This window comes from Populus trichocarpa, chromosome 8 (genome assembly GCF_000002775.5).
Source record: "Populus trichocarpa isolate Nisqually-1 chromosome 8, P.trichocarpa_v4.1, whole genome shotgun sequence".
Taxonomy (NCBI): Eukaryota; Viridiplantae; Streptophyta; class Magnoliopsida; order Malpighiales; family Salicaceae; genus Populus; species Populus trichocarpa.
The window spans coordinates 1815930-2094218 of record NC_037292.2 but is presented as its reverse complement, the minus strand read 5'-3'; the positions used below and the strand labels follow the sequence as shown (position 1 = coordinate 2094218).

Here is a 278289-nt window from a genome sequence, read left to right as displayed (position 1 = left end):
GCAGCGTGGGAAAAGACTTCTATCGCAGGGAAGGAGCTACTGTTGGTGTCCTGGCAATGTTCTATAGCAGGTTCTGTTAAGCTGGATATGGATGAGAGCTCGCCGGGGAATCCAGGCAGAGCAGGTTTTGGGAGTCTCGTCAGGGACCATGAAGGAATCCGGCTAAAGGGTTTCATGGGACTTGCTGGCATTGGTCCGAACCTCCTTGCATAACTGTTAGCTATATCAAACATGGTTTATTGGTTGCTAGGGGCAAGGGTTGCAGGAGGGTTACCTGTAACTCTGACTCCTTGGATGCTTTGCGGCTGGTAAAGGAGGATCATGTTCAATCTCATAAATTTGGAGTCCTAACCTGGATATTAAAGAGTTTCTAGCTAGATCTTGGGAGATCTCGTGAAACCATAATGAAGCCAATTCATTCATGTGCTGACTTATTTTTTTAATCGGGGGTATTTGGGTTAGTTTACGCATATCTCGATTAATTTTTCGAGATCTTAAAGGTAACGACCATGTAAGTTTCCAGTAACTCTGAGATTTATAGCATTCTAATTGGTAATCTCTAGAAAATAAATCTAGAATCTAACCAATTAAGCTACACCAATTTAAATAATGTGCTGATTTTTCAAAAATATAACAAGCTTTAATGAGATTTATATATGTAACCACCCTTGTCCGAATCATTTTTTTTCATTTATTGTTTAGGTATTGGTTACCATAGAGAAGTTTAGTTTTGTTGTTTTTGAAATTACACTATACAAAAATAAAATAAAAAATGTAATGATTAATTTCAAAAACTAAATTTTACTAATAATTTCGACTGTAAAGAGACTCAAGTTCTTCATGTTGCTGGTGTGAATACAGTGATGTGATGATGAACACGAGCATTTAATTCTTGTTTCTGTAAATAAAGTATAAAATTAGAGTTGGTAGGAGATTAGACTAAAATAGATTTTTTTTAAATTACTTCAATTAGGCAGATTAATCCAAGCATTGAAATCCCGGAAGTGGTGGGGCCGTGGGGGGTTGGTGTGCTGCACCAACTCCTCACCAATAAATGTTGATTTATTCCACACAAAAAAAAAAAAAACATGTTGATTGTGTATTTTGTCCTTGTATTCTCGCTTCGTCACACTTCGATCCTCTCGTTAGTTTTATCTCAACATTATCCTTTGATTCTTTCTATACTTGGTACGATGAAATAAATATTTATTTATTTTTTTTCTAGTACAAGGTCTTATGTCAGGTCGTGTCTTATGAGATAATAGTTTTTCTAGTACAAGGATGATATTGGGATAAAAAACACTGGAAATACCAAAATAAGATGAAATAGACAGTAAAGGGACTAAATAACACAATGAAGTTCATTGAATGAACCCCAACAACAACCCACTGTCACTCTTACTTAACTCCATTACTCCCCCCCCCTTTCCTTTCGCAACGAAGAACCCCGCTCCTTACTACTAGCATCAGCTGCTGTATACCTCTCTATCGATTCATCTCTCCGACGAATAGCACAAAAATGGCGTCCGAGGGGATCTTGTTGGGTATGGGAAACCCACTCCTTGACATTTCTGCTGTTGTCGACGATGATTTCTTGCAAAAGTAAGTTCTGTCTCTTTCAAATTCCTTTCTAACTATAAGCATCTTTGTTTTTGCATTTCAAAAGTTTTTAAAAAGTTTATTTTTTTAATTTTTTTTGTTTTAAATTAATTTGAATGTATTTTCAAGAAAAAATCAATTTAAAAACCAATCGCTACAACAATAACAAACATGCCATGTGTTTATTGCTTTCAATGTTGCAGAAACCAGACCCTAAACTTTTCTTTATTTATTATTTTTATTTCAATGCTCGAGTCTTTATCATCCGATACAGTTTGATCTGCATCTGTTAACTGTTGATCGTATTTTGTTAGCTGATTTTAAATAAGAGGCAGATCTGAGCTGCTCTCCTTGTGTGTTTTGGTTTGCAATGACAGATCTGATTTTTTTCTTTCATTTCATGATTGATTTCTCTTTTTGAAAATTTTACTGTGAATGTTTGGTTACTGCGAAAAATAATTTTATGCTTGATGTGTCAGATGTGAGAATTAAGCTTCATTTAGTGACTTCAGCTGTTTTCTACAGATCGGATTTTACTCGATTCAAATTTATGTATTTGGTGATTTAGTTTACGAATTGTAATATTGTTGATTTTTGTAATTTGATTGTTTTGGTAGGTATGACATCAAGCTGAACAATGCTATCCTTGCGGAAGACAAGCACATACCCATGTAAGTTCTCTTGACATATCTGTTCGTTTCGTATCTTGCTAAATGTTTAACTTTTTTCAGGAGTTTGAAACATTCCGTTGACGCTCATTGATTTTTGTTTTGACGGATATTTGAAGGTACGATGAGATGGCCAGCAAGTATACCGTAGAATTCATTGCAGGAGGTAACAACAGAATTTCCCGATGAAGGAAGTATAAAGATGTCTCTTTTAAACTTTTTTAGTCTGAGACTGAGTTTTTGAAATAACATGTTTTTATTGATGTTTTGTATGTTACCTTTAGGTGCTACTCAAAACTCAATCAAAGTTGCACAGGTTTGTTTTAATACATATGACTGCATATGTTTTTGTAGTTATGCTTATATTGTCTCTGACTGATTTGTTCTGAGTCTGCTTGACTTTTGTGTCTCTTATAGTGGATGCTCCAAATTCCTGGTGCAACCAGCTATATGGGCTGCATTGGAAAGGACAAGTTTGGGGAGGAGATGAAGAAAAACTCAATGAAAGCTGGTGTTAATGTAAGTTACTCTGCATCTTTTGTTTTCAGTGTTTGGGTTGTTCGTATAGTCTAGGAGATTCAATTAGATTGTGAATATAGGTTGTTTGCATAGTCTAGGAGATTTAATTAGAATGTGAATACAGGTACATTATTATGAGGATGAGGCTGCTCCAACTGGAACATGTGCTGTTTGTGTTGTCGGTGGTGAGAGGTCAGTTTTACCTGATTGTCTTGTATTTATAATTTGAATACATTGCTGCAAACTGACATGAAATTGCTCTTGTTTCAAAAAATTCAGAACTGTGCTGTTTATAACAAGCATCATCTTTTATGGGTATATTGCATCATATTATTAAAAGATGCAAACTATAATTGATTGACTTGCCTTTTTGAATGATTGGATTTTCATGTCTAGAGGGTTGCTGGCTACACCTTATAGAAGATTTTATGTTTCAGCCATACCCATTTGATGTGAGGTTCCTTTCTTCAAGGCTGGTTTAGAGGGATGTCCCTTGGCTATACCATGTATTATTTGGTTATAGAGAATTTTAATCTCCAACTGTTATAAGATGAATAACTAGATGACTTGGGTTTCTTCAGTGTCACTTCATTCAGTATTGAGGTCACCTGCAGGACAACTGGACCTTTTGTTCATGTTGTATCTTAGATTGAGCCCACCAGGATTCCGTGTCTTGCTCTTACACCCATTTGTCTCTTATGCGTAGGTGTATTGATTCTTTCCAACTTCACAGCATAGGATTTTTTCATTAAACATTCATTTGCAATAGAAATAATTTGTTACTCCAATTTTTTTCTAGAGATCCTGTGCTGTTAGTTGAGCACTAGTCGTAATTTTCTGCGTATTGACTTTCCAGTCATCACGGGTACCATATTTTCTAGCACTGTGTCCTAGATCAACATTTTGTTCAGTTTCCATTCTACATGCTGAGCATCTGTGGGGTGTGCCTGTTGGATTTGGTAGCATCTGTGCCAATGGTGGGGCTTTAAGTCTCCATAAAGTATTGATGGCACTCTTAGGTGTACTGTCATTTATACTGGAGGAGTGCTAATGGCCTCACCCCCTCTTCCAAATCTTGTGTTTTGACAATTGTAGTTTTCTGGGTTAAAAGTTAACTGTTTGTTCAGGTCGCTTATTGCAAATTTGTCTGCTGCAAATTGTTACAAATCTGAGCACTTAAAGAGGCCAGAAAATTGGGCGCTTGGTACTACTTCCATTTCTTTTTCTCTGCATCTGCATTCAGTAGTTTGTTTAGTTTTTGGTAATATGTCATGTTGGTCTCACGCTTGCAACTTATTCCCCTTTTTTTTAACAGTTGAAAAGGCAAAATATTTCTACATTGCCGGGTTCTTCCTTACCGTGTCTCCTGAATCCATTATGCTTGTTGCTGAACATGCAGCTGCAAACAACAAGGTAAATCTTGTTCTATTAGATCTTATCTCTTGTAATTATTGCCTTTTTTGAAATTCGGTAGTCTGAGACATGCATGTGCAGATCTTCACGATGAATCTTTCTGCTCCATTTATCTGCGAGTTCTTCAAGGATGTGCAGGAGAATGCTCTACCGTAAGTTTACTATCCCCTCCTTTGTTCATGATGTTTGTCAATGGTTCAAAACTGATTCACCTTTTGACTACAGTTATATGGACTACGTCTTTGGAAATGAGACTGAAGCCAGAACCTTTGCCAAGGTTCATGGATGGGAGGTAATTATTTCTTGGTGTGCTATAGTTGATCAGAGAACCACATTCGGTTACTCCATGCAATTTACCTAATTGGATTTTCCTGTTTTACCAGACTGAGAATGTTGAGGAGATTGCTCTAAAGATTTCCCAATGGCCCAAGGCATCAGGGGCACACAAGAGGATTACTGTTATTACTCAGGGTGCAGATCCTGTTGTGGTTGCTGAGGATGGGAAGGTGAAATTATTCCCTGTGATATTGTTACCCAAGGAGAAGCTTGTTGACACCAATGGAGCAGGTATGCTCTCTTCCTGTATCTTTATTACTATGTCCAATGTTTGGAACTGCCGAGAGATCTTTGGGATGCATCCTTTGATTTGAATTTCAAAATGTTTCAAAGTTAATGTCTGCCATTCTTTCTTTTTTGCAACCGAGCTCAACATTTTATTGAGTTGTGTATTGATAGTATTGTTTTATTTATCTAGCTCCCTCCATTTAAACAGCAAACTTGCTAGAAATCTAGACCATCTTCCATTTTGGTGATAAGAAATGTATTTTTTTTTTTATTCACTTTGCTAGTGAAATTTAGTGTTCGAAGCTGCTATTAGCTTCAGTAACCCAGCAGGATTCATTTGGCTCAATAAGAAGAATAAATTATTAAAGAAGACCTGGTGTTATTGTCTTGTTAGTTTAGAAGTCTCCCAACAAATGGTAATACTAGCTTTTCTTTCGTGGCAGGTGATGCATTTGTTGGTGGATTTTTGTCCCAACTGGTACAAGAGAAGCCCATTGAAGACTGTGTGAAAGCTGGTTGCTATGCGGCAAATGTCATTATCCAAAGGTCAGGTTGCACATATCCTGAAAAGCCCGATTTCAGTTAGAGGCTCCTTTCTCCCATCCGAAAGTTTTACTATATACAGTCTGAGTAAGGTTTTCTGTGCGTCGTGGCGGCCTACATTATTTGCTATTGAACCATATATTTTGGTAGAATTTTTATTTTTATGTCATCGATGCTGTATATGCTTTGGGATAGTAGTCCACAACACTGATGAATCTATCCGTGGCATAATCCACCAAGCATTTATTTTCTTCCCGCTTTCGCAATGAAAAATAAACCAGGTCTGGTTCAGACGAGTCTGTTGTTCTTTGAAGCAAGGCTCGGTCATTTGTGCTATAATGCTATTTATATAACCTCGTTAATAACGTGGCATCATATTCTCCAATTCAATTTCAATTAAAAGTATTTTGTATAAAATATTTTTTTCCAAACACAACAGCAATCGAAATATCAAATATACAATCTAAAATAGACTCTGGGTAATTATGCTGCAAGCCGAACTATGTTTTTTGTTTTTGGGAGTAGCCTTGGACTCCCATTGCAATAAAATCTTTTACGTGCGCCATAGTTCTTGAAAAAAGAAATATAGAATCTAGAACGAAGGATAAAATTTTCTTTTCAGTAATAATATTTTTGACGAGGGAATATTTTCGCGCTGCAAGGAGCAGGAAGAAAAGAACTATCCCAAATCCCCCTTTCTTTCTACTTCAACTTCCAAAGAATTTTTAGTTTGGTGTGGTTTCTGTGTCCTTTAAGGAGAAGGAAAGTACAACGTTTTTACGTCTTTTTGTGTGCAGATGATGTTTGACTGGGCTTCAAGTTTTACTCTTAGGAACTTCCTTAATCCTAATCCGAAACTGATTGGTAAACTTCCAGCTAATTCTATGAGTGCTGGGCAACTTTGCTCTCTCCTATTTAAACCCAGCTTGCTCCCAACTTTCCCCTGCTAATTTAAAACCCCATTATTTCTCTATCAGCAAGAACCCCCCCTTAAGCGCTTTCTTCCTTCTTTACCATGGAGTCCGATCATGATTTTTGTTTAGATATCATCTTTGAGATCTTAACACGTTCATCAATGGAAACGGTAGAGAAATGTAGGCTTCTTTCCAAGGAATGTAACAAGATCACCTATGAGTCTACCTTTACCAATCATCATAGCCAAAGAACTAACATCATCTCTGGCTTTTTTATACAAAGCATGATCCGCAACAAATTTTATTCTTCCTTTGTGTCTGTTGACACCTTGAAGCCTTATCCGAAATTGTCCCTCAATTTCTTACCTGCTAGCATAGAGATTGTGGCTTCAACAAACCAAGGTCTTTTGCTTTGTCAAACTCATCATCGACCACAATATTATGTATGCAAGCCTACCACCAAACAATGGCAAATAATCCCAAATCCAAAGATGCGATACCAAACTTTAGAAACTAGCATGATTGTGATAGGATCAAACCCTTTGCATTACAAGATAGTAAGATTCTCAGAGCCAAAAACTCGCTATCAAGATAAAGAGTTTTATCGATATCACTGGGTTAGATGTGAGTTGTTTGATTCAAAGACTTGGAAGTGGAAGCAATTGGAGGAAGTAAAGTTGCCACAAACAGAGTTACTTAGTCGCAATACTAACGTGTCTGTAAATGGCTCGCTTCATTGGCTTACCTGGAAAAGAAACGACATATTTGCATTTCATGTAAACAAGGAGAGCTACAGCATGTTTTCACTTCCTTTACCAGTTTCTGAGGATAACAAAAGCAAGGACATTGCTCTTGTCAGATACAAGGGAAAACTTGCCATAACCTCCATTGGTAGAGAAGATAGTTTCATGGAATTATGGGTCATGGAGAATTATGACAGAAAGGAATGGAACAAGACACATACAGTAAACATAGAAGCTTTAAGAAGAAAAGAACCCTATACAAGGCCTGTGGCCTTCTGCAATGCTGACATTGCACTAATGAAAGAACATGATCGATGCGTGACGTTCTTTAACATCACAAATGGAAGTACTGATAGGCTGTCATTAGAGAAGAACTTAAATCATGGATGTTTTCCATTTCAATCCAATTTTGAGCTGAGTGATTTGATGGGTGACTCCGCGTCAAAACAGGTTTCGGACAATACTTTGCTTTAAGTCATACAAATTTGTCTCTCATTCTGCTGTAAAGCCTTCAGTTTATTTGGCTTGATTGTAGATTTCTAAACAGTTAGATTTTTGTAATGGGAGATTAATAACGGCTGTGGATTTTAATTGTTTTTCTATTAAATCTTGTTCTAAGTACATATGATATCTTAGCATTTAATTGTGCTCCATAATTTCTACTCAAATGATCAATAATTTTCTACCAGCAAGTTGTAATGACCCATTAATGCAGAGGAAGCGGGGCTCTTACTCTGAAGCAATTAGGCTTGCTGAGCTAAATTTGTTTGCAGGACAATCGTGATATCGAACTTGCCTTGCATGTTACACAGAATTTACAAAAATTGCATATTAATGAACAACAGAATTACAATTGCGATTACAATTTCTTCCCAATAATGTACAGTAAAGCTGCCCTTCTCTTGCTCTTTCTTCTCTCAACTAAAATTGCTACACTAGATAAACCTTTGCATTTCAGAAACACAACCAAAACCCACGATCCTGATGAGAGTCAACGCAGTGCAGTATGCTTTTGAACATGCTCTCATTGCATGGAATGCAAAGTTTTGAGCCCGTGGTGAAACCAAAAACCTCCTCAGTGCGATCAAGCAATGCCTTGAAGAGAGGATGCTTGAGTAAAGTAACCTTGATGACATATCTTTTGCAGTCTTCACCTACATAGACTGCTAAATGACCTTTTGGAACATCTTTTGGTATTATGCAGTAGTCGTCCTCAGGCAAAAGAGACCGGCTTTCCCAATCTTGAAAATGGTTACAAGTTGCATGTTTCATAAACCAGTTGGTTCCTAGATTGATGCACTTGCAGGAACAATGTTTGAGAAACCTGCCCTTCTTTATCATCTTTAACGCCATGGTCCTATGAGAAAGAGAGATATTAAGTGGGAAAGAGGATGGGAAATCATGGAACTGGATGTGTGGTTTTTATAGTTGTCCAAAACTTATTGATTTTGCATATTTTAATTGATTAATAAGCAGGTATAAATGACAACATATTCTCCATCTTTTTTTTTGGGTTCATGCATCTTCTTTTCATTCCACACGCTCTGTATATTGCTGAGAAAACAGCAGCTAGCTTGATCACAATAATTATAATAATAATAATACAAGTTGCCATTTTTGGCTATTTTTGGCTATCATGGTTATCTTTTGACTATAGCTCAGACAAACAAGTGTGCTCCAAATCCTGATGAAGTAAATATCTGCATGGTTTCAAAAGCATCATGACTGTGAGCTAATCAAGAAATATAAAAATATAACATAATGAAGCTAAAACCATCGGAACAAATTAAGATCATGCAGTAATTTGAAGGACTGGGTTATAAGGGAAATGAGAAGCAAACATTACAGAACTCCCTTTCAAATGGGGTTCAAGTTCCAGTTAAGTATCTTGTATTGGTGGTTCTTGGTCTTTTGCAGGACTTGGCAAACTTTCAAGGTAATTTTTTATGGCAATCAAATTAGGCTAGATTGTGCTTATTCCTCTGAATTCTGATGATTAGCTATCAACAAACATTAAGAATTCAGTTAGCTTTGAAAGTGTTGCTCTAATCAAGTGTTCTTCCAGAGAAGGCGGCATAGTTTTAATTTTTCACAAGAACGTGCAAGTGTAGTATAGTTATCCTTCAAAACAAACTAAATATTAGATACTGATTCCACACGCTGGTTTTCCAGTGGAGAAAACCTGAAGTTAGCACACGGATTTGGCTTGAAAGACAGTTGTTAGGTGCTATTTGAAGACATCTTCAATAAGGACACGACATTAAAAAAGATGAAACAACTAGTCAACAGATTTTGAAAACATGGTCTGAATAATATCAATGATTTCATCATCTCCCTACCCAATTTGCAAGAGGAGAGAGACAGAGATATTGCATGGTCGGAGGTTGGGAGTCTTTCTCACATGATGCTAAAAACTATGGTAGTTTAAGACACTGTTTTCCAGTTCATTGTTCAATTATTTTGTATTATCTTTTGAACAATAAGGTCATATTGATAAGCATAGAGTTTCTATAAAAGATCTAAAAGAGAAGAAATAAGTTTTATGGTTAATTTTAGCAAGACACTCCACCTGCAAAGCATATGTTTACGTTTCTGTGTTGTTATATCATGGGACCCCTGCTGCTCCCAATCTTTGGTTCCAAGGAGATGGATCCTTTGATTTGATAGCCACCCTGCCTTCCAGTACAACCTGTACACGTCCAATCACCTACTTGGTGTCTCTTTGCTGACTGATAAGCAATTTGAGAACTTGGTCCCCAAGACAAGTACTTTTCAAGTACATGATGCAGGATCGATCAATGAATTAGCATTGTCCTTATGCAAGGGTGACAAGCTGGTGTGGATCAAGAAATTCTAATCTCAAACTGTGTCTGGCCTATCCAAGATTTAACCAATGTACCCAAAGCAACAAACTTTGTAAAATGCTAGCATTTTAACATCTCGCTTTACACTGAGGTAAAACATAACTAGATGGTCACAGAAATGGAAATTGTGTGGAAAAACCAATAAAAAATCTTTATCTCTGAATGCTCGCCACTTGTACCTAATGAAACTCCATGATCTCACCTCTCCCAAACTTCACTTGTTCCTATCCCAACTGTCAATTTTCTAGACAATCCACATCACTAGCAGTTTAGGACATTTCACCTCAGTTTTGACACCTGGATCCTGACTCCTTTCAAGTTTCAACTCTCTCAGCCCAGCTTCCCCTGCCAAAATAGGCTATTGATCCAGATGTCAAGTCCTAATTTTGAACATTCTAGATTATTGATGCATCTTTTGAACTTTAGTTTGCTTTATATATCCAAGCATATGTGAGCTATAGGTTTTTAACTATATTAATTTTGATGCCATGCTTGATTCAGCTAGAAGACCTGAAGCGCTTGTGTAAGCTTGGAAGTCGCACCCCAGGTCACCCAGAGAATTACAGTGCAGATAGCATTTAAGTCACAACAGGTATGAAAAGAAGTTTGAATATAGAATCTGTATTTTGCATTGATACGGTGGACAAACTCTATAGTATCAATGTAAATATGCTTATCTACTCATGGAAATCTATACTGATTTTCTTCATATCTGATTCGTAAATAGGGCCACTTGGTCAAGGATGGCTAACGCGGTTGGTCTTGCCTTAGCGGAAGCTCACTTGGGAGCTAGATTCAATAAGCCTGATTGCGATATAGTTGACCATCGGACGTTTGTATATATTTGTAGCTAGCTCATTTTCATAAATAACATCAAGATGGGCAGGTTGTCTTAGCTGTTTACTGATTCTTGATGCAGATATTGCATAATCAAGTATCCCGAGGAGGACGCGGAATTTGAAGTTGTTCATAGTGGTGGTCTGCTTCCTAACTGGGAAAGCTGCTTGTCGGTAATTTGCAGAATCCAAGACGCTCTATAGTCTATGTACATGCTTAGATGCAATAGATTCATTTAACTTTGTTTCCATTTTTTTTTTTATCTTGTGAAGGAGTTTATTAAGTTCAGAAATGACAACATAGCACCCTCGAAATTAATCACTAACTGGATCTTGCTCTTATCCCAACAGAATTGGTCTGTATCAGACCCAGTGGATGCTACTCGAGGATAGTCTGAAAAGTGCTTGAACCAGCTAGTCAAGGTGCTTCCAGGACTGATTGGTGAGAGTGCTGATCTTGCTTCCTCTGACAAAGTCTATCTGCAGGGATCCGGAGAGTTTCAGCATAACTCCTTTTATGGTCGCAACATACGCTATGGATTGCGAGAGCATGCAATGGCGGCAATTTCAAATGGAATCGCATTGCATAAAAGTGGTCCAGTCCCTTTTGCATCTACTTTCCTTGTGTTCTCAGACTATATGAAAAAATCAATCCTCCTTTCTGCCTTAATTCATGCAGGAGTTAATTTATATTATGATTCATGACTATATTGGTCTTGGGGAAGATGGCCCAACTCACCAGCCAGTCGAACAGCTTGCTGGACTTAGAGCAGAGCCACGGCTTCTAGTTTTCAGACCAGCAGATGGAAATGAAACTGCTGGAGCATACAAAGTTTCTGTAACAAATAGAGATGCACCTACTGTGATTGCATTGTCTGGCAAAAGGTGGCAGCAAACTTAGAAGGAACATCAGCAAGTGAAGTTGATAGAGAAGGATACATTACAAGTGACAATTCTGGTAAAAATTTCCCAGATATCATATTGATCGGCACTGGTTCCGAACTATTTCTTTGTGAAGGGAGTCCTAAGAAGGTAAGGAAAGAAGGGAGAAAAATCAGGGTTGTTCCACTTGTCTGCTGGCAACTTTTCAACAGGCAGCCCAGGGGTTACAAGGAGCATGTGTTGCCACCAAGAGTCTCGAAGCACATTAGCATCGAGGCTGGATCACCAATGGGTTGGGGGGATTATGCAGGAAGAGAAGGTACTGTTATGGGTGTGGATGTGTTTGGGGCTAGGGGAGCGTATTGCATGGTTTTACTGAAGAGAATGTAACCGGGGTTGCAATGTCATTGCTTTCTCAATAGCAGCACCATAGAACAGAAGGTATACATATAAAATCTTCTTAGAAATACCATAAAATTTATGTGCATGTGTCATAAATTAATCACCAAACAACTGATATTTCTGTTTGAATGAGGAGTTTGTGAGGAAATAAGAAAGGTTCACAGTGATTAAGATAACAAGATTCTGCATTTGGATCATTTAGCTGGCTAGTATCTGGTAACTGCAGTTTTATCTAGCAGGGTGGGGGTAATATTCCAGGATTACTTGTGGCCTTATTCAAATGATAAGAAATAACACCAACAGAGTATGTGATAAATTCACTTTTATCCACTCATTTCAGTTTTCCAAAATGTCAAGGGACCTTTAATTCTATAGAAAATTGGAACCTTCAGGCTTCAAGGATCATACATGCCTCAAACTTTCCCATGTTTTACTCCAATCCACTTGTAGTAACCTGTGAAGAACACCTCTTTCCCCTAATAAGTGCACCATTTCCCCCCCTAATATAGGCAATATCATCACCTTATTTGTTAATCCACTAATCCATTCAAAATTTTGCTAAAGTCTCAAAGAAAATGGCCATGTAAAAAACCATTGCCACCTTCCTTATCTTTACATTGCTTGTCATGGTATCCGCGGCCGTTGACCCAATGAAAACTTGTGTCAATAACTGCGTTCCAAAAAGCATTGAAACACACCAGGCTCAGTACGGCCTAAATGCGAGACAGCCTTCCCTGAGTATTGCAGAGCTCCTCGAGCCTCTGTTACTTTTGATAGCCGTAATGCATTTAGAAAGAATTAGAACAACTAGATGAGTCTGCTACTGTCACCCAAACCTTTTTTTTCCTTCCATGTTTAATTGCTGTCTATGTCAGGTTGCGAAATAAAGTTTGATGCAGCACTCTAGAATAGATAGATTTTTTTACTCCATTCGTATAGGTGGTGATAGGACACTTGGATAGCCTTCTTCTGGGCTAGTTTTGTTCATATGCAAGGTAAAAAAGAGTTGTATGATCAGCTTATTATGCACATAGTCATGGCATGTACAAACATGAGCGAAGGACTAGCACAATGTGTCAAGTTATGCATGGCAGCGTGTCTTCAAGCACCGCATTCGAGCGTCCCTGCCTGTGAAATAGCCTGCACAAGTTATTGCAGTAGTTCATATGGTAGAAGTGCTAGTTCTACTGACTGGATTACTACATTGCTCAGTTGAAAAGAGAAATTATCAGGGAATGCAAGTTGTAGCCAGCAAGATAGATGATGAAACTTGAGAAGTTTTTCAGCCTCTTAGTAAGAATCTTGAAACACATGGGAATGATAGACATTAATTTGATGAATCATCGAAATTAAGCATTCAAATGAATCTTCCTGGTTTATTGCATTTTTGTTTTATATGAAATGATAGACATAATTTGTATGTCTGAGCATCTGATAGATATTGTCGATATTGTTTAGTATAAATATTTCTTAATTTCATAATTGGATGGTATTGTAGAACCAAATTGCAATCAACATAATTGTCAAAATTAGGAAACTCAAAAAAAAAAAAAAAAAATTGTTTGATGATAAAAGCATTCAAACGTTAATACTATCTTTTCAGCCATTTTTTTTATTTGACCACTAATAATATTTTAATAATTAATTTTCATATTTCAAAATTAAATTTATTTTCCATATATATTTTCTACGAAAATAATAATAATAATAATAAAAACTCAATCCAGTTCTTCTCAATAACTTATCACTAGTACTAGTTATATGATCTTTGCTCCTCCGCGGGTTAAATATTTTTATTTTTTATAAAATTTTTTTAATAAAAATCTAAGTTCAAATAAAATTTTTATGCACACATGTAATCAAATAAATTGAGCACTATGTATACGAATAAATAAATAAAAAGTCATTAATGATACCTAAAAATAAAACTTGAAAAATCAAGATGCATGTATAGGTCAAGATATTTAATCTCAAAAAATAAGATATTTGTCTGATTGTATTTACCAAATTTATTTATTGAAATAATTCTTTTATTTAAGCAAATCATAATAGAAATAGAGATATAAATTAAATTAATTGAATAAAATAAAAGGGGTGGAAAAACATCATGCAAGGTTGCATATATTATAAATATTATCTGAAAATATTTTTTTAATTTAAAAAATAAATTTTATCCATACAAAAGATTAAAAAAAATTATAGATGAATAAGAAAGATTTTTTCAAATTTAAATGTATAATGAAAAAAATAATTTTCATTTAAAAGAGTCTCTTCAAACAAAATAAAAAAATGTATTAATTTAAATATAAATTAAAACAATTTAAAGAGAATACCATAAAAAATAATTAATTTTAAAAAAATATATAAAAAAAAGAGTAAAGACTAGGAGCTGTTGGGCCTAGCAAGTTAGGACGACTTGTCTGGCTCTTTTCTAGGCCCATGCGATTGGGCTTTTAAATTTTTTTGTTTGCAACTAAAACAGATGATATGTTATCCACTTCAAATCTTTTTTTTTAAATCAAACAATGCATCATTTGATTTGTCCAGATTTCGTCTATTGTGGTGACCAAAAAATTAGGGTTTAAGTTGTTTTTACCCGAAAACCTGTTTTCAACCCATTTTTAACTCAAAACATTGTAAAAACCGTGGTAAATCTATCTATGGCATCAAAAAATTTAAAAAACCACCCAAAAAACCAAAAATCAACACAAATCAAAAAATTAACCTAAACTCAAATCTTTTTTTTCCACGAATCTTAAAGATAAAAAAAACATAATATGAATTTCCCTCATCAAATGAAACCATCTAATACAAATATCGTTTATTTTGGTGGTATAAATCGGTATCAACGATACTTTTTTCTTTCTATTACCAAAATCCAACGACTTCTCTTTTTCTTCTCTAAACTAGGGACTAGAAAAATAATAAAAATAAACTTTTGTATCAAAATTAAATTAAAAAAATATTAAGGTATTGAAATTATATAATTTAAGTAATTTTTAAAGTTCAATGACTAAAGTGTATCTTTTAAGAAATTTATAATATACTATTCATGTTTAGCGTTTTTCTCATTTCAACCCTTTCTTTTTTAATATTATTTTTTCATAAGAAATTAAAATTAATTACTTTTTAATGAGAACTAAATCATCAAAAATAAAATTTGAGAATCAAATTAAAAAAATATAAAATTCTACACAACTTATTTACAGAAATGTTTGAGAAGATGAGTAGGAGAGCTTTACACAGTTAAAAAAACTCATGCCTTTCACAGTAATACTTAATACTTAGTAATTAAAAAAAAATCCAAGGTTACTCCATGATCGAATCAAGAATTCATATTATATTCTTGTTCTTGATCATCGCATATGCATCACAATCGTATCCATATCTCTACACACCTCAGATGTCCCTTTCTATTTTATCACCGCCTACTGCTAAAATGCGCTTGAGGTACACAATACACCCCTTATTTCGCGCTAAAAAAAGCCCCCCGACTGAAATCGTACAGTGAACAAACGGGAGCTTCACCCGTGCGCATTGTCCCCCCGTGTCACGTTAACACACCGACACACTAAGATGCTACCTTGCGCCGGGATGAGAAAATGCCTCTTAACCTATACAAACCTCCAAGCCCCCTTCTCTTCCGTTCTCTCTTTCTCCTCCTCTCCAGTTTGGTGGTTTTGATTAGGGCAAAATCGAAGAAAATCTCTTGCTTTTATCCAGGTTCTGTTTTTTTAACGTATTTTATCTTACCTTTGCTTGTTTTTCCAAGTTAATGTAGCTTAATCACTACACAACACAAAACCCATTTAACGATTTCACCAAGTTAGAATCTTTGGACTAGGGTTTTCAAATGGGCTCTTTAGCTTGAATGACAATGAAAGTTACAAACTTGAGCATGATATGGTGTGGTCATGGTGATTTTGATGTGCTGTTGTAATCGGTGTTAATGTGAAAATTTGTTGAAATGGGTAATGTGGAAATACCCAAATGGCTAAAAGGGTTGCCTTTGGCACCCGAGTTTAGGCCAACTGATACTGAATTTGCAGACCCAGTTGCATATATATCGAAAATTGAGAAGGAAGCTAGTGCTTTTGGGATTTGTAAGATCATACCCCCATTGCCTAAGCCTTCGAAAAGATATGTTTTTAGTAACTTGAATAGGTCGCTTTCTAAGTGTCCGGAGTTGGGTGATGATGTGGACTTGTCGAATGTTTGTTCCTCGTCAAACGGTGGTTTAAGGGATGGTGGTAATGATGGGGAGAATAGGGCGGTGTTTACAACTAGGCAGCAGGAGTTAGGGCAGTGTGTGAAGAAAGCAAAAGGGATGGTTAAGGAGAATCTGCAATCAGGTGTTCATAAGCAAGTGTGGCAAAGTGGGGAGGCTTACACATTGGAACAGTTTGAGTCAAAGTCTAAGGCTTTTGCAAGGAGTTTGTTAGGTATGCTTAAGGAGGTTAATCCATTGGTTATAGAGGCATTGTTTTGGAAGGCAGCTTCTGAGAAGCCTATCTACGTGGAATATGCAAATGATGTGCCTGGTTCGGGTTTTGGGGAACCAGAAAGCCACTCTAGGTACTTTCCTAGACGGAGGAGGAAGAGGGCATCATATCAGTCTTATCGCAGGAGTAGAGAAAGCCCTGTTTGCAGTACAAATGATATGGATGATGTAAAGAATTCCCATAATGATGAGGTTAAAGGTGTTTCCATTAAGAATGTGCCAAGCTTGTGTTTGGAGACGACACCCAGGTCATCTATGGCATCTTTGACTTCATTCGCAGAGGATAATCTGATGTATTCTAAGCAAAAAAGTGTAACTGCAACTAATGATATGGAAGGTACTGCAGGTTGGAAACTTTCAAATAGCCCTTGGAATCTGCAGGTGATCGCGCGCTCACCTGGCTCTCTTACACGATTTATGCCAGATGATATCCCAGGTGTTACTTCACCTATGGTCTACATTGGTATGTTGTTTAGTTGGTTTGCTTGGCATGTTGAGGATCATGAACTTCACAGCATGAATTTTCTACATACCGGTTCTCCAAAGACTTGGTATGCTGTCCCTGGAGATTATGTATTTTCTTTTGAGGAAGTTATACGCACTGAGGCTTATGGTGGCAATATTGATCGCTTAGGTATGTTTTAATTTCTGACATTTTATTTAGCATGATTGATCCTATTTCTCTGTCATGCCTTCCTCGAGATTATGTATTTGCTTATGAAGAGGTCCTCCTTCATGTGCTTTTTGTTTATTTGATCTCTCTTTCTGCTTGGCCATTTTATTGCCAAAACTGTAGCAAAGAAATGGACTCGTAGAACTTTTTGTTGTGTTTGAGATATATCTCGTCAATGATTAAGTCTTGCTATTTTGCAATCAGAGGCATTTCCTTGTTACAAAATTCCCCTATCTGTTAGCTCATCATTCTCTCAAATTTCCACCTATTGTTATCTAGGTCCAATGTAGCTTCTCCAATGGGTACTGTGCTTCCTGATTTCCTATTTTAATGCTACACAAATGATGACCCTTAGTTCATGGTTTTGGACTTCTTAGCAATGGAAATTAATCTTACCCACAAAGAAGTATGCAACTTAAGTTCAAGTTGCTCACGCAAAATTGGACCTGCCAGGCCTGTTGAAGGCCAACTGTCTAAATGTGTACCAGAATTGATGATAAACGAGGCCTAAATCAGGTTGCAAAGAATTCTCATGATTAATGAATTTGTATTTTGCATTTTTTTTTTATTATTGTTTTTCAGATTTATACAATCCAAAGCTGGATTATTTGTATTTTCTCAAATTGTGTAAGTTCTAGTTCGAAACTATTTCAAAAGGCATATTTGTTAGTCTTGCAACTTGTATCAACTCTGTTTTAATGAAATGGTCTGTTTGAATCTGGAATTGTTGGACATTTTTTCTTATTGGTGTTTTTGTAACTTAATTCTGCTTTCTTTTGCTAGCTGCCCTGAGTCTGTTGGGTGAGAAGACAACTCTTCTGTCTCCTAAAGCAATAATTTCCTCAGGCATTCCTTGTTGTAGGTAGGTCATTCTTCTTTCCCTTTTGTCTTTTCTTTTCCATTTTTCCCTTTTATTTTCACTTGTAGCTTTGGTTCCTCATGGCCCGGATGTTTACAGAAATGGATGGGTCTTTTTCATGAAAAGTCAGATTTAGAGGTGGTCTTGATTTTTGAATTGGGGGTTATGCTGACTGTAACTGTTGAAATTCTGATCAATCTGATTCTGATCTTTGCTGTAGGTTAGTACAGAATCCTGGTGAATTTGTTGTGACTTTTCCAAGGGCCTACCATGTAGGATTCAGCCACGGTAGGCTTTACTGTTGCATTTCTTGCAGAACTTATGAAGGACATAATTGCTATTAGTCTGATGAACACCCTCGTTTACTTAAACCCCCCCCCCCCCCACCCAAAAAAAAAAAAAAAACACACACAACAAAATTAATTACATATTTTTTTCTTGTTTCTCGTAGGCAATATGCTATTTCATTGACTTGGATGAAATATTGCTTTACCTTGTTTTAACTGTGGATCTTGATAGGTTTTAACTGTGGGGAAGCTGCCAATTTTGGAACTCCACAATGGCTTAAAGTAGCCAAGGAAGCTGCGGTCCGTAGAGCTGCCATGAACTATCTTCCCATGCTTTCACATCAGCAGCTTCTATACCTGTTGACCATGTCTTTTGTTTCAAGGTAAGTGGACTATTGAGTATTGACTGTAGCTGTCCTGTATGTTGTAGTTTATGAAACTTTCTCTATGAAAATTGTTTGCCCACTCTGTTGAAAGCTTGTGGCCTGATGGAGCATAGATAAAATGCTTTGTAGGTGAAAATCGACAATGAATGTTCTAGTTTTTCAAATTACTTTTGTGGCATGTCCTGTTATGGTGATCAATAGAAAACTTTGAGATCTGTGATGGATTGTTTTAATTCGCCCATATTGTATTTCATGTTTGCATGGTTCATTTCAACTAGTTTTATATATATACGTTTTGATTTCTATTTGAAATGATTTGTTTTTTCACTAGATGTTCAGGGGATTAACCAACTTGCTTTTCTGTTGATCATTTGACATGATTTTAAAATTACATTTGAACTACTTTTGTAATTTTGAAATATATCTGGCTAGATTCTGTGGAGCTTTTGAGCCCCATCACCACACAAATATTTTTCTGTTCTGTAGTACTTTATATTCTTATGTTTGAATAGTTTGTGTGATCATCTTCTATTTTTTATTGCATTTATAAAGTTATTATTGGTATGCTTCATTGATTATTGTTGTGGATTTCTTTTGATGCCAGGGTGCCGAGATCCTTACTACCAGGTGCTCGGAGTTCTCGTCTTAGAGATCGTCAGAGAGAAGAAAGAGAGTTGTCAGTAAAGGAGGCTTTTCTAGAAGACATGTTAAAAGAAAATGACATTTTATCTGCTTTTCTTGAGAAAAACTCCACTTGTCATGCGGTGATATGGAACCCTGATTTGCTTCCTTGTGCAAGTAAAGAGTCTCACTTACTCAACATAACTTCTACTATTACTACCACACCAAAACAAAATGCTTCCCATAATAATTTCGATGTAAATAGGAATTGCAATGAGAATGACCTGTTTAAGGAGATGAGCTTGTATATGGAAACTCTCGATGATTTATATATGGAAGAAGATGATTTGTCATGTGATTTTCAAGTTGATTCGGGGACATTAGCATGTGTGGCTTGTGGAATCCTTGGTTTTCCTTTTATGTCAGTGTTGCAACCACATGAGAAAGCATCAATAGAATTGATGCCCGGCGAAGAGCCAAGAGTTACAAGAATTGATAATGTTCAGCCCTCTTTAGACTCTGATAGCACCGGCAAAGGCTCTGTTTCAGGTATTGAATTTATGTACTTTAATTTACTTTATATTTTTGTATTGTTTACTCCCTTACTCTTGTTATTTTTCCTTTTTTCACTTTCATTTTTTCACATTTGATAATGACTTCTTGCTTGATCCAGTATAGAGCATAATCTTCCCCTGTATAGGAAATTTTAATTAATATAGGAAGGCACTAGGTTGAGGTTGTACAAAAGATTGTCTTTGCATGATTCAGAGCGTTTTGGAATATTTACCCAGTTTCCAATGCATGCCACCATTATTGTTATGGGAGATCATATAATTCCTATGTTCTTTTACATTTTTATGAATCAATACTTAGAACTCTAAATTCCATATGCTTCACCTATCACCTTCCTGCATTTCAGATGGAGAAAATCTGAGCAGTATCAGATGAATTCTAACATAGTGCTGTGTGGTTTATCCTGGCACATCTAGTTGCAGTCAATTTATTCTTTCCTTTTTTGTGCATGTCTTTTTTTTTCTATCATGTAATGCACATGTCCAATTTCATATAGTGTTAAACCATAAAAGTTCAACCAGGAGACATGTGTAAGTAGTTTTAGCTCCTCTATATGCAGTCCATGGTACTATCCTATTTCTTGGTATGACTGTGAATCAGCTAATCTTGTGAGATATCCTACTGCACTGAAATGTTGTGCAAATGGTTATTCTCAATACTGCCCTTCACTTTTGTTGTGTAGAATTCATGGAAATGCACAAGTGACCAACATTTGATTGCCATTTGGTAAAATATTTGTGGGATGCTTGCAGTTTGTGTGATTTTTTAATGGCTGCTATATCTCAAGTTTATAGAAGATAACAGTGGCCTAAAATGATGCATATGATTCCTCATTAGAGTAAATTGAAACATCAAATCTTATCATAGTAAATTTACCATTTTGTTCTGCTGGGCCTCTTCAGGTGCTAAAGTTAATCAGTTCGTCCATTTTTCTGGTTCTGCAGATGATCATGGTCCTGTCAAAGATTATTCTGTGCCTCTGAAGGATCTTCCAATGCCCACAGGGTGGAACACTTCTCATAAGTTTTTGAGACCTCGTATTTTCTGCCTGGAGCATGGTGTCCAAATTGAGGAGCTGTTACAGTCTAAAGGTGGAGCTAACTTGCTTATAATTTGCCATTCAGGTGAGATGGGCTCTCAGTTTTTCTGTAGTTACTTGGTAAAATGAGATTTAACGTATGCATATGCATGGCGTGCTATCCTGTTTATTCTCTTTGATATTGGGTGTCTGTTTGTCAAATTGGTCAATAATTATTTTTGCAAATTTTATATGTAGACTATCAAAAAATAAAAGCACATGCTTATGCCATCGCTGAGGAAATTGAGAGTCCTTTCAATTATAATGAGGTTCCTTTAGAAGCTGCATTGAAAGAAGATCTGAACTTGATAAATCTTGCAATTGATGATGAAGATCATCATGAATGTGGAGAAGACTGGACATCAAAACTGGGCATCAACTTACGGTATTGTGTAAAGATCAGAAAGAACTCTCCATCTAAGAAAGTCCAACATGCATTGGCATTGGGAGGATTATTCTCTGACAGAAGTCTCACAGATTTCTTAAACATCAAATGGCAATCTAGAAGATCTCGGTCAAGAATAAAGTTAAATCAGCCTTTCCATCCTAAACCATGCAAGATTATTGAACCAGACAAAGATGAAATGTCGGGGAATAAGTCAGATGGTCTCACTGTCAAAAAAGAGGAAAAACTTGTTCAGTACACTAGAAGGAAGTACAAGGTAAAAATAGATTATTCAACAAATGGGCTTGAAGGATGCTCTAGAAGGTGCTTTGCAGAAGAGGTTTCAGGAGCTAGTGGTGATGATCCTGATAAATATACTGAACAAACAACTGTAATTTACCCTTGCAATATTGGGATTACCAGAAGTGGTTCTGCAGGATTTGGTTTTTCTCCCATTGAAGATCCTGAAATGCTGCATGAAGTCAAGGTGCTTGAAGCAGCTGGTGGTTTGACCTTGAATTCTGCTCCATCACAAGATGCATGTTCAGTTCTCACTGCTACTGTTGCTGTCAAAAGTGTTGGGGGCCAGATTGAGGATCAACTGCTGAAGGAATCAAAAAATGCGAGAAATATTTGTAATGTAAAAGCCAGTGGTACTTCTGAGATAGAGCATCAGATAAATGCCTCTGGAGGAACCAGTGAAAAACAGGATTTTTACGCCACAAAATGCTGTAGTCCATTCATCACTGTAGCTAATGAAAGATTTGAAATGCAGAGAGAGGATCAAGTTTTGGGAAATGTCAACATGGGTGAGACTTGTAATATGGTTTCTGAAGGGCAACAGAGGGTCCTGGATGATGGCGATGCTTCAGTAGACGAGGTTTCTGATCTTGCTAACGTAGCAAGTTTACATGTTTCTCCCCCCCCCATCGGACTAAGGGCGGATGTAGTTGTGGAGAATTCTTTCATTAACAATGAGGTATCTCCTCCTGTGACTTTGGATGATGAAGTGAAAAAAGAACTTGTGACTAAAAACAGAACTAATGGTGACCAATGCTCTTCAAGTGATGACACATTGATGAATCAGCCTACTACCTCACTGGATGAAAGATGTGGTCATGAGCAAGAGACCCGTGCTGTACAAAATAAGACGCAGAAAGAAGCTGAAATAAAAAATGGGAGTAATGATGAAATCGTTCCGAGTAATGTTATTAGTGTGACTAATCTTGTGCCTATAGATGAAAGTTCTGAATTTCATAGAGAGCTGCATGCCACAGTCAACTTGTGCAATGGCATGGCTTTTGAAAATGGCAAGCAGCTGGTGTTTCAGACCACAAATGATTCTAACAAGGAACTTATCTCATGTTCTGTTGCACAAATGGAAATAAATTCATCTACTGCTTCATCAGAATTCTCTAAACTTCATAGGCAGGCCTATGCTGAAAATGATTTGTGCAGTGGCTCAACTTTGGACACCATTGTGCCACCAGAAATTCCAACTACAGACATACGCACTGTGGAGGAACTTGCCTCTAATTCTGCAACCATAAATCAAGAACTTTCTGAAGCTTCAAAAGAGATTTGTGCTATTCAAGACTCGTATGCTTGCATGGATTTAGAACCTGAAGTAGAGAAGGAAATTCATTCCAGTGATGGGGTGACTAGAGACAGTGAGGTGCAGAAAATACACCAGGGCACAAGTTTGATTAATGAGGACATACATGTTTCTGCTCGTGTTATTCTGGTAAATCAGCCGCCGACTCCTTCCCCAGTTATAAAATGTTCCAACATTGATGACAAATCATGTGTTGGAGAAAGCATGGTGACGTGCAACAAATTTTTTTCATCTCAGGAGATTGAGAGCATCGAGTCTGCTGTTGTAGACTCTAGACCAACTGCTGGAAAGGGAAGAAAAAGAAAGGGTGAAGTGGAGCAGCTAACAGAAAACAAGTTCGATAGCAATGGCTTTATTAGGAGTCCATGCGAAGGATTGAGACCGAGGGCTGGGAAAGATGTTGGGAAATCAGCTGAGGAGAATCCAATACCAAAGAGGTTAAAGAAACCTTCTAATGTTTCAGTTTCTCGCTCAAAAAGGAAAGAAATCACACAAAGATCTTACAAGTGTGACCTAGAAGGTTGCCGCATGAGGTTTGAGACAAAAGCAGAGTTACAGTTGCACAAGGGCAATCGATGCACATATGATGGATGTGGTAAGAAGTTTAGTTCCCACAAATATGCAATAGTTCATCAACGTGTTCATGAAGATGATAGACCCCTCAAGTGTCCATGGAAGGGTTGCACCATGTCATTCAAGTGGGCATGGGCTAGGATTGAGCATATACGGGTGCACACTGGTGAAAAGCCATACCAGTGCAAGGTCGATGGCTGTGGCCTTTCTTTCAGGTTTGTATCAGACTTTAGTCGGCATAGGAGGAAAACAGGACACTATTTGAACACACCTGACTGAAGATTTGTTTTGTAATCAGGCTGGCTCTGTACCATATGAAAATGAGATTGAATTGAGGCCAAAGCGGCCTGCAAAGTCGTATAAAAGCTTGAATGTTGTAGGTTAGGGTTAGACTGATCCTTTTGTAGCGGGGGCATACATTCTTCAATTATTTGAATTCAGTGATAGTTGAAAACCCCTTTTCCTGTTCCTAATCCTATGCATCTGGATCTTTCGATACCTATTTCTTTTGAATAGGACTGATGACCACAAGGGCAACGTGCATACATAATTAGCTTTAGAGGAAACTCTTTTAGAGATGTTAAGCTACGTAACAGGTTGCGGCCTCTCTGGTTGGTCTCTTGGTAGGTTTCCCAGAAGCCGTGTAATCATGGAACTAATAAACAAATCTTAATCTCCTACTCTCCCATGACATTTCCTGGTATGTATTCATGAATGTGACTGTTCACTTGTTCTGACTTGTGTTATTGAGCGTTGATATCATCACAAGCAGCAAATTTCTCATGCTTGACAAAGGTATACACATTGATATTGGTGCTGGCCTAGTACACACACCAGGCCTCTACAAATTCCTGGATCAAAATTAAGGTTATCAGGACCATGTACAATGCATAATGTCCGTTTTTTTTAACTGGTTTTCAGGATCATATTCGATTCACTCAAATGTTATTGGACATGTTTCCTGTTTTCATGCACTAAAAACTAAGTTTCATTTGCTCTGGTTTTACGTTTTAGGCACATCATCCATGATGCAATAACAAAAAGTTAATCCACATACATGCTGTTTTATCAATCGTTGCAGTTTTATTATTTTTTTTAAAGCATTTTCTTTAATCTTCTTTAAATAGTTTCAATAATAAAAAAAAAGAATAAAGATCGTAAAAAATCACGTTAAAATCATTAAATTATTTTTTAAGTGATTTTCGTGCGTTATCAAACAAATACTTACTAGTGACCGGATGGGCCAAACTTGAAGCAGAACATGGTCCATTTTTCCTTGTGCAAAATAACTTCAAAGGAAAAATCCCACAGAAGTTTTCTTGACAAAATCACCCTCCCTCTCCGATAAAATGCCCATAAAGTCCCCTTAAAACACCCTAAAACCTCGTAAATAAGACTCCTACCCCACGTGAACTACCACCACACCCCTACCCCCAAGCCCCAACCTTCTCTTTTCTCCAATCGTTCCCCATTTCTCTAGAACCTCCCATTTCCATTTCCATTTCCATTTCCACCAAAATGGCCGCCGCAGCCCCGCCCCCACCGCCAACCCCCGCCCCCTCCGCCCCTACAGGCCTCCCAGACTCAGACTCAACACCAGTAGGCCACCCTCTCTTCGCCAGGATCCGCCTAGCAACACCACTAGACATCCCTCACATCCACAAACTCATCCACCAAATGGCCATCTTTGAAAAGTTAACCCACCTTTTCACTGCCACAGAATCCTCCCTTGCCTCTACCCTCTTCAAGTCTCCACCTTTCCTATCTTTCACCATCTTCCTTCTTGAAGTCTCCTCACACCCTTTTGAAAAAGATTCGAACTTCCACTCTCAAAGCTTCACTCCCATTGAAAGAATTTTCAATCTTGATCATTCTTTAATAGACCCAGAAGCTGAGACTTTCAAAAATGGGATCAATGGTGATGTTGTTGTTGCTGGGTTTGTTTTGTTTTTTCCAAATTTCTCAACTTTTTTGGGGAAGCCAGGGTTTTATGTGGAGGATTTGTTTGTGAGGGAGTGCTATAGAAGAAAGGGTCTAGGGAAGTTGTTGCTTTCTGCTGTGGCTTCACAGGCCGTGAAAATGGGGTATGGGAGAGTGGAATGGGTCGTTCTTGACTGGAATGTTAATGCTATCAAGTTTTACGAGGAAATGGGTGCTAATGTTTTGCCAGAATGGAGGATTTGCCGGCTGACTGGCCCTGCACTTGAGGCTTATCGTGATGCTATTTGAAGTGAGTTTCTTTGTGTTTTCTTGAGGGGTTAAGATTTGTTGGGTTATGTCTTAGTTATGTCTTAGAAATGCCTTTGGGGGTCTATGTATTTCATGTTTCTGTCTGTAGATCAAAAACAAAGAAAGCAAAAGGGAATTTCAAGTCGTGCTCTTGTTATTTTTATATTTAAGTTCTACTTTCTAATGAACTCAACATTAAATAAATATTTGTTTGGTTTTTCTGTTATTGAACTCAATCTACTTTGATAGGACATTGAAATTTCTGAGAAGGAAATGTGATTGCTTTGTCATTCATGTTATAGATAAAGGGGGAAGAAAGGATTTTAGAAGCTTGTCTCTTTTCAATGTTGAAATAATGCAAGATGGGGATAAATTAAACATCGAATAAGAATGAACCTAAATAAAATCAAACAGGCTTATTGGAGATGGTCTCTGCTTGTTAGTATGTGTTAAGATTTCTGTTTAGTACAAAAAATTGGTATTTGTATTGCATTGCGTCCGTGGTCTGCTGGTTAATTGGGATTTGGGATTTGGGGTTGTGCAGTAATTTCAGGCCGAAGGGACATGTCCATCAATCTCTTCGTTCGATTGTGCAGTTCAAGAAATAAAAATGATAAATAGCAAGATTTGATTCTATTCTCCAGGGATGTGCCTAGAACCGTCTCCAGACTGCAGAAAACACAAGGTTCTCTCTTTTTTTTAACAGCTAAAAGAACCATTCCATTAATATTGGGCTGGAAGCCCATGGTTACAAAGGTCACAAGAGCTGCATCAATCTCGATAGAGTTTTTTTAGAAAATTTCCAGAACAATTTTTTTTACTAGCCCAGATGAGTTCTGGTTCATAATCACCCCAGAAAGCACGAGAAATTCTTATTATGGGTTCGTTTAATATGTGCCTTTCGAACACACATTTAAGGTTAATTACCTTGTTTTTGGTTGTTGGATCACAAATAGGTGGTGGTGTAAGAACATGTTTAATCCTTGTTAAGGCACGCCCTTAGTGCAAATTCTAGAAAAGTTATATTGTTATTTATTCATGAACCTCCTGTCTGGCTTATTTTCTACAGTAATTAACATCGAGCATTGAGAGTGGATAGCATCACCAAGATGCATTCAAATAACCATCTAGGTGATGACCCATTGATAAGAGCTTGGAACCAAGAGGTTTGCTCCCTTTGTGGTCTCAGGTTCGAGTCCTGTGGTTACTCATATGATGGCCACTAGAGGCTTACATGGTCGTTAACTTCAGGGCCCGTGGGATTAGTCGAGGTGCGCACAAGCTGGCCCGGACACCTACGTTAAACTAAAAAAAAAATAGACGATACAAACCTTAAAAAAAATCCAAAATACACCAATGAAGCATGTGTTAGGAGGCGTTTATGCCCTTTGAGCCGAGTGTGGCACGTCTCAGTATAGCCAAACACCACATTCGAAGACAGTGTCCATTGCATCTTGTCGTTCTTTTTGTGAGGGTGAAGCGTGTGTAGCCGCCCCTACACGGTAAAGCTCTAACGATATTTTTTTCTCTCTTTTCTCTCTTTTCAAGATTGAAAAACACATTGCACTCGCAAAAAATCAGAAAAGTATGATTATTTTTAAATTTTATCACATTTAGTCCTTGTTTTTTTTAATTATATCAAGCTTGATTTTTTTTTTCAAGTTTATCATTTGACATTTGATTTTTATATCAAATTTGGTCCACATTCTTTTCTTAAGCTTTTTTTAATTGATTTTTTTTTCAATTTAATCCCTTATAATTTGATTTCATTTTCTTTTTATATCAATTTCTTGTTTTTTCAATTCCATTTTTTTTTAATCTTTTTTTCATTTTTTCAACTTTACCACTCATTGTTTGGTTGATTGAGAATTTGGTTTCATAGACCTTATGACACATGTCACGAGTTTAAGAGATTAGACAAGGTTGGATTTAATCCTTTTTTTAATTTCATAATTTGATATTATGTTGGTTGGGGATTTGTATTAGTTATTTTTTCACTTTTATTTATATGAATTTATCCTGATTTCATGTCCCAAATCATGGATTTGGTAGTTTACTAGGGTTGACTCAAGTTTTTTTTTTTTAAGTTTTTTTTATTTTGCACCTGTAACACCTAGGTCATTTGATAATTAAACTTCAAAATTATATTTGATTTGTTTTCCATGAAGTTATCTCGGTCTCACGACTAGATCGTAGATTTAGCTTGCTAGCTTGGATATACTCGAGTTATTTTTTTTTTAATTTCATCATTCGACATTTTATTTGCTAAGAATTGAAATTCATATTTTTTTTTCATTTTCCTTTCTATGTGATCGTTCAATTCTCATTCAAATTTTACTTTGTTAACAAATAAAATCACGGAACCTTTTAAGAATATTGAAAAGATATATTTTCATGGTAGTAGTGTACATTTTTTTTGTTTGCATTAAATCATTGTTAGTTTTTTCACTTTATTTGTTGTTGATATTTTTTTTTCTAATCATATTATTAGATTAACTAAACTTATCAAACTCAGTTGAATCAATTACCTAAATCTTATATTTTCTTGATTTTTTTTAAAACATAAGCATCATCTTAATATATTTTTATATTAAAAAAAAATAACTCAACCCAGGATATAGCATGAACCATCTATCTAGGTTTTTTTTTTATATGCCAATGCTTAAACAAGCAAAGGAATTTAGACAACACAAGATTTTCTCTTTAACCATAAGTAAAGGACCGATTTCATTAAATATTGAGCTAGCACAAAATTAATGCAAATGCCACATGGCTTCTTCCACACACAAAAGATTGTTGCTCAATATTTTCCCACCTCAATAATGAAGGCAGCCTACCTAGACCCCAAAAAGGGAAGAGGATTTATTTATTACTGTTTTTTCTTTCGAAAATATTTTTCATTATTAATATTAGCATTATTTATATCTTGATTCCAAAAAGAACTCTAGTAATTAGCATCACCATAAGCCTCAAGAGCATCGCCAGTCAACCTGCAAACCCGCCACTCAGTCGAAACCTTAGCGCCCATCTCCTCATAAAACTTGATAGCATTCACATTCCACTCCAGAACTGACCACTCCACTCTCTTAAACCCCATCTTCACCGCCTGCTCCGCCACCGCGGACAACAACACCTTCCCAAAACCTTTCCTTCTATAACACTCCCTAACCAACAGATCCTCCACGTGAAACCCTGGCTTCCCTGCAAATGTAGTGTAACTTGGCACAAACAATACGAACCCTGCCACAGTAACATCATCATCATCTTCATTAGCAACACCACTCTTAAATGTTTCGGCCTCGGGATCAGCAGCTACATGATCAACAAGGACGGTGCGTTCAATGGGAAGGAAAGCTGGAGAGTGAATATTTTTGAAGGGGTTGGAGGAGACCTCAAGGATAAAGACGGTGAAGGATTGGAAAGGAGGTGAGTTAAAGAGGGTGGAAGCAAGGGAGGATTCAGTTGCAGTGAAGAGATGAGTTTCATTTTGAAAGACAGCCATTTGATAAATGAGTTTGTGGATGTGAGGGACATCAGCGGGTGTTGCTAGGCGAATACGAGTGTAGAGTTGGTGTTGACCCACTAGGGTGGTGGGGGTGGCGATGGAGGCCAGAGCTGCTGCTGCTGCTGGTGGTGGTGATATAGTGGAAGCCATTGGTTTGGTTTTGGTTTTCTGTGATTATTTAGGGTTTATGGGCAAGAAATGAGGTTCTAGAGAAGTGAATGGATTGCTCAAAGAAAATGAAGAGTGAATTGTGGGAATTAGGCAAGGGGCTTTAGGGGGTTTTATAGAGAATTCCAAAAAAGATATCGTTCTTCTTTTTTTTTCTCTTTATTTCTAAGATTTCTCAAAGACAATAATCTCTCTTCTCACTTTCAATGTTTCTATCTTTGTCGCGTATATATGTCTTCCTTGCAACTTCATTGTTCAACATAAGAATATTTATAGGTAACTTCGTGACTCTTGACAATGTGATAATGCATTCAAAGATGGCTCTATGAAAAATATATTAATTATTGTTTTTTGACGTAGAGGAAAAAGCTTCATTGGTGGAAATAAATTATTTTTTTTGTAAAGGTGGAAGGATTATTCTCACCATTATCCATTTGTTCAATTTTCTGAAGAAGCAAAACCCATTCGTAACACCATTCAAAGAGGCATGAATAATGAACATGCTTGCTTCTAATGAGCTAGCTACGTGCAAGTTTGCATCTCAATTATCATCCAATTAACTATAACTAGAAGACGACACCAATTAAGCTGTCTAGCTAGCCCTCTTCTTTCTGAGAAAGCTGTAACTTCATGCATGGGTCGTTTGAGGCAGGATTCTATTGTATTTAGTGTGTCTAACTAGGAGTATATCCTTCTGTCCTTTTCTTTCCTCGTCGTTTTTTCGCATAAGGTCCAGGTTATGAGCCTAATTAAGTGACACGCAGCTCATGACATCATATTGAAAATGGGGTGGGTCAAAGGATAAAACTTCGTAGGGCTACAGAGATAAAGAACATTGAATATATAGCTAAGCTTTAAGCCATGTCCAAGTTCAATGTTTGTGTTCATTGCATCTGATTAAAACCATGCACCCCCTGCATTCAAATCTTTGAGCAACTCCAGATTAGAGTTCATCATTTTTTATTTTGTTTGGTTTTTATTAAAATAAAAAAAAACCAGTTTTTTTTTAACCAAAACCGGTTCAAACCGACATGTTTCGGTTTGGTTCGGTTAGTTTATAATAAAAACCGGTTCAAACCGATCGATTCTGGTTTGACTTGATTTTTTCGGTTTGACTCAAGTTTTTTTCGATTTGGGTTCGGTTTGGTTTGGTTTTTTCAGTTTCAGACTTATAAAACCGAAACCGAACCGAACTAGTCGGCATTTTAAAAATTCTAATCGGTTTAATCGATTTTTTTTCACGGTTCAGGTTTTCAGTTATTTTTTTTCCAGTTTAATCGGTTTTTTTACTTACCCCTACTCTAGATGCAATATATATAAATAATCTTGAAGTGTTATCTCCAGTGAATGTTAAATCAAGATTCTTATTTTAGAAATCGTCTATGTCACTGAGTAATTATCATTTCGTCGTTAATTTTAGAGCCCATGGAATTAATCGAGATACGCGCAAGCTGACTCGAACACCTACATTAAACTAAAAAAAAAATTATCATTTCCATAATATGGGATATATATAGTTTTCTGAATTCGCAATGCCTGGCGAAGAAGGCCCTTTAATGATCATTAACTAAGGAAAATAAATGATGATCCACTAAGGAAATGTATACGTGGCCTATTATTAACGTAATTTGCCAAAAAGAATTACAGAAGTGAGCTCGTTGACGAATGTAAATGGAAAATGAACCTCCTGGTAAAAGCTTAAATGAAGAGATCGCATCATACCTTGCTCGATCGTGTTTGTGCACACCCAAAGGACTGTTGTTTTTGTTAAGAAGAAGAAGAAGAAGAGTTAATTATAATTTAATTATTGCATATTAATAAAAATTATTAGTTAATTAATCCTCGTTATAAACTATTAATAATCTATTTATTTTTATTTTCATCTAAATTGTTAAAGTTAATTGATCCAGACATGCCTTCTATAAATACTCCGAAACATCTATATCACTATTGTTAGGTCAAGGATGAATTCAGGTGTGTTTAGCATTACATTTTGAAAGTATTTAAAAAAAAAAATTAATTTTTTTAAAAGTAATATTTTTTGATATTTTCAGATCATTTTAATATGCTAATGTTAAAAATAATTTTTAAAAAATAAAAAATATTATTTTAATATATTTTAAAATAAAATACATTTTAAAAAGAAATTTCTACCTCATTTAAAATTACTCATTATCATGAATGTATTAAGTTTTAAATTAAGCAGTGAAGAATGGCTGCTAGCCTTGATTTAATTATCATTGGTCTGTTTTTTATTATAAATACATAAAAAAATAATTTAAAATTAAAATATTAAAATAATATTTTTTTTAAAAAATATTTGTAACATGTAAAACCACCACGGCAGACCTCAGTGCACATAGAATCTCGGCACACGAAGCGCATATGCAGAGCAAACACTCTTTTCTCGTAAATGAATATTCTATGCCCACATTCTCTATCGATAGCACAACAAACACCACTATTTCGGTATAGAACATTATATTATAAAGTTTTCGGGATTATTTAATTAAGTAAATGATTGGAATTCAAGGTAGAGAACCAAAAATTAACGATACTCTCGAGGGATGAATCATCGTATAGACCCATCCAAGAGTTCTTATATGGCTAAAATTTATTTTGGCCCTCCTAAAATAAGATGAAATCCTTTACTAATTGGGCCAAATTAATTTCTTGATTTTTAATTAAAAGTGATCACGGGCCATTTATCCAATTTATTTTGCAATAAAATGGCCTGATAACCAAATAACCATCTAGGTGATGGTCCAGTAGTAAGAACTTGGGACCAAGAGGTTTGTTTCCTCTGTGGTCTCAGGTTCGAGCCCTGTGGTTGCTTATATGATGGCCACTGGAGGCTTACATGGTCGTTAACTTCAGGGCCCGTGGGATTAGTCGAGGTGCGCGCAAACTAGCCTGGACACCCACGTTAAACTAAAAAAAAAAAAATTGCCTGATGAATTCCACATGTTATTAGATGATTGGATGAAGTATAACTAATTGCCTTTAGTTGAAAACAGAGGTGTTGATTTGGCCCAAATTAAGTCTCGGGACCTGACTTGGTAATGTATACAAAATAGAAGGATGGCAATATACTTTGTCTCATACCATCTTCCTCCAACACAACCCGAACACCATAGACCGGAAAGTTTCTCTGTTTCTTGCAATTATAGGAAGACAACTCGGACAAGGACCTAACTGGAAACCCCCCAAAACAACCGACAATCCCAGATTTCTTGAGATTTACAAACTTATCTTAGCAATCAAAAACCAGAACTTGACAGTTCTACCGAACTGTTTCAATCATTTATGTTCCTTCCATTTCTTTCTTCATGTGCAAATCAAAAAAGAGCACCAACATCATCAACTCTACAACTACCTCAAGATCCATGGCTACCGAATCCTTAAAATCAACACCACCACCATCATCTTCATCCTCATCATCATCTACTATCAACCCACCATCATCTACTCACAAATACCCATCAACATCTACTAACAAATACCCATCAACAAATTACTCTCCAAACTACCCATCAACATCAAAGTCTTGGTCCTTTTCAAGCAAAACATCTCTTTCTAACCTTAAAGATTCATTACCAGAAAACCCTCACATTTATGATTTCTCTGAAATCAGCAAAGCTACAAACAACTTTTTACAAAAACCCTTTTCGTCTTCCTCTTCATCAGTCTCTTGGAGATGCTCACTTCGTGGAAAAGAATTGATTCTTTTTCAACGCAAGTTTCGCCGTCAGATTGAATCACCTGAGCTTCAACAGAGGTTATTGGCCATTTGCAGGAGTCATCACAGTAGCGTGATCAAGCTTCTTGGTGCTACCACTTCAGGGAATTATATCTATCTTGCTTATGAGTATGTTCATGGTGCAAATTTAGCTACCTGTCTTAGGAATCCACAGAACCCCAGTTACACAGTTTTATCATCTTGGTTATCTCGTATGCAGATTGCTACTGATATAGCTAATGGTCTTGATTATATTCACCACTGTTCAGGTTTGAATTCAGAATTTGTGCATAATCATATAAAAAGTTTAAGTATTTCAGTTACTGAAGATTCTTTAAATGCCAAGATTTGTCATTTTGGGACTGCTGAATTGTGTGGAGAGATAGTGGGGAAGGAAGGGTCTTCCTCGAAAAATTTTGGGAGGTCGAATAGTAAGGTAATGAAAATTGAGGGAACAAGAGGCTATATGGCGCCTGAGTTTCAAGCAAGTGGACTTACGACACAGAAATGTGACGTGTATGCATTCGGGGTGGTGATTTTGGAGTTGGTGTCTGGGGAGGAGGCGTTGAGGTATGTGTTTGATGAGGGAGGTGGAGGTTATAAGAGAATTAGTGTTATTGAGAGGGCAAGGGAGGTGATGGCTGTTGGTGGGGGTGAATTGAGGAAGTGGGTTGATAAGAGGATGAAGGATTCGTATCCAGTTGAAGTTGCAGAGAAGATGTTGTTGTTGGGATTGGAATGTGTGGATGATGATCCAGAGAAGCGGCCGGATATGGGGCTGGTTGATGGTAGAGTGTCTAGATTGTATTTGGAGTCAAAGAATTGGGCTGAAAAGATTGGTTTGCCTACTGATTTCTCAGTCTCATTGGCGCCTCGTTAAGAGTGGTTAATGAGAAATGATACATCAATTGATGATTTTTGTTGTCGATTGTGCTTGTGCATATAGGATTTGAGTTTTTTTTATCTGGACTCCTGATTTTATAGTCATTCTTTCTGGAGAAACTAATAAAAATTATTGATTTTTGTATACATGATGATAATATAAACAAGCGAGATTTCTGCATTAACATGCTTTATTTTATTTTTTTATTTTTTCTGTCATTTCAATATCTTTACTAAATTCTTCCTTCAATGAATGCAGCAGGCTAAAAATGTCATCTTGAGCTCGAAAAACATGTTTGTTTGTTGCTTTCGATACATATTAACTTCAATGCTACTGGAAAATCAACTTTGTTTTCTGTTTAGGCTTTAGAAGATTGTTGCATTATGGATTCTGGTAATCCGAAGGCGTAAAACGTTTGCTTTGAAACGAGATGTTGCTAAATATTTATTTTCCTATTTGCACGATAATCTTGCTATGAAAAGATCGAAGCAGCAGTAATAAGGGCAGCATTGAGTATCAGTATCGGTTGGACTTTTCTTGGGTGCACAGTTGGGCTTTGGCTGACTTCCATGAAATTACCATTCATTTGATCTGAGCTGAGCAGAGCAGCATCATGATATTCATGTTGAGAGAAACTAAATGCTTCTCCCTGTACAAAGAAGCTAAAAAACGCAGCCTTCACAAGGAACGTTATGCTTAATCCTATGATGTATGAGACTTGTGAGTGAGTCTACTGTGGATTAATCCACACATCTATTGATTGTAAGAGTTTGTAATTTTTTTTTCCAGTTCCAAGTGATGTATGGGGGATGTTGATTTGGCATAATTTTACCCTGCCTTCTATGTGAAGTGATGTTGCCCTGCTCTTTGCTCGAAACAAAAAACCAAAGGCTGTGACTGGTTCTATATTTCTACACTTGACTAGTTGTCTGAAACAAGAAAATTGGAGAACACACAGAAGTTCTAACTTCCAAGGTGTGCGCGTCACTGGGATCAAATGTATTACCCCCACAAAAGAAAAGGTTAGAAAACCAAGATTGGATTTTGCTGTTTGTTTCCAGCTTTAGACAGGCTTCAAATTTCAAAGCTACAATTAAAACATTACAGATATAGTAGAGAAATCTTTACCACCTAGCGAGTTTGCTGTATAAAAATTAAGTTATTGAAAATTTATATAATTATTAATTTTAAAATCTATAAAATTAATCGAGATTCATGCAAGTTGATTAGAACATCTATGTTAATTTTAAAAAAAAGATACAACAATATTAAAAAAAAATCATCAATAATAGAAAAAATGAGTTATGCTTATTATTAAAAGTAAGTGAGTTATTCTTGTTAAAAAAATTTAATATTGTTAGTTTAATCTCATTAATTTTTTTTTGATAATATAAATATTATCATAATCAAAGTTTCAATATGCTTTGATGACTTTTTTTATTTGTTTTTTCTCCTCTCCTCTCTTCTCATTTCATAATATTTTTCAATAGTGACATATAAATTAAAATATAGTATTTCATCAATTATTTTGTAAATTGTATTATTTTGTTAATATTAAAAAAATCCTATATATATTTTTTTTAAAAATAGAGGTTTCGGGGGACATCTCCTGCATTATATTATGGGAAAAGTTAAATAGCTTGTATATACAAGATGAAATTTAATTTAAAGGATAATTATCGTGGCCAGAGAGGTTCCTCCTTTTTTTATATAGATTTTTTATGTTTGAAAATTAGGATCAATATTTAAGGGATTTCTGAGTTGAAATTTAGTTTCTGCTGACTTGAAAATATTACTCGCCATAAATTAATAATAATAATAAAAAAAAAAAAAACTGTAAGTTTTGAGGTTGAATGAAGTCAGCTCCACTGAAAAGGGGTCTGATTGTCAAATCCTAAACACTGTATAGAGGGGGGTTAGTCTAATGTGAACAGAATTGTTTATTTGATTTGTTCGCGGTTGGCGGCTGTAGTTAGAGGACCAGTGACGTGTGGCCAATTTTTAAAATTTAAAATTTTAATACCTAATTAACCAGAATGTATAAACAGTATTTTAAAAAAAAATCCAGACCGTCCTTATTTTCATCACGAATCATCTAGCCCAGTGGTTTAGGCCGTAATTATTTGATTACAAAAATGGGGAATAAATTACTTAGTATAATGTGAGCAAAGTAGTAATTGGAATTTTTAAAAAATGCAGTATCAGTATTTATTTTATTTTAATTTAATTTAAAATCAGGAATGAATTATGATAGATAATAAAACATTACACAAAATTTTAAAGAAAATCCAAGAAAAATTTGAATCTAATTACGTGATTAAGAATATGATTGCGGTTAATTTTTAAAGTGATTTCTACTTAAAAATATATTAAAATAATATTTTTTTTATTTTTTAAAAATTATTTTTAATATTAATATATTAAAATAATAAAAAAATATCAAAAAAATTAATTTAAAATAATTTTTTTAAAACATTAAAATAAAAAATAAAGGATACAAGCGTGCACCAAAGACGAACCGCGTCTTTTCTAACTTCGGCCGAAGACCCAAGATGATTTACATGACTAAAAATCAAGTGTGGTCCCTCTATTTTATTTATATTTATTAAGTCAAATCGTTTATTTTAAATTATATCAAATTTACTCTTTCACTGCTAATTAAAAAGTCACTTAGCCCTCGTGACCATATTTATAAGGCCCGATTTCAGCCTAACTATAAGAGTTCAATCATGGTTAGTAGGTTCACTCGGTGGTTTGGTTTAAGAGTGGTCAATAAAAAAAATTTAAAAATGATATCATTTTAGAGTTTTTTTTTAAAGATTTTTAATTTATTCAAGTTAATCTATTTTATCTATAAACTCAAACTTTAGTCAGATTGATTATCGATCGGGTCTCATAACAGTTATAGATTTGAGAATTAATCAGAAAAAAAAAAAAGCATTAGTCATCAACTTTTTCGGATGAGGTTATATATTATTAGATGAATCTTGATTAATTGTTTTTATTAAAATAATTTTTTATTGTTTATGTTTTTTATTATGTTTAATCTACTAGGTTTGAATCAAGTTTAATCGAGTTATTCATGTTTTAAAAAAACCAATTGAGTTGGTTTTAACAAATCAATAGGCTAAATTAAGTTCTAGTCTTGGATTTTTTAAAAAACAATCCACAACTATATTTTTAACTTTGTCTACTTATTTTACTAGATTGCATGGATTCCATATGTAATTATATAATTGGATGAAGGATCTCAGATTAATTTAACTTAATTAAATACGTAAAATAGAAGACCCACACATGACTTTTATTCTTCTTATTTCTTCCATTGAAAAAAAAAAAAATAACTGGACAAGGACCTAACTGGAAACCTCCAAAAAGGCAAAAACAACAAACAGCCTAAAATTCCTAGATTTCTACAAATCGAAATATCTTGGTTTCTCCTTTCTCATGCCCCCAAAGTAAACAATCAAATTTCTGTTTCAAAGATTTCTTTGCTCTTGCGCAAATAAAAAAAGAACATGAACATAATCAACTCTCTTTACCCAAAATCCAAGACATCGAAGTCCTTAAAATCGTCACCGTCACCATCACCATCACCATCACCATCACCATCAGCAACATCATCATCACCTGCTTCCTCTTTGATCAACCCATCATCTAACAACTACCCATCAACAAATGACTCTCCAACCTGTTCAGAAGCATCAAAGTCCCTGTCTTTCTCAAGCAAAACATCTCTTTCCAGCCTCAAAGACTCATTACCAGAAAACCCTCACATTTATGACTTCTCTGAAATCTGTAAAACTACCAACAACTTTTTAAAGAAACCCTTTTCTTCTTCCTCTTCATCAACCTCTTGGAGATGCTCAATTCGTGGAAAAGAAGTGATTATTTTTCAACGCAAGTTTCGCCGTCAGATTGGATTACCTGAGCTTCGAAAGAAGTTACTGACTATTTGCAGGAGTCATCACAGTAGCGTGATCAAGCTTCTTGGTGTTTCCTCTCCAGGGAACTCTATCTATCTTGTTTATGAGTATGTTCATGGTGCAAATTTAGCTACTTGTCTTAGGAATCCACAGAACCCCAGTTACACAGTTTTATCATCGTGGTTATCTCGTATGCAGATTGCTACTGATATAGCTAATGGTCTTGATTATATTCTCCACTGTTCAGGTTTGAATTCAGAATTTGTGCATGGTCGTATAAAAAGTTCAAGCATTTTAGTTACTGAAGATTCTTTGAATGCCAAGATTTGTCATTTTGGGACTGCTGAATTGTGTGGAGAGATGGTGGGGAATGAAAGTTCTTTGTCGAAAAATTTTGGTAGGTCAGATAGTAGGGAAATGAAATTTGAAGGAACGACAGGATATATGGCGCCGGAGTTTCAGGCAAGTGGATTTGTGACTCAGAAATGTGATGTGTATGCATTCGGGGTGGTGATTTTGGAGTTGGTGTCTGGGGAGGAGGCGTTGCGATATGTGTTTGATAAGGGGGGTGGAGTTTATGAGAGAATTAGTGTGATTGAGATGGCAAGGGAGGTGGTGGCTGCTGGTGAGGGTGAGTTAAGGAAGTGGGTTGACAAGAGGTTGAAGGATTCGTATCCGGTTGAAGTAGCAGAGAAGATGGTGCTGTTGGGATTGGAGTGTGTGGATGATGATCCTGAGAAGCGGCCCCATACGGGGCTAATTGATGTTAGAGTCTCTAAATTGTACTTGAAGTCAAAGAAATGGGCTAAAAAGTTTGGTTTGCCCACTGATTTCTCGGTCTCTTTGGCGCCACGATGACAACAATTAATAAGAAATGATGGATCAATTGGTTTTTTCTAGTTTTGTTGATGATAACTTGTGCAAATAGGATTTGAGAAATCAGATTGATAGCGGATCAATTGATGATTTTTGTAATCATGCAGATGATATAACAAGTGACATTTCTGCGTTGATATGCTTGTTAGTTTTTTTCTGTCATTTCATTATCTGCAGTAATGGTTCCTTAATTGAGGGTAGCAGGTTAAAACTGCCATCACGAGTGCAACGATCATTCTTGTTTGTTGCTGTCAATAAATATTCTTGCATCCAGCTTCAATGCTATTGGAAAAATCAACTTTGTTTTCAGCTTGAGCTTTAGAACATGTTTGTTGCACCACTGGATTCTGGTAAATATATGTACAATGATTGCATTGGATCGAGAGGTAGGTAATATTTGCCTATTTTCCATAACCTTGTTGCAGTAGAAAAGATCAAAGCAGCAACGATAAGGAGGTACATAGAGGATCAGTGTGGGCTGAACCTTTCTTGGTTGCACAGGTAGGCTATGATTCCAGTTTCATGCGGTTACTGTTCATTTGAGCTGAACTGAGCAGAGCAGCATCGTGATATTCATGTAGAGAACAACTAAATGCTCAGCCTTCACAAGGAATTTTGTTTCATTTTGAGTAGATGGCAGCCAGAAATATTATTTGATACATTCGCATTGCTGTCATCTAAAAATTAATAAATCCAATCTATTCCCACCATTGAACCTGGTGTATATAACTATATAACCTTTGCATCAGTGACCACTTCAGAAAAGAGAAAAAACATCTTGACCACCGTTTATTTATGGTGGAAATCATCGAAAAAGATTGATTATGGCTGCGAGTGTTCTACGCAGCAAGAATACGAGAAAATATTTCACTTGTGTTTTGTAAATTCCTTGCATAAATTACTACCAATAATAATGATCTTGCTGAATTGTTTTTTCGGAACTGTTTTAATAAATTGAAGTTAAAAGCAAGAGGTTTTCTCGCACTTGAACATTTCTATATAAAAAAATAAAAATATTATATTAGGTTGAAATCTCAATCCCGAAATGATAATGTGGAATTCTGATGAGATTTATGGACAAACGTTATACAAATAATATAAATTATCTTCAAACTTAAGGGTCGGGTTTATAAAATCATCTTTTCTTTGTATTTATAAAACACACCCCAAAACCTAAGTCCAAAAAACACACTCTTCTATTTACAAAGACACACGTGTGCGCTCCCATTCTCCGACTTGTAATACAAGAAGAAAAACAGAGCTGCGAGCTTGGACACCATTCTTTCATGGCGGCAGCTAGAAACACGTTGCAGCTGAGGCGATTGCTCTCTGCTCTTGCCCATAATAATCAACCCTTCACCTCTTCTCTTAATAAAGGTAACCTCTTTATCTCTCTCTGTCTCATTCACTTCGTGGGAAACCGTCTGTTTCTTTGAGTTTGTGTTCAGCTTGGAACTTAGGCCGTAAAACTTGGGGTTTCCTTGTTTTCATTCTCTTTTTTATTTTAAACCGAATTGGGAAAGTGGGTTTTCGCTGATTGAGTGTTTCGCTGAGTCTTTGAATTGTTAGGGACATGGTATTGGAAGATTAGTTCCTTGCTTCTATTGGCAGCTTATAATTAGAGCTTCTTGAATTATCCTCTTAGCAATTATTTTTTTAATAAATTTAATAAATTTGGTAGTTTTCAGTTATCGTGTATCAATGTGAAAACTTTGAATTTCAGTAGGGACATGAATGACAAGATATAGTTCACTTGTTATAAGTTTCCTGGAACACATTACCAGTTCGATCCATCCATAAGCTTGGGAATGGAGAGATTTCAGAAAGGAAATGATAATTCTTGATACCGATACCTTCCAATTGGTTCCAATCAGTGGATCAAAGTATAGCTTGCATGTTTTAAGAAAATCAAAAGCTATGGTCTTTATAAGAATATGTAAACGTGGCATGCCACAAAGCCGCCTCCTTTTTGAAGGATGAGGTGGAAGCATTGTTTGTTATGGTTAGCTTAAGCTTTAAAGGAAGGCTTTTGCACTTCTTTTGATAGGTCATGTGTTTATAAGTTTTCTTATATTTGATTTTCAAATGGTACTGTTGAAGATTCTAGGTTCACGTCTATTCAAATGTATTTCGGTTGTTGCTGATTTGGGTTTTATTTCAAAGTTTAAACTTGCTGTAATGGAAGATAAAGGAAATTAGTAGTTTGGTTTTTTAATTTTGCGGTTGCAGTTTACTTTCTAACCTCTTCTCTCATGAATGATCAGTTGTTCCTTGACAAGGAAACTACTGATCCTTGGAGTGCATATTTAGGCAAACCAAGGGAAGATTTTCCCATGGTTTTGACTATACCCTGTTTTTCTTAAGTGGAAAACAGTTTCTGTTGAACAAGTAGAATAAAATGCTATGCTATGCTATGTTAGCATGTTATCATTTGGTGGTGCTACAAACGAGCCAATCAGCTGTGAGAAACTCAGCCTAACCCGGGCTGAATTTACTTTCAGTGTGTCTAAAAGTGTACCCGTGAAACAAAGATTAAACTTGTATTTTGAGGTTCAAACCACTCTTGATGCATTTATCATGTTGAGATGAAAGTTTATTGGATCTTGACCCATGTCCACATTTTCATGCCACTAAAACCTCTGAATGCCTTAGAGAATCAACTGACATTTTACTCCCTTTGGCTGTCCCGGCCATGGCTGGGGTGTGAATTTGTGACCGCCTGCATGGGGAATTATTTAGCTGATAATGTTTAAAGAAATTCAGCCCCACTCGTTTACTGATTTCAATATACGCAATCACCCCCCCTACCCCCTGCAATTTGCCCATCCGATTGTTCTTATTTGAAATACGGGAACTTTTACTTCAATTTTCAGATATTTCTTGTGATTTAATAAAATTCTTGTTCGCAGAACATAGCTGGAAGCTTCTTCCTTCTGCAAGTTCACTCTTCACCAGGAATGATTTTTATGGAAGAGGGCTGCAGACTCTAGCAAAACCAGCCAACCAAGCTAATGAGGAGTCGGAAAATCATGAAAATGGTTTGAAGCCCAATTGCAGCTCAGCCAATGCTCCCGCCCAAGTGAACAGTAATGAGGGTTCTGCTACAACTTATTCTTCTTTATCCAACTTGAAAACCTCTCCAAGGCATGATCTTGCCATGATCTTTACTTGCAAGGTCTGCGAGACAAGATCTGTCAAGACAGTTTGTCGTGAATCATATGAAAAAGGTGTGGTGGTGGCACGGTGTGGTGGTTGCAATAACCTGCACCTGATTGCAGACCATCTTGGATGGTTTGGACAGCCTGGAAGCATTGAGGAAATCCTGGCTGCTCGAGGGGAGGAAGTGAAAAAAGGGTCTGCCGATACATTTAATTTAACACTTGAAGATCTAGCTGGAAAGAAAATCTTCAAAGAGTGAATTCAGCTGCCATGTAACATCATTCTAGTGACTTTTTTTTCTTCTCAATATGGCATTTTCTGGCTGAACTCTCATCGATATATTTGTTTTTCTTTATAATTTAAATTAGATGTCGTCATATAAATGCTGGATGCTGTATCATTTTTTTCTTCTATATTTGAGTTTAGTTTTAATCAAAAACCTGTAGGTAGTCCACAAATCATGACACAATTCTATTATTATTATTTTTTATCATGATTTTTTAACCATCTGCTTAAGGATTCCAAATCCTACTCTTTTTTTTCTTTTTGTCTATCATTGGCTTAACACGAGTCCTAGTATAAACCCAAGCTTGGTAATATAAAGTATTTAGAAATGGAGAGATTTCCTAATCCTAGTTCACGAGGGTCACTGGTATCATCAATTCTAACCCTAGTTAGGGTTTTTTTTTTTTTTGGTACAAACGAAAAGTAAGAGGAAGCAATTCCCATGCTACTAACCTGGGGAAGGAAGGAGTACCCACATTATATAGCTTCCATCCTATAATATTTTTCTTATTTTTGATAATTAAGAGAAATAATAAAGTTTTGAAACTTAGCTTTTAAAATATTAACCTTAATCTCAAGTAGCTTGAATTTTAAGGTCAAGATAATAAAATTGAGCTTATTTCTTGAGATAAATATAATAAATAAATAAATAGCAATCGGGGTTCTGATCGTACGTAAGTCCCGGACTTCCAGGCCCAAAAGATGTGGAAACCGATTACAATACAAATTTCATTACCTGCAGGAATTGCACCGTCTTCAGATCTTCTACATTATTTATTGAATGCGAATTCCGTTTTCCTAAAGGAAAGTACACCTCAAAAAGGAAGCAGAGAGAACAGACCGGGCCTTTGTTTCTACTGTCTTGTAGTTTGCTTATGGAGGGTTCTTGTTGTTTTTTTTATTAGAAGACATGGATTTAGATAATGATGGGTTCGTGGAGAAAGATCCAACAGGTCGGTACGTCAGGTATGACGAAATCTTGGGAGGAGGAACAGTCAAGACTGTATATAGGGCTTTTGATGAAGTTGATGGAGTTGAAGTAGCGTGGAAACAAGCAAACGTCGAAGATGTATCGCAAAAACAACTAGAAAGATGGACTTCTGAGGCTCGCTTATTGAAGTCGTTGAAAAATAAGAACATAATCAAGTTTTATGATTTTTGGATCGATGATGAGAAGAAAACTCTTAACATGATAACTGAGATATTCGTTTCTGGGAGTTTGAGCCAGTATTGCAAGAAACACAAGGATGTTGATACGAAGGCTATTAAGAACTGGGCAAGGCAGATTCTCCGAGGTTTGCACTATTTACATAATCATGAACCTCCTATCATTCTTGGCAATTTGAAATGTGATAGCATATTTGTTAATGGAAACAATGGAGAGGTTAAGATTGGAGATCTTGGATTAGCCATTGTTACGCAACAGCCTACTGGTTCAAGTGATTTAGGTACTCCAGCGTATATGGCTCCTGAGCTTTGTGAAGATGAATACAATGAGCTTGTCGATGTTTATTCTTTCGGCATGTGCATGTTAGAGATGGTTACTTGTGAATATCCATACTGTGAAATAAAAAATCCAGGGCAGGTATACAAGAAGGTTATCTCAGGCGTGAAGCCGGCTTCCCTCAACAAGGTGAATGATCCCCAAGTTAAACAATTCATAGAGAAGTGCCTAGTTCCAGCCTCTTTGAGATTGCCGGCGATAGAGCTTTTGAAAGATCCATTCCTAGCAACTGAAAATTCAAAAGATACTGTTTCTGGTTCTATGAAGTTACCAAATAATCTTATGCCCAAACAAGTGATCAACTTGCCACATTCAGAATCCCGTTCGATGGACATTGACGACAAGAAGCTTCTGGTAGGATCTTGTAAAGAAAGTATCGATGAGAAGCTCCAGTTTTCAACTCTAGAAATTTGTAAGTTCACCGAGAAAAATGAATTCAGATTAAGAGGGGAGAAAATCGACAGCAATACGATTTCATTGAATTTGAACATTACGGAAACTTCATGTAGTCTTGAAAGGAAAGTGGAGTTTCCTTTTCATCTTGACTCAGATACTGCAGTTTCGGTAGCTGAGGAGATGGTTGAACAACTTGGATTGTCACCTGAAGATGCAGCTTATAATGCTGAGTTGATTGATATCTTGGTAATGAAGCTGGTTCCTAGCTGGAAAACTTCACGTGGAAGCATCGCGAATGCACCTGAGAGGCATCCTGATTGCTCACAATCTGTCAGAGATCAAGAGGCTCTACAATCAATTAATTTAGAAATTTCTGCCGAACATGATGTGACAATTTCCTTTCGTGCCAGCACTAACAAGCCTTTGGGATCTTCCCATTGCAGTCTTCAATTGAATACTCACAATTTGGGCTCAGATTTTAGGACACATGATGATGGACGTCTACCAGAACACAAAAAATCTGCAAGAAGATTTCTGGGCTTCTGTATTGGTTCATGCTTTGGTATGAAAAATATGAGAGCTGGTCCTCCATCTGCTACCCATACCAAGCAGAGGAAATTGACGAGCGAAAGATAGATCTCGATGCAATTGATTTCATTGTAAAGAGCATGTCCAAGAACTCATGAGGATAATGGGGGAAGCAATGGAAAAATCCACAAAGAAGATAACTTTATGATGATTAGATATTGCTTTATGGGTGGTTTACATCTTGTAATTGGAGTTTTGAATGATTTTCTTTGCCAGATTTTGCTGTTCATTTGGCTAGCAGTTGATCATTCGGTTTAGTTGCAACTGCAATTGTAATTATACCGAGCAAGTATTCTTGTACAGAGAATTCAAAGAACTTGTTTAATCTCTCTGTCCGATCTGTTTTCTTTTCCTGCAAGCTTCTGAACTCTAAAGAAATTGACCGAGTAAAAGCTTTTTTTGTCAGTCTCTAGCCATCTCTTTCTTTTGGAAGTCTTTAAATCAAAGAGGCACTGTTGTAAAAAATGACCATCTAAAGGATTAAAAATCGAACTTTCCAGTCTTCCTGTTCTACTTCTAACTGTACAAAAATGTATCAATTAGTTTCAAATCATCCTAATTGTGGTGATGTTTCTCTTGCATTCTTCTAGTAGTTTTGCAGTAATTACAGAAGTTCTGTCAATCCCTTGCTACTTTATAATCTTACAGGTCTGCAGAATGCGCTATCAGATCATTGTCCTCTACTGGTCTTCTCTGATCAAATACAATGATATGATTGAGAATTAACAAGAGAAGCCGAAGGGAAGAAAGGTAGTCCTAGCTAAACGCTCCCAATCCTGAACCCAAGACAAACCCACCCCACAACCTAGAGAAAAAAGAGGAGCCAAGCTGAACCATACTGGTCCACAGTAATCTGAGTCTTAATCCACAGTGCAGATACAGTGTTTAACCCACATCCTGTAGAGTATCTGTTAATTGATACATTGGAAACACGAAAAACAATTTGGGACCTAATGGAGATTTTCTTATAAGTTGGGGGCTGTTATGAGGTTTGTTCAAGAAGAAAGTATATAAACACACAAAAACAAAATCCTAAAAAAAAACACACTCTGTCCTGTTTCTTGCCAGAAGCAGCAACCAGCAAAGAGCAAACCAAAGCATTAAAAATGGCTTCTTGTTCTCTAATTACTCCCGCTTCTTCTTTAGCTTCATCTTCTCTACGCAAGTTATTTTCTTCAAGAAACTCCATGGCTACTGTGGGTTTGCTCTCTTTTGCACCAAAAACTTCAAGCTTTATCCTTCACTCTATCAAGCAAAGGGCTTATCATGAAAGTTCATTTAGAGGTGATTTTTTCAAACCCTGTTATGTTCAATTTCTGATTCTTTTTTGGGTCTTTGTTTTATCAATAAAGATAGAAACTTTATTGGGATTTACCTTTTTTCTTGTTTAACGTATTTATCATGGTTTCTCAAGATTTGTAAAGTGGGATTCTTTAACTGGAATTTGGCTCAAGTGTAGAATTTGATGGGGTTTTTTTTCCAATATTTTGTGATTGAAATATGAATTGAGAGTTATTGCCGTCTTTGTTTCATTGGCCAGCTCTACATAATTGGATTTTGATTGATGAATTGTATGGTTAAGTGTTATTACAAACTTGTTAATTGATGAATTCATTGATGAAATATTTATATGTCATGGAGGAGGGAACAATTTTATTAATATATTATGTTTAATGGTGGTTTGCAATTTAGAAAAGTAATGTTCTTTGAAGAATTTCTGTTTCTGCAGCTTCATAGACAATTTGACTGCGTTGAAATGGGTCCGTTTTGTTTTGTTTGTTCTTTTTGACAGTGAGATCAGTGGCTGCACCAGTAGAAGATGTTGCTGGATTTGATGATATGGTTGCTGGGACACAGCGGAAGTATTACATGCTTGGTGGGAAGGGAGGTGTAGGAAAGACGAGCTGTGCTGCTTCACTTGCTGTGAAATTTGCAAACAGTGGACACCCCACTTTAGTGGTTTCAACTGATCCAGCACACTCCTTGAGTGATTCTTTTGCTCAGGTTGGAACAAGAAAGTACCTTTCTTATTTTGTTTACAAATATCTGCGTTGCATTTTAGTAGAGCTTAACATGAGTGTCGTGTTTTTATTCAGGATTTGACTGGAGGTACACTAGTACCTGTTGATGGACCTGAATACCCACTGTTTGCTCTTGAGGTTTGCCGGATAAACCTTCCTTTGATTTTCTTTAATGGTGGCTCTCTTTTTTCATGTGCACTATAAGATAATCATCATTCTAAAAAGAAAAGAAAAAAAACTATCTATTGGTGATTTTATGGTGGTTTTGCTGCTCAATGTACTCAGTAAGCCAGATTTTTAGCTTTGCAACAGATAAATCCTGACAAGTCTCGGGAAGAATTTCGTAGCGCGACTCAGAAAAGTGGTGGGACTGGGGTCAAAGACTTCATGGAAGGCATGGGCCTTGGAATGCTCGTTGAACAGGTAATTCCTTGTCTATATCTGTTTGCATTGCAACTTAAGATAGTATCTTACACTGACTGAACTTGCATTCCGATTTGTCATTCATGGTTTCAATGCTGTTATAACTTGATAGTCATGGCAAATCTCTCTGTTTTTCCCTTTTATTTCCATTTCTGTTGGTCATCCAAAGTTAGGCATGTAGCACTTGCGTTTTTAAGAACCGTCACCTAGAATTTTGGATCGTGATTGATGCCTTACTTCTCTTGACCTGTTTTTTCATCCTTTTGTCAAAAAAGTTAGGAGAGTTGAAATTGGGAGAGCTACTGGACACACCTCCTCCTGGTTTGGATGAAGCTATAGCAATTGCCAAAGTATGATTTATCTTTGTTTTTCATTGTTATTTTTGTATTCTGAGTGGACTGTCTCTGTATTTTTTGATTTCCTTGTTGAACATAAATACTCTTGGCAGGTGATGCAGTTTCTTGAATCACCGGAATATAGTATGTTTACTCGAATAGTTTTTGATACTGCACCCACGGTGAGCTTAAGCACTAGAATTTCTGTGAATTTTTGGAATGAATCAACGGAGGTTCATGATTGTTCTTTACAGGGCCATACATTGCGACTTTTGTCCTTGCCGGACTTCCTGGATGCATCCATTGGCAAGATACTGAAGGTAGAAACACCATCATGAAACAATGAAAACATAAATGTGTTCTTGACACTTCTGAAAAACCTGGAAAATTTAATACAAATCTAGAAAAAGTGTTGTTATACAGAGTAAGTTGTAGGTACTTCCTTGAACATTATTTATAATGAATGAACTGCATGTCATTTAATTTTACATGAATTTGGTGTCTTTTAAAGAGTTCATCGCTATGTTGTATAATCAAAGGAATAACTAGGGTCTAGGGATGTGTTGGTGACTAATAACTTGTTTTAGCTCCTTTGAAACTGTTTTTTATTTGGTTACCGTGCATTTCTCTAAAACTGTTTTCATTGTACTGCAGCTTAGACAAAAAATAACTTCAGCAACCTCAGCTATCAAATCCGTTTTTGGCCAAGAACAAACTAGCCAACAGGATGCTGTAAGCCCGAATTCTTTGGGAAATGGCTTTATGCTCCACCTTTTAAATTCACAAGCCCTCTTTTTAAAATTTTCTCTCTCTCTTTGCAGTCTTACAAATTGGAGCGATTGAGGGAGAGGATGATAAAAGTGCGTGAGCTTTTTCGTGACACAGATGCCACAGAGTTTGTCATAGTAACGATTCCAACGGTAATATGTCTTATTGTCGAATGAAGGGCTTTTTGCTCGCTAATGCAATCCTCTTTTAAGTCTAAGCTTGAGGGGAGAACTTTTTTTCTTCCCTTAAAAGAAAAATAAAATAAGATAAAATGGAGCTATTCACACTTTTCTGTGCTCTGGTGTGTTCTCTAGAACACTGATTCACTTAACAGTTGGGGAAACATTTCGAATGCACAATATACCGTTGAATGGCCAGAGTATAATGGTGTCATTTTCTAGAGTAGCTCATTTGCATACAAGGAGTGGAAAAGGATAGCTAGAAGTGTAGCTTATTAAGAGTGTTTTGCTTCAAAAGGAATAATTACCATTTCGTTTGTTTTTCCAAGGTAATGGCAATCAGTGAATCATCTAGGTTGCGTGCATCCTTGAAGAAGGAGAATGTTCCTGTTAAGAGGCTTGTTGTCAATCAAATTCTCCCTCCATCTACCACTGACTGCAAGTTTTGTGCAGTGAAAAGAAAGGTATTATTACAGTTACTGTTTGCACCTTTGAAGCTTTGAACATCAGTACAACCACCCCCCTCATCTCCTTTGCACTTGCAGCATAGGAAAACTAATATTTCTCATCAAGATGAATAACATTTTGAGCTGTGGTTTATCCAAAAAAAATCATTAACATTTTTTTAAAAAAATTTCAGGATCAATTGCGTGCTCTTGACATGATACAGAATGATCCAGAACTCTCGAGCTTGACATTGATACAGGGACCTTTAGTTGATGTAGAGATCAGAGGTGTTCCAGCCCTTAAATTTCTTGGGGATATTATATGGAAATGAGCATCTGTTGAAGGATCCAAGCAGTTGCTTGGAGATGTCTATTTCATTCCAAATGAAAACTACGTGAACTGGAGGTTTAGGTTCTTTCTTAGTAACATAAATGCTCTTTTCATTGCCAGCGGCAATTACTTGATGCAGAAGAAGCTGAAGTCTCCTGTATTTCCGAATCCTGTGAAGCTACGTGGAGCAGGAAGGGTGGTCGAGGTCCTTGCTCTCAACATTGTGAAGGGCGAAAAGTTCAGTGAGATGGCACCTTTTTGTTTTCCTTTCTGCTTTCGCAACTGAAGAGCTAAATTTCTCAGTTTAACCTCTAGCCTCGTCATCCAACTTAAATTTGACATGGCAATAACAATGCTATTCATGTAGTTCCCAATGAGCACAAGGTGCCAATCAATCGCAACACATAGCATGGAAACAAATCAAATATTTCAAGTTATTAGCACTCCTTTTTTGTTAAAAAGAATATCGCGAATGCAAATTAGATTTGGGAAAAAAAACCTCACAGCTTGAGTAAATAAGTTTTTCCTACTCACAAACTGCAATGGTGGAATGTGCATAACCAGCATCCCCAAAAGTCTGATCACTAGGATTTGTAATTGATCCTAAGCAGGCTCCAGCGAGCAATAAGATCAGATAATCTGCTGCTTGGATCTTAGCTTCCCTTAGTCCCAGTTTAGAAACCCTGTTGATATGAAAATGAAGAGTAAGAATAACATCACAGACCACAGAAATAGTTAATCACATACATTTCATAAGGTTGAGTCATATTATCCCTTTCCAGGGGCTACTGCACTTTAATTATTCACTCGGTATTTGCTTGAATAGAAAGTAAGCTGCAGGTAGCATTTTGGCATCGAAATTAGTAAGCAATTATGGTTTGCTACACATTCTGGGAACATTCTTCTCGGGTGTTTCGAGATCAGAGCCTAGTAGCCTACCATTTCTCTTAGAAATAATTCAAAGGGATGAGCAACAACATTAGACATGTTTCAAAAGAGAATCATGCCCGTGACTTCCTTATCAGGGTTATACACAAGAACTCTCATCTTTCATATATTATAAATATTAATGCAGAAGCACAGAAACACCTCTGCCCAAAAAAGAAAAAAGAATTGAAAATTTCTGAGAGTATTATTTCTTCAGAAACGCCTGAAAATGTAACAAATCACTTGGAGTTTACCTGCCAAGGAAGTATCGATATTGCTGGAATATTCCTGGAGTTCTCCGATATGATAAATCACCAGACTTCAAAAAGTTGTGCCGTATCTTGTCCCGATGCAGCTCCACGCTGCTCTTAACATCTTGCGCCATAATTCCCCAGCAAAAGAGTGTTCCCCCATTCTAGCATCAGCAGGATTTGATCCATGGTCTGCATTTATGTCCACGGGTGACATAACAAGTCCAGCAGCATCCTTTTGCATATCTGGGGGTATGAGGTACCCATCATGAAGCATCCATCTAAGAGGAAGTTCCTTATAGTTCACACCTGAGCTTGCACTTGGTGTCACTATACCCTCCATAACGTCAATATAGTGGTCGGGAGGATTAACACGCTCAGGGACGCTAATCCCAAGGCCTGTAAAGTATTCTTCGACCTTCTTAACTGCACCATGATAGACAATAAAGCCGCCTTTTGCGAGAAGTACCAAGTCATCAAACATTTTGAACAACGCATAGCTGAAGCAGAAGTTCTACCCGTTTAAAGCAATGGCCTTCTCTAGACTAGTTTACGAGATGGAGTAGTTCCAATCCCGTTCAAAGCAATGCCATGCCAGTGACAATAATTCATAAACATACAGGAAAGACTCGTGCAATTCCTCTAAACTCCACCAGAATATGGCATGTGTAGGCAATTTGACGCCTGGCTCAACTGTGAAGTGTTTCTAGAGTTTAAACAACGTTAGGCCCAGAAAAGAAAGAAAAAAGAAAGCTTGAGACTCCACCACTCAAAATATAATTGAGTACATGACCCGATATGGGCTAATCGTAGCCCATGGTATTGTAGTCGAGCCCAATTATAGCCCATCATAGCGTCATCTGGTCAACGATATATTATATTTTAGGTATAGCTTTAAGACTCCACCACTCAATCCAAGGCTAAAAGTCCGGGTTATTTTAATCGATTGATCAGATAAAGTTTATTTTAAAAAAAAAACCCTAGAAATAATACTGTTCAAAGTGTTTTTTTTTTCTTAAAAAAAAAAACTAATTCATGCTTGATGGTGAAATATTATTGACCATTGCATGCAAGTAGCATCTGATCACATCAAGAATTTACCACTGCAAGGTAGACCCAGACTTGTTGAAATGACATGAATGAAGAGAAGTGAGATCTTTCATCTTAATTAATTTCAAATCCTATCTTTTCTAATTCTGATCTTCAAAGGGGAAAAAAGAATATGTACAAACAAAAAGGGTATGAAAATTTTTTAAGAGATAGCGCAGCACACGGCGGCATCATCAGCTAATTTCAACGAAGGATGCCTAACTAAACAGACGGCAACTTTGACACGGCAACTTTCACCAAACCCAATATCTCTAAGATATTCTTTCAAATAAGAGTCTTACTGGTAACTTTAAGAGATTTCATTTATTTTGATAGCCAAGATGATTGTGGAGAATGATGCTGCCATTGCTCGTGCTCTCCAAGAAGAACTTTCAAGGATTGCTGCTGCAGAAGGATCTGGGGTAAGTAACACTGAACAAGAATTAATTATTACGCAGCACTGGCCTGGTAAGTATGACTTCTGAAACTACACACTGCAATGAAGATTAAGATATTATTCCTTCCAAACTTGAGTGATTGATATCCTTTCAAAAATGAAGAATTGAGTATCCTAAATTTATCATCTGTTTTTGGCAGCATGTTCCTAAAACTAATGGAGAAATACCATCGGAGGATGAACAGATGTCAGATCATCAAAGACTGCTAGAAAGGTGCTGTATATATATTCCTCTCCTGTGTTTTTAATTTTATGCAAATTTGTCACCTGGACCATCTCATAAGGTGTGAATCCCCAAGTATTTGTCTTTATATTATAATGGACTGCTTCAAACTACAACAGGAGATAGAGAACTGGCTGGAAGTGGATATTTATTAGGTGCCTTATGGTATACCTCCCATCGGAAAATGCTGTGGATAACTTTATTTTCTAGATAGATACGTTCATTTTATTATCAATTATTAACATTTTGGGGGTAAAGGTTTCAGCATCCAAGGCATAGTGTGTGGGTGTTAGTATCTTTCATGTTATCATGTTCTCCTACAGTATGGGTTTAGAGATCTATGTTTGTGGCGTGTTTCATGTCTCTTTCCTCGATGAATGTTGTGGTTTTGCCTCTAAATTATTTTGACCTGAACAGTATTTTTAATAGCAATGTCTTTTCTTTTTTATTAGGTTAAAGTTATATAATCTTGTTGAAAAAGAAGTTCAAGGAGATGGTAACTGTCAGGTTGGTGCCCTCTTTATTTTAAATATAAATGGTAGTGCAAAAAAGCTTGCTTCTAGAATTCTATTACCTAGTGTTATTTTCTCAAGTTATGTCTCACTTGTTCATGTGTTTTTGCAGTTTCGTTCTCTGTCAGATCAACTCTATGATTCTCCTGAGCACCACAAATTCGTGAGAGAACAAGTTATTGAACAGGTTGGTTTGTGTTTTAATAAGTGTGCTTCTATGTACTTGTATTAGAGTCTTCTTGATCCATTCGTATACATTTAAGCATGCACTGTAATCATATTTCCCACCATGTTGATTTCATCAGCTCAAGTCTCAGCCGCAAATGTACAGCAGCTATGTTCCTATGGCTTATGACGACTATCTGGAGAAAATGAGCAGGTTTGTAACTTATCTCTGTTTCTTTCTTTCTTTCTTCTTGTTTTTTTTTTTTAAAAAAAAAATCCCATGGCTTTCTTTAAATAGATTCATGCTCATATGTATGTATTTTTTATGTGGCTAAAATTAGGAGTGGTCAATGGGGTGATCACGTTACATTGCAGGCCGCTGCAGATTTGGTATGGGCAAATACCTTACTTTGTAGATTCCCTCTTCTTTTGTCTGCTTTTCTTTCTGTTGATCTTCATGTTATTTATTAACCTTTTCTGGAATGTATCAATGAATTGTGAATTTGATGGTAATCACTAATGGATATTGAAAATATGGATTCAACTAGTTATTCATGCAACTGAATTCACCTAAACCTGAATCTCCAACTAGCTGAATTGAGTTACGTTAATCTTTTTCCTTCACTCTGCTTTTTGTGAGCCCAAATTCTTTATGAGACGACTAGGGATTATTATATCAATCCTCATAACTTTAATTAAGTGAATTGCTTTCATGCTTATGAGCGATTCTTTCTAGGATAAAAATTGTGTAATTGCTGTTCTTCTCTGACAGTATCTTTTTCTCAATGCATTATATACAACTTGAAATATGCAAGTAATGTAGCTACTAACATGAAATTCCATGCAAGCAAGCAAGCAAGGTTGCTACATTACTTTATTACTTTTTAATTATTATTTTTTATGATTTCTTCATGTATGTTACATGTTTGCTGTCGGTCGGCTTTTTTATTTTAGAGGCTTGAAGCTTCTTTAACTAATGTCTATGCATGTTGCCATGCAATTGCAGTATGGTATCAAGATATTTATGATAACTTCATTCAAGGATACATGTTGCATCGAGATCCTTCCAAAAGTGCTAAAGTCCAACAATGGAGGTAAGATTAGATAGTTTTACATTTTAAACTTATTTGTTGATTGATACAAATCTAAAAGCGAAGAATGCTCCACCATCTTTCTAATATGTAGAGATTTTACATGTAAGATTTTTTTGTTGTAGAATAAAATTTGTTGATTATGGAATTAGGAAATGTAAAATGGGGAAAAGTTTATTACATTGAACACTCAAATAATCAGAACAAGAAAAATTCTTATTCAGCTTAATTTAACCAGTTAGTTTCCAAAAAAAAAAAGGGAAGAAAAAAGGAAGAAAGATTCATGAAAATGTTGGATGAGATCTGAATTCCAATTCCCTTGCAAACTCTTGTTTTGTGCAGTTATTTACTTGAGCTTTTGGGCGGAGGTGCACTACAATCCTGTTCGTCGCATGAGGTAAACATTTGGATCTTGTTTGTCAAAGCAATGAAAGTTGATCTATGATACTTCTTTGTAGGGTCTATCTTTTTCTGGCTTCCATCTGATGTTGTCATGGTCTTCTATAAAAGCAATATTTGAAAAACATGAGACACCTGGTCACAAGCATAGTTCCACCTATTGTATATATGTCCAATATAGACTGTTGCTTATTGGCGATGAGCTTTTCGATTATCGTTTGAAATTAATTCATTATCTACAGAAACTTGGTAAATGATACATGAAAAAAATTTCCCACGATAAAAAAGAGATCAAGTTAATGTTGAAATGTGAAAGAGACGATTTATGGCATACCTGCAATGTGCGCTGAGCCAGAGGTTCCCTTCAACTGTCAAGTTCCCATGCACGATATATATCATCTCGTGGAACAAAACCGATAATTTTCTTATATGAGTAGATGGACTCGTTTTTCCCATTGATAAGAATCAAACCAATCATCCTGCATCCAATTGCTTTCCCTGCAAGAGCAGAAAGAAACGTTGTCTCCCCAGCTACTGATGGACCCTTTACAGCTGTAATACGGCCAGGCTTGATTCTTCCTGTTACACACCTTAATAGATGTTTTGTTATTGGCTCTTAAAGTAAGGGTTAGGCCTTTAAATGAAATCTCAATCTGAGGCCTTTTCTTGATTTCAGTATTAGCAGCCATCGAAACTACTCCTGAGAATCCAGACTTTGGATTACAAGCTAAACATGGTTTGGCTGTCCTGGAGGCAGTTGATAATTGTACCTGCCTGATCATACATACATAGGTGAAGAAATTTGAAATAGAGCAATGAAGAGACGTGAGACAGTGCAGTGGTAAAACAGAGTTATAATTCATCCCATTCTTATGCTATACATATGTATATATAGAGTGGGAAAAGCTTGCAGCAAGGAAAGACAATCTTGCATATATTTTCTCCCATGATTACTACTAAGATTATATGCTAATAATAAATACACAATCATATCTAAACCAGGTAACAAATAAGTTATATTAGGTAGTGATATAATAGTGAAGATCTTCACAATCGCTTCAGTATCTTAAATAATAGGGTACATGCATTATAGCCTATAGGCAAACCTCAGATCCAAAGAGTAGAGTGACAGTGGTGAAGTAGAATCCAGACTTGCGCGGGGTTCGCATGCTCCAGTTGTCCTCTTGAGCCTAACGGGCAAGCTTCAAAACACGATAAAATATCAGAGAAAACCGGAGAGTGCACATTCCAGATCATTAATGAAGTAACACTTGATTCTTGAGAGATGTAAAGCTACAACTACAAGTAATTAAACTAACCCAACACTTTATGAAGGAGAGAACTGAATACTATAGCATTTCTTCTTCCATTTTCTAGAGTAATGCATCGGAGTAAAATGAAGTAAAAAGACATCATTCTTCAAGCTTCTGTTTCGAGGGGAAGAGATAGTAAGTTTGAAATATAAACAGTATATAATTGACAAATCATGGAATTTCCTAATAGGGTCTTTGAGGGTTCTCGTCTGAAAGTTACTTGCAAGAAAAAAATTTAAATGATTCTCTAATACTTACGTATCATGCTCGTAAGGCCATGAGGGCAGAAGGAACCTTCACAACAATTTGAAAATTTAAATGGTTCTGTAATACTTCCGTATCAAATAATGATCCCTCTTTTCTCGTGTTGTTTACTTGAAAATTATGAAATCGAGGAGAAATTCTCTTTATTCCTTTATGCAGAAACATCTGGCAGGAGTATAAAAGAAAAAAAAAACATTAAGCTCATGATTTTTCTCTTAGAAAAATCAGAAACTGCTTGGGACCTGCGCATGGGTGCAAAAGAAATTGATTCTGGGATAAGCCAAATAGCCCTGCTAAATGCAACTATTATGGCCTTCTCTAGACTAGTTTACGAGATGAAGTAGTTCCAATCCCATTTAAAGCAATGCCATGCCAATGACAATAATTCATGAACATACAGGAAAGACTCGTGCAATTTCTCTAAACTTACCAGAATATGGCATGTGTAGGCAATTTGACGCCTGGCTCAACTGTGAGTTTAAAGTTTAAACAATGTTAGGCCCAGAAAACAAAGAGGGATTGATTAGTTCACTTGACTTGACTATAGGGGTGAGCAAATCCGGTTCGGTTCGGTTTTTACATAAAAAAATGAACCAAACCGACATTATTAATTTTAAAATTTTAAAACCGAAACCGGTTCAAACCGACTGGTTTCGGTTCGGTTCGGTTCGGTTTTTGTTGTTCAAAAACCGGTAAAACCAAAAAGAAAATCTCGGTGCCCAGTGTCCACAAACTCCAAGCAAATCTCAGTTTCTGTTGTTCACGAAAACAGATCTGCCCAGTGCCCACAAACTATAAGCAAATCTCGATGTCCAGTGCCCACAAATTACAAGCAAATCTCGATTTCTGTTGTTCAAGAACACAAATCTACCCACAAATTACAAGCAAATTATAACTTAATAATAATAAAAAAACAAAAAAACAAAAACCCACAAGATGCAGACTGCAGAGATAAACTTGAAATGGAGTTAGAATTTTAATCATCAAAAAGTCGTCTCTTTTTTTATCTGCCCAGCCCATGTAGTTTGATTAGAGTAAATGTATTGTTGATGCAAGGGTGAACTTAAAGAGATGAGATGAGAGATGAGAGATGAGAGATGAGAGATAGAGAGAAAAGGAGGAGGGGCTACGGGGAGATGAGAGGCATGGAGAAAAAAGGGAAAGGGAGGGGGGCTGTGAAAAGAATCAAAAGATGATGAGAGTCAGGGAGAAAAAAAGAGAAAAAAAGGGAAAAGGGAGGGGGGCCGTGTGAGAAGATGATGAGAGGCAGAGAAAAGAGAGGGAGGGGGGCGTCAACTGCACTTTAGGTCTAGGGTTTTTTCTATTTATACTTGGGTTTTTTTTTTAATGCTGGAATGGTTGAACCGGTTCGGTTCGGTTCGGTTCAATCGGTTTCAGACTTTGGAAACCGAAACCGAACCGAACCGGGATTTTTTCTAACAATTCTAATCGGTTTAATCGGTTTTTTTTTTTGGTTCGGTTTTTTCGGTTAATTTTTTCTCGGTTTTCTCGGTTTATTCGGTTTTCCGGTTTTTTTGCACACCCCTACTTGACTACATGACCCAATATGGGCTAGACTTAGCCCATAGTATTGTAGCTGAGCTCAATTATAGCCATTATATGATATCCTAGGCATGGTCTAAAAGACTCAACAACTCAATCCGAATCTCATGACCGGGTTATTTGAATTAATTCGGATAATCTTTTTAAAACCCTAGTAATATTTTCTAACGTGTTTTTTTTTTTTCTCACCCAAGGCAATTTTAGGAAGGATTGACTGGCTCACTGAGTGGAGCCAGATCTCATAACATTCGCTTTACGCACGTAGAATGAATTTGGACATGAAAGTGACTGATTCTCAGTTTTGTCTGGTTAGAGAATTAAGTTTCATTGACTCTGGAATGTAGATCGCACCACCTAGTGGCGTGATCTTTTGATCACCAGTTCTTACGGGAAGCTTTATCTTTCAAGCGAGCTCGAGTTCAAATTCAAAGGGATTTTTATCATTTTGTGAGCGTGGGGCATGCTTGATGGTGGAATATTATTGACCATTGCAGACAAGTAGCATCAGATCACATCAAGAATTTACCACTGCACAGTAGACCAAGACTTGTTGAAATGACATTAATGAAGAGAAGCGAGATCTTTCATCTTTTAATTAATTTCAAATCCCATCTTTACTAAAACTGATCTTAAAAGGGCAAAAAAGAATCTTTCTTGCAATCACACCCTCTACCTGCTCACCATATATAGTAACATGTAGTGCCTTACATGTTGCTAAGAACATACAACACATTATTCATGTCTTAAACATTAAGAAAGAAGAGGACTAGCCTTCGATATTGCATGACGTGAGCCTAATTCATGCTCGAAATATAAAGCCTATGTTGCTTGTCATCTTACGAGGTTTAAAACCAGTCTAGTGTCTATGAAATAGTTGTCACTCTCTCTACACACAGCTTTGTCCAGCTAATAAGACACTAACACATGACACGAAGCAACCATTACAATCTTGGCTACCAACAATATTCTCTCATCAAATAAAAATGTAATATAAGTGATTGGCATAATCAATGTACAATTTTCATGTATAATTCTGAGGGGTGTAGTTCAACTAGTTAGATTTTAGATTTTCTCCCTAGAGATCACCAGTTCGAGTCTCACAAACCTCAGAGCCATTGGAGACTTACATGGTCGTTAACTTCAGGGTTCGTGAGATTAGTCGAAGTACGTACAAACTGACCCAGACATCCATGTTAATTAAAAAAATACAATTATGCACATTTTAATATACAATTTCTTAGTTAATTAATGAACTAGTTAGAAAAAAAAGTAGTGGAGGACGAAAATACCTTCATTATTGATAAAAAAAAAAACCAAGTTGAAAAAAAAATAAAAGCACAGGGACTTTAATGGTTTCCAACTTCCAACTAACATTTGAAAACACCAACGAACGTGTATTAGATATATCATTAAGAAATTAGATACAAACAAAAACTGTACAGATTACTAGAGGGGCGTTTGATTTTGATATTAATGTATTATAAAAATATGTTGACTTTAAAAAGAAAATATTAAATTTTTTTAATGTGTTAATATTAAAAAATATATTTTTAAATAAAAAAAATCCATGTAATTGTCACCTGTAAGAAGAATCTCATTTTTTCCGAGAAACAATCCCACAACACACTTATCAGTATCTTTCACACGGTTTTTCCTCTCACACGGCAAATATAACCCTCCACACATTTTCATTTTTTTTTTTTTGCTTTCTTTAGTAAATATAGATTTTATATATTAATATTAAAAAATAAAAAAAAATATTATTTTAATCTATTTTAAAACAAAATATATTTTAAAAAACAACCTCTCCTGCATATTAAAATCAACGACAGTCCAGCTGCCTTTTATTGACTTTTTGACCATGAAGTGCTCGTTGTTGAGTCTATAATCAATCACTGCTCTCCCTTTTGGATTCTGAATCTTTGTTTACGTGAATACCTGTGAAGGATAGCAGGAGCTGTGTTCTTTTCGTCTATTTTTTACTATAGAGAGAGAGGTGAGTGGCTTTTTTTTCTCCTTTTGTTGTTTATCTTGCAAAATGGGTATTAAATTTTGATGCTTTAGCAGACTTTCTTTAACATCTTTGCTTGCGTTTGTTTCTTGATGGGCTTGCTTATCTAGTTGCACTGTTTAAGAAAAAAAATATTTCTTTAAAGAAGAATAAGGAGCTTATTGTCATGTGAGAGAATGGGTAAATGAAATGAAGGCTGCCTTACATGGATGAATTGGGTTCTGGAGCTTCTGTTCTTGGTTGGTGACTATTTCACCCTCAGTGGTGTATCGTCTCCAAGCTTTGCGTTGATTCATGGTTGTTTGAATAAAGATAGGATGCTTCTGGTTATGGATGAGATTTCAAAGACAATGCTCCCGGGAATCAGGAGCATATGATCTTGGTTGGTGAATTCTGATGGCTTAGGCTCTTTATGAAAGGAAAATGGCAACAACTTGGCTTAGGCTCTTTATGTTATGGGATTGTGATTAAGAAGAGAGAAAGTTATTGCCTTTAGAAAATAACAATAGGGTTCATGTTTTAAGTTAATTACCTTTTATTAAAGTGCTTTGTGAGGAAAATTTGGCCTCTTTTTGGCTTGGTTGATTTGATTAGCATGCAAGTTTTGGATAATTTATTTAGTTTTGCAATTGAATAAATTGCCTGACTTCATAGGTTAAGGTTTTGCTTGTTTGAATACCATTGGTAATTTTATGGGTATTTGGATGTGTTTCGAGTTTGTAAACATGTTTGGTTTCTGTACTTTTGTTTTCTCGTATCCTTAATTATGATGTCGTTGTTGTAATGCTAACACAATTGTGGGTATGCAACTAGGCAGTTGGTCCTTTAGGAACTATGAAGTGTTTTCACTTCTCTAATAAAGAGAGAAATGAAGAACCAAAGACTTGTAACCAAATCTGTTCTGCCCGATCCACTTCGTCTACATCAACGTCGATGTCAACTGATCGTGACCTGAGGAAATCTGGGTCTGAGTTCAATTCTCAGAATGTATCAGATTTTAGCACAGACTCGTCCACAAAGAACTCATTTGCTGCTCTGTCTCAAAGACAGAGCAATCTTAGAGTCTTCACATTCTCAGAACTGAAGACAGCGACAAAGAATTTCAGCCGCTCTGTCATGATTGGAGAGGGTGGATTTGGTGGTGTGTACAGGGGAGTAATCCGAAGCATGGAAGACTCAAGTAAGAAGATCGATATCGCTGTCAAACAACTGGGCAGAAGAGGGCTCCAGGCAAGTTTTCCTTTTTTTCTCCATGCCTGGTTACTACATATCATTCTTAAATCAACATTTACTGTTTGGGGAGCGAGTCCTTGATGAGAAAATTGTTAACAAGACAAAATTTCATTGTCTTTAGATTATTGCCTTAGAAAAATCTTAGCACTTGAAATCTGATGAATTGAGAATTGAACTCAGAAGATTGTAATTAAGAAGAGAGAAAGTTATTGCCTTCAGATTCTTAGTTATGAGATGTTGCTAAGGGTGATTTCATCTTTGTTCACAGGGGCACAAGGAATGGGTGACTGAAGTAAATTTTCTAGGGATTGCTGAACATCCAAATATTGTCAAATTAGTGGGCTACTGTGCTGAGGACGATGAACGGGGAGTCCAGCGCCTTCTGGTGTATGAATTTATGCCCAACAAAAGTGTGCAGGATCACTTGTCAAGTAAATTTCAGAAGGTTCTTCCCTGGGCGACAAGAGTAAAAATTGCCCAGGATGCTGCCCGAGGCTTAGCATACCTCCATGAAGGAATGGATTTTCAGGTATTTTTAACTTGACTCTCTAAGATATTGTTATAAGCTTGCTATTACTGAGTTTTTGTGAACCTCCAACCCTCCTTCAGAGATTGGGGTTGGGTTTGGATCTTCATATTTACCATATTTTTCCCTCCCCCTCTGCTCTTCATTTCGAGTTTGTTCGGCGTTCTTCAATTTGGTTGTGCTACTGTGTCTAGTTGCTTCACTTCACTTTACTGCATGTACCATTTTTCTTTCATTGTTTGTACAGATTATTTTCAGAGATGTCAAGTCTTCAAACATACTACTGGATGACCAATGGAATGCAAAGCTATCAGACTTTGGGCTGGCCAGATTGGGACCTTCAGATGGTTTGAGCCATGTTTCGACTGCAGTATGTTTATGATTACTAAAAATGATCCTTCAATCATGTCAAACAAACTGCTCTTATGCTGAATTGACAAGGCTTATCAATCAGTAGCATTAGAAGCCGAACTATAACTTTTTGCTTTCAGTTTCACATCACTTATGTTCCTGCGAACTTTCTTATGCTGATTTGATAACGCTATTTATTCAGCCATCTAGGGTCTTTGAGACTGTATTACTGCATCATCAGAACTCTGTAGTAAGATCAGTTTGTAGATATAAAGAAACTGAGGAACCAATTTGTCTCATTTGCAAACAGGTAGTTGGAACAATCGGATATGCAGCTCCTGAATATATTCGAACCGGGCGTCTCACTTCTAAAAGCGATGTGTGGAGCTTTGGGGTTTTTCTATACGAACTTATAACAGGCAGACGTCCTTTGGATAGGAACCGCCCAAAGAATGAACAAAAACTCTTGGAATGGGTCAGGCCACACCTCTCTGGTGCAAGAAAGTTCAGGTTGATCTTGGACCCAAGGCTTGAGGGGAAATATAACATTAAGACTGCCCAGAAGCTTGCTGCCGTAGCAAATTGTTGCTTGGTAAGACAGGCAAAAACACGCCCCAAAATGAGTGAAATCCTGGAGATGATCAACAAGATTGTTGACACAACAGACAATGGAAGCCCCTTGCTCCCTATGAAGAGTTTGGCCCCGAAAGATGCTCCCGAAAGATCTAAAAGAGAACGTATAAAGATGAGGTTTGTGGATCCAATAATTGGAGAGAGTGGATGTTGGTCTGCTTGGAGAACTAGGCAATGAATCTTGCTTTGATGAAGCAGCTCATGTATGGAGGCCGCCTTTTTGTTAAGTGTAAGTAAACTACTTTGTTCTACCTGCTTTCCTCGAGATACAATTGTAAAGGTTTGATAAAATAAATGAGTTAATTTGTGCACAGATTTTCGTTTTAGAATGGATTACATTCGCTCATGTGTATTGCGTATATATAATTCACTGATCGATGGCCTCTATGGAAGTATATACGCCGTATACCATACAAGCACACACGGACAGAAACAATGATAATCAATGTCGTCTTGAATGCAAAATTATGCAGTAAGGGTTGATATATCCGGGTTAACACATGGACATTGATAGGCCATTTTATCTCCACGTGGACATTCTTCAACACCCACCAATCCACCTAGAGAAGCCAGCCGTCCAACACGGCAACACGGGCCAGCCTGGTGCCTAGTGAGGGAGCCCAAATGCTCTTTCTCCGAACAGGATACCCCCTGTTAAATTATTAGCTTTTTGACTCACCTATCAAGAAGACAAATAATGCACGCACGATTCTTTAACAGATGGTAGTGGTAGAATTGGTTCAGAAGTCGTTGTCTATAAAATACGAGCCATAATCTGTAGAGATGGATTTCTGAAGTGGTCTAATGGTCCGCTAGACTCGTCTCATAAAGGATGATGATATTAAACTAAAGCCACAGGCGATATGGGTTCAAAATTAGAAATTATTTTACTGTCAAGTATATAAAAAGCACTAGCACTAGCACTTTTAAGAAGCTGCCTCAGATGTGTCTGAAAAAAGCTACTGAATCAGAGTATAGAGTTGGGCAGTAAACCAAATGCCAAAGCCGTGAGACATTAAGATCAATCCAAAAACGAACTGCCCTCGGCTAAAATAAACACACAGAGGAGCGCTAGAATTCTACTTTCTTTGATCCCTAAAAAACGAACGGTCATTCAACTTTGGTGGACTTTGAATCGTCAGTCTCAGGATGTAAGCCCCTTGGACTGTAGTGATAACTTGCTTGATGCAGGCTTCTTCTCTGAGTTGGATAATGCTAGTACCTTAAAATCTGCAAATGGGTAGAAATCAGAACCATTACAACCCTATTCATACAAACACAGAAGGTTTATATTCTTAAAAGCAGACAATCACACAAAATCTTGTACTAGATAATTAGCAAGTGAACAAGGAAAGTATATCAGCATGCAATGGGACGCTCATTGTGGAGTACTTGGACAAAAGGACGTGCTTGCCGGGTTTGCTGGACAGCTATGCAAGACCAGCATGTTGTTACCAGCAAAAGGTGTCACAAGGCTGCCCCGCCAGTTTCTACTCCGAGGAGGCTTTGGAGGGAGTTTCAAAGGTCCTTTTCCCTTTGTAATTCTGAGTTAAACTAAGACAACAAGATTCAGTGTATTCTATTTATGCTGCCAAATTCCAGAAGGATACGCGATTAGAGCCACAAAATGCTGCATCCATGCAAATATGCAATTCATATTCTAAAGAGGGAGTCTCGAGGATGGAATTTACTGAACCAGATCCTTCAAGAAAAAGTCCAAGCATCAAGGTTCAAATAGGGTTGAGAAGGCCGGAGCTTTTCCCATCTACAAGAAAGGACACTAGTTTTTATCGCCTCCTTCATTGTCATGAAGGAAAGGACTGAAATCAATACCCCATCTGCCAGTTCACTTATCCTATCCTCGCCGCGCTTCTCTGTCTTCATACCAAAAAAAAGGAAAAAGGTCAGTCCGTCCACATTATAGAGTTTTAAGTTCAAAGACATGGCTGTAATGCATTCGACCCCTTGTTTTAAATTTGTTATTTATTTTTATCTAATTAAAAATTAATTTAAGAAATACTAGGATCCATGATGATGGTTAATGATTTTTATAATTCTTGACAAACATTCTTAAAACTTTCTTCTTTTAATATTTTTAACACCTTTAAAACTTCACTCTCAAATTTTTCTCCTTTTTTACTTAGATTTTTCCACCTCAAATCACTGCATGATCTTAAAGAATCTTGTATAGAATATTTCATGGCATAGAAAGATTATATATAATAAAATACTTTGGAAATCACTGTTTTTTAACTGGAAAATAAAAAAAAAATCCACCAGGAGATTAAACACAACATCCCTTATAATGAATATGCAAAGGAACATATTATAAAAAATAAAAAATAAATACACGCAACTAATTATTGTCAAATCAAGGGCAAAATTATTTTTTGAGTAAAAGAAATATAAAATCAATCGGTGGTAGTTGTATGTCAAAACAATTTGGTATTTAATCCTATAATACCAAACAAATCATAAAAATAAAATAAAAATGTTCTACTAAACAATCCAAAATTCCAACGCTTAGAAATTAATAACCAGCACATCCTAGGATTTAAAGTGTGTTTGAAAATATGATTATAGTTGTTTTTTAAAATATATTTTACTCAAAAATATATTAAAATAATATATTTTTTATTTTTTAAAAATCATTTTTAATATTAACACATCAAAATAATTTAAAAACACCAAAAAAATATTAATTTCAAGCAAAAAAAAATAAAAAATAAAAAATAAAAAATAACTTTTTTTCAAAATACTTTAAAAATACAAAAATAAACATGATCTTATTAATTAATTCAGTCATCAATAATTAATATTAATTTGTAACAAACAACGTACTCAACCTTCCAGAAAAACATTGGAATATTCTAAAAACTAATTGTAGAAAGTAGAAACTAATTGTACAGCGGACCCCAAATATCAAACTAATCCGCAAAATTAATAATAATAAAAAAAAACTTTTAAAATTCTTAACAAGCAGAAACCGAAAAGTTAACTAAAGAAAAAAGATAATCCAGAAAAAATACACGTGGCTCAAGAAACCGAGAATCGGAGGATTCAGAGATAGCACACCGCAAGGCATCATCAACTTTATACAAATTTCAACAAAGGATGCCTAAATACTAAATAGACGGCCGCTTTCACCAAACCCAATATCTCTATGATATTCTTTCTGTTAAGAGTCTTCCTAGTCACTTGTTCGGTTTTCAAGTAAATCCCTTTTTCTATCTAGTTCGAAAGGGAAAGTAAAAAAGAAAAAGATAGATTCTTTGTTGCCTATCTTGGAGTTAAAAACCTGAACAAGGTACGTACTTATGTTGTTGTATTCAGATTTTTTTTTATGTGATCTGAATAAGGTTTGGACTTTATGCTGTGTTTGGTTGAATTGGTGATGGGTTTTGTTTTTCTCTTGGGTTTTTGATTGAATTGAATGTTATTAGGGGTTTCAAGGAAAGGAATTCTTTCTTTTTTTAAAGTAAAGTTATGTCCTTTTTTCTGCTTTGTTGATGCATTTGAATTTTTTTTTTAATTGAATTTGGTGATAGATGTTTGTTTAATGATGTTTTCTTTTAAGGGTTAAACTAAGACGTAGCTTCTTGATGTTGGAAATCTGAAGACTTTATGTTGTGTTTGGTTGAATTGGTGATGGGTTTTGTTTTTCTCTGGGGTTTTTGATTGAATTGAATGTTGTTAGGGGTTTCAAGGAAAGGAATTTTTTCTCTTTTTTTAAAGTAAAGTTATGTCCTTTTTGCTGCTTTGTTGATGCATTTTTTTTTAATTGAATTTGGTGATAGATGTTTGTTTAATGATGTTTTCTTTTAAGGTTCAAACTAAGATGTAGCTTCTTGATGTTGGAAATATGAAGTTTTGATTGAAGGATGGGAATTGGGTTAGCAGCGTAATTGCATGAGTGGTTTTTTATGTTGAAATTAGGAGGGTTTTTTATGTTGAAATTAGGAGGGTTTAATTTCGATTGCTGCAAATGGGTTTTGTGGCCTTATTGTAGGATATAGAAAGTTTTGGCTTTTAATTAGTGAAAGTTTGAAGTTATTTGTTTTGTTTCTGTATAGTGAATTTGATTAGATTTTCCATATTATGGCTAATTTGGCAGGTGCCCGTTAGAAAGATTTGTGCAAGTACATATCACAAGGCAGTTGTGCTTTCTTTAAGAGATAGCCAAGATGATTTTATATGAGCAGGATCCAGATGTTGTTCGATGGGGTCTCCATGATCTAATTGATGTTTGTACACTTTCAAATTCTGGTTCATGTAATTCTGTTACTTGTTATGGCATGGATACATTTAACGTTGAGTATGTTAGAGAATATTATAATGACCCGTTATATGCAAGTAATGTGGAGAATGATGCTGTTATTGCTCGTGCTCTCCAAGAAGAACTTTCAAGGATTGCTTATGTGGAAGCATCTGGGTTCAATAACACTGAACGAGAATCAATTATTACACAGCACTGGCCTGGTCCTCATGAAACATACCATGGTTCTGGTACTAGGAAATTCCGCACCTGCTATGCAATTCCATGGTTATTTTTGGCCCTCTATTCTTCATGATGTATTTTATTTTATCTGCCATGTGTAGAGCATGAGGATGATCAGACAGTCACTGTTCACAGTGAAAGCATGATGGATGCTGATGATTGCAGCAAAAATATGGCAGATTATTCTATCAAGAAGGATGAAATATTGATTCCTACTTCATCTTCTAGCAATGGAGAAAATTCCCTCGAGATGGAAGAGCTGACACTTATTTTAAATATAGAAAATGAATCTGCTCTTGATGGTGAAGTGGGCAAGAGGATAACTGAGATGGTTCCTGTTTCTGTAAGTATGACTTCTGCCAAACTATACCACATTGCAATGAAGATTAAGATAATATTCCTTCCAAACTTGAGTGATTGATATCCTTTCAAAAATGAAGAATTGAGTATCCTAAATTTCTCATCTGTTTTTGGCAGCATGTTCCTAAAACTAATGGAGAAATACCATCGGAGGATGAACAGATGTCAGATCATCAAAGACTGCTAGAAAGGTGCTGTATATATATTCCTCTCCTGTGTTTTTAATTTTATGCAAATTTGTCACCTGGACCATCTCATAAGGTGTGAATCCCCAAGTATTTGTCTTTATATTATAATGTACTGCTTCAAACTACAACAGGAGATAGAGAACTGGCTGGAAGTGGATATTTGGGTGCCTTATGGTATACCTGCCATCGGAAAATGTTGTGGATAACTTTATTTTCTAGATAGATACATTCATATTATTATCAATTATTAACATTTTGGGGGTAGAGGTTTCAGTATAGGCATAGTGTGTGGGTGTTAGTATCTTTCATGTTATCATGTTCTCCTACAGTATGGGTTTTGAGATCTAGGTTTTTGGTGTGTTTCATGTGTCTCCTTCCTTGATGAATGTTGTGGTTTTGCCTCTAAATTATTTTGACTTGAACAATATTGTTAATATCAATGTCTTTTCTGTTTTATTAGGTTAAAGGTATATTATCTTGTTGAGAATAAAGTTCAAGGAGATGGTAACTGTCAGGTTGGTACCCACTTTATTTTAAAGATAAATGGTAGTGCAAAAAGCTTGCTTCTAGAATTCTATTACCTAGTGTTATTTGCTCAAGGTATGTCTCACTTGTTTATGTGTTTTTGCAGTTTTGTTCTCTGTCAGATCAACTCTATCGCTCTCCTGAGCACCACAAATTGGTGAGAGAACGAGTTATTGATCAGGTTGGTTGGTGTTTTAATAAGTGTGCTTCTATGTACTTGTACTAGAGTCTTCTTGATCCATTCGTATACATGTAAGCATGACTGTAATCATATTTCACGCCATGTTGATTTCATCAGCTCAAATCTCAGCCGCAAATGTACAGCAGCTATGTTCCTATGGCTTATGATGACTATCTGAAGAAAATGAGCAAGTTTGTTACTTATCTCTGTTTCTTTCTTTCTTTCTTTCTTCTTGTTTTTTTTAAAGAAAAAATTCCCATAGCTTTCTTTAAATAGATTCATGCTCATGCTCATATGTATGTACTTTTTATGTGGCTAAAATCAGGAGTGGTGAATGGGGTGACCACGTTACATTGCAGGCTGCCGCAGATTCGGTATGGAAAAATAGATAACTTTGTAGATTCCCTCTTCTTTTTGTCTGCTTTTCTTTCTGTTGATCTTCACGTTATTTATTAACCTTTTTCTGGAATGTATCAATGGGTTGTGAATTTGATGATAATCACTAATGGATATTGAAAACATGGATTCAACTAGTTATTTATGCAACTGAATTCACCTAAGCCTGAATCTCCAACTAGTTGAATTGAGTTACATAAATCTTTTTCCTTCACTCTGCTTTTTGTGAGCCCAAATTCTTCATGAGACGACTAGGGATTATTATATCAATTCTCATAACTTTAATTAAATGAATTGCTTTTATGCTTATGAGCGATTCTTTCTAGGATACTAATTGTGTAATTTCTGTTCTTCTCTGACAGTATCTTTTGCATTATATACAACTTGAAATATGCTAGTAATGCAGCTACTAACATGAAATTTCATGCAAGCTTGCTACGTTACTTTATTACTTTTTAATTATTATTTTTTATGATTTCATGTATGCTACATGTTTGCTGTCGGTCATTTTATTTTAGAGGCTTAAAGCTTCTTTAACTACTGTCTATGCATGTTGCCATGCAATTGCAGTATGGTATCAAGATATTTGTGATAACTTCATTCAAGGATACATGTTACATCGAGATCCTTCCAAGAGTTCAAAAGTCCAATCGAGGTAAGATAAAAAAATCTTACATTTTGAACTTGTGTGTTGATTAATACAAATCTAAAAGCTAAGAATGCTCCACCATCTTTCTAATATGTGGAAATTTTACATGTAAGATTTTTTGGTTGTAGAATAAAATTTGTTGATCATGGAATTAGGAAATGTAAAATGGGGAAAAGTTTATTACATTGAACACTCAAATGATCAGAACAAGAAAATTCTTATTCAGCTTCAACCAATTAGTTTCCAAAAAAAAAAAAGAAAAAAGAAAAGAAAGATCCATGAAAACGTTGGATGAGATCTGAAATCCAAATCCCTTGCTACTTGTATTTTGTGCAGTTATTTTCTTGAGCTTTTGGGCGGAGGTGCACTACAATTCTATTTATCCAGAAGGAGGTAAACAGTTGGATCTTGTTTGTCAAAGCAATGAATATTGTTCTATGATACTTCTTAGTAGGGTCCATCTTTTTCTGGCTTCCATCTGATGCTGTCTTGGTCTTCTATAAAAGCAATTTTGAAAAACATGAGCATCTCTTGGCTGGAAAAAAAAAAAAAAAAAACTGCCCAATGAAAACACCATGGGTGAAGTACTGTTGGGGGTAAACAAATGTCTTTTTGCAAATTTTGCAAGTCTCTTATTATATCATCTGATACGTTGTCATGAGTGTTTGATTTGTTTAACTTGCATGCTGGATGTCTTTTCCTAAATTCTAACGGTTTTAGCTGCTTTACCATTGCTGCTCTCTCGCTAATATAGAGGCACCGCAATATGAGCCTAAGAAAAAGAAGAAGTGGTGGAACCTTGGATGATTTGAAGCTAAGACCTTCAGTGGCAAACCTCATAAGAAGAGTTTTCATTACATGGAGAGGCTATTCTATTCAATTGCCTCACAATTTGGCGAATCAGAGTAAAGGGGAAATGCGGATGCCATTGCTGCGCCATTTGTAGCTACCTTTGTGCATATTATATATTTTACACACCCCCCCCAAAAAAAAAAAAAAAAAAAGGGTTCCATCTTCCGTCATTTTTTAATTCCTTTTCCCGCTGTTCTGACTGTACATAGTAGGAAGGGCAATAGAAGGGTTTTCTTTTACCCTTCATGGCAGAACCAGAGACACTATTTCTGGATAAATCGTAGCTGTTGTACATCTTGCATGCTGTTTACTTTGTCTTTTTAAGATTTGTGCTCTTCAACTTTTGCTTCTATTCTCACTTTTTTTTTTATTAGAATGCTCAATCCGAACAAATTGGGTAAATCCAGTAGAAAAAAAAAAGTGTGGTCAAAATGTTTGTGAAATGGGAAGACAGGAGAAAAGGGAGTTGAATTTCTCCTGTTCTTCTTACGTAGAAATGTGAAAACTAAATTCGCAACTGTTGTTATTGGTGAACAATATTAATTGTCATTGAAAAAAAGTATTAGCATGAGATTAAAAAAGATCGGATAACAGTCCAATGGAAATAAAAATAAATTAAAAGTTGTTCAATATATAAAAAAATAATAAAGAGTGATTTCAACTCATTAATAAGTAGATATGTTCTTATAGAAAAGTTGATCTGTGAATATTTTTACTATTAAAGCAACAAAAAATTATAATGTTTGTGTGAAAAAACTTTATTTACTTACCCAATGTGTTGTCTAACTCTAGATTCCAACATAAAAAAATAATTATATCAATTTCATACATGAGAAATCAGATAATATTTCCCTTCCACACCCAGAATACATGAAAAAGAACACTTGACATTTCCTTCTTGGAGGGGCAATTTTGTTTAATTTTGAATAGATTTCGGACGAAATTGTAATTGGAAAAGAACAAAATTTTGTTTTTCCGTTTTTTTATTTTCCAAAAAGACAACCCAAGCTGCAACACCTTGGTGTATCTTAAGTTTTCCTATAAACGACCAGTCATCCCCACCAACTATCTAACTGGAAGCTCTGTAATAGAAGTCACAGGACACCCCAACCCAAATATTCTCCCGCTTCCAATAATCACCCACCAAAACCCCTAAAACCCTAAATATAATGTTCTTCAAAAAACCCACCTCTAAAACCCTAAAAATCTTGCTCCACTCTTCTCAAAATCCAATCTTTTCCCTTATAAACCATAAAGCCAAGAACCCACCATATACATACACACAAACCAAGAACTATGTAGATGTGTACATGAAATGGAAAAAAGATCAATACCTTGACACAATAGAGCACATACACAAGTCCATTCAACTTAAACCCGTCATTTCTTTGAAAAATATGATAGCCCAAAACCCCAATGGTTGTATCCCAATCTCTGACGTGTCAAAGAAAGGCTTGCACTTTGATGTGAAAATCAAGGTTGCAAGGTTTTTGAGGCAATACCCATCGATCTTTGAGGAGTTCACTGGTCCTCAGTATAATTTGCCTTGGTTTAGATTGACCCAAGAAGCTGTTGAGATTGATAGAGAAGAGAGAAGGTTGTATGAGGATTGTAAAGAGGATCTGAGAGAGAGGTTAAAGAAGTTTATTTTGATGAGCAAACAAAAGGTGTTGCCTTTGAAGGTTATTCAAGGGATGTTATGGTATTTGGGTTTGCCCGAGGATTTCTTGGAGTGTTTGGATATGAATCTTGATGGATCTTTTAGGGTGGTGGAGATGGAGGAAGGGTTAAAGGGATTAGCCGTTGAGAGCAACGAAAGGGTTTTGTCTGTTCTGCAAAGAAATGCAATGAAAAAAGGAGTGTATTCCAATGAACCTATGGAGGCAATTGAGTTTCCACTTTTCCCATCTAAGGGTGTGAGGCTAAGGAGGAAGATTGAGGTTTGGTTAAGAGAGTTTCAAAAGGTTCCATATGTGTCCCCATATGAGGATTATTCACATTTGGATCCTAATAGTGATATTGCTGAGAAAAGGGTCGTTGGGTTTCTTCATGAGTTGCTCTGTTTGTTCGTTGAGCATTCTGCAGAAAGGAGGAGACTTTTGTGTCTTAAGAAGCATTTTGGGTTACCACAGAAGGTTCATAAAGCATTTGAAAGGCATCCCTACATGTTTTATCTGTCTTTGAGGAATAAAACTTGCACTGCTATTCTTAAGGAGGCTTATTGTGATAAAATGGCCATTGAGAGACATCCCATGTTAAGGATCAGGAATAAGTACATTAACTTGATGAAGGAATCACAGGTGATTCTGAAGAGCAGAAGAGTGAACAATCCTTATGTCGAACGTCCAAAACTGGATTTAGATTTGGATTGTGCTGATGAAGAAGAGTGTGTTGAAATAGGTAGATTGTAAAGATGAAGTGAATTAGAGCTGAAAGCTGTATTCTTGTCGAATGATTCTGATTCACTTCCTTCAGGTACTTGGTCCATTTAACCTCTTTAATTACTGGATTATTATACCTGCTTTCTCAAGTGAATTTCAGCCACGGATATGTGCAAACTCTCTATCGTTGTGTGAATTTCTTCATGTAATTTTGAGTTGTATCACTAATTTTGAATAGACTTCACCAAGAGAATATCGTAACTCTAGTTACAGGACAGAGGTGGTTGAGCTTGTTGATGACCACTACTTGCAGGTAATTTCAAGCCCTTGTCAGGATATTATTGAATTGATGTAAGAAGGTGAGAAAATCCAATTCCCGTGGAAAAAGATCAGATGGTAATTCACTCAATAGAAGAAGAGAAAATCCAATTCCTGTGCAACAATCTAAAACACGGGCCGGGCCTTCTGAAGCAAAAAGATCAAATATCATCTTTTACGTCTGCTAGTAACATTTACATTCCATTCCTTATGACAGACCGTACAGATTGCGACTGTACTCCAAGAGGAGACTGATCAACTATAAATTGCCTCTCTAACCTAAATTTACCTTTATTCTGTGAGCTGCATATACAATCAGATATTGACAAAAACGAAAACATCTTATTCCGCAAGCATGCAGTTTTCTTGCTTATTTACATCTATTATTCTCTTTAAGGACCAAAGCTATGAGATGACAACTTGCAAAAATCACCTTCCATGTTAGCTGTACAAAATTTGCATGCCCTTTTTGCTTTTTATGGCGTCAAAGAAAAAGTGCCTTCCATGTTTCCAGATTAAATCAAGTTAGGAGGAGACTGCGAATGACAACCGTATGCGCCTTTCTGCATATGAGAGAGAAAGAATCATGTATGTCCGCTGGTTACAAGTAAACCAGGAAAAGACGAGCAACTACAAAGATTCCTCACCTCCAGTTGTGATGAGCTTCTCAACACGCGAAACAATATGTTTACCATAAGTGTATCTCTTCAGGGCACTCAAATGAATCCTAATGCGAGAAAGAATTAACTCTAGACTTCGATCATCGCAGGTCTCAAGAACCTTTTGTACAACATAATTTCCAAACGGATCTTTCATCATAGCCTGCAGTTTTGTATTCCAAACACATTGGTCATCCAGGCAATGATCAGTGAAAGTAAATAAAAACCAAAATTGGAAGCCTTGAGACAAGCATAGGCTGCAGTAATCTTGATATTCATGAGAGAAGAGCATGTTAAGATTGGATGATCATTCAAGTGTTCCATAATCAAGCTTAATTCTGCAGAGTACCGGATATTTAGAATATTTAGCTGGAAAAAAAAAACATACAACAATGGAGGTATATGGCAAGGACTAGAAACAATCAAATTAGTTTTAGAAAACACATCTGAAAACAACTGTAATCTTTTGATCTTTGTGTGTGCATGTGTTTCCAATATGACCACAGGGAGGGGGGTAAGGGTTGTGAATGCTAATATGACCTGCAAGGGCTCATTTTCATCAGTGGAACCAAGCATCTCATTCACCAAAAGCTGGCGCTCATCAGGGCCACCAAATGTCAAGCACTTCTCCACAACATTAGAAGCAAATTTCTGCTGACTCATCAAAACAATCTGTCCCGCAAGCTTTCTAATAATAACAGATCGTTGTTGTGGCTTACCATGCTCCAGGACATGCTATAGAAAAACAAAAGTGCAAACATCAGGAAACTAATGATGCAGCACAATAGCGGAACAATTAAATACAGAACAACGCCACCCATTTCATGCCAATGATGCAACATAATCCAAAAACAAGATCAAACCCATATCTTTAGTCAACATAGAGAAGTCAATATGGATGCAGAGCGCTCTAACAGATGAAGGTGAATCTGACAAAAATTGAATCTGTGAAGGTGAAGGTGAAGATTTAAAGGATATTAAAAATTATGAATTTCATAACTTGGCACTCAATACTTCCACTTACACATCAATGACTTCATTACCAGTCCAGGAAAGAAAAGCTGTGCCACTCAATTTTCTTAACTCATATCTGCAATATATGATCTTTCACACGGAAATAATTTTCCAGTCTCCTAAAGGTTATTATATTGTTAGATATTGTTTTAGCTGGAAAATAAGGGTAATAGGATAATATTTGAACCAAGAAGAAAAATAAATCCCTGTAAATTACAGACTAATTCTGCCTTGATTATCTTTCATATTCAATGGATTTTGACAGATAAAAACTAAAATTTTAGGATTAGCATGCAGGGCAAGAATGACTGGACAAACTAATATCCTAGGAACAAAGGATTTCATTCGCCAGTCAATGCACGCATAGCTGGAAAATTTTCAGTACCTGAATGACATAATTTCCATATTGATCTTGTGCCAAAGCGCATACAGACTGCATAATTTCATCCATAATAACTTGCTGTGTATTCATGTCCTTACAATGCTCCAAGACCCTCTGTTGGTGACAAATCAAAAAATTGACAAGTCAAATATGATAATATATTTCCATCAAGAAAGTGAATACTGAGTAATTTTTAACCTGGATAACACGGCAACCATAAGGGTGGGTGGAAAGGGCCACAACTTGCCCATAGAAAGCTGAGGTGATGAACTGTATTCGATCTCCTGGAACACACTCTATACACTTCTGAATAACATGATTACCATTCTGATCACGAATACATTTCATGACAGAGCCATCTAGCTCTGCCACCATTTGAGTCTGTCGATCCACGTCAATCACCTCCAAAGCCTGTGGTCAGATTTAGCACATTAAGTAATTTTGATGGCCAGAAAAGGGACATGATCTTGAACGTAAGGTGGTAAGCTGCATTTCACGCCCTGATCAAATAATTCATCTTCTTTCCTTGTGATGGATGCATGTAAGAGATACTAAATCATAATATTTTATTATGCATCTAAGGAAATCCCTGGCATTACACCAAGCCACATCACAGTGATAAATTAAAATGCCCAGGAACCAGATATTGCTCAGCAAAATATGCATCACCAACAACAATATTCACATAGAAGTATGCTTGCTTCAAGCAGATCCATGTCCAGTAAAAATCTTAAAGACAGATGCTGAGAACCAAAATACAAGAGTGTGTGCATCATGGACATGTCACATGTGCACATGTATTTATGACAACAAGGGACTCAGAAAAGTACCTTCTGGATTACTCTGCACCCATACATTTGAAGACTGAGAGGTAAAACATGACCAGTAAGCTGACTGGCTAACTCTATTCTTTGACTTTCTGTACCTTGATCAAGAAACTGTGCATTCAAGAATAACAATGTAATATTAATAAATCATACACAGAGCATGGAGTTGTAAAGGAGATAATCAGCAGTTAGAATTTCAAATAAAAAAAAACATGTACCTTTTGTATAACATAATTTCCAAAAACATCAGTCATCAAGGTAAGAGCATGAGGAATAATCTCAGGGAATATCTTGTTCGTCTCTTCAACTGAAGCAGTTTCTAGTTTCTGCTGGATAAACCGACTTCCATACTGATCTGTGCTGCATTGCACAAGAGGAAATGTTAAACTCAGACTCCAGATACTGTATGAGAGAAACAAACACCAGAAATAATTCAATATATACCTGAATTCAACAACATGACCAACAATGTCTGAAAGTTCAAAAGAACCAGTCTTGTTGTTCTTAAATTCATCTATAAAGGATGAAGACTGTTTTCTTTCAGCATTGCAGCCAATATCAGACTGCCGTGACCCAGTGGATCCTCCCGTCGAACTCCTCATCACAGAAGCTAAGTGTGAAGCTCGCCCACTCTGAAAACCCCCAGATCCAACAGAAGGAAGCATAGATTTCACTGCTGAGTTCTCTGGATATGGCATGCTAAGATTATATGATGAATTCCTATGGTATCCCTGATTCAACCCACCAGATTTGGTTAGAATTGGCAATTCATATTGTTGCTTCTGCTGAACAAGCAATGTCTCAAGATAAGCTTTTTGAATCCTGTCCAAGTCTCCCTCCGAAGTGCCAAAATAATCTCTAACTGGAGGCTCACTTGAACTAGCTACAGCATGTGTTGCATAATCCAACATTCTTTGCAAGGACTGAGTATAGCGTGGGTCCAGAAATGGAGAACGAAGATCAGACCCTACTTGATTTCCCAGTCTATTGAAACCATTCTCAATTCCAACACCACCTAAAGCAAAAACAAAATTTCAAGCCAGCAAGAAATGTATCTATCTATCCACGCGTATAATGTACAAATAATTTCCGTGAAAGCTCAAAAGAAACAAAGATAACCTGTGTCAAAATGATTCTTGATCATTGAATTCAGTTTCAGTGTCGAATAATCATCAGGTACATGGCCAGTGAAATCCATAATTGGAATATTTGCATTTTGATGATAAACATTTGATCTTTCCAAACTTCCAAGGCCCAAGGAATTCATTTGTGAGTGAAGATTGGTAGAAGAAGAAGTTCTTCTGGGAATACTAACTTCCCCATTATAACTTATCTTAGAAGCATTATTGTTTGGTATGATCCTGTTGTTTCTCGGCATATCAGTATGGTTGGTAGAAAATGAGAGATTTTCTACCTTGGATGTTTCTATGAGTTGCTGATGCAGAGCCTGCTCAGCACCATTCGACATGTTAAAAGGAAAATGTGGCTCACTGTCCAGATCCATTTGCAGTTGGCCTCGTGTATGACTCTCTTGATCTGTGAGTCTAGTGTTCAAAAGGTTTAATCCAGACAACGTATTGGCAATTTCCCCAAGCTCGGTAATCCCAGAAGAATGATTATTTTGGACAATCATGCCAACAGCATTCTTCTTCTCAATAGGACCAACTCTGCTGCCAACAGGATGTAGACTAGAAATAGCAGGCCTCCCAAGCAGCTGCTGTTCAGGTGTTGTACTCCTAGACAATGATGAGCCCACAGCAGATGCAAAGGAGTGAGAAAAGGTATTGCTGTGGCTTTGAGTTCCTGTGAAGGCAGTGGTAGCTGCTCCAGAATACAAGCCTTCCAGGGATTCCATTCCATCATGTAACCCAACTTGATGAGGATCACATTCACCAGTTGTATCCAGAAGATCAGAAAAAGTAGTATGACTTGCTGGGGAAGATAGGTGACCTGGTATGGAAGTGGGCTGATCAAGTCCTTCCTGAAACATAAAAATGTCATTTAAAAAGCGAAATGAAATGCAACACCTAGCATAAAAAAGATACAATAGAACGCAATACCTAGCATTTGCTGGTGTACATTTCAGGTGAATCAAATTAAATTGGTTGAATAAGTATGGGCAATACCAAAACCGTTTTCAAGTATAATGAACATAAAAATGAAGGTGATTTTTATGAAAATTATCCATAAGTTCCCTCACTTAATCAAACAATTGTTGCTTAATTACTGATAATCTTTTAAATCAGTCAAGACTCTCAGATTTAACGTCACTTGTATGTAGTACAGTTTGTTGCTTAATTAATGATAAATTTGCTTCACTCATAGTCTCATTCTTCAACCTTAAAATTTATCAACTAGTGCAAACATTTTGTCCTCGATAAGCTAAAATAGACTTTGATAATTGCCATCATTGTAATAAAAAAAACTCCTTCAACATCATTTTATGCACAAATGGCTGAACCAAATATGATATTGCTAATGTTCAGCTACCAATCCTTGTAGTATTATTAAACAGTTCGTAAGTTGATTCTCGTAAAAGCTCTTTATTTTTATATTGCTATATCCAATACCTGTAGAATGTCAGCAAAACTTTTCCTCCTTGCACCAAGCCTGGAGCGCTGCAATCCAGGATCACTGGAACCTCTATCAAGCCACTTGGATGAAGCATTCCTGATGACATTATTTCTACTTGAATTACTCGATTCTATCAAATCAATGTCAACCTTATGCACTGAAAGTCCTGGCTGTATTGAAAACAGTGATGAACTATCGCTATCTTCTACCACCTTATTCTTCCTCAAGTTGCCAATACCACCAAACATAGATCCTGAAGACTGAAACCTTTGTGCAACACGCCAATCCTCCTTTGACAACAAAGGTGGGGGCAATCTTGGGTTAATGCTGTCATGAGAATAGTAATACGAAAGGTAAGATGGGTGCGAGCGAATCTCCTCTTCGGTCAAAACCACATTGTTACAGTTACCATTACTACTAGTGACACTATTGATGTCACTCAAATTATTGTTCCTAAAAAGGCTTCCCACAGCACTTAATGATCCCTCAACAGTAGGCGGAGCACTGCCACTCCTATATCTATCAAGATCTCTTTCTATGCGTTGATTACGACGCCGTGCTTGTAGAATCAGTTCCAGTTCGCTCTGCAAATTATCCTCTAAATTACCACCGAACCCCCCTTGTAGATAATCATCCACAGTCGGTAGCATCTCTATGTTACTGCTCCCAGTGAACATCTCTCAAAGAAACTGAAAATAAGAAAAATACGATAAACAACCAAATCAAAAATAAATAAATCCAAACCTCCCCACCAATTCTATATGTTTACTTGCTAAGAAAATTTACAAAACTCATTTTTTTTTAAAAAAAGGGATCAAATTAAAAATTAAAAATCCAAACTATAACACTAATTCTCTGTCGGTCGCTGAGAAAAATTACGAAATTCAATTTAAGAAAAAGGGGTCGAGTAAACTGGCACATTTAGCAAGATTAGGATTTCTGGAATATAAAATTTAAGAAAAATTAAACATAATGAGCACAGGAACATAACCAGACGTGTAAAAAGATAACCAGACGTAAAATAAACTAAAATCTAAGCCCATTGTCTATATCGCATAAAAATTATTAATTAATCAAGCAAGAAAATCGAACTTTTATTATTGCATTTACGTATTTAAAATTAATACAGGAAAAGCTCATACATTTTATTCCATTTTTTTAGCGTTGTTTCTCAGCAACCAAACAGTGCTTCAAGAAATTAAAATCAAACAAAAAAAATCTTTAATTGCATCAAGATTCCATACCTTCACGATTAATCCCCACATCAATGAAAGAACTACAACCTAATGAAATAAATAAATAAATAATCAATACACGCATATAGTTTTATTTTTTAAAAAGAATCTAAAACAGACAAGAATCAAATGCGAAACTTAGGAAAATTGGTTAAGCAGCAAACGATGTCGTGTCTAGAATTGAGGAGAGCTTCTTGATTAATGAGAGGTAATATAAAAAATCGTGGAAAAAAAAAAGAAGAGAGAGAGAGAGAGGATTTACAGAGGGAGCGAGAGCATGGAGAGAGGAGATTCTTGAGAAACGGTCACTTTTTCTGTTTCCAATTATTTATTTATTCTTTTATAGAGAGTAAAAAAAGAGAGGGAATTGTGAGGACCGTTGATCGATAATGGACGGTGATAGACGGTCGTTACGTGCATGGGCAGCATTCCTGTAGAGGTCGTTTGAAGTCTCTCTCTCTCTCAATATCTACCCTCTCTAATAAACCTGTTAAATTATCGAATGCATTTTACGATTTTCCCATGAAACCATAAATATTTATATATATTATATTGTGAGTTTGATAATATATATTACATGTGGTCTTGTAAAAATGTTTATATATATTGAGATCCACAATAATCTTGGGCCTATAAATATTACCCGGCCCGATGCAGTACGAGGGTCTATGGGCCTTGTCCGAGGGATATAAATCCTAGGCCCATCACCACCTAAACAATTTAACACAAAACAAAGGAGAACAACAACAATTTGATTTAGCAGTGATGAGGTCACCGGTTTTTTCTTTATTGTGTATTTCTCAAAGTATATTTTCTTTTTGCTGCAGATCAGTATTCCTCATCTATTCTTTTTGCAGCAGATGAGGTTATTAACCAAAGCCGAAATCATAAATAAAAAAAAAAAGGGCAGTCTTCTTCTTCTCTATGTAATGTTTTTTTACAGAGGGAAAAAAAAAAGAGCAGAAATAAAGAGATACCGATCAGGAAAAAAGAATGGCGAGCAATACCATAATTCACAAGGTATCCTCATTTTCAATCATTTCACGAACTTCATTAATGACCAAATATGCTTTGTGACCACCAATCACCTCTGCCTGTTTCTTGCTATCCTTCCATAGCTGTAAAACAAAGAGAAACAGCTTTAGGAAGAGAAGTGAAGATGGAAAATATTGAATCTCAAAAACATACAATCAAAATGGCAATTACCTGAATGGTTGGCATTTTCTGCACAGATTTCACAGCCCACAGCAAACAAATACATGAAAAATCGAACAATTAACTGTTAATCACAAGTGCTTGGAATGTATATTTTGCTGGAGCAAACAGAAAACATGGGATTAACCTTCAAAATGCCTGCGTTCTTTGTTTTTTGATATGCCTGTGCATGTTAAAAGTTTTTTGTGACAGGAATAGCCTTGGAGTGGAATTTATGACAAGAAATAGCCAGTACTACTAAATTATTCACCAACTAGTTAAATGTTTCATGAGGTTAGGCAGAACCTAAAAATCGAACCATTCCCACCTCTCAAAGTGATCTTAAACTAAATTTTCAACCCTCTTCCAGACCTAGATCTCCCCCTCCCAAAATGATTTTGTATCTCTTATTTCCTCGATAGAATGACTTATAACTGCTCAGTTACAATCAGATTTTACTTCTCCTGGCTGTGGGATATAAAGTTACAAAGAAGGAAGAATTACAGAAAGTATATGGAACCATAAGACTTACAGTGACTCCTGCACGAGTAACAAGTTTGTGTGGAACATTATTGACATCGACACGGTAAAACCGCGATCTGTGTAGCATCAGTGAATATAAAAATAAGGAACACTCTCAATAACTATACAATTTTCAACATGTCCAATGGGCAATTTCCCTCTAATTAAGGCATAGACGATCAGAAACGAAAATAGAGCAAACCTTCTATAGTAATCAGCTGCCAACTTTTCCAATTTTGGTTTCAAATATATACATTTTCTGCACCAGCTTGCCATCCTACAAGAGCAAATATGACCATATAAACCAATTGTTGTACAGTAACTTTTCCAATTGTTCAACTCAGAACACACAAATAAACCCACAAAGCTTAAAATTTGCGCTCCCGTTTGCCAAGATTTCTCTTTAACCATATAAACCAGTTTCAGAAACAAAGCAATTGGAACAAAAACATGACAAACAAAGACATTTTATCGAAACTGCTACGAGAGTAAAAAAATCTGAACTTGCTCCTTTTCTCATATTTTTTTCATTGAAAAAAAATTGGCCCAGATGCAGAAACAGCCCTAACTAAAGCAAAGTCTAACCAATTCAAACAAAACCCAGAGACAAACTAACACCACACACCAAACAATGATAACAGATTCCTCTAGTTGCTGTGCCTCTGCAATCACACGATCAAACTGACTCTCACTGTAAATGGGCTCCAACTCAAACGAAACAGGAGAATCATCCACCTCTTGCAAAGGCCCCTCTTGGCTCCAAGCACGAAAGTCTCTATTTTTCCCTGGCAAATTAAATTTTCCGGGAGAAGAAAGTTTCTTGAAAATCGAAATTGCGGGATTTGGACATGAAATAGTACTACTTAATACTGACAAGTCACGTGATGGGTCACGTGGTATTGAGTTTGGAGACAGAAATCTGAGAGATGGTGGGCTGTGTAAGATCTTAGACATGTTTGAAGAAGGAAATATAGCAATTTGCTAAAAGAAACTCTAGATTTCAATATAAAGAGACAGGTGTTGTGGTTCCCTTCATGCCCTGAAAGAGGAGGAAGGAAAGGTGGATTTTTTTTTTCTGTATTTTTTGGGGGATTATGGGGGTGGCTTCCACAAGATACTAGTTGAAAAAATCAAAGGAAATATCAGAACTGGAACTCTTTTTTGACCGTTCGATTGGACTTTCAGCTCAAGGTTGCAGTCTTGGCAAGGTATCAGTTTTCTTATGGAGCACCGAAGGAGAGGGTAGTATTGTATTGATGCATGATAACTTATTATTAAAATTAAAAAGAAAAAGAAAAACACGTCAGTAAAACATTGTAATTACAGAGACATTGCCCTATGTATTAGAATTTTGCTATTCTTAAAAAAAAAAAATTAACAAAACTTGTTATTGAGGTAATATTGTTTTTTCATGAAATTTATTGGATATTATCAAATTAATTTTTTTATTAATACAGTTAAATGATTTTAATGTCATTAAAAACAAAATTTTTAAAACAATAATCTAGTATACATTAATATTATATTTTAGATCTTATTCTTTCTATATTTATTAGGTGTATAAAAATCTTCTAAAAATTCACCATAATTTTATATCCTTTAAATGCTTATATATTTTCATGTATATTATCACATATATTAGGAATATTTTTCATCAACATTAATACTAACAGGACAATATTATATTTTAGTTATTTATCTCTATAAAAAAAACTCATAAATTATAAATAGATCATGAATTCTTTAAACAAAGGATTCGAGATCTTCATTATTTATTGCATATTTATTTTCATAGTATCTTACTGTAATATTATTGTATTTTCTCTCAAAAAATCACCGACTTAATCATCAAAAAGTCCTTAAATTCACAAAAAAAAAAAATAATTTACACGTATCAGGCACCCGTCTCGAACTACCTTAGCTAGAGAGAATAGACTAGATTGTCAGAACCAGAAGATTAACTAATTATTCAAGACATGAGCATTGTTCCCAAACTACTTAGATTTTTTACGAAATCATCAAATTCAATACTTTTTTTTTTGTAATAACAATTTATTTAATTATTGAATCATCACAGCATATTCTAACTGAAAAGTATAAATAATAAAGGTTATTAATCAAGATATTAAAAATATATATATTTTCCCAATAGTGGTATATTTGTTTATTTTTGTGTTTTAAAAACATTTAAAAAAATTAAATTTTTTTTATTTTTTATTTTGCTTGAAATTAATATTTTTTTAGTATTTTTAAATTATTTTAATATAATAATATTAAAAATGGTTTTTAAAAAATAAAAAAAATTATTTTAATAAATTTTTAAATAAAAATCACTCTGAAAAACTTATTAATTATTTTGTAAAGCAATCCCCTGAGTAGTAACAACTTTTACGTGAAAGATTCTATGAACAGTGGTTTTTCGCTAATGGAAAGAATTGATCTAGGCTGCTTTTAGATTTGGTTAGAGAGGCTAATATTTGTTTACTAATTAATTAGTATTATTCTTTTTAAGAAATCTCGAATCAAAACCGTTTCTTAAAAAAATAACATATCATTTTATTATATGGTAATTATACAAAAATTTTAATTATTACAATTAATTAATTATATAGTATATACAAAAATATTAAACATTCAAGAAATAAATTATAATCTTCAATTATTCAAAACTCTTAGTTATTTTTTTCTTAATTAATATGATTGTATTGATCTTATCTTTTGACGTGGTCTTTAATTTTCTTCATGATTAGTAATTGTATTGATAGAATTCAATCAAAATATCCTTTAATAAAGGAATAAATTACAATCTTCAATTATCAAAATTCTTGATTTAATCTTTTGACTTGATATATGTTTCCATAATTAGAGATTATTTTTATAGAACTTGAATCCAAAAATAGACAACCTTCATTATTTTCTCAATATATATATATATATATATATATATATATATATATATATATATATATATATATATATATATATATATATATATATTTCACGAACTTCAGTAATTAGTCTACTCTATAAATACCATCTCTCTATATCGTGAAAACACACAGAGATATTAATTTTTCTCAATAAGCAAAGGAAGAAAGATGGAGAAAGCTTCTTTTAAGTTGGCAATCCTAATTGTTTTGATATTTTCTACAACTTGTGAGTCTCTCCCTCCCTCCCTCGTATTTTTTTCCCTATTTTTTGTCTACTTTTCTCCTCTGCTTAATTTGTAAGAATGAGAGCTGGTGGCCATGGTTTGGTTTGTTTTTAAAATCGCTTTGAAAGGAAATTTATTTTTAATCAATACACAGATAATTAGTTTTGAAGATATAATAATCGTTGAATATTAAAATAAAGTTTCCTTTTACTTAATTTATTTTATCATTTTCCATACACTTTGACAATAAGTACAGAAACGATAGCTCATGACTGATAAAACAAAAATTCTTGACAGGTTTCCTACAGCAAGGATCATCAGTTCAAGCTACAGAAATCACAGCAATGAAGGGCATGCCATGTGCGAGCGATGATGTCTGTATACCCTTTTGCCCTAAATCTTGCAAACGTATTTTTTGTAATCAAAAACGCTCCTCCGCAAACTATCACATGTGCTATTGCGAGAACAGCTCCTTTTCTCCTCAGCAAATGCTCATAGCAATACCTTGTGTGACAGGTTAGTGGAAAGGCGGCTTCTTTTGTAAAGGAGAGGCATCACTGCCTCATTTCGCTTGCTTGACCTAATATAAGCTAGCTTAGTAGTAGTGCTGCTGCTGCAAATAATAATAATAATAATAACAATAATACAAAATGTCACCTGCATTTTTGCAGTAATGTGCAATGCTGTGATATTCTGTGCTATATATGATTATGAGTGCCATTACGGCCTGCTAAATCTCGTCTTAGACTTTGAATAAATTATTAATTGAGCTATTATTTTGATGCAATAGTTCATGAGATACGTTGCATCTCTTGTATAATGATAATAATTAATTAACAATATACAAATCAATGACACCATAATTTACATTTTCAAATCTCCCCTCTTCAAATATCTATTATGGAAATCCAGGATGTAATTTTCCATGTAAAGAGCTTCTTTTGAAGGTCAATTAATGGGTTTTAAAAAGATGTATCTGTGCGTATAACTTCAGGATCAAGCGAGGATCGATGTCATCAAAGACAAAAGTTGATTCTATACGAGGAAATAAATATTCTTAATTAAATCCTTTTTTTTTCTGTAATAATTATTTAATTAATTATTGAATCATATATATATCGCAACATCTTCTAACTGAAAAGTGATATGTAATATAATAAGGTAATTAATTATGACTTTAAAATTAAAATTAAATCTATTTGCCCAAAAACAAAGTGGTAATTAAATCTGTATAAAAAATAGTTGCTTTGGAAAACAATATATAGGACCAACATTTTCTTTTTCCAAAGCAGTACCAATTAAAATTTACTTAAAAGGTTCCATAAACAGTGGTTTTTTTTTTTTTTTTTTGCTTATGGAAAGGTGGTCTAGACTGATGTTGGATAATGCTAGAGATATGGATATTTGTTTACTAATTACATTATAATCTTGATAAATTAATATTGATTAAATAATATTTTTTATCGGTCATGACCTGAGATCAATGTAATAAATTAATAATTTGTTAAATTTATAAGATAATATATTAAAAAAATAAAAATCCCAATTTATATATAAATTAATAATTTCTTTACAGTACATCGAAATTATACATGTACACGACTCAAGCAGAAGGTATTTGTAAGATATAACTTTAATGCTAATTATTTTCTCTTGAAATTTATGTTTTCTTGGACCTCATTTCTAAAAAAATTTAGTGCATTAAAAAGGCTTTGATGTATAGTGTTCTTATATTACGTAATATATAAAATAATGAAAGTTCATAATTTAGAAATTAAATAATATTTTTATAATCATAATAACACGATACATGTATTAACTTTAATGCTTTGAAAAAGAAAAACCTTGATAAATTATTAAAAAAAAAGTAATGTATAAATTAATAAATTATTGATTAAATATTATTTCAATTAATTAATAAATTTTCATGTTTCAAAATATATTAATTCATGGAGGTTTAACTGTATATAATTAATGTTTTTATATGTTACATTAGTACAGTTACTGTGTGACAAAAAATAAATCATTTATTTATTTATTTATTTCTTGTTAGTTGCCCAATGCACAGAGTCTCTTCTCTCACCCTTCTTCCCCTTCCCGCTCCCTCTCTAGTCGCTACTTATAAAAGAGCAAACCATTGATATCTTTTACCTCTTTAGTCTTCGTCAGATCACTATTATCATGAGTTCCATTGGTAGCAATGTCAAAATAAAATATTATTTTTTAATAAAGATCGTATGAATCAGAATTAACAAATTAATTAAGAGTTAAGAATTTTATTTTTTTATCGAAGCAATAAAAACTCTAGGGATATTTTATTGAATAATAAGGATATTTTAATTGTTTTATTGTTAAGAATTAACAATAAAAATTATTACAATACCAAACAAACCGAACAAAACAGATACTAAAGAGGATACTGTAAACAATTAATAATTTTACCTGTCCATAATCATACAAAATTGCAGGTTAACTGAAGGGGAATAGGGGGATGCTAACACCAAAACCGTCTCAGAATTGGAGTGGAGAATAAGGAGGTAAACTACTTAAAATGAAACTCTAGTTGCCATTACTGTTGCAGAAGTAACCCAAAATTTCAGCTGCTCAAATTCTCAATGATTTTGGAGAGTGCTGAGTGGGTTCCAAAGGCTGATGATACAATCCCTACTGCAATGATTATGATACAAACTACACCCTACAGAAAGAATAGCAAAAGATGGGAATAAGAGCAATATCAAAACCATCAACTATGCTTCCAAAGTGCTGACAAAATTTAATGCTAGAAAGGGAAATATAGAAGGGAAACGTTAAAAGGTGTTCTAAGTTTGTGAATGGGGGTATTAATAGAAGTGGCATACCTGAAATCTTGTTGCTTTACCCCTCACGATGCTCAGAAAGCAAGCACAAGGAAGTATCAATGTCTGTTAAAGAAATTACTTGTAAGTTGAATTCAACAAAACCACGTGATTAATCTTATGAAGAGCATAGGGGAGACCAAATGGCAGGGCAAGGCTCCGATATGAAGCTAAATGACTATAATGGTAGTAGAAAACTTACTACAAGCATTGTGAGCAAAGATCCAATCAATGACATGACCAAGCCTGCAATGAAAGAAAATGTCGATGGCATATATAAATACGCAACCAAGCGAGGTATGGACTAGAAAATTGTAGGTTTAATGAAAATCAACTGGTTTTGCAAGAGACATGTTGTAGGGTAGGACAGTACAATCAAGGGGGACTAACCGAAAAAGGGGATGGCGAGACCGACGAGTAAGGTAGAGAACACCAACGCTGTCCTAATGCAGATTGCATACATGTGAGACTTCATGTGGTTAGATGGTATCAACTCCTCCAGACTCATTGCCACTGGAGACATGGTTAATGCATACTTGGTAAATGGGTTAACTACCTGCAAAAGAACAAACAATAAACTAGATCAAAGGAAGAGAACAGACAGAACAGCTAAAAGATATTTTTGTAAGAGCTGATGAACATACCGTAGTCCACACAGCAACCTTTGAGACAACTAGATCTTGTGGCAAGTTAAGAGTGAATTGAGTTTCTGTTGATTCTCCGAACATCGTGTATCCCATATAAGCAACCCCGGCATACATCGAAGTACAAATACTGAAGCTGCATGGATAACAAAACCAAGCGAAGATGAAGTGAGGAATATTAAAATCATAGTCAATTAAAATAAGTTTCTACGATGAATAGCGTGTTTGGCAGTGTGGTTGCGGGTGCTTTTTAAATAATTTTTCGTGCCAAAATGCATGCCAATGATGTTTTTTTATTTTTTAAAAATTATTTTTGACATCAGCACATCAAAACGATCCAAAACGTACAAGCCATATTAAATTTTAATAAAAAAAAATTTAAATTTTTTAGGAACGCGGATCCAAACGCTTTCGAAGTAAGAAGGTTGAGCAACTTAAGTTACCATGCTAGGAGAACTGTTGGAAATCTACTAGGTTGTGCCATGGAAGTGTAGATGTTCGGAAAAACAGCATGTCCTGAGTAACAATAACCGTAGAGACCAATGGCAACAGGAAGAGTTCCAAGATTGAGTACAGTCCCTTTGCTGTGAATGCCCACATTATCAACCAGACCAACCCAGAACAAGGACAAGACCACCAACACTGATGCAACAACTCCACCAGCTGGAAGAAAAAAAGCTGAAATTAAGAATATTTCAAAACAAGATAGCTGCTTATTTTGATACGCGCCTTGCAGCCTATGACATGCTAAGAACATTTTTTCATCATTGATCAGATGATGTAGCTCAGGCAAGAAAACAAATGCGCATCAAATGATTTTGACATCCGTTGAGAAATGTTTAAAATCCAAAATAACTTAATTTAAGAACACTTACCAGAAATGTAACTAAGGACACTAAGGTCTCTAAGCCAAACAGTAGGAAGAACAGCAAGGGTGGTCATCAAAGCAAATAGATGATGGGAATCCATCTCAAATCCACCCAAACTTATATGTGCATTTGGAAATAAAGAGGATAAGTTGTCACCCTCCAAAATTATATATTCAACGCAACAAGCCTGCAGCATTGAAGAATATTTAGATAGGTAAGCAATGCTATCAAATATCTTCTGCTTACTTCACTGTGAACATTGACTTTCACAGGACTGAAACAATATAGAAATGCATGGCAATGCTAAGGAAATTACTGCACCTTTGTCGATAACAATTAATCAAAATTGATCACCTTAGGCCACGTTTACAGAATTGCATATTTGCAGCAGCGAAAAAGTGGTTGCCTTGGGTTATTATCTGAAGTATGCAAGTCCCATGGTTGCTTATGCTAAGTAAAGAGGGGATCCATTCACTATTGAGTGACTAATAGTCAAATAAATATGATTTTGAAAGACACAAATATCATCATCGGACCCATTTTACTGGATCTTGGTTGCTATATAGGCTGAAAGCAATATCATTTTGAACTTGGGTTCACATTAATTTTAAACCTTATAAGTAATAAATTTGCAGTAAATCATATGCAACTAATGATCAAATAGGCAACTTGAGTCAAGTCAAACGAGGTAAACAATAGCCACATTTGATCCAGCAGACTATAGTATAGGCAAATGGTAAATTGTGAACTTTTTGTCAAAGAAAACAAGATCCAACTTTTGTGACCAAGAATTTAAGTGGCCCAGAAAGAAATCTTGCTTCCCATCTTATTCTCTTTTAAGGAATAATATACTTGATTGATTAAAATACAGAAAGTAAATCATTCAGGAAAAGCCAGATTTACTTACATACAATTCCACATACAGTATTATCTGCAAAAAGAAAAAAACAAAGGCAGAAACGACAACATTACTGTCTAGTCAAATTTATACACCAGTGCTTGATACAATAGTCAGCTATGAAGTTTAAGAGAGAAATTTTGCATGTCAATTTAAGCATTTTAACCGTGCAAAGTCTTCAGGAAATGGAAAATAAAAACTAGACTTACTGAGATGACAAAGCGACCGGTGGTACCGAAGGCAGCTTGGCCAATGTCTGGGTAAGTTTCAAGTCCTGGTTCACTATCCAAGCAGTAACGCAAGAGCATCCCGGTGTAAAAAGACAGAACAGCAAAAACGAGCAGTATGATGAGCCCTAGCCACCCTCCTTCTTTAGCAGCGTAAGGAGTAGATAAAATCCCAACTCCACACAGAACATTCAAGCCTGCATTGTGAACCACAACAAGAACACAGTAACCATTAAATTAAACAATCCTTTTCAAGTTATGATACAGAAATTCAACTTGATACCGAGCCGTGCAGATTTACAGTTAATTGCAAGTAAAAACAATACATAAGCATGCACAAAGAGGCCAAAAGGTTCAGCAACAACCAGACGGATATTCTTGTTGTTTAGTTCGGAGTTTTCATGTGAAAACTAAGCCACCAAATTATGAAATACAAACATGGTTGTTTTATGCCCATAAAGGGAGACAATAATGAGATGTGAACAAAGGCAGGCCCCCTTGTCTAAAAAACCTATATTTAATTTCATAAACAACAAATCATCCCTTCAGGCAGTTTTGGTTGTTTGGAGATATTGATAGCTACTGGCAATATGCTTTTCCTAAATTGAGTCTCTCAGACATGCCAGTCATAATAGCTGACTCATGGAGACACTAAAAAACAAGATGTCATCAATAGATAGACGAAACTAAACCTGAGGCCAAGTGATTGTAAGAAAGCAACAGGACATCATCTGTAACATCATTGGTTGATGCGGTCCTGGCAATTGTAGGGTCTAGGTGGGATCAAGTTTGGTTGACAGGTAGGATTACTGCTAACAATACTGTCTTAGAGGATGATTTTAGACAATCGTGGGCAAATACAAGCTGTCAATTGCATGGGGTACACACTACAATGGATGGTCTGGATTTACCCACGAGTGTGTGTGTGTTGGCCATTCTCCATAGCATTTTACGTTGTGTTAACCTCAACTTACCATTAATCACAGCTTGTCCAAATGAGCTTTGACGAGACATGGGAAGTTCATGTGAAACCTGGGAGGGTTTCTCATCCTTTCTAATGACTGATGACCTTCTCGATGTAATTGGAGCTAGTAGAGAACGAGAACTACGTCTTTGTGGTGGGAGTTGCTCCTCTTCTGGTTTTTGCAGTAGAGGTTTTACCACAGAAGGTAATGATTCTGGTGTGTATCTTCTTGTAAGTGAAGAGGAAAGAAATGAACTGCCTAATCTTGATAGCGTAGGTGTGCCCAAAAATGTAAGATTTGGAGATGGCACACTGCTGTATAAATCGATGGATTGCCTGAAACATCAGTCAACAACAATGGATGAGTATCTGGAGCTATAAATAGCACCAAATGCATATTAATGAAACAACATGAGGACTATTGGATTTGCAAGTTACATGATTCACAGATTGATTTCAACATCATCAGATTACTACTCGATATAGAAGAAAAGTTTTGTGAAGGCTCAAAATTCATTTAGGTGACAAGGAAAATCATTTGTTCGACCACTAGATTGAAAAAAAAAAAACATAGAATTTTTCAAACTCTTTTGGTTCCTAATCTTTGTGAAATTACTGAGTCAATGACCCCAATATTATCACTTTCCCTGTATGAAGGCCTATTAGAGTGACCCCATGGCATGATTTTCCTGAAAACATATTTTTCTTTGATAAATTATACCTTCAAGAAAGTCCAAGATTGACCATGACATGAAATCAACAGAGGAAAACAGAGCATAAGCAAGAAGGGTGAGAGAGAGGAAACCTGTAACTTTGAGGCCAGGAGGTGTTGTATAAACCAGTTTTACTCTGCTGCCGATTATCATCGGCCAAAGAATTATCAGAATCTGATTCATTATTATCTTCTTCACCTTGTCCATTTCTGCCAAGTTCCTTCTCTTCATCTTCTTCTTCACTTTCTATGTAAAAACTCTGGTCTGATACAGAATTCTTCATTTTCTATTTCTCCTTCTGTTTCTCTCCCCTTCAAAATTTCCAACTAAAATTAACAGCACAATTTTTTTTTTATCTATTATGAAAAAGAAAGAAAGAAAAGAAAAGAAAAGAAGAATTAATTCAAAAGCTTCAAGATTGAAGTTCAAGGAGAAATGCTACAAACCTCAGGTAAAATTGACCACCTTTTGTCCTACAGGCTTTTGTAGCTTTATTGTTTTAGCATGTTTTTTTTTTTTTTTTTACTGGGTAGCCTACAATGGTGTTAAAATTGTTATGGTTCATAACATTTGAGAAACATCAATCAGAAATAAATGCAAGAATAAGCAAACGCAGAATCACCATCCAAAAGAGAGTCTATATTTGGACATGCAAGTATATTTGGAAACATGCTAAAATTTTCAAGGAAAACAAATATCCTTGGTTGTCAAGCAAATACATAAAAGGAAAAGCAAAAGACAAAACGTATAGCAAGATTTGCAGTGAAAATCACAGAGAACGAAAAGATAGCCTTTTAATGCACAAAAAGTGATTGACAACTAGTAAAGGAAAGATATATCAAGTTTCCTCAACTCTCTAAGGAACCAAACAGGAAAAAAAAGGGGGGTTTTAGAGCAAAAAGTCTTACGTGGTATTGCTGCAGTCCAGCAAAGATTGCTGTTGTTTTTTCTTCTTTGTTTTTCTCCTCTTTGTTGTTTTGTAATATTGCTGCAATCCCGCAGAGATCTTAAAAGGGGGGGAACAGGAGAATCTTTATAGTTAAAGAATGAAAAGAAAGGGAGGTTTCTTCTCGAACCTGGGATCTGAAGAAACTCGTGAAAGACCAGAAAAAAGTTCTGGTTTCTTAGAGCTAGGAGAGAAACAGCAACAGAAAACACACACTGACAGAAACTTTGTGTTTTCTTTTGTTGTCTTTTGGTACTCTATTGAATGTGTCTAAAGCTGCATTTATATATCTATATCGCTTTGTTTATAAGATGTGTCCATGCATTCAGATTACTTGGCTGCGATGGTATGTTTAAACCTAATTTCTTTATATAAAAAAAATTAAAAAAAATTATTTTAAATAAAATAAAAAATAAATTATCAGGTTTTACGTTAGCCGACCAGATCATAAGTCAATCCAAGTTTTTTATCGGGTTGTTTTTTTTTTAATTCAGACCAATCCAAGTCTCAAATCAATTAAATTTTAAGTCAATATGCTAATTTAATCCATGTTTTATAATTAAAATTTCAATATCTCATTAATTCATAATTGTTATAGTTGGTTCAATTAATGGTAGGGGTTTTTTTTATGAGAATAGTTGAGGGTAGATAAGTGCTATCTTGTTGCTCCATTAATTAGATATAATACGATAATTTCTATATTGAATGAAAATTAAATACCGGGTCTAAAACCAAAACCTAAAGAATCCTATTGTTAAAGCTAAAAAATTACCAGGGCCTGTTTTTTTTTTTTTTTTTTTTTTTTAATATTTCATCACGGATGATGATGATTGATGCCATAAACTATATAAATCTGTGATCGTTAGCAGCTAATGCAGGAGGAGAAAGCTAGATGCTTACATGTTTATGCACTGCTGCTCATTATTACTACTCCGCCGGAAAAGGCACCGCTACGAGACAACAAAACTGTTGAATATTTTCAATATTTAATAAATATAGTAGGCCCTTTGTACACTTTATTAGCTAGCGGAATTATCGTTGTGTCTGGGCTGTCTAGCGCCTGAGCGCACTTGAAATATTCAATTATTTACCAATTTTCTCGGCTTTGTTAATTTGCAAAATGCAGGGCTGATTTGGTGATTTAAAACATGATTTGTATCATGTTTTATTTTTTAACCCGGGTGATCCGATATTTTTAAAAATAAAATAATTAAATTATTTTAAATATTGAGCTCGTTAAATTAAACCTGGGTGTGATCCGGTACACCGAGTCTATGAAATCAAGTATTCAACAATGAACTCTTGATTTGTTTTTGATACAGACAATGAGCAATCGCTAGCCACTAAAAACCAGAGAGATATTGAAATATTAATTAATTAATTAATTGTGTTTTTGTTTTTTGAAAAGTGATTTTTAGAAAATCACTTTCCAAACTTTCATGTGTTTGTTTATCATTAAAAAAGTTGGTCAACGAAAAACACTTTCTTGTCAAAGAAAAATTTAACTTGATTTTCAGGAAAATGTTTTCCTTTTATTTTGGATGGAAAGCACTTTTCTGAAATTGTAAAAAAATTAGAAATATCATATTATTTGCTGATTATGTCAAATTTGGTCCTCGAACTTTTGATTGCTATATATTTTGTTTGATTTTTTTTTCAATTTCATCCCTTAAAATTTGATTCTTATATTAACTTTGGTCCTTATTTTTATGATTGTTATTTACTTTTCTCTTATTATTTTTTTAATTGAATTTTTTTATCTATCAAATTTGATCTTCATTCTTTTCATTGTTACTTATTTTATTTAAAATAATTTATGAAATTGTAATTATTATTATTTTAATTTCATCATCGTTCGATTTTTTTATCTGTTAGATTTGATTTCTATTATTTTAATTATTATTTATTTTATTTGAGATAATTTATAAAATTATATTTTTCTCAATTTCATTCTCATTCATCTTTTTAATTTGTAAGATTTGTTTTTTATTATTTTAATAAACTTGAAAAAAAAACATTAATAAACTATTTTCCAGTTCATTTTCCATAACATAACCAAATACTGAAAAATATTTTTCAACATATTTTTTATAACATTATCAAATATTAAAAGATAATTAAATTTATTAGAATTTACTTTCTAAAAAGTTATTTTTTAAAAAAATACTATTTTTCTGCCAACAAACAGCCTAATTATTGAATTTACCGATAAAGGACAAGGGCTGGTCAAATCAAACGGCTTCATTACGTAGCATCACAAATTGATTCTAGCACATGATTTGCCTCATTCGTGCAGAGAGCATTTTCAGCATCATTGTGGATAAGATGCCTGTCCATGTGAGACAGAGCCCATGTACACAGCCAGCTCATCAGTGTTTCATCATGTCACGTGGCTCGCTGTGATTTCCAATTTTATAGATTATCAATGGGAGTTGGCTGACGAATTAGGAAGGCCCCATGATTTGATGACGTGTTTGTCTCTGTGACGGAAAGATTATGAATGTCATCATGGAAATTAGAATTTCAGTATATAGAGAGAGAGTGTAGTTATGTAGTTAAAATTGTATGTTATATTAATTTAAAAGATGATAAATATGGGGTTTGAATTGAAGAGAAAAACTCAAAATAAATTTTTTAAAGTAATTTATTCTTTGTTCATGGAGATATACCTAAAATTTATATTGTCGGTTCTTATTAAGTAAATATTTTTTAGAATTACAATTAAAAATATTTTTTCAATTTTTTTTTAAATTAAAACCACAAAAACTATGCAATAAAAAATATACAAAACTAATGTTGTCATAAGCATAACATTTTGGCTTTTGGAATCAAACTGGCATCGAGGTGCGGTCCATATGTTAAATTTCCCATTTGAAACACAACAAGTTGGGCTGGCAACAAATCGCATTCCATCTATATCCTAGCCTTTAAAGAGCCTTTTCTACTCTTTTATTTTCTGCATGTGTAAGAGGGTGTTTGGTAGTGTGGTAGCGGTTGCTTTTCAAATAATTTTTTATGTCAAAATACATATTAATGATGTTTTTTTATTTTTTAAAAATTATTTTTGACATTAGCACATCAAAACGATCCAAAACGTACAAATTATATTAAATTTTAACAAAAATAAATAAATAAATATTTTAAAAACACGGTTTAAACCACGTTCCCAAACATGTTCTAAGCGGGGTTATCACTTGATCTGCTGAAAACTGTATGATTTTGTACATGTGCTCTCAATGCCAATCAATTGTCAACACATCAGGCTTATGTAAAATTCATGTGTTGAGTGTTAGTTGTAATTCTATTTGTTTTTGTATTTTAAAAGTATTTTTAAAATAATTTAATTTTTCTTTAAATTAATATGTTTTTAATGTGTTTAAATTATTTTGATGCGTTGATATCAAAAATAATTTTAAAAAAATAAAAAAAAATAATATTATTTTAATAAATTTTTAAGTGAAAAATATTTTAAAAAACAACCGCAATTACACTTTCAAACACGCTCTGTGTCAACATCCATGGCCTCACCCATAATAATTAAATCTAAGAGGATATTTATAAATGTGATAATGATTATTTTTAAAAGTAATTTTTGTTAAAAAAATATTAAAAAATATTTTTTTATTTTTAAAAATTTATTTTTTACATTAGATTATTAAAATAATTCAAAAACACTAAAAAAAATAATTTGAAGAAATTTTTTTAAAATTTTAACAAAATACAGGTTGAAATAAATTCTCAAACGGTGTCTAAAACCCATGAGTTATGCAGGTTAACATGTATCAATTAAAATAATATTATTTTATTTTTCTAAAAAAGCAAAATAAACATTTTTTTAAAAAAAAAACCCCTAAAAAAATGCCAAATAAATTTTGATGAGATAAAATTAAGTTGATATTTTTCTAACACCCGAACCAAGCCTCAGTCGAGCATAGATAAACTTACTAGACCAACAAAAGATACCTCCTAGCTAGCTCATAATAAACATGATGTGGTGCATAAACATTGCTATACCAGAAAGAACCAGTGAAGGGATCATACAAATATTTGTTTGCATCTCGCTAGTGTTTTTGTTTTTTTATTCATGTTTGAGGGGTGAGCTTGAGCTTATTGATTGAGCCTTGAGTTGATGCTTTATTCATAGGATAGGAAAAACAGGTAGAGAATATACAGATGCATGCACATTAAGACAAGGCATAGTGATCTATATTTTTTTTTAAGGAAAGAAAATGCATGGCTGGCATAGAAGAGGCATCGTGGACTCATGTAACTAGCACAGAACATATTATTAGGCTGGTTTCTTTACCACATCTAAAATATCTATTAATTTAAATCGGAAAGCAAAAGGATATCCGACACATCATCAAGGTTTTGCAACAGTGAATCTTAAGACCTGATGAGATCCTTACTTATTAAAGGCTGAAGCATTTTAGTTTCACTTTGCTCGAAGGAGGATGACAGATTGTCAACAAGGAATAAAGAATTACAATTGACTTACAAGTCTTTGGAGTAATTTAGAATAATTGCAACCAGATGATTGGTAAAGACACAGAGAAAGACAACCGAGATCAGTAGAACATGTAAAAAACACGTTTTCTGGGAATCAAAGCACTTGTGTTAGACGTGGAGCATCAAGGCGTAACATTTCGTGCCTTTTTCTACATTTGTTTTTCAATGATCAAGGTATTTTTGGATCAAAAACTAATCTTCAATCGATAAGCACTTGTGAATCTCTTGGATTTTTTGCGAGCAACTTTGAAATTTCATGGAAACAGACAAATTTGATCAGTGTTAGTGTCCCCACAGTTTTTGGCTTAAAAAACTGTTGGTAACTGGTAAGGTAGGTCAATACTTTTCCCCGAGTTCCATGACAGGACCTCAAGCATGGAGTCAATAAATATATGAGAGGGAGTACACCTACCCATCATATGCAGTAAAGGTTTAAATTTCTAACCTTTTAGTACTGCAGCTTTAGTGCTTTTCAAAACACTTGAGGTTGCAAAGTCACCAGACCATCGAAATGCATTGAAAAAAGCACCGGCGGTTTGGATCCTGCGATTCCTGTCATGTTTTCTCTACGTGATTCTACCATATTCGTTGAATTTAAAACCACTGGATTCAAATCATGCTAAGGATGTCTAATGCCATGCTCTTTATGCAGCCTAATGTCATCTGCTATCCAGGACTCGAATACGAACTGTTTTGAAAACGCTAGTTCTGTACACAAACAACTACATGAGAAGAGCATCCATTAACCGAAAAAGGATGAGCGTAGTGGGAGACCAGAGAAAAAGACTCATGTCATGTGTCATTCAAGTTTTTATTAGAAAAAAGGCCCCCCATATTTTCTACAGTAGTTCACAAAACACTAAGCGTGATTCTAAAAGTATCTTTGGTATTGCGGTAGCTGTTGTGGTTGTGGTTTGAAAAAAATTATTTTATAAAAAGTATTTTTAGTTGAGGTTGGTTTGGAAAAATATATGTTTGGTTAAAATTGTGGTTGAAATTGAGGTTGAACAAAAAAACATAGTTTTGAAACCCGAACCGGCCCGGCGGGTCGACCATGGGACCCGGTCGACCCAGGCCTGGAACCGGTCCGGGTCTAAGTAAAAACCCGTTTGGGAGTTGGCCCGGAGAAACCTGGTCGACCCGGGTAAACCCGGTTGAGACCCGGCTCCCTTCCTAATAAAGAAAGGCAAAAGTAGTCTTGTACGATCTAATCTCCAACAAATGGCCTTAACGCATTTTTGACAAGTACTCAACAAATAGCCTCTCCAAATCCTCATCTGAAATCTTCATCTTCCTTTCCTCTTCATCATTACCCATTTCCATTCCCACGTTCAGCTTGAAAAGGGCATGCTAGATATGTTTATGTTGGAATTGATGGAGCACTTTCTGGCTCAGCTGCAACCTCATTAGAAGAAGGTTTGTAATCGACTACCTCTTCTTCAAAACTCTTCTTCCTAACAGTTGATCTGCGACATCTTTCTTATTCATGCTACTAGTAAAGAGAAGGTTTGGATGTCAGGATCTCATTACTAGAAGTACCCACCCCCCCTACTGTGGCAACCAAGTGCCCTTGCACCAGCTTGAAAAACCTAATCAATTGATTCTTTTCCATTAGTGAAAGATTTGATCTTTTGGGGTAAGGAAGAGGAAATTTCAAATCGGAGGGGAAGACAAATTTCATCTCATTAAGTCAATTTGACAATGAAGCCCACATGAGCTCCTCCTCAACCATCCCCTACCTGTGATTAATAATTTTTCCTTTTTTTTATTAATTTTTTTGGGTTGACCCGGGTCAACCCATGTGACTCGTGACCCGATCATTAGACCAGGTCAATTACCGGGTTGAGTTTCAAAACTATGACAAAAAATATTTTAATGTGTTTGGTTAAAAAAATGTTTTTCAAATTGAGGTTATATATATATATATATATTGATGGTTTTTAAGTTAAATATTGTAGATTTAACTACTGTTATTACATCATGAAATAAATAATATTGATTTCAAATATTTTTTATCATTCCATTAAACTATGTGCAATTTCATCACGTACAAAATCTATCAAACAATAACTATATTTTTCATGGTTTCTTAAGCGCGCAACAACAAAAACTGAATTTTTTGTTACGTCATCAAGCAATCTCCTTCTAATTTTTCGAATAAAACACAAAAAAAAAAACAATTTTTTTTCACTGTGAACAGTGCCAAGTGAATAGCACTGTTCACTTCAAGGGTACTGTTCACTCTTGAAGTGAACAGTGCCGAGGTGAATTAATTCAGTGTCTATGTAAATTAATTTACTTGGGCATTAGATACGGATGCGTGAGAAGCAGCTGAGAGTTGCTTCTCACGAAACAATGTTTTAAAACGGGCTCCACATATACAATAATTCATGTTTTATTGTTACTAAAAGCATTGATTACATGGTTTGCGTTAAAAGCACCCGCAGCTGTGTAAACAAACGTTCAAGTGACTGAATCACATAGCATACAGTTCTTTTAGGAATAATATAGCAGAAAGGTGAAGAGGCAAATGCAAGTGAACCATGCAAAACACGTACATTCCTGTATAGAAGAATCTTTTGACGTTTTAACTTTATTCGTGATGAATCTTCTTTGATAAATTATGTTCTTAATCTTGTCCAGATCAAGCCATCTGTACATAATGCATTCCACGTGTAAATCACAAGAACAATTTTCTAAGAAAACCATGTTTCACCTGTCCAAATCACACAGTTTGAATGATTGCCCTGAATTCATTATTACAATCACAGTAGCAAAGATAAACATCAAAGCAACAGTCAAAGCACCAAGTATGATTTATGCACTGAGTTCATTCATGGAAAGAAAATAGAAGTGTTTTTTTTCCTACACAACTTACAAATCTTCTCTCTCAATTATTGTCAGTAAGATAGGCTGTTCAATTTAGATGAACGGAAAACGTTCGTTGTTGCATTCAAGTTGGGGTCGGAAAATCATGGAATGAGAACAAATTGTCCTGAACTAGAAGACGTAAATAGTCAGTATGAGTGGCATGATTATACTTGAACCTTAAAACCATTTGCAAGTATGTCTCGGTAGGCCAAGAGAAATTGGACTCGTCTCAAAGCTCTCATAATTCTGTCTTCCTCGTCAACTGATATTTTATCTCCATCACAATGTCTCTCCTTGTGTGAATGGTTCTATTCGTCCACGTTTTTGACAGACAACTTCATCAATGAGAGTATAGAAGCTAACTATCGAGTTCCTCCAATTCCTAGCACCACTCAAAGGATTAGAAACAATCCTTGTCTCGCATAAAACTTATCATGAGAAGCCTAAAATTCAAGTGTGACATCATGCTGTTGCAAACGTGGACAATGCCTGTGGGTGAAGTTTCCTTTTCATTTTCTTTCCCTTCACCAAACTGCAAGGTTGTGAGTTACCAAGCTGCCCGACTCCATGGAATGAAGAGAGTAAGCGAGGCTAATGGACAAATACGGTGCTACAGTCAGACTAGTGGTGTCGGAGAGACTGATTAACTTCACTCTATTTCTCCCCAGAGGATTCAATTACTTAGCTTTCCCCACAGAAGGTATCGAGGAAAGACAGAAAGTAAGAAAGGCAATAAATAAGCATACTGTAAAATTACAGAGACAATATAGATAACAGCAGAGGAAGCGTGGAGTTCATGAACATACCTTTCAAAGTTTTAATCGAAATTCATCAGAAACATCATAAGATTGTTTCACGTGTCTACAAATTAATAGTCAACAGTTGTTTTGATTGATCAGAACTTTCTACTGTTCGAGAGCCTTCAATATTGAACAAATTGACGAGGCCCTTTTATAAATGTGGGTGATTCTTTGACTCGTCAAAATCTCATGAGTGTTTTTGTTAACCGTGGACGCCCGATAAGCCACAATGTCCATCACATACAAAGTTCAGTGTCATTAGAGTTTGCACGAAGCTAGCGACACCAAAAATGATTCCAACTAACCTTTTGCTGCTGTTGCTGTGACTCTATTTCTTCAGATATTATCAACCAAAGACCGATACGCCAAAGAAACCCACGTATTCTGTCCTAAATTTATTAACGCCACAGGTCTGTCATCAGGGGTGCCCTGCATGCCAAGAATTCAGTTCACCGTCATCGTGTGTCAAAAATGCTCAGCCCACAATGTAATGTCCTTTTATTTTATACATTCTAATAAAATATCAAACACTCGGCGGGTAAATATTTAGTTAAATTTCCCTCACCATGTCACGTATTGCACCAAATGAATGACCCATTCATTCTTCCTTGCAACAGCCATCTACTACAGATGTGAATATACGTGATCAAATCTCCAGCTCCAGCTCTATCTCAAAACATTTTTGAGGTTGTTATGGATTGGAAATATTTTATTGATTGACCGAGTGATAGGAGCAGACTGAAAAACCTAAATCAACAATATAGCAAATAATAGCCTTCATGACAAGAAACTATAGAGCATGTACTAGGTTACTTGGTTTACATGAACTGCAACTCTGCAAGTACTTCGGTATGTATATTACACGAGAAAATTTAACGTGCAACTTATAATTATTTCATATGTATCAACTATCATGCGCAGTTGGGAAGCTCATTCCATCTTTTAGATGGCTCACTGCTGTGGGGCAAAACCATTTCAGCATGTTTAGACCCAATACCTGATCAAAAGCAGATTACTTAGCTACTTATAGGATGAAAAGAACAAGAACACAAGGATACAGTGAGACCGGGGTGATATTTTTGTAGACACTAAGGTTAAATGGATGTCGATAACTCTGTCCAGATTTCCTGGCCAACCACGCAGCCAGTATTCCTTCATAGTGCTGGCAATGACCCATTCTAGATATCATCAAAAAATAAATTGGGTTGCATATCTGACTATACAATTGAAAACTTAATTCTATGGTCATCATATTGCGAGTGATGAGATAAATATGTTAAGCCAAAAGAGTTCCAATTGTTATGCTCAAGCAAAACATCATTGCTCCAGAAACAGCCTAAAATACATAGATTGTCAGATTTCTTAATAAGCCCCGGTAACTAAAAACAGTATATTGTATGAAAACTCAAGAAAGAACAGATATTAAGAGAAGGGACATTGTGTCAGGAACCACTAACATGCAATTATCTGTACTAGCTGATAGGAATAATTTAGACAAGGTTTACTCAAGTGCCATATGCCTGTCTAAAATTGATTCATTGGCTGAATAAAAACCAAAAGATTCCTGGCTTCAATTTACTTTCTAAGCAATCTTGTGAAACATTTTTCAAAATTTTGAGTTATGAGAATGATGATGGAGAAGTTTAAGACTTTTTAGATGCTATTCAGAACCATTCTAGCAGTGTGTATTGCAAAAACTGTCATTCCGACCACAATCTATGGTGGTCAGTGGCCATGTTTGACCTTGCAAGTTGTTGTCCTTCATATGATATGGTCTCGCATATCTAGAATTTAAGTCGTAAAGACTAAAGAGCAGAAAAGCATGGATCACAAAACTTTAGATCTTGTTTGGGTTTTTACTCTTATAAGGGAATGGACCTGATCATGTGGCAAAACGACTCCCAAAAAAAGAACTGCAATCAAAAGGCTGCCGTACAAGATTAAAATACCCACACACAAGAAAAAAAGTCTTCATAGGAATCCTTCCGCTGAAATCCCAGTTCTTTTGGAATGCACAGCTGATTATCATGACCTGAGCATGCAAAAAGCTTCTAAGACGACGATGGTCCAGCAATCAAATTAGAAAATGAAATGAAAACCAAAATCATCATTCTTCTTATCGTCCCTTGTCATGGAAACCACCTAGAAGCTAAACTTGAGCCAACAAAAGAACAAATCATTCACTAAAACCACCATATACCTAAATAATTCACAGTAAATTAATTAACAAATAAATCATCAAACAATAGCGCAGCCCAGAAAGCGCAAGGTTTCAATCTTTGCACAGCAGGTATGAATTTACTTCCTCATTCTAACACAAAAGACATAAATAATTGAACTTTACTCCTAAATATATACACATATCCTTCCCTTGATTTCTCATCGGCCAAGCCAAAACCAAAGAATATAACATTATAAACCAAATCTAAAACACAAACAATGACACTCAAGATTTCACCTTTCTTCTTTTTCCTCGATTTTATCAAAAATAAAATAAAAGGACACCAAACACATCACTATTCAGACACGTACAATAATAAAAAGAGATGAAATTTATGATGTTCACTCATATAGTAATTACATTATTGAGTGGTTCTTGATGTGGTGGGACAACAGCGCCTTCAGCATCAGGAACATAAGGAGAAGGGACATAGCTAGGTTCGGTTAGAACAAAAACATGAAAGGTGAAAAGACATAAAGAAACCTTAATAGTAAAGATCATAGTATTCCAAGTCCCAGCTGAGCTCTGTAACCCAACTCAATCTTCAATAATTAAGAAAACTGTTAGGTAATAAACAAAAACACACTAGAAACTGGGATAAAAAAGAATCTCTTCCACTTGATTGAGAATTTTCGGGATCTTTCTCGTTCAGAAGCAGAGGTTTTACCGTCTGATTATCACAAGCCAGTGCAGTTGTTTTTGTACTTTTGTTGCTGGAGAGGAAGTTAAGGTGAATTCAAAGTGGCTTCAAGGGATTACTAATTTTGGTCTTATATGGCCACCAGGCCCAGTACCATGAAATGGCTCTAGTGATATTATGGATCAAGTGAGTGGGCTTGGCTGATTCTCGCTACAGTTTTCGTGGGTATCGAAATTAGGGAGTAGAACATTCTTAAGGCGGATTGAATATGGGCCGTGCTCTATCTAGCCCAAATTATATTTCGTAATATTTCGGATGTGGGACGGATGGAATTCGAGGGGTGCAAAAAATGGAGGTAGGCATCCAACAAATTAGGTTAAATTGCAATCATTGTAAGAGGCGATTCTTCTATGGTGGCCCAACCTTGGTGCACGGTGCACCAAAGGCTAAAAGTGTTACGTTGAGGGTAAAAATAGTACATTGCAATAAAAGCTGTTTTCAATAATTTCTCATTGTCAAAGATCACAGTAGGTTTTCACCATCTAATTTTCTAGGGTTTCTTTTTGATCCATGCAATTCTAGACCGCCCTTTTTGAACCAGCCTACTCTTTAACTGGCATTTGAAGATTGTCTTCCACTAGCCTAACAAAATCTGGTGTAACGTCAATTAATGGAAATAACTTTTTTTTCCCAGAAAATTTAAACACAAAAAGTACAGAATGTGGAGACCATTATGTCTGTTGGGTCTTGAGGCTACGTAGCAAAACCTACACAATTATCAAAGTTTAGCCCTTTACACAAGCTATGCGTGGTTGTACTGTCATCCTTCTTGTGGCCTCAAATTACACGTACAAAGTTGATTGTTATGATCATTCAATTTCGATATCATTTTGCATTTGCCATTATACATGTTGAGTAGGGATCACACCCCCACAATGAAATAAATATCATCATCATGTTCTGCCGTGGGGACCCTTGATTTTCTCCACTCATGGACCCAGAGATCTATTGCTCCACCTTGCGATCCTACAGGATTTAATTGACTATTTTGAAATGATGTAACCTTATGGTTACAACGATATGTAAAAGTGGAATTCGACCACACAGAACATTTCAAATAATTAATAATGTTTTAACTTTTGTTTTTACTGCTCATAGTTTTTACTCTAGATCATAAATTTTACACGTACACTCGCGTTTGTTTTTCCTTTTATTACAGTGATCTTTCATTGAATTCCAACTTATCAATCCAAGGTGAAGATCAAACATATTTGTTAGCACAGCCAAGCCTCAAGAAAGTTAGAGATCTTATACCCACGTTATGATCATTGACAGCAAGGGCTAGAAAGGTACAAGGGTATGAAATGTGACAATATTCCTTAATGTTAGTCTAAATGGTATGAAATGAGACCTGAGAAAGGTACAATTCTGTTTCTGCTATGCGCTGAACTCATCGGGCCGGTGAGCAATGGGAGGATAATAAATAGTGAAGTGGCAGAATACATTGATTTTAAAACTCTGTGCACTAACACTGGTTTTTGTGAATTATTAGAATCTCTATTATGTCAAAATTAAGACAGCTAACTGTCCAGAGCACGCACGTAGTTTTATTTACATGTACATATGAGGCAATTCGAATAGCTGTCTTGGCTAGTGATTATTTGTGGTCTTTGCTTTCACTATTTCCAATTTGCTTTCTTTTTTGTTTTCCTAATATATATATTTTAGAGGCAAATCTCAAACATGATCTAATAAGTTCTGGAGGATGTGGTGAACGTACAATCCCAGAATTAGATTTCCAAATAATTAAGACAATATAGAGAGAGTGAGATCCTATGCATGATTTGATATATAACTTGGTTGGAATTGCTCGATCGATTAATTAAAATGATTTTTCACTTTTTCTTCACTCCCTCTCCTTAGGATCATCGAAGAGAAAGTGAGGAACTAGAATAAGTGCAAGAAATCAAATGGACTTGTGCAATGTGATAGAACAAAAAATAAATATTCGGTATAAATGGACTGGTTCCATGTGATAGAACAAAAATATATATAACTTCTTACTCCCTACAGTTAGCTCTCTCTTCTACTTAAACATCCTTTCAATTTTTTGGTACATTATCAAGCAATTGTCTTATCATCACCAAATGTAAAACAAAATTATTATTTTTCTTAACAACAGCAGCTCTTGCATTAATTCACTCGAAGAAAAATGCGGTAAATCAAAACTAGACTTTAATTTCCAGTGGGAGTTTTCCTTATCAAATGTCGCTCTATAAGTTTATAAGACACCACATATATATGTGTGGTTGGAACAGGCACTGAAATATAGGAAATAGGTTGTTGAATCAGTAAAACCGATAAAATCCTAATTATTTGATTTACAATTCTACGATTTTTGAATTTTGGGTTAAGAAGAAATTTGGGCTTGATGATGTCTCAAAAAATCCAGATAGTTTAGGAATATGGCTCATAAATTGGATAATCGGTTAATCAATTAGTCTTGACAATCTTATTCATTCTCCTTGGTCAAAGTGGTTAATATATAGTTTATACTTAGTACTTGGTAGTTTAAGGGGACTTGTGACTAGTACTTGCAAAAAGTATTTTTTGGTGGAGGTGAAGACTCTCCGATACTTAAATATATATTTTTTTAGAGAGAGAAAATACAATAATATTCTAGAGAGAGATACTCTGAAAATATATATGCAGTAGAGAATAAAGATTGTGAATATTTGTTCTGAATGTCTCATAATGTATTTATAACTAACGAGTCTTGATATTTTGTGAAGAAAAGGGTCTAGAGTATGATTTTACCCTAATAACATTTAATGAGGGATAAATATCCCTTACATTTATATTAATGTTTGATGAAAATACAGTGGGTTCCTAAAGAACTTTTATACTCCTAAAAAGTGTAAAGAGATTAGGGTTCAGGACGTCAAATATAGTTGAACTCATAGAAATTGAGCTCTTTCTCTAAGCTAAATCCAAGGGAGGTGTGCCCTTCCCTTAGTGAACCTAAAGGGAGGTTGGGTTCGTCCCTAACATGCTCAAGGGAGGAGGGTCATCCCTTTCGGCATGCCCCGGAGAGGATGTTCATTCCTTTGGGTACGTATACCTAGAGAGGATAATCTGGTCATTTTCTTGGGCATGTCTAGGAAGGAAGATTATTCTTTTGAGCATGCCCAGGGAGGATGATCTGGTCATTCTCGTGGGTGTGTCTAGGAAGAATACTCATTCTTTTGGGTGTACCTCGGGGAGGATGGTCTGGTCATTTCCTTGGACATACCTAGGGAAAATACTTATTTCCTTAAGTGTACCCAGAGCTTGGCATACTATCACAGCCAATCGTGGTTGGATCTAGCTAGCGCCACACCCAGCGGGCCTTCACTGAAATGTGCTTGTGTTTCAGAAAATTTATACTTGTAAATCTTTTTTGAGTCGGTGTTTTTTGGTAAAGATATATAGATAAAAACTTGGTTTATCATGACTACTTTTGGACTTCCATAAGTGGATGGTTTAGAGCAGGTATATGACAAGTATGATCCGATAATATGACCTTAATTCTTGGTATTGTGAAAGTCTCTGATCTAATTCTACTTTGATGAAACCTTATATATATCATAGAATGACTTGATATACTTGAGAATGTTTCCTGTCTGATTCTATTTTAATGAAACCTTATATATCATAGAATGACTTGATATACTTAAGAATGCTTCCTGTCTGGAACGAACATTAATTTTTCTTTGGTTCAGTATGACCAAGCCTTGTTTCGCATGATCGAAGTAGCAGTTCATGGACACAAGTACGATTAAACTACATATCTACGATTAATAGTAAATGAATTGGTTGCAGTAGCCAGAGAAATGATCAATTGCTAATATTTTTGCTTGAGTATAGGTATATATATTTTCATTTTATTGCTTATTATTTAGGGTTTGTAAGATCTTATGATTTATAATCTGATCTTGTGATACAATTTTTAAAATCCCTTAACGATCTTAGTTGAAAAAAAATTCATTTCAAACCTTGTGTGTGTGTGTGTGTGTGTGTACAGGTGAAAGTGGAAGACTGACATGCACATCCAAAATTGCATTATGTTCAAATGCAAACAAGCATTCGTAGCAAAGTTGATTTGCTATGATCACATGGTAGACTATACTATTGATTTTCCCCCTATGTACCAGTGGACCTTAACAAGAAAGAATGATTCTCTACTCTCGCCTTTCACATGTCAATTGACACCAGTTTTTGTCTCAAAGTGCCCCCACATGACATGGCTTAAGATTCTTCTTCAAATCCATGACTGTTAAAGAAATACCTGTATTAGATCACAGACACAGGAGCACTCTTTTGGTTCTGTCTAAGTCATATCCAACTGGAATTACACCACCAGAAAACAAAATTAGATTACCTGAGCCACTGACCTGTATTAGTCCCATTGAGAAAAAATGTCAAGCAGAAGTTCAAACATTAATGCAACTCCAAGAATTAAGATGATTCTCTTTGTTGCAGCTTCTGCAATATACAATATACTTATACGCATATCATAATACAGATGATCACAAAATTTTGATGGAAAAATCTTAATATCTCCTGCCTAATTAACAGGCTAAACTCAAGTAGGAATTAAGTAGTCCTAAACCAATTAATTGGTGAGAATATATATACCCTATATATCTTAACAATTAAACTCTGTAGTCTGTCCAAAAATTACCATGAGCCCATGTTCACTACACGAATAAGGTGGAAAAACAATGCAAGTCACTTAGAATCATAATAATGTTCTTTTTTCTCGCTGAGTTACAGCTAGCTAACGCTCTCTATTGTTTTATTGTCCGTTTTGCGTGTGGGACATTCAGTCACCTTAAGTCTGACTGTAAAAATGTCCTTAAGGGATACTGTGTGAATTAATTGAATAATAATGTGTTCTCTTCCATATTCTTCATGCACATTAAAGCTCAACATAGAGTTCGTTACAGATTCCTTTAGAAGGTCTCCAAAATGAGAAGGATGGGATCTATAGGAAATGACTGCAAGATACCCAAATAAAATATTATTTATGCAATGGTTCAGATTCGGACAAAAATAGAGGAAACAACAAAAGCATATTTATATGTATACGTACTGCAAGCTGCTTGGACATGCATGTTCATGGTGAGTAAAGCAAGTAATGTATATGAAAATACTAAACAGGCAAAATGAAAGATCATAGAAATGCGTCGCATTTGTTTTTTCCTTTGACTGATCCACAAGGAATAGTAGTTTACATAGAATCTGGAATCATGAAGGGAACAAAAGAGAAACGAATTAATGCAGCAAATGAAATGTGGTTGCTTAATCATATGTTTCAAGGGAGCACGCTTAACGAGGAATGATCATCTTGTTGATTGTATATGTGAAGGAGCTAGCCATATGAAAAGGAGTGAGTGTGTCAAGAAGCTCTCCACCATTACTTGTAGGTTGCTCCACGATCAAGCTTGGATATGCATATACGGAAACTCTAAGCTCTAAGATAATCATTGATTAGCGTAGTGTCAATATTGAAAGAACTCAATAATCAAACACATACACAACTATGGCATATACAAAGTTCAAATTTATAACAAGGGCTAAATTTCTTTAGCCATTCAAATTAACTAACAAAACCCTGAACTTCAAGAACTAAGTTCATCTTTAGAAATAATTACCTTGCTAATACATTAAAACATGCACAAATTAAAGGGTATTTTGAAACTAGTATGATCACAACCAAAGATGACATGAAAGGACTAATTTATATATGCTACTCCTAGGGGTATTTAAAACCAGTATAATCACAACCAATATTACGACAACAAAAGGGACTAATTTCAGTACTTTCCTATCTATTATATGTATATGCTATTCATGTACGTCTTTCACATGTGTGTCAACAATAAAAAGGAAATCCAAATTCCAATTCCACATAGAATCCTATATTTGGATCAATCATAGCACACAGTAGTACTGTTTACTTAAGGCTTGTACTAACTAAAAGTAAAACAAATATATATAGTAAAAAAAGGATCGGGGCTTTTACCTTGTTCAGAAGCGGAAAAACGTAGATCCAACTACTTCAGGGATATATGTATATATAGTCATTTATGGCTGATGCAGCATCATCAAGATTCTCACCTACAATGATTATACATTGCTAGCTAGCTACATAGCTGTATAGCTTCGGTACATCTATTTGAATGTGAATCTTGATGATGCTGCACCTGCAAACAATGACAGTTGAATGTTGTCGATCCATGTCCATGCATATTCGATTGTTGAAAAGACTTGTTACATGAATTCAGTAAAAGGTAGAGACAAAAGTTGGAGCAAGGAGAGAGCACGAGAGCAACAGAGCTCAGACTGAGAGAGATCTATGTATCTACTTTTTAAGTATAAGTGGCAACTAACAAATGGTTTCCAAGGATCCCTACACAAAAGAACCCTGTATATACCTCTGAAGAACAGTAAAACCCAGAAATTTATGAAGAAAACAAAATCACTCAAAACCAACATCTCTGCCTCTCTCTCTTTTTTTGTAATTCATGGTTTTGGGGTTTCTAGATTTTTTTTTGTGGGTTATATAGATATAGTTACAAGTAGGGAAAAAAAAAGAAGAGGAAATTCGGAAACAAGAAAAAGAAGATATCTTTTCCCTTAGAAAAAAATTAAAACAAACTGGCAACCATCAAAAAAGAATCCGTAAAGAAAAGAAATTGGAAATCGAACAAATAAACAAAAAAATCTTCGAAATTAACAACAACCATTAGAGAAACAGAGCGGACAAAAACATAAAAGAATATAACTCCAAATGAACTTGAAGCAGCGATCATAAATCAAAGTGACAGAAGTAAGAAGAAGAGGGAATAGAGAGGTCGAGATCTAGCCCTTAATACTGGGAAAAAACGAAGGAAAGAAGGGAGGGGGGAAGAGAGGGAGAGAGAGGAGTTGGAGTAGGTGAGGAGAAGGGGTTTTGAGGTTCTTATATACACACGATGGTTTGATTCTTAAACGAGTTCTTCCGTGACTCGAGGGTGTATGGAAGTTCTGTATCTTTTTCCTTTATTTTCTAGGGTTTGTTTCTTTTTTTGATAATTAATTGTAAATTAAGAAAATAAAAGTTGAAATAGAATTTTCTTTTTTCTTGGTAGAAAAACATGTATGATATTTTTCTAGTAAAGTACTAGATAGGGTTGTAGTATCCCCACTCCATAATTTATTAATCACAATTCATGATAATTAAAAATAATGACATTAATGAGAGCTAGCGTTACATTTATATGTAAAAATATAGCTATAGAAAGTCTTGTTTTGTAACCAGCTGGATATTTTAATTTTATCTTTTTTTAATTAATTATTATATACCACCATCTTTATTTTTATTTTTTTTTGAAAAAACATTACGGTCGTGCTAGTACACCGCATATCTTTCCTTGATAAAGAATTTTTTTTTATCATCCAAATATTATCCATCAATAAAATATTTATTCCAAAAATACAATATAATATATATAGTAATTAAAATTCTATGCGCTTCAGTTTATATACTTCTGTTTTTTATTTGAATTAATTTTGAAATTTAATACTTAGAATGGAATATTTCAATAGATTTTGATTATGTTAAAATAAGATATTTTATAATTACATTAAAATAAAAGGGGCAATAGAGTCTATGAATAAAACGTGTAATAAATATGGAAAGCGATTGACAATTCGTCCAATGAGAATAACACCACCCAATAAACATCAATGTCGAATTCACATAAGATTATTGGACATTATTGTGGGGGAGAAAAAAGAGATTGTTTATAAATTATGACTATATATATATATATATATATATATATATATATATATATATATATATATATATATATATATGGAGTACTTAAAAGTTGGTATTTTATTGTTTGTAAATTAAATCAAGCATTCCATATATGGAGTACTTAAAAGTTGGAATTTTACCGTTTGGAAATTAAATCAAGCATTCCATAAATGGAATTATATTCGTTCTTTATTTGATAATCAAGGATGTTGTCGAAATGTTTGTACTGTTGAGGTTAATAATTAGTTCTTTATTATTTAAATAGTATTAAATACGCATCTCTTTAATTATTAATCTAGGGTATTCGTAATTTTAAAATTTAAATTCAAAAGGCTAATAGATCAATCATATGTTAAAATCAAAAGGTTAGGTCATACAAGAATTTACATCGATAAAGTCAGCAGCCAAGCTGGCCTACAGGAGCCATGTCTCTGTACAAGTCAAGCATAAGAAGATGAGAGTCAAGGAATCTCCAACAAATTCTAAGCATCGAGGAGAGTCTCTTTGAATTCTCATTGATCACAATATTCAAATATATATGAGCCGCCTGGCTCAAATCTAAAGGCGCAGGAAAAACAAAAAACATAAAAGAGAATAAAGTAATTCATGAAAATCTATTTATCTGTGAGCAAACGCATCTAATATATGCTTAGCCGATCCATATAGTAAAACGGAAATAAACTTGAAATTGATGATCAGTTTGAGCTCCATGAAATAATTGACATTAGGGTTTTTCCCGTCACATGATTTAGACACTGAAATTCCACGATTGAAGAATTTTTTTTATTTTTTTTTCATTTATAAAACTCCTCATCTCCACCTTCTTAGAATTTAAACTCGAAGCCTCAAGAACGAATCAAATAATTGATCAGCTCGTCCTTTCGTTTGATCTTATATTCAACAGTTCAACGGTAAGATCATTATAAAAATATCTTCTCATCAATTTCAGATATTGTTCTTGATATTTTTAATGAAGAACAGAAATATGTAGTCAAATCAGCACAAAGTTAGGAAAAATAATGGTACTTGATCTTCGTTTACAGCAAGCTTCAGTTAGTGTCAATAAAGCAAAGCATCAAATAATGTAGCACTTGGATGATATTTTATCCTGGGCTTATGCTATGGATACAAGTGTTAAAATCGACTCCAACTTTTTGAAAAGCCATTAATTACTAATGCTCGAGGGGAAATTGAAACTAGAGTTAATTTACTGTGAAAAACTCTTATTATATATATAGTAAGAATTTACCTTTCTTATTATATGATAATCAAATCAATCTTACATGACATTTACCTTAGTCTTTGTGTGTGAAATACATATAGCTAGCTACGTGGAAGAAATATGCGAATGGTAGGTCGACCTTCCGGGACCACATTGCTTCGTCTTCTTTTTTTGATTTACAAGCATTTAGATTATTGGTCTACTATATTCAATTATATAAATTATATATAGATTTAACATCAATAGATGGAATCTAGCCTTTGCTTGTGCTAAAATTAGCATGCAAGTACATTGGTATATATGTGATATGCCTAAGACGGGGCCAAATTTTTAAAAATGTAAGAAATAACACCAAAAACATCATGATTTTTTTAGCAATGCTATTAAACCCGAGTAAGTAGGTAAATCTTGAAATCCATTAACTTTGCTTCTTGTCTAGCATGGGTGTCCGATTAAACCATATAAGAGTTAACTCACTTGTGAATTGGTTGATTTAAAGAGTTCAAAAAAAACTCAGATGACCGGAAAAATCATGGATCAATTTATATATATAAAAAAAACTAAGAAAAATTTTCTTTTAAAGTATTGAGCCAATGACATATTGAATGATCATTGTCACACGCGACTTGGTTCATGAACTTAGCTGGGTTTTAATAAAAAAAAATAATTTTTATTTAATTACATGGTAAAAACTAGATGTTTGCAATTTCGAGCATCAATACTAACATAGATGTTTGTTCAAGATTATGATAACTGTAAACAAAGCATAAAAAAATCATTCACAAAGTTTATTTCTCAACTAATTCAATATTGATAGATGAAATCGGGAAAAAAATAATTTTTTTAATTATTATCAACATTAAGTAATGGACCAAATTACTCTTAAGATGGTGTTTATAGGCATTATAGTAACTTAACTTTGCAAAAGAAATAAAAAGACAGTAGTAACCTCATGTCAATTAAAAAATAGTTAGTCCATAATAATTGAAGGAGGGCAAGTATGAAAGTCTTTATAGAAAAAACCAATAAATTTAAAATTTCTAACCATACTAATTAATCCGGGCGGATCTTCTAAACCTAGGTTAATATTTCAAATTCACAACCTGTGAAATTAAAAACTCGAGTTCAATTAAGAATTTTAATTATCAATCAATTTAATGCTAAATAATGAGATTGAAAAAAAAAACAAAGCAAAAAAAAAGGCATCAAATATGAAAGGAGAAAAAAATTAAGGGTTGAAATTGAAAAGAAAAACAAATTCAAAAACTATCGTAAATAAAAATATCAAAAAAATAAGGACCGTATCTGATATACAAAAAAAATTAGAGGATGCAATTGAAAAAACAAAACAAGATTTAAGAAATGAATTAAGATAAAACAAATAGAAATAAAAAATAAAGGACAAAATCAAAAGAAAAATAACTTGAAGGGCTTATATGAAAGTGTGGAGGGCTAGGCATGAATTTTCAGAAGGAAAGAGAAAAAAGAAAGTAGAAGAAAAAGATATTGATAATGCATCAGAGGTTCGACTACTACACGCGCCGCACAAGGAAAAAAAAAAGGTTAAGATGAATTGAATGACACAACGGAATAACATTTTTAACCACTAAAGTCAGCCGCTCACAATACTCAAAGGCAGCGAAATGGCTCACGCGTTAACAATGTTTTGCATTTTTTTTAAATTTTCAAAAGACTACTCTACCCTAATAACCCAAACATTACTACAAAAAAAATGAAATTATGAGTTTTCCCCTCAAGTCAAGTTTTTGAAAATTTGAATCCAAGGATAATAAAGTAATTATATTGTAGCAAAAATATGAAATATCTAAAAAGATATTAGACCATAGATAAGTGATTATTTGCAATAAAGTCATTTTACTATGAAAAAAAATAATTAAAAGATCAAAACACCCCTTTAACAATTAAAAAATGACAAATAAACTAAAGAAAAAGACTGTTTTACCTATAAAAAAACAATTTATTTAGAGTTTTTTCAAGGGCAAAATCATCAATTTAATATTAAAATAAACAATAAAAAAAGAAGTTATATACAATGATTTTTTCACATGTTTTAGCTTTCTTTTTAGTTAATCTTAGGCTAGTTTTTTTTACTAAAAACTAGATTTTTCCTATTAATTTAAAGATAGTTGGTTATTCACACCATCCATATACAAGAATAGTATTTTCTCTTAGTTTTTTTTTTTTTTTTTTACATTCAAGCCCTAGATAAGAAAATAGAAAATCCCCTCATTTACATATAAAATAAAAATGTTTATTTTTTGCATTACAACATGTTTTTTAAAGTGCTTTTCATGTTGTTTTTCTTCTTAAAAACATCACATTGATGTGTTTTTATGTATTTTTTAATAATTTTAATGCACTAATGTTAAAAATTAAAAAAATCTGAAAAAAAAATTATTTTGATATATTTTTAATTGAAAAGCTTCACTTTAATATCAAATACACCAAAAAAATTCTATTGAGGGAATAAAAAAGTATATTTTCACTAAAAAAAAATCAACAAATGTGTCCTTTGAATCTATACTATTTTCCCCTGTGAATGGCTTTGATCACATATATCACACGAAACAAAATTAACTATGCGGGAAATTAAACACTGTATATCCACTCATATAATATATACGGTGGATTATAACAGTGTTTTTCCCACTTTTATTTACATTTTTTTTTTCTCCCTCTCTCATTCAATTTCGGTGTTGAGCCGTCTGGAATCTAAGCTAGTCAAGGCTAGAAAGGGATAAGATTAGCATTTGAACAATGGATCAACCACACATTACCTTTTTATCATTATCCCCATGCCCCGCCGTCAACGACACCACTAATGTTTATAATTATTATCATTATGATTCACATAATCAAATATATATATATATATATATATATGATTCTCTCATTATCTCTCTCTGTCATGATTACCACCATTGTACTTCTGAAAACAATACACTATCGATCACCTTAATTATCTTCGTATGCTTACCACTTAACTCGTGATTATGATTTGGACTTTAATTCCTTTACAAATTTTGTGATCCCTCAAAATAATTTGAGATGCCAATGACCATGTCAGCGAAAATATCCTTCCAATCCTATCCCAGAAAACATCCTTCCAATAACAAATTGACATTTGGACAACTCTAGTTTTCTGGCACGTCGAGGGTATTAAAATTGTTGAAAAATATTCTGATGATTCTAGATATATAACTATATAAGGATCTCTCTGGTGCTGATGTGAAATTTATAAAATTCAACATTAGACCTGTGGTCTATCAATGTGGATATAGGCTTTCAATGATAGGAAAGAGAGAGAGAGAGAGAGAAGTGTTGTGGTGAAAGCAATTTGCCCGGCGAAAAAAGCCTAACTAATCTGAAACTACGACCTACACAGCCGTTTAAAAAAAGAAAGTGATGGGGCATTGAGGAGGTGCCTAGGTGGTGCCTTTACCACCACTTCATCTCTTTCGCCTCGTCAATCTCCGTACATGTTAAGTTGTTGTCTTCAGTATTTCATTATGATTTTGTCTTTTTACACAAATTATACCAAGTCACTAACCTTTGAGAGAAACATGCAAATTTGAGGTACAGATTCCTTGTGTCAAGCACCAACTACAATCGCACCAACCAAAAAAATCCATGTGAAAACTGCAAGAAAAGCATCCACCTGAAATGGGTGTCGCCTGAAAGGTTTCTCTCATGTAACATCAAAATATTTATAAACCTTAAACGTTGTTGATCATTAACACAGCTCAACTAACCTGACTATGTCATCAACCCATCAAAGTTTTGATCGTGTCAGCAGGAGTTGTTCGAAACTCTCTGTCTATGTCATCAACCTATCAAAGGCTTGATCATGTCAGCAGGAGTTGTTCATAACTCTCTGTCCCATAAGCATTTAATTAAAAACGGTCTTAGGTTGTGAATTAAAAGTTTTATTCTTGTTCGTGGGGGATTGGGGAGGAATATAAGTAATGTTGTCGGTAGTTCCACTCCCGAAAAATATTCTGATCGATCGTGCATCCGAACCTCAATATAAATTAGAATAGAGAATTAATAAATTTTCTGTGGACTAATTGTTGGATTGGTCACTCCTTCTCATTCAATAGACTATAGTGATGGAGAACAAATGTATGAAAACTAACCATCCTAAAAGATAATTATTTCCCAAGCCTTCATCTTTTCCTTTTCAAGATGCTAGTTCAAGGGTAGTACTGTAAAGTTTTTCCGGCAGCTCCCTTGATTTCTGCATTACATATTTGTCATCTGGGAATGCATCAAAGCACCGGCAAGGATTTAGCCGGGAGAAGGCGATGAACTACGAAGTGAAGTTAAACCTCTATAATAATTGAATCATTTTGTCCAAGACAAAGGGTACTGGGCAAGGTAACTGCAGCAGGGTTAAATAGAACTAAAGTTACATGGATGGTGATAGGTTAGGCAAACCTGCAACTTATCTACACTCATGAAAAATGGTGATTAACCATCAAAGAGTAATAAATTACTGTCCACCAATGGAGATGAGGTTCGGTACAACCAACCTCGACTCTTTGTGGCTACGTGCTATCAATGGTTGTTAAAACTACAGCTGCTAGACAGCAACCTAAACTACTATCCGTGTAGTGACACTCGGGTGTTTAAAGAGAGTGTTTTATTTTTTTGAAATCTATTTTTCTTTAAAAATATATTAAATTGATATTTTATTTTATTTTTAAAGATTTTAATGAGCTAGTATCAAAAATAAATAAAAATTATAAAACATTAATTAATTATTTTAATATATTTTTAATTAATTAAATAATATTTTAAAAAAACACGGATGCACCGCATTCTCTTGACTTAGATTATAAAGATGAATATATGATGATTAATTTTTTTTCTCAAGAAAATAGTTTTTCTTAATAAAAGTAATTTTTATTTTAATTAAGTTTCAATAAATCATTAATTAACACACCCAATGAAACAATGTATTTACAATATTAGATTAGAGGGTGTTTGAGAATGTAACAACGGCGGTGTTTTCAAAGTACTTTTTAGCTCAAAAATATATTAAAATAATATTTTTTTATTTTAAAAAATTATTTTTGATACTAGTAAATCAAAAAAAAAAAACTTAAAAAAAAAACCCTTATGTACGTATATAAGACGTAGCTAATTTGGATACACTGTGATACAGTACAACTTATAGGGATATTGATTTCTTATTTTTAATTGAGCAACCTCGTTGTTCGAGCCCATACATGGGTGCCACATGTCCACATAAAAACCTCATTAAATGGCTATAATTATTAAGCCCGTGTGACCAACTAACCATGATGTCTTTAATTGCACTGTGCGTGCCTTATTCATGGCCAACAACCTAGTACTACTTTCGCCTCCATAACCAATCACTGCTTCCTTTTCTTTTCTTTATTTTATTTTTTTTATCACTTTCTTTAGATGCCCACATCTTTTCTTTTGATTAACGGTTTTGTTGGTGGCTGGCATTTCAATCAGTTAGTTGTCATTTAAAGTTCTTTTGGATTATACTTACTTGGTTTCTTCTGCAGAAAGAAGATATCTGCTAACACACAAATCTATTTGGAAGGTGGCTTGATCGTCAGCAGAATTGTAGAACCACTGCGCATTGTAAATCTTGGAAGATACATTAAGGCCCCGTAGTGTTTCAACAGGAATGTTTTCATGAATTCTGTAGTTAGATATTGTTCAAAGAGAACATGAGCAAGTGATTGATGGCACCAACCAAACTCCATTTTCTATTCTAAGCTAAGAATCTTGCAAGATGATCATGAGATTTTCAATCTTTCCGGATCTCTCTCGAGCGTTTGTTGTGGGAATAAGAAATCATAATTCCTTTTTCGGCACTATTTATTAAAATCTCACTTTGGTTAAAATCAGATTTTTAAAGATAAATATATAATGCAACTTGCATAGCAATAAATGATAACTAAATCAATTACAGATCAAGTTTAATCATCGATGAGCATGACTTCATATGAATGACTATAATTTAATCACATGATCATCGACTTTTTATCTTTCGCGATCTAATCTGATGACTATACTTTTTATCTTGTCGGTTATGATTTAAATAATTAAAATGAGTACAAATAATTGATCTATTAAATGATACTATATCGTATATTCATTAACTCAAACTTTTGAAAGTTGATCGAGACATCTTAATTTTAAAGTAATCACTTTAGTTAAGTACTTTTAATTGATTAATTAACCTTAGCCCTTTTCGAAATTGAGGACCAATTGTTAATCTCATGCCTTGTGGGGGGTGTATTAAGTGGCTAATGGTGGTTTAGTACTTCGATACAGCGAGCGAAACAAGCACTCAATTACTACTTCATTTGTCACCAACTGATCACCGTCAGATTCTTTGGATGGATTCCTTAATTTTATTTTTGTTCTATCCTGGCACCATGGAGAATGGAGACAGGGAACATTTAATGCTGGCAGATAGGGGAAGTTGGAAGACTCACATAATAATAATAATAAATAAATAAACAAATAAAAACCGTGAGGCACAGCGAGGGAGAATTCGGTCACCTTCTGTGAAAATTGACCGTTGCTGTTAACCCTAACGAGTGAACTAAGAACATTGGATTATGAACACAGTATTTAAATGGGTAAACTTTTTTTTACCTGTTCTTTGTGAATAACTTGGTTAGAACTTATTCTGCACCATTGCTGTTTTAACATCATGCTAATTTAGAGCCAAATATTGTAAGACTAAATCCTTGCTGTTTTAGCCAGGTAGATCCCGCTAGCCCATTTAAATTAGACAGGCATGGAAAAAAAAAAGACTTAAATTTATTTCGCATATTTAATTTACCGTATTTGTCTGGTATAGAGAGAAATTGGAGGAAATTCTTCCAGTTAAAATCAACCAGATTTTGATGAGGAAATAATTAGGTCTGAAAGAAAATATAATCACGGGATATTAAAATAATATTGGGTACGTCGGAGGATTAAAGATGACGGAAATATAATCACATTTACTAAAATATCTTTTTCTACCCTTTACTCTTACTCCATTTTCTTTACGTATAGAATCCTTAAATCTCTCCATCTTTAATTCTTCACATCTCCTTGGGCTGGACTAGACATCTCTTTTATCCTTATGTAACTTGGGCTTTTAGGTTTTTAGAGTGGGCTCTATCGAGCTCCGTTTGAAAATATGTAAGTCCATTTCCTAAACTGGCCTGCTATCATCTCCTTAGATTTTCATGGCCTCGGAAACGCAGTCTAAATAGTTTTTGGGCCTATGACATTGGCTGGATTGGGCCTTTCGTTTAATCGTGCCTCCCAAATTTGCAAGATAGCTGCTCTCTTCTTTTAAAAAAAAACAAAACATTAGAATTTAAATCAAAATAATATTTTTTTATTTTTAAAATTATATTTTTGACATCATTAAAATGATCCAAAATTTTAAATAAAATCAAACAAAAAAAGTTCAAGATTTTTAAAAACACGGGACACGCGGCAAAAACAAACATGCAGTTTATACAGATTTAGTGGCGGTTGAGATATGTAAACCATAAAGTGTTTTTACTGATAGATTTGCTAGTTGAAATGCTCTACGTGGCGACTGATCAAGCTAGACAGGTCAGGAGATGATGTGTAAAGAGTAGCGCTAAATAAATTGTCCAAGAAGCTTAGCTACTAGTCCAACGTGGCCCAATGGAATGCTCCCATGTGTGACGTGGAACACCCTCCCGGGTTGATTCAAATACTTCATTGATTTGCATCCCTCTTAAATTATCAGTTGTTAGCTACTGCAAGATTCGGACAACCTCACAAATTCACGTTCCTAGTACTCCTGCTGGGCCTTAGCAGGTTTTAGTACTAAATTCCTATTTCCAGACAAAATAATCTTCATTTTTTTGGTTAATAGTCGATCGAAATAAAATATGGAGGGTTCATAACACCTTAATCTTCATTAGTTCTCATATTATAACACCTTAATCTTCTTTGTCTGGATTTTGAGGGAAATAGTAAAGAAAGTCAAAAACGTTAAACTGTAACAAATATTTAAGTAACAGAACTGCAAATTTATTCCTAATATTTAAGTAACAGAACTGCAAATTTACAAACAGCATTTGAATTTATGTATGGATAATATAGTATGTGGAGATTTGCATAATCTTGATATAGTTGATAATTAATGTCACGCGTAGAAATGCAAAAGAATTTGACTTAGACAAAAGGAACTAGGAAGATAGAGTAACGAAGAGCACGGGCATCCTCCCTTGCACGGTCAAAAAGTGCTTCTACACCGATCAAGTAGTAGTGCTATGATCAGGGCAAGCAATATTTGCTTAGCTGGCTAGCTTTGAGTTGGTCATCTATATCTTCACGAGCTATCTTATGTAAAGCATCCTCACCGTTCCTCTTCAGCCATGCAAAGAAACCCTTTATAAACCCCTCACTCTCCCTCGACTCTAAACAACAGAGTCCAAAATGTCTAGCCCTACTCTTTTCTCCATGGCTTTCTTCTATCTTATCCTCCTCCTATCTCCACCACCAATGCTGATTGGTACAAATTCCATGGCTAGAGTTGCGGTGGCGACGCGGCCATTGGAATCTAAATCTTCGCGTTACGAGACATTGAAGCCGAAAACTAATCATGGGCAGCAAGAGTTCCATGGTAGAGAAGTGGAGAATTGCTTGCCAAAAGGATTCCACCCTACTTCTGCCCCTAGCCGATATATAAATTATCATACTCTTGGGTCAACAAGATGTACTCCAAGCAAACATGTTGATGCACCATGAAGAAAAAAATGAATTGAGTAATGTAATGATCAGTGTAATTGCATGTATAAGATTGTAAGGACGAGGGAGGGAAGGAATGGTGTGATGTATAGAAGTCTACCATGCCATGGGTGAACATGAAATCAATATATTCAATTATATATGTTTCTCCTATGCATGCATGATCGAAAAGTCCATTCTCGTTCCACATTATTATTTACATCATGCTTGAAGTACACAAGCTTTGATAGTGTATATATATGCTTCAATCCACTTCTCTGTATCCTTGTTATTTCAATGGGAGGAGTATAAAAAATTGGGTTTGAAGAACCACCAAAACGGTGGCAGCCTCAACCGAGTGTGTTGTTACAGGTAAGCCGGAAGGCCGTTCCCATCCATGTCAGGGGCGAGTGCTGTACCTGCTCGTTTCTAAAACATTGAAACAAAAGCGTATGCCCCCAATTGGGCTGTGAATTTAGTGACAGAAAGAAGCCTGGATCACAATTGGGCTCCCAAAATAAGCCTATGCCTTTGTTTTTCAATTTTTGGCCATCAAATGACTTTCGTCAGTATCTGCTAGGATGTCGAAAGATCCTGCTATCATGCAATCTATTTGTTAATTCTACACTCATTAAACAAATCAAGAGGCGAGACTTTTCTGGTAAAATAACCCTCCAACTAGGATTTAAAAAAATGGGTTAGCACAATGGTCCCTTTAACCAAAAAAAAAGACACTAATTATTTCGGTTCTGCCCTTCTAGAATAATCATGGATTTACTATTAGAACAAGTTTAAGGTTGGTGTTTGTTGGTCAAAACACATTTTGGGAACATGTGAGCATAAAATCATAATATTAATATCAAATTTGTTAGTACTATAGCTTTTGCTTAAGTCCTTTTCCATCAACCCTTCTCTGCTATTAATATATTGTGTAAATTTTTTGTTTTTTTTAATTAGATAAAATCATTGGCCAATGACCAGATTAAAAAATAAAAAACTTATCAAAATCTTAAAAATCATCCTTTAATTACTGGGAAGAAAAACAGACATAATAGCCACCAATAATTTCGTTTTTAATTCTAACCACGTTATTTTTTTTTATTGGTACAGGACATTGGATTTTTTTAAAAAAATTTCACTTGAAAATATATTAAAATAAAATTTTTAAAATTTATTTTTGATATTAACACATTAAAACAATTTAAAACACAAAAAGATAAATTTTGAGCCAACAGCTTTCAAATCCAAATCCAAACAGTTCCTAAAGTAATGTTGGGGAACGTGATTGAAATCATGTTTTTCAAAAATTTAATTTTTTTATTTAAAATTAATTTTTTGTGTTTTCAGATCGTTTTGATGTATTAATATCAAAAATAATTTTTAAAAAATAAAAAAATATATTATTTTAATATATTTTTAAATAAAAAATACTTTAAACCACAATCTTACCACATTATTAAACACCTCTAAATCTGTCATCACTTACAATAAAATAATACTAAATAGTACAACTAAAAAAAACCCAAAAATTGGACTCTAGTTGGGTCGATGCCAGGCCATCAAGAACACTGAAATTACCATGTGCCCCTTGAATTATGCAATACCAAGATTATGATATAAAATGGGCAGCACCGTCTTTTAAATTTGGTAATGCATTCAATTATTATACAAATCCCTTGATCAAAATCAAACTTATATAAAGGCTAAACCCCCTTCATTCTCTACCAGCAAATTAATCACAACAAACTCTCCTTTTTCTCGGTCTCCCACCCTTTATCTCTCAGAATTGTACTTCTTTTTCCACTAAGTATCAAAATAATCTTTCAAGCACCGTAATCACCACTAAGAACAAGAAGCTCAATATTGCCAGCTCGCAGGAAAATTAAAGATCATGAAGCAGCAAGAGAACACAGGTTTCTGCAGCAAGCATGTTCGTGACCCTTGCAGATCTTTTGGCCGGAGATGCAGTAGCCTAGTAAAGGAGCAGAGGGCAAGGTTCTACATTCTCCGGCGATGTGTAACTATGTTAGTTTGCTGGCATGATTATGGTGAACCTTAATTAGTGTAAATCAGGAGTTAGTGATCGATCGTAATAATTTTTGTTCATAAAACATCTATTTTAAGGAGGTTATGTAGTGTATTACATGCTATATATATGCCAGTATACACAAGGGGAAGTTTCGGGATTCTATTTTCTTTTTCTTTTTTACAAGAGAAGATAGCAGCTTTTGTTTTTTAGGTGAAAGAAGGTTTATCTTATATCATGTTCATGTTGGAAAGAGAGTTCATATTTTACAGTGCTTAATTCATCTTGTTTAGATCTCTGTATTAGTTTTAATAATTAGCTAATAATTTTGTCTAGTCACTTGCTTCTCTCAAGTTCTTCGCGGTGAATTTTTCTTTTTTTAATCTTTCTTCGATCTTATCCAAAGCACACGTGCTAATCAATGTACAGAGATTGATTTGTAAGAAGCCTAAATAAGTTTTTTTTTTAATCTTAATTAATTCGTCTTATTTCTGATAATCATTGGATATAATACACTTTAGTTAGGTGTGCTAATTAATTCGATATCTGTTAAAGATAGGATATGGTTGGTTACAGGTTCTCCCGTGTACCATGATCTGACGTGTTGTAATGAGAAGTAAGTAGATTTTCAATTTCACTAAGAAAAACAGTGAATTTTGTTTTTCCTTCTCGTTTGGTTTATTCGTGTCTGTATTGTCAAAGAACATGATTTATAGTTTGAAATGAGTTTGATCTGCAACGTGTACTAATCATCAATATTGTACATCATGGTGATGCGGTGCGTTTTGTAAATATGATAACAAGATACCCGCTATCATGTCAGCAACGAATCTTAGATTCTTATACATGCTGGTAACCAAACTAGCTACTACTCGTCGTCGCTTTCTATAATTGTGCTGACTACTCCAATTCGAAGGCGACAAATTAATGAAGTTTTGGAAACAAGATTCCATGGTTTCTCCCGGTAAATGGAAAGAGGGAGGGATGGGCTAGTTCAAATATAGTTACAAGATTTAATTTGAGGGTCTAGATGAATCCTGCATATTATTTAATTAAAATTTTAAATTAATTTGTTTTGACATAAAAAAATTGATTTAGGATAAAATTCTTGTTTTTGTACTACTAGGTGTTTTTTGAATTTTTTTTTGTCTCAAATGTATCTAATTTATGTTTTTTTAGATAATTTTAATGTATTAATATTTAAAAAAATCTAAAAAATATTTTTAAAAATATTATATATTGAATTAGTAACCACATAATAAATAAAGGCAACGGCAACGCATGTGGTAACTTCAAAACCCCCCTTTCCCCTCGTGTGACCCTCTCTCTTGTCACCTTTCCCATTTTCTAAACTGGGCTCCACCAAATTTGCCTAAATAATTATTTTTTATCTAATTTCTGTTCTGTTCCACCAATTTTTTTTCAGTGACGGATTGGTTAATTGACTATAAAACACTAATGCTTAAGGGTTGGAAACTTTTGCAGAAAAAGTTCAATCAAATACTTGTAGTTTAAAAATATGCAATTTGGCACCTATCCATGTAGATTTGTTTCACAGTACCTTCGAAGTATCGAGCTTCAAACTTCCACCAAAAGAATTCTAAACATCGATGGAACTGACAGCATACAGTCAACGTTTCTTCATCCTTCCTTCTTTCTTTTTGGGTTATATGAATGATTGATTTTAACGTATGAGTCAGCAAATATTTGACAGAAAAGCAAAAAAAAAGAAAAAAAAAAGGAATTATTGCTCTCTTTTTTCTGCTTTCATATTCATGGGGTGCCTGCACACTGTACTGCCACCTCATGTCTAATCCTTTCGGTGAGCACTATAATAACGATATATAGAGTATAGTCTCAACGCAACACCTAAAAGGAAATGACAGGAAATTCCGTGAATGTGGGACCCGCTTCAATGCTTCACACGTGCAGTGAGAGAGATATATCTGGACGAGATGTCGCATCAAATATCAAAGATACTTGAGTCGAATCCTTTATTTTGGTGCATGGGTGTGTAATATTCGTTTTTTTTTTTTTTTTCTGATTGTGATATTTTTTTTTTATAAAAATGAAATGAATAGGATTGTAAGAAAAAAATAAATCAAAATGGTGTAAAACTCGAGGAAGGTAAGAAAACCTAATTCGATAATTCTGAAGAATTCGTGATGCCAGAAAAATCCCATTTGCTCGGTGATATGACATGCCAGGATCGAGGATTCCTATCTAAGTACATAGGATTGTTTGATAGCTCCGTCAATTCGTAAGCTGCCGTATATGGTCATTAGACCATAGAATTAAGTAAGTTGTGGCCAGAGTTTCCTGTTCCTTGATTTTTGTTACGATTGGCTGGACATTATAAGAAGTGAGATTACGCAAGGATTTGCATATTATTTTTGTCTATTACACAAAATATCAGCACCATGGACCCAGTTATACCGAACTTAATTCATAAAGGTTTTGACGCCTTGAAAATTATCAGCACTTGGTCTAATCAGAAACACCAAATTAATACCCTACAGTCAGCTTTTAATCTCTCCTTACATTAATTTAGGAGCGAGGTTCTTCTTCCTTTGCGCGCGCTCAATACACGTCCCTCGTCGCAGCTCATTATATTGCTTAATCTGGATTTTTAAAGGTCTATTTGACATTACAGTTCTCGGCCGTTTAGTATGCTGGGATTTTGCATGCCTTGGCAAATAAGCGTTTGCGTGTCTATATATATATATATATGCTTGAGAAATTAATACCTTTAGGTCTACGTACAGCGTAGGTACCATCTAATTTCCAAATGAATTTGTGCTCCCAAATCCAGAAAATCAGAATTATTTCTATTTTTCATTCCTTATTAATGATTCCAATATTATATATGGATTAATGGGAACGAGGGTTTAAACAACTTACAAGAAGACGCTCATCTTTCCAGGACAAAACCCCACCGCAAAACTATAAACCTGAACATGAAATAGTATTTCTTGAAGAGTTAGTCATATGGTGGAGTTTGATCAGTGTCATGATTAACGCTGTTTGTGAAAATAAGAGATGTGCTCTTAGCTTTCAAGCTCCTCGACTACATCAGCTAAGAAACAAGAACCTGTAAAGCTTGTAAACTTTAGGTACTACCTATTTATTTAAAAAATGATTCTTAGAGCAAATTAAACGCACTAAAGGTTATGAACTTTAACACAAAACAATACTTTTTAAGAAGACAACCACATGACGAACCTGGATCAGCATTATCACTTATATATAAGTAAGTTGTAATAAAAGGTTTTGAATTAAATATATTTGAAATTAGCATGTAATATTATTATATTCAAAATATTTGCAATAGCTTTTTATGGTATTTTATTTTCTTGATGAGACAATTTGGAGGGGACATGAAATTAATTAATTAATTAACTGAAGGGGACTTGAGAGTAATCTATGATTACGCTGGTTAATAACATCCACCGACTACCCACGTGGCTGGATACATTATTGAATCTAGTCAGAAACTTGGATGCCCGAAATCTGAAGTATGACAAATCCTCATTGCAATCACTTCAAATGGTGTCTTTCTGAAAATGGGACCAGCAGATTGTGGCTTATAAGCCTTCCGAACCTGCTTGTACACGTGAAGTTCTCGTGGGAGATTTGAATCTTTTCTGCTTAGGGTGCATGAGACACAATAAGTTCAATCAGTGACTGTTAATGGAGAAGAAACACCTTTGGATTTCTCATTTTGATCAGTCTTTTCCAAGTTAACAGTCGACAGAAATAAGTTTTTAGAAATTAGATGGGAAATTAACATGAAAGAATATTAGGATCATTGAGATCGAGTAAACTAGATTATGCTAGTGTTGGTCGTGGGGATGATGGCTTGATGAGCAATTCTTAGGGAGGCAGATGATGTTTCTTCTATTAAAAAAAAAGGCTTAAATTTAAAACTTCTCAAAGCTCTGCGTACTGTTCTTCTGCTAGAACATGTACGTCTATCATTCTTTATCACAGTTATTTTAAACTTTCATACACCAGAGTATAATCGCTTTCCACATATATAAAATGAAGCATAGTCGAGCCTCTAATAATTTGAGAAGTGAGAGAATTTTTATCAATCATGTCACTTGACTTTGATTGTATTTGCTAGCTTGGTGTTTATTCAATCTCACTATCATAATTTTGAATTTACAGATCAAATTTTCTGTCAATATTTATATTTGTCGACATGAATTTTATTAACAGGTTCATGGACTGAAATCATCGGTAGGAAAAAATCTTGTTCGTTATTTGTGGTTTGTTGGTGAGTCTATCAATAGTAATTTTATAGATAAATTTATTAATAGAAAAAACATGCCACAAAAAAATTTACTCACTTTATTTTATCGGTATTTATATCATTGAATATAATATATCACCAATAGAAAATCATATATCATTCCATAAATGATTTTTGTTTTTTCCGTAGATATTTCCTTTGATGAATTTGACATATAACCATTAATAAACAAACCGTTTGTTATTTCATCAATGAATAAATAGTGACAGTGGCATTTGCAATATTTTTTTAACTCTCTGAAATATACCAACGGACTTCGTCTGTCGTTAACCTCGTCAGTAATAATAATAATAAAAAAATCTGTTAAAAAAATAATAATATAAAAATCAAATATTTACTACAAAATTAAATATTTTTAAGTTCAAGTACAATTAATCTATAATAGAGGCGTTGGAAGAGGAGAAGGAGGCGGGTCTTCATTTATAACAATTAATATATAAGTTCAAATACAATCAATCCATGTTTGGTTGAGAAGTATCCAAGTTTTGTATGTGTGACAAGAGTCCTTCTCCTACCAGATCTGGGTTTATAACGAGCATACCTACATGTTCTGCACTCGGTTAATTCTGCATTTTCAAGGTAGTCAACATGCAGGAGTTTGGACACATGCATGTTAATTTTTTGGTGTCCTAGGTCGAGGGTTTTATCATGCATTTAACAGTATAAAAGTTCTTTTTCAGCCTATTCCTTTCAAGTAAAATGTTTTTTTCTCGTTCAACAATTATATTGTAACAGGCCTCACTCAACCCATTATCTGATTTGATAGTGAACACCAGTGTTATGACCGATAATTTATTATGATTTATGTACTCATCTTATAAATGGCTCGTTGGAGTCTTTCAAAAGATAAAAGAAAAAAAAACCTCGATCGCGTTTATATCAGGTTCTTCATCTACTATTGAACATTGATCGACATAACCTTGATTCATTCTCATTGCATCCATAACCATGTTCCTATAAGGATTATTATTGTCATCTACAACTTCATGCACGTTGTTATAACTACAAGTTGATCTAACCATCCTTTCTACCATGATCTCGTGAGGAACATATGATTCTCTGTATGCAAATCAACTCAAACTTATTCAAATTATTTTAATAATACAACTAATTTATTATGAATTATCTATATAAATTCAAATTTTTATACATCCACCAAAAAATTTAATTCAACAATAAAATTGACAAGATATAAAACGAATCAGTTAAATAAATCATTATTTATTTCATCACAAAACACTCAAGTTACAAATTTAAATTAAATTTTATCAATTTATAAACAAATATAATTTAAAAAAATCTTAAACAAACCCTAACATGTACAAATCATACATTCATATAACAAATTTATATGGGAAAAACTTATATAAAAAGTAAACTCCTAGACAAAATACATATACAACAAAAATATGCAATAAAAATTAAAATTTTAAAATTGTGTTCAAATAAAAAATGAATAGTTTTGCTTACTTGAAGTAGAGAATCCTTAATAAGATTTGAATCAGAACGTGGATGCTGACAAACTGAGTGTTGGGATAGCTGGATTTGTTGGAAGGTTGATTTGTAATAAAACTAGGGGGTGTTGTGTTGTTTGTTGCAGAGAAAAAAAAAGAAATGAGTGAGGGAGGGAGAGCTTGTTATGTTGTAAATTAAATATTACAGATAGATTTACCAACGGATTTAATCGATGAATTTAAATATGTCAGTAATTCTATCTATAAAAACAACACATCATCGTATTTTTTAGTTTTTTTATTCATTTTTTTCATTGTAATTATCTCGGTATAGACCAAGAGAATATTTACATCGGTGTTTACCGATGGATACTGTGAGGGCATATCCTGTCAAAAAAATTCTTGACAATTTACCGACAAAAATATTTTGTTGGTGTTTCCGTTTCTATTTACTAATTTTATAGTAGTGTTTATATTGAATAGAAAAAAGAACTATGATATATACTTTTGTAAATTTTGTATTGTATGACTGGCCTTGGAAATACAAACAATTTTGAAAGAATACATATATTTTATCACAATTTTAAGATGAAAATACCCTCAAAATACAAGAGAAAACAATAACTGTGAAAATCTAGAAAAAAAATTCAAAAGCCCTAGAGAATATTAAATATAAAAAATAAATAAATAAGTGAAAAGCATTGGAAATAAATAAATAATAACTTGAAAAACTGCATTTATATAGAATTATGTATCATTTATGTAGGAATAGATAAGGGCGGTGTTTGGCATTGCGGTCCAACTTTATTTTTGAAGTTTTTTTTTATTTTTTTAGCTTTAAATTATTTCTTTTGTTTTTTAATAGGTTTGGTGTGCTAATGTTAAAAATAAATTTAAAAAAATAAAAAAATATATTATTTTAATATATTTTTAAATAAAAATTACTTTTAACAAAAATCTCAATCACTCTTTCAAACAGACACTATAACCCATTATTGCAACATGATAGGCTAGTTTTTCAAATATGTTTAAATTTAATGAGTTTCTCTTCTTCTTTTTTTCAAGTTTTTCTTATTTTTTTTAATTCTTTTGTTAATTTTAATATTAAATTTATTTCAAGATTAAATTTATTTTTATATTTTCATCCAATTTTCATTATAAAATACACAAAGGATCTGTTAAAAGAGAGTATGAGGAGACATAAAGATTGTATTGAACGATCTTAAAGCTCTAAGGATATTCTTATCGATTTACCTTGGTTACAAATTGATAGTGTTTTACATTATATTTTAGAATTGCTTTTAAAAATATTTTATTTTATTTTATTTTTTTATTAGCTTTAAAAATTAATATTTTTTTATGTTTTCAGATTATTTTAATGTGCTCATATCAAAAATAATTTTTAAAAAATAAAAAAATATTGTTTTAATATGTTTTAAAATAAAAAATATTTTAAAAAATAACTATTACTATATTCTCAAACACTAGTAATTTATTTTCCCCCCTCTTTTTAGTCTCTTTTATTTTGCATGTTGCTGAAATTCTTTCTTCCCTTCCTTGTTTCCCACGTCTTGGAACGTATTTCTTCCAAAGAAAGTGATTTCATATTCCCATTTAATGCACCATTTCCACACGCACACAGCTGGCACCCAATTATATATACCATTCATCATAATTTTAGATGGAACAGTAACAAGATTGCTGGAAGAGATTGTCGCTTGTTCCAAGTTCAAGTCCGAATATTATTAGGTTGCTTAACAGGATTGGGAAGGGGTCCACCAAATTCTCTTGAGCATCAACTGTGAGAAGTAATAAATGGTCAAAATACATGAAAGATGTTATGGATTTGCCTCCAGACATGATGGGTATCTACCCTTATACAGGATAAGATAGGGTTTCCCACCATTATCGTAGCTCAGTCGTGTGTTCCTCAAAGACATGTCCCGAGAAGCCTGCCCCACAGAAGTTAGGTTAAATGGGAATTCAAAAATCAAAACAGATGCCAATTCAAGGATGTCATGATCTAGTTATACTTTTGTTTCTAAGAACTTGAAAGGAACCGCGAACTTTGGACAGAAAATTCTAATTTGTTCAAAAGCAAAACAGATTTTGTGTGTACGTAGAAATATCGAAGGAACACAAGGAGGATGTTTTTGTGTTCGATGGGAGCTCTACTTCCTGTGTGTGAGTCACGAGGTCTAATTACGTGATGTTGTGGATGATGTTTTTTAAAGGTATTTTTTAATTAAAAATATATTAAAATAATTTTTTTATTTATTTTAAATATCAACACCATAACCATAAAGTTTTCAAAAAAGTATTTTTTAAAAAATATTAATTTAATTTTTTTTAAAATAATAATTTGAAGAGTAAAAACAAATTCAATGCAAAACAGACTTCAATTTATTCGTTGAATTAATGATTTCTGTCTTTTGTTTTGTTTTGATGATGAAATGAATTAATTTTTTCATCTTAATTTAATTTCAGTGCATCTATATACCTACCATGGATTATGCCCTATTCACACACATATATCATTGCAATTTAAATTTGAAACAGAACAATCCCTTTTCTTCTAAATTAGATATTCAAAGAACAACTTGATGAGAGAGAGAGAGAGAGAGAGAGAGAGAGAGAGAGAGAGAGAGAGATGAAATGAGGCAGACCACACAAATGAAGGGGCAAGCTTTGTAAAATTAAAATGTTATATTCCATAAAATTATCTAACATGCTATACGTCTTGGGATATCTCTTCCTGTATCGCCCAAAACTTGTCAGTCAATGTCATTATGAGTCTAACTCAAGATTCTCAGAGCATAATTTGTCCTAATTAAAAAGTTGATGGCCACCACACCTCCTACAGTCAGAAGATTGGGTTTTGACAAGATTGAGGTTCTATCAAGACTTAAACGAGTGGAACCCTACAATCAAAGCAACAAGTCCAAACTGTTTTCTAAAATCAAAATCTATTTCCAAAAATGGACCCCATTTTATCTCTAAGCTTCAGGTGGGTTTGTCGCCTGGGAGGTTGGTTAGTCCTTTCATGAGCTCCAAACATTGCCCAGACATGTTAACCATGCAGCTCCCCTCTTTCTTCTTCTGACAGGTGCTCCTATAACTTAAATGGGAGACGAGGCACCATGCCCTGTACTGGTATGCCCTACTGATACTATACTGCTATATGGTGCTTTAATTGGATCAAGCTTAGGATGCCATGTGCAATATTATCATAAATAAGAGCCCTGTTTTGGGATAGCAGTATAGACTAGTCAGGGCCCTTTTGTTTATGTTTTAATGTTCAGTATATTCTCCAATCAGTTCTGAATAACAAAACTTTTAGTGTCATTAAACACTTGAATCACTCGTTATTATTATATGGTTTTGCATCAATCAAGGTGTGATTAGTTTGCGAACTAGAGCCCACATGATCATATACAATCTTGAATTGTGTGACTGTGAGAAAGTGAGGTTGCTGCAGAGCCTAATCTTTATCTGATTAAACGATTCAGCACGGAAAAGATTGATTGCCATTGAAGAATAGAATGGCATGGATCAAGGAAGTGAAAATGTGCAAAGCAGAAGGATTTTAAATGTGATGTGACGAGAGGAGACTAGGTGAAACGGATCTAGTTTTAGTTTGCCAGTTGCAGAGTAATAATGTCTTTGATTTTCTCTTTGATCCAAGAACGAAGGAAAGTCAAACTCCCGCAACCATCTAGTTAATTTCGAGAATCCCATTACACTAGTCAAATCAATAAAACTTGATTAGAAATACCATGTATGAACTAATTTAGAGGCACTTTTATTGTTTATTGTACATGTCAAATTAGCCATCAAAACACCAATGCTATGGTTAGACTCTACGTGTAGGTGTACCCAGTGAGAGATGCGTTTGCCTTTGAGGGACAAAGACTTTTTTATATATATAAAAAGAAGAAAAATTAAAGGAACTTAATTTTTGCACATGCCTTTGGTAGATCTTAAAAATCACTTGCCCATTGAGTTTTTTGTTTTTTTTTTTTCATGCACTTGATGGATTGAACACGGAAGACAGGACGATGACTGACTGAAACAGTCATATGGTCCCTGTCCCTGACATCGATGTATAGGGGGAGCTTTGTGTGTTAGATAATTATCATGCATCACTATCCAAAACCACTTTAGAACTCTTCTACAATGGACCTAGCAGGCGCATCTAAGAGAAATACCATCGAACGTGCGTGCCCAAACCATTGTCTACGTCTCGGTTTCCACTGATCCGTAAAAGTTTCATTGCACTCTCACAATCTCCAACATGTTCTTCAAAAGTCATCTTCTTTTGGTACTGTCTTTGCCTTAGCTTGAACAGTGTCATCCGATAATCAGTCTTCAAGTCTCCCATTGTACCTGTATACCTCTTCAGATTGTGCTTTATCAAGGAAACATGAGGGTATTGTAGGGATTAAGAAACTGTAGTTTAATGTCAGGTTTCGCCAACAATTTAGGTCCCGGAACAAACTTTATTTTCTGTTCGTGGTTTCATTAACTTGAAAGAGAAACTTCCTGTTATGTGCTCCACAACTCCAATCCTAGCTAGTTCCTAGAAGATCGATTCAAGAGATGGTGTAACGGGACACGGCCAGTTCTAAGACATGAAAAACTAGTTGCCGCGGCTAAAAGGACCCGCAGATACTAATAGAAAATGGGTTTTCGACAAGTTGCTCAAGGGACAGCAAGAAAATGACAACAGGTAAGCTTTCACAACCGAGTGGTGTGGCAAACAGAACATGATGAGGGCTTAGACATTATCTGAGCTTGTGTGGAGATCCAGACAGACATACAGGTCAACAGATTCAGCTGTTGCCATGTCCGTACGGCCTCCAATGAGCAGTGTTCTTAAAACTACAAAGACCGTTAAATTGTATAGACGAAAGCAAAACTACCATTGGTTTAACCTTTCAACAGGGGTAACTCCTCGGCTGGCCTTCTAAATTTTTGATAGCTTCAATTATTTCATAAGACCTATACCATTATCTTAGCCCAAAGATCAGATTAGTTTAACTTCAGTATTCCTTGCAATGCATTCAGCAATAACCTATCTTACCCGTGTGATTAAAAAGGAGAAAGGAAATGATCTCCCACACCTTTATCTCGTCAAATACCATGCTAAAGTCTGAAGAAGATAACTGGAGGGGGTAAATAGCTTCTTCAGTGTTACTTGTTCCATTCCCTCAGTTTGAAGTGGAACTCATTTCCCACCCCGGAAGATTTACATCTACTAAGCCACACACCATCAGTTAGGAAATGAATTTCTAGAATGCGTAACAAAAACCAGATTCCCATTCCCAGAAGCAGAGCATCCACGGGATGGTGTGCTTAAATCACATTGTTATGCAGTCCTTTCACATGGACATAAACTTGTGGGATGTAAGTCAACACGCTGTATGTGTTATTCATGGTAATAAATGGGAGCATAAGTTTTCAACTGAATTGACACTCAAATCACAGAATATAGCAAATGTCGAAATATACAGAGACTTGATACAGGCAAGTGGTTTTCTTGTAACAACAGAGGCAATCTAGTTCATTCAGTTTCAAGGTTCTGCAATCAAGTTGAGGAAGGTCGTGGAAGTCGCTTAGCAATTTCCTGAAAATTGATGAGGTTGTCAGATTATAAAAGTGGAACTTTTAATTATAATTGACCAGAGTCACATGCGATGCATAAAGTAATGATTTTTCTAGTAGTATCATGCTACAGAAATAAAACATGCCGTTTGTGTTAAAAGCATAGTTAGGAGGGTCGACCTGGAACCCGGTGGCTAGATTAGTCCGGGCAAGGTAAAAGACCGGGATAAGCAAAAACCCAGCAAAACCCAGGCAACCCGACGAAACCCAGTTTTTCAAATATATTTTTTCTCCTAACTAGAGACCCTTTTTTTATATATTTTTTAATTGGTTATTAACCCTTTTCAAAGTTCACTATATAAATACTAGAAGAATATTTTATTTTTTCAATGTGAGATTTGAAGTCCTTTAGTATATATACTCTATATTCACAAAAAAAATGTTATATTTTTCAATGTGAAAGGAAAAAAAAAATTTGGTTTAAATACTTCAACTTAAAAGAATAACATATTAACATAGTATTTTTTCAATATAGGATGCAAAACCTTTTGAAATAATCTTTTAAACTTCATTATTTATAACATGTATAACATATATTTACATGGATTATTTCTTAAATTTTGCATATGAAATATTAAAACTTCAAATATTTTTTTTAAATCTTTCCGGGTTGACCTGGGTGAACCCGTGTAACCCGGGACCCGGCTTCTTAGCCAGGTCAACCCCGGATCAGGTCTGATAACTATAGTTAAAAGTACCTCAAACAGTTGATTTATATTATCTGCAGTTTTTGCAGATGTCTCCATAAAGAACATCCCATTCTTCTCCGCATAGTCAATGCCATCCTTTCATATATAAACATAAAAAATGTGTTAAAAAAAAATGAATGATCTAATCACAATAAATAAATGTCTTAAAATATATTCAGCACTTAAGAAAGATAGAATCACAATAAATGACTTACTTGAGTGGGTACTTCTCGCTTCTCTTGAAGATCAGCCTTGTTACCAACTAAAGCCATGACTATATCAGGGCTACCATGTTTTTGTAGCTCCTGTTACCCAATAGGTTATAAGCCACAAAAACAAACTTTCACATAAAGAAGAAGAGGATATATCACTAAGCAAATGCTAAAGGTAAACATACTTAACAAGTCTATGAAACATCTCTGACTAAATTCACACGCAGAGACGGGGGGAGGGGGGGGTGTTATTTTCTGATAAAAGAGTTTTAAATAGCGTTCAAAATGCTAAATGAACAGTAAAAACAACTTGTGTTGTAACAAGATATTAAAACACTCCTAATCATCTAACAGATTTTGGTGGCCTCTGGTTTATGTTTTAAGGAAATTTTGTTCTGTATTCTGAATTCATGCCGTTGAATAATTGTTTCAATTTTCAAAATGTTAGGCTCACATCTCAGAATGGGAAAACTTATTTTGCATACAGATTTTTTTTTTAGATATATATATATATGGTGTTTGAGAGCAATATAGCAATAGTTTAAATTAAATAAGCCAAATTCATCACCCACATAGATGTGTCAGCATGTGTGCGAGAGAGAGGAAGAGAAAGAGGATGAAATCGGGATGTGTGCGAGAGAGAGGGAGAGAGAGAGGATGAAATCGGGATCCAAGCAGACTACCTTCACCCAATATTGTGCTTTGTTGAACGTCTCTGGGCTTGTTATATCATAAACAATAACTGCAACTGCAGCACCCCTATAATATAGTGGTGCCAGTGCAGCATACCTGAGCAAGAAACAAAAATCAATCAGAGCTTTGGTATTCATGAAGGAAACGGTGAAGAGGAGGGTCATCCAGGAGAAAAAAAATATTAGAAGACAAACTTTTCCAAAGAATTTCAAAAGTGGACTCGTTTGCTTCTATCTGTGCACACGTGTGCGGGTGATGAACAGAATAAACACTTGGCCCAATAATACCTTTCCTGCCCTGCAGTATCCCATATCTCAAACTTAACTGTTGTAGAATCTTGTAATGCTATCGTTTGTGACAAAAATGAAGCTCCAATAGTTACCTGGAAATTAAAACCAACAAATCTAAATAAATTTTTCAAAGAGTAGTTCTAGCCTTCTAGAGCCTATGTCTATGTGTGTGTGTGTGCGCGCGCATTGAGAGAGAGGGAGGGAGGAGGAAGAGGCAGAGAGGCTCAAATAATGAATGGCAAAGAATGATGGATTCCTTACCTTGGATGTTGGATCAAACTGACCACGAACAAAACGAAGAACAATACAGCTTTTACCAACACCAGAATCCCCTAACAAAACCAACTGTTCACAGCATTGGAATGAAAAGTCAGCTGTATTCACTTTGAAAAGTGTGATATGCTTTATCATTGTTCTTGAAAACACAAGTAGTTTGTATTTGATTTTTCATAGACATTAAAATCAAGAGATGGTTCAAATGCTCCTCCTACAATGTATATTCAATCATGAGTATTTTGATGGTCCAAAGTTACATATAAAACGTATAGTTGCACCATGCATGACATGCAGACATATGATTTGACCTTTTAAACCATCTTTCTGAATCAGATTCTATGCAAACCTAGAGAGACTTAAATTTAGAGCAAACTGCAGTATATTATATCATCAGCTAACTGTAACAAAGTTAGTCAATATATGACTACAGAAGTTAGCAGAATGATTCACAGAAACAACCTGAGAAATGTTCGAGATTGTATGCATGAAGGCTAAGAACAACTTTTTTCCCAAAAGTAAAAACTTAATTCAAGAATTCAAACAGAGCACATAGCACTGCACCACAACAAAAGATAAAAACAAAGTGGTCATAAGCACCACCATTAACTCCCCCAAGCCCAACCAAAATAAAGAAAAGAACGGCCAACATGATAAAATAGCAACCATCTTTCCTATTTGGATCAAAAGTCCACTAGTCACAGCTTCAAACACAATGCCGCGGTCTGAAAAAGAAGATGCCGATGCACATTTTCATCAACAGCTGCCAAAAGCCTCAAACGGCTTGGAATTAGAGCAATCCTGATCAAGTCAGCCCCCCAAAAAATTATGAAAAATTCAAATAGTATCAGCTGCTAGCCTAATCCCACTTCAATACTTGCTACCTTACCCGCATGCATTTTAAGACTGTCCAACCAAATCGCACACAGAAAAAATAAAAACAACAACCAGTCTAAAATCTGAAGCCCATAAATTTACCTTCACACGTAGGTTTTTGGCATCAACCACTCCACCACTCTCTGAATTGTTAAGTCCGCCCAACCTCCCAGTACTTCTATCTACATACATTTTCCCCAACGGAAACACCCAAAATTAGCCACAATTATCAAATAAAATCAATATATCAAATAATTGCTTAACAACCAAAACCCAGAATAAACAGCCACCGAAACTAGAAGATCAAAATTTCTACCTTTACAGAAAATTTAGCAAAAATCCTCAAAAAAGTCAGTATACTGAACTATTTTATCAACAAAAAACTTTCTCAAACCCTATTTACCAAAAACCCATTTCCCCGATCACACACTAATCTCCCAAATTCCCTTCCAACTCAATAAATTAACCAAATCAAAGCGATCAAACATCAAAATTGCATTTTGATCCACTTAATTTACAATAATATCAAAATAAAATCATAACCCAAGAGTTGGAACTTATGGCTTTCAATAGAATTGAAAGACCCACAAAGAAAAAAATTAGGGATTTGCCTGGAAGAGAAGAGGAGCAACCCATGACCTTCTTGTTGAGATACTGTAAGGTGTAATTAACACTGTAAATGTAGAATGAGTAATTGGGGTTTTACCAGGATTGATTCTTTTTCCTCTCTCTTTTAGCTGATTGCAAGGTCGTTAATGGCTGTTACACTTGCTTTTTGTTAAGGTTTCTTTTATTCGACTTGGATTGCTTGCTTATGGTGCAACGTGTTTCTCATACATGTCGAAGTGTTTTGTCCAAATTACAAATTGGTCCCACATTTTGTGGTAAATATCATGTCTAACACTCTACTTAAAAAACATCTCGTGAATACAAACAATTCGAGTATAAATACAGTATCTAAGATAAGAATATGCATTTAGTTTATATATAAAAGTTAAGTGGGAATCCTCTATCCTATATTTAGATGTGAAAGACACAATATTTCTTATCAAATAATGATTTTATTATTTTACTATTTTTAAAAAAAATAAAGGAAATAACTTTAAATACTTATTCCCTTTTCTTTTAAACGAACAACTAGTGGATGGAGACTTTCAAGATGGAAGGCACACGATAAGCTTGCTTGATTGGATCAATATCATAGCCAAGTATTACAATGTTATTACAGGATTCTGTCATTTCAGGCCGTGATTAATTATAAATAATAATAGTAATAATGTTTATACGAGAGAGAGAAGGGTTATAATTATAATCTTGTAAGTGGCTAAGGTTTTGTCCCTTTTACAAGCTTTGAAGGAAGTACTAAAATGGATTTCAAACTCGTATGGGTTTGAATCCTAGTCCCCTTCCATTAACTTAATGGAATGTCTACATGTACAGCATGGAGATATAAAATTAAGATTGAATTGTATCTGAGGGGGATTGAATTGTATTGAGGGGTATAACTCAACTGATTAGGTTCTAAATTTACTTTCTAAAGATCATCAATTCGAGTTTCACAAATTTTAGAGTTACTGGAAACTTACATAATCATTAATTTTAAGGTCTGTAGGATTAATTGAAGTGTGTACAAATTAACCCGGACATTCACATTAATAATATATATATAAAAAAAAAGATCGTTAACAAAAATTACTACCAATAGTGTTCTTGGATACCAAATCATAAATTGAGCCAACTAAGATTAAATCTAAGCCTTACTTTCTATTTTTCTCAAAATTAAGCAAAATTTATCACTTGCATCCCTTTATGGCGGATGTTGTATGCGAACAAGACATGGCCTTGAAACATCCATCAAGAAGTTTCGTTGATTATCAAATTCATTTAAAGCTCGACAAGTACAAATGAACTAATGAAGTGATGCTGACTTCATGGCAAGCAATGCCTCTTCTGCAAATGAATATCCAAGTTGTAATGAAATTATGGGGAAAAAAATCATAAATACATTAATTTTTTTAGGTGGATGAACAGACACCAAACACTGGACCAGAGAAAAATTAAGCTGACCAATAATAATAAGACTTGATGAGTCGGATATGTGCGATTCGATCACGAAGAAGACAACATGGATAATGCAGTCTCGAAGGCTTCTTTTCTACCTGAAGAATCTATAGAAATTGTGAACAAGCAAACATTAATCACAAAGGAGAGGTAGTAGAGTAGTAAGTTTGTCGTGCGATTAGTGTAGCAGACACAATCCTGCAGTTTACTTGCATGATTGCACAGAGTTTCAACCATGTGCTGATTGATAATTTGGTATTGAATGATTTCATGTCGTGGACACTTTTTTTTTTTAATTATACATGTAATTATTCTTTCATATATGGTTTGGTAGACTCAGGGAAAAATGTCAGTCTACTTAGGGGTGAATACTATTCAAGAAAATTTGAATTGAATAATTTTCTAAACTAATTTGGGTAAAATATTTTTTTTAAAAAAAATCAAAGAATGTGATGATATCGAAAAAAATTCAAATAGTTTGAAAACGAGGCTTATATCTTGAATAATTTACTAGTTTTTTGGTTCTGAAAATCTATTTTATTATTTCTAGCCAAGATAGCTGGTGGGCAATACCTGATACCTGCAAAAAGATTGTTTTTTTATGAATTTAAGGACTCTCTAATGATTAAGTTGATGATTTTTTAAGAGAAAATACAATAATATTAAAGATAGATACCCTGAGAATAAATATGTAATAAAAAATGAAGATTCTGAACTTTTTATTTAAAAAATATATATTTATAACTCACAAGTCTTTTTATAGAAAGAAAAGATTAAATTGTAATATTGTTCTAATAGTATTAAAGAAGAAAAAAAATATCCCTAACACATGTATTAATATTTGTGGGAAATATCTCTAATATATATATTAATGTAGATAGAAATATGATGGGTCTTTAAATGATGTTTATACACTATATCTTACATAATATTAATATTGATGGAAATATGATGAATTCTTGAAGAACTTTTATATATCTAATGAGTGTGAAAAGAGTGAGAGGATGAGTCCTTTCCATGGCCGAATCTAATGGAGACAGGTGTTTCTTTTAGCTGAGCTAAATGAAGGTTTTTTTAGGTTAAATTTAGGTTCATTATAATAAAAAATTTGAGTGCTTCTCCAGAATAATGTTGAAGAAAATCAGGTTAGGGTTCAAATTTTTGAAAATTTGAAATACCTAGAATGATTTTTAAAATTTATAAATATACAAGTAATTTGTTACTTTGTTGGAAAAGAAATATAATGCATTGGAAAAAAAAAGATTTATTTTTTTTTCATTTTTTTATTTTATAGAATATAATTCAAAGAATTAAAAAATTAATTTGGGTTAGAGAATTTAAAAACATTTCAAAAACTTCATTTTTTTTCTCTCAAAATCTTAAGTGCATCCGATTGTAGGCAAAAAGTGTGTGCATATCCAAATGATGTATTTACTCTTATATCTTTTATTTCTATTTTATTTACTTTCGTTTGCAACCAAACACTGAAATTTATTCACTAATTCCTTTGAACATTTTCTCGGTGAACAACGGACCTGCACTTTCTTTGTCATCCAAGATTCACGATGAGTTCTGAAAATTTACCTCCAAAGTTAATTTTTGAATTTTTCTGGATTTTTCTGGATTTTTGAATAAAAAATACAAAAATAATTTTAGAAAATCTTAAATTATATTATAATAATACATGAACATAATTAACAGTGCAACATTATGCAGTATTTTGGAATTTTTCGTCGTGGAATGGTTTTTCAAACACCATTATTGTATATAACATTCCTTCTCAAGCAATATAAATGACTTTTCTAATATCATGATTATTTCATGTAAGATTTTTTAAGAATTTATACTAATCAACAATCAGTGTCAGACAACTTTAATTTAAAGAACTTACCTAGATTTAAAAATTATTTTGGACTCTAAATTATTGATTCATCGAGGTTAAATTGACAATAAACTACATATAATTCCAAGATGCAAGCCTGATGGTTAAAGAAATGTTTTTTATATTTTTATTTTTTGGATTTAAATATATATTTAATTTTTTTAATATACTAGGTGATATATTTTTAAAATTATTAAAAAAATGACTTTGATATTATTGTATGGTCTGTGCAAAACTTTGTTTGTCTTCTCTTTGAATTTTTGGGTTAGCGACTCAATAGCCAAGCCAAGCCAAGCCGAGGCTCTGGGGGTAGGTTTGAGGTTATATCTGACCGTCCATTGACATTTCTGAGCGGGAAGAGAAACCAGCAGTGACGATGACGCGCCACTGGACAGGCTGTTGGGCCTGCCAACTGGTTTCCCCTAGAGGCAGAAATGCCCTTCCATTTTTTTATTTGTTTTTTCCTGCATGCCCTGGGTTCATTAAAATACCTTTATGGCTAGGGGCATCTCTAGTAACAAAAATCATATGAAAGAGTCAAATAATTACTATAGTATTTTGAGTAATATTATTTAGCTTTTATTTATTTATTTCATGTGATATTCAATGGAAAAAACCATTTTAATGAGTTATTTTATAGAAAGTTTTTTTAAAAAGCAGTTAAAAATTTTCCTTTTATTTTATGTTTTTTCTCAAAAAAATATATAAATAGCTTTTCATTTGACAACAAAATTTTTTTAACATCCCATACAGCTATCTCCTCGTAAACTCAAAATTTATAAATAAAAAGCTATTTTAATAGTTATTTTCTATAGCAATCAAGAAACATTATGGAATATTTAACAAATTATCCATTAATAAAATGAAGGATAAGACTTTGTCAAGGGACAACTAATTGAATATATATATATATATATATATATATATATATATATATACACTTTTACTTGGAGGCTTAGTTTGGACGGGAACAAGTCTTCTCTATTCTATTTTTTTAATATATTCTAATTTAATAGATTGCAAAGTCAATCTAATATCATGTATGTTTGATATTATGATACGAATTATTTTTTAAAAATAATTTATATTTAAAAATATATTAAAATAATTTTTTATTTTGATATTTCTACATCAAAACTATAAAAAAAATTAAAAAAATTAATTTAATATTTTTTTAAATAAAACAAACTTCTAAAACATAACAAAAAAAAAGTGAATCATTTAATTGTTTTATCAAAAGATATCCTAACTCTAAAATCACTTCCAAATTTCTAATCCACACGTAATTATTTCTCCAGACCAAGTAAAAAGATATGTGCTGCACGGAGAGATATTAAATAATTTTAATCAACGGTAGTCCATTCTACATTATTGCCAAAAACACAAAATAAAATATCAGTACAATCATACATTACATTCTCAAGGACAATTGTGTCACAAATCGCACCATAAATTTGGTCAGTAATGATCTCATCATTCCCTCAGTTTCTTTTTTTTCCAAGTCTCAACAGGAATTAAACCGATACTGCAATTCCCTTATCACCCCCACTTCTATTTTTTAACGAGAAAAAATTAAATCCCACATTTATTTATTTATTCTTACCTTTCTTTCCAAGCCGAAGCAAAAATAGAACTTTCTGCTCAGCTCCAAACTGTCCATCTCTCTCTCTGCCGAAAATCAAAGACTCTCATGCTTTCACATAAAAACCTGTTCACTTCCATGGTGTTTAACGCTTCTCTTTGATAAACGTTCCTTTTAAAGCACTGTCCATTCATTTTTTGTTTTATCAATTCATTAAAACCCAGTTTCATTCCCTCAACTTTCTCATCTGGGTCTCTCCTATTTCCCTCAAATTCCTCAGCTTTTAGCCTAAAGTTTGTATCTTGACCTTGGTTTATGGCTTAACTTTAGTTATAAAAGATTCCATATATTTGTTGAAAGAAACCCATGTAACTTCACTCGGTTTTGTCATCCGGGTCTTTTTTATTTCTCTCAAAATCCTCACTTTAAGGCTATTTTTCCACAATTCAGTCGTATACTCATGTCATTAACGGGAGATCCGAGTTCTGAGTTGCTGAGTCGACTCGTTGACTCAGTGAAAGAGATTTCTGGGTTACCGGAGTGTAGAAATGTTTTTAAAAAGACGCATGGCGATTTGGTACGTAGGATTAAGCTATTGAGCCCTATGTTTGAGGAATTGAAGGATAATAATGAAGAGCTAAGTGAAGAAGAGACTAAAGGATTTGAATTATTGAGAACCGTTTTAGATTCTGCTAAGGAACTTCTCAAATCGGTTGTTGAAGGAAGCAAGGTGTATCAGGTACTGTTTTTTGTCCTTTCTGTTTGGTTACAAGGAACAAGAAAAATGAAAGCATTAAGCTCTTTGTTTTTTCTTCTTTGTTAGCTATGAGTTGGAACTATGGTTTAATTATTCTCTGTTCAAGGATAAATTATATTGTCTATTGGATAATTTTTATGTGGAAGATTTCATTTATTTGTTTATTTACCTCAATTTTCTGTTTGGTTTCTGAGAAAATGGATGGAAGTTGTGTGTTTTGAGTTTTTCTTTTTTCTTATATTTGATGTATGGAGATATTATTGATTTAGAATAGAACGAAAGCTAAGAAAATTGATTATGAACTTCCTGATTGTTAGTTTTATCAGTAACTGAATGCATAGCTGTGCGTGTCTGAAAACATAAGAATCATCTGTAAAATTCTCGATGAATTGAAAGAACAGACCTGGAAATACAAAGTTGTCCTAATACAGGTCGAGTCGTGCAATTGCTAATGTCTGTCACTGAATTTTGTGACCACCTCCCATATTTTTGTGTTTTTCGTCCCAAGGTTAGGATATTGCAATCAGCATCCTTAGTTCGTGGCGGGATTGCATGATTTCTTGGAATTCTGATTATACCCATCATCTTCCCATGCTATGCTATGCTTCTGGTGTTCTGCAACAAATACTTTGGTTTTTTCTTTTCATTGATAGTTTTAGAACTTGATCATTCAGTTTTTGAGGTTGAATGATTTGATATTAGCAAGTCTGTAAATTAAGGTGTTGGTATCAAATTTAGCAGTTTTTTTCATTTGCAAACATGATTCTTTAGATCCAAGTTTCCAAATTTAAATGAAGCCATGTTTGGAATGCAGACTTTGCAAAGGGACGACATAGCAGATAAGATCAACCAGATTACAGAAAAAATTGAAGCAGCATTGGGTGAGATTCCTTACGACAAACTCAATTTATCAGAGGAAGTTCAAGAACAGGTAATCTTATGACCAAATTGATTCTTTTAGCATATTTACAAGAACCTCCTTTTCCATTTTATTTGTGCACATCATGAGATATTCCGAAGAATGATTTTGGCACAAGATGATGACTCAAATTAGTCAATGGATTGCTTAATTTTAGTGCTGTCAGTTGATGTTATATCCACTGCTTTTTTCCAGATTGAACTTGTGCACGCTCAATTCAGAAGAGCAAAGGGAAGGCAAGAACTCCAAGATCATCAACTGGAAGTTGATTTGGCCATAGCACAGAGAGAAAAGGATCCTGACCGTGCAATACTAAAAAGACTTTCAGAAAAGTTGCATCTCCAGACTATCGATGATCTAAAGAAAGAATCCCTTGCTTTCCATGAACTGGTTATTGCAAGTGGTGGAGATCCAGGAGACTGGTTCAAGAAGATGGCATCCCTCTTTAAGAAGTTAAAGGACTATGTTCAAACAGAAAACCCTGAAATTGATTCTGCTGAGGCTGGAAAGGGTATGATTAAACACAGATCTCCTGTTATCCCAGATGATTTTCGGTGCCCAATATCTCTTGAACTGATGAAAGATCCTGTTATTGTCTCTACCGGACAGGTTTTCTACAAGTTCTCTTATAGTTTACAGCTTTGCATCTTTGTTAGTAGCCATTATTCATTAATCGTTTATTTCCTTGTCCAGACATATGAAAGATCCTGCATCCAAAAATGGCTAGATGCAGGCCATAAGACATGTCCAAAAACGCAGCAGACCCTTTTGCATACTGCGCTTACACCGAACTATGTTTTGAAGAGTTTGATTGCTTTATGGTGTGAGAGCAATGGAGTAGAGCTTCCTAAACAGCCAGGGGCTTGTAGAAGCAAAAAAGTAGGAAGCAGCATGTCAGATTGTGACCGAGCTGCAGTCACTACCTTATTAGACAAATTAGGCAATGGTAGTCTGGAACAACAAAGATCAGCTGCTGGAGAGCTTCGTTTATTAGCAAAGAGGAATGCGGATAACAGAGTCTGCATTGCTGAAGCAGGAGCAGTTCCACTCCTTGTGGAGCTATTATCCTCAACAGATCCTCGAACCCAAGAGCATGCTGTTACAGCGCTTCTCAACCTTTCCATAAATGACCTTAACAAGGGAACCATTGTTAATGCGGGAGCCATTCCTGATATAGTTGATGTTTTAAAAAATGGAAGCATGGAGGCCAGGGAAAATGCAGCCGCAACTCTTTTCAGTTTGTCTGTGATAGATGAGAATAAGGTGGCAATAGGGGCAGCTGGGGCAATCCCAGCTCTTATAAAGTTGCTTTGTGATGGGACTCCAAGAGGAAAGAAGGATGCTGCTACTGCTATCTTTAATCTTTCAATTTATCAGGGAAACAAGGCTAGGGCTGTAAAGGCTGGTATTGTGCCACCCCTGATGAGGTTGTTGAGGGATGCTGGGGGAGGAATGGTGGATGAAGCACTGGCAATTCTTGCCATCCTTGCAGGTCATCAAGAAGGGAAGGTAGCAATTGGTCAGGTTGACCCGATTCCTGTTCTGATAGAGGTCATCAGGACTGGATCTCAACGCAACCGAGAGAATGCTGTAGCAATCTTGTGGTCGCTTTGCACTGGTGATTCACAGCAGTTGATCTTAGCTAAGCAGTTTGGTGCTGAAGAGGCACTAAAGGAGCTCTCGGAGAGCGGTACTGACAGGGCCAAGAGAAAGGCTGGAAGCATATTAGAGCTCCTCCAACGAGCTGATACTGTGGTTGATCAAAGCTGATTCTGAATCACGCTGCAATACTTCAGAAAATTGCAAACCAAAATCATGTCTGTTTGAATAGTTATTCAGTTTTGAATAGGTATCTCTTTACAAAAGGGTAGATATGGAAGTGTGCATCTCGGCGGCTTAGGCATACAAGACTGGTGCGTATCCCCCAGTTAAGATAAAGGTAAAAACAACGGTCAGCTTTCACCAACAGGCAGGAAAGGTCAGAGGCCCTACATTTTAAACTGTGCCGGCTCTGGTGGGACGTGGTCTCGTTCTATGAGCTGCTGCTGATTTCAGGAAATTATTATCTTAATGAGATGGAGGAGTTTGGTAGAAGATGAAAGCAACAACACTACAGCGATTTGATGGGGTGATGTCAGCCTTGAAGCATCGCATTCAAGGTGATGTGTTCTTCAGTGAACGTTTAGAAGTGCTTGGGGCATCCACATTTCCTCACCAGATGTTATGTAATATGTTAAGAGGTTGGAATTGACTTATAATGGCTATATTTTAGAAACATTTTCAGGTGTCATCTGATCCCTTTTCATCCATGGTTGTTAGTTAGAAGGTGCAACTGTAGTCAGCCTAAGATGGCGTGAAACAAAATTTCATTGCAATGAGTTGTAGAGTTGGATCGAAAGATATTTATAGACTTGAAGACAGTCTTTTTAGCTATTTTCATCTGAAGAAGGCATGTATTGACAGACAGTAGCATTTATTGATTGAAAAAACCTCCCTTTCATTCAACCCAAATAAACAATTTACAAGAATTCTCTAGAAATGTCAACACAACGTATATACACAAACAATTCCGGCCAGGGAAAATAAAATAATCAAAATACCAATGTTTCTCCGCACAGAATAGCTCGATAGCATTACCTTGGCGCTTTCTGCGCGTTTTCCGTGAGCCGTCTCATTCTCGGCTTGGTAAGCCAAAAAATTTCCAAGTCGTCGCTTAAGAAGTCGGTGTAAAATACAATTCTTTACAAATTAACCCAACTTTTCCATGTATGTCTGGGTCAAGGTGTTACCGTTGACGATTTTTGTTGTCCCAATAATCATATCATATGCCATCGCTTCCTGAAGAATAGATGAATATTTATATATATTAAAAAAAACTATACACAACATAACAACCATTCAAATACAATCTTGTCAGAATCCAAATACTTGAGACAGAATTTTCTTTTCAGAAGTCATGTTATAGAGCTTTTCATTAACAAAAGAGAAACTAGACTGGAAAAAAAGATCCAGTAAAATCATCCAAAGGGATGCGCCATCCTTCATTCATTTTGAAATGTTAGTCTAAATGCTTTCACTAATATGGGAGAAAAACCAAGGTCTCACCCACATGCAACTTTGGTAATCGAACTGCCTAATCAAGATCCGCATATTACAATTGCCCACTACAGATTCAGACAGCAAAGTATTTAACAAACCTGAGCACTGAGAAATCGAAGTGCAGAAATTTCTGCAAATGTTACCCCTCCAATGAAAACAACAAGTACCAGGGAGCGTCTTCCATCAGCAACTCTGAAACATGTAAACTAGTGTTAAAATTCAACGAAGATCAAGATGTTGCACGATACAAGTTGAAAATGAATCTACTCTAAACACTTGGAGTGCATGATTAATCCAACCAGTTCCGTGATCAGTCATTCACAAAAACTTTTTGCACTATTAAGTATTTGGTAAAAGTGATACAAAGAGATGCACATAAAAAGTTTTATGATCCTTGATCACAGGCAATGCTCTTTAGATTATATCAATCAGAAAATGTAGATAACCTCACGGTCATCAATGATGGCATGATGCCATCAAAGCAATGTAAATATCAATTGACTAGAAACAACAGCTTGAGCAAAATACAAGAAACCAGGATGAGTTTGAACATGCCTGTCAACAGCTGCTGAAGCCCCATGCAAAGTGTCAAACGAAGAACTGCTTGAGAATCCACCCTGCACAAGTAGTATGAAAGCTATTGTGGTCAAGATATCAAAATTCTATGGCATGCATATATGTAAAAAACTAGAAGCATACTATCAGTAAAACAAAAATATTAGAAGCAACAGCAAAACAAGAGGAAGGGAGGAAAGAGAGAAGTGTACTGACTCTCTTCATTTCTGAATGAGGTCCTGGCAACAGCTTCAAAGTTTCTTCCATGGGACGCCTGAAAGGTCAAGCCATCATGTTTCACTAAGATAAGGTCACTTGTAAAGTTCACATTTATAGTGCAAAGATGGTTATATATCCAATTAAATGTACCAAAGAACACATGAACTTAAGCTTCTTGGAATCACAAACAAGGTGATAAATCAACTCTAAACGATTGTGCATCAGTTGGACTCGATCACATTAAACTTGCTTCAATTCAACCTATAATGCTTAAGGGGCTCTATCTTTAAGTAAGACCAGAAAAGGCACCGATGCATTAATCTTTAAGGTAGTTCACAAAAATGAATATAGATAACCAGGAAACATGCAGGATCCACTGCTGAAGAAGTACAAAAGCTCAAAGCAGAATTCAAAATAGACCCCACCATCCAGATCGAACAGCATGCTGGACAAGGCGGATGCTAAGTGGTGCATATCCAGAAAAGACATATGCAATGTCGTTGGGGCTGTTGCATAAGAAATAGTTTTACAAGTTATGAAAGAAAGGGATTGTTAGAAAAGGCAAACTTGCAAAATAAATCAAAACAGCATAAATTTATAAATGCAGAAAAGTGTGCTTCATTTTTTCATGGCATTCCATTTCATTTTTCAAGAATGAATTTTTCAAACAGTAATAGATTTGGAGAATTTCAATTTAAGATGATTTCAACTTTTTAGAGATAAATTAGGAAAAACAAATAGAAAGCATACTACAGATCCTCATGGATGCAGTTTCAGGAGAATTTAAGAAAATGTGTTTTTAGAAAACAATCTAAAACATGTTTTAGCAGACTCTGTAATTTTCAACTTCAGAAACAGATAAAAAAAATAATTCTGAGCCACAGGAAAACAGGCCCCATAATACATTCCAGTTCATTATCCCCGGGCATCTTCAGCTTTGGAACAAAAGATTAGCAGAGCTAAATGGACAATGTATTAAACATTCTTTAAATAATTTTATTATAAAAAAACAGATTGCATGATCAAGAGGTTGCATACTTGGTAGTGTCAGTATCCTCAGTTACAAGCTGGAGATTACGTTTGATTGTCAGCCAGTTGCCTTTACTTTCCTGCAAGACTAGAATGATGTACAATGAATTTGGGAATTCGAAGGATGCCATTTACCTTAACTACTAAATTACAATGTAATGCAAACAAAATGCCTTGCTATGAAGGAAAAATCATACTAAACCTGCTTTTTAAGCAATCCAGCCTTCTCTAAATTATTCAACATTGCTATGTGCTCAAATCCATAGCTATGAAGCAGCTCCCTCCTAAATGAGGAATACAGAAGTATTGAATAACCATAATGCAGAATAACTGGAATATAATTACATAATAGAAGGATAAAACAGCTGTGAAAGTCAAGAGCAAGAGGAATTAAAGTTAAAAAAAAGGTGAACCAAGCTATTCTTACCTCAAATGATCAAAATTCTTTTTTGGAAGCCCTGAATTTGTGATGGAAAATAAGATCAGAAGACGCACGACAGTAACTAGAGGCTCCTGCTTATGGATTAATTCTTCAATGTAATCATAGCATCTGACAAAACAATCTTAGTCAATTACATTATTCCAACATACAAACATTTTGAATTGAGGAAGCATTTCCAATATTGTGTACAGGAAAGTTTTATCAAAGCACACAGAAAATAAGTTTGATTAATAGGACTAGACAGGACAACTCTTATACTATTGTTTGAAACATTGGCAGTTTCTATCTTGCCACGTGCCCAGATTTCTGTCCAACATCCCCTACTGCACAAGTTTGTCCCATGTAGTCTCCTTAGACCAATCCATCTACTCATCAAACAGGCCCTAAATTTTTAAAGGAAATCAAATAAACTATTTTTTTGCACACAATATAAAAATATCACATCCAGCATCTTCTACAAGCGTCAACATGCAGAAAAAGGTCGGTAACTGAATGACATAGAACAAATGCAAATGTTGGCCTATTAACATATTAATCAATATGCAGAAAAGAACAGAGCATATAAAGCTCTCAAAGCAAGGATGTAAGAATTCAAATCAACTTACATGTCATAACTCTGAGCCTCAACAAGTGTCTGCTCCATGTCAAGTCGTGACTGAAATGAATGCTTTGATGTGAATGTTGACAGATGCTGAGCCAGATTTATGTGTCTCTGAAGCCATTAGAAGCAGCAAATCAAAACCTAGCATCACTGGAACAACACTGACAGAGGGCATGATAGGTGAGAATTGAATTAGAGTGACTTACAGTCATCTCCGGCAATGAATTCAGCTTTTTAACAAAATCCTTTAACTCAGAAACTGTCTGGTGCTGTATCAATTAAATGACACCTGATTAGAAAATGCACATAACTCTTCAAGTATCCAAAGGTAAAGCATTCAAGAGATTAAGCTTGCATGCAATAGTAATCTGATTATTGGTATAAACTGTAGCTGCAACTCTCGACTTGGGAAGCTCTCTCATAAAGCAGAAAGAAGAACCAAATACAAGGCAGCTACTTAAGCAGGTAGTGAGTCGGCAACAGTTATTCGTTAGTTTTGAAAAAACAAACATGAAAGTTCAGGTGATGACAATTCACGTACAGTAGTTGTCATATCTGTGTAGTCCTGCTTCATAGATGTTGCTTTTTGACGAAGGACCTGTAATCATACTGCAGATGCCCACTAAGGAAATAGAAACTGAAGAGCATACAAAGAACTGATAACAGTTGAAAAGGAGAATCTTAAATTAATGTGGAAATTAAAATAAACTTCCAGAAAAATGGAGCAACCTGGACAACAACTTCAAAGTTGAGATCTCGAATTTCCTTGAACAGCTTGTCACTGAAAAAAGGTTCAGCCATGTACAGTGAATTAATTGCCAAGACATAAGAAAAGGCAGGGGTAGAGAGCAAGAGAGAAGGTCGAAGGTTCTGATAGCTCAGTGAAACATGGGGTATAAATCTTAACCCAACTGCACCTATGCAACATGCACTTATACGAGTTAGGATTTCAATCAAGGATAACACTTCCTCGCCAACATCCATCTAAACCCATTGTATCATCTCTTTTTCCCTTTTCTATGGAACAGATAAGAGGGGGGAAAATACCCATATATCACATAGCATACCTTGAATTAAGTGAAACTTTCATCTTTTTTCCTTCTTGTTGATCACCCATGATTGATGAATCAAGCTCCATGGCACCATTGTTGATGTGCAGAAACTGCACTAAATCTAATTAGAGATTGGCTAATAACATATCCAACTAACCATAGATAAGTATTGTCATTTTTGTTCATTCAGAAACACTTCGAATATTCAGCATCCAAATAATAGAAACTAAAATTTTCTGATGCTCATGCTAGGAGAGATCAAATATTTTTGTGTCGAAGTTATACTTAATTTAAGGCTGAAACTATAGAATTACAGACACGGACACAAACACATTTTTCATCAGTAATCATATTTAGTAACAAAATTAGCACATATAGTCTCCAAAAAGCAGTCAAAATAGCTAAAGAATCTTGGTTTAAACTTGAGTGTCAAATTACCTCGTCCAGAAGTCCTTCATATGTTAATTGAGAGCACATAGGAGTAACCATGTCCACCTGCAGCAAGCGGATAAATTTTTAAATAGCAAGGGTATTTATTTATACATCAAGATCATAATATGCAAAGTCCAAGAGATATCAGCTTTACAATTCATACTACAAGTTTATGCTTTAATTCTAGCTTGGCCCAGGTATCAGCTTAGCTCAACAACAGAAACTTCAATCAATTTCTTTGCTGACTGACTTGACATGCACACTCCTGCAAAGCCCTACAACTAACTCATTGATATGCACACCCCTGCAAAGCCCTACAACTGACTCCTAAATTAGCTAAAGAATCTAGATGTCTTAATTTCATGATCATAGGTGGAGTTTAACCCTGTAATATCCCACATCGGCGGGTGAGGAAGTGGTAGCTGGCCTTATTAAGAGTGCTGGTTGCCAACTTGTTATACGTGTTTTGAGGCGTCAGGCTCAGAAGTGAGCTTGCGTCACCAGGAACAAAACCGTGAGGCCGGTAAGGCCCAAAGCGGACAATATATGGAAGGTTGGGCCGGGCTGTTACATTTGGTATCAGAGCCGACCTCACTGGCTGTCCGATGGTGCCGACGGGGTCGTCAGGCTCCTTAAGGGGGGTGGATTGTAAGATCCCACATCAACGAGTGAGGAGTTAGTTGCTGGCCTTATTAGTAGTGTTGGTGCTAACTTGTCATACGCGTTTTGGGGCGTTAGGCCAGAAGGGCTCGCGTCACCAGGAACAAAACCGTGAGGGCGGTAAGGCTCAAAGCGGACAATATATAACAAGTTAGGCCAGGCTGTTAGAAACCCAATGTCTGCACAACTTACAGTCATTGCAACTACAGTTTGGAATTTCAATTGGCAGATACCATGGAGACAGTACTTGGACTCTAGAAGAACAAATAGAGAGAACTTTTAGTTTATATAATTTTTTTTCATGAAAGAGGGTGTTTACAAAGTTTTCCCAGGAGTAGTGTATATAAAGCAATTTCCATCTCGTTATCTAGGATTGTGACCAATCCTTACACATAATATCCAATATCATGTTTTGAGATGTGCAGCCACTTTCTAATTTTCAGTTTTCTTAAAATTTTCAAATGCTCGTCCTATTCAAAAGTGCAGTCATGTTCTTAAGACAATGACGGGAAATTTATGCATGCCAGTGCACATGTACATGAGTAACTTGCATCACATCGCCTTGCAAAAGTTAGATACAATTGATTATGCTAAGAAGGAAAGGAAGAGAGATAGTTCACCTCCCTGTCTATAAGAATGAGAGTATTTATTTCTGGCATAACCATCTGAAATGATGAGCAAGTAATCAGTCACAGGCAACAAATCAATTGTAAATATACAAAGAAGTGTCTAACTGGCACATTGGTTAAAACTTAAAAGCATACTAAAAGTAGCCACAATTACATCGGATGAGTTAACTGGTTCTTCTGCTTGCATGCGATTGAGAATGTCAGCAATGCGTACTGATGCTTTACCTTTTGCTCTCACATTTGGTATCACTCCAAAAGAAGACTGCAGGCATAATTTTCCATAAAGTATAATCATGAGAAGCATACTTATCAGGAAACATTCTCAATACTATATTGTTTAAAAGTAAATTTTTTGGATCCATCAAATCATCTAACCTCAAGCTTGTGAATGGCCTTTGCAATATGCCAGAGTGAACTTGTATTACCATCAACTAGGCATTCCTGCCACACTCAATGGAAAAAAGAAAAGAAAAGAAAAGGAAGATAATATAGATGAGGATAAACAAAAAGAATATCCAAAAGGTCTTTTGGAGAGAACAAAAACAGCAGCCATACTTTGTTAGCTAAGTCAAGTTCAAATGATAGTACATCCTCATCCAATGGAACCATGTATAATGGGTACTCCCCGATTGTCACCAAGTTATGAACATTTTCCTCCTCAAGGACCTGCACAACCAAGTAAACACCTTACAACCCTAGACATGATCAATACATGAGAATTCAAATGTGCACAGGAACTACCACTAAAACCATACCTTCTCACAAACAACCTCACGACGAGGCACAAAATAAACATAGTACTCCCTCTGGAGTCCTTGTGACGTGTCATGATGAATATTGGAACATATGAATCTCATCAGACTGAACTCTGAACGAACAAGGTAAACCACTTTAGTACAATCAGTCTGAACTGGTTCCGCTGAAAGATGCCGCAATTCAGCACCATTTTCCTGTTTATTACCAATTAACACAACAGAATTTCTAAAATCAGCAATTAAATTACACAATTCAAATTCATCAAGCTAATAAAACACACTAAAGCATGACAGAGTAGAGAAACTTTTTACCCTAAGAATTGTTGTCTGGATGATCAGCGAAATTGATCCACTAAGCTTTGGATCAATCACTAAACACTTCTTTCCTCGAATCTATTAAATTTACAATCAAAATCAATATTGAAATTCAACAAAACATCAAATTTCTCAAAATTCAAGAAACCTAGCTGGAATATGAACACCGCTAATCTACATTGTACAAAGAATTCCGTTAAACTAAAGCAACGGATCCGCAAGAAATTTGAGAATTTGCATTTTCTCGGGAAACAGATAACGAACTTACGTTCTTGAGGATGTCAACGAGATCTTTCTGAGATTGTTCCCTGAAAAGTTAAAAATTAGTAGATTAGTGATCGTGGTTAAGAGTAGTTAAGTAAATGGTGATTATTGCAGACCTGAAGGATTTAAGATTGAGAGGAGAGTTGTCTAAGTTAGGGATTTGAGCCATTTTTTCTATGAATTCGAGAGTTCGATAAAGTGAAATCTTTCTCTTCGGCTTCTGTTCTGTGTCTGCAACAGGGAGGGGGACGAGGAGGAAAGGAGAATCGAGAAGGAGATGATGACGTGATTATGGGCTTAGCTTTTTTATTTTTTGAACTGGCTTGAAAGAGAGCTTGGACATTGTTTCTAGGCTTGGGCTATTAATATAGGCCTGAATTAGGGAAGTATTTGTTGTGCCTCGTAATGTGCCTGAATTTAGTGTCCAGTTAAACTAGGGGCTTGTATCCTGGAGATTAGATGCATGGAATATCCTAAGCTGGTTTATTTTGTGAAAATATTTTTAAATTCTTTTATTATTATTTTTTAAAATATTTATTTTTTGTGTTTGTTTTTTTATAGAATATTTGATAGAAAAACTAATTAATAAAAAATATCTTACAATTAATTTTTAAATTTTAATTATTTACTAAAAAATATTTTAAAATTATGAAATTCTGTAATGAATAATAATTCATTTATAATATTATTAAATTATTTCAACCGCCATTATTAATTTCTCCTCCACCGTTACCTTTAAACAAAGAGACCCTGGTATATTTTAATAATGCGAGATTATATAGTTTGTTAAGAAAATATGTTACATTTCTTTTAGTTACAGCTGACTACAAGCTCATTTGACGAAGTTTTTTAAAGTTGAATGATATTTTCTGTATAGAAAACCAAAAACCTATTTTTCTATGATCTCATGATTGAATTATTTTTGCACACACTATTCTCCACGCTCGAAAACAGACTTTAAGGGAAGATTTCCTATTACCAAAACATTTTTTTAATGTGATTTTCCAAGCTGTCTTCGAAGGGATTTGATGTCCACGGCCACAATAATAATTTTGCGTGTTATGGGTTCGTCAATTTGAGGTTCAAGGAAAGTTGGTTGAAGAGTTTTAAAAGGTTTTTGAAAGTGTAATTATGTTGTTTTTTAAAATATTTTTTATTTAAAAATATATTAAAATAATATTTTTTTATTTTTTAAAAATTATTTTTGATATTAGTAATTTAATAATATAAAAAGACTGAAAAAATATTATTTTAAAAATATAATTTACACCACAATTCCAAAAGCTTCCTAAAACTCCAAGCTTGCCCTATTTAATATCCTAGCCTTGAAAAAGAAGAGAAAAAAAACGATAGTCTTAAAAAAAGAAAAAAAGAAAAGAAAAGGAGAAGAAAGGAAAAAAAAGTTACATTTAAAAGAAACTGAGCACGGGAGTAAAATAGAGGGAAAAGCCCAGGCCATTAGAAAAGGAGACCCAAACCCAAATACAAAATATCAACTTAACGGCTAAGCTTAACCTCCCGCAGACCAATCCCAATCCTCCTCCCTAAAATGGCAGCATCGCTATCCACTCTCCATCTTCACCACCAACTCACCTTCTTCAGAAAACCCTCACTCTCCCTCCTCAACAAGTCCATCCGTCCCACACGCATCACCGCTTCTCTAGAATTCAACATCACCTTCGCCCCTCCTAAACCCAAACCCAAACTCCCTGCCAACCTCCAAACCGACGCCGCATCCCTCTCTCTCCCTCCAGGCCAGCTCTTCATTCCCTGGATAGTCCGCGGAGAAGATGGAAACCTCAAGCTCCAATCTAACCCTCCCGCGCGTCTCATCCACGCTATCGCCGATGCCAAAACACAACCAAAGAAAAAGAAAGACAAGGTGAAGAAAGAGAGTAGTGGAAATGTGAAGGCCAAGTTGGAAGCGGAGCCTACGCGGTCTAAGGCGGCGCGTAGGTTCTATAATGAGAATTTTAGAGACCAAGCGCAGCGGTTGAGTAAAGTTCTAGCCGCTGCCGGAGGTAAATCACTGTAAAATACTCTACGTATTCGTTTTTTGCATACTTATATACACATGTACATGCGTATATGGAATGTATTAATCTGTTGTTAATTCTGTAATTAGTGGCGTCGAGGAGGAGCAGTGAAGCGTTGATTTTTGAAGGCAAAGTGACTGTTAATGGTTCTGTGTGCAATACTCCACAGGTAATAATAATAACTATAAATATATGATTTCTCTATTAATAAAACTAGTATTTCTGTTGGAATTTGGAATTTATGGCTTTGTTAACTTGTATTAATGATGTTTAGACTCGAGTTGATCCCGGGAGGGATTCTATTTATGTTAATGGAAATCGGCTTCCCAAGAAACTGCCCCCGAAAATCTATATTGCTCTCAATAAGCCAAAAGGGTAGGTTAGCATTTATGTTTGGGTTGTTTTTAATAATTCTTGATGTTTATGCAGTGTGTGCGGTGGAGACTGATGTGATCCGCGAATTATGGCAGGTACATTTGCTCGTTGGGGGAGAAAGAGTCTAAGTCTGTAATGTGCTTATTGGATGATTATTTTCAGAGTTGGGTAAGGTGTTTATGTTATTTTTTTTTATCTACTTGCTTTTGGAAGTTTGTTATAATTGTTTGTGTTTTGTAGGATAAAAGAAATCCAGGATTACCTAAGCCACGGCTATTTACTGTTGGACGACTTGATGTTGCCACAACTGGGTTGATTATCGTGACCAATGATGGTGTGATGATAACATTATGATTCGTGAATATATTGAATTGGGATTCTCTGAGTTGTTTTTTTTTTTTTTTCAAAATTCAATGGATTGATAATAACTAATGCCTTTCTTCTCCAGGGGACTTTGCCCAACAAATTGCACATCCATCGTCAAATTTATCGAAGGAGTAAGTTTTCATGCAATTTGTCCTTTATTCAAACTACAAACTGTTAAGCTTAATTTTCCTGCGGAATAGATTGAATCATGACTGAAATTGCTTCTAATTTTTGGTGAGAAAGGACTGGATATAACTTGCTGTGAATGGTTAGACACGGGAACATCCTCTGCATTTTAGTAACTGTTGTGTGATTGCAGATATATTGCAACAGTTGATGGTGTAGTAAGCAAGCGACATTTGTTTGCCGTCAGCGAAGGAACAGTCATTGAAGGTGTCCGTTGCGTCCCAGACTCTGTGGAGTTGTTACCACAACAACCAGATAGACCAAGACCTCGTCTTCGAATTGTGGTATTTTTCTCATGTTTCAGTCAGCAAGAATTATTTTAATATCGTATAGTATTGCATCCATAAAGACACATCATTTATCCATCACAACATTTCCTATCGTGGATCTACTTGTTTTATCATATATTTCAAATCTTGCATTTGAATTTGACCATCCTCACTGTGTTCAGACTTCAAAGGTAGATTTTCAGCATGTTCCAAATTCTAACACAGTGAAACAGTTTCATGCTTTTCTATAAAGTGCTTAAATGATAGTACTTTTGGATTTCAATGAGATGGAGTTGATAAAAAATCGTGTTCTTTTCTTTTATATTCACCGAGAAGAAGGAAAAACAAGTGGGGCAAGAGAGCTGTTTACACCAGTGTGATGGATGGGATTCTTATAATTGCTATGTAACCTCAAGTATTGTTGCTCAATGATCATTTTCCTTTTCAATTTGTATAACTCTGTGCGTTTCTTTCTGGTTTTGAGGTTTTGCTTTGTTCAATGTCTCATCTCAGCTGATTAACACGCATAAATGCTAAAGACTTTTTACTGTTGTTGCAGGTTCATGAAGGGAGGAACCATGAGGTCCGAGAACTAGTAAAAAATGCTGGGCTCGAGGTTGGTTTTAGTTTTTTATGAGACCCTTGTTACAGTGGAAAAAAAAGAAGGAAACTAGCAGTATCATCAGCATTGTTATTTGTATCCTCGATCAATTATATCCTTACTAAGAGGTTGTATAGGGGAAGTACAGTGATATATTGATTGCTTCTTAATCTTAAGTGTGGCTTGAGATGATAAACATTTTTGACCTTTTACTTGCATGCTTTTATCTTAAAAATTCAACACAGACAATGGCCATTACCAGTTTTAGTGTGCACTCTTCCTATGTTGACTACTAATAGCAACTCCATTCTTGTCTTGTTTATCTGATTATTGCTCAATGTGTTTACATCAGATATTTCTCCTTTTTTATTTATTTTTTATTTTATTTTTCAGATTCATTCATTGAAACGTGTCCGCATTGGTGGTTTCAGACTCCCATCAGACCTCGGGTGATTGTCTCTGACATTTTTCTGTTTTTGAGAACATTCTTTAAGTTCCTCTCTCTCATCCTTTTCACTTGAATCAAAATTTTCATTTTGCAAAAGTGGAAGAAAGAATAACCAAGCTTATCTCCCTTGCTAGTTGTGGTAACTTTAGCAGCCTCAATGCTGATATAGTGAACCTTGGAAAGAAAGAAGTAGTTAAAACATTTGATACATCATGAGATAGATGTTTTGGGACAAATGGTGGGTGCCAGGCCCAAATTTACTCTCGTCCCTATAGGGAAAGGGCTCACTGTTGTTGCTTGTAGTAGTTGATGGAGCGTGCATTTTCTAAAAGAGGCTGCCTTTCGCTGGCGATGCTATATTTTTTAGAATCCAACTCTTTTGTGATCAGTTGATCTGAAAGCTCTAAGTTTTGTTTTATTTTATTCTCAGGCTTGGGAAGCATGCTGAGCTAAAACAAACTGATCTGAAGACTCTGGGATGGAAATGTTAAGAGCAGTCGCTGCAAAATAGCTGGGGTTTTACATTCTCTACCTGGAAGCAACTTTCAAAATCAGATGGAACACAGCTTCAAGGTTCTAACATAAGAGAGGTGCCTATGCTTTTTGTACACTATTGCATTGTTGGATGGCATAAGTATTTATGAATCGGACTGGCCTTTAAATTGAAGGGACTGATCTATACCACTGCATGAGAAGAAGGCAAACTATGTCGGGGAAGCTTGCATTACGAGTATCAAAATGTAAATCCATCTATTGAATCTGCAAATATCTTGGTTGCAAGGAGGATCTGTATGCATACAATGGAAATGTAAATGCAAATGCGAGTGAAGAGCCTACATGTGGTTTTTCATGGAATCAAAAAATATTAACTTGTCATAGAGATCAAAGGTATGGAGATTTCATGACCTATTTTGATTACTTGAACTAACATTGTTACCACCATATATATTTTTTTAGTAGATAATAAATTTTAAAAAATAAAAAATATTATTTTAATATATTTTAAATTAAAAAACACTTTGAAAATCAACCGAACAACAATGCTAAAAAAACTCAAAAAGTCTGGATTTTCATACTCGCGTTTCTATATTTGTTGAACCCCACAAACGATTTACGAATTTGAAAAGGTTGCCTCCCACTTCTGTACCCAGCTTGCACCTGGAATCAAACTTTTTTCTTATGCCGGCCATAATGGATAAAACAAAACAGACAGTAAAGCAATAATAGAAACTGTGGATTCATTTAGTTTGACACTGCTATTTGATCTTTCCTGCCAGCTATCTTTTAACATAGCTGGCTTTAACATTTGGAGTATGAAGTAGGAGTTAAACTGGCCAGTGACAACGATTTAATCAGCATAGAAAAGCAAGCTGAACCCTGCCAGAATAATTATATGATGACAATGCGAGATGAATGCCCTGCAACTAGGATAAGAAAAACACATTAAATAAAACAATGTGTAATTACCTACAAATAAGTTCTTAAGAGTTATTTTGATATAGCTATCCTTGTTAAAGTTCTTGACGTGCTTTATAATAATTTCAGGGTAAGTTTTTATTTATCAAAATGAAAGGTAAAAGGAGATATATTCTTTCTATTTTTAATATCTTTGTTTTTTATATTTTAAAAAAATAACCAAATATTACTGATATAAACTCATAAATATTAAACAATATAACCTCTAATAACATGATATATCCGAAAATATGGTCTTCTTCATGTTATAAGAGGGATTTATTAAGGAAAGTAGGGGTAAGAAAAAAATCGAAAAATCGATTAAACCGGGGAAACTGGAAAAAAAAATCGAACCGTGAAAAAAAACCGAAAACCGATTAAAATTTTAAAAAAAATAACCGGTTCGGTTTCGGTTTTATAAGCTTGAAATAAAAAAAAATCAAACAGAAAAAAACTCAGAAAAAAACCGAGCCGAACTAAAAAAACCAAATCAAACTGAAAAAACCAAGCTAAACCGGTTTGAACCGGTTTTGATTTTTTTTTTTAATTTAATTTTTTTTAATAAAAATCAAACCAAATCAAAAATAATAAAATTTGAATAAAAGTATTCAACATTTGTAAATTTTAGTAACAAAGATAATTCTCTTGAAGTGATCAACTTGAATAAACGATGATGTATGTATATTAGTAATTGGGGCGGCACTTTCTTGGAAGCTCGGATGCCTAGGAATGTTCAGATGCTCAGAACATGACAAAGCAGAACAGGCCCGCGGCTGTGGGTTTGTAGGCTTGTAGCTAGCGAAGTACTAGGAAATAGTAACATTAATTATATGGAACTGACATTAATTATACGATGATGAGATTTTAATATCATCATGATAATACTGTAATCTTGTAGCAGTTCCACATTAGTTAATGAGCTTTGGAAAAGTTGTTCCACGTCCCAGATTCTTGACGTGATTTTAGCTAAGACATCAAGAAAGAAGCCATGATTTTGGAGAACCTGGTCCATGAAAAAAAAAAAAAAACTCCCATTTATCCACGTTCTCACAAAAAGATTGCAGATAATTGACGCAGCATTCATTGGGCAACACAAACCAAAACTCCATTAACGAACAGTGCAGCCACAATCACAAAAAATTGAAATTCTATTTAAGTGAGTCTCTTTTTTTTGTGTGTTTTACATGGAAAAACAATTAAATTAATATGTTTTCAGTATTTTTTAATAATTTTAATATATTAATATTAAAAAATATTTTAATATATCTCTTTTTAAAAAAAAAACAATACACTACGTCACTAAAAAGTAAAAACACACTTCCAATCTCTCCTCTCTAGGTCTCAGGGCTAATTTTAGCCCTTTCATTAGGCCCACTAATCCCAAAACGGCAACACGTAACCTAACCCAACAACCAACCTACCGTTACGAAACAACACTGACACCAACGTCATGTCGTCCATAACACCACCTCAACGCGCGGGAAAGAACCATTTCACACACACAAAACACACGCGACGTCCCCCCTCTCCCATCGTGCCGGCCTCAAACTTTTATCTCTCTCTAGAAAGGAAAAGAAAAGAAGAAACAAATTTCCAAAAACGAAGAAAACGGTTTCCTTAACTCTTTTTTTTTTTTTTTTATTAAAAAAAATGGAAACGCTCTGGCTTTGAAATTCCAACAATGGTTCGCAATTCAACCGTGAGAGTGTCATGCAGAGTAGAGAGGCAACATCAACAAAGTCAAATTACTCATCTCCATGGATCTTCTTCATCTTCCTCTTCGAATTCAAGAAATGGAGATTCACGACAAAATTATAGTAACGGCAACCATTCTGTTTCGCTCTAAGGCTCCTCCTCCTCCTTCCAGACGCTCTGTTACTCCTACTTCTTCCCGCTCTCACTCTCTCGACTTCGACAACGGTCTCTCTCTGCTTTCTTGTTATTTCGGAAGAAAAAAAAAATTCAAAAACCGGAGAGGAGTGTTGTTTTTTTTTTTTTGAATTCTAAAATATTTGATTATTTTTATTTATTGTGTTAATGACAGACAATGGAAGAGTGAGAGTAGCTGCAAGGTTACGGCCAAGGAATGCAGAAGAACTCATTTTAGATGCCGATTTTAATGATTGTGTGGAATTACTACCTGAGGTTATTTTTTTTTATTTTCCTGTTTGTTTTATGTGCTGAAAAGTCTATGATTAAAAATATTTTTATTTTATTTATTCACATATATATTTTTTGTAAATGAGAATTCATGCGTTTGCTTGTTTCTTGTTATGCAGTTGAAGAGGTTGAAATTGAAGAAAAACAATTGGAGTTCTGAATCTTATAGATTCGACAAGGATTTTACTGAAACTGCTTCTCAAAAGCGCGTTTACGAAGCTGTTGTGAAGCCTGTTGTAGTTGAGGTAACTGATTCATATTTATTAGAATGTAATGCGCGATTGAATATATGATTAATATATTTGTGTTCACTCATAATTGATTATGAAAGAAATCGAAGTGATTGTATGGTTTGGATGCAATATGTTGATCATAGACTGGAAATTTTTTATGTACTTTTTTGCAGTGTGTTGAGCGGGTATAATGGGACAGTTATGGCTTACGGTCAAACAGGTACCGGAAAAACTTATACGGTTGGGAAACTGGGCAAAGATGATGCGGCGGAGCGTGGTATTATGGTCAGAGCTCTTGAGGATGTACTTGCTAGTACGATGCCTGGTTCTGATGTTGTGGAGGTCTCCTATTTGCACGTATTGAAATGTTTTTATATGTGGGTGCCAATTCATGTGAAATGAAGAAATGAGTATAAGTAACCATACTCGGTGCTAAAAGTTTGGGATCAAGGGTTTGCTCTTCTATAATTTTAAGTTTGAATCCTGTGATTGCTAATATTGATAGTCATTAGAGACTTACTTGGTCATTAATTTCAGGATCCGTAGGGTTAGTCGAGATACGCACAAACTGGTCTGAACACCCCAAGTGAATCAAAAAAGAAAAGAAAAGAAAAAAAGAAATGAGTATACGGGGCACATTTTCATGTCTTGTTATATACAAGTTTGTGATTGTGAGACGGTAGCATGTGGAAACCTGTATTTTTAATTCAAATGAAGACGTACTGCAATGGCGTGGCCCCTCCCTGGATGGGACCACTGTGTATCATTTGATTGTCTGCAATGAAAATGACTCTTTTAATTGATTATTATAACTAAAAACAGCGTTTTTTTCCTGCACTTGCTTTGTTATCAAACAATTTCTGGGTGAAGATATTCATGCTAGTTTTAAGATGGATGTTTTCTGTTTTAGATTCTCACTTCATGTTGCTGCTCCAGTTGTATATGGAATCTATACAAGACTTGCTTGCACCAGAAAAGGCTAGTATCCCTATTAATGAGGATGCAAGGACTGGGGAAGTATCATTGCCTGATGTCTCAGTAGTTAAGGTTCAAGATCTCAATCATTTTTCAGATCTGCTACAAATTGGCGAGACAAACCGTCATGCTGCTAATACAAAGCAGAATACTGAATCTTCCCGAAGTCATGCAATTCTAATGGTGAGCATTTTGTTGGATACTAGATTTCCTTGTTCATATAATTTCAAGTTTGCAGAGGATTCATGGTGTTTCTTGACCAGTGGTGATAATCTGAATTTTTAGCATGTGAACCTTTTTGGTCTTGCAGGTTCATGTACGGAGATCCATAAATCAAAAGGCAGGAGATGAAACCGCTTCTCAAGAGAAAGATGTGAAAAGTAATTTAGCTGGTGGCAATGGGTTACCTAGAGTACGGAAAAGCAAGTTGCTGGTTGTGGATCTTGCTGGATCTGAAAGATTAGACAAATCTGGTATGTTGGTGATATTATACAAGTCAGAGCTGATATCTGTACTTCTGTTTTGTTTGGCAGGGCCTTCATTGGAATTTCTGTCAAGCATACATTTTAGGGTGTAACAAGCCTTGTCCTGTATATTTGTTGTGTAGGCAGTGAAGGTCACTTGCTCGAAGAGGCTAAGTTTATCAATCTCTCTCTTACTTCCCTTGGCAAATGTATAAATGCACAGGCAGAAAACAGTCCACATATACCCACAAGGGATTCTAAGTTAACCAGATTGTTGCGTGATTCATTTGGAGGTTAGCCCCAACAGTCTTTATTTTCTGCTCCTTTTCACATAATCCCTTTGTTCTCCTTCCAAATTAAATTTTACGAGATCACAGCAACAGTTTCTAGTTTCCCTTATTTTGACATATCAACGCGTGGTGTTATAACGTTTTCCCAGGTCAAATATTAGTAGAAAGAGGCTGAGCATTGCCTTGCTATATTCTTTCCTTACCTAAGGAGAACTTATTTCTGAAATTTATTTTAGAATTCTCCTTTATGTGTTGTGACACATCGGTCCTGTTACTTTTTTTTGAATTCGTACTGATGCTCAAGTGCATCTACCACATTTTGCTAGTATTCTTTTTAATTTTTTTTTTTTGATAAATTTCTTATGGAAATTCATAATCACTTTCAATTAAACAAGCTCTGCAAGGACTTCACTGATAATAACGATTGGGCCATCTGGACGACATCATGCAGAGACCACTACCACAATCATGTTTGGGCAACGGGTGAGTCCTATAAAGAATCAAATTGAGTATTCTAGAATTGTCTTGTGAATAGTGAACATGGTGAAACTTAAAGAAGAATTTGACTATGAAAGTTTATGTCGGAAGCTTGAGGCTCAAGGGGACCATCTTACTGCAGAAATAGAAAGGGAAAAGAAATTGAGAGAGTGAAAAATTTGACTTGGAGAAACAGCTTAAACAATGTCAAGTTTCTTTTTCTGAAGCAGAAAAGAATCTAGTCACAAGGTCTGAGGTAGTTGTCTCTCCTGTGATTGTGTATCATTTTTGTTTCTGAAGTAATCCCTAGGGTGGGTTTAGTTTCTCTTGATATGATCAACCAGCCTATGTACCGTTTATGAAGTGATTGCTGCTGTATCTAAGTGTTCATTTCAATGTATCTTATAATTTCCTAGCTAATATCTTCTATTGGCTTCCAGTTTCTACAGCAGGAAAATATTCGTCTAGGGTTGGAGATGCAAGACATCGCAAATGAATTGGAGTCTCAAAAATGCTGTAATGATTTAACATGTGAAAATTTCTCGGCTAGAGCTTAGCTTAACAAGTAGCCAGGTTTGTCCCTCTTCCACGATCAATTTATAGCTTGTTGACCTCAGCCTTTTCTTTTCTGTTCTTTATTCTTTTTTTGGTGGTAAGTGTGAGTATAAATGTAAAACATATTTGACGACTATTTATACTTGTGTTATCCAACAAATACTGTCCCTGTGCATCTATCATCCAAGGATGACTCACCTTGTAATAAACTTGGCAAGTTTACTTGGACTTGCCATGGTGATTTTGAATTCTAGACTGCTGACTGCTTTAGCTCCCGCTTTCATAATGAACTCAGGCTAATTGTGAGCGTCTTGTTTCGAGTAAATATCATTTTATAGGTGTAAGAACAGTAAATATCAAACTGGAATAATTATCACATGAAAATTCGGTTCTAGACTAGACTACATATTTTTTTGAGCTTGACTAAAAAAACAAAACCATGATAAAGAAAAAAAGAAGTTGAATCATTCCAGTTACACCATTACCAGTTGAGATTACTCTGTCATTTGGCACAGAATGGTTGGTTGTCAATTCTAACACGACTTCAGCTTCAACACGACGCCATGTCAATCATAATGGTCTTGGCCAGTCAGCTAAAATAAGAATTCAAGGATAGTTAAAAGGCCCAGTGGACCAGCCATAGTTTCTTTTCCGGCAAGAGCCCTAAGGATCTTAGATTACTACCAAATCTTTCAACGGTAAATCAACAGAGATCGAATGGCACCAAGCCACCAAATAGAACATAGTAAGGTGCAAGCTAATCCAGTATGAAATGTGCTTGCGTGTATTGTCAAAAACTTTGCGGTTAACTTTGACCACCTCTTATACAGAGTATAAACAAGTTCGATGCCTAGCATTTATTTTATTTTATTAAAAATAATAACTAGACTTTCAGTGCTAAGAGGATCTGGGGAAAATAATAACACGAATGATTTACAAAGTAAAAAGAAAAATAAATCAATTATTTTTCTAGCTAGTACTCAACCCTGGTCCAAGGAAAGACGGATACAAAAATAATATTACTACACAAGACGCTACAATAACAAAAGCATTGACAAGCCCCTTACCTCTGCAATATACCCCAAGAATTCAACACAGAGTGGCTTTCTGCATACTTGGAAGGTGATATCCATGAAACTCGCTTTCTGCATCTGGCCGTATCCACAAACTTGAAACAAGTAAATTATCGGTTCTATACATTTGTGAAGCAACATTAATAATGAACCGCTTGGATTTTCACAACAAAATAATCCTCCTCCCACCAATGAAAGAGTTAATGAGATAAAATGTACAATACTCGATCTTGTGCATCTGGGGGGGTTTCTCTCCCTGAGACGTTGACCTTTAAAAGATTGATATACCTGCAAAATCAATGTAATGTTTTTATTTGATTAATATTAAATAAGTTCTTACCAGTGACCAAGAGAAAAAGGGTCATAGAAACTGACTCTGCAGCTGTAAACAAGCCCTCATGTTCTGTGATGAAAGCAAGCAAGGCCTGAAAATTCAGGAGACGACAGCGATCTTAGTATGGCAGTATAGGGATTTATTAACAAAAATAAACTATGTTTCCAGTGACTTGCCTCATATGGCATGTTTAGCAGTTCATAATATGTTCGGACATGATCTAATCTCTGCTGTACAGCTTCACTATCAATTGATGGAATAGCTGTAAGAGCCTGTAAAATGCCAATAAAAATAATTATACCACATTTTTTTCATACAATCTAATGGCAAGGTGCGTTTCAACTATCAGTAGTCAATTCTTGGTATAGATATCATCAGGTTAATAGAAGGATGCCAGATTCCACAAATTACAAAATTATTATGTATTAAAGTTTACCTGTTCCAGCGCAATTGAATTTCGGCATATTTGTTGAACTCCAAAAAGGTTAATGGACTTCATGTCAGCCAGCGCCTGATAAGACATTGTGTTTCCAATTAGTAGCGTGAAAATGGAAGATAACAGGTACCTAGCATTTTAAAGGGCAAGGAAAAAAAAAAAAAGTAAAACAACATCAGAGTCAGCCAAATTTTCAAGAGTAGAGATTCAAACCTTGATAGATGCACTTGCTGCGACGCTACAAATTCCACCAAATATGTAATTCTGCTTCACTCCCGCAACAAAGGGTGCCATTTCCTCATCTCTACGTGTTATCTACAGTAAGGGAAAGAGATGTAACATTTGATTCCAAGAACATACAGGAAAACTGAAGAAATTATATAAAATTTGATGACAATTGCATTAAAAGACACTGAGCAAGATAGGTAAAATTCTCCAAAATATGCTCCATGCAACAATGTTTCATCTAAAAAAATTGTCCACACAAGCTGTAGGAGAAGATTGAAATGGACATCTACTGTTTAATACCAATATGCCAACCATACATCATTGACACTGACCTGTGCAGTGAGTGAAATAATAAAGTCATCTGGCTCTTCTGCATCCTGGTCCTCCAAGTACACCCTGTTGGTCATTTCCTGTTTGAAGGTATTCCCTCAGAAGAGTTAATTTGAAAGATATCACTTCCAATTTAGGGATTAAATTCTTGGAATACACGTGTTTCTCAAACCTGCATATGGAATATTGTCTCCAACTGCATCTCTACACGCAAAACCTTTAGGCAGTCAATAGCCAATTTTCTATAATCATCAGCAAATGATGCTAGTGTCTTGCCCTTATCTGCTACTTGATTTGGTGATCGTGAGGTTATTTTCCCAAGCCTATAAATTAAACAAAATCTCACATAAAGTTAATGCCTGGTATTTTCTAATGAATGAAGTTTTGAAAAACAACAATTTTCTATTTATCAGAATTGCATAAAAAATTGATCCCAGAGAAGATAGAAGATGCGAACTAGTCCCTTCTACAGTTGCACTTTATCAGTGACAAAAATAAACTAAAGTATTAAATTAAATACTACCATAGCAAGTGGCACACCCAAAATATATGGAGATATTATCATGGAGATAAAAGGTAACAACAATTTTTACCAAGTGTCTTGAAGGGGTAAATCAAGAGTAAAGCTCATCTATTTGCAATTATCACCCTCTAAATACGAAAGATAATGAGCTTTGAGAAGGGTTCTCCAAACATTCAAGTGCCTTCGATAGGGGTTAGTCAGACCCTTGCTAGTTGGAAGGTTCACATAGCCTGATCCCACAGAGCGCAAACATGAGGATATAGTCAATCAAGGAGTATTCCATGGGATTTTAGTTGTCATTTATTTTTGAGGCCCACGATATGCCACAAAATGGTTGGCACCGATTGAAAGTTCACAACCAATAGAACACCCTTATCTTCATGTCTATTCCAAATAGGTATTCATGTCCTGATGACCATAAGTTCCAACAAAGGTTCACCCTTAGTGTAGAAGGCACCTAATACTTCAATACAGAACTTGTATATAGCCACCAAGCATACTATAGCAGCTCAGATAATGAATTGCAGAAAAGGAAAGCATCATGGTGTCATCAAGCCAAGAACAAAGGGCTAGTTTTGGACAATAGAAGATTGATGTTTCTTAATTGACTTCCTCATTTCCTCCTATTGCTTATTCATGCAACAAACAAAAAGAATACTAAAGCACACACTTATTGCTCTAATAAGATGAACTTGCCTTTCAATTGAGTCTGCAACATACTCAAGTGAATCACTAAGGGAAGCCAGCAAAATAAGCTTGTTATCATCATGAATTAGATTTTCCTGCAAATGAGACATGAAAGGAAAAGAAAATCAATTTGCATCTGTGATACAAATTTTAGAGAGAGTCCAAAGCAGGGAAGATAAACTCATCAACAAGACTCAATAAAGTTCAATTACAATGTCCACTCAACCAGTCAGTAATGAAGGAACTGTCTCCAAAACAAGCACCTCAACCATTTAAGTACAATAGAATTCTAGTAATCTTACCCGCCCCTGCCACATCCCCACCCCTAAGAGAGAGCAATACTTTGTGACAACAAAAGGGACAAAAATAAATCCCTGTAATAAAAAATACAACTAGCTGATATAATTACACATACCTGTTTGATAGGTTGCAGATTGAATAATAATTCATTCAATTCTGATTCGATCTCTAAAGATTCAGCATCTGAAGCACTGTTTACCATGTTTGATTCACCAACTGAATTTGGTAAATATGCACTTGATGGGTCAAATCGCATCAATTTCTCAATATCGTGCCTTCCGATCAGCATATAACTCTGCTTCTCAAGAACTGCCTGAAAGATTACCAACAAATTTAGCTGATGGATGCTACATGGTGACTACACAATACAAAAATAGGCTTATAGGCACATGCAGAAATCATCTATTTTCAATGTTCAGGAACAGTAACAACAAAGCAAGAACTTAATGCTTTCGAGAAACATAAAATTAGATGTTATTGTAAAAGACAGATTAAGCAAACAGCACTAATGATTCTTATGGTTAATAGGAAAAGAAAAGGGGAAAATGCCTCCATATATGATGTCCGACATCTTTCATATGTTCGCTCGAGGAAAGTTTGTACATATTTCACAAGGTCACCAGCAAATTTAGGCATTGCTTGAGCCCAACCAAGCACCTGGAGTTAAGGATAAGTGTTCATTAGACATCACAAAATCCAATACATCAGACTAAAACTAACTGACAGGAAACGTCAAAAAGCATTCCATAACATATAAAAGCATCACAGTCAAGATCTTCTCAAACCCAACAAAAATTGCACTTATTCAAGGAATGGCAAAATGGAAAGATAAGATATGCTTGCCTCTTTTGCCAAGAAATCAATAGCCAAAAGTCCCTGCAAGACAGGTCGACCTTTCTCAATTGATGGTGTATATGGAGCAACAGTATGGGCCCTTGGACGAAATGCAGCTGGACCTGTGATAGTACTTCCAGAATTAGATTTTAAACAGTATAAACAATAAAAAAGAGAGTTCAACAACAGAGCAAATGAGTTTCAACAATCTCTTATTGAGCATGCATGTGCAGTAGATTCTAACAGCAATTTCTCTCAGCATCATTAAAATTGGTCAAGGTACTTCGATTATCATGTAGCTTATTTGTATTCCATGTCCTTGAGCAGAAAAAAATAAAAATTTGGGATCCAATTCAGGATTTTCCTTGGAAAAGGCCTCGAAAGCTGACTCGACAAGGGAAACCCTTGAAATCAGTGCCCCCCTTGTTTGTTTGCTTTAGAGAGAGGAGACCTCCATAAGCGATTTGAAGCTCTTCATTGGGAGGAACAGTTTATTTTATTTTTATTTTTTTCAAAATGCTAGTAAAAAATATTCTTCCAATTTTCCATGTGATTTCGGCACTCAACCTATTGTCTTACGATCTACTGACACTGTTGCATCTTCAAACAAATATGTCTGCTGATGGTATATTAACTTGAACAAGATAAACTACTCAAGGGAATATTAACAAGTGTATGATGAACTTAATTAATTTATGAAAAGGTATATCATGCATTATTAAACAATCAACACAGTGAAACTAAATTTTGGAGCATATAGAAGAACTTGCTTGATATAGCCTGCTGTACTCCCTTCCGGTAATCCACAAACATAGTTGGTAAAAAATGATCTTTCACAAAGTTCTCCACAAAAGCTAGCAATCCATCATTCCTGCAGTTTTTTAAGCAAAGAGTACAAAAATCACATCAGGATCCCCAGAGAGTCTCTTAGACAAAAAAACACAAATAACAAGAAACACATAAAATAACTGTGCAGCAATCTTTGAATAGTTCAAAATAAATAAACACCACAGATGCCCACTCATTGTGATCACCTCTAAGCAAATGTAAAAAAAATTGAACTACCTAGGTAATGATGTAACGAGACCATACTCGGGTCACGTTAGCTCACTTTGGCTAATTTGAATGCCAACAACCCCTCTGCCCCTTAACAGAAATGGAATCAAATACAGTGATTCTGTTCTGTAGTTGATTATGGAATGAGAATTTGGACAAACTATATAAAAAGAGTAAAATTTTGGTTGGAAGGTGGCCAGGCATCTTCCCTGCCTCCACTATTTGACTTTGGCACGTTATTTTCATTTAGTGCAATACTTGAATTCAGCCAAGTGATGAATAAAAAAGGAAGTTGGAACACAGAAAAATCTAAAGAAAATTTTGGCCCAATATCTACACTCAAATATGCATAGTGTGGATCATGCAATGGGACCTTTGATTGCATATGCACGTCACCCAACAAAAAGCACAGTGGTTTTCAAGCTTACCCAAGCTGGGCATACTTTTTCGGCAGCATTGAAGCAACCTTATCTGTAAACTGCAGAAAAAAAATCACTTTAGACAAGCCCAACAAGATAAGCCTTGAACACGTAATACGTTTCAAGTTTGACACTCTGGGTCAATGTCAGTCACTAACCTGAAGAACAGGACGGTATACAGATGCTGCTAGATATATGCCTTGCTCAGGCAAGACAGCAGCAGACCCATAGCCTTCTTGTAACACATTTGGACCCTTCCTGTTCCATCCTTGACGAATGAGATCAACACCTGAATAATTGATAACATGGGGAACCATGAAACTTATGGATTAATCAGACAGGAACCCATAGCCTATGAAAAACAAATCTAACAACAAAGAAAATGATTGAAAAAAAGTTAACACAAATGAAAACTGAAGCATAATTGGGGATGCGGCCATTGCATCATTGGGGCAAAAAACATGAAGTCACCAGTGACTGTTTTCTTCTAAATCAAGATGAGAGGAGAATCCCTACTACTATAAGATTGTCATCTAAAGCATGGTTTCAGTAAATTCTAATAAATTTTCAACGGGCCTAATTTCAAACTATTCAAGATTGTAACAAAGCAGAAACAACAGCATTACAAAAGAATGAATACCAGCTACCTTGGTTAGGAATAGATATAGTTGCATCCGTGAAGCGAAAAGCAAAGGCGAGCCCATCTTCTGACCCATCCCTGTAACACATTAGAATTGGCAGGGCATTGCTATACAATCTTTCTGATAAAACAAAACTGTTCATTTTTTTTATATATTAAAAAAAAAAAAAAAGAATATTTCATTCAAAGAGAATGAAACACGATTACATGACACAAGAACTAGAAAATTACAAAAAAGGAGCTTTTCTGACTGGTTGAAAGTGACCTAAAGAAACCCCCTTATAGACCCAAAAGAAAATGTACCATAAAGAAGCAAGGAACACTGTAAGAATTAATGTTACCCACTTTTTTCCCTTGGAAGGGACCTTGCTCGCCAGTCTAGCAGTTTGTACAGAAGCATCTGCAGATGCAGCTTCAGGAGTAGCTCGCAGAATTTCACATATGAGTTGTTGGCATTCACTCTTTCACACAATTATACAAGGAAAACAATAAATAACAATGAGCAAAGGTTTACTACCAGAAAACAGACATTCAAATGCACTGACTTCATTCATCAAGTACCTGTAAAACTGTCAAGGAAAGGCCAATACTGTAACCTCCAGTAACTTGAGATGCTTCAGAATCTGGGCTCCAATTTGCATCTGCTGTCAACGACCTTGGTGTGTTCATGTCACCATTCTGAGCAGTTTTTACTTCCAGAAGCTCTCCAACAATGACATGATTCTCTAGACCAACAAAGGTGTCAAGGGTAAATGTATTTTTTCAAATCATATTAACAAAGATGGCAGCCAGTAGCCTACCAAATATTCGAACAACAATGTCCAAAATTGAATCAAGAAGCTCTTTTGCAGCAGCCTGTGCTTTCCCTGTGGGAGCCATCACTGGTGAGACAGGGCTTACTGCCAATAGTGTCCGTGACAATGACATCCCATTCTGACGCTTCTGTTTTGACAACTGGTAGCTTTCTAGTTGTCCTTTCACAGAATGAAGACCTCTGGTTTGGGCAGTTTGGTCATTGCTAGACCTTGAAGAGTTGACAAGTTCTGAATGAGCTTTTATCTTGGAAGTGATGATGTCATGAATTGTAGGACGCAACCTTTGGCTGTTGAGAAAAAAAAAAGGGCAAAGAATGTCATAAACTCTCTCCAAGCACTAACTAGTTCTATATGAGCATGAATAGAATTGTAAGATGACTTAAACATTCAATAAGACAATGCTTCTTTTGGTTTTGTATAACTAGACAAGGAACATAACCATGCCAATAATGTATACAAGAAAACTGAACAAGAGACGGAACTTCCCTTGATAAATGTTGTTCAAATACAGATCCGGTCATTAAAGGGGAAAGGAGGAAAATAAAATAAATAGCATAACAAATTCATGCCATACACATGGGTGATCATTACTAATTTAGTATAGTTGCAGATATGAAGACCACAGAAATTGGATTTTTTCCCCTTCAGTGGAACATAATACATGAAGTGCACCAGCCAGATAACCAACCATAATATTGCACCAGCAGCTGCAACTTTGCCCAGCATGCAGAGGCACTCAACCATGGTCTGCAAATACTTCACATGAAGTGGAGCATCACTCTTTTTAATAATTTCCTGCATGAAAATGTAAAAACCAGCACTTCATCCCAGAGAAAATGAAAATAACCACCACAAATTCAACACAAGTCTGGTTTTTAAGTATAATGTTCATACAATAAATTCATCTGGAGTAGAATTTGAAAGCCAACTTGGTATTTGATGAGAAACAATTTTAATGTCCTTCATGTTCCCATTGCCACCATTTGCTCTCATTGATCCAATGTGCCCATCGGGCGTTGCCTCATCAGATATATCAAGATCCTCATCAGGACCATCAAATGAACTGTGAAGGAAGATAGACATGAATGGTCAGAAAATAACAACAAATAACAGCTGATCACTACAAAATAAACACTTCAAAAAAATCTTATACATATCCATGAATGCTGAATCTTGAAAATCTTCACAATTTGCACTTCTATTGAAAATATGAAACCAATTTGAAAACACCCCCCAAAGTGATGGAATGGAAATAGCTGAAATGAACTGGAAAATTTTGCCTAAAGGATATTGACTTCATAAGTGACAATTAATAAGCAGGAAAGAAAGTGGCCACAATAAAGCTATGAATTACTCAATCTAAAAGTAACCAATTGAAAACTTGAAAACTTAACTAGAACATCGAAAGGCATATGGGGTCAAAACAATTTGACTTAATGATGTGAGCGAGCATTTAAGAGATCAGGAAAGCATATGATTGTTCAAAGGAGAAACAAACACAAACAATCTATTTCTAAACTTAGGAATCATTTCATAGACATGAAAAATGGAATGTCAAGAGTAAGAGAGAATTAATGAGCAAGGGAAGTACAAAGCAAAGGGAGAATAGCACTGAATTATGAAGAAAGTTATTCTTACCTTCCATCAATAGAGCTTGGCCTGTATGATCCATCAGCAAAGCTATGATTGTCACCTTTCATCAACTTCGTTCTTCGAGATAGAGATTGTGAATTGCTCATAGTAAAAGTAACAGCTACGGTAGTCGGCAATTCATCATATCTCTCATGCATGCTTGAGGCAACTGAGCTGCAGAAAATAATCAAACTAATATAAGGAAATTCAATTGCAGAAAAAAAAGGTCTCAAATTATAGCTTGCATTAACATTCAAAAGATCAATAGTTCCAGCAAACTTAAGAATCACAACAGAGAGAGAAGCTTTCCTAAAAATGTCATCACTTTTCTTTAACATTATAAAAGAGAAGCTCCCAGTATAAAACACATGATCTATGTGATATAAGCAAGAACGAGCATCACTCTCCACACGCAATATAGGAGAGGGTATAAATTGGCAAACAAAAGGCAAATAAAAATAAAGCACAAAATGCCATCAAAATTCTATTTACCCATGTTCTCCCTTGTTGTAAAGATGTGCATGCAAATCCTCTAAAACTTTATAGAAGAGAACTCCTCGCAGCTTTGTCAGCTCAGATCGCACATCTTGAAGAGCACCAACCTGAGAGACAATAATCATAGTAAATTCGAAGTTCCCAAAATACCAATTACATGACATATTAGGGTCAAGCCAGCAAAAAAAAATAAAATAATCAAAAACATGTACAAAAACCCCATGTTGAAATCCTGAACCAGTATTAAGCGAAATTTGACCTTCATAGAAAGGATATTGCTTCCATACCTCCAAAAGTATCGTATTACAAGTCAAACAAATCTCAAAGCTAGATTTTGACAATTATAACAAGAATGGTGTGTGATAAAAAAACATTTGTGGGACATCCATAATAAGCAGTGTAGAGCCAGTAAATAATCACCAACAACCTATGATGTCCTAAGTCACCACCATCAAATCTAGGAATTGGAAGCAATATGAGATAAAACAGAACTTTAACTTAAACCAAACAAACAATAAAGGGCATGGACCATTCTCATGAGCTAATTACAGGAAGTTTGACAACCCACCGTTTGAAGACTTTCTCGCTCAAGCATCAATGATGAGTGAGCATGCAATTGAACTGCTGCATAAAATTGCTTTTCAGCAATGAGTTTCTCAATACGAGCCGGAACCTAAGCCAAAAAAAAAGCAGCAGTAGATTGGTTCTAGAACATCAAAATATGTGACATGGAAATAGTTCTGCCATGAACACTGTTATGCTAATGAATTGTAGCGTGGTAGTAGAGCAAATCCTTTCATTATGCAAATCATTAACAAAATCTGCTGGCAAATTTAGACCAACCTTAGCAATGCCTTCAATTTGTTCTAAAAGAGAGATTATGTGTCGTAGTGTAACAGACCGATACCACAACTGATGCAATTGCTTATTCCGGTTACCAAGACGTTTCTTTGCTTCAGCCAAATCAATCTTTAATGCAGTGATACTTTCAGCAGATTCACTGAATAACCGCAAGATCTGGAAGAAAAATTAAAAAAAATGATAATCAAGAATAGGCACCAGCTCTTTTTTGTCAAATTCCAGAGAAGTGAGATATATGATAATCCTTTATGAGGTTATGAGTACATCTAGTCCCACAGAACTTGTGATGAAATCATCACAATCTAGCATACAATTTCACTCACTCCTCCCATGGACGATCACCCTTAATTCTTTATCAACCAATCATTTATCACTTTTTTTTATGAAGAAGCATTTGATCAGGCTTTTACATCATAAAAGGGAAACTTTAGGAATAATACAAGCAACAATTTAGAAGAAAAAAGTGAATGAAGTTAGGAATTTCTTGATATAGAAATAGGTAAAAACATATAAAAATATGTAATCTAAAGCAACTGAGTAGCCATTATAACAAGGGGCAGCTGGATCACAATCTTCATCTGTGGGAAACAAGTCTGGAAACATGTTTGGCTAGAGAATTGTTATTTTTGGATGATAAACTTTGAAAATCAACAGCTTCAACAGTGAGAAAGCTACTGATATAAATTTTATTTAAACATCTACTGAAATCAACAAAACTTTACTAAATAATGCACAAATTTACCTAAAACATACAGTTGAACAATTGCACCATGGTCGGGAGGGAGCTTAGGAGGTTTATACTAGAACCCAAAGTGAAATAAAATTGTTTGGGAATGAACTCGAGATTCTGGCAAATCAATGCAGTCAAATTGTATCATATGTAGTCAGAAGGTAACACAAACTACACACTCTATAGATTTTACATCTACATCCAATCTGAAAATAAGTGAAAGGAAGTTGCTTTTTAGCAGACTTCTATTGTATTCTTTTAGTTTACATCAGGGTTGCAAAAAATAATCCTTGGTCATTGACATGGCTCCAATCTGTAAAATAGTGTATACTTAAATATGTGGTGTTTTTAGAATAATACCATTAAAAAATTGTTGCAATTTCTTTAGTATGATCCCTGACTTTGAATTATGAGTGGGAAACATTGATATTTTATATGAAACTGATCTAAGGAATTTGAAAAAAAAAAAAAGGAAGAAAAAAGAAAGGAAAACAATCTATCTTTCGCTATCTTGGATACACAGAAGCAAGAAAATTGATAAAAATTAGAAATAGGCATGTTTAGATCAGCATATAGAAAAATATTTAAGGAACCTGAGAATAATTTTGAATTGCTTTATTGAAGCCACTATGATAAGATTGCACAACTTCATCGACGACATCCTCAACAACATCACTTTGCTCCTTCAAAACTTGGGCTTCGGCTTCGCGATCTTTTGAGGTTAAAATATGGACAACATGAGGCAATGAGTCAAAACGTGCAGCAGCCCAACTCTCATCTATTCTTGAAAGCTCTTCTCTTAAATACTGTTTTGTACCAAAGGAGCAAACCAGGGGAATGAGAAAAACAACAACAGAATAATAAAAAGGAAGATGACAATAAACTACATGACATTACTGAATGATCTATATGATTACATGATTAACAATTTGGTATGAAGTTGCTGTCACTTGACATGAAATCAATCATAGAAAGACCATCATGAAATTAAATACAGTATCTTTCCACATTAACACTTAAAGATGCTTGACAACCCTTAAATTGTTTTTGCAAGATGCAGCACCATCTACTACTGCAAGAAAGATATACATATTGTGGCAACACACACATTTATGATTCATCATAGGCTCTTATCATGTAAATTTATAATCACATGGCAGTTTCATGCCAAAATAACACAGTCAACTTCCAATCTAATAATTCTAGTCAAGATGTTGAATTAAAATCTGAAATCTACTGCGCAAACCAAAACTCTGGCTAAACAACAGTTGTCGATGCACATTATAAAATAAATATTGCATTAAACTTCTACAAAAACACCCCAAAATAAACAAATAAATGACTCACTGCTTTGTCAGGAGGAACAGGCAACCCATCAAAAATCCCCATCTTAATCCTTTCACTTCAACTGCAGTTTTACACCCAGCTCATCCCAACAAGGCCCTTCATTTTTCTTTTGGCTCTTGATGATTCAGTCTCTAAAACATATAAAATTCAATAAAATGAAATGACAAAATCAGTCAAACATCCGGCAATTTTCTCCAACACAGTCAAAATGAAATATTCTCATTATTTCATAACCCATAAATACAATGTTCAACTAGTCTCCTTCAGATACCCAATAAAAGTTACAAAAACAACAATATATAATTAAGTTGAGATATAAATATATTGCATTTTTTAATTAATATTTCTTAGTTTCTAAGGAATAGTGTGTAAAAAGTCAAAGTTGAATGCTCTCCGAATGCATAATTTGACTCTTATTAGCTGTTGAAACATAACCAATACAAGTAATCTTTTCTAAGAAAGTTCTACTCCAAAGAACATCGCAACCTAATTGCTGATTTTTTATTATAAAAAATCTATTAACAATTTTTTCTACTTCATTCAGAAACAGCCGTCCTAAAAATAATTTAAGAAACAAAAGATCGATAGAGAAAGAGAAGTGTGCAGCATTTTCTCAGCAACCAAACAGATAAAAAGAAGCAAATGCCAGATCCAACACGGTGAACACTAATATCTCATCATTTTCACAAAATACAACAATAAAAACCCTAATTAAGCTGAATATTAATGAAATTAACAAAAGCAGATAATTTACTAAAACAGATTCAAAAAACATTCACGAACAGTAGATGATAACAAACTCGAAATAGCTGATCAGATTTGTGCTTTTCAATTCGAAAGAAGAAAACGACGTCGCGTTCGGATGATTGACGGTTGAATAAGAGCGAAGTGGAACGCGGACATGGAGGTGTTCCTATGAATCGGCGAAGGATGGATGCGGATAGCACACTGGCGAGACCGAAATATCGGGACGAATCGCCGGTTTAGGAGGTAGTGAAAAGGATGATCGGTTTGTTACTGTTGTTGATACAGAGAGGGAGACGGACAAGGACGGAGAACGTAGTCGAAAATGAAAGAATGCTGTATTTGGCTTTTGGAGGTATTTCCTGCTCTTGGCTGGCTCTGTAATAATTTAACCTTCTATTTCTAGGAAAAAGGATGGAGCTCCAATTATAAATATGGATTTTTTTCATTTGGAATAACTACGAGTTAGATATTGTTTCATATCAGTTCCTGGATTTTGAAATTATGTGACTATGACACTAGGTTATTATTAATGGCTCAATTTTGTCCCTGTGTTTAAGGCATGTATTTGTTAATGCAGTGAAAAATAATTTTTAATTAAAAATAAATTAAATAATTTTTTTTCATCATCAAATTAAACTATTGAAAAGTATATAAAAAAATATAATTTAATATTTTTTCAAACAAAATATAATTTAAAAAATATTTAAAAAATATATTATATCATCAAAACACAAGATAAGGCATCTATAAAGATTTATTTATTTAAAAATATTGTAGAAGTTGTTTTTCAAATTAATTTTTACTTAGAAATGTATTAAAATAAAATATTTTTTATTTTTTAAAATTTATTTTTAATATTAATACATCAAAACTATATAATAATATCAAAAACATAATTTAAAACTAAAAAAAATTAATTTTTTTTAAAAAAGAACTGCAAAGTGAAACGGTACCTAAATTAAATGGCTTCAACCAATTCAAGTCCTCTCGAGTGTATTTGTTACCAAAAAAAAAAGAAAAAAAAATATGAAGTACAGAAAATAAATAATAAATAAAGCGGTTCCAGGCTCAATACTTAAGGAGTTAAGGTTGTTCGGAAGGGTTTTTACCAGATACGATAAAAAAAATTTAATGTACAATCTATTTAATGAAAAAAAAAAAAAAAACCACCACAAGTTTAAGCTGGATGTAGATGGCAGTTCGTGTAGCAATCCAGGCAGGTTGGGTTTTGGTGGTCTCCTTAGAAATGAGGCAGGTTCTTGGTTAATGAGTTTCTCCGGCTTTGCTGGGGTCGGCACAAATCTCTTTGCCAGAACTGTAAGCTATCAAACATGGTCTTCAACTATCTTGGGACCAGGGCTTTACTAAGATTCTGTGTTACTCTTGACTTCATGATGCTATTCGACTCATTCGAGAAGACAGTATAGGGTTCCATAAATTTTAGCTGACATTAAGGAGCTGATGCAGAGACCATGGGTGATTGATCTTCATCACACGCTCAGGGAGGGGAATTCCTGTGCAGACTTTTTAGCCAAACCTGGGGCTAAAAGGGTAGCGCGTTTTCATATTTGGGAAAGCCCCCCGCCTGGTAGGGGCCATTTGATTCAGGCTGATACGATGGGTAGTACTCATCATAGGCAGTTGTTCTGTTTTTATTTCCACTGTATAAAACAAAAAGCCACCATAAAAGCAAATTTTATATGCTTTTTTTTTATTTATTTTTTCTCATAGAAAAAGAGTAAATTATATCTCCCCTCACCTCTATCCCAAGCACATCCGTATCTAGCCTCAGATCACTATCAACGAAACGTCGTTCACAAAGCAATCCAGTTCGTTTCAAGAAATTAACTATTACACATCGTCATCCACCACGCTATCAGCTGCTTAACCACCGCCACCGCCACACTAACCTCCTTCACTCTCTCCACAACAACCAACCACTAAAATCGTACAATCATGAACCCACCAATTCCAACGCCCGAAGAATTCTCCTCCCTCCCTCTCGAATTCATCCCCTTCCTTCCTCTCCCTTCCCAAACCACCCCTAGTCCAACCCAAAACCAACCCGCACCAGCGCCAGCGCCAGCGCTTCCTGATCCCAACGCCTTCCTCTCCTTCCCTATTCCCAAGAAACGCCGCCGCGGCAGACCCCAAAAGGCCCAAACCTCCTTTCACTTCCCCCAATTTTTCTCACAAAACCAACACCAAAAACAACCAATCCCCGATATCTCTGAAGAAATCATAGTAATCAACAAAGATCCAACAAACGAAGCCGTGATCGGTCTCTCTGCTGGATTCCCTGCTGATTCCTTAACTGAAGAGGAAATAGATGCCCGTGTGGTCACCAATATCGGCGGAATCGAACAGGTTAATTACATTTTAATTAGGAATCATATAATTGCGAAATGGCGTGAGAATGTTAATGTTTGGGTGACTAAAGAAATGTTTCTTAATTCCGTGCCGAAACATTGTCATGGGTTATTAGAATCTGCTTATAATTATTTAGTTTCGCGTGGGTATATTAATTTTGGAGTTTCGCAGTCGATAAAAGAGCAATTTCCCCAGGAGGATACGAAATCAAATGTGATTGTTGTTGGGGCAGGATTGGCAGGGTTGAGTGCGGCGAGGCAGTTAATGAGGTTGGGATTTAAGGTTACGGTTTTGGAAGGGAGGAAGCGTGCTGGTGGGAGAGTTTACACGAAGAGAATGGAAGGAGGAGCCGGGAATAGGGTGAGTGCGTCGGTGGATTTAGGAGGGAGTGTGTTGACGGGGACATTGGGGAACCCGTTGGGGATTTTGGCGAGGCAGTTGGGGTATTCAATGCATAAGGTGAGGGATAAGTGTCCGCTTTATAGTGTGGATGGGAAACCAGTTGATTTGGATATGGATATGAAGGTTGAGACGGCATTTAATAGGTTGTTGGATAAAGCGAGTAGGCTCAGGCAGTTGATGGGGGATGTCTCGGTGGATGTATCGCTGGGGGCTGCATTGGAGACATTTAGGCAGGTTTATGAGGATGCAGTGAATAAGGAGGAGATCAATTTGTTTAATTGGCATTGTGCTAATTTGGAATATGCGAATGCAGGTTTGTTGTCAAAGTTATCATTGGCATTTTGGGACCAGGATGATCCGTATGACATGGGAGGGGATCATTGTTTTTTGCCTGGAGGGAATGGGCGGTTGGTTCAGGCTTTAGCTGAGAATGTACCGATTTTGTATGAGAAGACTGTGCATACTGTTAGGTATGGGAGTGATGGGGTGCGGGTTATTGCAGGGAGTCAAGTCTTTGAGGGGGATATGGTGCTGTGTACAGTTCCACTTGGGGTGTTGAAGAGTGGGTCGATCAAGTTTATTCCTGAGTTGCCCCAGAGGAAGCTTGATGGGATAAAAAGGTTAGGATATGGACTGCTGAATAAGGTCGCAATGCTTTTTCCTTCCGTGTTTTGGGAAACTGATCTTGACACATTTGGTCATTTGACTGACAATACAAGCTCTCGAGGCGAATTCTTCTTGTTTTATAGCTATGCAACTGTTGCTGGTGGTCCGGTCTTGATTGCTTTAGTAGCAGGGGAAGCTGCACATACATTTGAGAGTATGCCGCCTACAGATGCGGTGACCCAGGTTATTCAGATCCTCAAGGGTAATATGTTCAACTTTTTGTTTGAAAATATTGTTTATGTAGCTTTCTCTTTTCTTTCTTATAAATCTCTGCAATTTCTAGAATACCACATTTGTGTGTTAGTTGCAAACATTTGGAGTAGTTACATCATTATGCATGGTCATTTAAATTGGCTTTCCTTCCATGTCCGGTAGCATTGCCCACTGTAATTGTCTGTTTCAAGATGAAAAGCAAATCTGAATATTGAGTAGATGATTAAATAATATTTATATGCGACTCAAGTTTGAATGCATGCAGGTATTTATGAACCGCAAGGAATCACTGTCCCTGAGCCTATCCAAACTATCTGCACAAGATGGGGTAGTGATCCATTTACTCTTGGTTCTTACTCTAATGTTGCAGTTGGAGCATCAGGAGATGACTATGATATATTAGCAGAAAGTGTGGGAGATGGGAGACTTTTCTTTGCTGGGGAGGCCACAATGAGGCGGTATCCAGCGACCATGCATGGAGCTTTTCTCAGTGGGTTAAGAGAAGCTGCAAACATAGCTCACTATGCTGGCGCTCGAGCCTTAAGGGTGAAGGTTAATCAGAGCCCATCAAATAATGCCCACGCTTGTGCTTCCCTTCTTGCAGATTTATTTAGGGAGCCAGATATAGAGTTTGGGAGTTTTTCTGTTATTTTTGGCAGAAATAATCCTGACTTGAAGTCAACAGCAATTTTAAGGGTTACATTTAATGAACCACGGAAAAAGAGTCAGGAAAGTTCTAGGCCAGATCAACACCATTCCAATAAGCTCCTTTTTCAGCAACTTCAGTCACATTTCAATCAGCAACAGCCGCTTCATGTGTACACTTTATTATCAAAGCAACAGGTGCTTGAGCTGAGAGAGGTGAGAGGGGGTGATGAAATGAGGATGAATTATCTCTGCGAGAAGCTAGGAGTGAAATTGATTGGGAGAAAGGGTTTGGGGCCCACTGCTGATTCACTTATTGCTTCTATTAAAGCCGAGAGAGGTGGTCGCAAAGCTTCTGCTACTTCTTTAGGTCTAAAATCAGGTGAAAATGATGAAACATTATTTGTTTACTTCCTCTTTTCTCCAAATTATTAGGTTAGTCTGTTATGTGGAACTTGAAATAACGTTTTACTTCTTTTTTGGAAAGGGATGTCAAAACTACAAAAGGGAACTTTGAAGCGAAAATTGGTCAGGTTTGTGTTGATTGAAGATGATTTATCATTATTGTTTCTTTTGATCTTCTAAAATTTTTCTTATACCATTTGACTGAGAATTTTCCCTGTTGACTCTTATTACTAAAATCTTGCAGGAGGGCTAAAATAGTGCGCAGCAGCAATAAGCCTGCTCCTCTGCCCAATTCTAACATGGTTAATGCTAAGGCATCTGAAGAAATTCGGACAACAAATCAGGCACCTCCTGAAACGAATAGTGCAGGTAAATATCAAATCCTTTTAGTTTTATAATAAATCTGTTAGTTTTGGTATATTTGGATTCAAGGTGGAAGTGAATCATTCCTGTTCTGTTTACTCTTTACATGCGTATTGAGCCTCTTCTTCTCTTGTTATGTCAAGTTAATATAAATGCCCTTTTATCACTTCATACTAACATCAATATAATCCATCCATTTCCTATATAATACGATGACTTTAGTTCTTGCACTTCCATTGAGAGAAGTGACATATATTCTCTAGAACCACAGAAGGAGCTATGGAATAATACACTTTTTTACACTCCATAGAAAGGGTTGTAAACTGATGCTTTTTTTTGCTGTCCATATTCATTCATTAGTATTGTTTTCTCTAACTATTCTCATCATGGAAATCTAAAATAAATGCTTCAATTTTGTTAGGACAAAGTCAAGTATACATGTTGAAGAATGATCAGACAGCACCTCCCTGATGAGTGTCTAGGATGGTGAACTATCTTCTACCACCAAGGTTATTTTGAGAATTCCTTGTGCAAGTTAACTTTATGGTTTCTGATATTGTTTTTCATCACGTCACTTGGTGCATGGCAAATGAGCACTCATTTTTCTTGATGATTACTAGGTTGAATGCATTTTAGTGATACATGTTTCTGAATTTTATTTCAATTGATGCTACTTGTTCTCACTCTTTTATGATAAAATTGAAATGTGTATCAAACATGTATCAATACCTTGTCTGTGGATTTGATATTTCTATCCCTGTTTGGTGGGGAACTCGCTCTCCATTTTGAATGCTTTTCTCTGATGTGTTGCAGAATTTGTTCCTTCTTTCTTCTGAAGTAGTCAACTAGGGACGCTGGAGAATTCTGTACGTGCTATTCCCAACTGTTGAAGATGCATGTTCCATGTGCAAAAGCACTAGGAGTAATGGATGGTGTCTGCAATGAGAAGTGAAAATGGCAGTATCTAATCAAACAAGATGTCATCAATGACTCCTCATTCTTCATCACTGCAGTCATTTCTCAAAGACTGCATAATGAATTGGAGCTTTATGACGAAGGCCAACAGTTTGGTCATGCCTTGGAGAGAGGCAGTGCCCCTGAACTACCCACTTACCATGAAGCTTGTCCCCAAGCCAACTGTGGTGTGGAGAATGTGTCCTTATGGAGGAGGTTTTATGAATCCAGGTAAATTGGTTATGTTTTTATTTATAGTTTCCAAGTTCAATTCATCATTATTTTAAACAGCACAACTGTATTGTGACATGATGGAGAGAAGATTTTATGATGCAAGCGCTAGTCACGGTGAAATCTGACTTCAACTTCCTCTATCACAAAAGCACAAGATATGATCATTGATGCCAGACCTTAATCAACGTCATAAAAATTTTTATGATGAAGACTGCCAGTAAAGGCCTGTGTACTAAACTTGGTTGTCAGTGCAGACTCGTGGCCAGATTCAGATCAGGTACTATACTCTGTATCGTCAATGTCAAATGTTCTCTGACGTTGAAGATAAGATGGCCGTGTAATGGTTTGTAAAAATAAAGGGAAAAAAACTGATTCAACTTTGCCTTTTCAGTTACAGGATGGACAGCTTGTTGGCAAACAGAATACAGGCGAAAAAAACCGAGCTTCGGTTGCAATTGTGCTTTTAAATGCATGCAAAGTTTGTGATCCTCTGCTTAAAGGTTTTACTCCATCCAGTTTCATCTTGGGTTCCGCCTGTACTTTGTATAGTAGGTCGAAGTGTATTTGGGGTGGTTTGACTCGTTCATCCCGTCCCAACTCGAGCTGACTGGTTATAGCTGTGGTCGTGGCCAGAAAATTGATCAAATTAGCCTGTATGTTATTATTTTGCAAAGGCAATGTAAGGATATTGGAATTGGGGGCAAACGGATCAATATATTAAATTTCAAGGGATTACATGCTTGGTTCTTTAGAGCGAAAGTCCACCGGACAGACTTTGTGATAGACCTAAAGAACAATTTGATCTTGAACTTGTCTGAAATTCAATGGTAGCTCTTAAAAATGAATTCATGTATTTCATTGGGCAACACAATTGGCAGAGAATCCATCTTCTCCCAGTCCTTGATTTTCCAAACAAAGCACTCTCCAAAGCATAGCTTTAAAGCTGACGTGGGGCAAATTCTTTGTCATGGGTTTGGAAAAAATAAAAACATCTTTTTGAAAAAAGAATTAAAAAAAAATCAATGGGTTGATGTCAAGCTTAGATTAATCATGACAGGTCTACACAGGTTCCAGGCCAACCCATTGAACTTGGGTTTAAAACAATACACCAAAGCCCCTATTACCATCGTAGCAAGCGATGCACCAGGACACAATTTTTCCCTCTAAACACACCATGAATCTTGCAGGCATGGATTCATTCGAATTATCCGATGAATTCGAATCCCTCGAGATAGCGTAGACATCAGTTACAACTCGTGTCTTGGCTCTGATATCAGAAACAGTTGACCTTGCAATATTCAGCACATTCTCTCGTGTGATTTAGGGTGCTGAAGGGTGAAGTCTTAGATTGCTCTTAGGTAAGAGAGTTTTGGGACGTCGGATTCTTTGACTAGCCTGTTAAACTGTATTGGTCTCATCTCTAAGCTTCTTGAATATCCCTGGGTTGTTGATTAGCTCTGCCATGACCCATTGCAAGGCTACCGATGTTGTGTCCTTGTCCGTGCCTGCACAAAATGTCCTGAGATACAGAGTTTTTTCCCCCTTGGGTACATAAAATAACTATAGCAAGACAAGAAAACTATCTCCTGCTATAAAATAGCACCAGCTAAATCAGCTTGAAGAGCATCCACCAAGATCGGCAAGGGGAGAAGCCTAAGTTTGATCCAAAGCAAGCTTGCTATAAAGGAAATCAGCACACCGATTACCCTCATGTAGCGTATGCAAGACCCTGAATTGAGGAATGCCGAGAGAAGCAGCCTCGCATCACTAATCAGGTGAGAGCGAGGGCGGTAACCAGCTGGAGACGAAGAAATAAACTGCGTGGTTTCCAGACTATCTGACTCCACCTCCAAATGAGCACATCCTATGGAAAGCGCCTACTCTAAATCACTTTGCAGAGCTCCAAGTTCAGCAGCCATGATAGTTGTGCAACCACTATAACCCGAGAAACTCATAATCCATTTGCCAGCATGGTCACGAATTAACCATTCAACACCAGCATCGCCCGAAGCCCCAAAAACACTGCCATCCACATTAAGCTTCCACCAATCACGAGGAGGAAGAACCCAAGAAACAAAACGGCAAGCAGATGAAGCTGTACCCTCTGCATCCCATGAAAAAGCTTGAGAATAACCTTATAAAGCTGCTTGACCTAATACACTTGATTCTCTAATGGAGTGATTGAACCTTTAATCACTTCGTTGTTTCTGGTCTTCAACATAACCCAACTATGATAATAACATGTATCAAGATCATATATTTATATATAAATAGTGGAATAAGTTTTTGATGTTAAAAATAAAATTATTTGCTTTATAAAAATTTATTTGATTGGTCCCATGTATTTATTTATTTCATTTCCTTTCTTTTCCTTCTCTTTTTTTTTTTAAAAACGAGTTAATGCATTCAGCAAGAAATTCGATCGTAGTAAGATTAGAGTATCAAGAATTTCATTGGTGTCATAAGTCCATATAGTTAAGAAAATCTCTTCTTGCAGTTTCTGAATAATCCAAGCTAGAAGTCTTCGTGAATATTCACAACTGTGTACAAAATTGTGTGTGGTTAGGATTCAATCCACGTATACTTCAGGACGGATCCCACCATAGAAAGGGTGCTTATCCAATCGCAGAGCTCTCTGCTAATGAAGTTCAAGACTCCTAGAAGATGATCAAATCTCTTCGTGCAAAAACATTACCAAATGATGATCGATCTCACTGTACAAGTTTATCACCAGAGAAGACTCAACTATCGTCAGAATATCATCAACTGGTCTTGCTGACATGATCAACCTCCACTGTTACTTTGTTCATATTTGCATATTTTGCGATGGTTTATCTTATCTACTTATGCCAGCTGGAGTCGGCTGATTATTATTCGATCTTGCTTTCATCAGATAAATAGGGAGAATTAAGTATTGATTCAAGCGTATTACACAACCGGGAAGAACCTGTCAAGATCCCCAACCCCCCCCCCTCCTCACCCCGGGTGACAAGCAGCTCCAGTTTTGCACGAAATGTTTGCGAACTTAGGACTCAAGGTATCTTGCCTAACACTACTGAAGAGACAAATCTGGACAACAAAGGTGAACATCAACATCTCAAGGGTGTTTGCAGATGTGCCAGGCTTGAGCAATAACCAAGATCGTATTCGTAATAAATGGGAGCTGGAGTTTTCCTGCGGGATAAGTTCCAAAAAATACAGAACAATTTTGGAAATGTTTAGCTTGTACCAGGAGTGTTGCTGGAAGCAAGCATATACGCATAAATCCTGCTTCACAAATATGATTTTGCTTTTGGGCGTACTAGGCAAAAAAAGCATTGCCAAAGAGTTTACCTTGTGCAGCAATCATACAGAAGATCTCTCTTGTTACATTAATTACATAAGAAAACAGAAAAAAGTTAATAAAAGAAACCTGAGACGCTAAAGCTATGTGAAACCAACCAAAACGAGACAAGTATTTTGATGAACCGTGTAATATAACTTCTAAGCTCACTAGGCACAAACAACAGATATACAAGCAAAAGGTTTTTTGAGAAGCAATGGCATTGGACATGTTCGATGAAGAAGAAGGAAAAGCCACCTGCATCATTTGCTCCATTGCACTTTATCTTGGTTGTCAGCAGTCCTTCCCAACCACTCCTCTAGCTTGGCTTCCTTATCAGCCTGGAAGTCATTGTGGTTTTCTGTTACCAACAATATATTATGAGGTGGTGAATTTACACCAACCTGATCCTTTTCTTTATCTAATTCTTGCTCGTCAGCAGTTAGACTGGACAAGGGCAGTTCATCAAGTTCTGCAGCAGGCAAAGATGAACTAGAGATACCGACCAATTGTGATGGATTGGGATAAGACAACGGTTTTTCTGCCTGGTTTGTGGTTGATTCTTTTGAATCCCGTGGTGGCCACTTGAAATTGCTTGCCCTTTCTTTGGCAGATTTAAATACAGTTGAAACGTAATTGCTCGTTCTTTTGCCATCCTTCTTGGCATCATCTCCATTACGACCCCAAGTGCCTGGTCCCCATGAGCTGGTTCTTCCCATCTGGAAACCTGAAACTGGGCTATTGATTAATCCTCTTCTTGGTTGTTTAGCTGACAATATTGCTAAAGATGTCCTGATGTCTCTAATCATCTCATCAGCAACAGGGAAACCACATTCTTTCATTGACTTCACCACGGTGATAGAATCCTCCAAGTCTTCAGTGCGCAAATTTGTTTCACGTGACTTCTCCACAACATTATTCTTGAGCCTAATGACATTCGGAACTGCATTCTGAGTATGCTGCTGAATATAGAAAAGCCCTACCGAGGGTTCGTTCGCCACATACTTGATCATCTCGGCCAAGCTTTCAGTTATCTCCGCAAAGCCATCAACCATGGAGAATCCATGCATCTTGTCAAAGCCCAGTGGCAGTTCATTACTGCTTTTGTCACAAATTACAAATGCAACTGCTACTCAATGTGGAGAAACAAAGAATTCAAATGAAAAGGGTATACTAGTACAACAATATCAAATAGTTCTCTAACACATTCTTTGACCATTGAAGATTATTTCTTCAGTTGATTTCCACTTTCTCTGCTTCAAGTTAAGAACTTCCTCGTCACATTTAATGCTTATTTCACCAGTGTTCATGTTTTCTCTGCATTGAATTGCATATTACAGCTCATTCTTAATTGAGAAATTAAACATCCCATGATTTTCCCACTAAACAGCTTCCAGTCAAACATTTTCTCAACAACGCACGACACAACACGAAAATCGAAATTAAACCAAATATCAGACATTTAAATCCAATCCCACGTGAGAAAATCACAAGAAACAAACCCCAGTTCTCATAACATCGAATTATATCAAATACATACGGTTCAGTAAATGCAATCTTTGAGTAGATAAAAAGAATTATACGAAAAAAAGATGGGGAGAGCGAAAATCACTTACAGGAAGACCCAGGAGTGGAAAATAATTACAATCTTCAGGTTCTTGTTTCGTGAAGTTAAATCTTTCCAACTTTTCTTGTAGATTCGGCGATGGACCATAACAGATTGAAACTTTGCTTGATGCTAGACAATATTTTAGCTTTGGGGGTTTGATAATATAAGGCGTCGGTAGGAGTGGAACCAAAAATTGTCAATCTTTTTTCTGTTTCTTACACAGTTGATGACATAAGCCATGAAAAGACAAAAAAAAATTGTTTCTGAGTTTGTTGATGGGTAAGATTTTTTTGTTTTTAACAAAAAAATAAAAATGGGGGCATTTTTTTACACGGTAAATTAAACTATTTTATTTATGAAAATAAATTAATTAAAGTATATAATGTTCTGTTTTTCCTCTTCCTTTTCTTTTCACTGTTTACGTGTTTCTAGGTAAATTATTAAACTCATTACTCTCTACTTATTAGAACGAAAATAAGGCCATTTCTCTTATATTTTAGGTTTTAGGTTTTAGGTTAATTAGTGTCTTCTCTTTTAAAAAAAAAATATGTTGATTGTCAAATTAATTTAATATATATTTAATATTGTGATGTATGTTATTTTTAAAAGTATTTTTTAATTAAAAATATATTGAAATAATTTTTATTTTTTTATTTTTAATATTTGTGCTATGCTTTTGTTTGGTATTATCACATCTTTCATCCAAATTTAATCAATAGTATTCACGCTGTAAAGGCTTTGGAAATTGTTTTTGGCATGTGATTTGAGATTTATTTGGAATTCTCGCTCTTTTGTTAGAGATTTTGACCAACTTTAGGTTGGAGACAGATCGTTCTTTACATCTTTGGTCGTAGCTTTTCTAAAGAAGCTGCCTCGGCTGGAGCCAGAATTTCAAACAGGTGATCTTGCTAAAGCACAAAGATGCAGCAGATACAAGGATTCACTACAGTGAAATCTGTGTTTGTAACACGTTGGGTAGAAAGATCAGTACATATACTTCTGTTGCATACACTGTCAGACTTCGCACTGGTGTCCATTTTCTTATTGTTTCATAGACTCTCAGATTTTTCACTCGTGTCTAATCTCTTTTGTTGCTTCCTATTCAGAGCTTAAAAAACGAGTGCTCTGTACAATTGCTACTAACAATGCCTATCTACATGCTTCTGGAAGTAGGAAATATTAACCTGAGTGGTAAGATTGAAAGCTGGACTTTGCTATTGACTCTGTTTCTCCCTTTCTTTCTGGTTAACAACAATGGAGGTTCAATATATGCTATTATTCTGACAAAAGAAAAAAAAAGAACTTCCTCGACTGATGAGGAGAAAACGTGACTTCTTTTCCCCAGAAATCACAATCAATGAGAACTTTATTGTCTGAAAACCCCATGAACGACAGTAGAAATAATCTCGAGCCTTCAGGTAGAATCTGATTTTGCCTCTGTTGAGCCAGGTTGATTTGCAGCCTGCGCGGGAAATTAAATTGTATCATTGGTGAGAACTTAGATGGAGATGCTTGCTCAGGAGTTTATCAAAACTAGCAAGATCAGCTCACCAGCATTTCATGATCCCCCATAATTTCTTCTATTAATTCCTCGAGTGGTTTGTCAGCACTGTTTGGAACAAGAGCTGCAAACACAGCTGGTTCTAGTCCTGTATATAGCCAAAAGAGCAGGTTTATGCCTGTTGCATAATGCATACTGCTGCTACGTGCAAGAATAACGATACGCCCATGTACCGCCCTCATCCATGAAGGGGAAGATGGAGATCTCTTCTGGCTAATTGGGTTGAATGATTTGCTATATTATTTTCCATTAAAAAAAAAGGATGGAATACTAAATCCTGTCCAATCAATTCAATACCATGCACTTAACAATTTTTTTAATGGAAACGATTACTAAAACCTTGTGACATGACTATGATTTGAAGTTAGAATTAAATTACTGTCAAACTAATAATTGCATTAAACTAATTTTACTTTGGCAAGAAAAACAGTGGAATACCTTTTTCTGGAAAAGCATCAATGAACATCATCATCTCCTCCCCACTAAGGCCAGACAAGAAGCAGATCCGTGGCAGTGACTTTGCAATCTGCAGAACAGGATACAATAAATTCAGGCAACTTCTAAAACAGTCCACAAAGTTTGACAGTATTAACAAATGACATACTTCCTGCATAGGGCAGAGAAATATAGCCAATTAATTGATTTTCTCTATTCATCAACTCATCTTGCTATCTTTCTTTTTGCAAACTCATGATATTGATTAATAAGAACATGTTCTTCCACATTCCAATTGCTGGTCTCCACCAAAACTATTCACGAGACCCAAGTATTTAACCATCCCCAGATAGCTAAATGCATCATAAACAGGCAGGAATAAGAACAGGCTGCTGGAGGCAGCACGTTCAGAAAACCAACCTTCACAGTTTCCAAATTTGTTTGACTTGTATTCATTGCTTCCCATAGCGACCGAGGAATCATGTCTTCGGTACAAAAAATAACCTACAATGGAGAACATCAAAACACAAACCAGTTAAATAACACTCGGAAGTGTATCCATATTCTTGGTTACATGTAGAGCATCCATCATAACATCCTTTTTACGTTGTCTCGAGCCTCAAGTCTTAAAAACAAAAACAACTACCAAGGATAGTGATTAACTTTCTTCTAGCCCCCCTTCGCAAACAAAGTTCATGGACTCTGCTTGATTAGATTACTTATTTCTGTGCTATTATTCTATTCCATCCATTGATGTGATACTAAAACCCAGTAAGAAAATAAAACCTCATGATGAGTTAAGTTAACTTGTGGTTAAGATTTCTGTAAAATAAAAATCTTCTTAAATAAAACTCAAACTTAAGAATAAATATTTTTGTTCTTGCATTTAAGGTTTTTTTAAATCATTTATTGTCTTGACCCATTTAATATATTTTTCATAAATATATTGATTTTATATTCAGAGGGTCTTTAAATCCCCTGATTGAGACTGTTTTTACAGGTATTCAAGCTTCTACTATAAGCTTGGAGTTCCTTAGATTAAGAAAAAGAAATCCAAGCAATTGAATATATTGATTAATCATTATCCCAAACACTAAATAACCTTTTAGTTATATATCTTGGATTTGCCTCAGACACTGATTTCATGATGTTCCAGCTATTTCTTATTATATCCACAATCGAATTAGATGAGGATGAACCGATAAATACAGAAATTCTATATTACCTTTAAGAATTCACCATCCAACTCTTTCAGAAGCTCTCTTATCTGTTCCAAGAAGATTCAAAGTTGTACAAAGTTAGACATGTTTCCGGGACATACTGCCTTAAACAATTATTTTGGTGCCTTCAAGAGAGAAATTAATTTCTAAGGACTTGTTTTCCCAGAAATTTGGCAAAGAATTATATTGAACAGACCTAAAGTAGTATAGATGTTGGAACTTGCAGCAACTATTGTGCTGGCCTAGCCAGTATCCTCTGAACCAATGCATAAGCTAACTCTCATATTAATGGTTCTCACTAATCAGGAATGACGACAATAGGTTATAAAAAAATGCCACAAATCAATATTAGTACTGGCAATCTCAATCTCTATAGCAGATTCATGATTAGAAAGGTCAGTAGACAGAAAACAAGAGTTACCTTCACTGCTTCCCCTACTTCAAACCCCAACAACAACAAGGCCTGCAAAATAAGAAGGGTTCTTTAGCCTCACTTGAATAGAGGCCGGATATGTTCGTTGGCTTACACGTCAAAACATAAAAATCAATTGCATAGTGACAGGAAATGTTCAAATTTGAAGGCAATAGGAAAAGAACTAACCAGAACTTACAGGTGGACCATATGCAGAATCCTCCGCGTTTAAGGGAACAAACTTTGAATCTTCATCCATTAACTCACTAGGAATTCCTGCAAGAGATAAGTGCAGATCTTAACTGAAGCAGTCCTAATTAGTGAACTTGAAAGGGTGCTAACTGCTAAGCATACCCTCAGCAGATGCTCGTGAGGGGTGCTTGAGCTTCATGTGATGGCCTGCATCTTTTGTTGATAAATGAGAAACTGTTGATATCTTTGAGATTACAAAAGGGTTTGATGAAACTGAAGGAAACAGAAGGGCACGAGAATTTAAAAAACGGTTGGTAATTGAGAATGCAAGAGCAGCAGCCATGAAAGCGAGCACTTCTTTTCCTTATCTTCTGGGAGTTAAACTGTAATCCTTTGTTCTATGTTCTTGATAAAAGTAGTATACGGTTTGGATCTTGTCCCGTGTTACTGTTACCAGGATCTTCCGTGTATCCAATAATAACTTGCCACATCAAGTTACGATAAGAGGTACGTGAAGTTGGTTTTTTTTTTTTTGGGATACTGGTAGAGATATTTGGACACATCAGGACCAAGTTATAATTTATTTGAATTTTAATCCGTACCAGTGCTTTCACTAGATTTCTCATCAGTTATCCTTGAACGGTAACACTGTCACCACTATAGAAACTAAAATGTTACTACGAAATCGCATTGTTCAAACAAGATAAATCCGTCCCCTAAATTAGCGGGAAAAATATATCCAATGACAAAAACAGAAGTAATATAAAAGAGTTAAATTGTTGATATATCTTTATAACTATAGTTTTCTTTATACGCACTCCAATTTTAAAATTTTATTTTAACAATCCATTTGTATTTTAATATATTTAATATTAATATTTTTAGTTTTTTTATAAAAACCTTTGGAAAAAAAAAATCTTTCAAAAATTTATTTTATGTTTTTAACTCTTTTAATAGAAATGTAAGAATGACTTTTATTCAGCAGAAAAATCATTTTGACTCTTCATTTAGCTATCCTTTTGAAGCTACAGAATAATTTAAAAAAAAAAGGTAAAAAAATTGTTTTTTTTCTTTGGAGATGCCTTAATGTTCAGTACTGAGATCAGTTTTTGTCCTAATATTCATCAACTTACCTGAAAATTAGGTTTTCATGCAAAAGGATGGCAATAATCATGCAATTCTATTTTTACTAACATTTCTTAGTTTTTTACCCAGTCTGAAATGAGTCGGACTGCGATTAACTACACGGGTCCTTCTGGTAAAAGGGGTTAATCTGCAAAACTTGAAATTCTTTGTTCTCCCAGTATTGGGCTAAAGCAAAACTCTGAAAATACCAGTTCTAAGGCCCAAAAGTGTGTGCCTCTGTAAAGAAATTATAGCTGGTTTGTTGTGGACCAATGCTGGAAACTCACGCTGACATCCCAGATAGCATGTTGTTAGATGGCTAAAATTCCTCGAATAAATACGTGCAATGTAAGATTCCAGCACAAATCACAAACGATATAGCTGCTACACAAACAAGCATGCATCCATAAAACACTCCGATTCTAGCAGTCCATAATCTTCAAAGAATCAAAAGCCAAGATACCACGTTGTCTAGGATTCTGTTTGATCCGTGAGAAAATAATATTTACAAGGGTACAGGAAAAACCAAGGAAACCATATATTGCGGTCACTCTTATTAATGCTTGATAAAGGCAATCAAATCTCAGCAACCAATTGTTGGGGCTCCTCTGTGGCTTCTGACAATGTGCCCCGAGTCCACCTCTTCAGCATCTCTAATGAAGCCTCGGGCTGGTCCATGGGAACCATGTGCCCGGCATCATGGACCTGTTGGCAGAGGCATCGCGCAACAAGATTAGCACTCATCATAAAATGAAAGCTATGGTTTTTGGTAAAGAAAATGGAAGCTATTGTTTTTTGAGAGAAAGAGGGAGAGAGACCTTAAGGAATGCGAGAGGCCCATAACTTTTCAGTACTCCAGCTTCAGAACCACTAACTTCGAAAGGAACTTCAGGAGATGCCACAAACGCCTTCTGACCAGGCCATTCCATGGCATGAACCCATCTTGAATTACCTGCTCATGTGAGATTTACCCTCAGCCTTGGATAAATGATAAGTAAGTGAAACTTGCTGTACCTTAATCGTTGGTACTACTTACCAAGCCAGTTGCAGATGAGATCATATTCTCCAGCATACACAAGCAACTTGATTCCATCCTCAAGGAGAGCAGGAATGCCCACTTCAAGATTTCTCATCCAGTCCATCAGCATCGCCTGGTAGACTGTAGGGCTACAGGAAACAAAGTCTATATCCCCAACACCAAGTGCCTCCTTAACAGATTTCTGGCCCAGAAATTTCTCCATATTTGAGAAGTCATAGCAGAGGCTCCCCTCGCAATTCTTTCTTATGTCATAATACTGCAGAGATAATATATCAATGCTTGTCAATTTTTGGTTGGTTGTTACACACATCATGCATCCAGTATGCAGATTACTTTCACGTCTACAAAAGTGCATCTGATACAAATTCTTCAAGGACATATTTTATTCAATGTAAAGAAGAATTCCTTCAAGGAGAGATATGATCAATGGGAGCACATTGGAAATTGAAAAAAAAATATTTTGTACATGAACACTCCAACAGGAGGGTTTATGAGGTCTTACATTTATATTACCAGCAACTGATATAATGCTGTTGAATATGGTGCTGCAAACTAAATAGGAGGCCATGCAAGAGACTGTACCATCAGTGCCTGAGACAGAAAGCACATGTTCAAGCAAGGAACCAGGAGCTAAAAGTCAAACCCTCATGCATGGAGAAAAATTTGAAAAACAAATTTGATTGATACAAAAATGGGATCTAAAAACAATGAAACAATCTAGGAAAATGACCTCCTAGAGGAATTAGAGTAAATTGAGATAAAACATTACCACAAAGCTTTATTGCCATTTCACACACTGGAACTATCTTGCTGATGCGATCATGCTCAGCTTGTTTAATTATTCCCATATCCAACGCATAATCTGTGTATGCTTTATACTGGATTGCAGGGTCAGTGAGCCCATTACCAATGGCGAATCCCTGCTCCAAAATTTTTATTGCAATTAATAAATATAGAAAACAGATCCATCAAAGGTCAGTATTAGACAAAATCATTAATATACCTTGAGGTTTATATGAATTCCTTCTTTAGCTTTGTTTCCTCTGTGGACTCGGGCTGCAAAAGCAGGAATATAGTGGCCAGCATATGATTCTCCAGTTATGTAGAAGTCATTCTTTGCCAATTCAGGATGCTCCTTGAAGAAGGCCTGGTGCAATACAAAGAATGCACTTTAGTCCCTTTCAATATGTTGCTTTAACAAATCTTAATCATTTCTAAACAACAATTCACCAATCCTTTCAAGTTTCACATAATGTGTTTTCAGTGTCCCAAACTAAGACTAGCATTCAGTACAGTAAAACTTTAGCAATTACAGTTCTTTCCTGAGAAATTAATATATAAGAAGTTCATGGGGATGCCAGAATATTATGCTCTATTTCATTTCTTATCACAGGGAAATACAGGATAACTAACCTGTAAGAAGTCATATAGATCATTACTAACTCCCTCTTCATTGTGACGGATGTCACGCCTATCAGTACTATAACTGTATCCAGTCCCAGTAGGTTGGTCAACATATAGAAGGTTTGACACCTGCAAAATCATCATAGCAACATGTTAATTCTCTTGTCAGTTGTCACCAAGCAGGGAAGTTGCAGTTTTTCCCTGCCAAATTAATGAAAAGGAATAGAGAAACAAAAGCCAAACTCAATAGCACTAGTAATGATCCTTCATTTTTTTCCAGAACACATCTTATTTAATTTGTGCTTCGTATTTCTGCTAACACAATATCACAAACAAACCACCAATGCACTAAGAACCAAGTTAAAGTGAACTCCAGTGCATAAAGTGCAACCGTGTGCCAAAATGAAGAAAATAACTCTAAAGCGCAAGTGTAAGTATTTTGTTGGGAGATATTCACAAAATGCAATCAAGGATCTTAAATCAAATAAACAACTAACTACTGGCCAAGCAGCTAGCTTAAGAGTTGGAACAAAGAAATCACATAAAGCCTGCAGGTTCAATGCCGACAGCAGCATGCCCGTGATAAGTACAGAACATATCAACATCTGGCTATCAACTCCTACTCTAGGTTGATTAAGGGCCAGGATTTGTAAATAATACACAATACGAAACACACTTTTAATAACATTGGGTAAAAAATTGGATATTTGCTCCATTTGGCATAACATTATATGATATTTCACAATTTACATTTGCTACACTATGGAAAACATTTATTTGTTTATTTTTTATGAAGGAAGAACAAAGAAATTACAGTCCAGTATTAATTAAGTATTGCATAAACTGAAGAAGATTTAATGGCACCTTACCTTGTCCCATCCGTACTTATTTCGCACAAGCGACAAGTTATTTGCAATAGTATATGGACCATTTTCATAAAACATAGCCAATTCACTACTACACCCTGGTCCTCCAGTCAACCAAATGACCACAGGATCCTTCTTGCTGGTCCTTGATTCAAAGAAAAAGTAAAACATCCTACAAAACCACAAGCGCACCAATTAGTAACCACTAATTAGAAACCAACAAACAAACTTCAAAAAAAAATCATCTTTTAACAACCCATTCAAACTTCAATTCCAAACATCCAATCTTTTTTAGAAAAAAAAAATGATACTTGACATAAAATGAAACCCTAATCAAACATTCATTACAGCATCAATAATTGGAAACCAACAAACTAACTGAAAATTCCACTCTTTTAACTTCCAACAAAATCAAACATTCAATGGCACACACACGAAAAATTCTCAAAAAAAATCACCAATCCACTTAATCTCCAACCTCAAAAATCCAATCTTTACCCAAAAATCAAAACTTTGACCAAACCAAAACAAGCAAACACAAAAGCCAACAAAACCCATCTCCCCAAACTCAACTCAAGGCCAAAAAAATCAAGGGTTTTTAAAATCAAATACCTAGCATCATGAGAATTCTCAATCTTGTAATAACCAGCATGATTTCCCAGATCATCAACAGTAAAGCTTTCTTCCTCATCACCAACTACATTAGGAAACCTAAATTTCCTCTCTACAATCCTCTTATTATACCCTGCTTGGTCAATAAAACTAACACCATCATCACCACCATCGATCACGTTGACTTCTGAATTTGGAAACAAATTCAGCTCCCTTATCAGCTTCTCTGCTTGCACAGACGGGAAATTTGACTTCCCGAGACTGAGATAAGCATTGTCTGATAAACTCGCGTGAGATATCGCGATAAGTGAGAGGAGAAGGAGAGAAATGAAATTAAGGTTCTCCATTTTCGAGGTTCTTGAAGAATGAGTGGGAGACAAAGGTGAGAACCTTATATAGAAGAAGAGTACTGTAGATCGTTTTGAAGAGGGACACGTGGCATAACTACCAGTCTTATTTTAGGGGTTAACATCTTAAGGAATGTTGGTTGAGAATGCTTAGGTTGAAGTTATTTTTAGTCCTTACAGCTCTTTAATTTTCAATTAAAATCTTATGTGGAAAAGTGCTTTAAGTTTCCCTTTCGTTGCAATACTTGGTCCAATAATTAAATAAATTTAGTTGTATTTGTAATTGATACACACATGAGATATAAAAAAAATGTTCAGTGATTATATAAATTCATATCGCATCTTTTTTTTAAGGAATAATCTTGTTTATTTTTATTTAATTAATTGTGTGTTTGGTAATACAATACATGGTAGTTTTAAAAAATATTTTTCAATAAAAAATATATTAAAATAATTTTTTCATATATTTTTTTTAATATTAGCACATTAGAATATCAAAAAAACACCTACAAACATTAATTTAATATTTTTTAAATAAAAAATATATTAAAATAAATTAAATTACAATACAAAACACTAGTTTCATTCGGTTTAGTTTTATGTTCTCAATAAATACATATTTAGACTAATAATAATGATGAATAAAATAATATTATTTTATATACTATAAATCAAGTTACATGTTCGTAGATAAATTATCTTAGAAATTATCTTAGAACAAATAGAGAAAACAATCTTTCATTGTGTTGTTAGAAATTCAATGATATTTTTGCATAACCCAACAAATTGGAGAATCTAGAGTTTGTACAAATTTTTAACTACAGGTATATAAGTGTAATATCTTAAGAAATACAAGGACTAAGATGAATTCTCATCTTGTGTTTTTTATACATGGGAAGCAAAGGAAACGTGAGGGAGACAACGTGTCGTTGTTTTTGTTGGTGATGATATGATGTGGTGTCGTTTTTGCTTCACATCGCGGGCGGGAAGATGAAGGGATTTTTGATTACGCGAGAAGGGGTCCACTGTTACAAATGTGCACGCAAGTTGATTGTGTGTTTATACAAGAAGCTATTGTGTGTGTTATCTTATCTGTAAGAAAATTATTTTGGAAATTTAATAATTAATTTTTTAACTATAGGTATATTTCTGAAATCATTTTTTGGAAATTTTATTTGTTGATCTGTTGAATGTATGGAAATTTAATAATTACTTTAAAAAAAAGAATTTAGCAAAGAATTCGATGGTTTGGTTTAATAAGGTTTGTTAGGTTCCAAACGCCTGAGACTTTCTGGAGTTTTGACTAAGAAATGCGGGTCCCAATGTACACTGATCAAGTTCTTTTTAGATGGGAGATCATGATCGTTGATTTATTAGAACTTTAAAAGTCAAAGTTGTGAATGGTGACGATTCATTTTGGGTGCAACAGTCCAAGTTATGCTTGTAATGGAAGAAAGTGGACTGGAATATGGAAGGGCGGTGGTGACGGAACTGACGGTTTCAAAGGCAAATAATGATAAATAAATAAAGGAAAACGAGAGGTATTTTGATGGAAAGAACATGAAACTGGTGTGAGTTAAGCTATGTTTGGCTAAAATCTTTTGCAAGATTACGTTCAAGGTTGTTAAAATATTGTTTTGACACGACATCAAAAATACAATATAAACTTGTATTGTAAAATTATAAAATTATAAGTAATTTTTTTAAACTAATTATACATTGATAATTCTAGTAAATAAATTAAATAACATTAAAATCTGATAAAATGAGTCAATAATATTATAATCAATGAGTGATCTAAATAAAATAAGAGAGATAAATAGTATCAATTAATAAATTAATGACATGGAGAAATAAAAAGTCTTAGAACAAAATTTCTCAATACAGAAAAATCACTAAAAGATAGGAAACATACATGAATCTAGTGACAACCTGGTTGTTTTCATCACAATAAATTTTGATAGACCCATTTTGGATTGCAAGCTAATGAGTTTAAATTAGTAATTAACTAACATGAATTCAATAATGAAATAAACCTTTAAACAATGTCTAATGCGCTATAAAAAATTTAAATTAAAAATAATTATTTAAAACTAAATAAATAAATAAAATAGAATAATAAAAAAGTCTTTATGTTAAAATTCTTCCATGTAGACTGAATCTTCAATTTTTGTATATTCTTGGCAAGTTTGAATCATGATTTCAAACATGTCATTCTCTCCTGATTTTAAACATATCGTTCTCTCTCGTTTTGATGAATTATTGGACCTATGATATATAGTTAGAAAGTTTCAGATGTTTAGTTTCTATCTTAACTTTATTCGAAGTAAAATTCCACCGATAGCTCTAAATATGTCTCAAGAAGTACATGAAGGTGTTGTTTGACATATTTAACAATATTAGTTTACTAAATTTGACCCTCTAAAATATTATGTTTCCTAACTTCACTTGACCTGAAAATTTACCACAATATATTTTCATGTATCTAATATTTCACTGTAAAATTTCAGTTTTATCTAATAAATGGTTTGAAAGATATGTCCAATATCGGAAAACTAGTCAGTTGACATTGTAATGCCAAATTTGGACCTGACTTAGTTCGTATCATAAATTTAGTAAACTCGTAAAATCGGATCGAGTTTATCGATTTTATCGATTTTGCACGAGTTAAGTCTGATTTTACTGGTTTCGAATTTTTAGTCCGATTTAACATGTTAGATACATGTTAACTTGTAAAATCATAAGATTTTACGAGTTAAGTCACGATTTTAACAACCTTGATTACGTTCTAAAAAATTAACTATAAACTTAGAAAAGAGGGGGTAGGGAGTTTTCACAGACTATTATTTATTGGAATGAGGTTTTGTTTTTCTTTTCAATTTTATTATTTAATATTTGTTTTTTAGTTATCTAACTTTTGTAATATGAATTTCAGATTTGATGGATTAACCTGGTTTGATAGGTTAACCCAGTTGGCTCAGTTTTTTATTTTTTTATTTCATCATTTAATATTGATTTAATTGAGAATTAAACTTTACGATTTGTTTTATTTACCTTTCACTAGGTTATCATGATCTCATAACCCGAGAATAGTGTTTAACGGGCTAACTCAAGTTGTTTTTTGTATCTTTTATTTAATTGATTTTTTTAAAAATTTTATCATTTAATACTGGATCGGTTGAGAATTGAGTTTTATAATATGTTTTTATTTGCTTTTTATTAGAATATCTTAGTCTTGCAATTAAGGTCATTAGTTTTGGTATTTTAACCATGGTTAAATTAAGTTTTTTTTTATTTCTTTTTAAGATGTTATATCAGTTTCATGACTCGAGTCACGAGTATTTCAACATTAAACTTGCTTTTTATTGGGTTGTTTTAGTCTCATGACCTGTATCATGAATTTAACATGTTAACATAATTTATTTATTTTTTTAATTAATTTTTAAAAATATTTATAGATTAATATTGAAACGAAAGAAAGTGTGATGGAATATAGAAGTGGAATGGCGGTGGTGACAGTTTCAAAGGCAAATAAAAAAGAAAGAAAAAGGAAAAAGAGAGATATTTTGATGGAAAGAACATGAGACTGGTGTGAGTAAAGCTATTTTTGGCTAAAACCTTTTGCAAGGTTATGTTATAAAAAAATCTCAACTAAATTTAGAACCATGCTAAAATAATGGATGAAAATCATGGAAAAGTTCTGCAGAAGTCCAAGTAATATAGTCTTTAGTAATGTGGTTGAGATTGTATTTTTTAAAAATAATTTTTTATATTTTTATTATTGTTTTGATGTGTTGATATAAAAATAATTTTTTAAAAATAAAAAATATTTATATATTTTAATGTATTTCCAAGTAAAAAACACCTTAAAAAATAATCATTAACACATTACCAAATACTTGTAAGGAGTTATAAATAAATACAATACCTGACTTATTATTTTCAACTCCACATTTAATGTCTTAAATTTATAGCACTCGTAAATAAAGAAAATTTTGGATAAATACATTTAAAAAAAAAAAAACCCTGGAAAGTATCTTCGTAAATAGATTATTGAAGATATGAGCGTAACCTCCTTTGACAGAAACATGAACAATGAAAAAGCAGATGGATAAAGACATTGCTATTTATTTCTTTTTTCAGTTTTCTTTTCGCCAGAAAACATATGGTTCTTGTCTTCTTCTTGACTAAGAAATGTGGGTCCCAATGTACACTGATCAAGTTCTTTTAGATGGGAGATCATGATCGTTGATTTGTTGGAACTTTAAAAGTCAAATCTGTGAGTGGTGACGATTCATTTTGGGTGCAACAATCTAAGTTATGCTTGTAATGGAAGAAAGTGGAATGGAATATTTTGATGCGGAAGGGCGGTGGTGACGGTTTCAAAGGCAAATAATAATAAATAAATAAATAAAGGAAAAGGAGAGATATTTTGAAGGAAAGAACATGAAACTGGTGTGAGTAAAGCTATTTTTGGCTAAAACCTTTTGCAAGATTACGTTCTAAAAAATTAACTATAAACTTGAAAAGGAGGGGGTCGGGAGTTTTCTTAAATTATTATTTATTAGAATAGTATTTTGTTTTTTTTTTAATTTTATTATTTAATATTATATTTTTTCTATTTAGTTACCACACTCTTGTGAAATAAATTTTAAATTTGATGGGTTAACTCGGTTGGCTTAGATTTTTATTTTTTTAATTTTTTTTAATTTCATTCTTTAATATTGATTTGATTGAGAATTAAACTTCATGACTTGTTTTATTTACCTTTCATTAGATTATCATGATCTAATGACTCGAAAATAGTGTTTAACGGGTTAACTCGGGTTGTTTTTTGTGTCTTTTATTTAGTTGTTTTTTTTTAATTTTATCATTTAACATTGGATTAGTTGAGAATTAAGCTTCATAATATGTTTTTATTTGTTTTCATTATAATATCTTAGTCTTGCGATTAAGGTCACAAATTTAACATTTTAACTCTGGTTAAATCAAGTCTTTTTTATTTTTCTTTTAAGATGTTATATCAGTTTCATGACCCGGACCATGAGTACTTCAACATTGAACTTATTTTTTATCGGGTTGTTCTAGTTTCATGAACGGGGTCATGAGTTTGATAGGTTAATATAATTTACATATTTTTATTTTTTTAATTGATTTTTTTTAATTGTATAGATTAATATTGAAATTGAAGAAAGTGGGATGGAATATAGAAGTGGAAGGGCGGTGGTGACAGTTTCAAAGGCAAAAAAAGAGGGGAAAATAAGGAAAAAGAGAGATATTTTGATGGAAAGAACATGAAACCGGTGTGAGTAAAGCTATTTTTGGCTAAAACCTTTTGCAAGGTTAAGTGATAAAATTATATAAAAAACATGAAAGAAAAATTAAAAAACAAATGCAATTGTAATATATTAAAAGAAGAGCTTAGTCTCTCGCGGTAGAAAAGCCCAACGCTCCCAGGCCTCCATAAAAAACCCAGACATGCAGGTTTAGAGTAGCTCATGTGCCAGGGTCTTATTTTTTTTTTTCTTTTTAAAGGACAACCACCCCTTAATGATTTGAAAATCAGGTTAGTATATTTCAAACTAAGAAACCCTTTTTAAACCATATTTTCACTTGAAAAAACCATAAAACACCCTAAACACCATGTAAAATATATTTATAACCTCTAACAACCAAAACATTATCTTCAAAACCCACAATCAACCTGAAACTAAAATTATTTTCGGGTTCAGATCCACCATTTCAGGTAAGTTTAAAAGAAAAAAAACATCTTATATAAACTTTACTCACAAAAAGAAACATGTTGAAGCCAAAATCACTAGGTTTTCGTGGTTGGAATCGATTTCAACTGGGACTTTCTCTTTCTACCATTAGAACTCAGCCACTCTCTCTCTCCTCTCTCAAAATAGAGACAAAAAAATAAGAAAAATAAAGTTTGAAACCAAAATTGAATTTCATAGATTATTAAGGATTAAAAGCTTATAATCTAAAAAGCTAGAGGATTAAAGTGTACGTTTAGCTGTAATTTTAGCAAAATCTTCTTTTTTTACCATGTTTTTTTTTAGTTCATTGTTTTTTAATCTTACCATTCCTTAATAAATATATTTTAATTAGTCATCAATTTGAAGCTATAATGATGCAATAAAAATAAAGACTAAAAAACTAGTTCATTGTAATTTGTTTTTTTATGAACAATGATGTTGAGAAAGATATTTTCTCGTGTGTTTTAAAGTATTACTAAATAAACATGGAAAGATTATATTTAATCCCATAAAAAACAGAAAAATATTTGTACATACTCAAAAATTATTTTTGTAATTCCCTCTTTCATGCTTCTCCTTTTTAATGTTTTTCTCTCTCCTTGTTATAACTTAATCACCATGAAATTTCCTGACTTGCCTTTTTTTTTCAAGTTCTTTTTAATAATTAAATCAGAAACAAAAGAACAGTAAATAAGGATAATGGCAATTGCCCAGGTATTACTTGTACGATATATGAATGTACGCAGATAGAGACGATAGAGCCCAGCAACGGTCTTGGGAAATTAGAGCAGCATACTTGAAATTTTTCCACTTATTTGCCGTCGCATGGTGACTTGTGAAAGAAGCCATTAGAGGGCAAGTGACTAAACTACACACCATAGAGTCTTTCCAAGCGGTCCGAAGAAGACCTGGTTGAGTGATTATTGGACTCGCCATTTTGTATGGACTCATGCGACGCCGGACTAGTAGAAAAATGAGACATCAGGGAGTGCTAGTTCTCCCAAGTATTTTTGGATCATTACATGATGTTATGCAGTAGCGTGTTTTTGGGTGTGAACTACAGGAGAAGCATCGATACATTACACGACACATAAATGGTGTCTGAGGAATACCAGGGGTTTTAGGTAGAGGTAAAATCAAAGTGGGAGTACTGTTATACAAACTGATATGACAAGTGCAGAAATACATTTTCTGCAAAAATTATGGTAACTAGGTCAATGGCCTCTAATCTCATTCATTTTTCTTCAATAAACACCGAGGGAAATGCAGTGAATAAGCATGCATCGAACTAAGATCTGACTTTGGCTAGCCGAGCCCTTAGCTCTTCTAGTTCTTCCTCGTCATCTACACCCTCTGCAATAGCTTCTTCCTGTGAACATTGCAGTGAGGTTAGGTCCAACCTTCCTCAAACCAAGTATGCAAAAAATTAGATCGAAGTTAATCGTACTTCATGTGAGGTGCTTGCTTCTTGGGCAGGTACCCTTACTCTTTCCTTTCTGACAGCTTCAGGAAGCTGAGCAGCTGTCTCACCAGCTATTTCTGTTAGGACCTTATCAACTTCTTCTTCAATTTCCTCTTCGATGTCTTCAGAATCCAGTGCTGAATCAACAGCGTCAGTTACCATTTCTTCAATAACGCCAGCCTACAAAGTGCAAACCAAAAGCCAAGAACGTAAAATATAGGTGAAGAAGTAAATATAAAACGTTGCTCAAAGCCTGAAACATGTCATTGTTAGTGGACATTATGAACCTACTGCATCCAACGCTCTCACTCTAACAAACATCAAGCCTATTTGATAAATAGGTGAACGGATCCTTAGAAAAACATTCTACATTCCCACATTATAAACTTTGAGCTCAGTTAATTTGCTAGGATTCCCAAACTACATAAATTAATTTGCAATTACAGTTTACATAAGACAAATAATTGTATTTTCATAGGAGCAAAGTTTCTTAGTCATAATTTCTGCTGGAGATCACATGGGACTTTTTTTTACTACAAAAATGAGGGGAAAAAAATTCAGAAAAAAGATTGCAAACATTAATTAGATCCCATCATGGGCTCAGCATGTTAGTAGAATTTTTGATGAGCTGTTAAACAGAATGTGAAACTAGTTGGTTTTTCATTGAAACAATTCAAGAAATGATGAAACAAACCTTTGTCATTTCCCTGCTGAATTCTTGCATTGTGGCAGCCATTTCTGGAGCTTTCATAAGGTTATTGACAAGTTTCATGACTTCAGCACTTTTAGATAAATGACCCACAGTACGGGCAATTGCTGAGAATCAAACCCAACATGTGAATCCTCAAGAAATAGTCTCAATGAAACGGAAGAATATTAATTTTTTTTTAAAACAAAAATTATTTCAGATAGTTCAAGCCATTAATTTGAAAGTAAAATGCAAGCAACCAAGAATATAGCAGCATGATCACAGAAGTAGAGTGACAAAAACTGACCAATATGGACATATGACTAAAGACTCTCTTGCCACATCAAATCTGTAATGCAAAATAAGCTTCCATGGAAATTTGGCAAAGTCCAACAATAAAACAAGGGTTTACCTATTTTTCCTTGCCATAAAAATGTTGAAGTTTGAAACTTATTTCATACCTTTTCCCATATCTTTGGAAAGAGCATTCTCATAAAAGGACTTTCAGGTGAAAAAATTCTTAAAACTAAGTAATTTAAATGCATGCCAAGTAAAAAATCCTACCAACACTTTCTCCGAGGTGCATTGATATTGAATTCAGTTGGGCCTTATTTTCATAAAGACGGTTCACAGCTTTTCTCGACATCACAATCTCCTTTGCAAGTGCCTGAAATATAATAGATGGAAAGGGAGACTCACGAGCATGTAAAATATGATACAGCAAGCCATACAAAAGACATGAAATTAGCATCTTTCATGGCTCAGCCAGGATTCACCCAAAGGCAGGCACATAAGCTACTACTGAGGTTTTTTTTTTTTCAGTTCAACATACTTGCAGGATAAGTCTGAGTACATTACTAGTTTCAACTTTCAACCTAAACTTGAATTGATTTCAACATTATCCACATGGCTTTCTAGCTCTAAGCTCCACTTCAAAGTTAAAAAAGTTTTGCCAGTTCAGTTATTATGATACATAGAAGAATTTGAAGCATAACTACCAAAAGAGACATCTAAAATCCCCTAGAGCAGGATCATTGATCCATGCACATGATCAAGCACATAAAGCAACTAGCAGTTTTAGTTTCGGTAGCTCACAGAGAAGCTGGGATTCTAGAACAAATGCTGATCAACAAAATCAAGCTATCTAAGTCCATCATGCATGAATGTCCTAAAAATCCTCAATGATTTTCCAAGTTCACAATCACGAGATTACAGATCTTTCATTTTATCTTATTCAGCACCAATTTCATAAAAAATTGAGTAAAATCAACTCTGAAGTTTGATAATTTACCTTAGCTGAGCCCATGTCATTTCTCTTGGCAGCCTCCTTAATTGCCTTATGTACACTTTTCTCCTCTCTCTGCACATCTAAAACCATAACAAAACCCCAAGTTTTTTAGCCCAAAGTCGCCATCACCATACAAAATGCAACAAACCCAGCAATCCAAGCTTCAGGATTCAGAAAACCCAAAACCCACAATTCCCATCAACCAAGATGAAATCTTTCTCCTTTAAAATCTAAAGACACAATAAACCCACGATTTTTTTCAGCCCAGATTCACTACAAACACACTAAACAAACCAAACCATCAATCCAAACTCAGAATTGTAAAAAACCCACAATAGAAAAAAAAGTGAAAAGTTGGAAACTTGCCTCTGATTTGCCGCTCAATGTTACGGCACTCTTGACGTAGTTTTCTCTGCCAATCCCTCAATTGCTGTTGTGGGTTTGGTTTCGGTTTTAACATGCTCTTGAATTTATCCATCCCTCTCTCTCAAGCCCTCAACTTTAACAGGAGCACAATCAGTCTCCGTCTATGAATAATAGCTTAGGATCGAAGCTGAATTTTCTTTTTGGTGTTTGTTCTCCGGGAGTGTTTTTCTTTTCTGTTTCCTTTTGTTTCCGGTTCAGTCAGCGTGTAAGGTGTTTCAACATTAATCGTGGTGTCGTTAGAGAGCTGGAAAACGACACGTCGTACCATAAACCGCGTTGCCTTTTTTGGAAGAGAGCTTCCCTCTATCTTTCTTCTTGAAGATGGATTTTCTTCCTTTTCTTAACAAGGAAGTGAATGGGCAAATTTCTTTTCTATATATTTTTATTTTTATTTTTCAGAGCCTTCAATAAATAAAAATCAAATATTTTATTAATTCAGTTTCGACAAATCATTTTCTTTATGAATTAGTATATTCACAAAGATTTCTTTCTCCAAACTTTCTCATTCTCTGGATTCAAACATGAGGTAAATAATAGAATAGGTTGGTACTTATTCGTCTTACTGTAGAAAATTTGAATTTCTTTGAGAATCAAATATAAATTTTGTTTCTACTTAATGAATTAAAAAACCAGCAAAATTTGAAATATTTTTTAAATCAATTGATAATATTAAATACTTTTATCAATTAATTTTATAGATAACATTAGTTATTATTTTGAAATAATAAAAATAAAAAAACTTATTTAATTAAAAAGATAAAAATACAAAACAAAACTTATTTGGTTACTGTCTTGATTTTTTGTACTCCATGTTTTTTTCTATCTCGATTATATTATATTAAATATAACAAATAAAACCACAATTATTATATTAAAGTCATATTTATTTTTACATTTTAGAAATACTTTTAAAAAAATTAATTTTTTTTTTATTTTTTTCTTTACTTCAAATTAATATTTTTTTTGGTGTTTTTAAATCATTTTGATGTATTAATATCAAAAATAATTTTTTAAAAATAAACAAATATTATTTTAATATATTTATAAATAAAAAACACTTTAAAAAACAACCGTAACAATACTTTCTAACACACCGGAAACAATTTTACATAGCATCATAAGAAAATTGGATAGAAATGCCAGACTACCAAAGATGCGCATCATTCTGTATCTGATGATAATGCTACCAAGAAGTATAGTTTTCATAGTGAATAAATACACAAGTTGTTTGTTACAAATGAAAGTAAAATTACATCTGGGATCTGTAATCCCCGTGAGGATAAGCTGGGAAAAAAAACCCTGACTAGTCCAATAGGAATTAATTTCAGGTACATTGAAGCCTTTCCATATCATATTCTACATGGAAGAATCAATTACAAGAAATCAGGCTGCATTTTCAGGCTGTCAGAAATTCCTGTATGCTTGACCTTCTATTAGTCTCCATTGCGCTAGAATTAAAACATTGTCATTGATTATTTAATCAAAGAGGCCTTCATCATGCCAAATATCAACTAAAAAATCTACCATCTCCTGCAAAATTCAACAATCAGTTGAACCGAGATCAACAACTGCACAGGAAATTAAGACGAAAACTAGAGGTGGAACGTTCTGAAAGATCAGAAAGAGTCACCAGTCCAAAATCTTTAACCGTGACCTTTCAAGCGCATGCTCATGCACACTACCACTAAAGAAGATTCAAAACCAATAAACCATAAAATTCACTTAATGTGAGAATGGTTGTCAGAAGAGAGCTTACAGATAAAGGAATTGGCTCAGAGAAGGGCTCCTGAGTAGAAAGCAAATCTTCATAGGTTGTTGACCAGCTGCAAAGAAAAGTTCTCCTGTTATGTTTCATCTATCAACACGATTGGCTCCAAGGATGCATGCTTGAATCTTAAAAGCACCATGTCATGCAAAAATGCTCAAAAGATTGTATTTTCTTAAACTCTCGTCTTGGCTCCCTCTTAGGTGGGACCATAACAAGGTCAGGACTCAAGACCACTAATACGAGTAATTACAAATGAAGATTAATAACCAATATAATCATGTCAATTGTCATGAACCATCATAATACATGAACAAACTAGGAAGACGTTACCACAGCGTGTATGGGCAAAAATAATGACAGAAACAATGATATGATATCATGAACCACGTAATACACAAACTAAATAGGAAGCAGGAAGCACGAACATTCTCTTGGAGGTGTCAATGGTGTATTTCTGTAAGTCCTACTTATGAAGCCACTTAAAAAAAAAATTCTGTCAGTCCTAAATTTCTGTCAATGGTGTATTTCTGTCAGTCCTACTTAGGAAGCACGAATATTCTCTTGGAGGTGTCAATGGTGTATTTCTGATTTCTTTACGCATAGGTTTTGGAAGGACAAGAATAGCCCCTGGTCCCTACTTAATTACATGATGACACATGCATTTATTCTTGGCTGAATGCAGCAGGCAGTGAAATGCAGTTCAACAATTCATTTCACTCTCCAAAACTTTCAGTGTCTGCCATCAGGAAGTGCAATAACGTTCTTATTTTTTCCTCATTAATTGCTGAGGCAAGATTTACTATATGCACCCTGAAAACACGAAATACAAATTATTCAGAGTAGGGAGGTTCCAGGCTTATAGATGGTACAAACCATGGACCACAGAAATAGAGCTCATAGCACTCAAGAAGCTTTACAGACAATTACCTTATAATTGGGTCCTTGGTCGTTCTCTGTGGCTGACGAGATTGATTTCCTGTCCACTTTCTTCTGCTCTCGTGCCATGCAATTGCAGCTAAACAGTGCATTTGGACACGTTATACTCATGGAAAAGAAAATTACACGTTGAAAGAAACAGAAAAGAATGAATATGAATAGACAAAGGCTCGCTACTGGGATTTGCACAAGGAAAGAAAGATGCATAACAATCACAAAAGCAAAACCAAAGAAGTATTTACTATTTGAAACTCCGACTTCAATGGATGACTTAGAAACCCATGTGAAGCAACACTTAAAAAAAGTCAAAAGTTTCCAGGCATTATTTTGTACAGAACATTATCAATGACGTTTATTCAGATTATTCCAGTGATGTCAATGGTAGAATAATACACTTCTTTTGTCCTCTTCTCCTTATAAAGCATGAAACTTCAATTGGAATTAGGTGTATCTTTTATATAGCAAAAGAAATCTCTAAGAACACGTCTAATTAAAAAATTAAGACCCTAAAAACCAGCAGATGTAAGACTAGAAAAATCGCTGTAATGCACAATCACCAAGTGAGTTGCTTTAAAGAAATCCCAAAAGGGAGGACAGATTTAGAGAAATTGCTGGCATTCGTGACCAAGGCAAGAGACTCACCATGATTAACAAATACAGATGTACTCTTCTCTTTTTCTGTGTTCATATGTTCTCCATTGGTGGATGTGGAATGCTCTGATGATCGCTTCTCATTGGAGTGGGAGCTTACAGAATTTACCTCCATTTGCTCTAAACTGAATACTCATTCCCTTCGGCAGTAACACATTAACTGCTGACTAGTAGTCCTTTTTAACAAGTTCCTTCAGGGATTTATCAAAAGATATAGCTATTTGGAATGAAGCAAGGCTTCTACAACAACTTCTTGGCATAAAATAGCTCTTCTGTGTGATTGACAAATCAAAAGGAAAGGTAAGAATAAGGAAATATGAGTCAGAACGTCACTTGAATACAATAGTGACACACTTTGAAAAAAAGAACCACATTCTTCTCGCTGGACCAAATATAAAACCATAGCCAACTTCAACATTAATCATATTTACCTTGCTTCTGAAAATCTATGTAAAATCTTCGGTAAATTAATCACCAAAACTTTCAGAGTCCATTTATGTTAATGACAACAGAAGTTCCACCCTAGAAAAGCAGATGCCTTGGTCCTGCCAGTATTTAATGTCCTATCAGTATTAATCTTTCTTTCTAACACAAGCTTCCTTTAAGACACATAACATGTAAAGTAATAAATAAACCAAAGGCATATGAGCTATAAAACGAGGAAAAATAAAAGTCTCCCAGTAATCATTTTTTTGTCAGACATCATTAGAGTGATCAACAAAAAAAATGTTTTTTTCATCTAAATTTACGGCAAAATTTTATTCTCTACAATCAATAAAGTCAACACAAACTCAGATCTGTTGCAGAGTATGAACTTTTCCAAAAACAAACCCACAGAACAGAACCATCAAAGACATGCATTTACTTCTTCACATCCCCACCAAGTCACCAAGAAAATCCAAAAAAAGACCACACTTCCTCTTGCACAATTCACCAGGTTGTGATCCAAATTCTCTGGAAAAAAAAATCCCACCATGCTACTATGCAATTCCTCATTCTACAAGTCCAACAAAAAAAAATTTCACACAAGAACAGATTTCAAGAACTGGGTCGTTAAATCAACTAAATTTCACATTCTTAAGCCGACCTTCTTTTGCTCATCATATCAGCCACAGTTTATCTACTTTTACACTGCTCTTCCTGTTTTCTTGTTGGTATATGCATAACAAAACATGCTCAAAATGTGAAACAATCCAAACAGATTATAAGAACACAGACACAGAAGTTGCAAAAGCAAATCCCACGAGCTCAAAATCATTTTCGGAACTCGGAAACATTTTCTAAATTTAAGATAGCATGCATTTAGCCAGTCTTTTTTTTTTTAATATAGTATAAAAGGTAATCTTGAGCAGAAATAAATGAAAATCCCCAAAAAGAATTACACCGGGAAAGAGAGAAAAGGCTGGGCAATACCTTGTTGCAGGTTATTTATCAACGCATTGGGTATTTTAAAGCTGAATCTAAAGTGTTTCTTTTAGAGGGGGGAGGAGGAGGAGGAGGAGGAGGAGGGAGGGGAGGGGGGAGGAAATTAGGAGAACGTCGGTTTTGATAATTATTGACTTTTGGTACGGTAATGATAATATAATAATCTTTCTATTAAAAGAGAAAATCCATTTTCCTAAAAAATGATTAATCTCGATCAACTTTGACTAAATCCTTAAATCTAATAAAGCAAATTATCTTTAATCTGACCTTAAATTTTAACTTTAATGGCTAGGTAAACATGTGTACCCTTTTATTCTTTTCTTGCTTTGTGAGCTTCCTCCTCTAGGTTTTTATTAGTCAGCGATTTGCTACGATTAAATATTTTTATTTTTATAAATATATGTATATAGATTTTTTTAATACATTTATGTAATTTAAAAGATTTAAATTTAAATAAAAAAATCTATGATCCATGTAATCAAGTAAATCAAGAATTATATATACGAATGAATAAATAAAAAGTCATTGACAATACCTAAAAATAAAACTTGAAAAATAAAGAGATAAGTGTAAATCAAGATATTTAATTTCAAAAAATAATATTTACCTAATTATATTTGCTAAATTTTTTTATTTAAATAATTTTTTTTATTCAAGTAAACGATAATAGAAATAGAAACACAAATTATTTTGATCAAATAAAATAAAATGAGAAAATAACATCATGCAAAACTGTGTATATTAGAAATATTATCTAAAAATTAAATTTTATTATTTGAAAAAATAATGTCCATTCATACAAAAGATAAAAATATATATATATAGATAAATCAGCTTTAAATTTAAATGCGTGACTAAAAAATAACCATCATTTAAAAGTGATTCTCAAATCAAAATGAAAGAGAAAATGAGAACTAATTTAAATATAAATTAAAACAAATTAGAGAAAAAAACCATTAAAAACATTAATTTTAAAAAATAAAAAGGAGCAAATGTCATATGCTGTTGGGCCCTTATTTTTTTGTTTGCAATTGGGGTGGATAACCCACCCCATATTTTCTTAAAAAAAATCAGACTGCACGTCTTCTGTTTTGTCCAGATTTCAGCCATTATAGCAGCTGAAAATCAAGGTAATATTTTTTAACCTAAAAACCTGTTTTTCATCTTATATTTGATCCAAAACACCTATAAAAACTATAAAAACTATGATAAATCTATTTATGGTCTCGAAAAACCCCAAAAAACCACCTCAAAAATCAAAATCAAAATCAAACCAAAATAAAAAATCAACCCGAGCTCAAATCTGTTTTTTCATGAACCTTAAAGGTAAAAAAAACTTGATATAAACTCCCTTTATCAAATGGAACCATTTGAAAAAAATATTGTTCATTTTAGTGACTTAAATCGGTGCTAACGACACCTTTTTCTCTCCAACACCGGAATTCAAAAATCTCTCTCTCTCAATCAGTGACTAAAAAATAACATAAATAAATTTTTGTACCAAAATTAAATTACAAAAACATTAAGATACTAAAATTATATAATTTGCATGAATTTATAAATTCAAGAACTAGAGTGCATCATTTGACAAAATCTATCTCATGCTACTTATTTTATTTTGGTTCTTTTGTTTCGACTTCATCATCTCATAATAAATCAAGAGTAATTAATTTTTAATTAGTATTAAATTTCTAAATATTTTTTTTGAGAATCAAATTAAAAAAATAAATTTTTTTACATAACCCGTCTACTATAATATAAAAATAATATATAAAAGGATAAACAATGGATTCCTGCGCGACCAAAAACTCGTGCTTTTAAGACTTATACTTAATTTTCAATTTCAATTTCTGATTTCTCTTTCCAGCTGACGTGGATTTGATTTGGGGAAATTTGGAGTGGATAAGCTAAGTTGTCTTTATACCATGATGACTGATATACCCTTCACCTACTGTTAAATCTCATGGTAGGTGGATAATCTACGGGTGTCTTTGTCATTTCAGAGCAGCAACAATCCAAAACAAATATCTACGTACCACACTGTTTTTTTTTTTTTTTCCTCCATTGCACTTCGGTCACAAATTTGTCGTCTAGATTTAGGACAATGAGGTTTGAACTTAAAACCTATTTTTTGGTGGAGGGTCATGGCTGCTATTTGATTATGCCATGGCCATTTCAGCAATAATTTCATTGCATGAGAAATTAGATCTCAGAACCTGGGGGTTATGCTGGGTCTACACGCGAAAGATTAAAGTATATCTTTCCTCTTGACGTCCGTGCTTTCTTTTCAATTGTAGACTACCCATGTAATTTATTAGTATCTTAAACGACATGCAAGCCCATGAAGTTTATTTATTCCAAGTCATTTCGTCTAATTGGATTCCTTGGACAAGAAGTTATCTTGATTTCCCTTTTGCTCTTACAAGCTATCACCCCTACGAGTAATGTTTCGTGTAGTGAATTCTTATGGGTAATTTAACTGATTAAATTTTGAGCTTGTTTTTTAATAATTATAAGTTTGAGTTTTTTTAGGATTACTGAAAATTTATATAATTATTAATTTTAGAATCTGTGAGATTAGTTAAGATGTATGTAAATTGATTCGAACACTTATATTAATAAATAATAATAAAAAAATACTTGTAGTGCCCTCAAATGACGCCCCATAGTTAATAGTTTGGTCGATTCCTTAATGCTCCACGTTCATTCATCATCCACCAAAAGTCAAAACTCCTCCAACAAAGCAAAATACACCATCCACAAAGAGTACCCAATCAAATCCCCTTGAGTCGCATGGAAATAAAAGCAGCAATTATGATTAGCATATCATAATTTATGCACAAAGTGACGGATGAACGGAGCATTAGATTATATATTATATATGGTAAAGAGAGTCTACAAACCGACCTTAGCTCAGTTGGTAGAGCGGAGGACTGTAGTGGTAGCTGTTATCCTTAGGTCGCTGGTTCGAATCCGGCAGGTCGGATATTTCTTTTGTTTTCTTTGCTTCCCTTTTCCTTTTTTTTTGTTCTCTTAGAAAATTCCTTACACTTCATACAAGACAAAAAAAAAAAAAAAAAAAACCTTGAAGAAATAACGTAGATTGAATGATAGGCAGGACCACAACCTTGATCTCCAAATTTTTTATGCAACTAAAAACCGCCGCAAGATAAAAAAATCTGCCCTGCTACCGTCCCTGTCCTGGGCATTCTAATATTCCTGTACCTTGATCAGAAGCGTGCTTCACATCAAGGATCGGTTGATAAAACGGTTCAAGGTTCCGGTTTAAACTTGACTACACATGCAGACAGAACGAAGCAACTCTCTCCCTTGACAGTAATAAGAAATCCGGACAAAAAAGAACGAAAACTGAAAAGAACAAAGAACACCATTTTTTGCCAGATAACTTCTTTGATGGATGGAAGGTTTAATCACTTTCCATCAAATAGACTACAAAGATCGAGAGAAACAAATACAACAGCGTGGAATTAGTTCTTTGCTAAATTCTGGACGTCTACATTTGAAAGTTATTTCTCAGAACTCACTACTGAACTGCTGGGAATGAACAAAAGAATATTAGACAGGCAATGATGCATCACTACACATCTCTTTTTCAAAAGAGAATCTTCTTTGATCTGACGCTGATGAGTAAGTGTGAACATATAGTAATTTCTCTATAAAGGTAGATGACAGATGGTGATTGTAACTACCTCAGATTATTCCCTCAATGGGTTATCATTGTGTATGATGTAAAAAAAATCATGAATGTACAGTGTCCATTATGAAACCTCCAGAACAGAATCATCTTCTCCGCTGCCACCAGTCTGGGACTTTCAATCTGTGATTTCTATGGACAGCAAGTTGGGCTCCTGGAAGCTTGTTCTTAACCTGCCTCCATAGCAAGTTGACTGCATCTTCCTTCACTGGGGGGTATTGGAATTCAAAGTGATGAGAGATCTTCTTGAGCTGCCTCCACATTTCAATCCACCTGTCCTTTGGAAATCTCCGGAGCTGATTAACCAAGTAATCTGGCTGAATAGCCTCGTTTATAGAGAAGAAAATTGAGAATTGGCTGTAGTCAATTTCATCTTCATAAGGGAGCTCAATTAGATCACTCACAATGACCGGAACACAGTGGCTAACAATAGCATCGAAAAGCCGGCAAGAGGAAGGAGTGTCTCCTGCAGGATGCAGGCAGAACTTCGATGACCGCATCCCTTGAGTTGACTGATATTCAGGAAAGAAAGGAAAAGAGATGAGACATAAAAATTATGTAAATTTATTTGGAAAACACATTAATTGACTTAGGGTTATCCTCTTTGGAAAACCAACCCGGCACACTGATGGCATTCTCTCTCTACATGAGATCATAAAGAATGATCTTGCATTTTCAATGCCCAGTATGCATGGGAAGATTCCGTTCATTAAATGGCAGGGAGTATTAAACATAATAAAACATGGCATGGCATTCAATTTAAAGAGTGGATTGCCTTTGATGAAAATTAGTTGCAAAAGCACATCATATCGTAATGTCAAATGCACCATATTTTAATGGGATAGGAAAAGGTACTTGTCAGATCCTAATGTTAAGGTCATTTAATAAAAAATTGGAAGAAACTCAGCATGCAATGACAACGTCAATTTTGGCAACCCCCATCACTCACTACTCACCGCTTGTATTGCTTCAGCTGTAGGCGAGCTTCGTTCATACCGAACATCATCATAACCAGCCAATATCTTTTCAAGTTTGGCACGAACTTTTCCTTTCTGCAACACAACAGGTCCATTAAAAATCACCTTGACATCAAACCAGATGTTTTAAATGAGATTGACATCACCAAGAGCAGCACACATACATCTTTCCTGACTGTATTCCCCCTGAAGAAAAGAAGTGTCTTTCGAGATTCAAATGGGTCCAATAGGTCATCATCTTTAAAGGAATCCACATTGTGTACATACGGCGACACAACATCTTTACTTAGAGTTGACAAGGATTTAGGGTAGCGGCCAAAGTCTGCAACAATAAGAATGGACGCATTCACCAGTTGTCGGAGAAATCTAAAAGCATTTGGATGTGTCATTGGAATCACATGGTCTCTGCCTCCAGACCTCTGCCAGTACTTTGACTTTTGCAAAAAGTCTATTAAATCAACCTAAAACCAGAAGAATCATACAGTCAACCTTAAGCAACTAGATCTCAAGCAAAAATATATTGGAACTCAGTAAATAGATAGCGATATTGCGTAATGGCAGGATACAACAAGTTAGATACTCTGAAACTGAACTTAACTCCAAAAGATTCTCTACTTCTAGAATCTAGTGTGAATTGACTGGAGAATATCTGATTATCAGTCCAGTACCAGCTTATAAAGATCTACAACTAGTGAGGTGTTCATAACTGCTTCCCTATATCAACATCAGCAAGAAAACTCAATCCCCTAACACATAAAACTCCCTGATTCAACAGAATTATTCAGTTATACCCTCCATTTCTATATCACCCTCATTAAACTCCAGTCACTAAAGAAGCTAAAAAAAGTTAACTCTATTAAACAAAAACAAACCGCAATATTAGTGCATTGAGCTGATTTCATATCCGATCGAAACAAAACCGCCTTGGAAAAAAAAACATCCTCCAATCATGAATCAATATATTACTCTCTACAAATTCTTTTTTCTTTTTGGAATCAAAATTCTAAGCCAATTACCCTTTGTCCTAAAAAGGCTAAAAAACAGAATGCCATAGTTTATTAAGCTAGAAATCTCACCTTTTCAACTGCAAACAATTCTAAACCCGAAATTTTTTAAAACCCATCAAAATTCAGTCCCCAAGAAAAATCAAAATTCTCCAAATTAAACACAGAAAGCTCAAAACTTGAGCTAAAAAATGAATCCAAAATCACCTGCAATTGCCGATCCTTTTCTGTTTCAGGATCAGTCATGTTACGCCCATGAGTATTAAAACTCAACGAACTAAAAAACGGCACAAAATACGCTTCCGCAATCTCAGGATCCAAAACCCTAACAGCCTCCCTCTCCTCTCCCTCTCCACCACTTCCCAAAAGCGAAGCCATTAGCCAATACTCCACACTATGTTGCTTCCTCACCCCCACATTCACCGGCCACCGCGGCAACTCCTCCGCTGTCCTCACCGGCGTGTCATCTCCACCCCCCTTCTTCCACTGCATCATTCCGATGTTGAATCGACGTGGAAGATCATACATGTACACTTTGAGAGGAACAGAAGGAGAGGATTGCGTGTGGGTGGGCGTACAGGGTAAGTTGTGGGCTCCATCTGGTGATGCAAAAAAGTATGATCTGATATCAACAGTGCCGATGAAGAGGGAGAAAGAGATTAAGAGAAGGATTATGAATGCTAGTGAGACAATTGCTTTTCCATACATTTTGGAAGATTAAGAAAGAAAAAAGACTAATTTCTAACAAAGAGAAAGTTCATAGCAGAAGAAGCTGTGTGGATCTGAGTGGAGAGGGGATTGGAATTTATGAGCGGGAGTGTTTGAGAGGAAAAGAGAGGATTTTTGGGATTTTGTCTGGGACTGGGAGAGAGGAAATTTTGATCCAGAAAGAAGGCAATCAATCTGCTTTTAGTATTTTCATACGGTCCCTATAGTTTGTAAATTTGTCATATGAAATATTTAACTTTACAATTTATCAAATGAGTCCCTATTTGAATAAGAGATCTGTCCGATTAGGTCGATCGTCCGATGTGATATTCACATGGATGTTTTAGTTTTTCGTTATTTGAGTGAAGGGTAAAATGTTAGTTAAATAAGTATATTTATTTAAGTAATTTTAAATATTAAGATTATAACGGGGAGAAATCTATAAAAGTTTGCTGAATATCGCAACGCTGAGATTTATCTCTATTGATGCTTAAATTGATTAAAATCATTCTACTCACGTCAAAAAAAAAAAAAAAAAGTTGAAAAAGGCTCAGAATTCAATTTGATAAAATGTTAAAAAAATGAAAACGAGTGTAAAAAATAAAAGTACTGAAAATGCTAAGGATACAAGCAAAAACAATTTCTCCATGTTTCGGGGGGTGTGGGTGATTTGTTTAGTTGTTTTTTAAAATAATTTTTATTTAAAAATATATTAAAATAAATTTTTTATTTTTAAAAATTATTTTTAATGTCATTCCATCAAAACAATTTAAAAATAGTAAAAAATAATTAAAAATAAAAAAATATATTTTTTAAAAAATTCTTTAAAATACAAAAACAAACAAACGGATTTTTTGTATTTTCAGTAAATCACCAATTGGGCATTCAACAATATTTTCATTACTAGCCGCATCAGTCAGCAAGAATTTTACAGCAGTGACCTTTTGTTTCCCCAAAAAAAAAAAAAAAACCGAAGATTTTAAATAAAACATTAATGATTAAACTATTCCAATGCGATAAGATGCATCTTTGAAAAATTAAATGATTTTCCCATATGCATTATCTCATTTAATTAGTGAATCTGGCATTCGATAGAACAAAGCGTTTCCATCTCATGGACAAGTTCTGAAAAACTAGAGATGATAGAGAAACTGAGGATGTTCTAGCTCAGTTGTATGGTGATGCAACATCTGATGCAGCTCCCTTTTCTGGGCAACGAAAGGCCATCCTTTCAATAAACACTGAAGGTAGAAAGAGATTCTTGCGTTAAGTGACATTGGAGCTCAAATATACTATAATTGCCTGCTCTAATTCATCTACACTCTATGATATCACATGTTTTTTCTGAGATATCCCCTCTGCTATCATGTATATACGCATCATATACAATCCGACTAGCTACCTATTTGTAGGGATATGGCGTCTGCTTGGACATCCTTGGATCCACTCCTCTGGCGTCATGAGGTGACTCGTGAGGAAAATGGCCAACCTGAGACCTCAAGAGTTTTCCAAAAAGCTCTACCTGATCAGTGGAGAATGTTAAGTCTTCTCTAGTTGTGAAAATAACTTGCTGATTAATTACTGGATCAAAGTTTGACTATTAATTGTTTTCTTAATCCAACTTTTCATTTTAATATGCACTTTTGTTTTGTTTGTTGTGGATGAAACTGTAAACTTTGACTGAAAATAAAGGATATTTCAAGGAAAAAAAAGAGTAAATTGCCAAGGAAAACCAATAAAATAACCAGATTAGAAAGAAAAATACACTAAAAGTATTCATTCAATATTGAGTTTTACAAATAAATGGGATTCAAGAAGTATTTTACATCAAATTCACAGCAAACTCACTGAATTGACGAAGCATTAACCAGGATGGATGAGGTGATGAACTCGAAACGGGTACTCCTCTGCATCACGAGTCCACCATCCTCCTTGGTCTAGAATACATATAGTTTCTTATACACAGACATTACATCAATCCTTCTCATTAAATTCTCCGTGAAAAGCTTGTCGTCCCATCTAAAAGTGTATCCATAATATATATAAAAAAATACTCTGTGAAAAGAAATGACCAACAATGAATATTTTTTCCGACCACATTCATACGACAAGGGAAGGGGAAAAAAGGTAGTCTATGAATGCTAATTTTACCAATTTTTTCCTCAAATTAATCATCTGAAAAAAATCTAATTTATTGAAAATTTCAAAAAGTAAGGAATTTTTAGGAAAAGTTCGATTCACATTATTTATTAATGCCACGATTTAGCTTTGATCATAGCTTTATTGCAATTATTTACGCAACAAGTACGGTGTTTTGCGCATTGATCATCGCAAGATAATATATATATATATATAGCGGTCATGGTAAGCAAACCAATTAAGATCGATCCACGGTCTGGACTACTATCTTTGGGTTCGGAGTTGCTTATACAAGAAATTCAGGATCCAGTTCAAGTATAGCATTATCTTTTCAGCTAAGGTAATCCATGCTTCAAATCATCCTTTGCTCCATTTTGTTTCAATCAATGAAGCAAAATTCATATATGCTGGACCAACTTTCCCACAAATACCCAACCAAACAGATTCAGGAATTTCCAAAATTCACATCGTCGAGGCCAAGATTAGACCAACTCGTGATTAGAAACCCATCGGGTTTTTCCTTCGCAAGAAAATTACCTTGCTGCCTTGGACCATCAGAAATGGTTTTAATTAAATCCTTCATCACCTTGTAGACTTTTCAGGAAATCCTGATGGTCCATTTTGGCGATAGATTCGCTTATTATGATGGCCAACTCATGCAGCTCCAGGCCTGCCTCCGGTTTAGATACTGCCCCAACAGTCCGAAATAGGTTTCCAATGGTGCCATCAAATAAGAGTGGCTCTGTTCGCTCTCGCAAGTTCACCACATATCTCAAAATGCATGGCCTTGGGGAGCCTGAGAGAGCAAGAGATGCGGCCATATAACGTTTCCCAAGGAAACCTGACAAGGCTCCAGTTCGAGACGGCTTAAGATCACTTTCACCTCTGGCCTTTTCCATCAATGTTTCTATCGTCTTGGCGTCAAACACGAATCTCTTAATTTGTGATGCAGTTGTTTTCCACAAACCATTTGTCATCTACAAGAGAGAATAGTTGCCTCGGCACATCATTTCTTGGTGGAAACACTAAAGATGCCTTCGCAAGGTTAGGAAGAAGCGCTTCAAAATCACAAGAGGAAGACCCCTGGCTGATGGCAGACTATGCACTGAAGAGGGTGGAAGCAGTTCCTCCATCACCAAGCTTGTGTGACATGCACCCATCAAGTGCTAATCCACCACAAGAAAATACGCTCAGCTGAAAAATCAACAGGGTCACGTCATCTTGTGATTCTTTGGCGAGAGGTGGGCATGGAAGGAACTGATTTAAAGATTCAATTTGCGGGTCTTCAAAAAATTCGGACAGACTACAATTAACCCGGGCTTCCATAAATGAAACACCTTCATCAAAACGATCAACGAACATATTGGTTTTTACCCTACCAGAAAATGGGTAGAGAACATTCAGTACTGTATCAGAGAGTGACCTTTTGAGGTGTTTCAGGAATTGGGTGTCATCCATATTTGCTTCATTACTCTTGGGGTAGAAAAGCATCATGGGAGCATAAGATGTGGGAGTGAGCTGGTCAAGAAGGCAGAGTTTGTAGGGCTGTAGATTGTGAATTGTTGGTGAAGATGGCTTGATGATTTCCCTTGAAATGACGTGAACTTCTATCTTCACCATTTTGCACACAAATGCCTTATAACCTCGAATTGTTTCTCTCTTCTTTTCTATTTAATGGTTTTTGTGATTTTGTCTCCCCTCTTGACATGTTTTTATAATTAAAAAAGGATCGCCATCTTCAAGTGGTTTGATACCAGATTTTAATAATTTACAGTTGAGATGTTATCTCGTTTGGTACCTACCGTGGATCAAATCATGTTCATTAAAATTAATTTTTTTTTATATTTTTAAATTGTTTTAATTTTTTTTAGATTTATTTTGCCCTCCTTAATTAGGACTTAATTAGGACTGGTTCTTAATTAATTTTGTGATATGGTCTCACATATTGAGAGAGAAAACAGAGTGAATTAGGGATCGGCTTGTCTTTACCCACTTAGTTTAACACATAAAATTCAAGACACCCCTGAAACCATCAACTAGTGACTCTTGGTTGCGGAAACAGAGAAGGGGCCGTCCTTCATAGAAATGGGCCTAAGGTTTTGCTTTAGGCCCATGATATTTTTGTATATCTTTCCAATACAAGCACGTGGTAATATCATTGCATAATTACTCCTTTAACATATTTTTTCGTGCTCTCATCATGGCAGGAAAAAACTAATAGAAAAAAAAGAAGAAGCAGCAGAATATTACGTGATCTAAATTATGGAAAATAATTTAATATTAACTTGGGAAATTTTCTGCTTCTCGAATTAAGAAAAGTCAAGAAATTATTCTTTTTAATGAACGCAGTAAATGATCTGTTTAAAGATTTTTTTTAATAAAAAACCCGATCCGATAATTCTATTTAAAAAAAAACATATTAAATAATTAATCATCGAACAAATGGACCATATACAGGAAAGCAAAGGCCCGTGATGTTATGTAAGTCATTCCGATACATGCATGTGGCGCTATAAATGCGAAGGCCCATGATGTTATGTATCCGATACATGCACGCGGTACTATCATTGAATAATTTTTTGGGTGCAAACTTCTGGCTAAGAAAAAACATATTTTTTTAGATTATTTTTAAACTTTTGTATATCTAATTAAGCTCAGAAAATATCGAAGGGTTGGTTTTTATTTTTTTAAAAAATCTTTTTAAATAATATATATATTTTTTATTTTTTAAAAATTATTTTTTAATATTAACACACCAAAATGATTTGAAAGCATTAAAAAATATTAATTTAAATAAAAAATAATTTAAATTTTTTGTAAAAATATTTTTAAAATACCAAAATAAATAGACCTAACATTGGATAAGCAATATTACCTCTACTTTGTTAGTGTTTTTTTTTATTGTAAATTATATTATATGATTTCATAATTTTATTGAAGAGTTGTTTAATTGAAAAATAATAAAAAAGTAAATAATACACCATTCAACTCACTTATTTACATATATAAAGATTTAAACGATTGATATTCTTGACTGATAATAATTGATACACTATTACAGACAGTTTCTTTGTTCTTGAAATCTACGAGACCTAGTGAATTCTCAACGTCCCTGAGAAAGCAGCAACCTGCAACCGCAATCTCACCATCACTAGACCCACTCTGCGTCGGATATAATATGGATTGTTTGTTTTTGTAATTTAAAAATATTTTTGAAAAAAATAATTATTTTATTTTAATTTATTTTTTGATATTTTTGATATTTTAATATACAAATATTAAAATAATTTTTTAAAAATAAAAAATACATTATCTTAATATATTTTTATATAAAAAAATATTTTAAAAAATAACTGTCACCATACCCTCAAACACTTACACCCGCCCTTGAAAACGTGAGTTATGTATAGTCACCCACACCTTAATCCCTCAAGTCTCTTACAAATTATTTAAGCTTTTGATTCTCAACTGAAATGGGATATATCCTTATCATTGTCATCCTTGACTGGTTCTTTATCCTGTGATTAGTTTAAATTATTGATCAAAGAAAAATGGAATATTAAAATTCTCAGGGCCTTTTATCGAAGAAAAAAACAAAATCTGCGTTGGCCCGTTCAGAATTTGTTTGTTTATACATATTTCACAAAGCACCTCGGGGATTCTGTTTTCGATTTTTTCCCGAGCCCAATCTCCATGTGAGTTGTAGCCGTACGTCATCCCTATTCTCCTTGTGAGTTTATAGCCCACAACCCTACTATTAAGTATTAAAACATGCTGTTTGAATTAACTTCCATTCAAACTAATTTTGCAAACACTGAATTTAATAATTATATAAAACTCTAATAATTCTAAAATTTATAAAATTTAAATTAATAATTTCTAAAAATAAATCTAAAACCTAATCAATTAACCAACCACCTTCACCTACATCCTTCATGTTAACCGCATCCCAATCTTACCTACATCCTTCATGTTAACCGCATCCCAATCTTAAATATCAGGGTGCTTCCACTCACACCTAGTTACCAAGAAAATCAGCACAATTATTCCCTTCCCTGTCAACATGCTACAATTACAGCTTGTAAAAAAAGTGCCTCCTCTCTTTTTTTTACTTGCTATTTTTTTCGGGTAGGAAAATTACGTCACTGATTCCTTGTTTTCATCATACTTCTGACAACCGTAGCCCTGGCAGAAATGCATTGCTGCTACATTCGCCAGCTATCAGTCAAGGGTGATAGACATGGACAGGCTCTCATTATTTAAGATTCATAAAATCTTTTCTGCTATTTCGATGTTATATTTTAAACGTGTTTTTAAAAGAAAATTATTTTTTTAATTTTTTTTTATATTTAAAATTATTTTAATTATAAAACGTTACAAATAATTTTTAAAAATAAAAAAATATATTTTAAAAAATAACCACAACTATTCACCACCAAACATAATATAAATTTATTATGCTAGTTATTATTATTTCTGATTATTCATTCTCTTCCATAGTTTTCATTTTTTTCTAATCACGAACTCTTTTACTATACTGGGCGCACCGGATGCTTTGATATAGAAACTATTAAATAATTAATTAGCTTCTAATTCCATTAAAATAATAATGTACAGCCATGTTTATTAGTTGAAGGATCATCCACCTCAAGAAGTAGATGGTGCCATTAGTAACTTAAAGTAGTTGTTTCTAATATTGTCAGGTTAATTTATCTTTGAACAAACGTTATAACTGGCTCGAGTACTGTTGGATCTGAAATATGGGAGCTTTCTTAAACTAGCTGGCTAGCTAGGCAGTGCTTGAATGATTTCCTTTTCATACAAATGACACAAATATTTTAAATTAAAACGGTAGACAACTTAATTAAGCTTACTTAAAAGACTTACATAACATTATTAGATCTAGTCTGCCAGTTCAAATAGCTGGGGAAAGAGACATTGTCTCTTACAAATTACCATAAAGGGAAGAGGGAGGAAACCAGCAGCATGCATGGATATATATATATAGTCGAGCTTATTCTAGAGAGTCGTTAATTTGTCTAACTCCAAGCTAGCAAACTAAACAAGATAATTATTTTACCCCACGACCTGCAATGGTAGGATTTGAAAGGAAAAACATCGAAGGCTTGAAAACTTAGGATTTGGAGAAGCAAATGCCAAGAATTCAGGATCACGTTCCAATATAGCCATTCGTTCCTCATCTAACGTGACCCATGCCTCAATCCCGTTACCATCTTTGGTTTCGACAAGTACAGTGAGATTTCTGAATGCAGGGCCAACTTTGCCCATGAGACCAACCCACAAGGGCTCTCCCCATCCAAAGTTTGCCTTGGTTAAACCAAGATAACACCAACAAGTAAAAGCAAATATATCTGGCTTTTCAAGAGAGAATAACCCTTCTAGCTGGCTGCAGTAATCAGACATGGTTTCAAACCCTTCTTCACCTTGCATAGTTCGTGTATAATCACTATCATACAGTGCAATAGCTTCATTCAACTGGTTTACCAATTCATGCAGTTCTGTGTTTGTGTCTGTGGGGTTTGCAACAGCAGTTGCCCACCAAAAGATATTTCCAATGGAAGCTTCGGACATGGGTGGCTTCGTACATACGCGACCGGAGATTCACTGCTTCGACCAAAATGGATGGCTTTGGTGAATCTGATATTGCCTTTGAAGCAGCCATATACAGCATTTCCAAATGAAACATGACAATGTCGATCGGTTCTTGATGGCTTAGTGTCCGGCTTGCCAGCTTTGGCCTTAGCCCTTAACATTGCTATCGCTTTGGGATCAAAGACAAACCTTCTTGTAATGTAATTTCCTTCCGTGAACCACAAGGTTTCCGTTAGCGATATATGGTTTTGTGGAAAAGGATTTCTTGGTGGAAAAAAGAGTGACGCCTTACTGAAATCAGGAGCCTCAGTATGTTCTCCTCGAGATTTAGATGCCCAAGCTGAAAGGAAAGTAAAATAATTTAATTAACACAAAAATAATTATGAATATAAAAAAAAAGGAGGCTAGAATTCTCGTAAGTTAATTTATATTATTGTTTTTACTTTAACCTAAATACAATATATATATATATATTAAATTAAAAATATTATTTTATCCTTAATAAATAAAATAAAATAAATATATCATTTAACCTCTGTCCTTTTCCCTCAATGTTTCTATCGCCTTGGCGTCAAACACGAATCTCTTTGTGATGCAGCTGTTTTCCACAAATTAACCATATGTCATCTACAAGAGAGAATAGTTGCCTCGGCACATCATTTCTTGGTGGAAACACTAAAGATGCCTTTGCGAGGTTAGGAAGCAGTGCTTCAAAATCACAAGAGGAAGACCCCTCCTGGCTGATGGCAGACCATGCACTGAAGAGGGTGGAAGCAGTTCCTCCATCACCAAGCTTGTGGGACATGCACCGACCAAGTGCTAATTATCCACCACAAGAAAATACGCTCAGCTGGAAAATCAAATCTTGTGATTCTTTGGCGAGAGGTGGGCATGGAAGGAACTGATTTAAAGATTCAATTTGCGGGGCTTCAATAATTTCTGACAAACTACAAGTAACCTACTAGGAAAAGAAATAAATAAGAAGCAGAAGAATATTACGTGAGCTAAATTAAGGAAAATAATTTAATATTAACTTGGGAAATTTTCTGCTTCTCGAATTAAGAAAAGTCAGGAATTTTTTTTTTTAATGAACGCGGTAAATGAACTGTTTAAAGATTTGTTTTTAATAAAAAAAACCTATCCGATAATTCCATTTAAAAAAAACATATCAAATAATTAATCATCGAACAAGACTAAATGGACCATATCTTTATAGCTGACAGGAAGCAAAGGCCCATGATGTTATGGAAGTCATTCCGATACATGCACGTGGTACTGTAGTTGCAAAGGCCCATGATGTTATGTATGTCATTCCGATACATGCACGCGGTACTATCGTAGAGTATGTTTTTGGGTGCTCTAATCATGGCAGGAAAAACTTCTGGCTAAAAAAACAACAACAAGAAGAAAGAGAATATTAAAAAAACAAAAAAACTTCTGGCGATCATTTAAGAAGCATTATTTGCTGTATACATACCTAATTAACACTGGATCAACGACATTACCTCTACTTTGTTATTATTTTGTTTATATTATAAATTATATAATATGATCTCATAATTTTATTGAAGAGTTGTTTAATTGAAAAATAATAAAAAAGTAAATAATACAGTACCATTCAACTCACTTATTTACATATATAAAGATTTAAACAATTGATATTAATTCTTGACTGATAATAATTGATACAGTATTACAGACAGTTTCTTATTCTTGAAATTATTCTATGAGACCTAGAGAATTCTCAACGTCGCTGAGCAGCAACCTCCAACTGCAATCTCACCATCATCAGAACCACTGTTAACAGAGTGTGTTTATCATCGTGTTTTAAAAATATTTTTGAAAAAAATAATTTATTTTTAAAATAATTTTTTTTGATATTTTTATATTATTTTAATATACTAATATTAAAAATAATTTTAAAAACAATAAAAAAATATTATTTTAATAATTTTAAAATAAAAAACACTTTAATAAAAAACTCATCTCTCCTCCAAAACTGAACCTAGAAAACGTGAGTTGTTGAATGGTCTAGCAAGCCCTGATGTTGGATTGGAGATGATTTTAAAGTTCAACGTTACAAGCATCTCCCGGTGGGAGTTTCGTTGAGATTCCATGAATCTAACTACATGGGATAAGGACCCAAAGCAAGCAAGCTGTGCTATGCCTGAATGCACTAAAATATCATAATCAAACCCTAGTTTACTCAGAGAATACATTTCTTGGTCATGTGTGTCTTCTAAAGAATAGTCTGAAACTCATCAACAACACCGTGGAACCCACAAATAATTTGATCATCTTATACTCTGCATGTACATGTTTACGTGAGTTCAAAGCTATATATACACATTCTCTTTTACTGAACAGCGCGGATGTATACGTACAATCATTATAATAAAGTTTCAATCTCTCATCGAATTATGACCCTCAACCTTTTTAGAAAATTTGTTTTATAGGTATCCCAGTTATCCTCGTCTAGCATTTCACATCTTCCAACCCATGACAGCCTTCCGGAAACCATTTTTAAAGGAGGTTTTTAGAAACCTCATCACTCGTGAGGTAGAATGATTCTATATATTTGGTGAGATTTCGGGCCCGGTTGTATGAAAAATTACAATTCAATTTTAAGAAATTGTATGTATAGATACCCTTTTTTTCGGGTAGGAAAATTACGTCATTGATTCCTTGTTTTCTTCATGATTTCTGACAACCGTAGCCCTGGCAAAAATGCATTGGTGCTACACTCGCCAGCTATCTGTCAAGGATGAGAGACAAGGACAGGCTCTCATTATTTAAGCCTCATAAAATCTTCTCTGGCTACTGGATTCTTAAATTCCTTCTGCTAGTTAATATTCTGGAGATAGCAACAAGTCTTGCTCTAAGTAAAATGTGAACCACTTCTCACTTTTATAATTAATCTCTTCCATAGTTTTCATTTTTTCTAAGCACGAACTCTCTTACAATCCTGAGGATTTGGTCCTTGCTCATTTGGTATGATAACTCTACAAGTAGCTAGCTACTGTGTGCACCAGATGCTTTGATATAGAAATTGTTAAATAATTAATTACCTTCTAATTCCATTAAAATAATAATGTACAACAATGTTTATTAGTTGAAGGATCCACATCGAGAAGTAGATGGTGCCATTAGTAACTTAAAGTAGTTGTATCTAATATTGTAAGGTTAATTTTTCTTTGAATGTACAAACGTTATAACTGGCTCGAGTGTTGGAGCTGAAATATGGGAGGTTTCTTAAACTAGCTTGTTAGGCAGTGCTTGAATGATTTCATTTTCATACAAATGACACAAATGTTTCAAATTAAAACGGTAGACAACGTAATTAAGCTTACTTAAAAGACTTACATAACATTAGATCTAGTCTGCCATGTTCAAATAGCTGGGGAAAGAGGCATTGTCTCTTACAAATTACCAGAAAGGGATGAGGGAGGAAACCAGCAACATGAATGGATATATAGTCGTCGAGCTTATTCTAGAGAGTCGTAAATTTGTCTAACTCCAAGCTAGCAAACTAAACAAGATAATTATTTTACCCCAGGACCTCCAATGGTAGGATTTGAAAGGAAAAACATCAAAGGCTTGAAAACTTAGGATTTGGAGAAGCAAATGCCAAAAATTCAGGATCACGTTCCAGTACAGCCATTCGTTCCTCATCTAACGTGACCCATGCCTCAATCCCGTTACCATCTTTGGTTTCGACAAGTACAGTGAGATTTCTGAATGCAGGGCCAACTTTGCCCATGAGACCAACCCACAAGGGCTCTCCCCATCCAAAGTTTGCCTTGGTTAAACCAAGATAACACCAACAAGTAAAAGCAAATATATCTGGCTTTTCAAGAGAGAATAACCCTTCTAGCTGGCTGCAGTAATCAGACATGGTTTCAAACCCTTCTTCACCTTGCATAGTTCGTGTATAATCACTATCATACAGTGCAATAGCTTCATTCAACTGGTTTACCAATTCATGCAGTTCTGTGTTTGTGTCTGTGGGGTTTGCAACAGCAGTTGCCCACCAAAAGATATTCCCAATGGAAGCTTCGGACATGGGTGGCTTCGTACGCGACCGGAGATTCACTGCTTCGACCATAATGGATGGCTTTGGTGAATCTGATATTGCCTTTGAAGCAGCCATACAGCATTTCCAAATGAAACATGACAATGTCTCCGTTCTTGATGGCTTGGTGTCCGGCTTGCCAGCTTTGGCCTTAGCCCTTAACATTGCTATCGCTTTGGGATCAAAGACAAACCTTCTTGTAATGTAATTTGCTTCCGTGAACCACAAGGTTTCCATTAGTGATATATGGTTCCGTGGAAGTGGATTTCTTGGTGGAAAAAAGAGTGACGCCTTACTGAAATCAGGCTGTATAGCCTCAGTATGTTCTCCTCGAGATTTAGATGCCCAAGCTGAAAGGAAAGCCTTGGCTGTTCCCCCATCAACGAGCTTATGTGAAGCAGACCAGCCAAGTGATATTCCTCCACATGCAAATATGCTCACTTGAAAAGCTGATATAGGTGCACTCATGTTTTCCTTTGCAAAGGGGTGGCATGGAAGGAAAAGGTTCAGTGACTCAATTTCATTGTGTTTAAGGTAATCAGACAAGCGACAATTAACTTGGGCTTCAAGGAATGGGACCCCTTCACTGAAACAATCAATGAAGAGATTATCTTTAACCCTTCCAGAAAAGGGGTAGTAGAGGTTAAGGGTCTCTGAGAGAGATTTCTTTAAGCTATCAATTCTGGTTTTGGCAGTAATATTGTTGAAATTGACATCGTTCATGGGGTAGAAGAAGATAGCTGGGGAATAAGTTGTGGGAGTGAGCTGATCAAAAAGGGTGAGTTCGTAGGGTTTTTTCTGCTGAATTGCTGGGGAAGATGGTTTGATGAGTTCTTTTGAAATGATGTGAACTTCTATCTTCGCCATTTTCACAAGACTCTTGCTGTGCAAAAATTTATCTGTGTTTGAGTGCTTATTGATTGAGGTAGAAGCATTGTTTCGTTATATAGAGGAGGTAGACTTTTGCTTCGAGTCGCAAATAATGATTTATATAATGTTTCAGTACATATCGTTTTAAGTAAAAATTTCTATTTGTATTGTATTTGTTAATTAGAGAATCTGGTTATATATATATATTAAGCTAACAAACAAAAATTACTGATAATTAATGTATATTTATTGTGTATAATTCTTTTGTAATTTAAACAAGATAAATATTATATCACTAAAACTTAAAGCATATTCTTCATTTCATAATGTCAATGACTAAATCTTTTTATATATAATTGAGCAAGTTTTCAGTTTATCCTTGCGTTTTTTATCGTCTTTATATAATTATAATCAATTTTTTAAATATATCTTTTAATTAATTTTTCCTGTCAAGGTTTTTTATTTAGATTTTGTATAATTGTACATGTCATTCCAAATATACTCTTGAGTTATGCAAAAATTTGATTTTAATTATTATTTTTTGAATCAAATTTTTATTTCTTAACATTTTAATGGTTGAGCAGTAATTTTTAAATTCTTTTATTTCTCAAAATATTTTGAGTAATTTTTCTATTATATGTTCAAATACTCAAGGGTATTTTTAGAATTAATAAAGAATTTAATTCTAATATTTTTCCTAAGTTTAACATTAACTAAAAGCTAAAAATATTAAATGGTTATTGCTCTTCAATTGAGACTAAATTTTCTTTCTTTCATACTATCGACATGGTGCTTTTAAAGGACTGTAATAAATTCTTTTGAGTATTTCTAATATTTGAATCTAAAAAATCATGGAAATGAGCAAGGCCAACCCAATGTTTTATTGGTAGACAAGTCTTGTACAACCCTCAATTTTAATTTATTCCTAACTTATATATTCATTCTTAATTCTTAATTGATTCTCAAAACAATTAAATATTATCAATTTATTCGTAGATATATATTTAATAAAAAACTTAATCAAGTTTTTATATTAATACTCATCCATCGACATTTTGTTAAATTAATTTTTTTAAAATTGATGTTATTTTAGTTCATGAAATATTTACATTAGGTAAAAAAATGTTGATATTCATTAGCTTTTCCATTAAATTTTCTTTAAAACTATGTCGTTTTTTTGCATTAGATATGCATATATTAAATTAAAATATATTAAACTTAATTGACAAAATCATCCAATTGAGAAATGTAGAAAATATCGGGACTTAATGAATAATATGAGATAATTAATATTTATAAAATATATAAAAACATAAATCTTTCTAACCAATTATAGCCTAAGTTTTTTTATTCGAATGACTTAATGAATAATTGGTGGTGGGCATTTTTTTTAGTCAACTAACCCAGAACTTAAAGTTCAATTATCACCCAATAAGTAATTTTTCAAATTAAATAAGTCTCTTGTAAAATAGCTTTTAAATGATACGAAAACCTAAATTTGGATTTTCACTTAACCGTTTTGTGAGTTCTTAAATCGGGGTAGGATCATCAAATTTAAATTTGACCGGTTAAACTCCAAGACTAAGCTATGATAACTATTTTCCTATGGATCCATTAATTCTGTGTGGATAATCCGTTTTTTACTGTATCAAAACCTGAATTTAATCTCAATTTATTTAAATTAGTATGAGAATACCATATCACCTACAGATTAATTAATTTGATTACTTAGTACTAAAAACCAGATGTTTATATAATTGATAGCATAAAAACAATGTCAACTCGGATAAATATTATTTTAAAAAAATTAAAAATCAAATTGAGATTTAATTAAATGATCGATGACTAATTAATTCACTAGATTAAACCAAATTAATTTCATGTGTTTTTTTTTCAACAGCTAGCCCGGGTTAAAAAATGAGTCAACCGGATTTAATAGCTGGGATTTGAGGTTTAGATTTAAAACGTGATCACCAAAAATGATTGAATTCCCCATTGAATATTCGGTTAAAAATATCGATAGAACAGTAAGAAAAATAAGAAATTATAAGAAAAAGATAATACGGGGTATCGATGGCTGGTTAGGTGGCAATCCATTTAAGATCGCAACCGTAAATATTAATGCTAAATTACCCATTCTGTACACCTGTGCCTGACATGAAAATACAATTTCCCGTGGGAGGAAACCAGTAAATCTAGCTCACAAATGACGAAAATAGGAAGGCCTAGTGCTTCAACTTCGAGTTCCTATAAGCAGAAATCAGAAGTAAATGCATGGTGCATGCCAGCGTAACCATGTCCTGACTTAGAATCTAGTGACGTACGTAGAGCTAGTCCCACTCAGTGTCAATAGAAGCTTATTTATTAGAGATTTTATTTTTCTCTACTTTAATTTTCTCTAGTGGCAATGGAGGCTGTTGATTGATATAAATCAGAAAAAACAGGGGGTGCTTTTATATTGTAAAAAAAAAAAAATAGCTTGGTTGAGAAATATAATCGAATTCTCAACGTCAATTTTTAATAATAGCATACAACACGATTTTATTTTCAAGCATCAAATTTAACTTAACATGTCAGTGTTGCTGATAATTAATTAATGTAGTAGGACTTAACATTCTTTAATTTCTAGCCAACCAAGCAACTGATCTTGATAATTATCATTATAACACAGAGATGATATTGAGGGGAGAAATCTTGGGATTTGGAGATGCAAAAGCCAGGAACTCAGGATCACGTTCCAGGATGGTCATTCTTTCCTCATCTAAGGTGACCCATGCCTCAATGCCTTTACCATCTTTGGTTTCAATGAACATGGTGAGATTTTTGAAAGCAGAGCCGGCCTTTCCCATGTGACCAGCCCAGATGGGCTCTCCCCATCCAAAGTTGGTCTTTGTGAAACCAGAATGACACCAGCTAGTAATTGCAAATATATCTGGCTTTTCAAGAGAAAATAACTCCTCTAGCTGGTTACAGTATTCAGACATGGTTTTAAACCCTTCTCCACCTTGAAGGGTTTGTGTGTAATCACTATCATAGAGTGCAGTGGCTTCATTCAATATGTTAACCAATTCAGGCAACTCTGTTTTTGTGCCCATGGGGTTAACAAGTGCAGTTGCCCACCAAAAGACATTCCCAGTGGAAGTGTCAGAGATGGGCGGCTTTGTTCGCGACCGCAGATCGACCGCTTCAACCAAAATGGATGGTTTTGGTGAACCTGATATGGCCTTTGAAGCGGCCAAACAACATTTCCAAATGAAACACGTCAACGTTTGAATTCTAGTTGGCTTAGCATCAGGCCTGCCAGCTTTGGCCTTGGCCCTTAACATGGCTATCGCTTTTGGATTAAAGACCAACCTTCTTGTAATGTAATTTCCTTCCGTGAACCACAAGGTTTCCATTAGTGATAAATGGTTTTGTGGAAGTGAATTTCTGGGTGGAAAAAGGATCGGAGCGATGCCTGTTCGAAATCAGGTTGTTTAACATCATTGCAATCACCTCGGGATATAAAAGTCAAAGCTGTAAGGAAAGCCTTAAATGTTGCTCCGTCCACGAGCTTGTGTGAAGCAGAAAAGCCCACTGCCATTCCTCCACAAGTAAACCTGCTAACTTGTATTGACATCAAAGGTGCATTCATGTCTTCCTTGGAATAGGGTTGGAAGGGAAGGAAATGGTTCAACGACTCAATCTCAAAGTGTTTAAGGAAATCGAACAGGCAACAATTAACTTGGGCTTCAATGGATGGAACTCCTTCATTGAAAGAATCAATGAAAAGGTTATCCTTTACCCTTCCAGATAAAGGGTAGTAGATATTAAGAGTCTCTGAGAGAGATTTCTTTAAGTGATCAGTTCTGGTTTTTGTGATACTATTGGAATTGACATCGTTCATATTTGGATAGAAGAAAATAATGGAGGAGTAAGTTGCGGGAGTAAGCTGGTCTAAAAGGGATAGTTTGTAGGGTTTTTTATGCTGAACTATTGGTGAAGATGGTTTGATGATTTCTCTTGAAACAATCTCAATATCTATCCTCACCATTTCACCAGATTCGTGATGCCAAAAATTGAATTCAGGAGTGTTTCGTTCGGGCACTTAGTTGATGCAGCAAGGCAGAATCATGTGGTTCTTTATATAGAGACAAGAAATGTGCATGATTACTTGTCAGGGAAATTAAATTGGCTACGCTCTTGTTACTTTTAAATAAAATTTGGAGTTTTGTATATAGAGCATAATATTATTGGAAAGCTTTACTTTTACAGTGGACCGGCTCGATCAGATTAATATAGATGAAATAAAATAAAACATTGTCGAGATAAATTATTGCATGGACATTATTCATGGAAACAAAAAATTATTACCACATCATAGATCTACAGATAACCTATAGTTGCTTAACATTAATTCTTTAAACCTGGAATTTTGGCCTGACATTTAAGTTTTTAACCAGGTTGTTATTTTATATACATATAATGACAAATATTTATAGTAACAGGGGATAATTAATGTGCTATATGAAGTTAGTTAGAGACTCATTTAAGAACCCGTCTTGAACATCAATGCTGCTAGCTAATCAACTGCCATTGCAAGGATGGAGCTATTAAGCTAGTATATAGTCTAGGGAGGGGGGAGGTCTCATTATTAGCAGAGAAATGCTTAAATTCGGAGTTCGTAGTAGTTGAGCCCCCCAAGTAAATATCTTAAAAAAGCCACAGAAGTGATAAATGCACTTCCCCTTCACTACGATCATTTATCATGGTTATCTACAAAATATTTATAAAATAACATATTCGTTAAAAAATGACTAGTGGCGTAGCACGCATTGTCCAAAATATTCGTTATTAATATAATATTCGTTATTAATATATACGTTGGCACGTACAAAACAAACACCAATAAATTTTTTAAATTTAATATTAAAAATAAATATTAAATTACTAAAAAACCTCTCATAACTCTAGAAATAACAAATAAATTAATGTGAAAATACTAAAACACCTTCAAATGCATATAAGCTATTTTGTGTACTATTTTACTTATTTTAAAGTTTTGGCAAAATAAAAAAAAAATTTGGTCAATATATTTAAATTTTGTTGACCTTGGAAATAAAAAACTATTTTCACTGTATAAAATAATCTAAAAATAAACATTAATTCCAATGTTTAATATTTTAATGACAAATAAATCAGCATAAAAAACCAAAATACCCTCTTGTATTATAACTTTCCAACTTTTTCATGAAGGGACATAAATGTAAATTCACTGTAATAATTTATAGTAAACTATATCCATTCCTATAATAAATTCACCGCGCGTTTTTAAATTTGGTTAAATTTCCAGGTCATGGTATTTCTTGGAAATTTTAGCGCGATTTTGTAAGCACAAAAAGACGAAACCTCCTGAATAGAAAAATCGCACTCTCAACGCATAAAATCTAGACGCGCATAATACAGAGGTAAAATTGGGTCATAATTGACTAACAAATCAAAGTTATTTAAGCTACATCATTCGAAGATAAGTTCAAACAGCTTTTGCCCGATTCTTTCTCGGAAAATAAAAAATTACCTGGGCCCATGTCAATAGTTATAGCAGCCCAACTTCGGAAAAAAATGGCCCGAGTTAAAAAAAAAAGAAAAGAAAAGAAAAGAAAAAGGAAACTCTCATCGAGCTAACTATCTCTTCCTATCCTGTACCAAGAATCCGATGGACGATGGTGCTGACATGCCCACAACTGGGAGAGTGAATATGAGCAGTAAGATTGTTTGTTCATATATTATATTAAAAAATAATTTAATTTGTTAATTTAAATTATTAAATGATATTCTAAGAATAATTTTTATATTATTCCAAAAAAAAAATGCCTAGTGAAATTATTTAGTTATTAAACCTCAGATACTATATTAAAAAACAATTCAACTTGATAATTCAAATTATTAAGTAATATACTAAGAATAATTTTATATTATTTAAAACAAAAATAACTTCTACATTTTTATTTTAAAGAGTAATGATTCACAAAACTATTAAAAAAACATTCATGGAATGGATAAATCAAACATGACCAGACGAGTTGGATGAAATTATAGCTCATCATACCATTGTTTCAATTCGTTAATTATTTCTTAAAAGAGTTATGCCATAACTCTTTATTTAAACTCAACCCAAGAAAGGATGCAAATGATATGATATACAGATTTATTTAAAAAGTAAATACTTTATTAAGAGAATAGACGAGAAACACAAATTTGTCTACAAGAGCAAAGATAACTTAACAAACCAGGGTGGTGAACATGCAGCTCCAATAGATAATGCAAAGATTCAAATCCAATCGACAATTTGTTAAATTCCTGCATTAAGGCATGGAATCCCGAGTTAATAGTTGGTTCAGAAGATAATATAGTCACAGTAATTCTAGCTAACACAGCACTGATCATAGTATTACACAGTAGGTTAATTAACAAATAGTCTGCCAATACTAATGGTTCTGAATCATTCACTAATTTGTTTGTCGCAAACAGAACGAACAAGGCAAGAAACCAATATGGCAATAATCTAGTTCCAGAGAGTATCGTGCATTACGAATTCTTTGTAATTAGATCCTCAAGAAGTACTGATTAACTATATATAATTAATTATTGTACCTGTTACTTAGAGAGGATTACGAGAGGAAAAGACATCACAGGCTTGAAATCTTGGGATCTGGAGATGCAAAAGCCAGGAACTCAGGATCACGTTCCAGCAGAGTCATTCTTTCCTCATCTAAGGTGACCCATGCCTCGATCCCTTTTCTATCTCTGGTTTCAATAAGAACAGTGAGATTTCTGAATGCAGGGCCAACTTTTCCCATGAGACCAACCCAAATGGGCTCTCCCCATCCAAAGTTGGTCTGAGTGAAACCAAAATAAGACCAACAAGTAAACGCAAATATATCCGGCTTTTCGAGAGAAAATAACTCTTCGAGCTGGTTACAGTATTCAGTCATTGTTTCAAACCCATCTTCACCTTGTAGAGTTTCTGTGTAATCACTATCAAAGAGTGCAGTGACCCCATTCAATATGTCCGCTAATTCAGGCAACTCTGTCTTTGTTCCCATGGGGTTAACAAGCGCGGTTGCCCACCAAAAGGCATTCCCAGGGGAATCATAAGACATGGGTGGCTTTGTTCGAGACCGGAGATCGACTGCTTCAACCAAAATGGATGGTTTTGGTGAACCTGATATTGCCCTTGAAGCAGCCATAAAAGATTTCCAAATGAAACACGTCAACGCTTGAATTCTTGATGTCTTTGCGTCAGGCTTGCCAGCTGTGGCCATAGCCCTTAACGTGGCTATCGCTTTGGCACTAAATACAAATCTTCTTGTAATATAATTTCCTCCTGTGAACCACAAGGTTTCCATTAGAGATAAATGGTTCTGTGGAATTGAATTTCTTGGTGGAAAAAAGAGTGATGCCTGTTCAAGATCAGGTTGTTTAATATTATTGCAATCTCCTCGAGATATAGATGCCCAGGTCGAGAAGAGAGCCTTGCTTGTTGCTCCATCCACGATCTTGTGCGAAGCCGCACCGGCTACTGCCATTCCTCCACAAGTAAACACGTTCATTTGAAGTGCTACTAGAGGTGCTTCCATATCTTCCTTGATATAGGGTTGACATGGAAGTAAGCGATTCAACGACTCAATTTCATTGTGTTTCAAGAAATCGGACAAGCGGCAATTAACTTGGGCTTCAATGTACGGAACACCTTCATTGAAAGAATCAATGAAAAGGTTACCCCTTACCCTTCCAGATAAAGGGTAGAAGATATTGAGGGTCTCTGAGAGAGATTTCTTGCAGTGATCAATTCTGGTTCTTGTGATATCATCGGCATTGATACCGTACATCTGGTAGAAGAAAATAACTGTTGAATAAGTTGTGGGAGTGAGCTGATCAAAAAGGGAGAGTTTGTAGGGTTTCTTATGCTGAACTGTTGGTGAAGATGGTTTGATGACTTCTCTTGAAACGATGTGAACTTCCATCTTCATTTTCACAAGACTCTTTTATGCCAAATTGAATTTACGAGTAGCTAGGCACTTATTTGTTGAAATAGCCAGAACAATGTGGTGCTTTATATAGAGGTAGAAGCGTGCAGACAGTTTATAGTTACTTTTTTTTTTCTTAAAAAATATAATTAAAACTAAATCAAAACAGGGTAATATGGTGTATATATACGCGGCCATTAATTCTTCTAAGATATGTGCTAAAATGTTGTATTGATAGACTAGTCTCTGTATGACATAACATATATATAAAAGATATAATAACATAAATCTCTTAACTAATTATAGCTGAAAATTTTGGATTTGAATGAGTTTGTGAAAGGGCTTTTCAAAAATATAGCATAACTCATATTTCAATTTTACCTAACATTTTAACTTTTTAATCAATGCTGGGTAGGAAAATGCATTTAAAAACCTGTCAGAACATTTATGCTCGGTGTCCTTTGGCCTGGCATGAAATGCAGTTTCATCCAATGGGGCAACCACAAAGATAAGTACCCTTCTGTCTCGTAATCTGCAGGAAAATGGTTAAATTCGTGATATTTAGTAGTTGAACGCCCCAAGCAGGCAAAATTCATAGACAGCGACATAAGTAAATGCGTGGTGTTAAGGTTTTCTGACTCGGTAAAATCATCCAGCATAGAGGAGAAGTTTGGATCAAAATTCAGGCAGATCTGCCATAAATTAGGAAATATCAGAATAAGATTATTAGTAAGGTTATTCAGAGTCAAATTTGTAATTATACTCTCGAGTTGCTAAGTTAAGTTTCCATCCTTGAAGGGTTCTATACGATGATGTATTAGGACCAATAATACACCAGCAGAGTTGATTTCTAATGATTTATAACCAATAATTAATTATTTAAATATCTTTCAATATTCGTTATACTTTGTTTTTTGGATACTCTGTAACATATCCGAGTGGTCTCTTTGACACTCTGTTTTCTCTCTTTTTGGCCTGGCCCGGGTTACGCCATTTTCCTTCCAGAGTATATAGAGATGAATTTTTCCGATCTGTCAAAAAGATAACATCCTCACATTACATTTTAATCTCTCCCTTGTCGAATCTAGTAAGAAAATCCCAGTTAAATTCAAAATGATAATATGGGGATTAAACTTAATAATTTAGCTCTTAGCACAAGTTAAAAACAAATTCGAAACCTCCTGGAATTAAATGGGAGGAAAAATTAGTCACGAAGCTATTCCATTAACCTTAATAATCACTGAAGCAAATCATTGATTGCTTATTCATAAAATTTATTCTATCTATACACTGATTAGTTAACGTCTTCTCTAACTTTCTCGGTTCCGAGAATTTCTAGCCGTGTTTCAGAATAAGAAACGCCATTGATCATCTGATGTCTGGCTCTCAGACATGTCAGATATGGGAAAAATCTTGCATCCAGGCATGGAATCCCAGGTTACATGAGAAACTCTTGCATCCAGGCTAATCAGAATCACGAGTTGCCCAAATGATTCTAGTAGTTCCAGCTAGTTAAAGAGTATTTTGATGGTCCAAAGGAGTGCCCTACAGGCACCTGCTGCTTATGAATATAAGAACTAAAGTACAGAGTACTCAAGCTTCCAGTACCATAGATTTAACAAAGTAGTCTGCCTACCAATAATACAAATGATGGTGGCTAAGAGCGTTGTTGTCGGTACTGATCAAGCTGCTTCAGCAGCATGTTTTTGCCTTCAGCACTGCTTTTCACCTTACGGTTTTAATTTTCTCTTAAACTGGGCGGTTATTTGATACAAATCAAGTAAAATTATTATAAATGCTAATAAGTGATATTGTTGGTTAGGTAGCTATGCCTTCAAAAAATAATGGCCATTGTACTTGTGCAAGACCAGAGCAGCAAATGCAAGACATGGATAGAGTCAACATCAAACTAATTTCCATGCCTCTAATCCTATCCGATTTACCTGCTTCGTTTTAATGAGAGCTTGAAGATTCTCTCAAAAACCAGGTACAGATCAATGCTAATTAAATTCGCCAGTTCAAGGTAGTTGTGTGCGTATGCCCCGCCCCGCCCCGCCCCCGAGTAATGTTAAAATTCTCAAACAATATTAGAAATGCATGCATGTGCGTTTCGTTGTCTCTCTGCCAGTTGTATCTCCCCGTGTAGTGGAGGAACACAATTTTAGTCTTTAGACTACTCGTGTATAATCAATTATTTAATAATTTAATTATCTTATTACAATCTAATTTATAAGTTGTCATAATTATTATAATCATATATATTTTTATTGTTCATGCTGTGTTTAAACAATAATAGTAATAAATCTACACCTATAAAAATGCTTAAACCAAAACTTGAATAATTTTCATAGCATTTTATTTTTTTCTCTAACCTCGCAATATCAATGTATGATTTTTTGATAAAATAAGATTTATTATAAACTTCCTATCCTAAAACTAAAATAAAAAAAATTAAAATATGAAATATTTAATTTAAATTCTTAATTACTCTCAATTTTTGGAATAAATATCACTACAACACACTTTATTTTGTAATTTTATTGCAAGGAAAATTGAATTGAAAAATAATTAGGATTCAAATAATATATAATTCAACTTCTATACTACGTACCATAAGTATGAACAACTCCAAGAGCCTTAATGTGAATTGATCAAGTATAAGAGATGTTTTTCTTACTTTTATATCTCATCTAAAAAATTATTCAATACGAATCTTAAAATGGAGCTTATGATATGAACTTTCAATTGATTTAAGTAAAAATAATTTACAATAAACTTATGCTAAAAAAATCAAGACTTAAAGTTTTTAATTAAGAGATTTCTCGTATATTTTTTATTTCTTAACTTACTATCGATGTTTTAATTATATTTTGATGGTTGAGCATTCCCAAATATTTTCTCAATTCTGAAAAAAATATATTTTTAATTTCTTGAAAATTATCAAAATTAAGTTTATATTATTTAAAAAAACTCTTAAATATCTTTTAAAATTCTTATGATTAAATGTCTTCAAAGAAATCTTAATTAATATTTTATAATTCATTCTTTTAAAAAAAAGTTAGAAATTTTCATTTAATAAGATTTTCAGAAATTTTTATTTTCTTGAAAAATGGATCTTTTAATTTATTAAACATCTTCAAAGATTTTTAATTGGTATTAATCTTCCAATTTAATGCAATTTGGCCCAGTTGGTTTAATTAACTAAATCTTGCAAACACCTGGTAAATTTTGACCAAATTGTTTTTATACGGCACAATTTGTCAAATTGATACAAACACGGCCGTTTTTGAGGTTTTATAAGAGGTCAGTTCCATGTTCCTTGCCTTGGCATGTTTTAGGCTGGGCTGTTGATACTATAAAGCTCGAGCCGCCATCAGTCATATGCTCTTACTGTTTCAGTTAAGGTAAAAAAAACAATTATTTGATGATGATGATGTCTTGTAATTTTTAAATCCATCATCCTTATTTAGATCTTTAAATTTAGTTACCTGAATTATGAGAATGCTTCTCCTGCTGCTATTGCCAGATGATTTAAAACTAAAAACTTGTCTCAACCACTACATATTCCATCCTTAAATTAATCGAAACACTAGCATAATTCATCTACAAACATGCTGGAAAGACTAACATACCATCAAGGCACTCTATACTGAAAGCAGGCAGTGACATATTGAAACTTGAAACAAGTTCATGCGACAACACGAGGGAAGTCTTATTCCAATTCTTCAACCATTTAGATGTTGGCGTCTATTCTCCTTTGGATCCTCAAGTATTTCATCGGCACTCTGACCTCCTGATCACAGACCTGTACATGAATTCTTTTTTGGCATAGTTAATATTGACAAATTAATGGACCATCTGTAAATGTTCTCTTAGATACTTGCAACTTATTTATGCTGTGTAAGCAGAAAATCCAGCTTGTAAGAGATAGACATGCCCATATATGCTTGTATTTTGTGAGAGTAACATGAAGCTCTCAGAAACGAGAATGTGCAGTACAGGGTTGCCTCCTGACTGCCATCCTTTCTATTTGACCAGGTACTAATCAAATGATGGAAATTTACCTTCTGGTGCAGCAATAATTTAGCGCTTCCCATGAGTCTGAGGTCCCAGAAGAATGTGCCTGATTCGACGCAGTTCAACTGCAACACTGCTAATTTCCATGCGTTCTCTTGGGAATTCTGCAGAACAAGCAACTCCAACCTTGACAATAGCAGCAAGACACTCCATATGATTTCCAATATGGCTCATCCTACGAGAGGCATCGCCGCTCGTTTCCTCAGCTTCTGTTACAAGTACTGGGTCCAACACTTCGGCCACAGAGATTGGCAAAGCCGTTTTAGCAAAGTTATGAAGGTTCAGCCCGTCTTTAAACAAGCCATCCGTAGGTCTCCTTCCGGTAAACACCTCCAATAATAGGATGCCATAGCTGTACACGTCCCCATAAGGCGACACCTCGCTTCCAAGGCCATACTCTGCAGTTCAGATAAAATGTGAAATGGACAGGAAGAAGTCAAATATTTAGTTGAACATTCCAAACTTAATGTGACATAGAAATGGCCAGTAGGTCTTTAGAAGGAAATCCATGCTCTAGATATACATATATAATGCAGAGAAATTGAAGCTTTCAATGTAAATCAAATGAAGTCAGACCAAGATTGTAAACTCAAAGGTCAATAATGGAATGAAAATTCTAATATTACCCGGGGCTGCATAGCCAATGGTGCCTTTTAAACCAATGGAGCTTGTCTGATCCAAACAGAGCTGATGGGAAGCTTGTGGGAGGAGCCTTGCTAATCCAAAGTCACCAACATGAGCAGTCAAGTCACCATCAAGAAGGACATTGCTTGGCTTCAGATCGCAATGAACAATAGCAATCTGGCAATGGTTGTGCAAATAATCGAGTGCACTAGCCACGTCAATTGCGATGTTCAACCGCTGAAGGAGACTCAAATCTCTTCGCCTGTGTGCCTCGTCAGATATTTGAGCTGGATGCAACCACTCTTCTAGACTCCCGTTCACCATGAACTCGTAAACTAGAGCTTTAAAATCATTACCTTGAAAATCAATGCCAGAACACGCTGTTAAAACTTTTACAAGATTTCGGTGCCTGATGTTTATCAAGGCTGCACATTCCGCCATGAAACTCTTGGATGCTCCTTCACGTAGCAGGTTGAATACTTTCACTGCAACAGCTGCTCCATCTGATCTGAGGATTCCCTTATACACGGATCCAAAACTACCCGCACCAATTAAATTAGCAGGGGAGAACCCATTGGTTGCTTGAAGCAGGTCTTCGTAGGCTACTCGCTGAAATGTGCTCTCCCATGGGGAGCCTGAAGCTGGCCTACTTTTCTTCTCTTTCAAGAAAAAGAAAAGCATGTAAGAGACGACCAAGATAATTCCAACAAAGCCACAAGGAATTGCAATTATCAATTTCAGCTTGGTAGAAGATTTCAGCTTTCTTGACTTCTTGGATGTGCATCTGGACAGATTCAGCTGAGGCATTCCTCCACAAAGTTTTTTGTTTCCCAACATTGAAAATCCACTGGCCCTAGCAAAGATTCCTTGGACAGGTACCTCACCTTCAAGGTTATTAAATGAAAGATCCAAACTTGTCAGCAACTTCAATTCTGCCAAAAACTTGGGAATCTCTCCACTCAAGTTGTTGTGGGAGAGATTGAGAATTTGAAGGGCCCTCAAGGAACTCAAAGACTCAGGAATCGGCCCTTGGAAAAGATTCCCCTCCATATACAAAAACTCCAAACTCACACAGCTTCCAAGTGTTCTGGGGATCTCACCAGATAACCTGTTATGAGAAAGATTGAAATATCCAAGATTCGCCAACTTACCCACTTCCAGGGGAAGGGAACCTGTCAACTGGTTTTCAGATAGAACTAAAATTCTTGATGAGGATGGAATACTAATTACTTCTTTTGGTATGGAGCCACTCAAATTGTTTTGATCAAGATGCAATATCAACAAATTTTGGCAATTTCCAAGACTTGATGGGATTCTACCTTGTAAGTTATTTGCAGATAAATAAACTTCGAGCAAGGAAGTGATATTGCCCATAGAAGATGGAATGTTCCCTGAGATTTTGTTTCCACCAAGAGCCAGTACACCCAAGTTTTGTAATTTACCAATAGAATTTGGAATAACACCAGTCAACTGATTCATCTCCAAACCCAAAGTATCCAGGCCAATGAGATTTCCTATACCACTTGGAATACTTCCACGTATTTGGTTTCTTCCGAATGTCATTCTCTTCAGGTTTTCTGAGAAGTTGCTAATTATTTTAGGCAGCAACCCTCCGAAATTGTTATCATTTATAGACAATTCTTCCAAACTGGTCTTGTTTGCCAGGGGAGGGAGAAAACTTAGGTCATCATCATTACCATTTCCAAGATAATTTACATCAACTATCAGCCATCGCAGCTTACTCAGGCTTGATAAATCGGGAACTCTCCCAGTGAGATTGTTGTTTGAGAGTTCAATAACAGCAATAGTCGAGGCATTGGAGAACGTTGGTGGAATTGACCCACTGAAACGGTTGAAAGACATTAGAAGAATTTCAAGGTTTGGAAGAGTTAGGCCTAAGTCAGGAGGAAGATTCCCATGAAGTTGGTTCACTGGCACCGCAAATCGCATGAGAGAAGAAAGATTGTATATAGAGGGAGGGATCATACCAGTCATATTATTTCGACCAAAAGAGAACGATTTTAAACTTTTCAATTGGCCAATGCTATTGGGGATTCCTCCTTGCAAATAATTCCCCGCCCCAAAAATTTGTATAATAGCTGATAAATTTCCAAAAGAAGATGGTATCCCGCCAACCAGATAGTTAAATTGAAAAAAAAAAACCTGCAGCTTTGATAACGATCCAAGTTCTATAGGAAGTTTGCCAGTAAGATTATTGCCCGACAAAGAGAGGATCAAGAGGTTTGAGCAATGCGAAATGTTGACTGGGATTTTGCCATCGAATGTATTGTTCTCAAGGCTCAGCATCCGTAGGCGAAACAAATGACCCAGTTCCTGTGGGATGTTATGGCTGAACCTGTTGTTTTCCAGTTTCAGTATCCTGAGAAAACTCAAGTTGCCAATGTGTGGAGATAGGCTGCCCACCAGTTGGGCAGAGTGTAGGTCAATCTCTACGACTCTCCGATGCCTCTTTCCACATATAACTCCTGACCAATCGCAGAAGTGCAAGGATTCATTCCAGGAGCTCAGCATACCAAAGGGATCGTTTGTAATTTGACTCTTAAGAGCAAGCAGGGACAGTCTATCTGTCTCGTTTCCTCCCGTAGGTAATGAGAAAGGAATGGGGAGTTGTATTATTTGCAAAAAAAGCAGCCACAATATGCATGAACTCATTCCTGGCAGCTCCATTTTTTAATGCAAACTTAGAGCTTTAGTATTGAGAAACATTTGGTTGGCAGTGCTGAGCTATTGATACAAATACAGAGGAAAAGGATGGATGTAATGCTAAGATTGACTTCAGGCAACGGGTTAAATCCGCAAGCATGAGCAAACGTTTGATGGAGAATTTTGAGCCCACAAAGTCCTTAGATCTTATCATTATAGAACAAAAAGTCGATGCAAATGCACTTTTCAGAAGGATTGAATCATTCGCAAGAAAACTGAACACATTATGCGAAAAGTCATGCGTGGTAGCTACATTCTAGACATGAATATAAATATGGTCTTTACCTCATGACTCATTACATTAGTCATTTTCAAATTGAACAAGGGCATAGGGGTCTTTTCACATTTTATCAGCACAATAAAATGATATAATCACTCTTAAAAGCAAAGTTTTTTGAATTGGGATCTAAGAGTTTTTTTGTCTTTTAAACATGTTTTTTTGATAATAATCAAGTTGATTGAGGAACACTTTAGTAATAGAATAAATATATATATTATTTGAAGAAAGGTGACTAACACATGCAATGCACGCGTCAACAAGTAGGTTGAGGCTGCACTATATAGGAAGTGTGTTAGGGGTGGTTCATGCTCAAACAATTGCTTCTAGGGCGGCATTTGAATCGTTTTGGTGGTCCCTTCATTCTTAGGCGATGCGTGTAGTCAACGAATCTTCGGTTTTGTGCCGACAACCTTTTTATATTTTTTTCTTTCTCCTCTTTGATTTTCGTGTCTGACCCTTTAAATTTTCAAAGTAGCCCTCCAATTTGTTTTTCCTTCATATTTGATTCATGTTTATTTTATTACTATTTATTTTATTTGAAATAACTTATAAAATTAAAATTTTCTTTCAGTTTCATCATCTAGTTTTTTCATCTATTAGATTTGGTCTTCATTGCTCTGAGATGATATTTAAAATTGATTTTTTTTTATGATTTCATCTTCCTTTAGATTTTTTTTCCTATTAGATTTGATCCTCGTTCTTTTATTGTATTTTTTTTTACTTTGGAAATTTTATTAAATTAATATTTTTCCTGATTTCATCATTTAATATTAAATTGGTTGAGAATTTAAATTCTTGATTAATCACAGGTCTAAGATTTCATAGGTTGCGAGTTTGAGAGATTAATCTAAATTTAGAAAATCGTCCGGGTTTGCTTAGTTTTCTTTTTCTTTTTTTAAGCGCATATTTTTTTAGTTTCATTATTTAACATTTATTTATTTGGAGATTAATTGAGTTTCGTTATTTTTTTAATTTTCTTTCTATATGATTTTTTATTAATTTTAAAAATGATAGGGATTATCTCGCTCTTCAATATTGAGTTATTTGATAATGAAGATTCATAGTTTTATTCAATTTGCTTTCAACTGGGTTGTCTTGATATCACAAAAGGTTACATATTTTACATGTTAATCCGTATAGGCTCATCAAGTTTTCTTAGCCTTTTTTTTTAGTTTATTTAATGTCGTTATAATTTTTTTATTCGTATTATTAAATTAGCCAAACTCTTAAATCCAGTCGAGTTAATGACTTAGATCTTATATTTTTTTTGTGTTTCTAGGAATGTTTCTATTCCCTTAACATTTTTTTTTATGTTAAAAAAATTAGGTAGGCCTACGATACAGCGCGTGTCACCTATCTAGTTGTATTCTAAAATAATTGCACACAAGATATTTACCTTAACAATTAAGCTTATAATCAAAGTCAAAATGCAAATGTTGAATTATTACTGCTATAACTCACATCCTCCTTTTCTAATCTTCTTTTCAATTGTGGGGTTCATTGCGTAGGAAAAATCTCTGCATCAAAAATCTTTTGATTGTAGAAATCATTGACCTTAAGAGACAACCACCGCAGTGTGATTTGGACACGCCCTGTTGAAATATTCTGTGAGGAATTTCATCGAAAAGGATTCGAGCATTACTCAAATACCCACATTTTGACCACACAACAATGAAAGGCGACGGTAGGGGGGTACCAAGTTGAAAGCCAAAGATATTTTTTTGTTTTGATTAAGCAATGCTATGCAGAAAGGTTCGGTTTCGAGAGAGATATTTTGAATTGAAGAAAAAGGTGACAGAGAGAGCCACGAGTGAGTTCTTGAAAGGGAGAAATTTAAGGGTCTTCCATGGCTAGTTACAGTTAGACGGGCCTCCTATAAAACTGAGATTATAGAATCATTTAATAAAAACTAAGTCTAATCTATCGGTTGAATAGAAAATTATGTCATTTTTATGTTAATTTGTTGGTCTGAAGTGAACATATATTTTTTTTACTTAACTCTGTTATATCGATCCATAAACAAGTCTGCTAGGATTTTTTTTTATGATCTATAGATAACAAACCCACATCCACAGACTAATTGTTCAGAACTATAAAGGCTTTTCTGAGCCACCTACTGACCTACATCACTATATGATGCCAAGTCCCGTGCAATTTAATTGGTTTGAGAAAATGTTAGGTTTCAAAGAAAATGAAGGAATAGCCTCCTTTTCACCCTCCAATAATCTTACTTGTTTGGGACCAGGCAAAACAAAACATAAATCGTTCAATTTCTCCTTTTCAACCGCCAATGAGTAAGCCTTTAATGGAAAAGCTTATGCATGTATTGATAGTAATGATGTACTAGAATTCAATATACTCAAAATAAAGGTGTTTAATCTTGTTCTTGTGTTATTAATGCTCTAAGAATTAAGATATATAAGCCTGGAGAGTAGAAAAAAATAAATCTTTTACTTGGATAGTTCAAGAGGTATTTATACTCTTTGAACCTTGTCGTTTTGGTGGAGTGGAGAGACAAAAGAGTTATTTTCATTTAATGACATTAACAAGAGACAAATATCTCTTGCATGTCATTAATAAATAATAAATATCCACTACAAATCATTTATGAACATTAATAAAATATAAATATGGTAGGCTATTGGAAGAATTTTTATACAAAATACAGGTATAAGAAAATAATTATTTATGACATGAAAAGATCATGTCAATCATCTTAAAATAGAACCCTTGTAGTCATAACATGGATCTCTAAGACTAACTAGGTCTGGCGCATAGCTAAACCTAGAGAAAATAAGTATGGTAGTTCATTAGACTCACGATAGCTTAGGCTTAGCTCATAATTAAATTCCAGAATAAAAGTTTAACAACTTGCCAGATCCACAGTATATTAAGATCAGTACATGGCTGAACATAAATATACTAGGTTCGGTATTATGCACCACATGGGTGTGAGTGTGAGTTCACCAAGGCAACAAATGGAAGTTGGTGTTCAAAAGGGAGCACTACTGGTGCCAATATCTTCACATGTGTAGCAGAAGAGAGAAGAGAACTACTTGAATCTTGGAAACGCTTTCCTGCTCGTATGTTTGTGTTTGCACAAGGACTGGCGCCTGGCGTAAGAGAGAACTCGTTGTAATGCAATGGTTGGCAATACACTCAGTCATTTCATCACCCTTTCTTGCCAACAGATTTTTTAATTATTATTTGCTATCAAAGTGGTGGAGAAAAAAATTACCAATGAAATGAACAAATTGACCATTTGAAAGGAATTTGATAAACAAATATTAGCAATGAAAAATGGGCATTCTTCGGATGTTACATAACCAACGGTGCCTTTTAGGCCGAATGGAACTGATTTTTAAAACTCTTAAATAATTTTAAAATTTCTTATGATTGAATTTCTTCAAATTTAGTTAATTTTTTTTTAATTTGATGATAATTAAGGGGTCTCATCATATTAGCTTGCGCATCAACCGACGAGAATAAGTCCTTTCTGAATAATTATAAGGATGATTATTTCCATATCAATATGGTGGATTAAGAGAAAAGTAGTCAATTTCTCCACATACTAACACTAAAATTTATATCTAAAAGGTTAAAAAACAGAGCATTTCTTTTTATGCCCTGATTAGCACTATGGCTTAACCGTGTATTTAATATTTTTTTAACTTTAAATTATTTTTTTATATTTTTAAATTATTTTGATGTGCTGATATTAAAAATAAATTTTAGAAAATAAAAAATATTATATTAATAAATATTTATCAAATAAAAAATACTAGATAATACTCCCAAACATGCCCTTTTCCATCAATTCAGCCTCTCATAGAAAATATGATGCAAATGTTAATTAATGTCCATGCCTAGAAATTAGCTGAACATAAAAACAAAAAACAAAATGAAAATAGAGGAGACTATTTTATGCATGTTTCCACTCAGAACTCATTCAACCTCACAATCATAGCAATGGGCAATTGCGGTTGGATTTAAACTAAATAAAAGCTTATTATATGCTCAAATTCTCCACTCATCATTGCAGCTTGAAATAATTGGCGAATGCGTAGCTGCATCTTTAGGACCCGACTGGTCCTCTTGTTCGTGTCAAAATAAAAAATTTAAAACTAAATCCTGCAGGGCGAGTGATAATGATGCTAAATTTTAATAAAAAATTTCACGAATTTTTATTTTCTTGAGAAACGGATATTTTCAATTTATTAAAAATATTCATAAATTTTAATTGGTATAAATTTCCCAATTTAATGCAGTGTAGTCCAATTGGTTTGATTAACTAATTTTTATAAACACGAGCTAAATTTTGACCAAACTGTTTTTACGTGGGACCAATTTGTCAAATTAATAGAAAGACGGGTGATTTTGAGGTTTTTTCAGAAGTGGGTTTAGTGTTTCTTATTTTCTTACCTCGGCGTGTTTTCGGCTGGGCTGTTCATACTGCAAGGTTCGGGCCGCCATCAGTTATGTGCTCATATTGTTTCAGTATAAATTAAATTTGTTAATATCCATACCTTATAAATTACATATTAAATAAAATAACTATCCCAAAAAAGAAACCGTGCATTCAAATTATTTGAACCAATAGCTATTAGATTTGGATTAAATTAATACTGCTGAGTCTGAGGAAGTTGGGTTGATGTATTCTTGTAAATTACATGGGAGGAGGGTGAATGCTTACCGGCAGAATCACGGTTGAGAACCACGCTCAAAAGCCGTGCTATAAGACAGAAGGCAAGCAAAAAAAGGGCGGGTGGACAGAAATGGACTTGCAGAGAACAAAGGAAACAAATCTAGAGGGCCCATAAGCTAACAAAGCCTGCTCAAATAAACTTCTAATGCCCGTTAAATCAAACAAAGCCCATCTCTTAATGCTTCAACAAACAGCATAACCTTAAAGTCATTTGAGAGAGTTCTTGGAATTGAGTTCGAGACAAATGGTTATATCATTAATAATTTGATTCTGTTTAGTATGATCTTAACAAATTAATTCCAGTTTTTGTTTTAGATCTTTATTTATAGAAAAGTCATAAATATTTTTGGTTTGAAACAACTTTCGATTTAGACCAGGAGCTTATTACAAAATTTAATGAAAATCTTGATTTAATCAAAAGCCAAACGCCCTCGTAATGCTGTAAAAAAAACTGTGTTGGCATATGACATGAAGAATACGGTATGGCAAGTGAGATTTCAACTTATGGTGATGTCTACGGCTACAGCGTGCTATTGTCGGAGATGTTTAGAGGAAAAGGACATGTTTAAAGACGGGCTGAATCTTCATATCTATGTTAAAGCTGTGTTGTCTAGCCATGCAGTGAAAGTCGTGGATTCGATAATTCTGAGAGATTCAAAGACAAAAGCTCCGATGTTCCTGATAGAGTGAAAACAAAAGCTCCGATGTTCCTGATAGAGTGAAAACAAAAGCTCCGATGCTGAAAATATAATTACCGATAAAATGAACAAATTTACCATTTGAAAGGAATTTGATAAACAAATATTAACAATGAAAAATGGGCATTCTTCGGATTTTACCTGGGGCTGCATAACCAACGGTGCCTTTTAGGCCGATGGAACTGATTTTTAGAACTCTGAAGCAATTTTAAAATTTCTCATGATTGAATTTCTTCAAATTTTTTTATTTTTTTTTCAATTTGATGATAAGGGATCTCATCAGATTAGCTTGCGCATCAACCGACGAGAATAAGTCCTTTCTGAACAATTTCAAGGATGAATCTTTCCATATCAGTCTAGTGAATTATGAGAAAAGTAATAAATTTCCCCACATGTTAACCCTAAAATTTAAATCTAAAAGGTAAATAAACAGAGCATTCCTTCTTAGGCCCTGTAGCGCTCAGTCCAGCCGTGTATTTAATTTATTTTTTTAGTTTTAAATTATTAATTTTTTTTTTATATATTTAAGTTGTATCAAAAATAAATTTTTTAAAAATAAAAAAATTATTTTAATACATTTCCAAACAAAATAACACTTTAAAAAACAAAATCTATAATACCTCAAACATACTATTAGCCATCAATTCAGCCTCTCATCACTTAAAAAAAAAAAAAATTGAAAATAGAGGAGACTATTTTATGCATGCTTCCACTCAGAACTCATTCAACCTCACAATCATAGCAATAGGCAATTGCGGTTGGATTTAAACTAAATAAAAGCTTATTATATGCTCAAATTCTCCACTCAACATCGCAGCTTCAAACAATTGGCTAATGCGTAGCTGCATCTTTAGGCCCCGACTGGTCCTCTTGTTCGTGTCAAAATAAAAAATTTAAAACTAAATCCTGCAGGGCGAGTGATAATGATGCTAAATTTTAATAAAAAATTTCACGAATTTTTATTTTCTTGAGAAACGGATATTTTCAATTTATTAAAAATATTCATAAATTTTAATTGGTATAAATTTCCCAATTTAATGCAGTTTAGTCCAGTTGGTTTATTTTTATAAACACGAGCTAAATTTCGACCAAACTGTTTTTACATGGGACCAATTTGTCAAATTGATAGAAAGACGGGTGATTTTGAGGTTTTTTCAGAAGTGGGTTTCGTGTTTCTTATTTTCTTACCTCGGCATGTTTTCGGCTGGGCTGTTGATACTGCAAGTTTCGGGCCGCCATCAGTTATGTGCTCATATTGTTTTAGTATAAGGTTGAAAAACCATTTATTTGATGATGACGTCGTCTTGTAATTTTTAAATCCATCTCCTGCTGCTATTGCTAGATGATTCAAACTAAAAAGTGGTATCAATCACTAGATATTCCATCCTTAAATTCATCGAAATACTTATATTCGTCTACAAATATGCAGTGAACATAACTGGAAAGACTACCATACCAGCAAGGCACTCTAAACTGAAAGCAGGCATTGACATATTGAAACTTAAAACAAGTTCATGTGACAACACGAGGGAAGTCTTATTCCAATTCTTCTACCATTTAGATGTTGGCATCTATTCTCCTTTGGATCCTCTAGTATTTCATTGCCACTCTGATCTCCTGATCACAGACCTGCAATACATTAATTATTTCTTGGCATAGTTAATACTGACAAATTAATGGACCATCTGTAAATGTTCTCTTAGATACTTGCAACTTATTTAGGCTGTGTAAGCAGAAAATCCAGCTTGTAAGAGATAGACATGCCCATATATGCTTGTATTTTGTGCGTGTAACACGAAGCTCTCAGAAACGAGAATGTGCAGTACAGGGTTGCCTCCTGACTGCCATCCTTTCTATTTGTCCAGGTACTAATCAAGTGATGGAAATTTACCTTCTGGTGCAGCAATAATTTAGCGCTCCCCATGAGTCTGAGGTCCCAGAAGAATGTGCCTGATTCGACGCAGTTCAACTGCAACACTGCTAATTTCCATGCGTTCTCTTGGGAATTCTGCAGAACAAGCCACTCCAACCTTGACAATAGCAGCAAGACACTCCATATGATTTCCAATATGGCTCATCCTACGAGAGGCATCGCCACTCGTTTCCTCAGCTTCTGTTACAAGTACTGGGTCCAACACTTCGGCCACAGAGATTGGCAAAGCCGTTTTAGCAAAGTTATGAAGGTTCAGCCCGTCTTTAAACAAGCCATTCAGTAGGTCTCCTTCCGGTAAACACCTCCAATAATAGGATGCCATAGCTGTACACGTCCCCATAAGGCGACACCTCGCTTCCAAGGCCATACTCTGCACTTCAGATAAAATGGTTGCAAATACTAGTGAAATGGACAGTAAGAAATCAAATATTTAGTTGAACATTCCAAACTTAATGTAACATAGAAATGGTCAGTAGGTCTTTAGAAGGAAATCCATGCTCTAGATATACATATATAATGCAGAGAAATTGAACCTTTCAATGTAAATCAAATGAAGTCAGACCAAGATTGTAAACTGAAAGGTAAATAATGGAAGGATTATTCTAATATTACCCGGGGCTGCATAGCCAATGGTGCCTTTTAAACCAATGGAGCTTGTCTGATCCAAACAGAGCTGATGGGAAGCTTGTGGGAGGAGCCTTGCTAATCCAAAGTCACCAACATGAGCAGTCATGTCACCATCAAGAAGGACATTGCTTGGCTTCAGATCGCAATGAGCAACGGCAATCTGGCAATGGTTGTGTAAATAATCGAGTGCACTAGCCACGTCAATTGCGATGTTCAACCGCTGAAGGAGACTCAAATCTCTTCTCACGTGTGCCTCGTCAGATATTTGAACAGGATGCAACCACTCTTCTAGACTCCCGTTCACCATGAACTCGTAAACTAGAGCTTTAAAGTCATTACCTTGAAAATCAATGCCAGAACACGCTGTTAAAACTTTTACAAGATTTCGGTGCCTGATGTTTATCAAGGCTGCACATTCCGCCATGAAACTCTTGGATGCTCCTTCACGTAGCAGGTTGAATACTTTCACTGCAACAGCTGCTCCATCTGATCTGAGGATTCCCTTATACACAGATCCAAAACTACCCGCACCAATTAAATTAGCAGGGGAGAACCCCTTGGTTGCTTGAAGCAGGTCTTCGTAGGCTACTCGCTGAAATGTGCTCTCCCATGGGGAGCCTGAAGCTGGCCTACTTTTCTTCTCTTTCAAGAGAAAGAAAAGCATGTAAGAGACGAGCAAGATAATTCCAACAAAGCCACACGGAATTGCAATTATCAATTTCATCTTGGTAGAAGATTTCAGCTTTCTTGACTTCTTGGATGTGCATCTGGACAGATTCAGCTGAGGCCTTCCTCCACAAAGTTTTTTGTTTCCCAACATTGAAAATCCACTCGCCCTAGCAAAGACTCCTTGGACAGGCACCTCACCTTCAAGGTTATTAAATGAAAGATCCAAACTTGTCAGCAACTTAAATTCTGCCAAAAACTTGGGAATCTTTCCACTCAAGTTGTTGTGGGAGAGATTGAGAATTTGAAGTGCCCTCAAGGAACTCAAAGACTCAGGAATGGACCCTTGGAAAAAGTTGGGCCCCAAATTCAAATGCTCCAAACTCACACAACTGCTAAGAATTCCGGGAATTTCACCAGATAACCTGTTTTTGTAAACGTTCAAACCTCCAAGATGTACCAGCTTACCCACTTCCGAGGGAAGGGGACCTATCAACTGATTTTCAGCTAAGTCTAAATACATGGACAATGATGAAATTCCAAGTACTTCTTTTGGTATAGAACCACTCAAATTGTTTTGATCGAGACGCAACATCAACAAATTTTGGCAATTTCCAAGACTTGATGGGATTCTACCTTGTAAGTTATTTGCAAAGAAATAAACTTCTAGCAAGGAAGTGATATTGCCCAGAGAAGATGGGATGTTTCCTGATATTTTATTTCCATTGATATTAAAAACACCCAAACGCTGTAATTTGCCAATAGAACTTGGTATAATGCCAGTCAATTGATTCAACTCCAAGCCCAAAGTATCCAGGCCGATGAGTTTTCCAATCTCAGTTGGAATGCTTCCACGTAGGTTATTTTCTCCTATTATCATTATTCTGAGCTTCGTGGAGAAGTTGCAAACTATTTCAGGCAGCACCCCTCCAAAATTGTTGTGATTTATCGCCAAGATTTCCAAACTGGTAGTATTGGCAAGGGGATAGAGAAAGCCCAGCTCATCATCCTCATTGTTTCCAAGGTTATTGAAATTAATTACCAGTCTCTGTAGATTATGCAGGCCTGCTAAAGAAGGCACTTTTCCAGTGAAGCTGTTGTTTCTAAGTTGAAGATCAGAAATTTTCGAGGCATTGGATAGGGTAGATGGAATTAGTCCCCTAAATTGGTTGCTGAGAATGTTAAAGGTATCAAGGTTTGGAAGAGTTAGGCCTAATTCAGGAGGAAGGATCCCATAAAGTTGGTTAAGTGGTGCACTGAAACGAACAAGGGATGACATATTGTATATGGAGGAAGGGATCGTACCACTCAAACTATTAACACCAAATGTAAAGTCTGCTAGTCTTTTTAGTTGCCCAATACTGTCGGGAATACCTCCTTGCAAATTATTCCGCACTCCACGAATTATCTGAAGTTCAGAGAGATTTCCATATGAAGGTGGAATCTCACCAAACAGATGGTTACGTTGGAAATTAAGTACCTGTAGCTTTGACAGTGACCCAAATTCCGCAGGAAGCTTTCCTGTGAGATTGTTGCTCGCCAATCCAATACTCAAGAGATTTGTGCAGCGCGAGATGTTGACAGGGATTTCACCGCTGAATGTGTTGTTCCCAAGGCTTAACTCCTGGATCCGAAACAAACGCCCTAGCTCCTGTGGAATAAGATAGCTGAAGCTGTTTTTTTCCAGGTTAAGTATCCTGAGAAAACTCAAGTTGCCGATGTGGGGAGATAGGCTGCCTGCCAGTTGGGAAGAGTGCAGGTCAAGCTCTACGACCCTCCGATGCTTCCTTCCACAGATAACTCCTGACCATTCACAGAAGTGTAAGGATTCATTCCATGAGCTCAATTTTCCAAGGGGATCACTAATTTGAGTCTTAAAGGCTAACAGGGAGAGTCTATCAGTCTCATTTCCTACGAGTAAACATGAAGCAATAGAGAATTGAATTATTAGCAAGAAAAGTGAATACAGTATGTTTGAACTCAAGCCTGGAATCTCCATTTTAGACATGATCATTCAAATAGCTTCACTCTTGAAGATGTTATATATTAGCTTCACGGCAAATGAAACCAAAATACAATGCGTGAGGAAAATTCAAGCCTCGAATATCAGAATACATTAGAGTACTAATGACGTGGGAAAATTTGGCTAAACTTAACTCTTGACATAATTTTTTCTTGACTTATTGGTCTTCCTTTTATTTGGAAGGTTCCGACTCGAACAAATACAAGATACAAAAATTTATCCTTTTCTATCCCATGGAAATCAAAGCCCATTAATAAAGTATTGCCTTGACAGTTGACACACAGCAACCGCAATGCAGTTTTTGCAAACGCTCAGTAATTATATATTTCTGTGAGGAATTTCATCGAACCGCATTCGGGCATCACTAAAAAAACCCAAAGCTTTTGCTTTATTGTGCTTGCAGTTGTAAAAAATATTATTTTAATATATTTATAAATAAACAATATTTTAACCAAATTTATTTTACTTCATTGCACGTGAGCTACATAAAAGACAAAAGAAGCCATTCTCAATACCGTAAGCTTCTATAAGGAATTTCATCGAACCTGGCTCGGGCATTGCTTAATTGCCCACATTTCAACCATGTATGATCAAGGAACTTGTTTAATATTATAATGTAAATGTGTTTTTAATTTTTTTTTTGTTTTAAATGTTTTTTAATGTTTTTAAATTATTTTAATAAATTAATATAAAAATTAATTTTTATCAATACATTTGACTTATTAGCCCGCCTATCACAGTTGGTGGAGCGCATGTCTTTTAACCCTGTGGTCATGGGTTTTATAAAAATTAATTTTTATCAATACATTTGACTTATTAGGTGGGAATGAAGTTTTGATCCAGCAAACTACGTCTACGGCACGAGAAAACACTCGATTTGTCGGAAAGCAAGTGTCAAAATCCTACCTGTTTATAAAAATATTGAAGCATGAAGTAAAGGAGGATGTTTGTCCTGCACTGGTGTTATACTATAAAAAGTTCCAATATATATATATATATATATGCCGTGAGACGTTTTTCTTGTTTATTTAAAAAATTAGGAGTTTGACATTTTTACATGAGGAGTTAGTGGAGATAGATAATACGATTAGAGCATAGCTAGATGTTAAAAATAAAAAAAAAGGCATTGTCCTATGATTACGAGGGTCATCATTATAATAATATAACCACGAATATGTTGGGATGTTTTAATGATGTTTTAAAAATTATTTATAACTTGCCTGTTTTAATTATAGTGCAAATAATTTGTTTAGAAGTGATAAATATTTTGCGGAGAGTAGAAAAAAAGATTGAAGAATTTTTTAGTTTTGATGTATTATAACCTCCAAGAGTTCCGATTAAAATACTTATTGATGCGGCAACTCTAAAATCATACCTAATATCTCTTTTTTATCTTGGAAGTGATATATTTCAGTCTAAAATACTTATAACAACTTTTGTTATTTGTGATTTAATATATTATATGATGTTTATATGAATTGTATTTTAAAGATAGAAAACTGATTATTTATGATTATGTGAATTGTTATTTTTTAAATGGATAGTTAATGGTAGAATAAACTGTCCCTGAATACTCCTGTTAAAAAAATCATAGATGTCATTTTAAATTCTTTCAACCGTGTTAAATTTTTAATTATTTTTTTTCTATGTTATTTTATAAATTAATTTTTTAAAATGTGATAACTTAAAAATAAAAATAAAAACACCCTTTTTTTCTCGTAGCTCACGACTTCACCGAGCAAAATTCTCAATTCCTTATTTTCATGCCTTGCAACAGTAAAACCATCTCCAATTTGGTCAGTAACTTCAAGATTGCTTGGGACTCGTAAAGCTTCACCAACCACCAATTCAAAAACTTTGTTTCGATCCATCTTTATAAAAATTTCTGAAGCAAAATAAAAATTAAATTGAGAAACCGGTATGGAGAAGAGAAAAAAAAAACCCAAAACAATTCAATTAAACATCTCAGTAATTAAATCTCCTAATAATTGTATGTAAGAATTGTGTATAATGAAATTTTAAGGTCGATGTTTCACATGCTTTAGTTGGAGGGAAAAATTGTAATTGACGTATCAGATTTTGATTGATTTAGTCTATAGGCTGACGTGGTAGGCATAACCCGTGTAATAAGTTCAGTAGCATTAACAATTATTAACAATTAACATTAATAATTAAAAAAAAATAGGAGGCGGGGGTGAAATGCTGTGAACACACTCTCCTAGCGGACTTCAATAGTTCTTCGGCTTTTGTGTTGTTTTTGCTTTTTATCTTTCTATGTTTTTTTATTAAAATATTCTTGATTTAAAAATATTAAATTAATATTTTTTTAATTATTCATAATTTTAACATATTAATATTAATATTAAAAATTTAAAATTTTAAAAATAGTATTTTAATATATATTTTCAGAAAAAAACAACTTTTGTGTCATCTCAATATTTTTGCTTTTTTTATATTATTTTAATGTGTTAATATTAAAATAAATTTTAAAAAATAAAAAAAAATTATTTTAATATATTTTAAAATAAAATATACTTAAGTAGGATCTTCAAGGTTCTTTCCACTCGCTTCTTCTTCTCTGTTGCCTGGGTTTTGGTGTGGCTGTGTGGTTTTCCATCATGCCCTTCTTTCTTCTCCCTTCGTTAACCAGCTGGCCTGGTCTTTGGGTTTTATGACCTTAAATGCACTGTCTATGCATCTCCTCTTCGTTGGCTCTACGATCTCTAGGGTTTTGCATTTTTTTTGCTGGTAAGCTCGTTTGGGACTGTCTAAACCAAAGATTTGACAGATTCTTCGCCATCTTTGCTTTCACCCAGCCCTCTTTCTATCTGCTTTCGGTCGTTCACAGCCGGGGTCCAACCAGATAAGTGAATTTGAACTGTTTATAGTTTGTTTTGCAATGATTAAACTACTTCAGTGGCTGTCTTCTCATGAAATTGCTTGTCGCGTTATCTGCGTTACTGAGTTGAGGCCGGGTTCTTTATCATTTCTTTTTCACTTCAGTTGTCTCTTCAAAGTGCTCTGGGTTCTTCAACTTGTTGCTTGGTATTTGTTTTCCAACTGATTTGTGTATTCGATGGCTTTTGTTTGTTGCGTTTTACTGTGTTTTGTAGGACCAAATTCTCTTTTTATTTTGCTTTGTCTATTTGTTAGGTTTCGCTTCCATTCAGGTGCGCTTTCACCCTGCTTTGATCACCTCTTAGACCTGTTCCTTATTTGTTTCTTTCAATTTTAGAGCTGATTCAAGTTTCTTTCCTCTCCTTTCTGAATCTGAACTTAAACTTTCTTGAGTGGTGTCTTTTACCCTGTTGTTAGATGTTTTAGCCGGTTGAACCAGACCTTGGCAGTGTATGGGATTGTTTCCAGTTGCTATAGGTTAATATATGTGCCTTTTTTGTGCACAATTCATTTCACGATTGGTTATTGATTTTGAATTTCATTTGGTCATTGATGATTTTGCAGGAAAATTTATTCTGGTAGGGTTCAGATATCCATTTTTTTTATGTCATGGCAGATGCTGAGGTTGAAAGACAGGTGAAAGTACTTATATCTGTATATATTGATGTATGTTTACAAGTGAGCTAGAAGAAATATTAGAGATGATTGTTATGGATGAGCTTCTAAAGATCACAGTCCCACAATTTCAGCAAATAAGATGCTGCCTCAATAGCTCCCATTCTCAGGTGAAGACCTCTTTAAAAGAGTTGTGTTTGTTAAATCTTTTGACTCAATTTTCATGCCATGTTTCCCTGATCAATTAAATTTTCATATGATGCTATTGGTTTCTTAGCTCCTAATTTCAATAGCGTAGAACCACATTCATGATTACTTGCATTATCTAAAGAAGCTATGAAATCCTTTCAAATGAATTGGCATTGCGCCCAGGCCCTGTTATAGAATTACAAATTTTGTGATAATAGAAGTCTGTTCTTCAGCAGCTTCTACTGATGTTGTTGGCAAGATAGGTCAGTTTGACTATCAAGATAGTATTACTTTGGGCTCTTGGCTGCTGATTAATTGGCTTTTCCAACTCTTCTATTGTTTTGGATTGGTCAAATGGATACGAAAGATAGCCAAAGTGACCATTTTCCTTGTGTAGATTCTTTCCTTGCGTGCTTTTTTTCTTGCGAGGATTGCAAGAAGAAACAAATAAAAATTCTATTTTGCTACAGGCCAGGTACAAAATCTTGGTGATTTCCAGTCTTTTTACATAGCATTGTAAGAAACAACTACTCTCTAGGTTGGTTTTATCATATTCATGACAATACATAAAAAGTGATGGGTTTATTCTTTTTTATTATCCTAGCTAGGTTCTGGGTAGGGGTCAAAGCCAGTTTTGCAAGTGATCCTGCAATTTGCACTCATCATGTTTGATAGAGAGACTAGGATAGTGATTTAGCCACCATATTTTTTATAGATTCAGTGCAAATATTCCATCCCAGTTGAAGAAGTTGATTGGCACAAGGCAAATTAATTTATCAGCCAAGATTGAAAGAAAAGAACCTGAAGGATGGCCGAGCTGGACTGTCAAAAAAACATTTGACATGAATTCCATCTTGGAAAGGAAAGATGCTTGCTCGCCAAGACCTGTTAGCATGAAATTATCTTATCTGTATCTAAATAAATAGGTCATGATAATTCTTGAATCTCGAAAACGAATAATTTTATTGTGACTGTTGCGAACATCATAGTCAATAATGATGTCAATCTCGAAACTCTATTTTATTTTTTACCTGCTGGGCCACTGCTGCGTTTTGGATCCTTCTTTTCACCCATTGGCTGTTTCTTCTCACGAACTGCTGATCGCTGCCACTGTTTTGCGTGCAAATATTTTTTGGGATCGAAGCTTTACAGCTTTGAAAGCTAAACTACTGGATCATAGTTTGTGCTTTGGACGCTTTAATGACAGTATCACTTATCTAAGCTGGATATTTGGTTTGAAGTTCAAAGATTTAATTGAAATAACGTATATAGTTGAGGGACTCATTTGTAGTTTCTCCTAAATACGGATTCCTAATGTAAATTGTCCGTTGTTGGCTGTTGAGAGGCAACAAGATGCATTTAGTTTCCAAAGAACAACAAGAGATACTAAGAATAGGTGAAGGATTAAAAGAATCAACTCTTGAAGCACACGACTTGCTAGTAAAATAATGGAAAACAAGAAAATTCAAAGGAAAAGGAAATTATATTTATTTCAAATCATTGCATCACAAATTACAAATCCTCACTTCAAGAGAAGAGACGACACATTTTATCTATGAATTAAATTTATTTGAGGTAGTGTTTGACAGTGAAAATTTATCTATAGAAAATAACGCAGAACGAAAGCACAAAATAATTGGATGAAAGAACGTTAATTACCTTCAGATGCAACAATAATTTCACGAAGTGAGGCGTCCATGCCTCCCAGTTCCAATAAGAATCTTCCTAATCCGATACAATTCAGTTGCAACATTGCTAATATCTATCCTCTCTCTCGGTGATTCTACAGCGCAAGCAACTCCTACCTTAATAATTAAAACCAAACACTCCATGATTTTCTCAGTCCCGTTATGGTTTCTTGCACTTGAGGTAGAGGCGTGATCAGCACTTGTTTCCTCAGCTTCTCTCACAAGTGCTGGGTCCAATATCTCTGTCACGCGATTCGGCGAAGCCATCTTAGCGAAGTTGTGAAGATTCATCTCATCTTTAAACATGGTATCTGTAGGTCTCTTTCCTGTAAACATCTCCAGCAACAAGATTCCATAGCTGTACACATCCCCGAAAGTCGATACCTCGCTTCCCATGCCATACTCTGCGGTCATGTACAAGGGTTATAATTAATCCCGTAGTTTTTGGGTTTAGAGACTAGGATATTAGCAAACAAACGAGTAAGATATTCTAAAATTCAGAATTCATCATCTGCTGTAAATCAATACAAAATATGGCAGTGCTGTGGTGTTTTACTAGCTTGGCATTAGGAAGCTGAGACTGCCAAAGATATTGCACATGTATTTCATTATACAGCTACCTTGTTTCTTCATTGATCAAGATGCTAAAGTTCTTCCCATAATGAAAAACAAAGAATATGCAAAAGAAGATTAAATTTGAAATTAATAATGGGAAATTCCTGTATGTTACCTAGGGATGCTAAAATCAATTCCTTGGAGTCAGACCAAGATTGTAAACGGAAATAAAATCAGAACGAGTAAATAGAGGAAGGAAGGATTTATTCTATTGTGACCTGGGGCTGCATAGCCAATGGTGCCTTTTAAACCAATGGAGCTTGTCTGATCCAAACCGGGCTGATGGGAAGCTTGTGTGAGGAGCCTTGCTAATCCAAAGTCACCAACATGAGCAGTCAGATCACCATCCAGAAGGACATTGCTTGGCTTCAGATCGCAATGAACAACGGCAATCTGGCAATGGTTGTGCAAATAATCAAGTGCACTAGCCACGTCAATTGCGATGTTCAACCGCTGAAGGAGACTCAAATCTCTTCGCCTGTGTGCCTCGTCAGATATTCGAACAGGATGCAACCACTCTTCTAGACTCCCGTTCACCATGAACTCATAAACTAGAGCTTTAAAATCATTACCTTGAAAATCAAAGCCAGAACATGCTGTTAAAACTTTTACAAGATTTCGGTGCCTGATGTTTACCAAGGCTGCACATTCCGCCATGAAACTCTTGGAAGCTCCTTCACGTAGCAGGTTGAATACTTTCACTGCAACAGTTGCAACAGCTGCTCCATCTGTCTTGAGGATTCCTTTATACACAGATCCAAAACTACCTGAACCAATTAAATTGGCAGCGGAGAACCCGTTGGTTGCTTGAAGCAGGTCTTCGTAGGCTACTCGCTGAAATGTGCTCTCCCATGGGGAGCCTGAAGCTGGCCTACTTTTCTTTTCTCTCAAGAAAAAGAAAAGTAAGAGAAGCAAGATAATTCCAACAAAGCCACAAGGAATTGCAATTATAAATTTCAGCCTGGTAGAAGATGTCAGCTGTTTTGACTTCTTGGAGGTGCATCTGGACAGATTCAGCTGAGGTATTCCTCCACAAAGCTCCTCGTTTCCCAAGACTGAAAATCCACTCGCATTAGCAAAGACCCCTTGTACAGGCACCTCACCTTCAAGGTCATTAAATGAAAGATCCAAAATTATCAGCAACTTAAATTCTCCCAAAGACTTGGGAATTTTTCCTGTCAAGTTGTTGCGGGAGAGATAAAGAACTTGAAGTGCTCTCAAAGAACTCAACGACTCGGGAATGGACCCATGGAAAGAGTTATCAGCCAAATACAAATATTCCAAACTCACACAGCTTCCAAGTGTTCTGGGGATTTCACCAGATAACCTGTTATACGAAACAGTGAGATATCCAAGATTCACCAACTTATCCACTTCCATTGGAAGGGAACCCGTCAACTGATTTTCAGATAGGTCTAAATACCTTGATAAAGATGAAATACGCATTAGTTCTTTCGGTATGGGACCGCTCAAGTTATTCCGGGAGAGGAGTAAGGACAACAAGTTCTGGCAATTTTCAAGACTTGATGGAATGCTTCCATTTAAATTATTTGCATGTAACTCAAGATTGATCAATGAAGTACAATTTCCCAGAGAAGATGGGATGCTCCCTGAGATTTTATTTGAACGAAGAGACAGAACACGTAAATTTCGAAGTTTACCGATAGAACTTGGTATAGTTCCAGTCAACTGATTCATCTCCAAACCCAACGTCTGGAGGTTGACGAGGTTTCCAATATCAGTTGGAATGATTCCACGTATTTGATTTCGTCCAAATGTCATGTGTATGAGCTTTATTGAGAAGTTGCTAATTTTTTCTGGCAGCGCCCCTCCTAAATTGTTATCATTTATCCCCAATACTTGCAAATTAGTGTTGTTTGCAAGGGGGTAGAGAAAACCCAGGTCGTCGTCCTCATTGTTTCCAAGATCATTAGTTTGAATTACCAGCCTTCGTAGCTTCGGCATGTGTCCTAGATCTGGCACTTTCCCGGTGAATTTGTTGCTTGAAAGATCAATAACTGTAATATTTGAGGCATTGAACAGTGATGCTGGAATGAGCCCGCTAAAGTGATTGGTGTGAAGTCCAAGCGTTTCGAGATTGGGAAGAGTTAGGCCTAAGTCAGAAGGAAGACTTCCATGAAGTTGGTTAGATGACAAAGAGAGTGTAGTAAGAGAAGAGAGATTGTATATGGAGGGTGGAATTGTTCCGCTCAGATTATTTATATTAAAAACGAGATTTTTTAATCTTTTCAGCTGCCCAAAGTTCTTTGGAATACCTCCTCGCAGATTATTAGCCCCCCCAAAAATCGCCTCTACGGATGACAAATTTCCGAAAGAGATTGGTATCTCACCCACTAGATTATTAATTTCAAATACAAACCACTGCATCTTTGATAACGATCCAAGTTCTCCAGGAAGTCCTCCAGTAAGTTCGTTGCCTCCTAAATAAAGGTGTAATAGATTAGAGCACCGTGAGATGTTGACAGGGATTTCTCCGGTGAATGTGTTGTTCCGAAGGAGCAACTTCTGTAGCCGAAATAAACGACCTATTTCTTGAGGGATGGTGTGGCTGAAACTGTTGTTATTCAGGTTGAGTATCCTGAGAAAACTCAAGTTGCCAATGTGGGGAGATAGACTGCCCACCAGTTTGCATGAATTTAGGTCAAGCTCTACCACTCGCTGATGCCGGCGTCCACACGTAACACCCGACCACTCACAGAAGTGCGAGGAATCATTCCATGAGCTTAGTGTTCCGAGGGGATCGGCTTCGATTTGATCCTTGAAAGCTAGCAGGGAGAGCCTATCTGTCTCATTTCCTATGGGTAATGAAGAGGATAAAGAAAGGTGAATTACTTGGAAGATAAGTGGCCATAACAAGCATGAACCCATGCTTGGCATCTCCATTTTTATGCGATGATCTTAGAGCTTAAGTACTGATCAAGATATGGTCAGCAGTCTGTGCTACTGATGATAATATATAGAAGAAAGATATTGGATGGATTGCTAATTAAGATGAATCAACAAAAAAGCATATATTTTTTTATCTTGACTATATGATGCTAAGTCCCGTGCAATTTATTTGGTTCGAGGAAATGTTGGGTTTCTATGAATATGAAGAAATGGCCTCTTTTTTCTACCGTGTAGAAGGAACCCGTCAGTAATTGCTTGGAATCAGGCAAAACAAGACATAATTTGTCCAGTTTCTCGCTCTTCTAGGAACCGTTGAAAAAATCTTTGCGTAAAGGAATGCATTTTTTTTTTCTATATTAGCACAGTAATAAAAAAATATATTCTTAAATTAACACATTTAAAAAATTATTTCTTAATCTAACATGATTAACAAGACTCGGTCGAACATGCATTGCAAGCATAACCATTCCATCATGCATTTATGTAGTACAAACAAGTTTTTCCACAAAAATACCCTAATCTCTTATCCTTCACTGTTTTAAATTTTTTTTTAAAAAAAAATTATATTTTAAAATTATTTTGATATGCTAATGTTAAATGTTAAGAAAAAAAATAAAATTTAAAGAATAATAAAATATTATTTGATGCAATTCTCAGTGAAAAATATTTTGAAAAACAACTGTTATAACATTATCTAACATGATTTTTATGTTTCTAAAGTATTTTTAAAAAATTAATTTTTTATTTTTTAAAAAATAAAAATAAAAAGAAAAAAATGGTGAAGTTGTCTTATTTATCTTTAATTTTCTTAACTGAAACAATTTTTTAAAATTTTGATAAACTCCGCTGCTTATTAAAAAAGATTATTCAGAAGTTAAAAAACAAAAAACAATTATTTTATTTTGTCCAAATTCTCTCTTTCATTTGGGAGCAACGACTCAAATAAATGCTTGGAGGAAACATGAGTTGAATGATCACGACTCACGAGTCTTCATGTTTAAAATTTCTAACTTCCATTGTACGATAGAAAAGAGTCATAGACGAGTCTTCATTTCTAACTTCCATTATACGATAGAAAAGAGTTATAGATGCAATTAAATTTCCAAGATTTTTTTTTATATAAAAAAAAAAGACATAAAGAAGGAAGGAAGGAAAGAAAACAAAAGAAAAACCCATGATTGGTTACTAAAATTGCTTTTCCTGCATGCTTGTCACCAAAAGTAAATTCTGAAAAGATTAAAAAAAAAAATGATAGCCCATAGTTGGGCCTTGGGCCTATTAGGTTTGACAGATGCTTATTACAACCGAATTTATGTTTGATAATAGACCCTTCTTTCTCATTATTTTAACACCAAAGGGTCCTTTTTTGTATTTTAAAATTATTTTTGAATTTACTTTAAATTAATAATTTTTTAAGATTTTTAAATTAATATTAAAAAATTTAATTTAATATATTTTTAAAAAAAAATATTTTAAAAAATTATTACTCCAGCATAAAACTCACTCTACTCAATTTTGGATAGAGAGACTAAGATAAATGAACGAAATTACTCCCTGTTTTTTTATATAATATGTTTTTTTTTAGTTTTTTTTAATATTAAATTAATTGTTTTAGATTTTCTAATAATTTTGATATATTAATATTTAAAAAAAATTATTTTAAAAGATTATTCTTTAAAAAGTATTGCATCAAACACACTTTAGAAAGCTTAAAATGAGTAAAGACAGCTGATTACCGAAAACCCAGATTGTGGACCTAGAACAGCTCACGCCTCACAGTGGTAGCAGGGACTGTGTAATTAGTGCCATATGCATCCAAATCGATAAAATAACGTAGAAATTCTGAAAGATGTGTTTTAATTTTTTAGATTTTAAATTTATTTTTTAAAAATTATTAACTCGATTTTCATAAATATTAGGATAACTAAAAAGTTACATGATTATTAATTCTAAAATTTATAAAATTAATTAAGATATACACAATTTTATTCCAACAACCATATTAATTAAAAAAAAAAAGATAAAGGAACGTCTCATGGCTGAAAAGTTGGCTCATAAAGTCAGGTTTGGTGCTGTTCTAATAGATATCAATTAATCGGGTTCGTATTTACATCTTATTTATTATTTATAAATGTTTATATTTTATTTATTGAGTTTTGAATATTTTATTTAAATACTATTTATTATATAATATAATATATATATATATAGGACGGATTTAAATAAGTTTGAAATTAGATTTGTTAATATCTATATTCTATATATTATTTATTATATAAGATAATTATCCCAAAAAAATTATATTAAAGAAATCAATATTTATTAGATTTAAATTAAATTATCATATGTTTTGTGAATGGCTACTGGCAGAATTATGGTTGAGAACCACGCTCAAAAGCCGTACTATAAGATAAGAGGAAAGCAAAAAAAAGGACGGGTGGACTGAGATGGAAACTTGCATAGAACAAAGGAAACAAATCAGAAGGCCCATAAGCTAACAAAGCCTGCTCAAACAAACTTCACATGCCCATTAAATCAAACAAAGCCCATTAACATAAAATTCTAATACCCATTAAATCAAACAAAGCCCATCTTTAAATTCTTCAACAAACAGATACCCGGAGATCCAAAGCCCATCTTCAAATTCTTCAGCAAGTCCTATCTTGATTATTGAAGTCAGACATTGCAAGATCTTGTGACCTCCAGTATCATTCTTCCTGCAAGAGGCATCGGTACTTGTCTACTCAACTTCTCTCAGAAGTAAGGGATCCACAACATCAACTACACGGTCAGGCAATGGCATTTTAGCATAATTGTGAAGGTTCAGCTCGTCACTAAACAAGCCATCTACTGGTTTCTTTCCTGTGAACATCTCCAACAGCAGGATGCCGAAGCTGTACACATCCCCGTATGCGCACTCGATGCCATGCTCTGCAAATATAAGCATTTGTTTATGTCCTTGTGCCTTTTAGCTAAGAGACACACAAGGGTCAATCTTAATTTCCTAAATTCATCATCTGATGGCAATTTACGAGATGATAATATTGTTATTTCAAAAGAATTTTAGGAGACTAAATGTGAGAGGATTGTATGTCTTTGGCAGGAATGATGGTGATCATGTGCCAAACATTTATATATGATCCTTAATGAAAATGGAGTTTTCAATCACCTTAAGAACGGGATCATAATTAAGAATTATAATTAACAAATAATGGAAAATTATTCTACTGATACCTCAGGTGAAATGAAATGTCATGTCATGTCAGTTTGCAAGACTTCATGTGAAGCTCAACAACTCTCTATGCTGCTTTCCACAAATTCGCAGAAGTGTGGATTTATTCCATGAGCTCAAAATACCCAGGGGATCATTAGCAATCTGGTCCTTAAAGGCGAGGAGGGAGAGTCTATATGTCTCATTTCCTTGACCTGAGGAGAAGGAAAATCTATATTTCCGGAGAAATTATACAAGTGACAAGAGAGGGAAAGGCTGGGATCGCAAGTTTGTCCCCTGTAGTTTTTCCACAAAGATGCTCTAATCTCTTATCTTCCACGGTCTTTATCTGGAGAAATTATACAAGTGACAAGAGAATAGGACCGGCTGGGTCCCTAAAATGATTGTCCACAAGAATCTTACTTAGAGATTGTTCACTTGTAAACTTCAATTAATGGTAATGATAGGAATGATTATTTTCAGTTCAGTTTTTATATAAAAATAATAATTAAACCGAATTTTTTTAAAAAAAATAACCGAAATTGAATTAAACTTGTTTAAACCAACCAGTATTTCTATATAGTTGCTGTCGCTTTAAAGTAAAATAAAATATATTTTAAAAAATAACTTTTGACAACCGTAGCCCTGGCAGAAATGCATTGCTGCTACATTCGCCAGCTATCAGTCCAGGGTGATAGACAAGGACAGGCTCTCATTATTTAAGTTTCATAAAATCTTGTCTGCTATTTTGGTGTTCCATTTTAGAATACGTTTGTTTGTAGAAAAATTATTTTTTTTTTGAAAGTAAATTTTAGAAAAAATAAATTTTTGAAAAGTAAATTCTAAAAAAATATTTTCTGATATTTGATAGTGTTATGAAAAATAAACTGGAAAACATTTTCCAGTATTTGGTTATATTATGGAAAATGAACTGGAAAATAATTTATTAATGAATTAATTTTTTTTTCAAGTTTATCTAATATATATATATAAAATATTTAATCACTTACAATAAAAAAAATAAAATCTAAAAAGTATAATGATGAATTTTTTTTATTATATCCTATATTCATACATAGCGTATTTTATAAAATATAACTATATATGTCATATCATATTATAGAGAAATAAGTTTGTGAAATATTTTTTACGTAAAACCTATTTTTTATCAAATAAATAGAACAGTGAACGGAAAGAAACCAACATAAATAGAACAATTATATTACTCCAAGAAACCACAAAAGAAAGGGATCAAAACAAGCCAACGTAAATAGAACAGTGAGATTGTATTACTCCAAGAAAAAAGAAACTACAAAAAATTGATGGATCATGTTGCAGAGTGAGAGACAGAGAAATTGAAAATATACGGAATTCTGACTTCGCCTGAGGCTGTGTATGAGAAAATAAACGGAAGGAAAGTGTTTTCCTTTCTTTAACATAAGGAAAACACTTTCCTTTATTAACGTTATTTTTTTCAGTTTGACTGAATTCAGTTTTCTTTAACTATTTTTTTATATTGTTGTGTCAAACATAGAAAAATAAGGAAAATGAATTCCAGGAATTCACTTTCCTGCAATCAAACACGCCCTTAATCGTGTTTTTAAATGAAAATTGGTTTTTTTAAAATTAATTTTTTAAAAAAATTTAAATTATTTTAATATTATTTTAATTTATTTCTACATAAAAGACATTTTAAAAAATAATTATATCCATACTCAAAAACTACCTCTCAAATAAATTCATTGTGCTATTTAATATTATTTCAGGAGATAGCGACGAGTCTTGCTCTAATTAAGTAAAATATGAACACCTTCTCACTTTTACAATCTCCTCCATAGTTTTCATTTTTTTCTAAGCACGAACTCTTTTACAATCCTGAAGATTTGATCCTTGCTCATTTGGTATGATAACTCTACAAGTAGCTAGCTACTGGGTGCACCAGATGCGTTGATATAGAAATTATTAAATAATTAATTAGCTTCTAATTCCATTAAAATAATAATGTACAACAATGTTTATTAGTTGAAGGATCATCCACATCAAGAAGTAGACGGTGCCATTAGTAACTTAAAGTAGTTGTATCTAATATTGTAAGGTTAATTTCTCTTTGAACAAACGGTAAAACTGGCTCGAGTACTGTTGGATCTGAAATATGGGAGCTTTCTAGTGTGTTTGGTATTGCGGTAGCTGTTGTGGTTGTGGTTTGAAAAAAGTTGTTTTTATAAAAAGTACTTTTAGTTGAGGTTGGTTTGAAAAAATAGGTGTTTGGTTAAAACTGTGGTTGAAATTGAGGTTGAAAAAAAGTAGTTTAATGTGTTTGGTTAAAAATACTTTTTAAATTGAGATTAAAAAATAAATAAATAATATATATATATATATATATATATATATATTTTGATGGTTTTAAATTTAATTATTGTAGATTTAACTATTGCTATTACAACATGAAATAAATAATACTTATATCAAATATTTTTTATTATTTCATTAAACTATTTATAATTTTATCATGTTTAATAAAAACTATAATTTTCTTGATTTTTTTAAGAGCACAATAATATTAAATAAAATATCATAGAAATAAAATTAGAATTTCAAGACACTGTTAACGACCCGTGAATTAATTCAACTGTGCCAAGTGAATTAACATTCAATGTCCCCCTTTTCTCTATCTTGAAGCCATTTAACTTCACCTTTGATAAATTGTCTTTTGATATCTTACCCAACTCCATCTCTTTCCTTGTACATAGCAAGAAAAACAGAGCAGGTCCATGGCCGGTAACGAGTTTGCAACCATGCTGAACAGAAACACCAACAAGATCACTCTCCTAGTCTATGCAATTCTTGAATGGATTCTGATCAGTCTCGCAAGATATGCGTGAGGACTGCTCATCCTCATCTCATTGTGAATCCTTGAACAAGTTTACTTTTTTTCCTTGGATGAAGCAACTTCGTGACCTTCAAGATTTGGGGTGGTAAGCTAAGTGAAAATGGTGAGGAGGATTTGAAGTGTTCTTGTTGTGGTGTTTGCTTGGACATGAAACTATTTTGTGATGATTACTGTCTAATTGCCTTCTTGGGGTGACTCGGTTTTTACCCAGAAAATTTTTTTGGTTTTGGATCATTAAGTTGATGACAACGCTGATGATAACGCTGGTGTAGAGAATCATCCAGATAGAGAAAGCTTAAGAAGTGAATAGTGCAGGATATAGCAACAGGCGGCAATGAAAAGTGAAAAGCAGCAATTTTCTGCTTCATCAAAACCAGCGGTAGAAACACAATTTTTAGTGGGACCCATCTTCAAAACCTGCGTTTAAAATATTAACCAAACAGCTATCTTTTGTGGTTGGAACAAAACACAGTTCCAACCACAATACCAAACGGCCTCAACTAGCTGGCTAGCTAGGCAGTGCTTGAATGATTTCCTTTTCATACAAATGACACAAATATTTTAAATTAAAACGGTAGACAACTTAATTAAGCTTACTTAAAAGACTTACATAACATTATTAGATCTAGTCTGCCAGTTCAAATAGCTGGGGAAAGAGAAATATTGTCTCTTACAAATTACCAGAAAGGGAAGAGAGAGGAAACCAGCAGCATGCATGGATATATAGTCGAGCTTATTAATTCTAGAGAGTCGTAAATTTGTCTAACTCCAAGCTAGCAAACTAAACAAGATAATTATTTTACCCCACGACCTGCAATGGTAGGATTTGAAAGGAAAAACATCAAAGGCTTGAAAACTTAGGATTTGGAGAAGCAAATGCCAAAAATTCAGGATCACGTTCCAATATAGCCATTCGTTCCTCATCTAAGGTGACCCATGCCTCAATCCCGTTACCATCTTTGGTTTCGATAAGTACAGTGAGATTTCTGAATGCAGGGCCAACTTTTCCCATGAGACCAACCCATATGGGCTCTCCCCATCCAAAGTTTGCCTTGGTTAAACCAAGATAACACCAACAAGTAAAAGCAAATATATCTGGCTTTTCAAGAGAGAATAACCCTTCTAGCTGGCTGCAGTAATCAGACATGGTTTCAAACCCTTCTTCACCTTGCATAGTTCGTGTATAATCACTATCATACAGTGCAATAGCTTCATTCAACTGGTTTACCAATTCATGCAGTTCTGTGTTTGTGTCTGTGGGGTTTGCAACAGCAGTTGCCCACCAAAAGATATTTCCAATGGAAGCTTCGGACATGGGTGGCTTCGTACGCGACCGGAGATTCACTGCTTCGACCAAAATGGATGGCTTTGGTGAATCTGATATTGCCTTTGAAGCAGCCATACAGCATTTCCAAATGAAACATGACAATGTCTCGGCTCTTGATGGCTTAGTGTCCGGCTTGCCAGCTTTGGCCTTAGCCCTTAACATTGCTATCGCTTTGGGATCAAAGACAAACCTTCTTGTAATGTAATTTCCTTCCGTGAACCACAAGGTTTCCGTTAGCGATATATGGTTTTGTGGAAGTGGATTTCTTGGTGGAAAAAAGAGTGACGCCTTACTGAAATCAGGAGCCTCAGTATGTTCTCCTCGAGATTTAGATGCCCAAGCTGAAAGGAAAGCCTTGGCTGTTCCCCCATCAACGAGCTTATGTGAAGCAGACCAGCCAAGTGATATTCCTCCACAGGCAAATATGCTCACTTGAAAAGCTGATATAGGTGCATTCATGTTTTCTTTTGTAAAGGGCTGGCATGGAAGGAAATGGTTCAGTGACTCAACTTCATGGTGTTTAAGGTAATCAGACAAGCGACAATTAACTTGGGCCTCAAGGAATGGGACGCCTTCACTGAAACAATCAATGAAGAGATTATCTTTAACCCTTCCAGAAAAGGGGTAGTAAAGGTTAAGGGTCTCTGAGAGAGATTTCTTTAAGCTATCAATTCTGGTTTTGGCGGTAATATTGTTGAAACTGGCATCGTTCATGGGGTAGAAGAAGATAGCTGGGGTATAAGTTGTGGGGTTGAGCTGATCAATAAGGGAGAGTTTGTAGGGTTTTTTCTGCTGAATTGTTGGGGAAGATGGTTTGATGAGTTCTTTTGAAATGATGTGAACTTCTATCTTCACCATTTTCACAAGACTCTTTCTATGCAAAAACGTACGTATCTGTGTTTGAGTGGTGGTTATGGATTGAGGTAGAAGCATTGGTTCGTTATATATATAGAGGAAGGTAATGCTAGGTGGGAGACATATAGGCCTGAGAACAGAACCAGCTGCATGGTCTCAAACCAAAACAAGAGGGGAACGTGTCGTCTTAGATGTGGTTGAGCTACAAATCTCTTGCTATCACGTCAGAAACATGAGCCCAATGGGCAATGGCATTACTGGAAGTCAATGAAACAAAAACATGTTATACATGGGAGAGCTCCAACTCCACTGTTCACGTGAAAGTAGAGTTACTCTCTCATGTTCCGGCCAGACCGGATTCAGTATAAAGCTAAATACATTGAATTGTAGTTATTGTCAAATGAGTCAGATGAATTTCATACATCATAAAATTATATATAATTTAATGAAATAATAAAAAATATTTGATATAAGTATTATTTATTTTATGATATAATAGCAGTAGTTAAATTTATAATATTTAAATTAAAAATCATCAATATTAATATATATATATATACTTTATATCCTCAATTTAAAAAATATTTGTTTAAACAAATATATTTAACTATTTTTTCTTCAATCTCAATTTCAACCACAGTTTTAACCAGATATATATAAATACCAAACCAACCTCAATCAAAAATACTTTTTATAAAATAATTTTTTTCAAATCACAACCACAAAAGTTATCACAATACCAAACACACTAGACTTTTGCTTCAAGTCGCAAATAATGAGAATCTAGTTTTTTATTATTATTATTGAAAATCAAGACTTAAACCTGAGAAAAAAAATTATATTAAACAAAAAATAATAGATGCAATAAGATCATGATACAAGATAAATACAAAAGAATCTAGTTATATATATATATTAAGCTAACAAACAAAAATTACTAATAATTAATGTATATTTATTATGTATAACTCTTTTTGTAATTTAAACAAGATAAATATTATATCACTAAAACTTAAAGCATATTCTTCATTTTATAACGTCAATGACTCAATCTTTTTATTTATAATTGAGCAAGTTTTCACTTTATCCTTGCATTTTTTCTCGTCTTTATATATAATAATCAATTTTTTAAATATATCTTTTAATTATCCTGTCAAGGTTCTTTATTTAGACTTATATAATTGTACATGTCATTCCAAATATAATTGCGCTTCAATTGAGAGTAAATTTTCTTTCTTGCATCCTTAATTTCGATATGGTGCTTTTAAAGGAATATTGTAATAAATTCTTTTGAGTATTTCTAATATTTGAATCTAAAAAATCATGGAAATGAGCAAGGCCAATCCATTGTTTTATTGGTAGACAAGTCTTGGACAAGATTAGTTTTTGACATAAAAATGAACACTTTGACATGACAATACCAAAAGGCAAAAGCCAAGAGCCCACAACAGTGACACTGATGCTTCTTTCAATTCAGTGATAAGTAGCTCAATTTTAACTTTTAGCGTGGAAGTGCAATAGTAA

At 34.8% G+C, this 278289-nt stretch overlaps 37 protein-coding genes, 5 long non-coding RNA genes, 2 other non-coding genes and 3 pseudogenes across 72 annotated transcripts; 19 read left to right on the top strand and 28 right to left on the bottom strand.

Annotated features, from left to right (window-relative positions):
- The first annotated feature begins 1370 nt into the window (after positions 1 to 1370).
- Positions 1371 to 5602, top strand: LOC7479877 (adenosine kinase 2). Its single transcript, XM_002311976.4, has 12 exons — positions 1371 to 1602; positions 2217 to 2270; positions 2387 to 2433; positions 2552 to 2583; positions 2685 to 2786; positions 2911 to 2978; positions 3914 to 3990; positions 4102 to 4199; positions 4281 to 4351; positions 4425 to 4491; positions 4583 to 4766; positions 5207 to 5602. Exons 1-12 carry the CDS (start codon positions 1520 to 1522, stop codon positions 5347 to 5349), a joined length of 1026 nt encoding a protein of 341 aa, XP_002312012.1. The 5' UTR covers positions 1371 to 1519; the 3' UTR covers positions 5350 to 5602.
- A 590-nt stretch (positions 5603 to 6192) lies between these two features.
- LOC7494946 (F-box protein At5g49610) lies at positions 6193 to 7565 on the top strand. Its single transcript, XM_002311975.4, has one exon. It carries the CDS (start codon positions 6322 to 6324, stop codon positions 7435 to 7437), a length of 1116 nt encoding a protein of 371 aa, XP_002312011.4. The 5' UTR covers positions 6193 to 6321; the 3' UTR covers positions 7438 to 7565.
- A 352-nt stretch (positions 7566 to 7917) lies between these two features.
- LOC127905637 (auxin-responsive protein SAUR50-like) lies at positions 7918 to 8316 on the bottom strand. The gene has a single exon (XM_052455092.1). It carries the CDS (start codon positions 8314 to 8316, stop codon positions 7918 to 7920), a length of 399 nt encoding a protein of 132 aa, XP_052311052.1.
- A 1170-nt stretch (positions 8317 to 9486) lies between these two features.
- LOC112328330 (transketolase-2, chloroplastic-like) lies at positions 9487 to 12713 on the top strand (annotated as a pseudogene).
- Positions 12714 to 15413: 2700 nt separating this feature from the next.
- On the top strand, positions 15414 to 23971 carry LOC7479874 (lysine-specific demethylase ELF6). 2 transcript variants are annotated; one of them, XM_024606086.2, is made up of 7 exons: positions 15414 to 17082; positions 17905 to 17983; positions 18201 to 18268; positions 18500 to 18650; positions 19258 to 19823; positions 20750 to 20971; positions 21124 to 23971. In XM_024606086.2, exons 1-7 carry the CDS (start codon positions 15915 to 15917, stop codon positions 23775 to 23777), a joined length of 4908 nt encoding a protein of 1635 aa, XP_024461854.1. In that variant the 5' UTR covers positions 15414 to 15914; the 3' UTR covers positions 23778 to 23971. The 2 variants fall into 2 exon arrangements, with proteins under 2 accessions (XP_024461854.1, XP_002312010.3); XM_002311974.4 differs by having other exon boundaries at positions 15416 to 17082; positions 20792 to 20971.
- Positions 23972 to 24909: 938 nt separating this feature from the next.
- LOC7494945 (probable acetyltransferase NATA1-like) lies at positions 24910 to 26766 on the top strand. The gene is made up of 2 exons (XM_002311972.4): positions 24910 to 25728; positions 26272 to 26766. Exon 1 carries the CDS (start codon positions 25017 to 25019, stop codon positions 25725 to 25727), a length of 711 nt encoding a protein of 236 aa, XP_002312008.3. The 5' UTR covers positions 24910 to 25016; the 3' UTR covers position 25728; positions 26272 to 26766.
- Positions 26767 to 28432: 1666 nt separating this feature from the next.
- LOC7479872 (probable acetyltransferase NATA1-like) lies at positions 28433 to 29602 on the bottom strand. The gene has a single exon (XM_002311046.3). The coding sequence runs from the start codon at positions 29380 to 29382 to the stop codon at positions 28672 to 28674; it is 711 nt and encodes a 236-aa protein (XP_002311082.1). The 5' UTR covers positions 29383 to 29602; the 3' UTR covers positions 28433 to 28671.
- Positions 29603 to 32507: 2905 nt separating this feature from the next.
- On the top strand, positions 32508 to 38961 carry LOC7479870 (lysM domain receptor-like kinase 3). Of its 2 annotated transcripts, none has more exons than XM_002311970.4 (2): positions 32508 to 33295; positions 38083 to 38961. In XM_002311970.4, the coding sequence occupies exons 1-2, from the start codon at positions 32730 to 32732 to the stop codon at positions 38804 to 38806; spliced, it is 1290 nt and encodes a 429-aa protein (XP_002312006.4). In that variant the 5' UTR covers positions 32508 to 32729; the 3' UTR covers positions 38807 to 38961. The 2 variants fall into 2 exon arrangements, with proteins under 2 accessions (XP_002312006.4, XP_052310980.1); XM_052455020.1 differs by having other exon boundaries at positions 32509 to 33408; positions 38196 to 38961.
- Positions 38962 to 39994: 1033 nt separating this feature from the next.
- Positions 39995 to 42487, top strand: LOC7479869 (uncharacterized). Its single transcript, XM_002311969.4, has 2 exons — positions 39995 to 40201; positions 41734 to 42487. The coding sequence occupies exons 1-2, from the start codon at positions 40111 to 40113 to the stop codon at positions 42240 to 42242; spliced, it is 600 nt and encodes a 199-aa protein (XP_002312005.1). The 5' UTR covers positions 39995 to 40110; the 3' UTR covers positions 42243 to 42487.
- A 255-nt stretch (positions 42488 to 42742) lies between these two features.
- Positions 42743 to 45161, top strand: LOC7479868 (probable serine/threonine-protein kinase WNK11). Its single transcript, XM_052455019.1, has one exon. It carries the CDS (start codon positions 43179 to 43181, stop codon positions 44802 to 44804), a length of 1626 nt encoding a protein of 541 aa, XP_052310979.1. The 5' UTR covers positions 42743 to 43178; the 3' UTR covers positions 44805 to 45161.
- A 623-nt stretch (positions 45162 to 45784) lies between these two features.
- LOC7494944 (ATPase GET3B) lies at positions 45785 to 49696 on the top strand. Its single transcript, XM_002311967.4, has 11 exons — positions 45785 to 46040; positions 46549 to 46760; positions 46853 to 46915; positions 47090 to 47200; positions 47476 to 47550; positions 47649 to 47717; positions 47790 to 47855; positions 48190 to 48267; positions 48357 to 48455; positions 48812 to 48946; positions 49123 to 49696. The coding sequence occupies exons 1-11, from the start codon at positions 45863 to 45865 to the stop codon at positions 49258 to 49260; spliced, it is 1224 nt and encodes a 407-aa protein (XP_002312003.3). The 5' UTR covers positions 45785 to 45862; the 3' UTR covers positions 49261 to 49696.
- A 1824-nt stretch (positions 49697 to 51520) lies between these two features.
- On the top strand, positions 51521 to 57673 carry LOC7479866 (OVARIAN TUMOR DOMAIN-containing deubiquitinating enzyme 9). 3 transcript variants are annotated; one of them, XR_008059829.1, is made up of 10 exons: positions 51521 to 51948; positions 52124 to 52197; positions 52659 to 52713; positions 52831 to 52905; positions 53024 to 53097; positions 53225 to 53273; positions 53890 to 53977; positions 54317 to 54371; positions 56110 to 56426; positions 57527 to 57673. XR_008059829.1 is itself a non-coding variant. In XM_024606012.2 (9 exons), the coding sequence occupies exons 1-9, from the start codon at positions 51868 to 51870 to the stop codon at positions 55075 to 55077; spliced, it is 579 nt and encodes a 192-aa protein (XP_024461780.1). In that variant the 5' UTR covers positions 51522 to 51867; the 3' UTR covers positions 55078 to 55240. The 3 variants fall into 3 exon arrangements, 2 of the variants coding, with proteins under 2 accessions (XP_024461780.1, XP_024461782.1); XM_024606012.2 differs by lacking the exons at positions 56110 to 56426; positions 57527 to 57673 and adding an exon at positions 55050 to 55240 and having other exon boundaries at positions 51522 to 51948; XM_024606014.2 differs by lacking the exons at positions 56110 to 56426; positions 57527 to 57673 and adding an exon at positions 54616 to 54704 and having other exon boundaries at positions 51522 to 51948.
- On the bottom strand, positions 53154 to 68791 carry LOC127905631 (uncharacterized). Its single transcript, XR_008059830.1, has 2 exons — positions 68477 to 68791; positions 53154 to 53355 (listed from the first exon to the last, which is right to left on the bottom strand). It is a non-coding gene; the product is annotated as an uncharacterized LOC127905631 (long non-coding RNA).
- On the bottom strand, positions 54998 to 57236 carry LOC112328318 (uncharacterized). The gene is made up of 2 exons (XR_008059832.1): positions 56381 to 57236; positions 54998 to 56115 (listed from the first exon to the last, which is right to left on the bottom strand). It is a non-coding gene; the product is annotated as an uncharacterized LOC112328318 (long non-coding RNA).
- LOC7479865 (serine/threonine-protein kinase PCRK1) lies at positions 59339 to 62580 on the top strand. Of its 4 annotated transcripts, none has more exons than XM_024606007.2 (5): positions 59339 to 59509; positions 60342 to 60754; positions 61026 to 61286; positions 61531 to 61653; positions 61945 to 62580. In XM_024606007.2, the coding sequence occupies exons 2-5, from the start codon at positions 60359 to 60361 to the stop codon at positions 62443 to 62445; spliced, it is 1281 nt and encodes a 426-aa protein (XP_024461775.2). In that variant the 5' UTR covers positions 59339 to 59509; positions 60342 to 60358; the 3' UTR covers positions 62446 to 62580. The 4 variants fall into 4 exon arrangements, with proteins under 4 accessions (XP_024461775.2, XP_024461774.2, XP_052310978.1 ...); XM_024606006.2 differs by having other exon boundaries at positions 59340 to 59509; positions 60338 to 60754; XM_024606005.2 differs by lacking the exon at positions 59339 to 59509 and adding an exon at positions 59523 to 59906 and having other exon boundaries at positions 60338 to 60754.
- LOC112328317 (uncharacterized) lies at positions 63134 to 64185 on the bottom strand. Its single transcript, XR_002983071.2, has 2 exons — positions 63660 to 64185; positions 63134 to 63497 (listed from the first exon to the last, which is right to left on the bottom strand). It is a non-coding gene; the product is annotated as an uncharacterized LOC112328317 (long non-coding RNA).
- Positions 65301 to 70268, top strand: LOC7479863 (OVARIAN TUMOR DOMAIN-containing deubiquitinating enzyme 9). 2 transcript variants are annotated; one of them, XM_024606011.2, is made up of 11 exons: positions 65306 to 65574; positions 66382 to 66773; positions 66867 to 67108; positions 67243 to 67316; positions 67774 to 67828; positions 67945 to 68019; positions 68137 to 68210; positions 68345 to 68393; positions 68986 to 69070; positions 69401 to 69457; positions 69819 to 70268. In XM_024606011.2, the coding sequence occupies exons 2-11, from the start codon at positions 66452 to 66454 to the stop codon at positions 69869 to 69871; spliced, it is 1086 nt and encodes a 361-aa protein (XP_024461779.2). In that variant the 5' UTR covers positions 65306 to 65574; positions 66382 to 66451; the 3' UTR covers positions 69872 to 70268. The 2 variants fall into 2 exon arrangements, with proteins under 2 accessions (XP_024461777.2, XP_024461779.2); XM_024606009.2 differs by having other exon boundaries at positions 65301 to 65574; positions 69401 to 70268.
- A 108-nt stretch (positions 70269 to 70376) lies between these two features.
- LOC7494943 (protein WHAT'S THIS FACTOR 9, mitochondrial) lies at positions 70377 to 72907 on the top strand. Its single transcript, XM_002311962.4, has 2 exons — positions 70377 to 72391; positions 72611 to 72907. Exon 1 carries the CDS (start codon positions 71086 to 71088, stop codon positions 72325 to 72327), a length of 1242 nt encoding a protein of 413 aa, XP_002311998.4. The 5' UTR covers positions 70377 to 71085; the 3' UTR covers positions 72328 to 72391; positions 72611 to 72907.
- On the bottom strand, positions 72761 to 81089 carry LOC7494941 (pumilio homolog 4). Of its 5 annotated transcripts, XM_024606000.2 has the most exons (14): positions 81033 to 81089; positions 80513 to 80619; positions 80314 to 80424; positions 79316 to 79354; positions 78068 to 78760; positions 76617 to 77478; positions 75942 to 76512; positions 75716 to 75857; positions 75501 to 75608; positions 74869 to 75081; positions 74674 to 74784; positions 73815 to 74009; positions 73263 to 73437; positions 72761 to 73178 (listed from the first exon to the last, which is right to left on the bottom strand). In XM_024606000.2, the coding sequence occupies exons 5-14, from the start codon at positions 78746 to 78748 to the stop codon at positions 73141 to 73143; spliced, it is 3096 nt and encodes a 1031-aa protein (XP_024461768.2). In that variant the 5' UTR covers positions 78749 to 78760; positions 79316 to 79354; positions 80314 to 80424; positions 80513 to 80619; positions 81033 to 81089; the 3' UTR covers positions 72761 to 73140. The 5 variants fall into 5 exon arrangements, with proteins under 5 accessions (XP_024461768.2, XP_052310977.1, XP_024461770.2 ...); XM_052455017.1 differs by lacking the exons at positions 73815 to 74009; positions 81033 to 81089 and having other exon boundaries at positions 80513 to 81026; XM_024606002.2 differs by lacking the exons at positions 79316 to 79354; positions 81033 to 81089 and having other exon boundaries at positions 80513 to 81026.
- On the bottom strand, positions 80320 to 81976 carry LOC112328434 (thioredoxin-like 3-2, chloroplastic). The gene is made up of 5 exons (XM_024606954.1): positions 81648 to 81976; positions 81225 to 81299; positions 81033 to 81099; positions 80513 to 80530; positions 80320 to 80424 (listed from the first exon to the last, which is right to left on the bottom strand). The coding sequence occupies exons 1-5, from the start codon at positions 81974 to 81976 to the stop codon at positions 80320 to 80322; spliced, it is 594 nt and encodes a 197-aa protein (XP_024462722.1).
- A 4496-nt stretch (positions 81977 to 86472) lies between these two features.
- LOC7494940 (amino acid transporter AVT1C) lies at positions 86473 to 92577 on the bottom strand. 3 transcript variants are annotated; one of them, XM_052455015.1, is made up of 14 exons: positions 92423 to 92577; positions 92255 to 92334; positions 91793 to 91880; positions 91439 to 91657; positions 90644 to 90969; positions 89652 to 89866; positions 89452 to 89475; positions 88551 to 88731; positions 88119 to 88338; positions 87676 to 87811; positions 87422 to 87587; positions 87234 to 87277; positions 87035 to 87097; positions 86473 to 86871 (listed from the first exon to the last, which is right to left on the bottom strand). In XM_052455015.1, exons 4-14 carry the CDS (start codon positions 91627 to 91629, stop codon positions 86773 to 86775), a joined length of 1665 nt encoding a protein of 554 aa, XP_052310975.1. In that variant the 5' UTR covers positions 91630 to 91657; positions 91793 to 91880; positions 92255 to 92334; positions 92423 to 92577; the 3' UTR covers positions 86473 to 86772. The 3 variants fall into 3 exon arrangements, with proteins under 3 accessions (XP_052310975.1, XP_024462346.1, XP_052310976.1); XM_024606578.2 differs by lacking the exon at positions 91793 to 91880; XM_052455016.1 differs by having other exon boundaries at positions 91439 to 91672; positions 92255 to 92576.
- Positions 92578 to 107416: 14839 nt separating this feature from the next.
- LOC112328417 (uncharacterized) lies at positions 107417 to 110310 on the bottom strand. The gene is made up of 2 exons (XR_002983309.2): positions 109401 to 110310; positions 107417 to 108849 (listed from the first exon to the last, which is right to left on the bottom strand). It is a non-coding gene; the product is annotated as an uncharacterized LOC112328417 (long non-coding RNA).
- An 11178-nt stretch (positions 110311 to 121488) lies between these two features.
- Positions 121489 to 121617, bottom strand: LOC112328541 (U6atac minor spliceosomal RNA). Its single transcript, XR_002983556.2, has one exon. It is a non-coding gene; the product is annotated as a U6atac minor spliceosomal RNA (small nuclear RNA).
- Positions 121618 to 134379: 12762 nt separating this feature from the next.
- Positions 134380 to 138488, bottom strand: LOC7479861 (ras-related protein RABF1). Its single transcript, XM_002311040.4, has 8 exons — positions 138283 to 138488; positions 137774 to 137853; positions 136784 to 136867; positions 136520 to 136614; positions 136223 to 136328; positions 135543 to 135632; positions 135337 to 135423; positions 134380 to 134600 (listed from the first exon to the last, which is right to left on the bottom strand). Exons 1-8 carry the CDS (start codon positions 138305 to 138307, stop codon positions 134562 to 134564), a joined length of 606 nt encoding a protein of 201 aa, XP_002311076.1. The 5' UTR covers positions 138308 to 138488; the 3' UTR covers positions 134380 to 134561.
- A 4723-nt stretch (positions 138489 to 143211) lies between these two features.
- Positions 143212 to 147305, top strand: LOC7494938 (U-box domain-containing protein 14). The gene is made up of 4 exons (XM_002311960.4): positions 143212 to 143935; positions 144768 to 144884; positions 145068 to 145481; positions 145566 to 147305. The coding sequence occupies exons 1-4, from the start codon at positions 143657 to 143659 to the stop codon at positions 146640 to 146642; spliced, it is 1887 nt and encodes a 628-aa protein (XP_002311996.1). The 5' UTR covers positions 143212 to 143656; the 3' UTR covers positions 146643 to 147305.
- Positions 147306 to 147344: 39 nt separating this feature from the next.
- Positions 147345 to 155253, bottom strand: LOC7479860 (vacuolar protein-sorting-associated protein 33 homolog). Of its 2 annotated transcripts, XM_024607788.2 has the most exons (22): positions 155041 to 155252; positions 154929 to 154968; positions 154658 to 154738; positions 154346 to 154540; positions 154146 to 154256; positions 153966 to 154031; positions 153745 to 153852; positions 153582 to 153626; positions 152308 to 152364; positions 151885 to 151979; positions 151547 to 151598; positions 151359 to 151415; positions 151024 to 151086; positions 150822 to 150928; positions 150202 to 150324; positions 149977 to 150058; positions 149784 to 149854; positions 149171 to 149251; positions 148743 to 148800; positions 148527 to 148588; positions 148070 to 148163; positions 147345 to 147710 (listed from the first exon to the last, which is right to left on the bottom strand). In XM_024607788.2, the coding sequence occupies exons 1-22, from the start codon at positions 155091 to 155093 to the stop codon at positions 147621 to 147623; spliced, it is 1791 nt and encodes a 596-aa protein (XP_024463556.1). In that variant the 5' UTR covers positions 155094 to 155252; the 3' UTR covers positions 147345 to 147620. The 2 variants fall into 2 exon arrangements, with proteins under 2 accessions (XP_024463556.1, XP_024463557.1); XM_024607789.2 differs by lacking the exon at positions 149171 to 149251 and having other exon boundaries at positions 155041 to 155253.
- Positions 155254 to 156411: 1158 nt separating this feature from the next.
- LOC7479859 (putative ribosomal large subunit pseudouridine synthase SVR1, chloroplastic) lies at positions 156412 to 160129 on the top strand. 3 transcript variants are annotated; one of them, XR_002983042.2, is made up of 11 exons: positions 156414 to 156945; positions 157050 to 157129; positions 157235 to 157335; positions 157431 to 157503; positions 157576 to 157669; positions 157784 to 157832; positions 158021 to 158171; positions 158716 to 158772; positions 159151 to 159206; positions 159636 to 159795; positions 159874 to 160129. XR_002983042.2 is itself a non-coding variant. In XM_002311959.4 (10 exons), the coding sequence occupies exons 1-10, from the start codon at positions 156474 to 156476 to the stop codon at positions 159694 to 159696; spliced, it is 1194 nt and encodes a 397-aa protein (XP_002311995.3). In that variant the 5' UTR covers positions 156414 to 156473; the 3' UTR covers positions 159697 to 160129. The 3 variants fall into 3 exon arrangements, 2 of the variants coding, with proteins under 2 accessions (XP_024461704.2, XP_002311995.3); XM_002311959.4 differs by having other exon boundaries at positions 159636 to 160129; XM_024605936.2 differs by lacking the exons at positions 159636 to 159795; positions 159874 to 160129 and having other exon boundaries at positions 156412 to 156945; positions 159151 to 159210.
- A 2047-nt stretch (positions 160130 to 162176) lies between these two features.
- Positions 162177 to 166065, top strand: LOC7494937 (kinesin-like protein KIN-UC; annotated as a pseudogene).
- Positions 166066 to 166648: 583 nt separating this feature from the next.
- On the bottom strand, positions 166649 to 179717 carry LOC7479858 (exocyst complex component SEC8). 3 transcript variants are annotated; one of them, XM_006379472.3, is made up of 27 exons: positions 179338 to 179717; positions 178555 to 178685; positions 177801 to 178013; positions 176460 to 176633; positions 176185 to 176289; positions 175614 to 175723; positions 175128 to 175295; positions 174384 to 174552; positions 174178 to 174284; positions 173475 to 173776; positions 173236 to 173399; positions 173020 to 173135; positions 172679 to 172752; positions 172193 to 172323; positions 172044 to 172093; positions 171330 to 171430; positions 170569 to 170681; positions 170275 to 170382; positions 169841 to 170038; positions 169435 to 169520; positions 168388 to 168538; positions 168218 to 168295; positions 167871 to 167972; positions 167658 to 167732; positions 167398 to 167493; positions 167263 to 167312; positions 166649 to 167175 (listed from the first exon to the last, which is right to left on the bottom strand). In XM_006379472.3, the coding sequence occupies exons 2-27, from the start codon at positions 178594 to 178596 to the stop codon at positions 167088 to 167090; spliced, it is 3171 nt and encodes a 1056-aa protein (XP_006379534.3). In that variant the 5' UTR covers positions 178597 to 178685; positions 179338 to 179717; the 3' UTR covers positions 166649 to 167087. The 3 variants fall into 3 exon arrangements, with proteins under 3 accessions (XP_006379534.3, XP_024462256.2, XP_024462258.2); XM_024606488.2 differs by having other exon boundaries at positions 179355 to 179717; XM_024606490.2 differs by having other exon boundaries at positions 172682 to 172752; positions 179355 to 179717.
- A 647-nt stretch (positions 179718 to 180364) lies between these two features.
- Positions 180365 to 186288, top strand: LOC7494936 (protein FLOWERING LOCUS D). Of its 3 annotated transcripts, none has more exons than XM_024605972.2 (8): positions 180365 to 182941; positions 183218 to 183979; positions 184085 to 184130; positions 184247 to 184371; positions 184787 to 184874; positions 185207 to 185550; positions 185642 to 185830; positions 185945 to 186288. In XM_024605972.2, the coding sequence occupies exons 1-5, from the start codon at positions 181258 to 181260 to the stop codon at positions 184834 to 184836; spliced, it is 2667 nt and encodes an 888-aa protein (XP_024461740.2). In that variant the 5' UTR covers positions 180365 to 181257; the 3' UTR covers positions 184837 to 184874; positions 185207 to 185550; positions 185642 to 185830; positions 185945 to 186288. The 3 variants fall into 3 exon arrangements, with proteins under 3 accessions (XP_024461740.2, XP_024461739.2, XP_024461741.2); XM_024605971.2 differs by having other exon boundaries at positions 185179 to 185550; XM_024605973.2 differs by lacking the exon at positions 184787 to 184874 and having other exon boundaries at positions 185179 to 185550.
- Positions 186289 to 188901: 2613 nt separating this feature from the next.
- LOC7494935 (uncharacterized) lies at positions 188902 to 190717 on the bottom strand. 5 transcript variants are annotated; one of them, XM_024605974.2, is made up of 2 exons: positions 190492 to 190717; positions 188902 to 189973 (listed from the first exon to the last, which is right to left on the bottom strand). In XM_024605974.2, the coding sequence occupies exons 1-2, from the start codon at positions 190587 to 190589 to the stop codon at positions 189139 to 189141; spliced, it is 933 nt and encodes a 310-aa protein (XP_024461742.1). In that variant the 5' UTR covers positions 190590 to 190717; the 3' UTR covers positions 188902 to 189138. The 5 variants fall into 5 exon arrangements, with proteins under 5 accessions (XP_024461742.1, XP_002311073.2, XP_024461745.1 ...); XM_002311037.4 differs by having other exon boundaries at positions 188902 to 189976; positions 190492 to 190710; XM_024605977.2 differs by having other exon boundaries at positions 188902 to 190001; positions 190492 to 190657.
- A 959-nt stretch (positions 190718 to 191676) lies between these two features.
- LOC7494934 (uncharacterized) lies at positions 191677 to 194784 on the bottom strand. The gene is made up of 8 exons (XM_002311036.4): positions 194467 to 194784; positions 194312 to 194388; positions 194122 to 194163; positions 193706 to 193747; positions 192901 to 192984; positions 192484 to 192571; positions 192036 to 192133; positions 191677 to 191946 (listed from the first exon to the last, which is right to left on the bottom strand). Exons 1-8 carry the CDS (start codon positions 194645 to 194647, stop codon positions 191899 to 191901), a joined length of 660 nt encoding a protein of 219 aa, XP_002311072.1. The 5' UTR covers positions 194648 to 194784; the 3' UTR covers positions 191677 to 191898.
- A 1030-nt stretch (positions 194785 to 195814) lies between these two features.
- LOC7494933 (serine carboxypeptidase-like) lies at positions 195815 to 199729 on the bottom strand. Its single transcript, XM_002311035.4, has 9 exons — positions 199351 to 199729; positions 198742 to 198910; positions 197882 to 198001; positions 197472 to 197615; positions 197238 to 197388; positions 196971 to 197059; positions 196466 to 196724; positions 196248 to 196381; positions 195815 to 196134 (listed from the first exon to the last, which is right to left on the bottom strand). Exons 1-9 carry the CDS (start codon positions 199695 to 199697, stop codon positions 196006 to 196008), a joined length of 1542 nt encoding a protein of 513 aa, XP_002311071.3. The 5' UTR covers positions 199698 to 199729; the 3' UTR covers positions 195815 to 196005.
- A 6693-nt stretch (positions 199730 to 206422) lies between these two features.
- Positions 206423 to 209640, bottom strand: LOC7494932 (vacuolar protein sorting-associated protein 24 homolog 1). 2 transcript variants are annotated; one of them, XM_002311034.3, is made up of 6 exons: positions 209264 to 209640; positions 208901 to 208977; positions 208174 to 208276; positions 207616 to 207737; positions 206907 to 207101; positions 206423 to 206828 (listed from the first exon to the last, which is right to left on the bottom strand). In XM_002311034.3, the coding sequence occupies exons 1-6, from the start codon at positions 209373 to 209375 to the stop codon at positions 206748 to 206750; spliced, it is 690 nt and encodes a 229-aa protein (XP_002311070.1). In that variant the 5' UTR covers positions 209376 to 209640; the 3' UTR covers positions 206423 to 206747. The 2 variants fall into 2 exon arrangements, with proteins under 2 accessions (XP_002311070.1, XP_052310974.1); XM_052455014.1 differs by having other exon boundaries at positions 208901 to 208965; positions 209260 to 209638.
- Positions 209641 to 210495: 855 nt separating this feature from the next.
- Positions 210496 to 214281, bottom strand: LOC7494931 (uncharacterized). 2 transcript variants are annotated; one of them, XM_024607371.2, is made up of 6 exons: positions 214092 to 214281; positions 213110 to 213223; positions 212670 to 212950; positions 212019 to 212106; positions 211080 to 211146; positions 210496 to 210853 (listed from the first exon to the last, which is right to left on the bottom strand). In XM_024607371.2, exons 3-6 carry the CDS (start codon positions 212791 to 212793, stop codon positions 210800 to 210802), a joined length of 333 nt encoding a protein of 110 aa, XP_024463139.1. In that variant the 5' UTR covers positions 212794 to 212950; positions 213110 to 213223; positions 214092 to 214281; the 3' UTR covers positions 210496 to 210799. The 2 variants fall into 2 exon arrangements, with proteins under 2 accessions (XP_024463139.1, XP_002311069.1); XM_002311033.4 differs by lacking the exon at positions 213110 to 213223 and having other exon boundaries at positions 214092 to 214256.
- A 2724-nt stretch (positions 214282 to 217005) lies between these two features.
- Positions 217006 to 217089, top strand: TRNAY-GUA (transfer RNA tyrosine (anticodon GUA)). Its single transcript is given in 2 exon segments — positions 217006 to 217042; positions 217054 to 217089. It is a non-coding gene; the product is annotated as a tRNA-Tyr (tRNA).
- Positions 217090 to 217564: 475 nt separating this feature from the next.
- On the bottom strand, positions 217565 to 220684 carry LOC7494930 (probable arabinosyltransferase ARAD1). 2 transcript variants are annotated; one of them, XM_052455013.1, is made up of 5 exons: positions 220007 to 220684; positions 218960 to 219256; positions 218775 to 218870; positions 218223 to 218330; positions 217565 to 218135 (listed from the first exon to the last, which is right to left on the bottom strand). In XM_052455013.1, exons 1-5 carry the CDS (start codon positions 220505 to 220507, stop codon positions 217905 to 217907), a joined length of 1233 nt encoding a protein of 410 aa, XP_052310973.1. In that variant the 5' UTR covers positions 220508 to 220684; the 3' UTR covers positions 217565 to 217904. The 2 variants fall into 2 exon arrangements, with proteins under 2 accessions (XP_052310973.1, XP_002311068.4); XM_002311032.4 differs by having other exon boundaries at positions 217565 to 218330; positions 220007 to 220683.
- Positions 220685 to 223744: 3060 nt separating this feature from the next.
- On the bottom strand, positions 223745 to 224266 carry LOC18101363 (stemmadenine O-acetyltransferase). The gene has a single exon (XM_024606950.1). The coding sequence runs from the start codon at positions 224264 to 224266 to the stop codon at positions 223745 to 223747; it is 522 nt and encodes a 173-aa protein (XP_024462718.1).
- A 3240-nt stretch (positions 224267 to 227506) lies between these two features.
- Positions 227507 to 233266, bottom strand: LOC7479864 (stemmadenine O-acetyltransferase-like). Its single transcript, XM_052455012.1, has 2 exons — positions 231819 to 233266; positions 227507 to 227734 (listed from the first exon to the last, which is right to left on the bottom strand). The coding sequence occupies exon 1, from the start codon at positions 233196 to 233198 to the stop codon at positions 231849 to 231851; it is 1350 nt and encodes a 449-aa protein (XP_052310972.1). The 5' UTR covers positions 233199 to 233266; the 3' UTR covers positions 227507 to 227734; positions 231819 to 231848.
- LOC127905636 (stemmadenine O-acetyltransferase-like) lies at positions 227723 to 229571 on the bottom strand (annotated as a pseudogene).
- Positions 231572 to 276814, bottom strand: LOC18101360 (stemmadenine O-acetyltransferase). The gene is made up of 2 exons (XM_006379468.3): positions 275395 to 276814; positions 231572 to 231818 (listed from the first exon to the last, which is right to left on the bottom strand). Exon 1 carries the CDS (start codon positions 276766 to 276768, stop codon positions 275425 to 275427), a length of 1344 nt encoding a protein of 447 aa, XP_006379530.2. The 5' UTR covers positions 276769 to 276814; the 3' UTR covers positions 231572 to 231818; positions 275395 to 275424.
- LOC18101362 (stemmadenine O-acetyltransferase) lies at positions 235781 to 238193 on the bottom strand. The gene is given in 2 exon segments (XM_024606153.2): positions 235781 to 236650; positions 236653 to 238193. Coding segments are annotated over 2 exon segments (1371 nt in total). The 5' UTR covers positions 237235 to 238193; the 3' UTR covers positions 235781 to 235861.
- Positions 239388 to 241292, bottom strand: LOC18101361 (stemmadenine O-acetyltransferase). The gene is made up of 2 exons (XM_006379469.3): positions 239835 to 241292; positions 239388 to 239540 (listed from the first exon to the last, which is right to left on the bottom strand). Exon 1 carries the CDS (start codon positions 241211 to 241213, stop codon positions 239870 to 239872), a length of 1344 nt encoding a protein of 447 aa, XP_006379531.2. The 5' UTR covers positions 241214 to 241292; the 3' UTR covers positions 239388 to 239540; positions 239835 to 239869.
- On the bottom strand, positions 245242 to 248696 carry LOC7494929 (probable LRR receptor-like serine/threonine-protein kinase At3g47570). Its single transcript, XM_002311031.4, has 2 exons — positions 245914 to 248696; positions 245242 to 245685 (listed from the first exon to the last, which is right to left on the bottom strand). Exons 1-2 carry the CDS (start codon positions 248597 to 248599, stop codon positions 245294 to 245296), a joined length of 3078 nt encoding a protein of 1025 aa, XP_002311067.3. The 5' UTR covers positions 248600 to 248696; the 3' UTR covers positions 245242 to 245293.
- Positions 255665 to 259642, bottom strand: LOC7479857 (putative receptor-like protein kinase At3g47110). The gene is given in 4 exon segments (XM_002311030.4): positions 255665 to 255947; positions 256210 to 256525; positions 256527 to 256621; positions 256864 to 259642. Coding segments are annotated over 3 exon segments (3087 nt in total). The 5' UTR covers positions 259559 to 259642; the 3' UTR covers positions 255665 to 255947; positions 256210 to 256228.
- LOC112328343 (uncharacterized) lies at positions 262126 to 264299 on the top strand. The gene is made up of 2 exons (XR_002983119.2): positions 262126 to 263250; positions 263985 to 264299. It is a non-coding gene; the product is annotated as an uncharacterized LOC112328343 (long non-coding RNA).
- Positions 264782 to 268589, bottom strand: LOC7494927 (probable LRR receptor-like serine/threonine-protein kinase At3g47570). The gene is made up of 2 exons (XM_002311029.4): positions 265791 to 268589; positions 264782 to 265361 (listed from the first exon to the last, which is right to left on the bottom strand). The coding sequence occupies exons 1-2, from the start codon at positions 268474 to 268476 to the stop codon at positions 264949 to 264951; spliced, it is 3099 nt and encodes a 1032-aa protein (XP_002311065.4). The 5' UTR covers positions 268477 to 268589; the 3' UTR covers positions 264782 to 264948.
- Positions 276815 to 278289: the final 1475 nt, after the last annotated feature.

Bases quoted from the DNA above. Each gene is read 5' to 3' on its own strand.
- LOC7494935 (XM_002311037.4), bottom strand. From the start codon at position 190,589: ATGGTCCATCGCCGAATCTACAAGAAAAGTTGGAAAGATTTAACTTCA. The intron at 189,977-190,491 runs GTAAGTGATTTT...TTGTGACAAAAG, and splicing joins TTCCACTCCTGGGTCTTCCT to CAGTAATGAACTGCCACTGG.
- LOC7494931 (XM_024607371.2), bottom strand. From the start codon at position 212,793: ATGGAGGTAAATTCTGTAAGCTCCCACTCCAATGAGAAGCGATCATCA. The intron at 212,107-212,669 runs GTGAGTCTCTTG...TGCACTGTTTAG, and splicing joins ATCTGTATTTGTTAATCATG to CTGCAATTGCATGGCACGAG. The intron at 210,854-211,079 runs GTAAGCTCTCTT...TGAATTTTGCAG, and splicing joins CTGAGCCAATTCCTTTATCT to GAGATGGTAGATTTTTTAGT.
- LOC7479874 (XM_024606086.2), top strand. From the start codon at position 15,915: ATGGGTAATGTGGAAATACCCAAATGGCTAAAAGGGTTGCCTTTGGCA. The intron at 18,651-19,257 runs GTAAGTGGACTA...TTTTGATGCCAG, and splicing joins ACCATGTCTTTTGTTTCAAG to GGTGCCGAGATCCTTACTAC. The intron at 20,972-21,123 runs GTGAGATGGGCT...TTTTATATGTAG, and splicing joins GCTTATAATTTGCCATTCAG to ACTATCAAAAAATAAAAGCA.
- LOC7479860 (XM_024607788.2), bottom strand. From the start codon at position 155,093: ATGGCTCAAATCCCTAACTTAGACAACTCTCCTCTCAATCTTAAATCC. The intron at 151,980-152,307 runs GTAATTTGACAC...GATTTAGTGCAG, and splicing joins ATGAAGGACTTCTGGACGAG to TTTCTGCACATCAACAATGG. The intron at 148,801-149,170 runs GTGGGGTCTATT...TTGACCTTTCAG, and splicing joins CATGCTGTTCGATCTGGATG to GCGTCCCATGGAAGAAACTT.
- LOC7494934 (XM_002311036.4), bottom strand. From the start codon at position 194,647: ATGGCTGCTGCTCTTGCATTCTCAATTACCAACCGTTTTTTAAATTCT. The intron at 192,985-193,705 runs GTAATATAGAAT...TCTCCATTGTAG, and splicing joins TGGATGGTGAATTCTTAAAG to GTTATTTTTTGTACCGAAGA. The intron at 192,572-192,900 runs GTTGGTTTTCTG...CCTGTTCTGCAG, and splicing joins CAAATTTGGAAACTGTGAAG to ATTGCAAAGTCACTGCCACG.
- LOC7479872 (XM_002311046.3), bottom strand. From the start codon at position 29,382: ATGGCTTCCACTATATCACCACCACCAGCAGCAGCAGCAGCTCTGGCC.
- LOC7494938 (XM_002311960.4), top strand. From the start codon at position 143,657: ATGTCATTAACGGGAGATCCGAGTTCTGAGTTGCTGAGTCGACTCGTT. The intron at 144,885-145,067 runs GTAATCTTATGA...GCTTTTTTCCAG, and splicing joins CAGAGGAAGTTCAAGAACAG to ATTGAACTTGTGCACGCTCA. The intron at 145,482-145,565 runs GTTTTCTACAAG...TTCCTTGTCCAG, and splicing joins TTATTGTCTCTACCGGACAG to ACATATGAAAGATCCTGCAT.
- LOC7479868 (XM_052455019.1), top strand. From the start codon at position 43,179: ATGGATTTAGATAATGATGGGTTCGTGGAGAAAGATCCAACAGGTCGG.
- LOC7494945 (XM_002311972.4), top strand. From the start codon at position 25,017: ATGGCCGCCGCAGCCCCGCCCCCACCGCCAACCCCCGCCCCCTCCGCC.
- LOC7479877 (XM_002311976.4), top strand. From the start codon at position 1,520: ATGGCGTCCGAGGGGATCTTGTTGGGTATGGGAAACCCACTCCTTGAC. The intron at 2,434-2,551 runs GTAACAACAGAA...TGTTACCTTTAG, and splicing joins CGTAGAATTCATTGCAGGAG to GTGCTACTCAAAACTCAATC. The intron at 4,200-4,280 runs GTAAATCTTGTT...ATGCATGTGCAG, and splicing joins ATGCAGCTGCAAACAACAAG to ATCTTCACGATGAATCTTTC.
- LOC112328434 (XM_024606954.1), bottom strand. From the start codon at position 81,976: ATGTCTAAGATCTTACACAGCCCACCATCTCTCAGATTTCTGTCTCCA. The intron at 81,300-81,647 runs GTGTGTGGTGTT...TTGCTCTTGTAG, and splicing joins GAATCTGTTATCATTGTTTG to GATGGCAAGCTGGTGCAGAA. The intron at 81,100-81,224 runs GTTTGCTCTATT...GATGCTACACAG, and splicing joins GCAGCTGATTACTATAGAAG to ATCGCGGTTTTACCGTGTCG.
- LOC7494930 (XM_002311032.4), bottom strand. From the start codon at position 220,507: ATGTATGGAAAAGCAATTGTCTCACTAGCATTCATAATCCTTCTCTTA. The intron at 219,257-220,006 runs GTGATTTTGGAT...TTCTGGTTTTAG, and splicing joins AAAAGGATCGGCAATTGCAG to GTTGATTTAATAGACTTTTT. The intron at 218,331-218,774 runs GTGAGTAGTGAG...CCTGAATATCAG, and splicing joins CAGCTGAAGCAATACAAGCG to TCAACTCAAGGGATGCGGTC.
- LOC7494944 (XM_002311967.4), top strand. From the start codon at position 45,863: ATGGCTTCTTGTTCTCTAATTACTCCCGCTTCTTCTTTAGCTTCATCT. The intron at 47,718-47,789 runs GTGAGCTTAAGC...TGTTCTTTACAG, and splicing joins TTTTTGATACTGCACCCACG to GGCCATACATTGCGACTTTT. The intron at 48,268-48,356 runs GTAAGCCCGAAT...CTCTCTTTGCAG, and splicing joins AAACTAGCCAACAGGATGCT to TCTTACAAATTGGAGCGATT.
- LOC7494929 (XM_002311031.4), bottom strand. From the start codon at position 248,599: ATGGAGCTGCCAGGAATGAGTTCATGCATATTGTGGCTGCTTTTTTTG. The intron at 245,686-245,913 runs GTAATATTAGAA...TCTGAACTGCAG, and splicing joins CATTGGCTATGCAGCCCCGG to AGTATGGCCTTGGAAGCGAG.
- LOC7479859 (XM_002311959.4), top strand. From the start codon at position 156,474: ATGGCAGCATCGCTATCCACTCTCCATCTTCACCACCAACTCACCTTC. The intron at 156,946-157,049 runs GTAAATCACTGT...TTCTGTAATTAG, and splicing joins AGTTCTAGCCGCTGCCGGAG to TGGCGTCGAGGAGGAGCAGT. The intron at 157,336-157,430 runs GTAGGTTAGCAT...GAATTATGGCAG, and splicing joins GCTCTCAATAAGCCAAAAGG to GTACATTTGCTCGTTGGGGG.
- LOC7494933 (XM_002311035.4), bottom strand. From the start codon at position 199,697: ATGGAGAACCTTAATTTCATTTCTCTCCTTCTCCTCTCACTTATCGCG. The intron at 198,911-199,350 runs GTATTTGATTTT...GTGGTTTTGTAG, and splicing joins GAGAATTCTCATGATGCTAG to GATGTTTTACTTTTTCTTTG. The intron at 197,616-197,881 runs GTTAGTTATCCT...GTATTGCACCAG, and splicing joins ATCTATATGACTTCTTACAG to GCCTTCTTCAAGGAGCATCC.
- LOC7494940 (XM_052455015.1), bottom strand. From the start codon at position 91,629: ATGAAGAATTCTGTATCAGACCAGAGTTTTTACATAGAAAGTGAAGAA. The intron at 89,476-89,651 runs GTAAGTCTAGTT...TTCTTTTTGCAG, and splicing joins CCGGTCGCTTTGTCATCTCA to ATAATACTGTATGTGGAATT. The intron at 88,732-89,451 runs GTAAGTAAATCT...TCAATGCTGCAG, and splicing joins TACTGTATGTGGAATTGTAT to GCTTGTTGCGTTGAATATAT.
- LOC7479861 (XM_002311040.4), bottom strand. From the start codon at position 138,307: ATGGGTTGCTCCTCTTCTCTTCCAG. The intron at 136,868-137,773 runs GTAAATTTATGG...TGCTGTGAACAG, and splicing joins CCAAAAACCTACGTGTGAAG to TTGGTTTTGTTAGGGGATTC. The intron at 135,633-136,222 runs GTAGTCTGCTTG...ATTGGGTAACAG, and splicing joins AAGCACAATATTGGGTGAAG to GAGCTACAAAAACATGGTAG.
- LOC7494946 (XM_002311975.4), top strand. From the start codon at position 6,322: ATGGAGTCCGATCATGATTTTTGTTTAGATATCATCTTTGAGATCTTA.
- LOC127905637 (XM_052455092.1), bottom strand. From the start codon at position 8,316: ATGGCGTTAAAGATGATAAAGAAGGGCAGGTTTCTCAAACATTGTTCC.
- LOC7479870 (XM_002311970.4), top strand. From the start codon at position 32,730: ATGTGCAAATCAAAAAAGAGCACCAACATCATCAACTCTACAACTACC. The intron at 33,296-38,082 runs CTGTCTTAGGAA...AAATTTAGCTAC, and splicing joins CATGGTGCAAATTTAGCTAC to TTGTCTTAGGAATCCACAGA.
- LOC7479863 (XM_024606009.2), top strand. From the start codon at position 66,452: ATGATTTTATATGAGCAGGATCCAGATGTTGTTCGATGGGGTCTCCAT. The intron at 67,317-67,773 runs GTGCTGTATATA...CTGTTTTATTAG, and splicing joins CATCAAAGACTGCTAGAAAG to GTTAAAGGTATATTATCTTG. The intron at 68,020-68,136 runs GTTGGTTGGTGT...TGATTTCATCAG, and splicing joins GAGAACGAGTTATTGATCAG to CTCAAATCTCAGCCGCAAAT.
- LOC7494932 (XM_002311034.3), bottom strand. From the start codon at position 209,375: ATGGATAAATTCAAGAGCATGTTAAAACCGAAACCAAACCCACAACAG. The intron at 207,738-208,173 runs GTAGGATTTTTT...TTTGATTCTCAG, and splicing joins GCACCTCGGAGAAAGTGTTG to CAATTGCCCGTACTGTGGGT. The intron at 207,102-207,615 runs GTTTGTTTCATC...TGCACTTTGTAG, and splicing joins TCAGCAGGGAAATGACAAAG to GCTGGCGTTATTGAAGAAAT.
- LOC7479869 (XM_002311969.4), top strand. From the start codon at position 40,111: ATGGCGGCAGCTAGAAACACGTTGCAGCTGAGGCGATTGCTCTCTGCT. The intron at 40,202-41,733 runs GTAACCTCTTTA...TCTTGTTCGCAG, and splicing joins CACCTCTTCTCTTAATAAAG to AACATAGCTGGAAGCTTCTT.
- LOC7479858 (XM_006379472.3), bottom strand. From the start codon at position 178,596: ATGGGGATTTTTGATGGGTTGCCTGTTCCTCCTGACAAAGCA. The intron at 172,094-172,192 runs GTTAGTGACTGA...TTTTTTCTGCAG, and splicing joins TATACCGTCCTGTTCTTCAG to TTTACAGATAAGGTTGCTTC. The intron at 167,973-168,217 runs GTCAGTGTCAAT...CCCTTACTGTAG, and splicing joins TTATTTCACTCACTGCACAG to ATAACACGTAGAGATGAGGA.
- LOC7494943 (XM_002311962.4), top strand. From the start codon at position 71,086: ATGTTCTTCAAAAAACCCACCTCTAAAACCCTAAAAATCTTGCTCCAC.
- LOC7494927 (XM_002311029.4), bottom strand. From the start codon at position 268,476: ATGGAGATGCCAAGCATGGGTTCATGCTTGTTATGGCCACTTATCTTC. The intron at 265,362-265,790 runs GTCACAATAGAA...ACATGACCGCAG, and splicing joins CATTGGCTATGCAGCCCCAG to AGTATGGCATGGGAAGCGAG.
- LOC7479864 (XM_052455012.1), bottom strand. From the start codon at position 233,198: ATGGCGAAGATAGAAGTTCACATCATTTCAAAAGAACTCATCAAACCA.
- LOC7494936 (XM_024605972.2), top strand. From the start codon at position 181,258: ATGAACCCACCAATTCCAACGCCCGAAGAATTCTCCTCCCTCCCTCTC. The intron at 183,980-184,084 runs GTGAAAATGATG...TTTTTTGGAAAG, and splicing joins TTCTTTAGGTCTAAAATCAG to GGATGTCAAAACTACAAAAG. The intron at 184,131-184,246 runs GTTTGTGTTGAT...AAAATCTTGCAG, and splicing joins TTGAAGCGAAAATTGGTCAG to GAGGGCTAAAATAGTGCGCA.
- LOC7494941 (XM_024606000.2), bottom strand. From the start codon at position 78,748: ATGTTCACTGGGAGCAGTAACATAGAGATGCTACCGACTGTGGATGAT. The intron at 77,479-78,067 runs GTATTGGATATA...TTTATGTTTCAG, and splicing joins GTTTTGCTGACATTCTACAG to GAAGGACTTGATCAGCCCAC. The intron at 75,858-75,941 runs GTATATATTGAA...TGTGCAATGCAG, and splicing joins GGTCATGTTGTTGAATTCAG to CACAGATCAGTATGGAAGTC.
- LOC7479866 (XM_024606012.2), top strand. From the start codon at position 51,868: ATGATTGTGGAGAATGATGCTGCCATTGCTCGTGCTCTCCAAGAAGAA. The intron at 51,949-52,123 runs GTAAGTAACACT...TGTTTTTGGCAG, and splicing joins CTGCTGCAGAAGGATCTGGG to CATGTTCCTAAAACTAATGG. The intron at 52,198-52,658 runs GTGCTGTATATA...CTTTTTTATTAG, and splicing joins CATCAAAGACTGCTAGAAAG to GTTAAAGTTATATAATCTTG.
- LOC18101363 (XM_024606950.1), bottom strand. From the start codon at position 224,266: ATGGTGAAGATAGAAGTTCACGTCATTTCAAGGGAAATCATCAAGCCA.
- LOC18101360 (XM_006379468.3), bottom strand. From the start codon at position 276,768: ATGGTGAAGATAGAAGTTCACATCATTTCAAAAGAACTCATCAAACCA.
- LOC7479865 (XM_024606005.2), top strand. The intron at 60,755-61,025 runs GCAAGTTTTCCT...CTTTGTTCACAG, and splicing joins TGGGCAGAAGAGGGCTCCAG to GGGCACAAGGAATGGGTGAC. The intron at 61,287-61,530 runs GTATTTTTAACT...TTGTTTGTACAG, and splicing joins ATGAAGGAATGGATTTTCAG to ATTATTTTCAGAGATGTCAA.
- LOC18101361 (XM_006379469.3), bottom strand. From the start codon at position 241,213: ATGAAGATGGAAGTTCACATCGTTTCAAGAGAAGTCATCAAACCATCT.